The sequence below is a fragment of the Phalacrocorax carbo genome, chromosome 4 (assembly GCF_963921805.1).
Source record: "Phalacrocorax carbo chromosome 4, bPhaCar2.1, whole genome shotgun sequence".
In the NCBI taxonomy this organism is placed as follows: Eukaryota; Metazoa; Chordata; class Aves; order Suliformes; family Phalacrocoracidae; genus Phalacrocorax; species Phalacrocorax carbo.
The window spans coordinates 43294131-43582488 of NC_087516.1; the positions used below are offsets into that span (position 1 = coordinate 43294131).

The 288358-nt window shown below is 38.2% G+C and overlaps 2 long non-coding RNA genes and 1 other non-coding gene across 3 annotated transcripts; 1 reads left to right on the forward strand and 2 right to left on the reverse strand.

The window, feature by feature from the left end:
• Window positions 1-28524: 28524 nt before the first annotated feature.
• Window positions 28525-28592, reverse strand: LOC135313322 (U5 spliceosomal RNA). The gene has a single exon (XR_010372938.1). It is a non-coding gene; the product is annotated as a U5 spliceosomal RNA (small nuclear RNA).
• Window positions 28593-92405: 63813 nt separating this feature from the next.
• LOC135313076 (uncharacterized) lies at window positions 92406-233107 on the forward strand. The gene is made up of 5 exons (XR_010372670.1): window positions 92406-92571; window positions 115694-115871; window positions 119064-119246; window positions 172713-172780; window positions 224970-233107. It is a non-coding gene; the product is annotated as an uncharacterized LOC135313076 (long non-coding RNA).
• On the reverse strand, window positions 159171-164999 carry LOC135313075 (uncharacterized). The gene is made up of 4 exons (XR_010372669.1): window positions 164843-164999; window positions 164609-164694; window positions 162332-162407; window positions 159171-160814 (listed from the first exon to the last, which is right to left on the reverse strand). It is a non-coding gene; the product is annotated as an uncharacterized LOC135313075 (long non-coding RNA).
• Window positions 233108-288358: the final 55251 nt, after the last annotated feature.

The following is a 288358-nucleotide window of genomic DNA, read 5'->3' on the forward strand; positions in this document are numbered from 1 at the left end:
TACATGAGGGTCCGTTTCCCCCCGCCACTTGACACAGCAAGTCAAATAATGCTGACCTTAGTTCAATCATCATTCTCCATAGGTCAGGAAACAGAAATGCTGGAGCTCTGTGGCTGGTCAGCTGGGCAAACCACCCCAAAGCTTTTTAATAAACAAAATCACCATGGAAAGAAGTGCTAGAAGGCACTGTTAGAATGCAGAATCAAAACCATATTCATATATGCTGTGAGTTAGGAAAAGAAATTTAGCTTTCTGGCTCTGTAATTCATGCTTCCCAAAATGTCTGAGACATAAAGAAAGGTCATTAATCTTGACAGGAAAACAAAAACAAATCCAGACACAACACATCATCAAATATTATGTTGCCAAAATAGAAAACATTTTGGTGGGAATAATAACAAAGAATGGTAGGATGTAAATGGAATGCAAGTAACACATACGAGATTCAAAGACTGAGCCTGCACTTTAAACCAAAGGTAGAAAGCGTAAGCGTATCTGGCATTCAGTTTAAGTGCTTGCTGGTCAGAAGGGTGGCAGTGGGGAGGAGAGAAAATGTAGGACGCGTGCATTTATTCAAAGCTAATTTAAAGGCAGTACTGGCTCTTCATCTCTGCATCAGCTTTGAACAGGTTCAATTCCCATGAAGATGAGTTATCTCAAAGTATTTGCTTTCACACATTTGGGTTTGTGGTGTCACAAAATGAACCACTAAATCACTGATCTTTTCAGCATTTATGATACTTGCACTAAAATCAGAAATAAGTGACTAACTTAGTGAATGCTTTAAGGGTGGATTCCTGCATAGTCCTTGGAACAAAAAATGAGTAAAAGTGGGTTTCGAAGTAGATATCACTTCTCAGTCAGAATGGAGGCAAGCATTAATTATTTCTGAATATCTATCTGTATTCATGAAACAGTCAAAACAAAAAAAGTGCCTTTCATGAATACATATTTGCAAAAATATAATGGAGGAATTGATCATAGAAAAACAGTTTTGAATATACAGATTTTCAGGCTTGTAAATTTTTGACCAAAAATCTCATCACAGTGGATCTTTCAGGCAAAATAATAGATTTTTGAATGTGCTTCATTTTCCCTTAGTTTAGCAGAGTTGCTGAACACTTCTTTTATAAAGTGTTCACCCTCTCATTATTTGAGGCTCACCATCAGTAGATTAAACCTGATCTAGTGAACACCTATCTCCTAGCCAGGATCTAAGTAAAAACACAATGCTTTTAAGTAGAAACAAATTAAATATGAAGGTTCAGGTAAAAACTTTTAGAAGATAGTGTAAAATACAACTTTTTATAAAATACAAGTCCTTGTGGGAAAGAACTCTCATCCTTTTGTTTGTTTTCAAACAAATTAAAATTTAATTAAAATTTTCTTACAGTGTACACATTGCACTTGGCTTCGTCTTGCATCCTACAGAAGACATTTGTCCCAGAGTGTTATTTTTGATGAGGATTTTCAGTGTACCACATATTTGGATTTTCACAGTGGTATCAGCAAATTCAGCATTCTGCGAATACATCACACTTCTCTGAACTAAGATCTAGGATTTACTGCATAAATGCTGTCAGGATCCTCAGAAAGAATTTCTACATAACTAGTGATACCTTACTGCTGGCATCGCTCACAGAGTGATTGTTGCAATGTTGTGTACCTTGAAGAAAGCATTTTGCTACTTAGTGGTGTTTACACAGTCTAACATTTAGGAAGATTTATCCCATCACAACCTATGCCAGTTTTATCCTGTAACCACTTTCATAGTTTCGGTCTGTGACAAGCCTGCAGAAGCATTCCTGGTTCACTTTATGCACTTAATTTCAAAATCTTCAGGAGTTTATTACTTATTAAAGTTATTCTGCCTGTTTTCAGGTGGTTTTTGAATTTTTGAAATATGGGCACAAGCAGGTCTGTGTCAAACCTTCAGAGCTGAACTTTGGTGATTTTGGGTCTTAATTCAGTGTGATTACACAGTGATAGCCTACCACTTGTGTGTTGTGGCTATTCATTTTCTGTCCAGTTGCAAATAATTTGAGAGCACTGTGTGTTATTTACCATGGAAGGCAAAGCCAAGTAAATTTATTGGTAGATAGTTCAGGGGAGACAGGGATTGATTCTTGGATGCTGAAGTACTGTCAGTGTTTCTCTGAAGTAAATCCCATGTGGAGGATGGGGCCTTAGTGCCGTGATGGCAGGCGGCACTACTGTACTGTGGTGACAAGATGCTACACAGCAGGTGAGAAGGAAAAAACTTGGTTCAAAAGCAATGCAGAAATCCAAGAGGTTGCTTTTCTGAGCAAGTGACTGCTCTAATGTCCTTTGGGGTAGTTTTATGGAGATGAAAGAGCAAGTGTAGTTTTTAGTTGTTGAGCAAGCCTGAATGCTCATAATAATCTCCTGTACTGAGAGATAAGCCAGGAGATTGTGGCAGGCATTTTGTTTTGCAAAGATTTGTTACAATCTTGTAATAAATCTGTGGTTACAACATTTTTAAAATCAACATTCTTCAAGAAAATGAGAAAACATGTTGAAACAATCCTCACCTTGGGAAAGCTGCAACTCTGCTTTCATAACTTAGGGCCCAGGGTAAAAAAATTCCTGTTTCCTAAAAAGGTTATACAGGGTTTGCATGCCTAAATGTGCATAGGAAATGCAGCAGTGTACTGCACAAACTCAGGAAGCAGAGCAGTAGAGGCACTTGGTAAGTGAATAAAATTACAACAGATTGAATTTTGATCAGGGAGCAGGCCACTACACAGGAAGAAGTTATTCCTTTCCATTATCTTTCACTGGAGAATTTCTACTGCCCTGTTTTGAAGCAGGGCATTTTTAGGGTTGATTGAACACCTGAATGTAGTTACAGGTACTGCTATTTCACTTCATTAATTTTCACTGAAGTCAGCTGTGACTGACCAGTAAATGCCTACAATGGAAGACGGCTCAGAGGAGCTGGGTAAGGGTAGTGTTGCAGTGAAGCTCATGGGATAATGCAGGTTGTGACTGACCACAGCTGTTGCAAAGAAAGCTGATTTTATTGCAACACAAAGGGGACCAAAGGTGGCCTTTGTTCTAGATGAACAGCTATCAATAGGTGAGTGTATGAACTAGTGGGGTAAATGTTTATAACTGAGTTCATTAAAAGGGTGTGAAAATCTCCCTGAGTTAGCCAGACCAGCATGAGGGGAGTGAGCATATGGTTCAGCCCAACATAGAGTATAAAAACTAAGCAACTAGCAAAATAATTTGGAAGAGAGCAATGGGCTTGAGCTGGCTGCAGCACCTGTATTCCTTCCTGGTGACTGTGGATGCCTTGCATTGTAGCAGTGAGCGTAACAGAGAGGCCAGTAATGGGGGTCACAGTGGTGTTACATTTGTATTGTGTTTTCAATACATTTTGTATTATTCTGCTAGATTGAAAGTCCTATGTAAAATCACTTATCTTTAAATAAATAAATAAATTTGATACTAAACATTACACCCTCAAGGGGTACATTATCTGAAGGAATCTGGTCAGAGAGTATTGGACTCTGACATCAGCATGGCCAGTTTTGAGTCTATGGCCATTTCTGTTTTGCTTGCACCATCTTTTTTTTTTTTTTTCCCTAAGCTCTGAAAAGCACAGGGAAATTACTAATACGATCTCCTGACTTTTCTTCCATATGTCTTAAGATGGTCACTACAGGGATGTGAAGTCATTCCCCTGTTGAGATTTTCTTACTTAATGTTTATTTTTAAAAATACATTTAGTTTTTCCAAATATCCACCAGAAGATCCTGAACATCAAGTGAAATTTATGTGAAAGAAAAAAGCTACCTACATAGAGAAGACATAAACCTTTAAACACCCTCCAGTGAATGAAATGTCCAACAGAGTTCTGAGTAATTCAAGTAACAGCTCCCCATTGATCAGGATGAATTATTAGGAAGCCCGTAGCACTGGTACCATCATCAGATTCCAACAGCTTTGAGGCAGCAATCACATTACAATAACTCCTTCTGAAGATTAGTTGAAAATATTTTACAGGACCAGAGAGCATGTCATAAATCAAAGTGAATAGAAACTTGCAGAATCACTAGAGCTTCCTCTGTAAAATAGAAAACATGAGGTGGCAATTGCTGTGAGACAGTGCATCAAGAATTACTGTGATGAACATTAAAAAAAAAGCGGGGTGGGGGGGAGGGGGATGACGACACACCAATCTGTGCTTTTATCAGAAGCCACCCTAGACAGAAACAAGCTTAAAAAAAAAAAAAAAAAGATGTTCTCAGCAAGAACGGTAGTAAAGTGTGACAAAAATCAGTACTGAGCATGTTGTGCACCTTAAGCACTAGACTGCTATAGCATAAAGACAAAAGAATTCAGCAGAATAGAATCAGCAGAACAGTGGCTTAAGGGGCAGGGAGGGAAAGGCTAGGATTGCACTGACATCTTTCCCTTAAGAAACAGTTTTGACAGTTGAAGTTGTTATTGTTTAATTGTAGTTCAGAACTTCTAGATTATAATTTATAATGTTAAAAATTAAATTCCAGCCTTTCACCTACAGACTGAATAAGTTTCTTGATTTGTAAAAAGCAGGCTCTCTCCATCCTCAGAAGTTTTAAAAACTGAACTGGACAAATCTCTAATCACCTTGGTCTGCATTCAGTGTTGACCCTGTTTTGATAAGGAGGTTGGGGTAAATGACGTACCAACCCTACATTCAATCTAATAATTCTATAATTTTTTTCAAAACCAAAATTTAACAGGATTTTCTCAATTTTAAAAATAAGTAAACGTTATGAAACACCCATTGGTCTCGGTGACATGGGATTGAGTGATAAAGAAACCTGCATTATGCTCTAGGGATCAGTCCTGTAGGGTGTACACCAGTTCCAGACATAGGCCTTCAAGAATCCTAAACTCTTTGCAGGACCAGGCTCAAAACTTGACACTTACATCAGTGATCATTGGTGTCCACTGTAAAGAATGTGAATATTTCAGTTATCATGCTGGTAAGAATTGTATACATGTCAGTATGAAACCACTATGAAGTTCGTGTGCAATTTATTTATGCATTTTCATTTCCCAGATGAGAAACTAGCAAAGGTATAATGAGTGTGGAGCCTAAGAGATTGACAATTAGGAGTGACAGACTTCGATACTTGCACAGAAAATAAAGTTGTTTATGGATATTAAGTGAGCCTTACTATAATGTCTGTATGGAAGCTACAGCAAGCCAGTTTATCTTTACCAGTCATAAATCAATCACAATAAAAAGACTCCTTCCCTAAATAGGTTTTATTTATACTAATCTGGGATGGATGCCATAGTAAGGAAGGTGTTCACTATTTCACCAATATCTGAATATAGTTACGCCTTTCTAAAGGGACATTAGCATACATTGAAACTGCAGAGCTGAACTTCTAAGTATCTGGAACAAGACCAGAGTCAGCGCAGACAGCTCATTATTCAGCTCTTTCGTGGTAAATGTAGTAATTAATGGAAAAACAAACAAACAAACAAAAGGTGTGGGGAAAGGATATCTAAATATTGCCTTAAGTAAATACTGATCTAAAAAGCATACAGAAGAAATATGGGCTAGGTCCTCAGTTGGTGTAAATGTACATAACTTTGTCAAAGTCAGTAAAGCTTTGTTTTACACAAGATGATAGTTAAACTTAGATAATCTCTTAACTTCTCTCTTCCCCAGATATTCTTCAAATATCCTCACTACTAATACACTGCATGTTCCCATGATCTTCATAATGAACCTTATGAAAACTCACGTAATCTTGTGTGGCTCTTCCCAGATTTGTGTATGTTTAGATATATTAATTAGGTACAGGATAGAGTAATACTAAACTTTTCCTTCAAGTTGTCTGCACTCAGAAATATCCATCCTCACAAGTGCGTACATAGGTGTTTTGCTGGCCAATGTCACCTTCTGTTACTCAGTTTGGGTAAATAATATGGATTTTGTGGATATTGGGATGGTTTTGAAATACAAGTTATTCTGTGCACAGTACAGCTAGTAACACCTGGTTTCTTCTAGATTCTTTTGACTCTGTATTCTTACTTACTTCCTCTACCCACAACAACAGCAGTTAATTTCCCCTTCTTGTTCACTGACTCTCCATCTACATTCACAGTCCATCAGGTCCTTTCCGAGTCAATCACTGGCTGAGTAGAAGATGGTTTGTCCTGTGACTGAGGCCAGAGTATGCATGCACTGCTTGGCTAGTGCTAGGCCAGTAGAATAAATGACTGAGTTTAAACTGCTGTATTTTAACTGGAAAAGGAATTAGGTTCTCTCACCCGCATTGAGCAGTTTTTTTCACAAGACTTCAGAAGAGATTGCCATTCATCTGCCAAATATGACAGAAATTCACTATGAAGTTCAAAGTTACTGGTGAGCATAGATGGATGCACAGATACACAGAAATGCAGCCAAATTTTCTGAAGAAACCAGGGGTCAATTGTCTGGTATCGTCACGGAAAGAATATTAAGAATTCCACACTTTAAAAGACTGTGTTAATTTTGATATCTGGATTTTAGCATTCCTCATCACATACACACCATTTGGAGCACTCTTTGCAAGCATAGTGTTCAGCATGGCAGGGCTTTCTGTGTTAGAAAGAGCTGCCTTCAAAGAGCAGCTGAGGAAACTGATTTCTGAGAGTAGTTTCCCCTTTTCATGGGATAGTTTAGACCAGATGCTGTATGTGACCATGGAGAAATGGTTTTCATACTGTCTTTCTTCTGCAGCAGCCTAACAAACGGATATCTATTATTCAGAAGTAAGAAAATGAACAATATTTTGCTCCCCCTGCCACCCAAAGTATCCAAGCACCTAAGGGTAAGGCAAACAGATCTCCAGAGGTGATTCAGTGATTTTTGTCTTTAAAGATTTTGATCTTCTTTCTGACTTCAAGATACCTTCATCTACAAAAACACACATCCATTTCCACAGAGGTGGTCAAGACGGGCGCTTTATAAATACCTCTGTGTGTTTGCCCATGTGCATTTAACTCTTTTGAAATGGACTGATTCCAAAACAGCTGTGCAGGCAGAACCGGTTTGTGTGGTGTTAGTGGAACAAATCTAAACAACAAAAGAGATTGGAAAGGGTTTGTAAAATTTGTAGTAAGTCTGAAAATGATACTTGCATTCTACCTTTCTTCTGTGCAAGAGCAAGGAAGTTACAGCTTTTCTTGACCAAAGCCATAAGTAGTTCAACAAAAGTATCAGTAAAAGCTGAGGCTGCTTTTATCAAATTATGATGTGTAAAGTTCAGGCAATTCAGTCTTGTGATGGAAAAAGCAATCTAAAGTATGAACAACCTTCTAATAATATTTGTTCAGTAAGTCATTCTGCTGATAAAAACAAAGTCAGACTCCTTAGTCTGAATATTCCCCATAGGGAATATATACTAAAATAAAATACTTGCTTTATTAGCTAACTACAGCCTATGAGCTAGCTATACTTTTGCAAATATATCCTTTGTGTGCAACTTCATTAAATAAAAATTTAATGAGTGTTTTGATTTGCTGTGAGTTTATTTTATGGGTTACACTTCATTTGAATAACATAAGATACAATAATGGAAGGGATACTTCCAAACACAGAAAATTCTTTCTCTAATACCTCCCATCTTTCCCAGTATATGTATTTTAGAGAGGTCACAGGTGTCATCTTTTCTAATTTCTGGTAGTTTTACCTCTGTGATATTGTGGGGAGTTGTTTTCTGTACGTAATCTCTGATCATGATGTTGCCCTGCATTGCTGAATCCGGCAGAACTGCTACTGTTAACATTTTGTACATCTTGTTCTTGATCTTGGGGGACTCCATCCTATCCAGTTGTTCATATATAATATATGTAATTACTAATATGTGTAATTATATTTCACCTGATATATATTATATCAGGCAACATACTATGTGCAGATACAGTGCCAATTATTTAAATACAATTGGTCTCAATAAATCAGTAGAAGAAAAGAAGACAAACTTCCTGAATTCACCAACTGAAATGATCTACTAGCTTTGTCAGATGGAGTTATTCTTCCTGTGTTCCTTTAACTATCAGGAATAGATTAGTAACATAGTAATTAAGAGAAAACAAGAAACGAAGAAAATCCCTTTTCCCTTTAGAAAATCCCTTCAGTTCTTAACTGGTCTAATAAAGAATGCAAGATCCCAAACTGCAGAAAACCAAACACATTAGTAAAACCCATTCAATACCTATTTTTTTAGAAAAACAAATATATGCAATATAATTTTAAAGGAAGAAATACTTTACTGGTGAGATTGGAATAATTAGTGCAATTATACTTTCAAATAAAAAGTTAGAAAAAATGTTAATCCTTTAGAAAATTCTATATTACTCTGTAAATTGATTGGGAATACACATGCAAAAAGCATTTGAGAGGAATGAATCATTATTCCTATTAATAATAATTAAAAGAATATGAATGTCCTTGGTGATGCCAGGTGCAGAATGCAATTTCATATTTTGCTGTCATGAAATAATAACTATAGTAGCTTTCAGAATGGAGATTTAAAATTGCAGTATGAACTTTTATTTTCTTGAAGAGTGCTAATGAAAACATTTAATATATTACTATAATTTTTTTGATGTGGAACAATAATTGATAGCCCTTGTAGAATAGTATTTCTTTGCCTTAAAATATTTTTCACATTGTGAACAAAACCAAATGTTTATAAATAACAAAGCTATTCAGTTACTTTATGCAGTTACAGACTGTCTTGTGAAAACAAAAACCCACCAAAATAGTGCCATAAACCAATATCTTCCAGAAAACATTTTTATTTTCAATACAATTGGGGGATAGTATGCAATTTTGTGTCTTGTGTAACAGCTAAGAGCAAGTATAGAAGACCCACAGAGTCTCATAAAGAGATAAAAGACAAATTATTTTATCTTGAAAGGTCTAAAATTATGAGACAGGGACTGATAATTCTTTATATTTTAATCTTCATTTCAGATACTTCATATATACTCTAAGTAACCCCAGAATTAGACCTAAATTACAAATAAATTAACTTCACCTGAGACTAATTTCTGCCAATGGAGGGAAATGTGTCCCAACATGTATAAAGACAACTCAAGAGCAAGAGAAAGTTTTGAAAGATTTCAGAGAACAGATCTTTATACTCACATAAACTCCACAATACATTTTGATACAAGTCTTCAAGTTCTGTTGAGAAGAAAATAGTAGCTTTCCTAGAATAAAACTAACAGTTCAGTAAACTAAATTGCTGTAATATTTAACTCTTATTCTGTTCTGGAGAATTGAGAGAAACCATCCAGTCAAACCGATACCAAGTACATTAGGCCCCAAGGTAACAATGAAGCAGGAACACCGCCTGGTACGGTACGTCTCAGGTTTTATAGGTTTGAGGTATAGTTTGTCATTAATCATATGTGAATAAGTATGATTATAACCTAAGTAAACAGAGTCATTAGCAAAACACCCTCTGTTCTGCTGTGTTTATTTTAAGAATCAGAATTCAGCTAGTCACAGAATGAAATGCTCACCTACAGAAAGTGCTTGTTAATGATTTACTTTTCACATTGGGTCTGGTCTTGTTCTTTTTCCCCTTGTGCTGAAATCGCTCAGCTCATAATTTGTTCTAATAACTATTTTTACCTGGCATGCATAGGAAGATGCTTTATAGCCCTTACATGTTAGCTGGAGTAATGAAGGCAGATCCTTGGGCTTCAGTGGAGCTGTGTAGATGAGAGTTTCCCGTGATGTTTTCACACGTTACAGTTTGCAAAATCCTGCAAAGAGCTGATGAAAAGCCCTGTAGCATTGCTCTATTAGAAGACTTATACAAAATCCAAACTATCTAACTGACAGCGAAACCATGTTTTTCATAGCTAATACCATATATTTCTCCTGTTAATAATAACTATTACTGTGATAAACCATTGAGAAAATTTGAGAAACTATTGAGAAAACCATTTGCTCAAAAAAAAAAAATAAATAGAGGTGCAGAATCAGTCTGTATATCCTCTGGTACAACTTAAATGGAAGACATAGGCTACCATTATCCTGACTGGGTACTAGGTATAGAGGATTTTTCTGCAATAGTTGGACAGGAATAGTAGCTCAAAATCTGAATTAAATGACTTCAATTTTTCTTGATTTTCTTAATGTATCCATCACATGCTTGATAGCATTTATTAAAAGCGGTATTTTCTTACAATTTAGGAAGACTTTGGGAAGAATGGAAAAATATTTTGTAGCCATAATATCTTAGCAACTATTGTAATCATTGAAAAATATCTCTGGGCTTGTATGAACTCAGCAGTATTTGAGTGATTTGAGTACAAACTTTTGCATGTCAGCCTGTGTTATGCATAAGGATTACATGTGTGTCCTTAGAAATAGTTGGAAAAGTTTCACAGAGAAGCATATGCATGTGAAACATGGATGTCAGACTGGCACATCTTTGCTTTCTCTTTTTTCATTAGGGCTGTGGTAGATATTTTTCTTTATTATAATCATACCAAGTACTTTAACATCTGTATCTCAAGTTCTCTTTGAGGATGGCCGGGGAATATAGTCCCACTGTACAGCTAAGCAAAATGATCCATAAAGAATCTGCTCTGGCCAGTTGGAAGATGGCACACGCAAAGTGCTGAAAGTGGTACCTAGAGTAGGATCCAATCTCCTGACGATACATGTTTTAAAGCAGCAATAAGAATATGAGGATATTTTAAGCCTCTCTTTTTCAGACTAATTTTATGTGCATTTCCGTGCTGTGATTAAAATGTAATACAGTTAATCTTCAGTACAACACAAAATGGATTAAATTTACAGGATTACAACGTTTTAGTCTGCTTGTGTCAAAACCTTCAGTGGTCAGGAACCATAGGGTGTAAATAAGTAGGAAAAAATTGTTCTATCAAATAGTAATACCTGGCATATAATATGAGGAAAGTACCTAACTGATTACTGAACTAATCAGTTTTAATGAATCTTTCTGAGGGAAGCTGTGAGAAAGTCTAGAGAAAATGGGAGAGAAAGTGTTCAACAGAAGAGGAGTTTTCAACCTCTTTTCCCTGTGAATGTCCTTTGGCTGTCCTTTCCTGCCATCTCCCCTCCAAGGCAAGAGGCAGGGCTTAAGACAAGGAAATGCAAAATATATTTGTCCATGTTAATGCTCAGCAAAACAGACCCAGTGTTTGTGTACCAGAGTGAACATGTTGAAACTAATCTCACCTTTACATTTTCAAGACTCAGTAGGTGAGAAGTGTGAATCATTTCTAGGGGAGGAGTGTATCCCATCTTTTGGGGAAAAACCAAAGAAGTTGTGTTGCAAGTGGTTTTGGAAATCTCACATTAAAAAAAAACCTGTGGACTACTTGGAGAGACTGTAGAAGAAAGCAGAAATAGTGACTTATACAGAAAGACAGGAAACGTTCAGTTTGTTTAGACTAGAGAAAAGTGAAGGAGACCTTAACAGTTCCAGAAAATAAAAGCTGTTGCAAGGGAAAGTGAAAGAAATAATTTGTCCTCCTGTTCACAGCAGACTGGACAGATGAAAGGCTTTTTTGCTGTTTCTCCGTCTATTTAATCTTTGCAATTCTCACCCAGTTACAGGGTGAGATTTTTGTTACTCTTCTGGGCACCTGGTTGATTTCCATCCTCTTCTTCTTCCTAAAAAGTTTCCTGTTCTGTTCCTTCTTAATTTTCTCCTCTTACAACTTGTTACCTATTCTTCCTTTTTGGTGAGAATTAATGCTTTTCTGTAGGCATGAGGAGGGGTCGGTTCGTCTTCTTCAGCTCCTCCCAGGCAATGGAATTTCTCACCTGTGCTAAAGGTTCTTCCTCAAACTTCCCCCCTCTTGCTCACTGATGTGCTTAAGCTTAGACATTGCAACTGATCATTTCTGTGTTATTCTAATGGAAACCTTGAGTAAAAAAAATGAGACAATTAATTTCTAATTAGAGATCCATATACTTCTAAAAAGAATTGTTTCATTAAGGGGAGAATTAAAAATTATTTAATATGAAATTATTCTATTTATTTTCCCTGAAAATTAGGTTCTAGCATATCAGTTACATATAAATTAAAGCCAAAATTCCAATTATTGGTATAATAAGCTTCAGGTATTGCTCTGGAGTCTCTTCAGATAATCAAAATGTGGACGCTAACAAACACATTTGTACTGGTGGTTTTGTCCAATATTACTGCAGTGGGAAGCAGTAATGTGTTAAAAGCATAGCACTTTTTACTCTGTGTTGCTGAGCATGCCGTTTATTTGGTGGAAAGAAAATCTGAAAATAACCAGAGCTGGTGGAATTGCTAGCCTCCACCAGAGTACAGAATGTGTGAGCATGCGGCAGAGGTCAAGAAGTAGTGGTGGAAAGGTAATCTCTAGCTCTACTGTAATAGTAACAGTCTTGGGCATTTGAAAAATGTGGCAATGGGAATTATACTCACTGTAGGAGCTTACAATCATGTAGAATCTTACTCACTGTGATTAAATTAAGTATATGGTGGTAGATACCTTAACACAACCAATCACCGTAGGATCTATGAGTCAAATATAACTTTCGCAACTCCCAAGTCCATATTTACATTACAAAAGAAATTTGGGCACTTATCTACCTGTCAGTTCTCCTTAGGGCTGCCAGGGCCAGGTTCTGCCGCCTTTCTGAGAAGAGCTCTGAGCACTATTAAGTGTACGCAGGAGGCAATACCAAACACTGTGAGGACCATGGAGCTGGTAACCTGCACCATGGAAGGGTGACCGCCAGCTGCGATTTGGGATGTAGCCAGCGACAGAAGCCTGACCATGTGAAGTGATGGAGGCTTTTAAAGAAGAGAATAGGGTTTGGATGAGACAGTGAGTAATGAAAGGTGAGGTGGGTGTAGCTTTCTAGAAACAGCAGAAGCATTATTACTTAGTGTAAAATTCTGTTTTCATCATTGTGTCAATATAACTTAGAATTGCAGATTCCACTGGTTCATCAGCAGAAGGTGAAGAAAATCTTGGGTCTACAGAGCACTTCTCAGTCCTGAGTGTCACTGATTTAGATACTGGGGAACCATGCTGGGCTTGCACTGATGGTTTTGCATTTCTGGAAGTGGCGTAGCTCAGAGTCCCATACTGTTAAGTATTCTGAAATAGAATAATAATTGTAGTGAAGTAGTAATTGCCCAGGGTTCTAATTTGGCAACAGCTAATAGATTGATTGTTAAAATATTTGCATACTGGCCACCCAAAACAAAACACTGACAGATTTGTGGCAAAGCTATAATCCTCCAAACTTCTAACTTCATCATATTGGAGGTGCCTTCATTTTCAAGTATCAGTTTATAGATTTTTTAAAGTTAAAGGATATGCAGAATCTTTTCCTTTATTTTCTCCAAGTGCTTATTGTTTCCCACAAAAAAATTGCAGGCTTTTTCCACAATACAAACCATAAAGCTCCACAGCACACATTTTGTGACATCCTTTCATGCCACAAAAAGCCGTGAGGTGGCTGCAAGTCTTCCAAGCTGGAAGGTAGAGCCAACCCCATTGCAGCCACCATTTGCAGTTTTGGCACCCCAGGGGGAGCTGCTGAAAGCACAGGTCCAGTGGATCTTCTCACTTCACTTTTCCTTCTTCCCAACCTGCCATGCCAATACGGAGATAAGACCAACAAGCATGTTCAGTTCTTTGAATCTCAGGTGATGTGCTACAGGGAAGATTTATTTGGAAGGAGTTAGGGATTGCACCAGCAGCTTCTTTCTCTGGGACAGATGTGCTCTCTAGCACCTCTGGTCATCCTGGTCCCCTGTTACCCATACTGGGTGGGTACCCATTTAAACAAGATGTAAGGGCTGAAGGAGCAAAACATACTTGATTTTTGTTCCATTATGTAGCTGGGGTGTGATAAGGCTGCTTGCCTTTATCTGGGAGCTGGGCATGGCCACGAGAATTTGAGATGCCAGTGTCACATGGGCTTAGCTGCCTGAAGTGGTAACCAGGTAACTAAGCCTTTTTGTAGGCTGGGGCTCTGAAGTTTATTGAGCAATTTTCAAGTTAGACTTTGGAAAGTTCAGTGTTTTTTACTTTAAACAGACATTTTCATCTACAAAAGATCTTATGTGGTATTACAGGACTAGCCACGTGAAGCTGGGAAGGAAAAGAAACTGAAGGAAAGTTAAGGAGCTAAAAAGAGACCAGATTTGTATGACCTGTAAACCCAGAGAGGATCTAGGGGACTTCTCTTGGGACAAGCATAGTTTGTCTAAAAAAGAACAATCTTTCAGCATATCGAAAAGTGATTATCCCTGATTTAAGAGAAAGTACTAAAATTAATTTAAGAGAAAGTACTAAAGTTAATTAATTCAAAGAAATTTCACTCTCACACACACACACAAATTTGGTTCTATGAGAAGTAGTTAAAGACTTTCTGAGTGTGATGAAACGATTGGCAGGTTCTGGCAGTCTGTGTGCAGTGGATGACAGTTCTGGTGGATGAAATGCACCTCTAGCTCTACTGCCCTGCATTTGATCCCTCAAATGTTTTCTTGCAATCTGCTCCTCTCAAATGTGCAAGCTTCATTTAATCTACTGTTAGGCGAGGGAGAGTGAACATGAATATATACAATTGTCACTGTGTTTGTGATTTTAGACTTTTCTGGATAGAGATTCTGTTTTTGATGGGATGAATATAGAAATGTCTTTTGTGATTTTTATCTTGTGCTATAAAGTCTTTCTGCCACTGTAACTGCATTCATTTACATCCTTTTTATAGCTCTTTCATGTGTAACCTGTTTAGGTTATGTTTAAAACTATGGCAGATGTGCCCCTGGATTCCTAGGGTTCTAATCACTTGGTTTGGGGAACCGCTTGGAGCATGCTCTTCTCAACAGGAAGTCTTGGCTTCTTCCTGTGGAAGAACATATCATTTCTATAGATTATTTAGATGTATTGCTTAGATATATTTTCCTAATTTAATATTATGTTCTTCTATACAGTTATTCTTGTTTTATGTCATAGTGCTAGTGTTTTAAAGGTGTGAACACTGTTTCTACAAATTTGTATTTAGGAATGCAAGCAGTTGATGTGAATTCATTTTAAGGATGATTTCTCACTCTGTGGACCTCACTTCTGCTGACAAGTTTACATGTGTTTCTAAAATTCCTATAACTGTTTTCCTGAACCTTGAGAAAGTATTAATACCAAAATCTGTACGCATGTGGTATTTTTAACACCTGTGTTAATGAAGGACTCAACATTTACATTCTCAAAACCTGGTAGCTAAATGAAAAATAACTGTACATTTCCAGCCAAGAAAAGTTTTTCATTAAAAGCCTATTAAAGCTGTATAGAAGTATTTCAGCAGAACTTTTGACACTTTTGGAATGGTTTTTGAATCACCATGGATGCATTTTTTAAAAGTTTCACAGTTCAAATATAAAATTGAAATGAATACAATAAAAAAAACCAACAATGACACTGGCTAACCTAATACTGCAGGGAAAAGAATATTATTTAAAAATATTTTTCTCTTAACTACCATGGAAGGAATTTTTCACTATAATAAAACTTCCCAATTATTTGCTTAAAAAAAAAAAGACAAAAGGAGGCAGCCAAGGATAATTAATAGTGTTAACATGTAACTTTAATGGAAATGTGTAAATGCCAGTAGGATGAGTATCTGACCTTGGTATTGTCTTTCTACAGACATTTAACCTTCTCTATGTGCACCTTTCTGTGAAGCAGATGGTCTATGCCAAGCAAGCAAAATACATATTTCTTGAGTCTCGGTTATTACCATGGCAACTGGTAATTGGTGTTAAGAATTACTTCACTTATAAACTGAACTGATTTTTATCCTTGTTCACAGAAGATGTTTTGTTTACAGAAGTTAGTTAAAAATGTTTAGTCATGTATAGCACAGTAAGCTGTTCAATACAGATGGAGGGAAATGTCATAGTAATTGTTTTTATGACTTTAAATACAATACATATTTGTCAAACAAATGCATAGCGCTTATATTGCCTCAAAGGAGTATATAATAAAACCATTCTGCTTTGTGTAATTTATTACTCCGTTATTTGGAAGTTGGCTTTTTTTTTTCTTTTTTGCAATCCTGTTTCTTTTGTTTCTGTCAACTACTGTATTTCCCAAGATTACAGTAAAACTACCAAAAAATTAATGAGTAAAAGGGATAGACATTCAAATGAGCAAATTAAAGGCAAGGTCTTTTCCCAACCACAATTGTTTACAGGTTGTATCTCGTGCTGAGCTGTATTCTGTATATTTTACCACTGCTTAGTAAATTTTCCTGAAATTTGGGAGTTTTTATCAGCTTCAGGCTTTGTTGATTACGAAGCTTAAAAGGATCATTTGCTTGAGTAGAAACTATGTGATTAACTTCATCATTCCCTTTTCCTATCAGTGTCTTGCTTCCAAGAAGTATCTACTAATCTTTCATGTCTGTAGCACCTTATACTCCATGACTGTGTTTAACATTTTGATTTATTTTATGCTATCCCCAGAGAACTAGTACTATTTTCTTATTTTCCAAATGAAGGAAACAGTGATTAAGTGATTTATGTAATGTCACCTAGGAAGCCAGTAGCAGAACTTCTAGCAGGTGTCAAGGCTTTCAGACCTTTTAGTAAAACCCCTCCCCTATGGTTAGCACAGACTCCAATTTACAGGAAGACTCTCCAGTCCAGTGAAAACAATCTTGTATGGTGATGGCTTGACTAAAGTATATCCCATTAAGGCTGTCTCAGGGGAGTGAGAGTAATGATCAGGCATAAATACCAAATAGCCTAGTTGGTGTAAACTAGACTAGCTTTGATTTGTTTCTGAGTGGGAGGGCTTATTAACTCAGGCTGAACACAGCGCCAACAGGTCTGTACTGCTTTTTGCACGGGTGGTTATGCATGCTTTGGGTATGTGCTATGTCGGGGATCTCTGTGCCATTCTCTGTTGTGTGATACGCCCAGCTGTCTTGCTTTTTTCTTGTCTAGCTGCAGATCAGATGATTGTCTGCTGTCCATTTGAGTAAGTGTGCACATGTCTACACTTAAGTCCTACGGTGGCATCTCTCTGAAATTTACTTCATGCATAGTAATGTAAACAGCAGGATACACATAAAGTTGTCAAAAGTAAGATTGCCATGGAAATTGAAATGAACTATATTGTGAAAAAGCAGATGAAAGAATTTGCGTAGGAATTTAAAGAGAAGTTTAGTAAACAGAGCTGTGCTTTGAGGCATAAGGAGCTCTTGCAAGGGTCTGTATAAAAAAAAGGCATCACATGTGCTTCTTCCACCCTTAAAAAATATGAAAATGCTTTCTTTTAACTTTGCCCTAGGAGTTATTCTCTTAGCAATTTCCCTCTAGTCATTTCTCTTTGGTAGATTAGAAGGCTAAAGTAATTAGCATTTATGAGAAAAAAACCCCTAAGCTTTAAATATGTTCACCATAGGAAGGAAATATTTGTATCAACTAAGACAGATCTCTGCTGACCTAGAAAAACTGGCTGTAGTTCAGCACTATATGAACTATTTCTTTATTTTGACTTTTTAAATGAATGTTAGGCTGTTCAAAGGGTGGTTGGGCAGGAGAATTAGGATGTTTTGTGGAGAGAATTAATTTATGCTTGAGGCAAATGTAAACTTACAGAATATAGTGGATTTATGATATATTCAGGAAGTTATGTGGTGAGGTAATGGAAATACAGTTGAGTGGAAATGAGTCCTCCTAGGAGTTATTTTCTTACACTTAAGCAGAATTGTTCTGAATACTACTTAAAACATTTTCCTGGATGTTTTGTATAGTGTTAAAAAATGCCGTGTTTTATTAATTTCAACAAAATCCACTTTTGCTAGAGAGCCATAACAGAGGAAAAAGGTATTCCTTTGAGAAAATATACACAGAAAGGGAAAAAAAATAGGAAGGTGCCATAAACTACATAATTATCCCAGTAGTAAGGTTCCTAAAGCTGCTGCCTAAAATATTATTGCAAAATGAAATGAAAACAATCACCAAATTTCTTCACTACTGATTTGTGTAGATGACAGCAATATTTCATAGCATTCTTGGAACAATGGTGTTCCAGTCTAAAATTAATATGGTTCTCTTGGTTCTGATTAACACAGTATTTTATTACTAACTGTATTAGTTTCATGGCAGATAAATCAGATAGGCATGCATTTTATCTGATAACAGTTTCAAAATAAATCAGATAATTATACATATAGAATTTATTGCAAACACTTCAAGGATTTGATATGTTTTGTGAAGAATATTTAAGGATTACTTTATACAATTAAATGCTTGCTGTGCTCCCATAGACAGCACATTACTTTTTTAATGAAATGTATATAGATAAAATATGAAATACTGTGAATTTAGACAATTTGTTAAGCTCAAGTGTGTTTGCAAGATGTAGCTGTATCTTTCTATGTTGATGCCTGGTTTAAATATTATGTCTTGTTGTGTATTGTAAGTTATACCAAAACCAGCATATACAATGAATCAGTGGTTATAGACCACTGATTTACACAGATGCTTGTAGAAAACCTAATGAACATATGATTTCTTGTATGCTAAGCTGTCAAATTACAGCGCTGTTTTCATTATGCAAGCACTTGATCTTGCAGAAGATGGAGCATTTCTCTACTGCATGTTTGTACTGATAATAGATGTTGCTCATCTCCCATGCAAGCTCTCAGGAAAAACTGAAGTGGCTGTGGGTGTGTACATGGGGCAATTGTAATTTATCTGGAAAGCATAGCTTATTTTTGAGCTTTTGTTTCTTGCGAGGAACTTTTCTGTTGTAATGACATGCCTAAATCCGTTAGTGCGTCTCCCGCCATAAAGACTGAGAAATACAATTAGCAAGTTGTTTACAGCAGAGCTGCAACTGCTGTGACTGAAGTGTTATTGATAGAGTGAATCAACTTCTGTGAGAATTGTTTTCCAAAGATGAGATTAATAAAGGTTTGATATGATGCTATAACTTAGCCTTGATTAGGTACAACGTAAGGCTCAATATTATTGCTTCACTGTCAAATAACTTCACATAAAAGTGACATGATATTTTGCCTACATTATTCCAGACAGTTAAGCTTGTTCTTACCACTTTTAATCCTGAGCAGTTCCACTAGCCTCAGAGCCTAGAAGCCGCTTGATGCTAAGCACTGTTGAAATTTCATTTATTTGGATGCCTGAATCTGAAGGAAGGAATGATAATAACTTCCATACTTAAGGTAGAACAATTTTCAGCTTGGGAGTGAAGTCAAAAGCACATAAGTGAAATGTGATGAAAATTGGTGTGCGCAGAAGAAAGAGTAAAATTAATGCTGCCTCTTTAATAACCTAGCACCAGTTGTCTCTTTTTTAAGATCTTTGCCAATGCTGATAGTCACAATTTATGCATAAATAGGAGTTAATTTTATCTGGCTTGTGCATTTTGTGTGTGTGTGTTTTCTCCTTGTTGCCCTAGTAACTGGAGTAAGGTAGCATAGGTTTCATCTGAAAAAATAATATTATTTATGTCTACTATGCCTGAGGAGGAAAGCTTAGAGACACAGCCAGTAACATAAGCCTAACTTTCCAAAGTTGGCCATAAAAAGTAATCACCTTAAACCCCTCCCCTGTGTTGAGAACACGGCTCTTTTCTTTGATAATCCGAGGCTATGATTTCTATATTTTGGTCATCATTTTCAGTGTTGTGAAAGAATTGATAAAACCCCAAAATGGACATTGAGATGCCTGATTTGTGTTCTTGGATATGCAGTCAATGGGCTGAGGCCCTGTGGGAAAGTCAACTTACCTGTCTGTGCCTCTACCTTCTCTCTATAAGTGTTTATAGCCATACCTTTTATAAAAGGATGCTGTTTACTTAGATGCTGTTCATGAAAAGCATATAAGTAAGAACTGGTATGGATATATGGGTTTATCTTATATGCAATATTTTACCCTCTGAACATAAATAACTTACAAAGCAGGAGGCAGGAAAGACTACATTAGGCTGAAAATAAACAGTGTGATCTCGATTTCCAATATCTCTATGGCAAGGAAGATGAGAGTCCTATTTCTTTTATTGTTGAGGGGCAAATGAAAACTCCATTTATTATTGATCTGATCTCCATATTGAAAGATCACCATTAATTTTTGCACACATTCAAAGGCAATGTAGCCTCCAGTCTACAGAATTTATGTACATCCAAACAAAACTTCTATTGTCCTCTGTATGTAAATCTTATTTTTAAGCCTGAGGATGTATACAACCATACACACTTTTCAGCATGTAGAAGCTTAGGCAACTTGTATTACATTTCCTTCTCATTCTTTCCAAGCTCATTACGTTTGCCAAAAAGCCTTATATGTTCCTGCAGTATTTAGGTACTCAGCTGAACATCTGTCCAGATAGAGGAGCCATTACTGCATGATCCTGGAAAACCCATTTGTCAGATCTATTTAATCAATATTTTATAGTTATTTCTTTACACTTGCTCTCTTTTAAGGATTTATTTCTAAAATATACAAATCCTTTTGTTAATCTATCATTTAGAGACCTACTGAGTAACACTGTCTTTGCCTTTTGTTGATGTTGTGCAAAACCTCTAATTAATGTTCCCCTCAGTGCCACTCAGTCCAAGTTCTACAAAATTATCTGTCATCAAAACTATAGTCAGTGAATCTTTTTTGTCCGTTCTGCTTTTTTCTATTGCTTACTGCTTCAAAATGTTGTGGAGATGACTCTTGCAAACATTGCAGTCATTTGCCTTGAATGCTATAGTCTATTTTTTTGATTCAATATTCGTGCTCTGACATTTTCCTCATCACTGACTGATTGACTGAAGATTTCACAGAAGAGGCTATAATTTGAATACATCCTTGTGTTTACACTCATGATAGCTGTTTATCTTTGAACCTTAACAACCCAAAACTTTGATTACAGATGTTTCCATGTTTCTCTGGCCCTAACATATGTAAGAGTCACACATTAACTTCCCTTGTAAAAGCTAGGCAGGACACAAAGGAGTGCCTTTGTATCCTTCAAGGATACTCCTGCTTTTCACCATACATTGGGATGGTTCCAGTTGTTCCAGTAGATGATGAAACAAGTTGTGAAAAGGCTGTGAGCCTCTACACCCTTGTGCCAGTGGCTAAATATAGGCTGGAGGTGATAGTAATGAGTGTGACACAGGAGTATTATTGGTTGGATGAATCTGCTGCAGTACTACCAAGCAGAAGCATTCAGAAACATTCAGCTGGTAAAAGTACTGTTAGATTAAAACAAAAGAAAACAAAACAAAAACAAAAAACCACGCTGCTCATCTTGCTTTTGGCTGTTCCTCTAACGTATGAGGACTGAATGAACTTTTGAGCTATGTGAGGCCTTTAAATGAGTGTCATTGCTGTTGGGGTGCCTGCCTTAGCATATGATCGTGACAGAAACATAGCAGAACAGGTAAAATGGCTTTGAAAGTCATTTGGGAAGAAGACACTGAGAAGAAAATATGGTGGGGGCCATTAAAATTCACTTCATACTTACATGGTAACTGGAAAAAGACCTACATGGTACATGTAGGGTAGCACATTGGAAAAAATGCTGTTTTTTTTTTTTTTTTGCTGAACCAGCACTTCAGTCCTCAATTTATCTTTGCCTACCAGCATAGTGAGTCCGGTCTTCCTAAGGCTTGTATTAGGCACCATGGCCCCTTAAGACTCCTCCTGATATGTACAAGAAAAAATAACTAAAGATGTTAGGAACTGTATGAAACAAGCTGCTGATTGAAAATCTGGTTTGCTGAAGTCTTCCTGTCGTAGACAATCCATTAACTTTCCTCTAAGTCGGATTTACAAATTGCTGACTCTTCTGCTGATTTTTTCAGGCTAATATCTGTTCTCTTGATTCTGGCTTCTGAGGAGGTATTTCTTCTCAGCACACTGACGTTTCTAAACTGCTCAGCAGAGAGTCACTTCTGTTTACTTGTAAGGAAGGCTACAGACAGGAGGTAGACATGGCAATCCTATTTCATAGTATAGCTGAAGCCAGGTCATTATGATAAAAAGGCACCACCTGAGCAATCTCATCTTTCAATAATGATTCACAGGGTTTTCAAGAAATTATGTTGACAGGCATCTTTATTGTATCAGAACTTCAGAAGAAAAAAAGATATTTAAACGAACACCACTGAAGGTAATCTATAGCCAGGGCTGTAATTTGCACTCAGCGTGCCTGGCACCACTGAAGCAACCCGTGTCTGCTTGGCACAGCTCTTAACTTGCCTTGATGGAGGAATACCTGTGTTTGATAATGCTTCTGCTTGTAAGTGCAGTAAGTGCTCTGAACACTAATGTAGCACTGACTGGTGTTGGTGTGAACTTCTTTCGCACTCCTCCTCTCTCTTATTAGGAGAGCATATTTTTCAAAAATTTGAAGCGTTAGTTGCCTTCAGCCAGCCGTTTGCATGGCTGTGGCTCCCCTTTCAGGCTGGTGCATTTGGGTGTCTTCAGCTGGTGCAGAAGAGTTCTGTGAGAGTCATATGTACAGCTCAGAAGTGTAAAGCAGTCTGAGTCAAGGTGATGCAGCTGGGTTTTGTCAGAGGTGGAACTTGAATTTTTTAGGCAGTTAACCACCAGGCTGGGAGGGGGTGGGGAGCTGACAGCAAGGATGGCAGAGGAAGGGTTATAGAACAGACTCTTGTACGCCCTCAGCCTTGTCTAGATGTGGGATGCCCCAATGGCAATCCAGTATGTCTAATGCTGTTTGAGAAGTAGCGTACAGTCTATTAATCAGATCACTGAGACTAAATTATGTTATTAGACAAGGTTTAACCATGAAAGAATGGTTTTCTTTTATCATGTTCATGGAAGGATGAAAACACTTCTGTGATGAAAATGGGTATGGAAGGAAAGCACGCACAATCACATTTCAGAATATATTTCTCAAATGTATTTTTGCTTAAGTTGTTTTTAGTTGTTCTTTATTTGCTTCTGTGTTTTCCTCTTCTGGAGGATGATGGCCTAAATGCACTGTTGTACCCCGAGGCCTGTGAAATTCTCCTCATCCTCCCTGCTTCTCTTGTCAAAGCACTTTCTGCCAATACTCCAGTACCTTTAGCTGTGAGAAGTGCAGAGAAAAAACAGCTTTGTGAATCCTGCTGCTTCTTGGTTAGTCTGGAAAGCATGAGCTTCCTTTCCAGCTTTGTGAAGGAAATGGTTAGGCGACAGGAAATCACAGGATAATAGTAGTTTACTGTTCAGTTGTTAGTTCCTCCCCTATTCGTGAAATCTTAATTAGCTCTTCTGTTATGCCTCAATTAGCATGCATCTTTCATCTTGCCTGGCTGCTTCTGTCACAACTCTCTGAAGATACAATGGTAAAACCTTACTTGACTCACTTATTCTTCTATAAGCTTCTTAAAAGACAAATATACTACCACAGATAATTAAATGGGGAAAACCAATGTTGACACCCATGTACAATTAATTTCACTGGGGTCCTTTCTGAGGACCCTGTCATGGTAACAAATGCCCATTACTGGAAATGGTCTGTGTGCCTTGTACAGATCACTTGGAGCCAGGATCATCTTACTCTCAGGAGATGGATCCAGATTTAAGAGTGCTTTCTGACACAGGGTGGCTCAGCTGCTGCACTGTGAGCTTCATGCAGATCTCCCCTGTCATCCCCAAATTTTTCAGCTGCTAACGATTGTCCCAGGAGTGCAGTCCAAACCCAGCCCCCCATCAGCATTGTTTCATGAGCATGGCACATACTGAAAATAAATTTCTTTGACAAAGGACTGTCCTTCTCATCTTCCTTGCCTGCTGATGCTGTGGTAGGGTCTGTGCTGGTGACAAACTCACTATGAAAGCTCTTTACAGGGCCTAAAATACACAGTAACTGACTTAGAAATACAGTTTTGGAATCATAGCTACATATTTGTGATTATTAATATACCACCGAGCATCATGTCATTATATTAATTATTTTGTCTAGACACATCTTGAAATAGCTGAGTAGGGTTTAGAATAGCCAAAGAAGAATTGAGGGAATCTGCAAATTTTCCCCTAAATGTTATAATTACTTATTGATACCTGGCTTCTACAATGGAAGGATTCTCACAGTTTGGGGGGGGAAGGCCTGCAGAAATTACATTTTGATCTTCAGTAGGAGACTTTCTGCTGTGCAGGTACTGATGCCTTGATCATTTAAAAGCAACACTCAACATGCTACAATTCAGGGGAATTTGATATGTTGTCAGACCTTAGGAAAATACAATACTTTAATATGCCTAAACATTTTTCATGAAATGCAGCTCTCCTGGTAAAAAGAATTTCTTTTTGGGTTTTACCAGGTACAATAGTTTGGAAAGTAACATGTTTAACATAGCTGCTTTACAGTTTTACTTCCTTTTTTTTATAAACAAACAGAATAATTTTCAACTCATGCCAACCTAGTTCTGATGAATATGGATTAGCTTAAATTTATTTAGCTGCAGGAAGGATACAACTTTACTTGCTTTGGAGCAGAACTGTTTGGAAAAATAAACACCTGAATAGTGTGCGCTTGCAGAGTAGCAGCTTCCAAACCAGTGTGGGTATGCAGTTGTGTAGAAACACATGCTGTATTGTGTGCAGTTCAGCAGATTGCTAAAACCGCAGAATTTGGACTTGCTGTTAATGCTGTTAATCTCTGTTAATAATGTTGTGAAAATCTGCCTAAATTTTTAAAGTGATATATGTACTGTATATGAAGTTAAACTGCTTTTGTAATCATTTGCACTTTGTAATGATCTGGGCAGTGCTTTAGAAGAAAATTACTTAAAATGATCCAACAGCCTGTTTATTAGATAATTACACACATTTTGCTAGTTAATGTGCAATAGTGCATTGGGGTTTTTCTGGCAATGCTTGTGCATTTAGAAAGGGTAAATGAAAGCTGCTGAGTCCTTAAAGGACAAAGTACAATGTGTGACAGGTATTGTCTCAGTCCTCCCACAGCTATGTAATTATGAACACTATATTGGAAAGGAGGATAAAGCTACTTCACTATTCTGTTAACATCCCACTTCTTTTTGGTATAGGAAAATTGAGAAGTGTAGGCAACTGAACCAAACGTTTTATTATTTAGCTTTAGGGGAAATGACACTAGAGGCTTGTAGTTAAACTCCCATGACTGAGTGCTTGGCTACAGCTATAGGTTGTACTTCCAGTATTTCCAGTACTGAAAAGAAGGGAAGGGAAAGAAAGGAAGGAAGAAAATTGATCTTAGGGTGTGGGCAGGTGATATTTTTATTTGGGGTGTTTCCAGCTATTATTTCTTTAGTTGTATAGGCATAGTTGGAAGGGAAGAAAGTGAAAACTCCAGCAGAGCAAAGGATATTTTCCTTGGGGGTAAGGTAGACCTTCCATGAGATTTTGGGGGAGAAATTCCAGAATCAGATCATCAACCAGCACGCAAGTGGAGCCAAACCCACTGTGCTGACTGGCCTCCTCTCTTTGCTGTTTTTCTTATGCTTCTGCACTGTCTGGTTAGGCTGGGGAGAAAAATCCAAGGGGCCAAAATACTTATATTCATAAGCACTTCAAATGGTGTTTATTGATGAAGAAATAGCAGTACATTTCAGCATCCACTGCATGTAAGCTCACTTTCTGTGATGGACTATAGCGATATGTCACTTGAAACCTTGCCTGGTAAGCTAAGCCAGAGTTCTGGGTATTAATTTCCTAACATTTTGAAGTGATAGCAATTCAACATATGGATCCAATTGAAAATTTTAAATCCTGTTCTCTTTTTTTTTTTTGCTCTTCTCATTTATGGTTCCCAAGCAAATAATTCTGGAAATCTCATAAGAACCATGTTATCATGACAGCAGATCTCTGATGTGAAGTTAATTTGATGATATACTAGTGAATTTTGTTTCCAAGATTATAGAACTGAAATGCATGAAATGTAGTTTCCAAATCTCATTTTCATGCCTAATTAGGTGTCCTGATTTTCAAAGTTGCTCTGCTTCCAGTGTCTGCCTTCAAATCTTGGCAGTGGCGTCTATAAAAAAAATGGAGGAGATGAACCACTTTTCTTTCGGAAACTTGGCTACCAGCAATTAATTACTTGTTTTAAAAAAAAAATTAAACCGAAACACAACCAAGCAAAAAACTTAAAGCTGCAAATAACTGAAGTTTTGAGTTGTAGCTAGTAGGTTTTGAAGCTTAAAATCAGAAGCAAATAGCAAATAATAATTTTGAAAACAAAACCTTTTGTTTTCTATCACAAGTACGAAGTTTGAGCTGAACTTTTATAAGATAGAAATATCTTACAAGTATGATGAGATGCCATTGAGCTGAGAATCTAACAATATAAAATCTTAAGTAGCTAAAATGTTAAGTGGAGCTGCTATAGATATAGTAGGTAGAATTCTGATTAACCTATCTCTGAGCAGCAACAAAGAGGTGACACAGTCTTCTGATGCCTCTAGTTAATCAGGAGTTTGAAGAAAGAGAAGGCAATAAATACAGAACCAAGTAGGTATAGGGGGATACTTTAGCTATGCATAAGCTGCTTGTAAAACTGAATTGTGTAATGAGGTATAAATCCCAAGGGCAAATAGATAGAGTGGCTGCCCTTGCAGTGTTTTAATTTGGAGGTTGTCAGTTTGAGGAATTTTCTGCATGTGGAGTGGAAGAACTCTAAAATAATGGGAGCTTTCAAACTGGTAGAAAGTTTTGCAAGAGACCATAATCAAGAGAATTGAGATACTCTGTCACAAGTTTATTAAAACAACAGCTACTCTTTTTATCTGGGCCTAGACAAAAGACAAAGCTCAAAGCCATTTGCTTCAAGTAAGCACTTACAGAACTGTACATACCACTTCTTCTTTGGGGATTAATTTAGGTACTCAGTTTCAGACAATTCTTTCAGTTTTGGTTTACATATATAGCATATACATCTACAATAGCTGAATAAATAGCTTATATGAATTTCTCATTTTTATATTACACACTATTTGGCCCATACCTTAGACTGGACATTTCTTTCTTTGGTTATGGGCACTTGGGCATTCAAGGCTCCTGCTAAAAGTTGTTAATATTTAAATTCTTCAATATGTGGTTCTGATCATGGTTTAAATGTATACACAAGCCTTTATGGGGTTTTGCTCCTTGTCTTGTTCCTCTGAAATGTTAGTTAGCATCAAATTTACCCAGGGTTTTAATATGGAAATACTGTCAATCCGCAGCACGGATCAGCCATGCGACTGCACCTTTTCTGTGTTCTCATTTTTTGGTGTTACTAGGAATATAGAGAAGAGAACCAGCCTCTGAGGAGGTGATGCTGAGAGGCCCTGACTTTCTCTTGGCAAGGGGAATATGAGTTAAGGGCACATTTTTCTCCTTGAAACTTCCAGAGAACAAGCAGGAGAGTAGCTGTTTTTTTAAAAAAATGTTAGTATTTTAAGTACTGTGATTGAGACTAGACAGCAAAGTAGCCGTGTTATAACTTCATAAAATCCAGCTTTTTGCAAACGTTGAAGAAGGGAGTTCCACATAGGAAAAAGTGAGTGAAAACTGCTCTTAGTACCTCAGTCTTTTTTACTAAAGTACATTACTAAGGGCAACATTGTTTTAAAAGGAGGTTTGTGCCAGAAACTGTCTGCATTGGATTTATAAATAATCTTTTAATTTGTTTTGTCACTTGCCTACTTCAAATTTGGTTAATACTGAAATTCCTAATTTCTCACTGCAGTTTTGGAATATGTGGCAGGTGAGTTTAGGTCAATTTTTTTTACCACAACACCTTTGAAATAAGCAGAAATTAATGGCTTTGAATAATTAGTGATGCAACTCCACACTGATTTTAAGATTACCATAAAATATTCAGGGAGGGAGAGAGGGAAGATGTAGTCAGCCAAGTAAATTTAGGCAAATTCTACAGTAGAGATATGATGGCTTCTGCTGACTCATGACTCTTACTGTCTACCATTGAGTGAAATGTGACTGTCTAGCTCAAAACGTAATTTGTTGTTTCACTTTCAGACAAGATCTGTTATTTCTCTCCCTATATGCTCTTAGAAGGAAATAATGTTTAGAGTTCACAAGATCACCTTAATTTCCATGACAACTGCTTTGGAATTCAAATGTACAGGATTAGTAGTTCTTACAATGTCAAGCAAAAGAACAGAGAAAAAAACCTGTTTATAAAAGATGAGTAGCTTTAAAGAATTTCATAAACAACTGCTTGTTTTTGACCATGACTGTAAAAGCGTGTCAGAACAATTGTGTATCTAAGACAGATTCCTGACTCTGAGAACAGCCAATAGTAGGTGCTTTGAAAAGAGTATAAAAGCAAATAAGCCAAGAATATAGCAGGTTTTATCTTGGCAAATTCTTTATAGATTTTTTCCCAGATATTTTTTCTGATTTTTTTTTCAAATTCAACCATTATCACAGAATCATAGAGTGGTAGGGGTTGGAAGGGACCTCTGCAGTTCATCTTGTCCAACACCCCTCCTTGAGCAGAAAAAAAAGTGTTCCTCTCCATGGAAATCTTTAGTAAAAGGCAAAAGATTTATATGATCTGAAGAGAAACCAGAGTATGGCTCACTTGAAGAAAAAAAAGAATGAAAAAAATACACGTGTGTATTTAGGTAGTTTGTGTATCCAGTTCTCTGTAGAAACGTGTAATATTTCTTTAGATGTATTGAGAGGTTTTGGTGAAGTTAGGTCTGGCAAGGGTCAGAGAAAGATAAATGTGGGGCTGGGGATCAGAGGAAGCTTTTGGAGGCTGGCATGGAGGACTACGAATAAACTTGTAGGAGTTCTAAGGGTCTGTGGGAAGAACATGAGGGAATCAGTGAAGCTCAGAAGTGGTGCAAGAACTGGCCAGTAGGTCAAGGCAGACTGCTGGAGGTTGCTGGTGTAGGGGGATTCTTGGTACAGAAGGAGAGCTGGGAATGCTCAGAGGATCTTCAAAGACTGAGGAAAGGTTTCCCTCTTTTGCTCTCAGGCCAGCCTGTTCCGCTCCCAGTCCCTTGTGATAAAAGACCACTCACTATACCTGCACTTGCAGCGACCTTCTCCATTGCCATAGGAGGATGCTCACATCTCCCTGCAGCAGCCCTAGTGTCTCTCAGGTGGTTGCTCCATAAGGATGGGGGTCCTGGGCAGATGTTCTCCGAATGCTGCCAGGATTGGGCTGGGATATTGACTCTTGCTGCTGTGGGAAGCTGTTTCCCAAAAGAGTAGCTAACACTGGATACAATTTCCAGACACTTGTCCATAGACTGCAGAAGGAGGGAGGCTGGTTTGGCTGTAGTGATGTGCATGGTACTCTTAACAGCTGATCCCTATTTCCCTATTATAGGTGAGCAGCAAGTCAGCTATGTTTGGCCTGCTTTTGCTCAGGGTGGCATAAGTTTTCTTTGGAAACAGATATCTGTTGCTTGATCTGATTGGTATTAGTGAGCAGTAGTAGCAGAGTAAACACAACTACCTTAACAAGTGTTTGTTTACTGCAGGCCAAATGAAGGTTTACTTGTACAGCGTCTCCAAAATATATGGAAAACCCTGAATATGTGTGAAAATCGGTCCTTTTTGTCCTGTTACTTACCCTGTATAGACTGAAGTGACCAACTTAAGGTACCATTAAGTCCTGCGTACCTAATTATTTGGCATTAACTAACTTGCATGTTTCACTGGTTACTTAACAGTCTATAAAATGATTGACATTTTCTATAGATGTTACGCGATGTGTTTTGTACTTCTACAACATCAGTTTATTATCAATGTTTACAGGTTCTGAATTGCTGCAATTCTACTCTGTTACTGTCTGTAAGAGCTACATAGGTGTATAATAAAGTCTGTAACTAGAAAAGTGTTATTGGGCTAAGGCTTATGGATGTTGTGCACAGCTTTTGCTTTCTTGTTAGATACTTGCACTGCAGTTGAGCTGATTCTGGTCCATTAAGCCTCATTAGCCCGTATGTTGCTGCTATGTACACTCGTATAAATTCCCCAGTAGCTGAAGGGGAAGATGGTGTTAATGGTGCAACCTCAACTGGTTTTCTAGAAGTGGAAGATTCATCTTTGCAGGAGTCGTCCCCTATGGGCCAGGTATAGCCAGCTGACTATGCTGTGTGAGAAAACAAACTAAGCTAAAGGATGGTGGCAAGCAAAGCTCTTTTTCTTGGTTAGGAGAGTTGGTTATAAATGCTTACTAGCAATAGTAATGAGTAATGTAATGAAGCTAGGGGAATGAAGAGGGGAAGGGAAACAAGTTTTACAAGGAAGCATGCATATAATTTGTAATGCTGAAGAGCAGTATGCTTTTTATTTTTTTCTTGTTTGTGTGTGTGGGAGGAGGGGGCAAACAAATTACATCATAAAGGTAGCTCCCAGGTAGTTTTTCTCTTTGGAAAGCCTGGAAACAAGTATTTCCAGTAAGCAGAGTCCTGTGACAGGTTGTGTGTGAAATGCATCATCTACCCCAGGGTAACTAAAAATCTCACGGAACTGTAATTTATTTTCACTGTTTTGACATTACAGGGGCATTTTATGACCTGACCCTATGCCAGAAGTGAGAGTATAGGGCATTAAGCATCTGACCTAAAGCCCACTGAAGTTAGAGGTAAACTCCCTGCTGTTCTGACATTGTCCTCACTAGCCACAGAAGACCTTGTGATAAAGTCCTTGTATCCCTTGAACTGATTCAGACCTATTCTATAGTTCTCAGAATTTTCTTTAATTTTCACTGAATTCTGTTGCCTGATATTGACCTTCCTTTGCTCTGTTTGTTCAAAACCTAATTTAGTGTTTTAAGCAATAACAGTTGAGGCCCTGGGCAATTTCTGGGGATTAATGACTGATTGAGAGGGTAGATGGCTTGAGGCAAGACTCAGGGCCATTAACTTCATCCAAAGAAAATGTCTCAGGAAATGTTTTAGACTGCAGTTGTTGTTGCTTGGCACTCTGCAGCTGTGCCTGAATTGAGGGAGGGTCACTTTATGGGAAAAGCAATTACCTAAAGTCTGAATTGGTTTATTAAAAGGTACTATTACAATTTTGTTTTATAGCAGCTCTAAAAGGCCTGAACTAAAATGGGGATAAGGTAGGAAAATGGAAGGGTTTGTTCTGCAGTGTGCTGTGCAAAAACAAGGCAGAAGACAGTTCCTCTGAAGAAGCTTTTATTATCTTAAAAAAAAAAAAAAGTATTCTAGAGCTTCTTAAAGCAGGTGATTCCAGTTTCCCTTATAGTTTTGAATATTGTACTATTTAAAAGTACTCAAAAATGGATCTTCAAATCAGAATTGCCTTCCAGAAGTATTTGATACCCATAACCTTTTAAAATTACATTTCCAAGTCCTTAAATATTATCAGAGAGATATTGAAATGCAGGGGAATTAGAGACATTGCTTACATGTGTATGTAGATCTCCTAATCAAGTTATGTCACAAGCACTGCATTTATTCCCATACAACTGCTTGAAGTAGGGTTGTGTCCTTACCTGAGTTTACAGGTGGGAGTCGGATTGTTTGAATGACCTGCCCAAGGTGAAACAAGTTACCTACAGAGCATGCAGAATATTTATCTTTGGAGCTTTCCAAAACTTGGCTGGACAAGGCCCTTAGAAATGTGCTCTAACTTCAGAAGGGCACTGCTTTGAGCAGGGGCTTGGACTAGATGATTTCCAAAGGTATCTTCCAATCTGCATTATTCCATAATTCTTTGTTTCTACATATAAGTGGCAAAGGTAGAACTTGAAATTTAATCCCGCTGCTTCAACAGGGCCTTGAACAAAATAAACACTATATTAATAGCATAATAATCTCATTTAAATCTGTGACTTCGTGTGGAATACAGGCTTCTGAAGTCTTTAGTGGATTTTGAAATCCTTCCCGTGGGTGCTTTGCTTCTTTTTTGAGCTAAGGAGATGCATGCAAAACTCAAATTAGTGGTTATGCTTATTTTTGTTTTTGCTGGTTTTCATAGCTAGTGTTGGCATTTTACTTTCTTTTTGAAATTTTTCTTCACTGTGGGTTCTCTTTAGGGCCAAATTCCTACATTTCGGAGTTGGTCATGAGAGCAAGTGTTAAATGGCTTTTGTCAAGTGAAGTGCTCAGAAGTGCATTTGCAAATATTTCTGTGTGCAAGCAGTGAGTTTGTAGCGTAGCATACCTCCTCACAAGACTGCTATTTCAGGTGTACTGCCACAAGCCCTTTCTTGTAGAGCATGTACTCTTCGCACTCCAGCCCCACAGAGCTGCTTTTCTATTCTTATGCTTCCTATTATCATTTCTCTTGTGTAATATATTTAATACACTAGGCTTTCTGTCTGTGATGCACATTACTTTTGACTTCTGATAGGTGTTGCAGCTAAGAAACACTTTCAAAAGATGGACACAAGGTTTTAATTAAAACTTGAATTGAGCATGCATACATTTTGATTTGATTTTCATTTTTGGCCTTCACTATACTTTTCTTTCTGACTTGATTTGAAAAAGAACGTAATGAAACACTAAGAATAGATATCTCATATGAAGGAAGCCATGGATATCTATACCAGCTGGGGAATTTTATGCCTAGGTTTTTAACTAGTGTTGCATCCACAAAACTTGGGTGAATACAGATCATTAACCTGTTTGCTGCTTATCCAAATCAAAGTCGCAGCTGACAACTTTTCCCAGGTGTTCAAGAACCATCAAAGTGCCAGTTATTGTGCCTCTTTTCCCCCTTGTTAAGTTAACACACGCTTAGGGAAATGGAGAAATGTATTACATTGATATGTTAGTTTTTACTCTTTGAATTTGCAGCATTTCTGAAATCTCATCGTTTCAGACTTTGAAATGCAGCATCAGCATTTTCAATGACATTTATTGAATAAGAAAAGACAATTTATGGAACATCAAGCTTATGAAAGGCTTTTCCTCCCAACAGCACAGATTTAATTCAAAGAATTATGTATACTTTTTCCTGTATTATTTTGCAAGTCTCACAATTCCGTTATGATATATGTGAACAGCAGGCAACATAGAGCGGCTCCACATACTATCCAAGTGGTTTTTTACAGCTAAATCACTGCAGTGATTTAAAAAAGTGGATACAAAAATCTCTGAAAAGTGCTTCAAAACTACTGGATTAATCTTTAATTTTGGCCGAGAGAATTCTCTGAGGTGGCTGTTTAAGTAGGGAAGCTCTTACTAGTTTCTCAGTGTAAGACTTCTTCAATATTTAGCAGATCAGTCTACTTAATGGTTATGCAGTGGAGGGCGGAGGATGAGGGGCATTGAGTGATCATTGTCTCTTGTGTTCTTTTGTTGGTTTCAGCTGTAGTAACGACAGTCACATCAAGATCATAAGGAATCTACTGAAAAGCAGGCAAATTACACATATAAATGTGGATTAGAACATTGTTTTGTGTCTGTTTCTCACCAAACATCACCTGCATGTATTTTGGTGTCAGTGTGGAACACAAAGGAATTTTATAATATTTAGCTAAATTTTCCCATAATCAACAAACGGAGACTTGAGAGCCCCACTGCCTTTCTGTCTGATGCACCTGATGATTCTGCTTGTCACTCTTGCATTTTCTCCTAAATCTTCTGGAGTCTTACTTTGTTTACTTACCACCTTGGTAACTGCAGGTTTAATTCTGCAGGTCCTTCTGTCAGCACGTGAGGTGTGGGAGCCCTGGCCCTGCTGGGATGTAGAATGATATCTGTGTTTTGCAGAGATCATGCTTGGTTTCATTGTGCAGATGTTGAATGCTGATATATCAGTTTCTCTTGAGAGATACCATTTTCTAATTTCACTGCTTCTCAGACTACTCTCATGAGGAACTAAGCCCATGTTGTCGTTGTATCTGCATAACAGCCCACAACTTAATGAGTTTTGACTGTATTGCTTCAAGAGGAAGCTTCATTTTCTGATTTCATTTATTCCAGGTGATGGCAGTAAAGGACCTTTGCTCTTTCAGCATATGCTATAAAGTACAGAAAGCTTTCAGACTCCTACACCACCTCCAGGGTAAAGGACTCCCTTCCTCTGTTCCTGTTCCTTCCTTGCAGCTCATTATGACATCCATTATGAGATGGAAAAACAGTATGGCTTGGATTGTAGGCTGTTTTTTTTTTTCTCATTCTTAATAAATAATAAATACAGTATATATTTTTCACTTGCCTTTCTCTGTATGGGCCTCTCATGCAGTATACACTAGTATAACCTTTCAATATATTCCATTCAGTGGCAGTTCTAGTGTTTGTTTTTGGTCTTAAGATATTTAAAACTGCCCCTGGAAGTTTAGCATAGATTGTGTGTTAAGGGACAGAGAGTGTCCCAATAAAGCTGTTTATCTGGGATTTGTCACTCGGGCAGATGGTAACATAGCAATGTTATGTCAAAAACATTTTCAAAATGAAAAGCCTTGTAGTGAGCCTGGAGTGTACCTGCTAGAACTGGAACAAATCAGCCATTCACAACTAATGTTTTATTGATGGTCTAAAGGGAAGGAGGAAAAAAAAAGCCCAGACCAGAAAACACTTACAAATGAATTCAGTGTGGCCTTGAAACTTCCTTTCTTAAGCTTATATTTAACGATCATATGGCAGGATAGAAAAGTGACTAGCTTCCCACTTTTCAAATAAGACAACGTGATGCCTGTTAATAGAGGATGTGTTTCACCTGTGGTTTTGATTATACTGAATAGTGCTCTCATGACTTTGGGGGTGGGCACAGAATGAGCCAAACATTTTCCTCATGGCAGAAATAGGGTTGGGAACATCTGCTGAAATCATTGCTGCTGTAGGTTAACTTCAGGGAGGGTACTTGGGTCTATGGAAAGGTAAGGTTTTGTATGTCTCAAACCGTGTGTAGCTTAAGGCAGGCAGTGCTGTAATGATAACAGTCTTGTGTTTTAATTTAGATGGAGGGTGAACTTTAGAAAAAAGTCTCCTGGTTGCATCGTCTTACTGAGCTTTGATTTGCATTGCAAAGTAGTTTCCCAGAGTCTGAATTGGATTGATTTCAGACAAAGCTTACCTGGAAGATGTGTTCCTGGTCATGCACTCTGGTCACAATGGAGTCAGACTACAGTTAGCACAAAGGAAAAAACTCCTGAGATATTTTCAGTGTGGATGTCAGGTCCTCATCACCAACTATTTTTGCCTGATAGATCTCTTCCCGTTGGGCTGCTCTGCTTGCTAATGCAGACCCAGCTTGTAGTTCCCTCGGGCAATGGGGATGTTCACACAACACATGGTGTCAGTGGCTGCCCTGCATGCATCTCCAGCTCAGTTCAGAGGGAAAGTTAACTCCACTTCGTCACTATTAATCAATGCACTTTGACTAGGGGCTGAGAAGTACACTAACCTGGGCAGGTATATTCCTGTAAAGTTACTCAGTTATAAATGGTGTGTCTCTATGCTTTTTGTGTCCTGACAGAAGCTACACAACTGTTGTCCTTTTCCATGAATTAGGCTTGGTCTTGCTGGAACAGGTTTGTTTTCCTCCTCTGATTCTAATTCAGTGCGTTTCCAGAAATTTACTCTTTGGAAACTTTCTTTCTGTTTACGCACAGCCTGTGTTGGATCAAACTTGTGTTCAGAAAAACTCTTTCTTTTCTGGTCTTTTTTATGTGCCTTCTGTGTATCAGCTTCAGGCATTGTTTCACTGGGCTAAATAAGCTAAGTTTATATAATATCCCTTAATAAAATGGGTTTTGCATTTCTCTGGTCTCTGTCTCCCATTATGTTTACAATCATGGAGGAATAAGAAGAGCTCTGTGTATTGGATAAGGCCCCAGAAACTCCTTCCACAACAGAACTTGAGTTAGTTCTTGTCTTTACTGATAATATTTCATCTGCTGTACCTCACTTCGCATTTTTCTTTTGTAGAGTCGCTTCATGAAGTTGGTGTGCAATCACCAGACACTGAACTACTCTGCTAAGGTGTCTCCTTTATCATGTTCAACTGCTGATATTTGTGCTTATAGTGGAAGTTCATGTGCTAGCTTCCTGTGCTTGCATTTGGTAACGTTAGATCTCATTCAGCTTGCACTACTTCAGTTTTCCAGGTTGTCTTTTTCATTTTTTTTCCCAGCATATTCCTGCCTTCATTTGTATTCTTGTCAACTTTGTGCCACTAGCCAACTTCTTCAGTACCTTTCTACTCCTTGAGTCAAGGCCATGAGTGAAAATATTAAAGACTCTCCCCTAAACCAACACACTAAGGAGTCAAGTAGCAACATTCTTCTAGGCTGACAATTTGCATTTCAGCTCAGCTGATTGATGTGGCTACCTCAAACTTGTGCAGCAAATAGGGCTAGTGCATATGTCACAGAACTTAAAAAAAAAAATTGCCAAAAAAGTGAAATCTATTCTTTATCAAGGTATTCATTACTGATGCACACTATTAGGGAGCAGCAGGGGCTGGCCACTCCCTAAGGGGTAGGAAGCGGTGTGTGATAGTGCAGCCAGCTGGGGCTGTGACCCTTGCCACCTGAATGAGGCAAGTGGGGCAGACCCAGATCCTCATGGCCAGGTTCAAGCAACAGTTGAGACTGCCTGGTGGGTTTGTGGTGATGAGGCAGGTCCGAGGTCAACCTGGGAAGTCAGTCTGTGGGTTGGGGTCTGGACCTGTAGGGTGTGTGGTGGAGCTGGGGACTGGTACTCCTCTGGGATTGTTGCCTGGGGCTGAGCTGAAGTAGAGCTCTGGGGCCAATGGAGCTGGCCCCAGAAAATATTTGTCCAGGGCCATTAAAGCCTCTAAGTGTCAGGGCTCTGGTGTGCATTCAGTTGCTGATCCAGGCAATTGAAGATGTGAAAAGAAACATACTGTTTATGCAATGTGAGGTCATCTGCCTGTGGAAAAGTGTTCTGAATCAGATGCCTATAGATGAGGAGAGCGTCTGGGGCCATGTTTTCTAGCTATAACTTTATATGGTACAAAATAATTATTCCCAGTGCAGGCTTCTCCCTATACGCTTCTGGCAGTGGGAAAGGAGGAGATAAGGAATTACAAACTGATTTCTTGTTCTCTGTATATTAAGGGTTAAAGGGATCTGTTTACAGCTGTTTTTTTTAACTTGTAGTGTAAGATCTCCTCAGTAGCTGTATGCCTAGGCTGCACATATGTATACTTATACAAGTAAGTTAAACATGTCCAGGCATGTTTCTGAGCACTGAAACCAACTAATTGACATGCAATAGCCTGCGCTGCTGCTTTTAAACTTTCTCAGCCTTTGAAACAGGAGGCTATAATCTGCTAGAAAACTGCATATTTCATAATGGTCCCTATCATGTGCTAAGATCGGAACTGTGTGCTGGCCAGGAATTGTTTTGAAGATTGCTAGTTAATGCCAGGACTGCATTTAACGGTTTAGAAGATAAATGGTTTGGGCTGCTTTTATTTTACAGGTATATATAGGCATTTAGTACCTCTCAACTTTTCCAGGTCATGGACAAGACAGTTGCTTATAAGCTGAGAAACCAAATCAATTAGGCAAGAAACTCTTGGGTGCTTGGAATGTCATCTAAGTGCTTGGGAAAACATTCAGTTTCTTGACCTGAAGTTTTTGAAATATATAGCTGATGTAGGGTACACTGATAAAAGGTGAGGTGAGAAGGATTGCCATACTGCTGAAATGGCAACTACATCTAAAACAGACCCTCCCTCAGTGCAGAGGTTGTTAATGGGGAATACCGATTAAATAACTGCTTAGCTTTTATCTTCTTGTCTTTTAAATGTTGGTTAAAGCCCCCTGATGTTGAAGAGCTGTATATAGACTAGAACAGGTTAGAGATTTGGTAAACTGTGTAGATCTTCAATTACAGATCTCAACGTATGAACTGTGATCATTTTCTGTTCAGCAAGTAATAATATAGGAAGACAAGTCGAACATTGTACTTTGAAATTGTTTGCTTTGAGGCCAGTGGGATGCAAGATCTTCAGCTGCAGGAAGTTAATTATTTTGAATCAATAGAAGAAGCTGGAAAACAGGCTACCATAAAACTCCAAGCTTGATTTTTATTTTTTATAGTGCCAGCTGACCTGATATTTTTCTTTGACTGGAGGGATGATTGGCCAGTCAAAATAAAATTAAAATGTCTAATCTGTATAGATTTCAATGAAGCATTTGACATGGGGCCATGTGGGAAAGCAGTAGGTAGATTAAGATGTGGACTGATATAAAATGTGGGAGTTATGTATGGAACAGACTAAGCAGAAAGTGAATTATACTGACAGGGGAATTACTAAAATAAAAGGAGATTTCAAGTGGTGTTCCTCTGAGCTTGAGGTTGGGACTGATCATATTTAATAATTTCAGAAGTGATTGAGGCACAAAAAGTGCACTTTAAAAATGTAATGCTCAATGTACATTTGCAATGTGCTGACAGATCCTCAAGAAAATGTGGAGAGCAAGAACAGAAGAAGCTGGACATCACTGAGAACAAAGGAACCAAAGACCGATGTAATTTAACAATAAATCTAATAGTAAAAAGGACAAGGAAAGCACTTAAGGATTAATAGTAAGGATTAGTAGTAACACTGTCAATTCTGTTTTTTCATGTTCAGGAGAGATGGATTTTAACTGGAATGAGTAAAAAGATGGGTTAAAGGTATTAAGGGAAATAAGAGTCTGTCTCAATTGGTCAATTAAAAGCAGCTTCCTAGCTTGGCAAAATAAAGACTGAGAAGTATGATGACAGTCACTGAATATTTTAGAATGATAAACATCATGGGCAGTGAAGGTCATTTTTGGGTAATGAATAGTGTTGGCACAGGAACAAATTAGTACAAATGGTGCATAAATATCTGTAGCCAAAATGTAGCTAAGTGGAATAGCAATAGTAGTAGGTTTTGTGACAAACTAGTGACTAACATTTTGGCCTCTGAGGGTCTTCCTCATCTTATGTTTTTCTCAACTTGTTTGACAATAAAGTGGTATGCCATGAAGGAGAATAGAATACAGTGTTCAAAAAATTAGAAATACAGTCCCATTTGTACACAAAAATGTTACAGAAGTGTTTGGGAGAGCAAGAAAAGCATTTGAAGAACCCTTTTCCCTTTTTTTAAAAAATTATTTCTGAATAATTAAGTTATATACAGAAATACAGCTACTCTGCAGAAGATTACCTTTCCTTAGCAATCCAAAGTTTCTTTTTTTTCTTAATTTCTGTGGGTTAGAACTGCCAACCTTTGCACTCATAACCTTGTTTATGGGAAAAACTGAAACACACCTTACATAAAGCCAAGAATTTACTGCTAACATAATTGAAGTCATAATAGTCTAATCCAAGAACCATTACTGGTCCAAATGTAATTATTACAGAAAGAAAAAGAATATGTCTATGTAGAAAAAGTTTAATAATAATGAAAATAGATTTAAAATTGTTATTCACACACTGCTTATGAGGGAAAGGGTCAGAAACTGTTCTGCTTTCCCTTCCCCTAGTCTTCAGGGACGTAAAGTTCGTTCTGGTGGTGGTGAGGGTGTTACAGTGGTTTGTCAGCGTATGGACTCCTTTGCGGGGAAGAATGTTATGTGCATACAGACGGTTTCTTCTCTGTTGCTCAAGGATGTGTGTGGGGATGGTTTTGTATGTTTGCTAACATACTTTTACACCTTCATCCTTTCTTCATAGGTTGTCATTCTTTATTGGTCTGCAGCTCCACTTCACATCTAACTTTTGTGCCTTTTGCATGTGTTAGATACTACTTCTTTGTTACACATAAACCCAGTTCCAGGTCCATTTTTCTTTTCGTGACCACCGGTGAGTTGTTTATAGCTCCGGGGTTTCCAGTACCAGGTCTGTGCCCCATCTTTTATTTTCTCATGCCTGTACTCCTCTCTGCTCCATCCTGTTTCTCTACTTCTCAAGCCTCTGCTATTGCACCAGGCCTGTATTTCTCTGCATTATTATCTTATCCAAAAATATCTCCTTCTACATGGAATAACTCCTTGATATTGGTGTCTGTATAAAACTATGATTGTACTATAGAAGATAAACACAGGTAAAACAAGGTAGCCCTAAAACCTGGTCAGTTAAGAAAATTTGCTGCTAGAGCTAACCAAAGTAAAAGGAGGTTGCAGGTAGGTCAAGAAAAGGTTGGACAGACTAAGCCGAACAAGCCTTAGTCCTGCAGCCTTGCAAACTCAGTACGGAGCATACAGCCATTGTTACAGGGCAACACAGTTACACCATCTTTAGCCTGCACATATGAATTCATGTTACAACAAAGTCTTTACACAAACTGTTATTAGCTTAGAAACTGGGTGGGTGCGGAGGGGGAAGGTATGATGACCAAAATCAAATTAATGGAACTTTTTTTGCTATAAGGAACCAGTCTGTTAATTTTTCGTCACTCCTGCCACTTGAATAACATAACCCCCAAACACTGTGAACACCTTTACAGTGCCTGATTTGTTTCAGTCTGTCCTTGCTATCCTACTTAGACTCTTTCAACCTGTCAAGCTCAGTAGCACATTTATACAATATTCTTTTATTGCATGTATTCTGAATTTGCCTCTTGTTCCCTGGGAACTGAGTGCAACTGCCAAAAATCATTTTACTTGTCACCTTTAACAACTATCAGAGAAATGGAACTATGTCTTTATGATGAGCTAGAAGGTACTTAGTCACCCGTAAGCTATTTATTGGTAAGTCCACCTAGATCTAAATTGTACTGTTCCTCTAAATGGTAGTGACATGTAATGCAATAACTCAGAACATATTAACTGACTCTAAATACATGCCATTATTTTTCTGTGTTAATTTGGCTTTAGACAAGGAGTAATCAAAAAGAAGGTGAAACCTCATATTAGAAACACAGTAGCACATCTTTGGAAACCTTTTGGTGCTTCATGATTGATTTTTCATCTCCTAGTACCTTGCTAGTGTTTCTGAATATACTTTGTAAGCATTAGCCAAAAATGTGTAACAGAGATTAAGTAGCCTGACCAATGGATACAGACATACAGTGGTTTACTGAAACAGTTGTGGCTGGCAAGCTCAACTCTGCTGTATGGCAAACTGCTTCAGAAATTTAGGATAACGCTCACCAGAATGCTAGTGGTCAGATTAATATAACCTGAACAATCACAGACCATAATACTAACTTGATCTGCCTACTCACCAAGATTTTTTAATTGTCTGTGCCAACTATTACATTCAAAGTATGATATTCACAGCATTCTGTGAAGAATTTACAGAGGCCTTTTATGAAATAATTGGTTACAAATTTCCTCTCTTCTGTGCCAAACTCCAAAGAAGGGGAGTGCTAACCATGTGGTAGGGAACTTCTTTGGACTGTAATGTTTCCTTTGAAACAGTTACTTTTTTTGTGTGAGGAGTCACTGTATTCTGATTCAAGTCATTGCTATGCAGCCCTTGTCCCGGCTGTGTATATATTAAATAAAAAAAAAGGTAAAACTAAAAAATGCTTGAACCGCCTATCATGAATGATAAGACTCCCCTGGAGATGTGACTCCTAGTCACGCTTATAATTTTTTCATTAAAAGTCACAGGATTGGATTTAGTTGTTAATTGCTGTATCCCCAGTCACTTGGGTAGCAGCACATAAATCTTACTGTTTTCTGTGACTTCGGTAATGTTATTGCATGGTAATAACAACAGGTCCGGATGAGTGCTGACAATCAAACTAGACAAAGCAGAGCCAACAATGAGCGAAAGATGCATCATACCAGAAATACCAGCAGCTGAGGAGTGGCAGATACCTCTCTAATGCTACAAGTTTAGAGGGGAGTTTGGAAATAAGAGAAATGGAATAAGGGGGAGGGGTAACAGAAGCAGTGAAGATTTGGAAAAAGAAAACTAGCATGAGCATTGCAAGGCTGCAGATGCGACCACCTCCATGGAGAAATATCTCTGACTAGCTGAATGTCTGGGGTTTGGATGGCTTTCTTCCTCTGGTTGATTTCTCTGTGCAGCCTTCTTCCAAAATCACCTGTTTGGGTGGGAGGAACCAGCCTAGATTCACAACAGTAACAGAAAGTAACAGAAAACTAAGCACGTAAGATCTACAGTTTCGCAAAAACAGATTGAATGAAGACTCTTTCAAATGTTTTATCTCATCGTGCCTCAAGATAAGGCCTGTTTTTTCCATTTTGTTATAGAATTGCAAAGATGGTGCAGTTCCTCCATTTCTTGGAATTTAAGCTGTGATCTAAACTCTGGATTTAATTACAGAAATACAGCATCTTTCCATTCTTCTTATTTACCTAGGAACAGCTCTGCTAAATTGCTTCTACATCCTTTGTGATGGTCTTTTACCATCACAATTTTTTGTTTCTTCAGAAATTCTTCTTGGTTTCTTGGTCCTCTATCAACCTTTGGAAAGAAGAAATTCACCCTTTGTTAAACTATCCCAAAGCACTGGTAGAGCAAGACATATGCTTAGTGGACCATGGCATCTGTGAAAGTGCCATTTTCTCTTAGCAAGGTACAGAATGACAGTGCCTCCCTTTCTGTTCTGCTAACAGTTTTTAAAAACATAACTCCATATTTCTACCAGCACGGCAAACAATGGGCAGCATGTGGTGTCTTAGAGGAATTCAGATAAGTATATGACATCGCAGGTTTTCTTCAGAGCAGAATTCTTTCTTCTGAAGAAGGGACTGACATCACTGAGTAACAGGTCATTGATGAGAAAACCTGGTGTGAGTTGGTGCTTCCAGGTCAGCTGAAATCTTGCATGGATGGTTTGTCTAACCTGTACTCCTAAGTTCTTGTTACTAAGCAAGGTGAGACCTGAGAGTAGAAGGAGGCCAGCCTGGGAAATGGGAAACAGGAGAAATGCAGCTTGTGCTGTGACAAAATGTGTGCAGCAGAAATAGCAATTTTATAGAAGGATTTGTACTCCAGTAGAAGCAAGTCTTATGTCAGCAGAGTCTCTGGGTGAGAGAGGGGAGCTTGACATCTGAGGTGGTGATGGAGAGCCAGAGTATACTTTGGGTTTTTGAGAGCAGGTCTAATTATAACTGCAAGCAGTGTGAATTGCTTGGGGGCTGAAATACTTAGGCCTGCTGTAAACATGAAACCAGTGTTGTGTTATTTTTAGACAGTATGAAAAACACCTGTATCAAAAATGAGTGTTCACACTCATACACATGATTACTCTTAGGATAATAGTAATTTGTGGCTTATGAGTATTTCAGTTTCCTAAGTGGAATCTTTTATTCAAATGTAGATATTGACTGAATTAATGACCTCTGGGACCTACCTATGCATAGGCATGTTCACATTCTTAATCTTATTTTGGGATATGATTAATAAAACCTAGCTGAGGGCATCAGTGTCAGCCTGTCACCTGGTATTTACTCACAATCTCTGTTTAGCTGCTGCTTCTTAGCTCTCTTTGCAGCTGATGCCTATGCAAGAGAGATGAAGTTTCAGCTGTTCTAGAGATGCCAAGCTAATCTGCAAAAACAACCTGAAACACTAAACATGCATAACTGCCAGTGCTGCTGAAGAGTAGGGCAGTGGTTGGAGTGAGTCAGGACTAAAACTGAGGCATGAAGGGATGTGGCTGTGAGAAGTATGAGCTTGGGAGAGTGGGTGCTGGATATCGCGCTTCCCAAAGGGTGTGCATTTAAAGATGTGGTGAGATCTGCCAAGTGTGAGGCAGCTGTGCTGCTGGGAAGGACGTGAAGTGCTGACAGCTCTTGCTCAAACCAGTGAGAGCTGTAGGTGCCAAGCACCATCCAGGCCAAATTACAGGATGTAAGTATATTTAGTGATGCCAAACATTCATTTGTGTGGTTCCAGGGCAGCACAGTTTGTAAAACTATGGAGCAAATGTGTCTTGACTTTATAACTTGTTTTCTTCTGGATCAGCTGAAGGGGGTGGGGGAAGATCTAGTAACCTACAGGTGAAACATAAAGGGAGGGATGAGTCACTTTTGTTTCACCTGCTACTAGAAGGATTTAGGCAAGCTAAGGATGTATGGGCTGGATGAGTGGACGGTGAGGTGAATTGAGAACTGGCTCAACAACAGAACTCAGAGGGTTGTGATCAATGGAGCAGAGTCTGGATGGAGGCCTGTCACTAGTGGTGTTCCCCAGGGGCCTGTGCTTGGTCCAGTCCTGTTTAACATATTCATCAATGACCTGGATGAAGGGACAGAGTGTAACCTCAGCAAGTTCGCTGATGACACCAAGCTGGGAGGGGTGGCTGATACACCAGAAGGCTGTGCTGCCATCCAGTGAGACCTGGACAGGCTGGAGAGCTGGGCTGAGGGGAACCTGACGAAATTCAACAAGAGCAAGCACAAGGTCCTGCACCTGGGGAGGAACAACCCCATGCACCAGTACAGGCTGGGGGCTGAACTACTGGAAAGCAGCTCTGTTGAGAAGGACCTGGGAGTGCAGGAGGACAAGGTGACCATGAGCCAACACTGTGCCCTTGGGCCAAGAAGGCCAACGGTGTCCTGGGGTGCATTAAAAGGAGTGTGGCCAGCAGATCGAGAGAAGTTATCCTCCCCCTCTGCTCTGCCCTAGTGACACCACATCTGGAGCATTGCATCCAGTTCTGCGCCCCCCAGTTTAAGAAGGATGTGGAACTGCTTGAGCAAGTCAAGCGGAGAGCTACAAAGATGCTCAGGGGACTGGAGCATCTCCCTTATGAGGAAAGGCTAAGAGACCTGGGTTTGTTCAGCCTGGAGAAGAGAAGACTGAGGGGGGATTTCATCAATGCTTATAAATATCTAAAGGGTGGGTGTCAGGACGATGGGACTAGGCTCTTTTCAGTAGTGCCCAATGAGAGGACAAGGGGCAAAGGGCACAAGTTGGAGCATAGGAACCACAATATGAGAAAAACCTTCTTTCCTGTGAGGGTGACCGAGCAGTGGCACAGGCTGCCCAGGGAGGCTGTGGTGTCTCCTTCCCTGGAGACATTCAAAACCCGCCTGGATGCGTTCCTGTGCCCCCTGCTCTGGGTGTGCCTGCTCAAGCAGGGGGGTTGGACAAGATGATCTCCAGGGGTCCTGCCGACCCCTACCATTCTGTGATTCTGTAATCTTGGCAGGAAAACAAGAAGTCTGCACCTTACCTTGATTCAAAGTGTGAACTGAAAATGCTTTTTACTACTTCAATGTTGTTTGTTTCCTCCATAATGAGACCTGCTGGCACATCATCAAAAGATGGCAGGCAGAAGTAAATAAGCAAGCAAAGCAAAAAACAGCAGGAAGAAAACTTGAAACTGCAAAATAAAATAATGTAAAAGATTGTTGTCAAGGAAGGGTAATTGAATTTGTGAATAGTAGGCAAACATCCTCCAGTTAAAAAAAATTGCTGACATAGGTGTTTCTTCTTAAAAAAAAGGGATATAGAATAAATCATCTGTCTTAAATTTCTGGCAGTAGAAATATTGTAAGATATCTTTGGGAGGAGGCTGTTGCTATACAAAAAAGGCAACTTTGGATGAAATATTAATGAAATTACACTGCAGACAAGGAATAGGCTATAAAATGAGTTGTCCCTGTTCTCTTAAAGTTTATTCCTTGGGAGGATCTTGACATTAAATATGAAGAAAAAGGTACCAGGGTGGACCATGTATTATCCTTTTCTTTCCAAATGGGCTGTTGACAGTTAAAACTTGACCAGAAAGATTACCTAACCAGAAATTCTTAAAAATAAGCAACTGACCTCATATTATTGCACTGTCTACTATTTTCTCAAATATAGCTGTGTAAAACAAATGTATGTGTAATTTATCATGGAAAATATTCTATGTAGTATGAGGAATTTTAATAGTAGCACCATATGCAATATTATAATCAGCTTGGAATACAAATTCTTGACCTAAATAAGTAGTAAGACTGCAGCACATAGTTTTATATGCAACATATATGTACTAGAAAATTATTACCATTGTTCTGGATGGCAATGGTACCTTTTTATTGGGATTTTCCTCCATGCTATATAAATTTGTATGGTATTTTCAGCACTTATTTGAAATAAAATATTCTTTCAAGTAAAAAAAAGTTTCATAAACACATACCATGTGACCAATATCCAGATTTTTAACTGTCTGTGAAGAGTTTGTATGAATATTTTAAACTGAACTAGCTCAGACGAGCTACATAAATCACATCATATATTTTAGTTCCTGTGAGAGGAATGTGATCCTTCCATCTTTGAATATTTTGCCAGTGTGCATACCTGTTGTGCATATGCAGCCACATTTCAATTTTGAAAAAAGTCTGCAATACATCATGTTTTCAATTCACTTCAAGTGTGTGTGTGTTTGTGCGCGCGCGAGCGCACGAAGAAGGGAAAGAGAGTGGAGTGCTGGAACAGTCTTGCAAGTAAGCTACCTGTATTATATACCCCCATGTTTTACTGCTTCCTGCTATCTTGATTTCTCAACTCACGAAGCTGAATCACTTCCAAGGTGACTAGAGGTATGGTTTGGGTCTAAACTCCTTGGAGCAGCTGTCTTTCCCTCCAGGTTAAAGGAGGGAGTAGTTCAATGCTCTTTTGTTTAATAAATGGTAAATCAGTGGAAGCTCCAGTCAATAACATAAACGTGTGAAGCTCAGGTGAACAGAGGAGAGGCTATGCTATGTGATTAAATGGTTTTTGAGGTGGTGGAGAAATGGAAAAGAGGCTCTGATTAGTGAAGTGGAAGCGTGCCCTGGAGAAGCAGGAGCTGAAAGCTGGGTCCTGGCTGGGGTACCACCCAAGAATGTGATTTCTAGGAGCTCTACAGTAACTTTGAGGTTAGGTGTGGCCCAGACAACCTGTTTTTGACAAGCCATGTGGCTCAAGTAAGGTCAATGTTACACTTGTTGGGAAACCACCAATATTTAAAGGAAGATTTTTTTTTTTTTAATCTGCCTGTTTAGGGAGAAAAAGTTCACCAGAGTGAGGCAAAGGCAATGATTAAATTTGCGTAATGAGTTTGTTTTGTTGTCTTTTGGCTACTCCACTTCCTTGGAAAAACATATTGATGATCTTATATGGCCTTTCTGATAGCTATCGTAGGCTTAATAGCTGGTGACTGACTAAACTACAAGAAAAAAAGGTTTTTTCCTTTGCTGTACTTAATATTGACTCCTAATCTTGAGCTGCAAGCTATACGAAAACTAAATAAACTAGAGACAGTAGATAAATGAATCTGATTGAGATGGTGATTAAACATACAACTCATTGCTGGGGTAGTACATGCTGTAGGTTCAACAAATAGCTGTAAAAAGCTTTCTTAAAGAGTTGTGACTAGATTTCTTTTAGCAAATGCAACTCTTCAAAGAGTGGCCTGACAACCATGGATTCCTAGTGACTTTGGCTAAAAATAACTAGATGGGTGTACAAGTTATTATATGATGAAAAGATAAATTAGGTTCCCTGCCCATAATTTTTCTTTCTGGGAAGTGGACTTTCTGTTGTTCTGTAGTATTTTTATGCCTGGAGACCTTAAGGAAAGCAATCTGAAGAGAATGCATGGAATAGGAGTACCAGCTGTGTAAGGGAATAAGTGCTGGAACAAAAATCCCTCCACAAACCTACACAATTTTGGAAAAAGAAGAAAAATGAGAGTGCCTTTAGCAGCCTAATTGGTTATTTCCTGGTCTTCTGTTATCATGCTCCTGAGAAAAACCTAGGACTCCTGGTTAGTATCCGTGTTCATTGGCTTACAGCTTCCAATATTTAATTTTTAAAAATTAATTTTTTGTGCTGATAATTTTGGCCTTTTGCAGCTTTACAGTCTTTATCGCTTTCAGGGCCACATAAGGAGTGATGCTACAAAGGAATTCCACTAGTAATTATTGGATTAAAGTAACTGTGGAAATGCCAACCTGAGGTCTGAAAACTGCATTTGGGATAGTTTAAGACAGTAGTATAGATTACCCCTCACAAACACTCTGTCTTGCCAAACACCAACATCCTGTGCTGAGAAGCAACATATTGTGTATGAGCATGTCAAAACAAACCAATAAAACCAACAACCACCAAAAACCCAGGGAAAAAATCACACCAAAGGAAAAAACCTTCTTGAGGCATGCCCAACCTCCTAAAAGTAGGGGACATGAAAACAAATAGGAATGGTTTTTCTTCAAGCAACAATTCCTGAGATTGTTCATTTTATTGGCAAGTTAAAAATACTTGGCTGAATCCAGATTATTAATCCACAGTTTCTTTTTATCTTCTTCCATTTGGTCTGTGAAGATGCTGTCTGTGTTCTTTCGTATTTCTTACAGCTCTGAGCACATATCAAAAATAGGCTGCTGTTTAGAATCATATTGACAGGTATCAAAATCTTTAAACTTTTTTAAATTTAAAAATACATCTGAACTGTTTCAAGGACCTAAGCTCTTAACTGATTTCTGAGAATCTGACAGATGAAATTTGTTCAATAGTTACCATTTAACTTTTCTGCTTGGTTCAAAATGTGAGCTACAAGCACTTTGATCAATGAATTGAAAAGTCATCTAGTTTCATTACACAGTAGTTCATTCAAATACATCTATATCCCCAAAATTTTGTAAAGCAATATAAGTCAACCTCAACAAATCTACTTGTCCTTTTTATTCCAGCTCTTCATAGGGTAGAATGGCTGTTAGAGGCAAAAATTCCTTCTAGACTGGGCTCATACAGACCCATTTTAACCAGCTAATATCACTGGAGTGTTATCACAGGAGCAAAAAATTCAGTATAGGCTTCAAAACTTACAGAAACTGAAGAAATATGAGTTATGAGGTTGTTGATGAGCTCTCAGCCAGTGCAGATACTCTGCAAGCTGAACCTGAACTTATTTAATACTCTGGATATGTCTATTTGAAATCTGTTCTTAAGTTGCTGTGTGTTTCTGTGTTGCAAAACTTAAGCAAATTTGTTTTTACTTAATTAGGACAAAGTAATTATATATGCTGGAAATGTTAGAAATTACTTTTTTTATATAACTTCTAAAACTTATTCAAGGTTTTGTTAATGACCACTCTTGGAAATAGAACATCATCTGGCCTGGATCAAATTCCTCCTTGTTTGTTGCAGTGAAATGGCATGGTACTCAGGGACGATTAAAAGAGCTGAAAACAAAGGTTTAAGGTGGATATATCTTTTAAAATTGGTATGTGAATAAAAAAACCCTAACCAAAACAAACCCACCCAACAAAAAGGGGGTTGGTGGGTTTATGTGTGTGTGAATTCCTGCATCAGGGACAGTTTTGAAAACACTGTTGCACTCCAAATCAGAACAAAAATTAATTGGAGGACATCAAGTTACTTGCTGCCACTGGTAGGAATCTCTAGTTTCAGTCAGCTCAGCTTCAGGGTTTAGCAAGCCCATGCAGAAGAGCATGTCTCAGCAGTCTGAAGTAGACTTCTTCTATGATCCAGACTTCTTAAAAAATACTTTTTTTTTTTTAAAGTGTGCCCTATCCTTCTGTGAACCACCTGTGCTCATATGTACAGCCTGATTGGAACAGCTGGCTCCAAATCTCCTGTGATTGAAAACTCTTTGTTTCTTTCTCTTGGCTTTAATAGCAGTTGTAGTTTCTTTTTCTGCTTCTGATCAAAGAATTCTACTAGGGGCTGACAGAGAAGGAAAAGTGTGTTTGATCTGCAGGTCATATAGTATATTGATCTGCCATGAGCATTGCTCAGTTTAGTTAGTATGTTGGTTCCTACTTAGCACTGGTGCAATGCTTTCTGGGCAGTTCAGCCCACAGCTCAGTTTACATTTTATAATGTCCGTATTTGCAGTTTCTAGAGTTGCTGCTTGACAAGGTGGTCTTTAAGCGAGGTTGAGCTCTGGAAACATCCTGGCTACATGGGTATGGAGCTATGAAAGCTGCATATTATTCATATTATTTTTATTAGCATAAATGAAATTTTCTGCCAGTTACCTCCATGAAAGTGTGCACAAATTTAGGTCTGTGTGAAACAGGAAATACCCAGCACTATTAAAGTAAAGTTTTGGTTGTAAAATAAATAAAATAAAGTTGCAGGTGAGAAAAGAAATACTTCTCTATTCAGTCAGCTAGGGAAGGAAGAGAATCAGAGTTTGATTCACTCGAGTGCTGTTGTATTTATGCAGATGTCTGCTATTCACCAATGAAGACTATTTAGAAAACAATCATGATTTCTAAATTATAAAACAATCATGTTTTCTAAATTATATTTAAATGACACTCTCCCTTTGCACCTAACAGAAACATTGCTAATGTTTAAAGACCAGCACAAAAACTTAATTTGTCTCTGTAGCCAAACACCATTTTTCTTAGTAGGCAGAAGATGCAAATGCTAGTTGTAAAGAAGCAGCAGCAATGTGCATGCAGCAGTCAATACAAAAATCCCTTATAAACTCCCTGAGACAGAAACCACTATTCATAAGATGCAAAAGGGTTTTACTACTTCTTTTAATAAATGTAGTTGCTATAGAGATGTCTGAAACTCATCACTTGGTCTAGCTACATCCTGTGGCCTATTATTTCTGAGGAAGAGTGCCCAAAACATCACAGGAATTGGTTACAATTTTTCTCTTCTTAAAAATTGCCCATTACCTCTGTGTGAATTGCTCAAATGAAAGGGGTTGTCTGCAAATGATCTAGGCATAGTTGTAGGAGGTTATTTTTCCACTAGCAAAACTGTTGCTGTATGAAGAGAAACTGTGTCTCTGAGGCTATTCTTCTGCCCTTGCTCTGACTCTTGGACAACCAGGAGACTATATCCACTGATGTGAGTTTTGATCTCTAAATGCTGGACTGGCCGGCACCCTCCTCTGCAGTGGCATCAGAAAGGCACAGTGTTTATTTCCTAGCTTGCAGAGGGGTCCAGTTCCCAGGTATGGTATTCTCTAGGCTCATTTTTTACTCTAAAAGTATATCAGGGTAAATGGTTTTAATTAAGACAATGCTGACAATGTGTTGCTGGTCATGAAATGAAGAAAGCGGTGTCAGCTGGTCACTGGTAAAACAACTTACAGGGAGATGAACTCACGCACTATGTACACACACTTTTACAAATGTGATCAGTGACACATGAAAGTTGCTGTACAACATAAAATACTGAGTACTGAGAAGAGTGGGAGATACCTGGGAAGAGAATTGTCTGATAAACTGTTGCTGGAATTCTTACATTTCCTGAGTGCTCATGGCTCAGGAAAATTTTATGACGCTGCCTCTCAAACAGGCTTGTATCATACTTCTGTTTTTCTTACAGGAAAATTTACAGCATGCACAGGGCAGCTGGGCAGGGACCCATTTCCACTTCATGCAGGGAAATGGAGCCCCACGGCTATGGCTCCCCCTCAGCTCGGGGTCCTTTGCCTGCTGGTTAGTGATGAGGAATCTTTTCTGTAAAGGCACACAATACAGCAAAATGTATTGTGTGCTTTCATTTCGCTAACCCGCATGAATGGACATTGAGCGATGTCTGTTTATTTTGTGGTTTTTTTGCGCAGATTAATCTCATTTTTAAGAACAGAGCAACCTGCACAAGTAAAATTTGTTAATCAGTTACAGAAGAGATGTAAAAGGTAAAGAAATTAGTAGGCCAATGTAAGGGAGAACACAACAAATACCAATGGTAAATTTCTGACAGGCTGCTGTAGTTTGTGATATATAAATACCGGCAATTTATTTCTGTTTCATTTGCCTGTGAGTTCTGTTGGCTGCCATTTCATATTTTGTTTGTATTATGGTTCTTCTAAGATGTATGGAGTCTTCTTTAAGGACCATGTCATATGTATTGTCCTGTTTTCAGTGTTTTATAACAGACTAAATCTATTTTAGTTAGCAACTCTGCACCCTTCAGTTTTGAATCTTTAGTCTTCCATAGCTAATGGTGTTCACTGCCAACCAATTACACTGATGTTCTCTACTACATGTATTTAAAAATAGGTGTCTGGTTTTTAAAAAAAGTTATGAAGATTACTTTGAATGTGTGTTGGCACATGTGTATAGGTATTACTGCAAATTCAAGCTTAATTTGGGGGACAGTGAGGGTGTCTTCAGTTTTGTATAATATATTAACCTGACTTAATGAAGCTGCTGTTCCTAGCTCAGCCACCTGCCTGACAGATGCACTCTAGGCTGAGAATGTGGCCAGAACACGCTGTGGCTCAGTGATCAGCATTATTCCTTGACTTCAAAATACTATTTTGTGACATTAACCTGCATACTTTCTAAATTTCATGGTTGCTTGTGAGTGCAATGAAACCAACAACAAAAAAACCCAAATCAATGGCCTCTGAATATTATTCCTGTGCTTTGTTACATGGTTATACTGTATTTTGTCTAACATGCTTATCCAAGGCAAGCAGTCTGAACTTGGAATCATCACTTGCAAATAGCTGTGTTTTCTTTGTTTTCTTTTACAGACTCAGAATGTAATTGTGTTAATTCAATATAATGCATAACACACACCAAAAGCCTGGAAAGGAAAGGGTTAACCTTCAGGGCAGGTTCAGGCCCTAGCTGGTGTTCCAGGGAAGGTTAAAGGGAACAGGTGAAGCTATTGCAATGCACAAGGAGGTGGCAGTAGACCTAATTATCTCAGCTGACTACCAGGTGGTTATGTTTTCTGATCAAGGGGGTGGGGAGGAGAATGGGGTGTGCTATGGGTTATTTTTGAATTATGTTTGAGTGAGTGAAGAAGAGAAAGTCATCCACAGTTTTTCATCTACTTTAGGAGGAAATAAGGATAGGAGTTTCTTTGTTTCTTGTGGTTGTTTTCATGGCTGTTTTAGTTGGTCTGATGGTGCCTGTTATTCAAAGAACCTATGTAGGTAAGGATTTTAATTTTATTTCATGGTCTGCCTTTTGTTGCAGTGCTTTCCACCCCATTATACATTGCTCTCTTGCTATAAGCTTCGCTTTGAGCTTTGCAATACCCTTCCACTTCTGTAAACTAATAACTCAGACTAAGCCACTGAGAGCTGCTCCTATGAGTCCTATAAGTTTTGTAAGTTGTTCCAATTCAGCAACCAAATATTGATTTAGAAAAACCTCCTGTGTGTGCTCTTTGGTTTTAGTTGCCTGTCTGTTCATTTGTAAATGGTGTCCATCAAAAGATAACATAAAATATGAGAAGGCAAGTTACAGTTGGTGGGTTTTGTTGTGGTATTGTAAGAAAATGAGCTCTGAATAAGATGAAATATAAGACACTGTTTTTCTTTATAGAGCGTAGGGATTCATGCAGGAAGAAGTAACCTCTAAACTGAGAGGGAGCAATGTTAGTGAGAACTGCAGCCTGCCTTGGCGCTCTGCTGAGGGTAGGTTGCAGTATATTGATGTGGTGTGGCAGGAGCAGATTGGAGAATCTGACTGCAATCTCTTTCCGTTTACTATCGCGCTGGGTGGCTAGGGTAAAACAGCAATTGCTTATATGACTAAGGAATACTGAGAGGGTATTGCATGAATTTTAGCTGTCTTCCTCTGCAATTTAGCTGTTGGAAATTATTGCAAGCTAGTATCATAAGATCAGCCAGTATGAAGAACTGTCATTGGAGAACATCTGTGTTTAAATGATCAAGCAGAGCTATCATAGAGATTGCTTAATTCTTATAATATGTCCCATATATTTATGTGTGACTAGCCATAAGTAGTAACAGCATAGCAGATGTCATCTACCTTTGAAAAATTAAAAAAGTGGCTTTGATGTGGGGCTTTTCAGTGTAGGAGGTGATATAATCATAAAAACCAGAGGTGATATGATGCTGGCATATCTGAGAGGCTAGACGAGTCAGCATACCACTTTAACGTCTGGAGGAGTTCCAGATTTAACGAGCATTTAAGCTCTTCTCTGCTGTGGGAACAGCATAATGAATACCGACAAGCCTGGGTTGCAGGTTGGCTGACACAGCTGTCCTCAGGATTCAAGGGCTTTAATAGTTGCCTATCCATGAGCTCTTCACTGTTTTTGAGTAACCCCCTCAGACTCAGTATCCTTCCTGATAATAAAAGCAAGTCAAAGACTTGGAAAATTGCTTTCTCACTACTTCTGGAAGTGATAAACAGTAGTGTCACTTTAACAACAAAAATCCCTCCCGTATTTCAGTGTGCTATGCATAAATGTTCATCTTTGTTATGCACTATTCTGCACAGGCATATTTGGGGAGGAGAGTGGATGTATGTTCGGAATGTTACCATCTCTGCATAATTGTAGAATAAACGTATTTTACTGAGCGTAACTTTTAACACTAATGAAAGGAACCAGGTGGGTTGCAAAACCCTCTGGCTCAACACTGCTGTTTGCCACAACAGTCTTTATATTGATGGTAAGTAGGATGTACAAAATAGAAATAGCCAGGATAGCTATCGGGTGACCTATGATGCTCTTTTGCTATACCTGCATGTTCATTGTTGTGTAGTAAATACTTACTTTTCTCAGATGTGTATGAGACATCAGGGAAGAATTTGTTATTCCACAAAGATGAAGGTATGAAGAAAAGTAGCAACTACAGCAAAATGTAGAGGCTAAGTACCAATTTCTATTTTAGTTGGGGAAGGTATAGCATGTAAGCCTGGGGAGGTCTAAGTGCGAGACACAGAACTGTGTGGGGTTTTTGTGTATTTAAAACAAGTTGCTCAAAATCCCCTGCTCAACAAGAGATGCCATGTTGTGTACCAACCCTGATAGTCATTGTGAAGAAAGAGCTTGTGGAGGCATCTGGGGTAGTGATTTACATATGGGAGCCAGTCCTAATGGCTGGCAGCATGATTCTTCCCTCATTCTAGCCTTTCATAATGCCCTGTGCACCTATTATTTCTACAGCACAGACAGAGATCCTCTCAAAGACCAACATCAATTGGTTCAGACTGCAAGTTTTAGAAAGAATTTGAAGTAAAATCTATGATTTAACTGTCTGCTCCTTGACTAACTCTGCTGCAGCAAGTGAATAGTAGAATGTGGCTCTGAACAGGTGGATCTGATTCTGAAATAGCAGTGTTGGCAGGTGAGACATCTAAGGGGTTCACAAGGGTAGTGCCTTCTTGCATTCAAAATACCCTACTGGAACACTGGATCACCTTAAAAAGCAGTAGAGGGTAATAATATTTGGAGTTAAAGCTATCGATTGCAAGAGACTCGGACTGAATGCACAAAATTCCCATGTAACCTGGGACAGCAGTTGCTTTGGACAGCAATGATTCTTGAGTCTCGGTTTTGGGGGCTTGGTGGTTTGTGTTGGTGGGGGTTTATTTGCTTGTTTGTGGTGGTTTTTGTTTTGTGTTTTGTGTGTTTTTAAGAGGTTGGTGCAAAAGGCTGCAGCTGAAATCAGGCCTCCAAGTGCTGAATCCACCTTTTGTGGATAAGCTGCTAATAGACTTCTATTTAACCACTGATGGTAAATCATACTTAGTTTATGCTGGGAGGGGCCTCTGGACTTGTCTAGTCTAACCCCTGATCAACTTGCTTATTTTTACTGTATAGCGGAATGCAGTATGTAGCATGATAAAATGTACTTTGCTGTAGATAGGTCTAGTAAGTAGTGTGACTAATACATTAACAATACCTACATTTCATGTTTGCTTTCAAATTCCAGTGCTACCAGATGACAAATGACGAGGTTAGAGGTGTGAGAGATTAACTTCTGGGTTTTGTGCTGGCAACCCCCTAGTCCCCAGTGTTTCAGATTAGGTGTGTTTGCAGTTTGGTCTGGATCAGCTTTCATGTTCCCATCACTCCTGTTAGTGATGTTCTTTCTTGCATGAGAGTAACAACCCTTACAGGAGAAATTCAGTTCATGTGGTGTTCTTGAATATGAAACCTACAGTTAAACTCATGTTGAATACCCCCATGTTTCTCCTGTTCAAATGCTTTGAGGCTTGCTGATCAAAAATGCTTATCAAATTGAGCTAAATTAGTGTACTACAAATTTGGGATGCTCAATTTAGCATTACTGTAAAAAAATCCATTTGGGATAATAGACTTTGCCATAGGGATTTAGATGAGCCACTGAGGGGGGAGGGGGGACACGGATAGGATGGTCACCTGACTTCAGTCTTGGATTGCTAGTTAAAAATTAGTACCATTGGGAAATACTTCATGCTTTAGTCTAATTTTTGATGACTGTGTTAGATCCTCTAGATAAGATAATATGAAGAGATGTTTGAGAGGTCTAAAATGGTTTCTTTTCTGCCACACTATTCTTGTAGTGGTTTTGGGCCTCACCTGTCCCTATAGATGTCCTGGGCTGAAAAATGGCATAGGTTGGAGGGCATTTACTGCTGATGCAAAGCTATTGGTCTCCAGAGCAGCTGTTGGTTTTACAGAGCACTGGTGTTTAGAAAAAGGACTATATTAGCAGAGGTGAAATTTAACAGTATAGAGTGCAAGGTTGTTCCTTTAAGATTAAAGGAAGGTTTTCGCTGTGAGATGTGACCTGTCACCTTGTTGCGCTGGTAAATCATAAGAAGGTATGTACTATAATGCTATAGACATTGCAGAAGAAGCAACTGATGCCAAGATTTGTTGGGTGAGAAATGTGGCAGGAGAGGTTGAAATACTAATGCCAGCACTCAAGGTGAAGTCTTTGCAGTAACGTGTACACTGTTGAAACAACGAAGTCAAGGCTGTTTTTAATCACTCATTTCTGAAGCCATCTTAAGATCCAGAGATTTTGGATTTTGTTTATCCTAGCAAAACTGAGCCTGTCTAGGCACGCCATTGCTCTTTGTTAATATGCAGCAGGGTTAAATAACAGGGAAAAGGAGAGGGAAGTAGACAGTGAGGACAAATTTGGATAAGCAGACAATGGACTCGGTGTACAACTTAGGAGGCAGAGTCTATTTGTAAAAGGACAGTACTTATTGTACATACCTTGACAGGAGTGGGAGAAAAAAAAATTAATTGGCTTCAGGACAGGAACCTTCATAAATTTAGAAAGTATGTTAAAATTGACTTCTGCAGCAGGGAAATTATGTTCGTGATCCAAGAGGCTCTTCTGGTCTTCTCTTCACTAGTAGGAACTGTCTTGCAGTTACACGATCTACTTGGCTTTAGCTTTACAGAAAAAGAACATAACATTGTTTAAGGGAATACTTGTAAATTCTTGTGTAACAAATGCTACATATATCAATTTGCGTAAATAAGCTCCCGTTCATTCACCATGGGAAAACAAAATTAATCTTTGTATCCTCTGTGCCAGAAAGGATATTCTGATTAAAAAAATATATTCAGTAATTTTACTGCTGGTAGCTATAGCATAATTTTTCTGATATTAGTGACTTGAATCACAAATTGTTACTTTCAGCCAATTGTCACAGAGAAGAAAGTCAAGTGTAGTACTGGGGGAAGAAAAGTACCATGACAATGATTGGAAAGCACTTTTTTTTTTTGTGAGGTTATGTATATCTTGCTAGCTACTTCTTCACAGGAAACAATATCTTGTGTAACACAGATTTTGTAAATCCCATTAATTTCTCACTGAAGTTGCATCCTCCCCCCCACCCCCGCAGGGAATACTAATAATACTGACTATAGAGGAGGCTGACATCAGTTTAATTACCCAAAAGATCTTGTCACCACTTTGAATGCTAGTTAGGCTGCTGTTTCCATTTTCCCCGCTACTGGAGACTGCACCCTACTGAGCCAACAGGAGCACAGTCTGCAGTTTATATATGTTTCAATATAGAAAATTGAAGATTGCTGTTGGGATGGGGAAGAAAAGAACAAGTATTATGACTCCAGACATTGTTTTCTGGACTGGATCCTTAAGGTTAAATTCTGTATCTGAGATGCTGTAAAATAACATATTTGGGAATTCAAATGCCTTTATAAAGGACTTCTGCTTCAGCTTATTCCAGAGTGCGCTTCTATGCACTTGCTAATGAGGAAAGATAGTTCAGAGATGTATGCATTAATTTTAGTATAAGGTGCAAAGACAAATATTAAAAACATACCGCCTAACTAAAGAATGCTTTCTAATACTGTCTAAAACACTTAGAAGTACTAGTTTAGTCAAAGCAGTATTGCTTTATTAAAAACACTCAAGTTCATTAAATCTGTTCTGAACTAATCTCTGACCTATACATGGATTCCTGCAAACTTGCAAGATGTGCACTTTTGCCCAGCTCATATTGCATTCAGCCCAATATACAGCTAAACATCCTGGTGACTGAATATTGATACTTTTTTTGTGAGAGTGCTGAATTTGCTACGTTTCAATTTGGATCATATGAAAATTGGAATCCTGTTCGGATGCAAGTGCCAGCAGAAGAAAACCTGTTTTTTTATAAAGTAGTATAAATGGTATAGATAGCTATAAAATCAGAGGTAGAGTGTATAATTTTGGAGAGAATTTCAGTTATTGATGTGTTTCAGGGTTTTCAGTATTACAGAGTCCCCAAAATTGTCTGCTGCTATGCTGTGTCCAAGTCCTGCCTCTGTGGCAGCAGTGGTTCCTCAAGTAACGCTGTCTTGCTGTCCAGCCTGTCACTTCATGCCTGGAGTGCCAGCACCGACTGAAAGTAAAGTCGGTTAGGAATTTTGTTTGCAAAATTGAACATAAAGCCCTGGCTCTTTCTGGAGGTGTTCATCTTCATTGACTTTGAAGACCTCTATTGATTTTAAAATCAGCTCAAGACATTGCATATTTTTTCTGTTTTGTTAATGTATTAGCCAGTATATAAAAGCTAATGAGGAAAGTGTTGCAACAAAGCAAAATGATCTTTTAGAGCTACAGAGCTTGTAAGGAACACAACTGACATTGATGTGATGATGATGTCTGTGAAAGCACACTGGAGGCAGGGAACAATCTTTTCTATTGAAGAAAAGCCCCCTCTATAGTATATGGTTACATATTTTAATGGGCACATTGTTTTTAAACCAAGACTTCAATGTGTTTTCTGTAAATTATTCTGTAGTAGGCAAGTTCTGTAATACCTTAAATACATGAGAATACGCTTTATTCAAAGAACACACTTCTGTTTTCCTTATGGTTTATAAAAATAGTTTTAGGGAATGGCATGCCTTTGGTCTTTGTTATAAAGCAGATGTATCAGTTGTGGTCTTGATGAAATTCAAGTGAAAATCTTACTTGAATTTCTCAACTCTGTTTTGAATTCTTATGAGGAAAAGAAGGAAAAAGCATGTTAAAGTTGATCATGAAATTGTAGGGATCTTAAGTCAACTTCGGCACTCAAAATTATTAAACTCTATGGGTCCCACATTGTATTGCACCGTGGTGTAGGAAGAAGTAGAAAATATGTCTACGTTAATCCCAATTTCATTCCCAAAATAGGGTTTTAGAGGTTTCTGATGGTTCTCTCCCCAGCATTAATCTCATTCAGAAATCTGGTTTTGGTCTTGAACAGTTACAGAGCTCACGGGTATCTGTAACGTGGGGAACACAGCCATTAGGCTCTCAGGGGCTGAGGCGGCTGCAGAACCTCACTCTGAGGAAGGGCTGGTGCAGCAGGAGGAGTGCACGTGGCAGCCTTTGCAGAGGCTGGGATGCCTGGGCTGATGATCCCTGAAGCCTGAGGGGTGGTGTGGAGGTTGAGATGATGGGGGAAGCTCAAGGAGGACAGTAAACCCCACTGCCTGGGTATGCCCAGTAGGTTTGGGAAGCTTGGCAGCCCCCAGGGACTTCTCCACAGAGCTACTCTGCAGCCCAGTGGCGCCTGGCTTGCCTTGCTCTTCCTTCCCAGGTGCAGGGCCTTGCATTTGCCCTTGTTGAATTTCATAACGTTCCTGTTGATCCATTCCCCCAGCGTGCCTGTGGCCCTCTAGGTGGCACCTCTGCCCAGGACTGTGTTGGCTGCCTTTTGGAGGTGGAGTGGGAGCAAGGTTAGAGCTGCACAGGTATAAACATCCTTGTGAATTAAATGAACTATTCCAACGTGCATCTATTTTATTTTCACAAGCTTTTGCTCAAAATAATTGTTGTGTTTTGTAAAGAGTAGACTGAAAGCAATACAGTGTTATAAAAACTAGTGCAGTGAATAATTAAGAGCATTCACTTGGTGGTGTTATAGCCATTTTGAAAAGGTTTCGGGTTTTTGTTTGTGTCTTAGTTTTGTGTTTTGGTGGTGGTTTGTTGTTTTTTTTTTGTGGGGTGGGGAGCACTGTTATTGAAGCTGCAGTAGTGAGGAGCTGTCAATGCCAAACCAGTACAGGGTGTTACTGCTATAGGGAACAATTCTTGTGGGGGATGTGCCAGCAGGTGAAAAAGCAATAGCTGTCCTTGAGCTTGGGCAGACTAGACTACTGTGAAAATGCAGCTTGGAAGTTCAGTGGTATTTGATATGCATCTCTCAGAGTGAATGTTTTTTAAGACAAAGTAAACAAGGAAAGGCTGCTGGACTCCAGCCTTAGTGATATATCAGCAGGAAATACTAACAAGCATGGCAATTTTGGTTTTTTATATAGTGTTTGCCTTTTATAATGGATACTATCCTACCTACCTCTGCCCATAGGGTGATGTAGCTCTTCGCAATGATACCAATAACGTATTATAAGAAATGGATCTGTGGAGCTGGCATATTTTATAGAGCTGTTTGTATCGATAATGTTAGTATTCAAAATCCTCATGTGGAGCAATCATTAAAGCTCATTTAAAAACACTTGGAGGGTTGCTCGTAGCTCAACTACAGTGCAAGGAATTTAATTCTTAATTATATACAGAGGGATATATGAAATAGAATTTGGAGTAACAATGCATTTCTTGATTGTGAATCCATAATATTTTATTGTTTCTTCAGAGAGTTGAAAAGATGCCATTAATGTAAGAGATGAAAATATTCATTAAATCAGTGGTGCAGCGCTGGGCTCTTAATTTGATAAAAAGAGACTTAAAACTAGGTAGCTGCTGCACTGCAGCCTTTCTTTAACCTCCTCTACTGTCCATGGTGGTAATACTTTGATAGCAAGCTCAGTATTTTGACAAAGTGCAAAATGTAACCTTTTAAGCCGTGTTCCTTGCTCTAAGTGCTATGTGAAAGTGATAAATAGCACTCCAGAATTAATCCATGGCTAAAGTGTAAATTTTACCATTGTTAATGGTTAAGATATTTTTCTTTGGTGGTCTTGGTGTTCAAGACAGATATTGAAAAGGTAGTTGCTAAAGTTTGCTAATTGTATTCATTTACAATATATAATTGGATTTCTAAAATTACTGGTTTGATTCCATCTATTTAAGCATATATATAGTTTTTGACATTCTTATTTAGGTCTTGGGTGAAATTTTTAGCAGATATTTTAAAGCGGGGGAAGTGCATTTAAGTAATCTGAAACAGTCTGCAAGTTTCTGTTTAGCTGGATCACTTTAAGTCCCAAATAATTGAAATACTTTGTCATTGTTTTTTAAAACACACAAAATATTTGTATTTGAGAATGTTTTATTTCAGTGTTGTTTAAAGCATGTATTTCAAAGAGCTGAAAACCGAACAGAGTACTTCATTTTGATTGAGCAAGGGACTTTGGCTGAATGAATGGTATTCTATGAATTGGAAAAAGGAATTTTCAATTCTACCCTGATCTGTGCATATTTTTTGTTTTGTTCTGCTTTAATACCTTGGTAAAGTTTGAGTTTATGGAAAGTTACTTATATCTGCATGCATAAAAGATGCATAGGATCCTTACCATATGCAGGTCATGGAAAATGAAAGTATTGGGAAGGAAACCAGAAGTTAAAGTTCTGCTCGTGCCATTGATTTCACTATGGAATGATATTAAATGTTGGCTTGCTAGCACGCACAATACTTGAATGGTTCAGTGTTTTGGAAAGGTTCTTTTTAGGAGCAAAGTTGCCTGGTGTTTTTACTTGGATTCATGCAGTATGTACTCAAGTGCATCAGCGGGGTGTTCCGTTTGAAACCAAATCTGAAATCATGCACTGGGATACCATTGAGGACACCCTATGTGGGAGTGAGTGCCAGGTTCTCTAGTGGCTGCTCTCTGTGTGCTAGTGTCTGCAACCTAAGACCAGCAGGTGATGCAAACCTGACTGCTGGTTTACAGTGATGTGATGGGGCCTAGGACTGTAACACATCACAACAGAATTAACCTTGGCTGTGCACCACACCAGTTGTTAATGTAGGAGCACCTGATAAGACTAATTGTGACTGCCTCTCTGTTGCTGGTATCATATTTTAAAATAAATAAATAGAATAACTGATTTCTGTGACATCAGAAGTACTTTGATGCCGTGCTTTGTCATACAGAGTGATAATTGCCGTCCTCTAACCCAAAATAACTAGTTTAGTTTATTTACCTAGATTTCTAGGAAAGCTACAGGAGTACTAGGCTATATGACAAAATCTGTTTATTCTAACCCAGGGAATGTTGTTCCCTATGTGGTTTTGGGGGTTACTTTAACAGAGATGAGTTGGAATTGAAATACTTACTAAAGAAAGGCAGCTAACCTAAACCTCTAATTATCTCCAAAACTTCAGGCTGAACATTCAGCACTGTAATTACCTCAAAATGACTAGTTGAGGCTGGACGAAATGTTCTTCTTTGGCACTTTGCTTTATGCCTCTAGCCTGAAAAAGAAATTAAGCCTGCAAATGCTGGAGGGACTGTCAAAACAAGACAACCGAAACAAGAAACAAGCTGCTTTTTAATTTCTATGGATTTTTCTCAAACTTTTTCAACTTGCCTTCTGTAAAATAACTGCAACATGCTGTATCATTTACTGTTGATCTTAATTAAACTCCAAGGTGGTGTGCAAGGAGGTGAAATCAACAAAGTTGAACACAAGTAAAAAGACCAGACTCTGGAAGTAGCTAGCATTTAAGTAAAAAACACACTGGGAAGTATTTCAGCCTCTGTTCTAGTCTCGGAGGCAGAATGAAATAGGAAGCCTGGTGATCACCTGGGTGAGAGCTCCCTTGGAAAGAGACCTGTTGGGTACATCTGTGATGTGTGGCTTTTCTTCAGTAATCTCTAGGCACAGACATGGGAGATGATTGGTAGCATGGTCATGGGCTATTTATATCAAGTAAGAGTGAACCCAAAGAAATAAGCAGTTGTCAGTGATTGTAAACAACCTATAAATTGACCCGGTACCAGAGAATAGTTAATAGCTGGCTGTGAATGGATCCCAACAGTGGGCTTGAGTGTTTCCAGGTCAACGGGATGTCAGAGTAGTTCAGACATTGTTTCCTGTTTTGATTTATGGGCGCTAGTTGACTCCTAACAGCTCTTTAGATGTGATTGGTGAGAGGAGAATAGACTTTGACCCTGCAGCAGGGTATTTGGACTGTTTTAAGTTCTTCCAGTCACTCTATGTATGCTGCTGGAGGCTCCTACACAGATGACGGCATCCTGAACTGCTCCTATGCACTTCATTGGCAGTATGCCAGGAGCTCTTGATACACACAGTTAGTAGTTCCCCAGTTATGGCTAGACTTAAGTAGGATGGATTTTTTAAGTGTTTGCCATCAAGTAGTTTATTTGTAGAGTCTCCATTGTGCTTGCTCTACTTGAAAGCCACTGTTTCTGGAGTTTGTGTCAGTGTATGGAAGTCATTTGAAACAGAGTACAGACAGCTTCCCTGTGGTACACCTTGAAAGAGGTTTCAAAAACCCCCCTTCTGCTCCTCCCCCCCGACCTCCCCAAGCAAAGGGAAGATGGTATAGAGCATCACCCTTATATAGATATGAGTGTGTGCTTAGACAACCCAAGAGGGTGTTTAAAATGGAAACACGCCCTGCTTTGATATGCATTTATTTGACAGGTGCAGAACATTCTTCTCTAATGTGAGACAGGTCTTCATGGCATCTAGAAGGAGCACAGAATAAAGGAACCATGAATCTAGTTTTCCCAAGGGCAGACTGACCATCTGACCTAAAAATTTGCTCACCATTAGGGCAATTATTAGTGTAACGAAGGTGTTGGACGCACAGATCTTACATTAATCTTCCAACAAACCTGTCTAGGTACAAAAGCTGTAGAGTGATCTTTCTTTCAAAGCTGAAAAGGTCATGCCTGAACATCTAGTTGGGAATACGAGATGAAAGGAGTGTAGGGATTTTCTGGAGTATGACTTATCTAATGGGATTTTATGACTTTGCTTTTTTACATACTGTTCTTCAGATGTCAGTTTTTAGAGTTTTAGAAAATATCTGTAGAAGCAGATCAGACCTTGCTTGGTGCTGCTCCATCAATTTCCATTTGTATGTTCTGGGTTGGGAGTTGTTCCTGAAGGGTCTGTGCCTGGGAGGTGTGGTTTGTAGTCGCCCCCCCATCAGCATAGTCTGTTTCAGATGGATAACTGAATGGTATATTGCTTTGGCTAAAATTCAGGAAATAGAAACTATTTCTACAGTGTAATGCTTAGTGACTAATGGTTCATGACACTTAGTATTTCTTCAATGCTTATGGTTTTTTATCAGCTTGAATAACAGTCTATAGTTCATTTAGCAGGCAAGGAAGAGGGACATAGATGCTACTTTTGATAGTTTTATAGTAATATTACTGTTTCTTAGAACCATTCACTACAAATGATACTGTGATGTAAGTTGGTAGATGATATAGCCAATCAGTGAATTGAACAGAAGACATGTCTGCTGCAATATGTCTTTGAAAATAACATTTTCTTTCACTCATGGGGCCAAGATTTAAAGTGAGCAAAGTGAGGATTTTTTAATTTTTATCAGTAATTTTAGAAGTGAGAAAGTAGACAAGAACTCTGTGTGTGTGCAGAAACCTAAAGAAATCTGAATTATGATGAAACATCAGCAGGACTTTTCATGTAGCTTTTTGTTTTATTACTTTTATTTTTTCATCGATCTCCACAGTAAAAGTTAGACTTCTTTTTTTAAGTGTTTATGTGGCTCACTTTAGCTGTTATGAGGTCCCTAAGAAAACCCAGCAAGTGTGAAGGATGCTCATTCTTCCTTAACTTCCTGAAGTGTTCAAGAGCAAATAAGTAGATTATGACTTTCAAGCCTGAGCAGCCTGTGCCTGAGAGATCCAGCTATAGTGTTTTCTGACCAAGAAGGGAAATGCATATGCAATCTAAAGACTGGGGAGTAGGGGGGAAATCAGACTTTCTGCTTGAGTAAGTCCTCCGGAGTTGTCCTAAGAAACAAATTATGCTTCTGTAATGTATGATTTAAACATACCTCATGTCTTCTAATATAATAAAAATAAGAAGCTTTCATATCGTAAATCAGTTGATTCAGGTCATGAACAATGGAAATCATTCTTCCTAAATGTTTATTCTAGTTAAATTTATGAAAACATTAAAATATACATAAAGTGCACACTTCAGAACTATTCTATTACTTAGAAATACTTAGTATTTTCCTAAACAGTCTTGATAGAGGTCCTTTTCCTATAAGTTGACTGTAAACGAACTCTGATGTAAGTTCAAAGAAATAATTTTAAGTGGAAATTTATAGTTGACAGCTTCCATCACCATAATGCTGACACCTTTTCAAAATTTGAACAAGTCCTGCAGGTAGGGAATATGCCTATGTCAGAGCTAAATAGATTAACTTAAAGGAAAAATTACCAACTGCTTGGGTGGTTCCGCCCCCCCCCCCCCCCCCCACAGGTTTTTCTATATTTTGGTATCTCTCACCAGAAATGCAAATTTTAATGATGATATTCAAGGCTGTATATTCCTTCTACAAACCAGAAATAGTATGAAAAAGTTTTCTAAATCAGATGAAAATAATTTTGCTTGTTGAGAACCCTGGAGTAGTTGATTCCAAAAATATCTGAGTTACTGAAAGGAGGTGGCCTGTTTCTGCAAGGGAAGTAAATTGTCTTTCATTTCTGAACATAAATGTAAAGATTGGTGATAGAAAGCAAGATATTCAAGGCCAAGTATTGCGTAATGGTTTCATTTCACCCCGCGAAGATGTAGTGGTGGTGGGAAATAAGCATATTCTCACCAGAAGACAAACTACTTTTTGACCTATTTAATTTGTTGGATATCAGATTGGTGTTTTACTAGAAAGTTTAATATTTTTTAATGTGGAGCTGATCTTCCAGAATAGTCTTCCTTCTAGATTATCTTTTTCAAACAAGCTCTCTTGTCAAATTTATTTTTTTGAGGGATCTCAAAGACAGCATGACTGTCAGCCTTTGCTGTTTCTTGCTTTAGGAAGGAGGGGGGAAAGAAGGAAAGCAAGAAAATGAGATGTCAGGGAAATATGTCTTAATGAGATAAGAGCAAAACCCAGAGATCCAGCTATGCTGATACTCTGCCTCTGACAGAGGCCAATATTGGATGCAAAGCCAGAGCAACCACATCTGATTCTTTCCTACTTCATTCTCCCTGCTTTCAGTGTGATCTTGAGAGGGAGACGTCATATCCAGATACAGCTGTTGTTATTTGTCACTGTACCTTCAGCTGAGGAGTGGGAAATTGCCTATGACACCAAAAGATTCTCATACAACTGTGTTCCCCGCTCTAATTTGCTCCTGCTTATAAGCCAGGGCAAAATTGCTCAAGCGCTCTCTCTACACTTCGCATTCTGTCCAATCTGCTGATCCACACTCTCGGTCCCAAATGAATTGCTGATCTTCTCCTTTGCTGTTCTTCACCACACCACATTCTTATCCCATCTAAAAATATCCCTGTGCTAAATAACATATATCAGTTGCTGAACATGACTGTTTTTCTCGAGCAGAGTCTATATTTTCTTTGTTTATCTGGAGAGTAAGTTTGCAGGGCCAGGATTGTCTCCTGTTTTGGCTGTAAAATATTGGCATAATAAAGTCATGCTGTTTGTTTGCCTTTTGGTGCTGCCACAATAAAAGTAAAACCTTTATAGAAGGTACACAAAAATATCTTCAGGGTACAATTAGATTTACACTCTTCCAAAATAAAAGGGGACAGTTGAAACATAATGCAGCTAGTGTGGAGGTAGGTTGGAACAATATTGATAAATGAAACTTAAATTATAAACTTTTCCAAATTAAAGGGGAAAAAAAAATCAGAACCAGACCTTGCAGACAGTTCTTGGATAATGAATATGCTTTCTGAGACAAAACTGAGAACTGCTGAAGCCTTGCTTAAAATACTCAGACTTGCCCTGCTGCGGATGTTCAGCTGTTATAAGCCAAAAGAGTGGAAACTGAAGGAAGAGCAAACATTAAAGAGTGTTTTGACTGTCTAGAACTCAATTACAGTAATGATAAGGTTGAGTGCTTATGGGTAAGGATCAGCAGGAAGGCCAATAAGGCAGACATCCTGGTGGGAGTCTGTTACAGACCACCCAACCAGGATGAGGAGACAGATGAAGTACTCTACAAGCAGTTGGCTGAAGTCTCACAATCTCTAGCCCTTGTTCTCATGGGAGACTTCAATTTACCAGATATCTGCTGCAAATACAACACAGCAGAGAGAAAGCAGTCTTGGAGGTTCCTGGAGAGTGTGGGAGATGACTTCCTGACGCAGCTGGTAAGCGAGCCTACCAGGGGAGGTGCCCTGCTGGACCTGCTGTTCATGAACAGAGAAGGCCCGGTGGGTGAGGTGGTGGTTGGAGGCTGTCTTGGGCTCAGCGACCATGACATGATAGAGTTCTCTATTCTTGGAGAAGTAAGGAAGAGGGTCAGCAAAACTGCCACCCTGAACTTCGGAAGGGCAGACTTTGGATTGTTAAGGCATCTGGTTAACAGAGTCCCTTGGGAGGCAGTCCTGAAGGGCAAAGGAGTCCAGGAAGGCTGGATGTTATTAAAGGAGGAGGTCTCAAAAGTGCAGGAGCAGGCCGTCTCCATGTGCCATAAGTTGAGCAGGCGGGGGAGAAGACCAGCTTGGCTGAATAGTGAGCTTTGGCTGGAACTCAAGAAAAAAAGGAGAGCTTACTGCCTTTGGAAGAAGGGGCAGGTGATTCAGGAGGACTACAAGACTGTTGTGAGGTTATGCAGGGAAAAGATTAGGAAGGCGAAGGCCCAGCTGGAACTTAAACTGGCCTCCACCGTTAAAGGTAACAAAAAACGTTTTTATAAATACATCAGTGACAAAAGGAGGGCCAGGGAGAACCTCCCTCCTTTGTTGGATGCAGCAGGTAACCTTGCCACGAAAGATGAGGAGAAGGCTGAGGTACTTAATGCTTTCTTTGCCTCAGTCTTTAATAGTTGGACAGGTCATCCTCAGGGTTGTCAGACCCTGTGCTGGGAAATGGAGCTAGTATGCAGAATGAAGTCCCAGTTGTTGAAGAGGTGGCAGTCACCGACCTGCTCCTTCACCTGGATGTTCACAAGTCCATGGGGCCAGATGGGATCCACCCGAGGATGCTGAGGGAGCTGGCAGAGGAGCTCGCCAAGCCACTGTCCATCATTTATCAGCAGTCCTGGTCAACCGGGGAGGTCCCAGATGACTGGAAACTAGCGAATGTGATGCCCCTCTACAAGAAGGGTCAGAAGGAGGATCCGGGGAACTACAGGCCTGTCAGCCTGACCTCGGTGCCGGGAAAGGTCATGGAGCAGATCATCTTGAATGCCATTAAGCAGCACATGCGGGACAACCAGGGGATCAGGCCCAGCCAGCATGGGTTTATGAAAGGGAGGTCCTGCCTCACTAACCTGGTCTGCTTCTATGATAAGGTGACCTGCTTAATGGATGAGGGGAAGGCTGTGGACATTGTCTATTGAACTTTAGTAAGGCCTTTGACACTGTCTCCCACAGCATTCTCCTGGAGAAGCTGGCTGCTCACGGCTTGGATGAGTGCACTCTGCGCTGGGTTAAAAACTGGCTGGACAGCCGAGGCCAGAGAGTGGTGGTGAATGGAGTCAAATCCAGTTGGTGGCTGGTCACGAGTGGTGTTCCCCAGGGCTCAGTGTTGGGGCCGGTCCTGTTCATTATCTTCATTGATGATCTGGATGAGGGGAGTGAATGCACCCTCAGTAAGTCTGCAGATGACACCAAGCTGGGTGGAAGTGTCGATCTGCTGGAGGGCAGGAAGGCCCTACCTCTAGAGGGACCTGGACAGGCTGGATCATTGGGCCAGAGCCAATGGTATGAGATTCAACAAGGCTAAGTGCTGGGTCCTGCACTTGGGTCACAACAACCCCATGGAACACTACAGGCTTGGGGAGGAGTGGCTGGAGAGCTGCCTGGAGGAAAAGGACCTGGGGGTGTTGGTTGACAGCCAGCTGAACATGAGCCAGCAGTGTGCTCAGGTGGCCAAGAAGGCCAATGGCATTCTGGCTTGTATCAGGAATAGCGTGGCCAGCAGGAGCAAGGAGGTGATTGTGCCCCTGTACTCGGCACTGGTGAGGCCACACCTTGAATACTGTGTTCAGTTTTGGGCCCCTCACTACAAGAAGGGCACTGAGTTGCTGGAGCATGTCCAGAGAAGGACAACGAAGTTGAAGGGTCTAGAGAACAAGTCTTATGAGGAGAGGTTGAGGGAACTAGGCTTGTTTAGTCTGGAGAAGAGGAGGCTGAGGGGAGACCTTATCACTCTGTACAACTACCTGAAAGGAGGTTGTAGCGAGGCAGGGGTTGATCTCTTCTCCCTAGTAACTAGCGATAGGATGAGAGAAAATGGCCTCAAGGTGCAGCAGGGGAAGTTTAGGTTAGACATTGGGAAAAACTTCTTCACTGAAAGGGTTGTCGGGCACTGGAACAGGCTGCCCAGGGAGGTGGTGGAGTCTCCATCCCTGGAGGTATTTAAAAGAAGGGTAGATGTGGTGCTTGAGGGTATGGTTTAGTGGTGGACTTGGCAGTGATAGGTTAGTGGTTGGACTTGGTGATCTTAAGGGTCTTTTCCAACCTTAATGATTCTATGATTAGTCAGCATGTCAAAGGAATAAGACAGACCTATAACAAGCGCGTAAAAAATATGTTACCATTGTCAGAAATTGCCATCAACTTGTCCATCTTCTACCTAAACACTCTATAACGTGGTTGCAGAAATACTGAGGAAAAAAGATAGGAGCTGATAAACTCCACAGATCAAATAAAACCAGGAAATCAACAGAAATTAAATCTAATCTTGATAGCCACTAAATAAAATGGAGAAAGGCAGTGGAGGGTAAAAGATGAATGAGCGAATTAACAAGTCAGAATTAAGATAACAGCGCAATTCTATTCAGCAGTAGGGATGCAGAAGGGAACTGCAGAATCTGTGTTGATGGAGGTCCTGTGTGGCATTGAGCAGAGGGCATAAGTAAAAAAGAGAAGGGAGGATAGAAAATAAACGGACCAGTTAAAGTTATCTGGTAAGAATATACAGATGTTTATAAAGCAGAAGGTTCTTGCACATTCAACAGTGCTATACAAAAATCATAAAAGAGCTGCAACCCTTGCCCTCCTCCCTGTTAAAACAAGGAGGGCTATCGCTCAGCAGCTGAACCAAGAGGTTACAAAGATAATGTTAATGTGACCGTGTTATCTTTCTGCTGCTGGAGAAAATCTCATCACTCAATTAAAACAAACAAAAAAAACCCCAACCTTCCAGTTTTTTGGTTGTGTGGGTTTTGTTTGGCTTTTTTCTTTCTTTCTTTCTTCCTCCTGCTGATTTGTTAACTCTTGTAAGGCAACACAGCAATACCTTGGTAAATAAATGACACGATGAGTATTGAAGGAGCTATTTCTAGCTTTTCAGATGGGAAACTAGTAACTGGAAAAGGCAGTGAAGGCAGTGCCTATTCAGTCTCTTCCATCTTGCTAAAGCAAAGTATGGGCATTGGCATCTCTAGTCACCTCAGTTCAGGGCAGGGAGGCTTGTACTGCCTTGTGCCTACTTGGCTTTTCTCTTCGATCAACTCTGATGCTAAAAGCAAAGGTGAGTGTCATTGTTCAGAAAAACAGCCTCCAGACCCTGTGTTCCACTGGTTTACTCTCTTTACTTGTTGTGATACTTGCACTGAAAGCTTTTCATACCCTTCCAGGGGAGGCACAAATAGATCCTGTGTTTGGTATGTGCATAGCTGATGTTTGGCTCAGGAAGAGAGGTGTGTATTTCTGGCAGATTGATTTATGCAAATCCTTCGTGACCAAGCAGATGTTCTCCTTTTCCCCTCCTCCCCACCTTGAAATTGCATTGCTTATGTATAAACATATCTACACTTCAACTAGTACTTATCACATTCTAAAGATGCTATTAGAATGGGAATAACTCTAGCAAGAAGAGGGGGAGGGCAAATGGGATGGTTGCTGGTGGTTGTTACCTGTGCTTTAAAAAGTAGCTAATGAAAAACTAAAGAAGAAACTGTGGTGAAACATAAGAACGACACCAAATAAAAATGATGAGCAACCTGAGAAGTAAATGATGGAAAGCAGCAAAATGTGTGGAAATAGAACATAAACACTGGCCATTTTTTGACATAATAGATATTGACATAGCAGACCCTCAGATAATTATCTTTCTGCTTGGGGTGTGTGTCACTGAATTATTTCCTATAAAGTGTGGTAAGATTAAAACAGTGGGGAAATTTAGAAAGGAAATTATAGACAATATACAGAGAATGACCTTTACCAAGGATGCTTTTTTCATCACATGAAGCGCAGCCCCTTACCAGTAGGGAAAATTTAGCATCCGACCTAGAGAAATAGGAGCTAAGCGTGGAAAAGATTCTAAGTTCTGGAGCTGACTTCTCCTGTCTCATATGGTAAAAAGCCTGTGTATGCTTCCTTCCTCATTGTATCAAAGGAAGATACTATCACTTGAAAATTATCCTTGCCTTGCTAGAGATGGGAAGGATTGCTTTTATAGCTCTCAAATCTGGGCTCTGTTCAGCTGCTGTGCAAAGCAAATTTCAGAAGGCTGGGCTGCTAAACCGACATAGTGTTGCAATTAACAAAGGAAATAAAAAACAAAACCAAACTCACCAACCAACAGGTTGTTTGTTGTTTTTTTTTTGACTGGGTGGTTTTATTTTTAATCAAATTAATGCCATAAACTGTTTCATGTGTAATTCTGGATCCATTACAGTGAAACAGATCATTGTGCTAATAATATGTGGAGATGTGTGTTGCTTTTTGGTGTGTGTGGGGTGGTTGGTTGGTTGGTTGGTTTTTTTTTCCCCGTGGAGTTTGTGCAGCTATTGCTGTTGTGGCTTGCCAGAAGCCTAAAGCAGGAAAAATATTTGACAGTCATGGTTATTTATATCATCACAGCACCAATGGGCTACAGTATGAGTGGACTTCGGTTTTGGTTTTTTTTTAATTTCCATCACCACAAATCCAACTATTCTTCTGCTTTGTTCAAGTGCTGTTGGTTCAGATAATGATTTAAGATGAAAAGGTTGGAAGCCCTTGATGTTTGTTTATTTCATAAAACAGAACTTGTTGCCAGGCTGCAATCCTACACAACTGGTGTTTCAGCACCTATCACCTATGCAAATTACATAGTATAAAAGTTGAAAAATACTGTGAGAGAAGACTGCAGTAGATACCTGGACCTCTGCACACTCTGGAAGAGGTGGGATCATACAGTCCCTCAGGCAGGGTATTATGGTATAGTTGGCTTCTGCCTGGTCAGTTTTATTTGGCTGGGTTATCTGAACACTTCCCAGTATCTTAAATCTACATGTTACAGTCTCCTTACTAGCATTTCTCATCTGTATTACCCTTGCACAGAAGAAGAAGTGGGAGGGAATTTGCCCTGGGCAGAAGAGGGAGCTGATGGAGGAGAAGGGAACACACCCGAAGTGTCTGAGGTGCATTCTCTTCCTTCCTGTCATAGGGTGAGTCCTACTGTTAGAATGAGCAAGAAGAGTGGGAATGAAATGGGAAATTTAGAATGTCTATGGAGGAAAGGCAACCTGCAACTTCAGTAGGTAGCTTCTTCAGCGGAGTAGGTAAACTGTATTGATTACACACACACACCCCCCCCCCCCCGGCATCACTGAGAAGTGTGTCATTAGCCTTGGCAGTGTAGAAAAGAGAAGAAACTTCTGGATATATCAGACTGGAATTTTTAAAATGCGCATAAAAGAAAACTGGTATTCCAATAGAAACTAAAATAATTGCATCTGTATTTCATTTCTGTCATCCTTCAAAGCTGCAAAGTGGTAAGAAATTACAGCATTAATGTTCCCACTAAAGCTGAATGAAAACTGACTCTCTTTCTAAGGAGGGATATCCACTACAGTAATATTGCTGTAAAGCAAGCAGTTGGAATTACATTTGCAGAATTTATAACCTGAACCCAAACAACCTGAATCCTTTCAGTGTTGTATTTGTGTTCATATTTTAATATCTCTGATGCTGATATTCTAATTTAATGGGCTTGAAGGAATGCCTGCACTAGCAGAAATGCTTTCAGGAAAAAGGGTTTTATTTTTAGATCAAATGACTTTGATGCAGATAAAATCTAGACCTGAACTTGGCAATTATCTAATTTTGAGCAATGAATAGCACACCTGAGGAGGGAGAGGAGTTGGATTTTTTTTTTTTCACTTGTAACTTGGTATGCAGGGATGTGTCAGTATGTGCAGTGTATTTTGCTTGTATTGACATATTAGTTTGTGAAAAATTGCAGTATGTAGAAAGCATTGCACAATACACAAAATATCAGTGTTTTGGGCATAGCAAGAGCATAATTAATTGCATATGGTTATTAGTAACTCATATGCAAAATTTTGTTAGTGGAGAAAATCAAAGTGAAGACTTGTGCCCTTTGCAGGAAGGAGCGTGTTATTTTAGTCATTCTGTACAGCTCTAGTACTAACCCTGATTGTGCCTTGGAGGCACATCTGTTAAATGGCTTCATTGCATTAAGCTAGTAGTTTTGCTTTTCAACAGACTGTAGCTGATAGTAGTAAGGCAACAAAAAAATGGTCTAATTCTCAGTCTCGTATGTGAATTATTTTAAAACTTGAGTTATTAATGCGACTCCTGGGGCAAAAGGGATGTGGCAAGAGATGTCTACTGGGAGAAAATGATGATGAACTCCACATAGTTTGTTCTCCCATGTTTGAGCGTCAGTGTAGGGGTGAGTGGTCAAAGTGCACAAAGAGCAAGTGCACAGATATTTCAGTGGGATGTTGCTGGCTTTGTTCTACAGCATTTACATCTTCTAATGGAGAATAATATAGACTTAAATATTTTTGAATTATTTAAAATTTCTGTTTCTAAACAAAAGGAATGCAAACACGATTAAAAAATTTCTTCCTGCTGTAATATGCTTTAGAAGAAACAGTGACACAGTGACTTGTTATCGTATTAGTTTCTTTGGTTTAAGAGGGAACAGTCAATTTGGATTTTCTGGAATTAATGAACCATTTATTGCTCTTAAAATTGTACATTTCTTTAACAGTACAACATGGGGTAATAAAAATCCCAATTTCTTACTAAAGCGAGTTCTTAAAATAAGCAGAGGATGAAATATCTCCTCCAATATCAGTGCTTCAAAAAACTGTTGTTTTGTTGTTGTGTGTGTGGGGTTTTTTTTGAATGGAAAAATTATTTTTTTTTAATGTCATGTGAAGTTCCTTTGGCTGTAAGGCCTTGTGTGTGGTGAGGTACTCTTTTTTTTTTTTTTTTGTAAATTAATATGCCTGAAGTAATGCTTTATACTGTGAAATACTCCTAGAAGAAATAGCTTTGGTTTTTTTTTAAAGTGAGAAATTGAGCAATGAAACTTCTGTTCCCAATTCCCTAAACCTCACAAGAAGGTAAAAAACCTACATGCAACGGGCATGACTTTAAAAAAAAAAAAAAAGGCAGCAAAGGAAAACCTGGCTGGAGTCTCTAAAGCAAGAGACCATAATTTCTTTTTGAAGAGGAGACAATGGAATTTAGAAGTTCAGCTAACCAGGTTAATAAAAAAAAAAAACCAAAACTTTCATGAGAGGTGATGGTACTTGTCAACTGGTCAGCAGCTTTCTTGGTGTTGTAATTGACTGATAGGACCTTGTCTTCCAGAAACCAAGTTACATTCTTAGTGCTATATCATGCTATGCTGAAAATCTGTGTTATTTCCAGTGCAGACACTCAAAGAAAATTTATACCTTTGTTTTTAGCCACCATAAATCAGGAAAAATTCTTCCAGCTGTTGAAAGGAATCTTGAAGTGATTTTATAGCCAAGCTCCAATCAGATGATGTTAATCTCTAAGGAGTACAATGATGCATTCACAGGAGAAAAATATTAATATTGCGGTTCACCCCAGAGGTGACTGCATTTCAATTTGACAAATTGTTTATTACCATCATCATCTTATCTGTCAAGCTTTGAATGTGTTTTGGGGACTTTGGAAAGAATGAATCTCTCTAGACATGGTTCATTGCCATTTATAGCAATATGCCAAATGGCATATGCTCTATTAGACATAGTAAAAGATGATTAATTATCATATATGGTAGAGGGGAAAAAATAAAAACTTTTATTAATTGTTTTGACTTCATGGGCTTGTCATAATGGGATGATTCTGGAACAGCAATATGGCATTCCTTCAACAGTGCTGCATCTTTTCCAGCGCAAGGTGCCTGAGTCAGCTTCCATTGACCTCAGAGTAAATTAGTGAACTTACATCATGTTAAAATGGCTATAACAGCTAAACCAACCTCAGAGTTTTGCTGTTGTGAAAATTTGATAAGCATCCAAATTGAACCTTAAACGGAATCTTTTGTCCTTCTGGCATTGGTGCATTTCAGAGTTAGCTTTAATACATGGAGTACTTCAAATACAACCAAGGCTGTGAAATATTCTCAAGTCCTTAGATATTGCTTGGAAATGATACATGAAAAGTCTTGAAAGTGGTAAACTGACATTTGAATGCAATGAAGTGCCTTAACACTTGCCTCTTAACTTATTCAGTCTTTTTTATAAATGTCTTTATGTATATACATACACAAAAATGTAAAACTAAACTTCATTTATTTTTGTCTGTTGTTATGGATTGGCATTTATACTGCCCCAAAGGAATTAGTTTTAGAAGGTATAATACTTTCATTCTTCCAATCAAGTATGCTGACTGTGCATCTGTAAGATATGAGATGCAGTGTCAGTTGCTTTACCAAAAGTGTTGGTTGAACTGAATTAATTTCAAAGTGAGACTTTAAACCAGAAGTGATATGAGCAAAACTTACTCACCCTTTCAAGGCCAGATGTCTTCCGCAATTTTTCAAAATGTCCATTCTCTGCTGTAACTGATTTTGGAACTTTTGCCTTAGGTGGTGTGAGGAAAATGGGTGTGTCTACACTTAAGCACAGGTACAGTCGGCACAGTAATGCTCAGTCCTCATTCCCTGATGAACTTGGAAAGGGAGGACTGCAGGGAAGTGCACAGAAACTTGCTGCTTTTCCACACATCTGGATTTTCTGTTGTAGGAGGCTGAAGTACACATTCATCTCTTATCCTGGCATGCAGCTGGGCTGTGGTCAGGGTATGTGCTGCAGCACTGGGTCTGAGATACGTAGCCCATAAAACCCTGGGCTCAGAAATACTGCATATTTCTTTTACAAGAGCAACCATACACTGGTCTTGTTCTTTCTCATGAAACTGTACTTCTTCCACTGCTTGCTTTCCTAGTCCTCCTGTCTGAGCTGTTAAACTGTTACTTTAAAGAAGTGATTCCAGCTCACTTGATATAAAAGCTCATATAAAAGTTGGCAGATATGGGGGAACTTCCATAAAGCTTCCGTTTCCCACAATTCTGAAGGAATTCAGGCCAGTTTCCTTGTCTTAAGCAGGGTTGAGACTAAACTATGGAAAGTGGTAACATTTTGGTTTTCACAGGCTTTTCCTATTTTTTTTAAACTTTACAGAGGTTTTTGTTTCATATTTGGCAATGACACAATATTACCTCCCCTATAAAAAGTAACTAATAGGTTCCGTAGAGATGTAGGATGGTAGCGTTAGGCCTTAACTCCAGATACCTTTTATTATACCTTTTCTCATATATAGTAACCAATGTCTTGGCAGATCGAAGAGCTGCTGTATATGCAGCAGAGGTAGAGAGCCTTTTTCTGGAAGGGTTTTGTTTTTCTAGAATCTGTTTATTTGTTGTTGTTATGTTTTACACTGATTAAGGCACGACCCTAAACATTGAAGTAGCAGCGATCACACTCACATAAAGACAGATGATGAGAGAAAGCAACAGCAATGAAAGACCAGCAGTGGGGTGAGTGGATGTAAAACAAGTCTGCAAGAAGAGTGGAGGAGGCACAGTGCTGCAGGTTGGCACTTCTGGACAGAGTTGAGTTCATGTGTAGAAAATGGCTGTGATTTGAAAACCCCTGTGTGCTCACAGAGCCTGCTTTCACAGTCTGCAGTAACAAGAGGTGTGAGTTAATGCAAGTTTCTTCTGACGAACTGTCAGTTATAGTCATGATTGTTCAACCTTAATTCCTTTTAGCTCATCAAGCTGACATGGGCGAGTACAGTGCTATCTGAGAAGATAATCTGGATGTAATTTGCAGACATCTGTGGGACATGTGGTACTGTTCCTGCACAACCGCAGCATTGGATTCAGAGGCTTATATGAAGACTTAATGCTAATTCAATGGCTGCTGATGCCAACGATGTACATGAGGTTTGCTATGCTATTTTATATGATCTATGTAAGATCCACTCTGTATAGTGAGTGGAGTACTGCATTATTAATATGGGGCTTACAGAAATACAATGGTAAAGAAATAGCTGATGCTTAATTCATTGAGGCTATACATTTAAAAAAAACCACAACACCAAACCCAACTCAAACATTTAAAGTGACCATTTAATCACCGTCATGTATTGCTAAAAGAACCCTCAATTATGTGTGTTTGAACAAATGACCTTTAAATGAGAATATTCAGAAGTAGAGTAAAAGAAGGTATTAAGATCCCAGTTAGCTGACATGCAGTTTCTTGAAAGTATTTTACTGTTTCTCAAACTGATGTTAAGGCATGGCTGCAATTTTCAGCACTCTGGGCATGTTGTTCTGAGGTAGCTCCTTTTTGTTATCTAGAAAGAATTGTACCTCTAAGACGATGCGGTACCTGAGCTCTAGCTGTCATCAGGGGAATGTTAAATGGAAACAATCTGCTGAACATAGTAAACTACTCTTCTGCACATCTTACCTAGAAAAGTATAAAAACTTGGTGGGTAAAAAAAAAAAAAACCACGGACAATCAAAAAGGGAAGAAATATGTAGTCCCAAAATACTAATTCCTGACCTTCCGAATACCCCATGGCATATGCAAAATGTAGTTTTGAAGAAAAGGCAACTGAGTTATAGTAATAAAGGGTAAGAGATAGTCATCTAGAAAATGATAGCTTTTTCGACCATAACACCTCTGTCTGGATCTGTCTGGAGCAACAGAGGGAAGAAGTTAAAACCACAAAATTTGCCATATCGAAAAAATGCATGCATTTACAATGTCCGTGTCTTCACTGCTGCATTTTTAGGAAAAGAGTTAAAAGTCAGATCTCTAAGCCTTGCTTATGTTATCTTCTGCAGGGAATTTCCTGACTTCCTTTCTCCTTTCTGTTCACTTTGGACTTTCCCTCCCTGCCCAATAGACGCCATGCTGAGAGGGTAGATTAATATGTTTGTATTTGTCATAGACAGTGAATTAAGATAGAATGTAATCTCATTTCTGAATATTTTTATAGATATTTGGTATTACTGGTGTTTAACTCCTTATCACGGGGAGATTTATTAGTAGTTTCTTGTTGCCTGGACAACAGAATCAGTCTGTAGTATACAGAGTCTGGAAGGCTGGCTGCACTTTGGCTCTCTGGTTTCATGTAAGAGAATGCAATGCATATCCACTTGGAAATATGCATTTTCCCAACTACATAGGACTGTTATCTTGCACACTAAATTACCAAAGCTCTTTGTGTGATTTCTTATAAATTGGAACCCTAAATTATGTGCATTCTGGTTGCTACTTCATAGTGGGATCAGTTTCTAGCAGATAAATATTTTGCCTGTCTCAGAAGACAATTTTGAAAATTGTTTGTCCCTTGCTCTTTTTATTCTATATGTCTTTTGGAAATGGCTTTTCACTCCCTGATGATTGCTTGTCACTTAAATCATAACATGAGATTTGGATGAAAATGGCAGAATGAGAAAAGATACATTTCAATAGCTTTTTGTAGTATTCTACAAAACTGGCTTACCACCTCTTCCTGATTTTATATTAAGGCTGGTTCAGTATAAACTGATTTGAAGAAGTTTTGAAAGTTTCTGAATTTTAAATTTTCCTGATGAATGTATACGTGATGTGTTTCGAACTGTAATCCAGCCCGATTGAAGTCTGTGGCAGCGCTGCCATCAATTCCTACGGTGCAGAAGTGGACTTATAATGAGCTATTTAACATTTCACTTATCTAAATTGTCGCAGCTTGAAAGCTGTAGTGAAAGACTGGTGGGGTTTTGGAGTGACTGAAGGGCCTGTAAATGTAATCAAAGAGACCAAACTGTGTGTGAGAAGCTGTTTCATCTCAATCTCTTTCATCTACGGAAACCTGATAGAATTTGTTTAGTAGATTCTGGCATACAAAAAATGCCTAGTCAAATGCAGTATTTAAAATGACTCTTCAGGACAAAGACAGATTAATAGTTTTACAGTTAAGCAGCTATAATACAGTACTTTTTAAGTTCTTCACGTTCTGTCACAAAACTGCTGAGAAAGTCCTGTTTGTAAACTGTATCTAACTTGGTTTTCCTATCTGTACAATAATGGACGCATATCTGTCTGTCTTGGATTAGATCTGCAAATACATTCGCTAATCTTTCAAAAGAGTGATGATGAAGATAGAGTATGAAAGCTATATATTATGATATCTCATGTGTTTAATTTAAAAATTTGTTTTATACCTCTGATCTTAATGTGTTGTTTAGAATTACATAATACCTGATCTTAAATGGAAGAGTTTTTTCTTTTTTTAGCAGTTTCTCTCAGCTTCTAAAATTCAATTTGAATAAATACATCCAAAGACATACTAGTTCAAATGTAGAAATAGTTTTTTTGTGTAAAAAAGAAAAAAAGACAAAAAAAAAAAAAGCAACAAAAAAAGGTAGAATGACAAAAACCAGAACAAATTGTAATGTTAGTTAATGATAAAGGAATGAATGAATATATTGTGTATGTTACCAGAAACTGTCAGCAAATAATCTACAGCAAGGTGGGAAGAAGAGTTGCAGTGTACATGATATAGAACTAATCTTGGAATTACCAGAAGTTGTAAGCAAAAAAAAAAAAAAAAAAAGGCACTTTTGCTCCCAGGCAAACTTCTATAATGTTTTTCCTTGAATTTTGGGATTCTGAAAACCAGTTCAGAATCAGTGCAATGGTAATAATCAACGCTTGGCCAGATCACAGCATGTCTCTTCAACCCTAGTGTATTGAATTGTGGAGGACTTAAAGTTTTATAGGCTGGCAATGCTACAGAATTTCACTTTTTATTAATAATGAATGAGATGTCAATAAATGAATCTTCCAGAGTATTACTCAGCATCTTCAGGCTTTGCCCTATCTTCTTTTCTGTTACTGAGTATAAATGTGTTTAGCACGATTGCTTATGTTGAGTTAAAACATCTGTCATGTGTTTGTAAAATAATAGATAAGTCATCCCTCTCCACCCTTTTTTTTTGTCCTGAGATTTCAGCCTAAGTCTCTTTGATGCGTTGTTTCGCTTTACTGAGACATGGTGTTGCAGTTACTTTAGCACCAGTTCTCTTGGCAGAGAGACTACCCCTCCTCTCACCATCTTGCCCACTGTTAATTTAAAATGTTGATAGACAAAATTTAATTCACAAATTAGGGTTGCCTTCTGTAGAAAATATTTCCTAGGAAAAGTTAAAATTCTAGGAGTGCTTTTATGGGTTTAGAGGCATTATATATATATATTTTAGTTTGTTTATTTAGCATTGATGATCTGTTTGCAAAATGAAGGAGCACATGGAATTAGAATTTTTAAGTACAAAACATATATTTGTGCCTGTAGTAACGGGTACTGAACAAGAACTGTTTATTCACCTTACCCTGTGACATTAGTCCTGTGAGCTAAATTCCTGTATCCAAGCAAACTGAAAAGGATTTTTCCTGAATGCTCAATCTTTCAATTTTCCACCAGCCCTAATAAAGGCTATTTGTAGTTTCAATGGAGAAAACTGTTCTGAAAAATCCTGAATTTGGTTTTCTGTTATTCATGTTTTGGGTTTTTTTTTTTAATATGTGAAAGAACAGCCAATGTTTCAGGAGACCATTCTGAGTAAACTATTTGATAGGAACTTGACTAATGTCGGAAATCATCTAGAAAACAGCAACTTTAGCTTTTAAGTGGTCATGAAGGTACCCAGGGAAGTAATTAATAAGAATTAGACTTTAAGGTAAATAACTGAGAAACTGTAAGATCATGGGAGAGTGTAAATCAGAACCTGATAATACACTGTATGAGAAAGGTAATATAAGGAAACTATTCTTTATCAGGTTGAAAAGTTTGAACTTTGTAGTGATCTATTTATGAAACTGATAAAGGGTAAGCTGGAGGGAACTTGGGTCTCAAATTTAGGACAGTAAGCTGAAGGAAAATTGACACTGATTCCCTAAAAGGTTGGAATCCCGAAGGTTGTCCTTAAGGCAACACTTTGCTGATTTCATGTCACTGGGTGAAATAAATGCCAAAAACCAAACCACCAAACTCCAAAAGGGGAGACTGTTGACATCCTCAGTGCATTCTGACCTTGTATCTTAACGGCAGTGTCCAGGTGCATCTGGGCAAAGAATAGACTTACAAAGTTACTTACAAGTAGTCTTTTTACAACTGGAGTCATACAGCAATTCTAAGTATGGTGGGCCCAATCTACTCTGAATTTGAGTGACTGTAATGCTGTTTTTTACGGAAATGGCTAGGCCAAAGCCCAGGAAGTTGGGTCAGCCTTAAGGTTTGGAAAACAGCTAAGAAAAGTCATTTTAGATAGCAATTTTTTGCTAAAGATAAGTTTTAGATTTGCTTATGTGTCTATGTTCTTAAAGTAATGAGTAAGCATTTTGGAGACTCCCCTGATAAATGTAACTGTAAAATCAAGGAAAGCAGAATTGGAGAATTACCTATTGCAGAGTTAAAGAGGAAAGGTAATTATGGCAAGATGGGGAGCAACTCCTCCAGGATGATTTTTATCATTAGCAATGTTGACCTGGGCAAATGCAACAACAAAACCATAGTGAGGTAAATAACACTTTTATTACTATGTCCATATATTTATACAGATGTGTGTAAATATACATGTATGTGTGAATGTCCCAGCCCGTGGACACTTGAGCGTGTATTTATACACATATTTCCCAGCTTCTGGTTGCATGGTGATGCTACTCAAAATATCTTCTAATATACCAACAAAGTTACAGGTGTAGTCTATCAGTGACTCTCATGGTTATTTAATCTGTTTTACCAGACCAAAATCATGTGAGTGCTCTTCTGAGAGACAAATCAAGTGCATCTTAAAACTTGCATTTCCAATTGCTAATCAAAATTGTAGTCTGTTCCAAAGCCTCTTGAAGTGAATACAATTTTTCCCCCAAACTTACTTTAGATCTGACCCATAAGGATTCTACAGCATGGCCTGATACATCAATTGGTGCAAGCAGGAAGAGGGAAGGTGGCAGAAACCTGCCTCTGACTTGTGGGATTTTGACCTTTGGAAATAATATGTAGCGTTAATAACCTGGTACAGGACAACAAGTGGTAAAAAGGAAAAGATTGATTATTTTTTTTTGTGGACTAAAAGTATGCTCACTGACAGTTTGAAAGTTTGCAAGTAAGTTTTATTTTATGCTAACGCTGTTTTTAAAAAAACCCAACAGCATATTGTCACCATTTCTGTATGAGCAAATTGATTCCTTTTACCAGTCCTCAGTTTAAGATACTCTTTCCCTAGCTGAGGCTTTGCAGACTGCCTGACTTGTAGCCACCCTACTGTTAAGAATGATTTGACTTTTTAAAATTTTGTCTAATAGCTAATATTCAAATTTACTGTATCCTTTAAATTTTAATAAGAAATGATCACTTATGTTAAACTAAATATAGTAATATCAATAAACCTGATTATATAAAAAGCAGCTGAGTACCTAGTCTTCCAAAACAACTTTTGTGTGTATACACACATTTGTATAGTGTGTGTATATGTATATATTGTATATGATATGTAACAGTTCATATATGTTATATTTTAAATTAACACTGTCAGTATTTTCCTACTGTTTATTTTTGTATGCAGCAAAGCTTGTCCCTAGTGACCAACTACTATGCTAACTAACACTGGATATCTAATAAAAGTGATCTCAGAAATTTGAAGTAAGATTTTTTTCTGCTGAATATTTAGGAATACTTTGATCTTAACAGGGAAAAAGACTTCTCTGTAATAAATATTCAACACTGATAATCAGTATAGGGGAAGGAAGGCATATATGTCACCAAAAGTTTGGTGGGTTTTTATTTGCCTTTCTTGTGGTTGTGTGTGGTGGTTTGTTGTTTTCTTTTTTTTTTTTTTTGTTGGTGGGGTTTTTCTTGTGTTTTAAAGCTTGGGAAAAACCCAAGTGATGCAAAGGCAATCACTTACCACGTCCCACAGACAGGCTGATGCCTAAGCCAGTCTCTGAGCAATGGCTACTTTGGAAGACAAAACCCCAGATTTTATTGTTGAATCTGATACTATATGGCATGAAATATCCCTTTGGCCGATTTGAGCCATCTGTGTCCCCTCTCAACTTCTTGCCTACCTCCAACCTATTTGCTGGCAGGGGCAGAGTAAAGAACTGAGAAAGCCTTAGGCTGTGCAAGCACTGCTCAGGAATAGCCAAAACATTGGTGTTACCAGCACCGTGTTAGTCACAAATCCAAAATGCAGCACTACAGGGGCTCTTGTGAAGAAAATTAACTCCATCCCAGCCAGACCCGGTACAGCTGTCTTCTATTCTTATCCACTATGGACATGTGTAATGATGATTTTAGCAGCATTTCCCTTATTATTTCCTGTCAAATAGTTTTCCTATTCACAAATTTGCTTTGGATGTTGTCTTTATCTCTGATTTTCTTGCCTCTAAAATTCATTCTTGGGTAGACTGGCCAGAATAATGCTCCATCTGAATGCATATAAAAATACCCCAACATGGTTATGGTGTTTTCATTAACTGTGCATGCTTCCAGTCTTTGCTGTATTCAACGTTGTTGAACTTGGCGCTCTTCTCACTCAGTTGTCTACACCGAAGCCTTGGGTTTTTCCCCTCCCTGAGTTTAATGTAGGACACTTAAATTCAAGCAGTATGAGTCAGTAGTTCATATTACTTCATTTATTATATATTACCCTGTGTTTATCAAATCTGTAATTTATCTCCTATGTTTTTCTTCTTGCCTACTCTTTCATGTAGAACTCAGGCTATTCATAGAGTGGATGCATAGACAGTATGAAAACAGATGAATTAACTTTGATTTTAAATATGAGAATATTCATCCTATTTACAGAATGATTAGTGAACTAGTTAGGATTTCTTCAGGCAAGTCTACTGTGGTAGACTAATAGTGTAATGATCTTCTGTGGATTCTCTTGCACTGCTTCCTTGTGTGACTGGTAGGGTCAACAACACCTGTATTTTTATGTTCTTATAAACATGTATCAAAATAAGCCAATTTTGCACTGAGAATGGTGTTTCCTAGAAATCCTTTACCTGCATTTTGTAAACATAATTATCCTATGAATAGTCCTTTGAAAATTCCGTCTTCTGAAGACTTTGCATTATGCTTGTGAGCTGTGCTCTACATATGCAATAGCCTATTAAAGTTTCTACTGATGGGCTTTCTCCTGAATTCTTCTTTGGGTTGATAAAAGATCATAGGTGTTTTAGTGCTGGTATATTTGAAAAATCGTACCATTGATTTTTTCCATAGGCTCTTCATTCATCTGTAGGGAAAACACCCCACTTCTTACTCCAATCGCTTATAGTGTTCCCCACCAAGACACTAATTTTTTTTTCTCTTTCTTCACCTATATCTGCTTACTATTGATGTGACATACCAATTCCTGATTGAGGAAAATATCTGTCTTTATAAGCTTAAATTTAAGCATGTACTGAAAGACAAAAGATATTGAAGCATGTGTTTAGAGCGAACTCTGAACTTGCCTGATTCAGCAAGTTCTTAAATAGTAATATTCTTATGTTGTTGGTCAGAGGTCACATTGCTTCGTAGAAGTCCTGTCATTTTCAGTTATGAAGTTTGCTGATACAAAAGGACTTAATATTTATAGACTGTATATAAACATCTCTGCCTTTGTGCTTTTGATATTCTGGATTTTCTGCTATGTATATTTGGTGCTCTGTCAAAGCAGTAACCTCAAATAAGCAATACACACAATGAATTAGTGGTTTCTTTTCTCAGTTATTCACTGTATCTTCATCCAAAATCTTATTCTAGTTTTGATCATCTGTAGCTCTTTCTGTGACACACAAAAGATGAAACAAGTGCTTATCATTAAGCAGCAGTCACTGTTACAAAAGACCTTCAGTTATAAATTGCCTATGTTCAGAGTAACGTATGACAAAATTCCTGTGCTGATGTTGCAAAGGAAAATCCTGTTGAGGATCCTGTTGTCTTCCACAGCATTTTCTTGGATATAAATTCAGCTGTTTGTTATGAGGATCTGGAGGGACCTGGGGATGGTTTGTGTTTGCTTTGCGTTTCATTTTAGTGATTTACAGCATACTAACCTCATGCATACATCAGAGAAGTGGTGTTCCATGTTTAGTTTCAGAAACGCAAGGGATTATGTAAGATGGAGGGACCAAGATAAAATGGTCACACAGTCCAGATGGAAGATGTTCTGTTGTATGGGGGAGTGAGTATGGTTAGTTGCTGGATGGTGCTAATTACCAGGATTGAATCTGTTGCATATTTAAGACCTCACTGTTTCAAGATTGTTTAGTGGTTCAGAACTTCTTTTTTTTTTTTTCCCCTTCAATAGGACAGAAAGGGTGATGTGCAGCTGCAGTCAAGTTACATGAGGCGGGAACACTACACTTCCTTGGCCAGAGATACTGCTAAGTCTGGCAAAAGTTACTTTAATGTACTTTCTCACATGCTGCTCCAAGCCCTGTATTGCTAGGTAAATCCATGTCTGAGATGCTGCAGGCCAGATGCAGCCCAGCAAGTATTTTACATATTATTGCAGGTAAATTTTCTTTCCAGCCTCCCACATGTGGCAGGCATTACTGTGAAGTCAGTTGCAGGTGATGTAATAGGCTTGGTCCTCACAAGCATTCGCTCTGATATATGGCCATCACTGCAACTTCTGGAGGAAAAAGACACCACCAAAATCCCCTGCGTGACACCTCTGAAGACCACAGAATAAAAAGGCAAATGATTTCTGAAACATAGAGTTTTCAGAATATTGTCCAAGGCCTTTTTCAGACTGCTTATAAACCAAGCTGGAATGCAAGTGTGTTTAGCTGATGTGTTTGAAGTCGTCTTTTAGCATTAGTCACAGACAGCCTGGGCTAATAGTAAGGTGTGTTCAGAGCTCATGCATTTGCACATGCATAATATTGTTTCCTTTGTATACCAAAAAATGGAACAGCAATTTTGTCTATTATTTTGCAAATAAGTGTGCTGGAAAGATGAATACAAACCAATTACAAATATGCCATTCTTAAGTTGGTTCTTGTTTGAAGGCTTTGCCAGCTCTGTAATTGCTCTCAGACTAATCAATTATACAAATTCTCTTTTTATAAACTAGAGCAAACTGCTAACAGAATTTCCTGATTATTGTCCTTTTGTGTTTTCATGAAGCTTTTAGATTAATTAATTTTTAGATGAACATAATTTTACAAGCACAGTGGATGCTTTTTGGAAAGCAGTCATTAATCACTGTAATTTATGACCTCAGTCACATCTTGTGTCTTAAAAATATGCTTTTATATTAATCAGTAATTAACATTATCTTGCACTATGTCCTATATTTAAGAAGTTATTCTTGTTACTTGCTTGTTGTTTGTGAAAGGCAAATAAAATACTTAAGAAGTTCTCACAGTACCTTTCTCGAAAGCTGTTGAATGTCAGAAGTAGCTGATGGAAATTTAAAGGTATTGTCTCTCATTATTTAGTTGTGTGGGAGGTGGTGTTTGAGGCAAAATGTTCTTCCTCTATCAGCATCAATATCTATGGATCATGCTATACAGTGCACCAGAATGCAAATTTTAGTGACAGACCACCTATGTAGGGTGGCTTGTGTACTTCTTCCAAGTCCTTAATAAGCTCAGCATTCAAACCCAGTTGATTATCAGTCTGCAAACTGATTATTTATATTTAGCGTTATGGCTGCAAATATTGGATTGTTCTGGAATTAAAAGAAATACATAAGTGAGATCTGTTGAAAGCTTATACAGGTGTACATCTGTGTATTGTCTGTGTTTCCGGGTCTGGTAGGCAATCTACTGGCAGGCTCTTTCTGATTGTGTGTGACCTTGAGACAGTCTCTTAAGATATCTCCTCTCAGCTTCCTTAATTTTTAATAGGGATAGTGATACCTGCCTGCCTTACATTATGTATAAGTTGCATCTTCCTTTGTAATGTATTGTAAGACTTCTGGATGAATAGGTTTAATAGAAGAGGCTAGTTGTTTTGCTTTTCAGTCTCCTATCCTGACTGAAATCCTCTGAACTTCAGATAAATCTGAAATATAATAGAATAATACACAACTAGAAGCACAGACCACTTACTTGTGCTATGTTGCCAGATTTGTTAGCTTAAAAGTCACAAAAGAATCTTGCATGTGTGTCCCTAGCTATAGAGACAAAAAAAATTTCTGTGCTGTAATTTTTTTTTAAAAGTTTTAATTGAAGAATCTAGTTTCTCAAAAACAGTTAATGGAAAAGGCTTGATTTCAACAAATCTAATTCACTTGCAAAAAAAAAAATAATCTGAAATTTGTGTGAAATATCTCCTGGTGACATGTCTTGATTTTTCAATTCCAAATGAATGTGTGGAATTTTGGTCAATTTATTCTGTAAAGACTGAGCTATTTAAATGGCTTTACCTGGAGTGAAAGAAGTTTGCATTTCAGCTCTGCAGCCTTGATCACTGTGCTAAGATGTTCCCTATAGTCAAATGTAACTCTAGGTTAGATCCAGTGGGAGCGGTTGGTTTCTGACAGATTTTCATGGAAAACAGTTGCTGTCTGCAGAAAAAGTAACTTTTAAAAATATTTATTGCACATGTTGGTAATTCACAGGTTCCCAGATAAACAAAAGCTTTCTAGCTGAAATATGTTTTATTCTGATATGACATCCAAGTGTCTCACAAATGGTATTGTGAATATTCTTGCTGTCTTCAATGGAACAAGCTCCCCTCAGTGGATTTCCTCTCATAAGAAACTCAACAACCATGAACTTGCATGCATATTACTGTATGACCCTTCAAGAAGAGCACATTATGATATTTGGACACAGGGTTTTCCATGAAAGTGACATCAAGAAGCATGAAATGTTACTACCATTATAATGAAGCAATATGATATCATTAGGGTTGGAAAAGACCTCTAGGATCATCAAGTCCAACTGTCAACCCAACACCACCACACCTCCTAAACCATGGCCTGAAGTGCCACGTCTACATGTCTCTTAAATACCTCCAGGGATGGTGACTCCACCACCTCTCTGGGCAGCCTGTTCCAGTGCCTGACCACTCTGTCAGTGAAGACATTTTTCCTAATAGCCAGTCTAAACCTCCCCTGATACAGCTTGAGGCCATTTCCTCTCATTCTATCACTAGTAACTTGGAAGAGACCAACAGGCACCTCGCTATAACCTCCTTTTAGGTAGTTGTAGGGCCCAAATGTGATTTTCATAACTGAACTATTTAGACTTTGAAAGAGCTGTTTTAATATTTAGCTAAAAAAAATTTATCTGGTAGATTAAAGAAAAATGTTTGCTATGTACATGAACTCAGCTCTGCTACCATCTTGATTGTAGCACACTTTTGTGAACATGTAATTAAACTGAGAAGACCAATTAAAGTGTTAAAACACTAAAAACAGCTACCCAGACTTGTAGATCAAGTGCCAAGCATAGCTATCCTCAGGCTAGTGACCAAATTTGTTTAAAAAATAAAAATAAAAATAAAAAAGCATTTCCCATGATGGTTAATCTGGGGTAGGATATGGAAGGGTATCTTGAGAGCTCATAACTTCAGGTGCTGTTGAATGGATGCTAGCATGAGAATCAAAACAAGCTTTGCTTGTTTGAACTTCTTACTACTGCCTTGGTATAATTGTTATATTGAACTTCTGAAACTGGACTTCTTTTTCAGTGGTTGAAAAATCCTCTGTGGAATTAATTTAGGTCTGTTCTTTTAGAAAACATTTAAGACAGAAGAGAATTATTGAAATTAACCCAGGGGGCTTTTCCTGAACTAGGCCTTACATGTGTGCCACAGGGGTATGTGCTATGTAATCCCTTCTTAGGTTCACTAATACAGATTCAGTACTCATCAGCCTTAATTCTAAACCATATTTTAATCTTTACAGAACTCTGAAAATGCCCATGAGATTTGTGAATGTGTTTCAAGCCACAATGACTCTGAATCATGAAGTGGAACTCCAAAGATTTGTTCTTGCTTCTTGACCCACATTGTTGCATATGATACAAAAATTCCTATTATATTTCACAGATTATCTTTTCATTGCAGTAAATGAAAGTGCATGCAATCAGGCAATAGCTCCAGAAAGCTGCAGGTATTTTTAGTTTTAGCATTTTAGCTCCTCTTTGCCATTGAAGATACCAGACCATTTTGGAAGAGGCAGTGAAGGGGAGTGAAACAGAAATAAGTTACTGGAGAAACCATAGACTGAAAAACAACCTGCTACTTCCCCATTTTATTTTTTTTTTCCCTGCAACATATACTGTTTGCGAAGTTATGTGAGTGGAACCACAAAGTATGAATCCCCTCCCTCTGTCAATTCTGTCTCATAAGTCTCTTGGCTTGGAGTATTCTTTCCTCTAAGATAATAGTATATTGCCAAACAGCACAAGTTGCCATTTTATCTCATGGACTGTACTCCCTTATTTCTGTAATGTAAAAAAAGTTCACTCTTCCCTTTACGAACTATTATTAGAATTAGTTATTGTTCAGGTGGATTCATTTTGACATGAACAATGTGCTTACAGCTAGGTCTCTGGACTATATACATCATCGGTGTTATTTTATGTACTGTAACTTTCACTGTCATAATTTGATGGGATTTCCATTGTTTGTGCTGTTTCATAGGTTAGCCAGGGCTGAAATGTTATGGAGGTGGTTAAAAAAAGTGTTCTTCAATCAGTTTAGTAAGTGAAAAGATTTGGTACAATGCTTATAAACTGAAACTAAATCTTTAAGAAAGCTGAAAAAAAGAGAGGATGTGCTCGTGATGTTAGAGGAGATGTATACATGGAAGTGATCGATACAGTCTTCCCAGAAAACCTTCCTTTCTCTCATCCCTTTGAGAGACAGTGAAACAGGATCTTCACTTTTCCAGTTCTCTGGGAGAATTTGATTCCTGAAGTGCCTCAAGCTGCAGCTGCTGGATACCTGGAGGGCATTCAGGAGGGTATCCGTGCATGCCTGTGCTGTGCTTCACTCATGCTTTCATCTGCTACTTGTTGCCATGAAAAACAGGTTGTAGGGTTAGACAGACCTTTAGTAAGGCAATCCTTAGGAAGTAATTTGAAACTTCTTGATGCTCAGGATTTTTTTTAAATTAAGCTAGCTCTTTGGCTGTCTAAAGGGAGATGACAACGCCTAAACTTGCAAGTCTTGTGTTAAAAATACTCATCAAAGTTTCTTATGATTAATGGCTTTTAAATATAATTCAAGAAGCCTTAGCATGAAAATGCCATAAGAACATAGAAACAAAAGCTTTTGAATTAATTAGAAATGCTTTTGGAATTGGCAGATAACTTTCCCCTGGGGACCTCTAAAATATGCATAGAACACTAGTGTACACAAAATCTCACAAGAAGTCAAATTTTCTCTTTAGACTTGGTGCAGCACAGAAGAGAGCTCTGAAGGAGTCCGCTTGCTGCCAAAAGAATTTTCCAACGCTTTTTCCTCATGTAGTCTCTTTTCATTGGTTTATTAGCTTATGAACACAATTTTTTGTTCTTTTATTTTTTCATGCTACAAAAAAGGATAGAAGATTGGAAGCATTGTGATAAGTTCCCTGAGGGCTCTTGTTTCAAGAATGAACCCTGATTTCTTTCTTGTATATTATTTTATTTTTTTGCCTCTGAAAACATGTCTGCCTCCCCTGACTACTGTGATAACAGCTTTCCACCTATTCATTGTCCTCAGCTTTTACTGGGGAATCTGCTATAGATTTGCATGTCTTGAAATCCAAGTATTGCAGCTCGCAGATTTAACATGTGCTCTGGGTGATGAATGCCTCAAAACTGTTCTTCAGGCTGAGCTGAACTGTACCTCTAAACAAAGAAAGCAAAGGCTTATCCTCCACATCTACAGTAGGTAACCTATAAAGGATATTGCTTAAAAAACACACACACAAACAAACAAAAAAAACAAAAAAAAAACCCCACACCCAAAACCCAGCCCAAACCAGGAAAGAACCCCCACAGTGAATATTAAGGCTGAATCAGAAAATTCTGCCTATCTTGTCCTAATGGGTGCTCTCTGGCAGAGCTGGCAGGTAGGGTTTCTTTATATTGCATACCATATGTTGCATCTGTGGAAGATAATATATTGATAGGCCCATGATGTTCCAGAGACTGCAACCATCAGTGTCTCAGTATCTTTTAGGAAGCTAATGCTACCAGATGAACAACAACACAAAGTAAAAGAGCAAATGGCACTGTATAGCATATTGGTTTCCTACCCATCCCCATACCAGTCACTTGAAAAATGTGGTGGTATTAAGCAGTCATCTGGTCTGTTCATTGCTGCTTTATGTTGGGAGTACATTTATAAAGTTCTAAAAGGGTTAATGGGTATTAATTAAAATGAGTAATTTGAGCGATAGTAACAGTATTTCAGCATTGCTCCTGGGCTGCTCCCATTGCTGAGAAACCCAGGCAGAATGCCAAGCTAACGTAGCTACGAAGATCTTCTGAAATGTGGATTTTTCAGCAGGGTTATACTTTGTGCTATGTTGAGATCTGCTTACAGATTAAATTATAGCATGACAGGCTTTGCTATATCCACACAGAGGAGTCGGACAACTACAAGAAACAAGCAGGACTAATTTTATACTGAAGGAGTATCTAATACAGATCACATCTATCTCATGTTCTGCAATGACATTCTGATTGTCCTTTTACAAAAATACGTCTAGTTGTAAACAACCTATTAACATAATACATTATGCAACAATCCATAGCGTTTGAACTTTTAAAGACTAAAGCTTCATTAAACTTCTATAAGCTCTCTACAAACATTTCTTCAAAAGGAGGTGTGGGCAAACATGACAAGGTGTGCTGTCTGTTGGTTCTATCCACATTCTGTCTGCTATGAGATAAAGTCCAAGTGAATTCAAACGAGTCTGTAGTACAAAGGCCATTCGGCACATTACTTAAGCATATACCTAACTTCAAGTCTGAGTTGCATCAGTGTTGAATACCACTGAGGACAGAGAAATATTAACACCTGTGAAAAACCATATAGCCTGTTCTTCCTCTTTTCTGAGATTGCACTATCATTCCCACGTGTTGTTATTATTGTTATTGTCGTCATCATCTTACCCTACAGGACAGCTGACTCTGGAGCCATAAAAATGATACATAACCAGGTATTTCCCACAGTTTGCATTCAGTATTCGTATTAGTGTGTTAGAGCTTGTAATTTGTTTTCTAGGTTATGCAGAAGGAGGACACATGTATAAGGCCATGTATTCAAGGTTGAAGCTTGCTGATTTATTATTATATCATAGTTTGTATTTTTTCATGCACTTTTAAATAGTAAAAAATGAAAATACGTGTGCAAGTACTCTTTCAGGGATAGATAGATACTAGTAGGTCTCCAACTAAATGTTTTGGATTTTCTCTGTAAATATTATACTTTGCATGCAATAACTCTTCCTAAGAATTTTATTAAATATTTTAAAAAGGGATTTTTACTTAAAACCAAGCAGATCATGTACCTCAGCAGAGCTCATTTTATTATCTGTGGTACTTAGCTGTGAATACTTGGTATGAAAACTTTAGCGTTTTCAGGTGGAAAAGACTGGAATTTGTTCAATATGATGATATTTATTTAGGAACTTTATGATGGCTACATCTATGGGGTTATTGGAAGAAAATGATTGTTGTATGATCAGTGTAGAGAAAGAGTTGTGGGGAAGCTCAGCAAATGTTGAATGCTTTCGATGGAGCGCAGAATTATGTGACAATTCTGAAAGGTGAAAACGCTTGGCAGGAGGAAAGATCCTTTCATGTGATCAGCAGTCTGGGAGAAAATTATTGGTATTACGCGAAAATGTGTACAGCCTGCAAAAATGGCATGGAAAATAGTTTTTCTTCCCCCTCTCAATTTCTGCAGGGAAAAATGGAAAATGTCATACAAGTTATGACACTTTGGAACTAAACAAAAGGCAAATTAATATAAATATTTCTGTGCTAGAAGATACTTCTCCAAACAATAGGCTCTTTTAAAAACTTTTGTTAAAGAAATACTTTGAAAAACATACAGGGTTAAGCAGTGACTCCCTTTGTCATACCAGCAGGTGTAAAAATGTAATGGTTTAGTTGGGATAGAGTTAGTTTTCTTCCTGCTGGCTGGTATAGTGCTGTGAAAACAATGTTGATAACACACTGATGTTGTAGTTGTTGCTGGGTAGTGCTTGTGCTAGTCAAGGACTTTTCCAGCTTCCCATGCTCTGCCAGGGGCACAAGAGGCTGGGAGGGGAGGGGGCACAGCTAAGGCAGCTGATCCAAACTGGCTAAAGGGATATTCCATGCCATATGAAGTCATGCCTAGTATATTAACTGGGGGGAGTTGGCCAGGGAAGCAGTGATTGTGGCTTGGGGACTGGTGGTGAGCGGTTACATCATTTGTGCGTCGTTTGTTTGTTTGTTTGTTTTCTTCTTCCCCTGGGTTTAATTTCTCTTTCTCGTTATTTTCCTTTTCATTATATTATCATTATTATTATCATTATCATTACCATTATTACTATTACTGTCTAATTTTAATTATTAAACTGCTCTTATCTCAATCCACAAGTTTTCTTGCTTTTGCTTTTCTGATTCTCTCCCCCATCCCACAGGGGTGGGGGGAGTGAGCGAGCAGCTGCGTGGTGCTTAGTTGCTGACTGGGGCTAAACCGTGACAAAACCAAGAACTTATAACTACCTTTTAATGTTCTTTTTCTAAACCAAACTTCGTGACAGAAGTAATTTATAAGATTAATGTTAAATTTTGCACTTTTGCTTCACTTTTAAGGGATGTTCGTTATCTGGCCGTTGTTGCTTTTGCCTTCCTTCATCAGTGACACACAGCTGCGTGTATCATCATGCCTGCCATACTTTGAATTGGAAACATACTTCCCTCCTAATAATGCACCTGCTGTGAAGCACATCCTTAATGATGAGATATTATTTTTTCAGAAAATGGTCCAAAAAGTTGTAGAAAGTTTGTAATAGAAAGTTTGTAGGCTGGATTGCCCTCATCATCACTTGATTGAAAATGGTGTCTGATAACTCTTCACTCATGAACTCATCTGTGTGCCCCTCCACAAAATCAACATAATTTTGATTGAAGGAGGTTTGGCTGTATATCAACTATGCAATTCAAAACAGTATGAAGGAGCATACTTTGTTGTTATTGTTGTTGCAGATCTTGATTATACCATTAAAAATCAATCTATTGCTTTTCCCCTTGTCGTTTTTCTAGAAAGAAGTGTAAGGAACAATTCAGATCCAGTAGATCCAATCTTGTGAATTCAGACAATTAATTATAATAAAGAACAGGTTGTTCAAGTGTACCTTGGTGGAAAAAAAGAAAGCTAGAGTCAGAAATACAGGCACATGCATCAGGCATTGGAACAGGCTGCCCAGAGAGGTGGTAGAGTCACCATCCCTGGAGGTATTTAAGAGACATGTAGACGTGGCACTTCAGGCCATGGTTTAGGAGGTGTGGTGGTGTTGGGTTGACAGTTGGACTTGATGATCCTAGAGGTCTTTTCCAACCTTAGTGATTTTGTGATACTGTAACTAACTTACATTTTTTCCATTTATGCTATAATGCTGTAAGTGCATTTACAGAACATTGTCATTAAAGAAATACTCAATGTATTGGAATGTCAACTCAATTTAGTTCAGTGGTACACTTGAAGAGCGGAACCTTTTGTACCAAGCAATCGTAAAATGTGCTCCTATAACTATAGTAATATGAAAGGCAGAAATTAGTTTTCAGTATAGTATGAGTGGTACATTAAAGCACAGCAAATCAGTGGTGCTGACTGTTACTATAACTTTCTGAAAATTCAATATTTTTTTTGCTTTTCCAGATGTTTGCTGGAGAGAACTATTCTGGTTTAGGAAATGAATTCCACATGCTTCAAACTGTTCAGGACTCTCTCTCTCTTCTTCTTTTTCCCCTCCTACTTTTAAAAGTTACTTTGAAAATGTAATTTTCACTGGGGTACTCCTGAAAAGTACACCTCTTATGCTCTGGTAGCATGGAGATGTTCACAAAGCATGCCACTGAAATGGATAAAAGCTTTATAACTGACTTAAAAGGATGCAGGGTAAGACCTTCAAGTGTAATATATTAATGAAGGTGTATAAAGTAAAAACAGAGTATTTGAGCTGATCTTTTAGTAGCTGTGATAATGAAGGATTAATAAATAGTTTTGAACATACCTGAAAGTTGGCAGGACTTTTATCATTATAGTCTATGATCATTAGATTCACAGTGATGTAATATGCCATCATGGCGACTTTTTCTCAGATGCAAGTATGAAAAAGCTCTCAACTGAGAACAATAAAGGATATAAATGGTATTTGACTTTTTTCCCTGCAGAGTCTACAGGAGCTCCCAGACATTTCCTAGAATAGACTTAATACAGTGGGATAAGGGCTAAAGAAACATTTATTTTTCTTAAATTGCTTGTGGACCTGATACAAGATTATCATGCATTTTCAGAAACTTGTCATATTTTGGCACTCTCTGTTCAATGCACTGTTATTCCAGCATATCATTTGGGAACATGACTAGTGTTGTTTTTTGGTTATAGCCTTACTGTCTCATAATCTGCTCCACTTCTGGTTATCTGTTATGAAATCTTGTAATAGTATAAGAAAATGAGTGCTGTTCAACATCATCAAGTTTTCTATCAGTGCCAAACGGGCCATGTAGTCACTAGTGTACATTTCTTACAACTCCAGTGACTTCTGCATTAATTTTCCCAAGCTGCAGTCATAATCAAGATTAAGGCGTCTCTCTTTATGAGCCACACCAGTGGAATATAGTAACCTGTTACTGAAATGCTCTGCTTTCCCTTTGAGTTAATTGACTTTGAGGTAATCATTCGTTCCTTTGACGTAGTTCTGATGCATGATTTTTGTATACCTGAAATGGTTTGAAAATTAACCCACTCTTACTCGAGTGAGAAAAAGTAGATTTAAGAAATCAACTTGGAATTTTAAATGCTTTTCTTACTAAAACAGAGATAATTTTATCGCTCTTGATTTTCCCTTCAGCAGGTATCTACAGTTGGATACAGAATACCTATTCCTACAGGATACTCAACCCTTTTTAGTTTGGTGCCTTTCTACGTATGATCAAAGAAATATTATTTCTAATGATAATCTTAATTTTTAAACGCTTGTTTGATAGGTAGATTTTTCTTTTTTGGAAAATATTTCAATCTCTCAGTAAAGTTATGAGGGGGTGTTTTTTTGAAATTACAATCCTGCTTTTTTCTTTCAGGAGTCAGTAAGTGTTGCTTATTGCACAACTGACATTATGTAAAGCAACAAGCGCTCCTTTTAAAATCTTGTTCCAGAACTTCACTCTTTAAAGGATTAAATATTTTCTAGTTTCAAACACATGGCCTTTGTCTTTTTGTTTAAACAGCTCTTCTAATTGTTTGGTGTTTTCCTACCATGTTTTTAACTAGAAAAAATATTAGCCTCTCCACCTCCATTCTGGCAGCTGTTGATTCACATTAGTGGAATGTAGATAATTGAAGCCATACCAGGGAGTGTTTGGGAAGATATCTCAATGATACAGCAACATTAAGACTTGTTTCTCTTTACCAAAAATGTAAATGATTTTAAATAAATGCATAATTTATAGTAGTATAATGTTTCTTCTTTTCCCTCTCAAACTGATCGTCTTCCATCAAAGAATATAGTTATTTAACCCTTTCACTTTGCACTGTGGCTGAATTGTTTTCCATTTCTGTTTCTCTAATTTCTAGCTTATCCATTCCTTCTTATATTTTATTCCAATCTTCTGTTCACTGATGCTGTCTCCTAGCTGCTTCTGTTCAGACTTTAAATTAATACTGGCCAATAAGATTAAAAAAACATATCTGCTTCTACCTACTATGGGAGAAGAGGGAAGATGGAAAGAGAAATACCTTCTAAAAGGGGCATCTGTTCCATTATTTGTTCCATGTAGATTCTTATGGAAGGAACAGACACTGATGTGGAGCTGCTAGAGCATTACCCAGTTTGCTGATGAGGCAGAAGATGAAGTGAAACTTTGCTGCGTTCATCATTACCATGATGAATAAATACATTTTATTAATAATTCTTTGTTAAACAGTGATAGTATTTAATCTATTTTATAAGCTGACGAGAACCTGTGTATAAGACAAATACAAAGATCATGGGATACACTGGGAAGCCCAGAAAGCAGGAAATAAGATAAAACACTTCAGAAATAAAGTAAAATAACCCATTTTGCTCCTCTTGCATTAAACTCAGAAACTTGTAGCTCTGTTTTAATAATGCAGAATTAATTCAGGCAAATTATGTAAGAACTTGCCTAATTTTTGTTATATGTCTAAATCTACATGAAGTCAGTACTGGAGTATGGAAATGCTATTGATTTATTCTTAGAACCTAACTGAAATCATACTTTAAATAATTTGCACATATATGTAATGAGAGAACTTGCTTTGACAGTTATTTGTCTATTTGTTTTGTCACTCAGAGCAAACTAATTGGCACATGAGGAATGTATGGAGCTTAAAGAGTGGCTGGTACTTGGCACTAATCCAAATGGCTGAATAATAACACGATTGCTGTAAACCAAAACGGACTTTGAAGCAGTAAAATAGGAATGCTTGAAGTAGTGCAAATAGACTTGTATACCTCTAGAACTGTTTTAATTACAAAACTCAAATCAAGGCTGGCCCATACGTTTTACGTATCTGAATATGATCCCAATTAAGTTTTGTCATGTTGTCCAAGCATTAGAAGATACTGTTTCAAAAAATTGCACTTAGTGGTTTATGAACACCGAGGAAGGTTTAGATTCTTATATTCCACTGTGGTGTTGCTCAAGGGCGAGTTACTTTGGTTCCTACTTTTGTTTTTCTCCTCTTGGGACTCACTAACCTCAGCAACAAGAATTCAACAGGTGGCAGGGTTTTTCTTGTCAGGTCTCATCTGCTAAGCAGAGCTGCTTCTGGTCAGTGCTGGGTATGACTTCTCAGGAAATCATAAGAGCGGAATACTTGCTTCTGTGTGTCCCAGACTGTTTGTCCTATAGTACTGATAATTTGTCTTTCTTTAGAATTTTCCATGTTTCCTTTAGATATTTTCCACCTACTTTCTTTTTTCCTAGACTATGTAAAAATTAGACAACATCAGTGAAAAGACTACATTTCAAAATCAGAAAATAATGTTATTTCTTTCAGTAGAATATTAACTTGGCACTTATGCAAATACAGAAAGGCTATTGATTACTGTCTCTTTTTTTTTCCTTCTTTCTGTTTGTTTCTTTTCCCTTTCAGTTGTTATGGGGACTTAGAAGTAAGTATCCCATATTCTACCAGGCTCATTTTTCTTTTTTCTCATTCAGTCTTTTTCCTTTTTTTCTTATATGTCTGTTTTCCTTTTCTTTCCCTCTTGTTAATGACCACATAAGACTAATAGTGTAGATAAACTATTTAGCAAATGTCATATCGTGGGAGGAAGAGTCAGCTGAAGGAATTTTTAAATTTTTCTGTATCCCAACATACATAGACCTTACTTTTAGCAAACAGGTGACGCTGTCATTCCTTAAATACTTATACGTCAGCTGGGTGTTACCTGATTAAATAATAGAAATATTATAGCAATTATTATGGTGGGAATATGCAGAAAATTAGGATTGGAGTCCCACTGTACTATCACTCTAAAAGCACATGCTGAAAAAGTTCTTCCCTTACACTAGAAGCCTCGGTCCTTCAGTGTTTTATGATCTTCTAAACTTTAGATTAATCCCATTGAAGTTACCCATTTGCATAACTTTGCTTTTGACCAGGACCTAAGAAACAGTTGTGTGTCTGAAGTCTTAGATACTCATGTGGGATGAAACCTTTCTGGCCCTTCTTGGATACCAAAGCGGTCTGAAAGCCCCAAGAAATCTTGTCCGTGCCTCGTTGTGCATACTGAACCATATCCTCTTGTCTTTTTACCCTCGTATTTCTCAGAGAAAAAAAGAGAAAGTGTGGCACATCCCCTGCAGTGTAACACATCAGTTCTGCTGAAGGCTGATAAGAGTAAATATTCTCTACTCTTTTAAGAAGCTAGAGTTGCAATAAGACATCATGCCAGCAATAACAGAAACCATTGTCTTAATCTGGCTTTCAGAAAAATAGTTTATTTTAATGTTGCGTACTGGGTATGTGTGATCATAATGAGAGATTCTGTTTATCTGAAGATATGTGTACATGTGCATTCAACTTTCCTACCATATTTTTGAGTGCCTGAATATAGAAGTAATGATAATTTTTCTCTTTTTATTTACTTGCTGTCGGTAGATAAAATAACAGAGAGAGGATGTTAAGAATGCATAAATTAGAGCAGATAAGAACACAAGGCAATGGATGGAAGTTACTATGGAAACTTCAACTAAAAGTATTTGTTAATGTTAATATTCCATCCTTATTCTTGCATTGACAGATGTGTAATGAAGTAATTGTTTGAAATACAAGGTAACAGAAATGTCATTAAAACTGGGAAGTTATTATTAAATGCTAATAACAACAACAATAAGCAAACCATATGGTTTTGCTAAATAAGCCATCAAGATCACTGTCTTTGTGTATCACTGGCAAAAAAATTAACTGAGGATCTGTGATCGGTTGTTCATTATTTTGGCTACAAAGATGGGACAACATGAGCTTAGCATAGATGAAAATATCAACAAAGACATATCAAATATCAACAGAGGGTTGGTAGCGATTTTTTTCTGTGCTGCTGTCAGAAGTATAAGGATATAAAATGTTTGATGACAGATACTATTTGTTTTAAAGAAATCAGTGTGCCACCTAAAATTGATGGCAACGCAGGTTATGCTAATGTAGCCTTCCTGCTATAGTGCCAGATGGTAAAAGCACAGTATACTTAGCTCAGTGCTGTGATTTTTACAAGCACAGAGAGACTCACAGACAATCAGGAGTCGGCAAATGGCCTGATGCGCTACTGAAAGAACATTCATAACATTGTATTGTTTCACAGCGAATGCAAATTACAATTGTTGTGGTCTCACCCCTTCAAGACTAACTGCTTTGTCTGTCTGTGCCCATTCTTCTACCAGAGCAGCAAAACAATAACAGTTACTGTTTCTGAGTTGTTTCTTGGGACTCTGCACAGGAGTACTTGAATACTTTAGTAGAGCGCCATGGTTTTAGCTGGGGTAGAGTTAATTTTCTTCACTGCAGCTGCCGTAGTGCTGTGCCTTGGACATAGTATGAAAGCAATGATAACACACCGATGTTTTGGTTGTTGCTGGGCAGTGCTTGTGCTAGTCAAGGACTTTTCCAGCTTCCCATGCCCTGCCGGGTGCACAAGAAGCCAGGAAGGGAGGGGGCACAGCTAAGAGAGCGGATTCAAACTGAGCAAAGGGATATTCCATATCATGTAATGTCATGCCCAGTATGTTAACTGGGAGGAGCTGGCTGGGGGGGGCAGGCAGCAATCATGGCTCGGGAACAGGCAGTGTTGGTTGGCGGGTGGTGAGCGGTTGTATCGTTTGTGTTTCTGTGTTTGTTTTTTTTTCTTTTCCATTTTAGTATATTATAATTATTATTATTATCATAATAATTCTTATTATAATTATTATTTTTATTGTAGTTATTAAACTGTTCTTATCTCAACCCACAAGTTCTTTTGCTCTTCCAATTCTCTCCTCTGTCCCACAGGGGTGGGGGGAGTGAGCAAGCGGCTGCGTGGTGTTTAGTTGCTGACTGAGGCTGAACCACGACACAAAGGAAAAAGGAAAGGAGAAATGTTTGCTGGTAGCTAGAAAAGTGGACTGGAATTCAAGAAATTTGGTTCATATTTTGTCTTTTATAATTTTATTTTTTATTGCCTCACCTGTGGCACCTGCAATGTTGTGCAGAGTAACGAATATGTCTGCAGTGCAAGAGCCTGGTTCTGTCTGACTGCATTTACTTGCTTGCTGAACTGTTTGGTGAGGCGCCCCAGTATATGGATGGATGTTTCTTCCTCTCGTTGGTTCCCCGGTCTGTGTAGGGGAACAGTCAGTGCTAATTGAGCTACTGGATCAGGGAGTTAGCCAGACAACCACATTGTCTTTTGATCACGAGTCTGTAAAACAAGTAATCCAAAGTGTAGATGAAGGCAGTAGTTAATATAGTTCACGTTTTAGTGTGTATATTAGAAGATGCTAAATGGGAAGGTGTAACAAGCTGTGGAGGAGAATTGTCTGACAGCAAATGGATGGGTCTTTTCACTTAAAAGGAAATGGAGATTAGCTGTCAGGAAGGCAAAAATACTAGAGTTTAAAGGAGAAATCAGAACTGAGCAGAACAAACTGTACTTTGCAAAGAATGTCTGACAGAAAAACTGATAAGAAGCCGTCAACAGAAACAAAATAAATTGCAAATATTCTTAGCCACCAGGTTAACAGATGTACTTTTTGCCAAGCTGGCACTGCAGGGGAAAGGTATGCTTTGCATTCAACTACACTTGGGAAAAACTGGATGGATGAATGAATGTGCAGCTTGACAAGGCAGAATACGTTTTTAAGCATACAGAAATTTGAGGTACTGAAAAAAATTAGTAGTGTTTTACCCAAGGAAACATGCAAATGAACATAGAGCAGCATTGAGTATTTTATATTGTTTGATTAAATGATTTTTTGTTTTAGAATCTCACATTTTATAATTGATGTTATGTACAGTCTCTTTGTGCTGTTGAGCAGAATGGGAATCTTCTACCCACTGAGAGTGTTTTATATCTGTCTCTTTCCTTTCTTTCATTAGCTAAATTTAATCATTGTATTCCTTTAAGAGACATGAAATACATTTGCAGAGCTTCAAAACATACTGCTTTGAGAAAATGATAAAAGCCTTCTATAGTAAAACAGCAATACAATCCCAAATACTGGTGAGAGGCAGCCACACAGAGAGTTTATGATACCCCATATTAATTGTTCCAAAATATGGTATCTGTATAACTCGTAATACCCAAGTTATTGAGAAGTTTGTGAACAAGCCTGAACAGACAAACGTCATCTGTTGTGCATCTGTTTGGCTGCCAGTGTTGCCTCCCCACTTTCTGTGCAGGAGAGGTAGGCAAATAGCAGAACGTGGATGTGAACAGGTTTCTTAAGAAAATGAAAAGAATAATTGGCTCTGCAGTAGCAGTGTTGAATAAAGAAGCTGGAATGGACAATCCACGGTGGTGATTACGTGGAGAGCAGGCTGGAGATGGACAAGTCTGTGATCTGAGTGGGGCAACCCACAATTTTCACAAGCTGTTGGTAAAAGATTGATCTGTGAACGTCTTCCAGAGATGCGAAGTTTCAAGGCTGGGTATGAAAGTAGTTATCTGTGTTTGCAGTTGACTTGTGTTCTTCTCACTGAGCTATACTTTCATTGTTAAAAATTTCTCTTGGAAGAAGTTAAAAAATGGCTGCCATTTTATGCACTTTCAAGTACGATTTCTGTATTTTATTGTGGTTGGAACATACACTTTTCAGGACAAAATATCCTAGATTAGGAAAAGCTACAATATTTAAATATTTTGGTCAGCTCTTTGGTGGTAGCAGTTCAGTTTTACTGTGAATAATTCCAGATATTGTGGTGTGGGTTTTTTTTTTCTTCTTTTCCTTCCAAGAGTCTGCAAGCTTGCCAGATTTTCTGAAAGAACCCATGTATTCAGCTGGGTTAAATGGAAATATTGCTCAGCACCTTTACATGTAGGTTGCATTTATTCCAGGGAAAAAGTTAATTTCTTCCGACCTACATTGCTCATCATACACTTTTTATCTTTTATAGGCCATTGCTGACTTTACAAGAAAATAATTTCATAAATTTTACAAATTTTTTTCTAAATACCTCTGTGGAAAATAATATATGATAAAATTAGAACAGTTTTTATATGTGCAGATTTCCACATAATCTTTCTTCCACAAGAAAGAGCTCATAACTTGGTTCATTATTATCTTTGCAAGTTCCTTTCTTTATGGTGTATCTGTTTTCAGTAGTGAGCGATGGATTTTGCTTCATTCTGAGACCTTGTGTAGAACTGAGAAGCATGGTTTATAGTGGGGGCATTGAATAATATTGTTGGACAAGACGGTATTTGCAGAATAGGAAGCAGCTCTGCTTTGCCTGGAGTGCATCACAACCCCTGAACAGAAGTACCTGAGCCTGAATAGATCCTTGGTCTCGGTCTTTTTGTCAGGATATTTGCATCACCTCTTCCTGCTGTAGGTAAACCCCACCTGAGATTAGCAGACTAGCGGTCAGGAGGAAAGTATGACTAACATGCTCTGTTACCATAATGTGTAGTTTGATCACAGAGAAATCTTTGTTTCTGGTGTAGCTTTTTTGCTCCAGTATATGTTGGTACCATTCTATTTATTTATTGCCAGGTACAGAAAAAAGGTTGCAAGCAAAACAAACTTATGAAAATTGGAATAATTGGGTGAATTTTTGTATCTAGCTGTGTGAAATTTGTTTGAAGGACTGTTCTCTTTTTCTCTAGGTACTTTTATGATATTCCCCATAGATTAAAATTTGACCACAAAGCTTGGTCATGAACTTCGGGGCTCCTTGATTCTTATAACTGTAACAACAAGAAATTATCATTCTTCATTGACCATGAACCAATAATAAATTTATACACTCTTTTAGACAGAAGTGAAAAGCTGAGTAACGGTGGAACAGAAATATTTATGCTGGCCATATTGTCAGCAGGGTTAGCCATAAAAACCAGAAAAAATAATGATTATGGAGCTTTGCTTGAATGTTCCAAAGAGCAATAATTGGGTCATTCTATTATGCAACTCTGGGGTTTGCATGTATTTCAAAGCAGCGGTTACTTAGCCAAAAAACTGTTTAGGATAATTTTTAAAAGTCATACTAATATTACTGCCAAATTTGGAGGAAAAGAAAACATTCTTTGCATCAAAAATTACCATGTATTTAAATAATCAAAGCATTAACATGATCCTAGATGGAACAACTTGATCTAGTAATATGGTGGCAAACGGATAGCACTATTTTATCCTTTCTGGGCTACATCTTCAATAGTTTTTCAGAAGCTGGTGGGGTTTTTTAGTAAGATGCTTTGATATTTACTGTTTGTAAAAGATTATGGCTATATAATATTCTGCTCAGTGGAACAAATAATGTCTGGTGGAATTGATTCTGCTGAACAAAATGGCAGGTGTTATTTTGCATTACAATAGAATCAGTAAAGACATCCCCTCCATTATGTCCGTCCATAATGCTACTGCAATTACTATCAGCATCATTACTAGGGTCTTTAAGGTAGGTGATTAGTAGTTATGGAGGCCATTAAAATAACTATTGATTCTATTGATTATTTTTAAAAAATTTAAACCTGAGTGCAGCACATATAATTTGTTTTCTCTGGTGTTTCATGTTCCTCTTTTTTCTTTTACTGAACTGTATTTTCTTCAGTAGTGAGGCTGTGCAAAAAAAAAAAAAAAGAAAAAGACTTCTTAGAGAGAAACATATTCTTTAGGATGCTGGAATGTTTTGTCAAAACCATCATGCAAACTGGATTCTCCCTCCCCCTCCTCTTCAGTGCTTGCCTCCCTTCTCTGCCACTGACAGCAAAATTGCTCATCTGTATACCACATTCCTTTGTATTATGGCCTCCTCTGCTCTACTCTCAATTCTTTTTTTCTTTCTTCTTAAATTTGTGCCCTCCTCCTGTTCTTCCCCTTCCTTATATTAAAGAGTTTCCGAAGTTTTGTTTTTTCCAGCAGAACCTGCTCTGAATCTATCTGCTTGTCTACCTGCAGTACCAGCTCTACAGCCCTCTGATGTTTATGGGCAGAGAAGCTTGTCCTCTTACCCATCTTGGTTAGGTCTGTGGTGACTTCTGATACAACACTGGGTTGTCCCCTCAGTCTAGACTAAAATGTAAGCTTGTCCAGTTGAGGGTTGTTACTTCACTCTCACTTTCAGGAAGAACTTTTGAAAGAGGCTTTGCTTTACGGCTCTCCTAATAGTGCCGCACAATGCTGAATCAAGAAAAGAATGCCTAATAAGTGGATCTGCTACAAGCTTTCATTCTGAGCTTTTGTTTCAAGCAATGTGAGCTCAAACTACTCAATTTTCAGATACAACAAGCACCATTTCTGAAAGTTACCCTTTTTTATCTTTCATATTCTCAACAATTGTTTCTGTCTTTTTCTTTCTTGCCATATTCATGCTATAATCAAAATATATTATCTGTTTAGTGATACTTCTTTTCGCTGATAATGGTTGAAATGCAGGTATTTCTAAATCTAGGTATATATATGCTGTAAAGAAGGCAGCTTTAGTTTTTAGCTTTCTAAAGAAACACATCTCACAGTGAAAACCAATGCTGTAACTGCTTTTATTGTCAGTTCTTTGTTTTGCATGCAAAATCCCTTCTCAAACACATTGCAGATCTTGGGGACAACCCCTTTTTCAGATTTATAGCATGTCCTTAACAGCAACCCATTTCAATGAGTGCAATTCATATCCCTCCACAGTAGTAACTGAAGGCCCACCATTTTCACGTTGGTCCATCTCCTTTTAACTAAGGCACGTCTTTTTCCTGTTCATTTCAATGAATGATGGAAATTCAGTATCAAATAAATATCCATTTAAGTATTGATACAGGTATTAATGGTAATGTAAACAACAACAGAAATAACAAAACCTTTCTCTCAGTTATTGAACCAGTACTTGAATGTTCTCTGTACCATTGTGCAACATGAAATCATTAGCTTTCTCCACCATGAAAATAAATTGGAACTTCTAAAAATTATTGGACATTCTGCAACCTTTCAAGTAGTTGAGCAAAGTTAAGTCTCTAAAGCAACACACTGAATCTCCAAAAAAAAAGTTCAGAAAATCTAAATAATTCAGTGGTTCTCAATTTCTATTAAATTGTAAAGGGTGGACTGTACTATACAGTACTTAGGTACCAAAGCTACTCAGTCCAGAGTATCGTATCCTATCCTATCTTTATATTTTATCTTCACTTTTTGATGTGTGATGGTGTTCAGCTGTACTCCTTTGGTTTTTTTTTTTTAGTGCTCCCACCAAAATTGAAAGTGGAAGATATTAAGAGTGAGTCCTCCAGCCAAAAAGGGAAAAAGTCTTCCAAAGTGGGTAGGTCACTTTGTGAAATAATGGTGATCATCCACTGAAATGTGGGGAAACTCTGGTGAACACGTTTATCTTCACAAAAGTGGGAAATAAATTCCAAACTTTGATCTGTTCTGCAAGCTGGTTTGTCCCTGATACTAAGATTAAGAGGAAGAAGATTAGTTGAGTGTTACATAATTTGTCCTTATATCTGTAAACAGGTAGGCTGGAGTAAGGACAACTGTGGGGCTGAACCTTCATATGAAAATAAATACAGAGGAAAAAGGGTTGTAATTGTTCTTGGTTAACATCCGAAAAAGTCTCTGAACCTCTAAGAAATTTGGACTCCCCAGTCCAAATCTGTGTCCTCATTATGCGTCCTAAGGACATAATAAGGAGAGCTTTGAAAGTAATGCGTATGGGGTGGACTTCTTGTGGATTGATGTTATGTCACCTCTGTGAACCAAAGTTAGAAATGAACGCATTTGTGACTAACTACTTTACTATCGCTACAAAGTCTGACACAATGGGATTGTAACTCATGATTAAGGCTCAGAGAATATGCAATAATAACAAGACAGTAATTACAGTGTTGCAATAGTAGGGGATGGTGAAAAAAATAACATGGTAATTTCTAACAGAACAAAAATATTTTCTTTTAAGGTTTTGGAACAGCTACGTATGTTGATTTGAGCTTTAAAAAAAACAAAATCTGCTAAATTTGTACTTAAATTTTAGGTTTAGCTTTAATACGTTTTAAGTGTAAAACATATTAAACATATTATTAGACTTGTTCTTTGGAGCAAGCGTCATTTTCTGAATATGGGGTCTGTAATGCCATCATAATGCATTTGCAAACCTGTATTAAGGCTATTCACTCTTGTTATTTTGCAAATAATAAACAAATATTACATCCTGATAGCAAAGGACATTTTTATTCCCTAGTATTTCTAGCTCTGTTGTTATAGCAATTTGCTATTGTACCAGAATAAACAGAATGTGCAAATGTTCAAAAAACGGTTAATGAAAAGAGAAATGGCAGAAGGAATTTTATTATCCAATTTGGAAAAAGTGCAAAAATAAACAAACACATAAGGACCAATCCTAGTATCTTTGGAACAAAGAACAGCACACTGTCTAAATAATGCCAATTAATTCGATGAACTGCCTCCTGCAATTAAAAGCTGCCATGCAAAAAGGTCAATGTTTAGGCATAAACCCTTGTATCTAGGGATAAGTATGCATTATTTTTTTTTCATAATGGTAATTGTCTTCAAAATATTAATTTGTGAAAGGAGGCTCAAAAGCCTCTATGGCTAATACCCGCTTCTGCAAACAGACTTTATAGGATATTTCAGAAAAAAATATCAAGAAAGCAATTGTTTATCTGGACCCTTAAGAACCATTCTACTGCTGAGTACACAGGGTTCTAGTCAAGAGATCAGAAAGGGATAGCAGAAAATGAGTAGCCTCTTCTCTAAGAAATTTGATCTTTAAAATACTGTGCAGAGATTAAAGGATGTGACAAAAATGATTTTTCAGAAGTGGCTTCCTGTTTTTCTGGCATTATGGTAACTACTTTATGTATTATACATAATGTTGCAGCCATATAGTGACTGAGATCAAAACAGTTGTAGGCACAGATGAAGTGTCCAGCTATTTTTCACGTATATTTCTGAATCTTTGTAGCAGTGAATGTCTCAGAGGTGCTGGGAACCATGAGGGGGTTAAGCCCTAAAATAAGTTGGCCAAGAGATTGTGGAATACCTGTCTTAGAGGATTTTCAGTACTTGACCTGATAAGATCTTGGGCAAAATAACTGCTGAGTTGCTCAGTCTGTGGTCTCCAGGGATCCAACCTAAGATTTCCTACGATTGTTTTCTGTGAAGTAGAGGTCGAGTTTTGGAGCTGCGCTGTGCACGTGCACATTCACAACGTCAGAATGTATGTTTGTGCTGTAATGCTGGAGCTCAGGGAGAAGTATATATTTGTGGTGCCCACACCTGCTGCTCTTCAAGTTCCTCAAGTAATATATAGAATCATAGAATCATTTAGGTTGGAAAAAAACCCTTAAGACAACTGTGTTCAATTGTTAACCAAACACTGCCAAGTCCAGCACTAAACCATGTCCGTAAGCACCACATCTACATGCCTTTTAAATACTTCCAGGGATGGTGACTCAATGACTTCCCTGGGCAGCCTGTTGCAATGCTTGCCAACCCTTTTGGTGAAGAAATTTTTCCTGTTATCCAATCTAAACCTCTTCTGGCACAACTTGAGGCCATTTTCTCTCATCCTATCACTTGTTTCTTGGGAAAAGAGACTGAGAACCACCTCATTACAACCTCCTTTCAGGTAGTTGTAGAGAGTGATAAGTCTCCCCTCAGCCTCCTTTTCACCAGACTAAACAACCCCAGTTCCCTTAGCTGCTCCTTACAAGTCTGGTTCTCTGAACCCTAAGCATCATATACCACTTTTCTTTCATCTACTTCAATACAGACAAATTGTGAGGGACAGGAGAAGGGGGAGTGAGTGGTGAATGTTGAAGAATTAATGGTAAGTAATGATAAGTTTAAGATAAATTTTTTTTCAACCAGTAGTTGCCTGTCTGAAGTTTCACAATATAGACAATTCTAAGCAGTGTCTTTGCTTTAGTTTGACCAGATGTGATTTTGCTAGTATGGAGTATGCACTGAATATGATATCATTACTGTATTTTGCCTCCTTTAGACATGCAATTTTATTCCAGAAATAGAGCCCCTGAGACCCTATCTGTTTAGTCAGAGTGACCCATCAGCCAAGGACAGTGCACATTAGAAAAGCCAGATTTAGCCTGTATTGAAATCTCCAGTTGCCCTGTCATCTGCTGTCTAGCACCAGACTCCTGCTGCTAATATGCAGCATGAACCAAATACGAAGTCATTGAAACGCCACAGCTCATGCCTATGTGCCAGTAACACTCAAACTTGGTTGATACCTTGTTTGGACTGGATCAGGCTTGTACTGAGCAAGCATATATAATTTTATTCCCTCAAAAAACAATAGTCGTGCCATTCCACCGCTGGCTTTGTCTTACAAAATTAAAATCTCAAATCCAGATTTCCCACATCTAGTACTATCACTAAGCAGTGATATTGTTTTTTTATATATATATATAGTAAATAGCAGATTGTTGATGTTTGGGATATATTCTCTGTGTGTAGAGGATAAATTGCACAAGACTTACCAGTCTGGAAAAACATGTAATTAAGGAAGGACATTATAAGTCTATAAAAATTATGACTTTAATGGAAAAGGGGAAAAAAGAACATCTGCTCACTGTTTCTCATAATACAAGAAAGGAGGCATTGATGATGTGATTGGTATTAGGTAATTATTGAGTCATACCCTGACTGTTGATTTGTCTCTTGCATTCAGGGTTTTGGTTGAGGAATTGCTTGCTTGTTTTGCATAACAAAAACTCATTGGGTATCCCTGAAGAGCTTCAGATACATTAGTACCAAAATGACTGGCTTTAGACTGAGACACTGGTATGCATGAGCTGACCACATCAAAGATGTCTCTTCAGGTACTTGCTCCTTTCCCAGAATGCCTTTTGATTTTATGCTGTCAAACCAGTTCCCAAACACTATCACTTTTTCCCTAGTTCCGCATAAATGTTCAAGGTTGTTACCCAGCAGCACAAGGTGTCAAAGTCTGACATTGGACTGGAGTGAGGACAAACAATAATGTTTTATGGTTAGCATAGTGCAGAATAAAATGTCAGCTTCAATTTCTTGAATATGTGCATCCACAAGCACTGTACCACCACATTCATCTTGCCATTCAAAGTAGTTTTTCATCCTCAGCACAATAATGAAAAGAGACAAGGGAATATCATGGTTGACAATAACAGATGCAGCATTTGGCTTTTTGAGGACTTCTTTGACTTAAAAAATATGAGTAGGGATGGTATAGATATTCTCTGATTTCTGTGTTTAAAAAAAAAAAACTAAATTTTTACTACATATGGTATCTCATAATATCACATAGAATTGGTTTGTGTTATTGTTGCAGCTTGGGCCATAGAGAGAAGATCCACAAGAACAGGCATTAAAAGGCTGGAGAATCTAGAACAGCTTGTTTTCTTTGGCAAACCATTCGGTAAATAAATGAAAGCTATCCTTAAACAATGTACAGAATAGGCACATTCCAATACTCGGCAGAACTATTTTGATATTGCAGTGTTATTTGTTGGCAGGGAAATATACGCTGGTAGGCTTCTTTTCAGCTCATATAAACCAAGGTTTGCAAAAAATGCTGCTCCTCAGTCTGCTTTGCTGTAAAAAAAAAAAAAAACCTGTAAGAGAACTGAATTAGTTTTTTCTTTTCTTTCTTCCTTCAACATTCAGAGAAGAGGGTGATACTGCTGCGTTGACACCTGCATTATAATGTGATTCATGTTGGAGGGAAACATGACAGTTGCAGAACAGTTACAATTTGTTAAGATGGTATTAAGATCCCCTTAAAAGGAAAGCTGTGCTCATTTTCATTATCAGTGCAGTCTCATAGTTCATTTCCATAATTTGCAGACTGTGAAATGTGTTAACACGCAGTTTTGCTACTCATGGTAAAGAAGGGTGACAGTCTGGGGGCCCAGGTTTGTTAAAAGTAGCTATTTCTAAGCTACAGTGCCAGGTAGTTGTCTCTGACAAGTAATATCCTGCAAGAATATGGAAGAATATGTATGCTTATTTCTATTTGTCTTCTGTGTGAATTTAAAGACTCACTGACACAGTTCCATTCGCCACTGGGGCTGGGACATAGGTATATGGGTTTCTGACTTTTAAATGCTAAATGAAGAAGGAGCAAAGGGCTGGGGAAGAGTAAGAGAGAGCAGATCAAATGAAGACAGAAATCATGATCGTGAAGTTACATCTGATCTTTTAACCTGATTTTTCTGTTACAGGCTGTTTCACACTCATACTGAAGACTTTAGGCTAGATAATTCAGCATTCAAACTAGCTCTAAAATTTATGCTATCAATAAAGACATGAGTTTGTCATTGCCTGAGATCCCTACAATGTCAGAGGATCATTCAGGCAATATATATCCAACAGTTCCTCCCTCTGCATGCAAATAAAATGCCCCAAATCTCCCCTAGTTTCAGTTGTAGAAAGTTTTCTTCCCAACCAATAGTCCCACAAACAGTATGATACTGTGTATCAGAGCTGTACATACCACACAAATTTTTTGTAGAGAGTGATCTATTTCTCAGTGTGCCACCTCTAGCCATAGTATATTGCTGATATATTGGAGTACAGTGGAAGCAGTCAAAAAGGCAATGAGGGGGAAAATAAATTTCCAAATGAAAAGGTTGACTAGCAGAAGACCTGAGGCCTGGAATTGGAGTTTAATAATTGTTTTAATTCAAAACTACCAACATTATGATTATACTAAGGGGCATCCAAGCAATTCTTTTCTTGAAAGGATCCATGAAGGAGGAGGAATGGGAGGACCTCAATTTATGAATTTTGAGGCTGAGAGAACAATTACAGATCCTTCCCCTCCCTTTTTTCACCCACTGGAGGGCAAAGAATTTACAGCTAAAGGTGGATCAAAGATGTATTTTAGTAAGACAATGAATTTCATCTTTCTGGGAAGAGCACAGTCTAGGCAAGATGGCCCAGCACCCTGTCCAGGTGACTCTTGAAGGTGTCCAACGTGGCTGAGTCAACCACTTCCCTGGGGAGATTATTCCAATGGGTGACTGTCCTCACTGGGAAAAATTTCCCGCTGGTGTCCAATTGGAATCTCCCCAAGAGCAACTTGTGTCCATTCCCCCTTGTCTTCTCCATGTGAGTCCTTGTAAAAAGGGAGTCTCCATCTTCTTTGTAGCTACCCCTTAAGTACTGGTACATGGGGATGAGATCCCCTCTGAGCCTCCTTTTCTCAAGGCTGAACAAACCCAGTTCTCCCAGCCTGTCCTCGTATGGCAGCTTCCCAGTCCTTTGGTCATCTTGGTGGCCCTTCTCTGGACCCCTTCCAGCCTGTCCGCATCCTTTTTGTATAGCGGGGACCAGAACTGCACACAGTACTCCAGGCGTGGCCTGACCAGTGCTGAGTAGAGTGGGATAATGACTTCTTTCTCTCTGCTGGCGATGCCCTTGTTGATGCAACCCAGCATCCTGTTGGCCTGTCAGCCAATTCCCCACCCACAGCACACTGTGTGCTCGTGTTGAGCTTTCTGTCCCCCAGGACCCCCTGGTCCCTTTCCACAGAGCTGCTCTCTAGCCAGGTGGATCCCAGCCTGTGCTGCACTCCTGGATTATGTTTTCCCAGGTGCAAGACCTCACACTTGTCCTTGTTGAACTTCATAAGGTTCTTGTTGACCCAGGGGGAGAAAATAGCAACAAGGCTGTGGACATAATTATTCCACTGAAATGTTTTCTATGAAGCACCAGGCTATTCTATCAGGAGATGACTTTTAAGGTGGAAACAATAAACATTTCTTGCAAACACTTGTCAATGATTTTCCATCCTCAATAGCGTCGAAAAAGTGACTAACAATCTTTAACATTGATTTCTCTACCAATTCATATCTTCTGTATCAGTTTACTCACCCCAAAGACTATCACAGTGTTTCCTAAACTTTTTAAAATATAGGTCTTCTAGAAAGCATCCATTTTGGTAACTTGCTCTTTATCAGACATTATAGTCCCATGTATGCTTCTCCTGTACACTTTTTCTAGTAGTCCTTTATAAGCAGCAGAGAAATACTTGAAAACAGGTGGTGTAGATCTTCAGAATATGTCCTTTTCTCTAATTTATTGCAGCCATGGGTAAGCAGTGGCGCTTTAAGGTAAATTGGTGTTTGAGTTATCACTAAAACCAATGAATTTTGACCTCAGAACTATTGATTTATTGAGACTCGTTGCTGCCCTCCTGTTAGATAGGAGAAGGGGAACTAGCTTTGTTTGTTTCTTAGAGATTCATTAGGGATTCTTTTATTACTCCTTATAAAGTTAGCCTAGAAGGTAGTGATTCGAAGACAAATGATTGTCTGAGGTAACAGTACAGGCTAGATTGGCTTTGCTTTTTTAATAGCATCAGGATAAAAAGGATGCTGTGTCATATCTATTACTGCTCAGCTGAAGGGGGGTGAGGAGGTGAAGTCCAATGTGGAAGCAGTCAGGAGACGTAAAATAAAGGACAGCAAGCCTATCACTACTGTGCCAGGAGCTGCCTCTCAACATGTTTCTGGATGGGTGAGCTTTGTGTAAAGGACAGACCTTTGGTCCTAGGGGAGACAATTCCTAGCTCTTGGCAGAACAAGTAAGCTGGGTGGACAAAAAGATTTTGGTTTCACCCCTTCTCCTTAGCTGTGTTATCCTATAAACCTGCCTTGGATTCAATTTAGACCTGGTAGGATTATAGTACTTTGCCTCTGTGCTACAGAATGTGGCATTTTGCCATTTTAATTTATGCTGTGTGTCTAAGCAATTGTTGCCTGCTCTTATCTGAGCAACTTTTCACCATATCTGAACTGGGGAATAGGAAGAAAACAATAGATGTGGGAAAAGCAAGCTGAACACATATTTCAGCTTTTGAATAATCTGCTCCTCCTTTCATCCCTTATTTTCCCACCTCAGTTTTACAACTTTACTTGCTCAAGTGTAACAAAACTTGTATTTATTTATTCTTTATGTGAACTCCAGCAAAACATTGAAGATTCAGCTCTCAGAGAGGAAAATCCAGTGCTACATTTATGTGTTTTCTTTCAACATCTGGACACAAATCTCTTCTGTCTCTTCAAGGACTGCTTTGTTTATGACATTATTCAGTGTTTTCATTGTTTTAGATAAGTACTTGGCTTCTGAAGTTGGCTCTTGTGTTTGTTGTCTCTAACCAGACAAAGGCTGAAGCACATTTTATCCTTTTGACTACTTGGTCTTTGTACTCTGAATGCATTTGTGAGATGGAGCCTCTAAGAAAGGACCAAAATGGTTATGTTGCCTTCAAGCATGAATAGCCCACACCTGGGAATGTACTTGTTAGGTACTTTACGTTCTACTTCCCTCGCCTTACATATTTCCTCTCTTCTTTCACTTAAAAAAAAAACCCAACAAACCAATTACAAATTAAGTTCAGGTCAAAAACTTCCAAGCAACAAACATCACTCTCATTCTGAGGTATGGGCATGACAGAAAGGAGGAGTCTGAGGGTTCTTATGAAACTTTACCAAGAAAGTTAAGTGCAGCTTTCTAATATAAAATTACAAACAATTGTAGTAAAGGATTGACCTTTCTGAAAAATTCATATTTTTCTTCTGTTTACCTCTAGGACTATTACAGCACCTTGTCATCTTCATACTTTTATAAAAGCTTAAGATAAAGCTAGATGACTGTACGAATATCGAGAAGATGGTGCTCTGTTGCAGAAAGTCATAACTTCCCTTGTTTCTATGTAGGCTCAGGGTAATAATGACTAACCACTTTCATATGAACAGTGAAACTTTTTGGCCTTCTTGCTGATGGGGCCGCCATTCTTCCAGAACAGTGCCTGTTGCAACCTTCTCCCAATAATTTCTGCATTAAGATGTAGTAAAACCAAGTTTTTATTATTATTTACCTTCTTGCCTGGATACTGATGTAAGTCACAAGCTGGCCCTAAATAACCAAATTATGGGAAAATGACATTATTCTACTTCCAGAGCTATGGAAACTGAAGAAATAGGTCACGAAAAACTTAAGGTCATAGCCATCCTGAGCTAATTCAAAGATCATGTTTTAACTCAGCAAGCAGTTTCTTTGCATATATTCACTCTCAGTTTGTTCTTCATACATTTTTCATATAAATTCAAGCCTTTCAGAGAACTGATTATTGTATGTAACTTCCAGGTATTTTTAAATCAACCTGCAAGCTGGTTGATCCTTTATGTGCTAGCCATATAGCAGGTGATCTGTAGCCACACAGCTTGGTGTGTGTTCCTGAGTGTATTGTGCCTGAGGCAGGAGGTTGCAGCAGCCAGGAGATCCCATCCTTTGCGTGGCAATAGATGCTAGTGTAACCCCATGTGAATATGGGACAGGTGCTAGTTCACTCATCTAAGCTCCTTAATTAAGACTCTGTCTGCGGTAATCTTTCAGAGAAAGGTGCCGAGGCAGTTAATGGTCACAGACCTGGACTCAAACCCTACCGAACTCGTGCAGCAAGTTGAACGGCAATACGACCAGAAGGCTTTCTCATTTGAAGAGGATTCGTTTATGTTGGGCCAAGAGGGGCTGGAAAAAATGGCCTAAGCATCTTTCTGTGTTTTGTACTCAGGTAAGTGAAATGTGATCTTATTTCTGGGAGCCTTTTTTTGGTAGAATGATGGGCTATAGATCCTGCTTGAAAAACCATGCCTTCAAAATGGGCTTTTTAATTTAAAGAGGGAGTACATCTGCTTTAATGTAATTTTAATGTGATGCATTAAGAAAAGTGGTTTCACAGGTGGCAGAGAAGTGATTAACATTTGGCTATTGCAAAAACTCATGTTAATAGAGGTTTGATCAGAGGCATATCCAAAAGTAAGCAGGGCCAACCATCGATGCTGAGTGTACTTCTCCAGCATATCATAACACATGATGAGGCAATAAATGTATTTTGTAATCTTACTTGTTTGATATTGATGTAATTTACTTTACAGCCTACTATTTTATGGTACTTAATATCAAATTGCATATCAATATACAGGAGCAAAATCTGAAAATGACATAATAAAATATAAGCGGCTGTGAGATACATCGTAAAGATGACACAAAATGATGAGAAACAAATAATATTTTAGAGTAAAATTACCCAGTTTGCTAGAGATATTAACTAGAAATACATTATCTGCATTGATTAATCAAAACCCAGATACTTCATAGTATAAATTATACTGTATAACATAATATGTTTTCCAAACCATAGACCTTCTGGTATTTCTGGACTGTTTCTTGGAAGATTTTCCTTTGTGTGATTGATTTTAAAAGGAAAGGAGAGGAAACCCTGTTATTAACCACTTGAAATAATTACAATGTGGAATAGTCAAGGTTCTTTCAGATTTTCTTCTTTCCTATTCATACCTCAATGGGAGAAAGTTTACTAAGATTCTGGTATCATTGTAAACAAAACCTCTGCAAATCTTCCCCCTTGCTCCCCCCCAACACCCCCCCACCCCTCCACAAAGGAAACAAGCGGAAGAGAAATTCAACAATTTGACAGTTGTATGTGTGAAATGGTGTTGAGTGAGAGTCATAAAGTCTTGACTAGAACAGTCTGTATGAAAGTGGTATTTTACTTAACCAACACTCTTGAAACGTTTGTCAGACCTGACAGTATTTATGAATAGAGCTCACACAGTTCCATTTTTCTCTGGTTATGCCTCCATAAAACTTTCTTAATCAGTAGAGATTTCACGTGGCACTGCTGCAATAAATTTTTGAAATGGTCAGTTAAATGAAGTAATTCTCTGTAGGCATTTCCCATATGTCTGAGAAGTTTTTCAATGAGAATAATTTATAAAATATCATAAAACATCTAGAATTGTTGACTGGTACAAAAAACTAAGCGGCATTGTTTTCTGGGCAGAGTATGTAAAGATTCTAAATTATTAAAAGCTTGCTTTGTAATTCCCTTTAAATCTTCTGTTTTACATTTTGTTTTGTAAGAAATCTGCAATTACTGTAGCCCCCAGCTGTAGCTTACCAAAATATTTTTCAACTGGTAAACTGTTACGGGGTTTCTGAATGCAAGAACCACAACAGAAAAATCATCCGTTTGTTTTAGAAAATAAAGAAAATACAATTTTTAAAATAATGTATCTGGTATTTTTTGAATATGCTATGTGACTGGAGACAAATTTATAGTGTGTTACACTCCAAGGCTTTCATTCAGACTCATGCTGGTTTTTTATTGCTGTAGAACACACTGGGTTGCTTCTGTGGTGGCTATTTCTACCTGAAGATGCATGTATTTTTTCAGCTTGTTCTACCAGTTTCAGGTTTTGCATCTTAAACAGGTCCAGTAGCTGTGACAAAGGAAGAGAGGAGGAAGTCAGGATGAAGTGCTGGTGAATTTTCTTCATAATGTAGATGCTTTTCATTAAAAGCTATGCTTCCTGCTACCATGTTCTCTTTCTCCAACAGAGAATTCAACTGCAAATAAGGCAGTGCATACAAAAAAAACCCCAGAAGATAATTAAGCAGCTGAAAACATAGTCTGTTCATACTTCTAATTCGGCTTTTGATTTCCTTCAAAAGCAAAATTATATCTTGGCTGAGGAAAATACAGAGGAGATATTAGAAAGCAACCTAAATCTGAGAAGATAAAAAAACATGGCAAGGTTGTTTTCCTAAAATCCACATTCCTGCTTTCTGATGTTAACATGACTCTTTTTAATATGTAGGAGTTAAGTGTCGCAAAACAACATTGTGCTGTGACATAGAAACACTTTCAAAGTGTTATATTGTTATGCAGCAATACAAAAAGTGCTTTCTATGACATTATTTTATAAAAATACCTTACTAGATCTTCATACCCAGTTTCTCAAAGTATCAAACTCTATTCAGCTGATAACACTTGATTTGTTCAGTTTTGTTTAGCAAAGCTTAGAGAAAAACAACAGAAAATTCTGATACAAGAAAATAAAGATGAATTGCTGAATATTAGAGAAGCATGTTCTTTTGCCTCCAGCAGTAGCTGCCAAGCTGGAGAGCTGTCCCATCCCCTCAGTTAGACTGCGGCTGTATTGATACCTGTTTACTGCTAATTGAGCATTTTAAAAGTTTTGCATAGGTTGGAGCTTCAGGCTAGAAATGAGAGAAAATATGCATGGTTCAGTGGGCCTTAACAATCCTGCAGACAGATATTATTAACTCCTTACATTATCAATTTGTAGTAGACAATCTCTTGAAGAGCTGCCAGTCAGTATTTATAACCCTGCAGATTAAATTAGAGGCACAGATAGTAAGTGCTGAGTAAATAAATAAAAGAACATTACTATTTAGCTTTCTATTTTGCAGTTACATTCCTACTTGCATGTTTGTCGTGCTCAGCTAATAAATGAGAAATGTGTAGCATATTCCTTATTCTATACATCTTTTAAATACGGTAAGAAATTAATTTATTTGCAAGTGAAGTAGTTCTGCTAGCACACTCCAAACATTCAACATCAAATCATTGATTCAGCATCATCTCTATAAAAAAAACCAACACTGAAATAAAAATTCATCTCAGGGTTTCTGTAACACAACTTCTGGGAAACGCTCTCTGTATTGCATTGAAACTGTTATTTAATTGCACACCAAGTCAGTTCATGATCTTCTCTTGCAGCCTCACATATGTATTGAACAGGAAATGCAAAAACATTGATATAAGCTCAGTGGGGCACTGTCTCAAAGAAGATGCTCAAGCACTGAAAGCAAACCTTTACTGTCTTTGCTAAGGTAAAAAAAGGAGTTAGCTTAAAATGACTCCTCTCATCCCTTCCAGGAACCGTACAGGAGATATCAAGGCCTTATAATCAGCGCTGCAGAAGAACAATGAGGGGGTGTAAGGCATTCATGGAAGAGCCTGATCTCTGCCCAGAGTGCTGAGCATGACCGTCTCTTCAGTGAGCACCAGCAGAGCCATCCTTGCTGTGTCTGGTACCTGGGAAAGGCAGCCAGAGTGGTGGTAAGTCTTCTCTACAACTTATGTCCTTAAGCACAGGGCAACCTCTGTACTTTACAGAGCACCTCTCAGTCCTATTCTGCATTGCTATTCATCAGCTTGAATGTAAAGCTGCAACAGGAAACCATGGGAAGATTTAGATCACAGCTTGCAGTCAAGAGCAGTTTGGTGAGACCAACTGTTGTGTATTGAAGTGTCCTAAAAACTGGTGGGGCTTGTGCTGTGTGATGTTACAAATATCCTGAATATGAGAACATGCTGTCACTGCTTTAGTCCATGTTAGATATAATATGTCATACCTTGGTACATAGTTAAACAGAAACATTTGTTTAAAGCAGACAAATCAGAACAGGACCACTGACTGTACTCGTATGAGTACAAGTGAAACAATCTCTAGCCTGTGAAACATACTGAAGCAGCCCTTTAAATTGATTAGTATGATATGATTGATCTATTAATATTTGTAATCAGTATTGTTTTCTAGCAGCCTTTAATGTGGAGTGCAGTGTGCCTAGTACCTTTTGCCTACAAGTCTGATTCTCTTATTTACTCTATTAACACAGACCCTACATAGGTCAGATTTCACATTGTTGCATTACTATGCTGCTCGAGCAGCAGTGCATGATCAGACAGTTTTAGCTTTCTCCTGGCAAAGCAGGAGCAATACACAGGGGATGGCAAATGCCTCCAAATACATCTCACCTGCAAGCAAGTGGCAGCCCTTTTGCACCTGATCCTAGACTGCATCCTGGTTGGGTTCAGCACTGGTGGAACCAGTGGGGGCTGCTCTTTAAGTGACTACGGATATGTTCACTATATATTCACTGTGCCTTTCCACTCCCCTGGATGCCCAACTGAGATGTTAAGAAGTAATCTCTGGGCAATTGCCAGATAGCATATAGTTTGCTTCTTAGAGATCAATATCCTAGGCTGCAGGGACTGTGCTAGAGGTTCAGCACTTCTGCGTGAGCACAATTAATTACATAGGTGAGCCCTGTGTTTAGACACTCTTTCATCCTTGATCTGCCTAACAGCCTCTCTGCTAGGGATTATCCTCCCTCCTCACTGACTAATTTGACAACAGACTTTATCCATGTCCTTTGAGATAAAGATGAGAGACATAGAACTGCCTATTGGTGTTCTGAGTTTTGTAGTGTTTAAAAAAAAAAAAAGCGCCTTTATAATGTAAACTCCATTATGAAGGATACAAAGGAAGCCCCCACTGCAAGTATTCTAATCAAAGGAGAACTCCCCTGGTGCTACTGAGGACAGAAATTGTGATGAGCTCTGTTCTGCTCTAAATTACTAATTGACTTTTTCTAAAGAACACCTACTAGGAATCTTGAAGTTTTATGGCAAATGCTAAGCAGCAGCTGTTTTCTAATTGTGCTTCCCATTCTATACTCCTCACAAATATCTCTTTTGAATAATAAGCTGGAGACACTTCCAGTTAAAAGCAGTGCAGATCAGAGGAAACTATGTTAATGTAAGAGGATAGGTCTTAAGCTCAGAAAAGCCATGAAATTTATGGATGACTTTTAATAATTCTCTTTAAAGTTCTTTTATATGTTGGTATTTCCATGTCTTGTTTTATGGCATGAGAGGCTGCTGTGAGCATCCCACGATGAATATCTGCTTATCGGCACACAGAGAGAGAAGTAATTACAACATTCATACTGTGTTTTGTGTCATTAAGTTGCTATTTGGATCTAAGCATAACTTATATTTAAAAATATGATTATTATTAGCAAATTGTCACTGATGATTGTCTTGATAATTCAAGAAAATTACTGGCAACAAGACTTTCTTCTGGACAGAATCAGGCCCTTTGGGCCAAATTTTCAAGTGGACAACAGCTGCTGTGTATAGGCAAGGAAACATACATGCTGCTTTGCCTACATTTTTAGTATCTTTCACTTAGCCAGTTCACTGGCTTGTGTGGGCCAGTATAGAAATGCACTTTTTTTTTTTTACCCCAGTGCACACATATTATATATATAATTGATAGGAAAAAATTCGTATTATTCCAGAATAGATGTATGGTGTTATTCTTTGATGTTAATATTGGCTAGGTCTTTAAAAAAACATATAGACAGAAAAAGAGTCAAAATGCTGGTGGGAGGAATATTTAAAAGATCAGAATGAAGAAATAGGTTACAATTTTGAAGATGTTCTCTCTGAATGATTTAACAGTTTAAATAGGTGGCCTGATTTTCAGCTCTGTCAAGCCGATTTAGATAACATAGTACAGGTTTAGGAATACAATTAAAATTTTCATTAACATTTTTGTATAGCTCCAAAAAATATTTTTGGGGAAGACAAAGGTGGTTGCAGGGGCAAGTACTCCTGAATATTACATTTTGATCAGTATGATATTTTGAACCAGATGAATCAACCGTGACAACCTGGATCAAGTTTAATCCACAAATGGGCTATACCAAAAAGCTGGTTTTAGGTTTTGAAGTGCAAAAGAGAAAGATTTTTTTAAAAAAAAATTCTGGTGCCATTATTTATACATTGGCAAAACCTCCACTTGCCTGAAATGTCTGGTTCCAGCAGTGACCAGCAGACGGGAGCATTACGGAGACTGAACTGCATTGTCTTTATGGACAGCCTGAATTCACTATGCCTGCAAGCCTGTTCTGTGCTTGCCTTGGACACCAACAGGACTGTTTGCTAAGGAGACCATTCTGTCTCGTTCTCCCAGTGATCTGTCATGTGGTCGGCTGCAAGGGTGGGTGGCACTGAGTGGTTAAGGCAGACATGCAGGGCAGATAAATAGGCATGCAGGGCAATCCCTGTGGTGCATCAGCTACTGCATCACCCTGGACCTAAAAAGTGAGGCATGCTTCAGGAGGTGTGCTGTGCAGGCGGATGGCTAGCTTAGCTTTGGGGCTACTCTTACACTGCTGTATAATTTTAACTGGAAACCATCTCTGTTGAACCATGTCTGATTGGAGGTCTAGTGAACACAGTGTGATAAATTGCTGCTAGGTTAGAGGTCCGGCATCTTTAACATTTATCCAGCTTGGTGTGAACCACTATAAAAATCATGAGGCAATGAGGGTTCTGGTTTCAAAGGGGACTGCCTGCATGAACAAGGCTTGCCAGAGCTGCCTCTCTTTGAACTTTTGAGCACGGAGGCATTTTATATTAAATTGTCTTTTCCATCATCTAATTTTCTTGCCTTGGGTATTCAGTTGTGAACTGACCCTGGTCCGTCATTCTATACATAAGTTTCTAACAGAACTTTGAAGTTCCTTCCACATTTCAAGAGGAGATTCAAAAGTATATCCTGAAGGGATTCTGGAGAGATGTGTTTTGAAAACTAAAAGGAAAAACAGGCAAGAAATTCCATATCCAAGTGAGCCTTGTATCAAGGAGGACAATATTAACAGTGATTCATAATATCAGTCATGTCAAAATATGTTAATAGGCAAATCAGCCTCCCTGCACAGTTCCGTATATGTGTTTATTTATAGATACATATGTGCACTTTTACATGTATGCAGACAGGTATATAAACAAAACCTGGGTTAATTTATCTTATGGGAACATTAAGATTTAAACATTTTTCTAGCTTGTAAGTATATGGAACTTGTTAAATAGCTACTTTCCCTGTGTGGGTAATAGCTTTCAGTTATGCCATCCTAACAATGATTCCCCCATCAGGTTCTACATGAACAAGTCATCGCACATTTTGTAACAATTTCTAAAATATAAGTTACTTACATAGAGAATGCTTATTGCTTAGGTGAGTGACTCCGGTAGCTTACAAATACTTTAATAACAGGAATAAATAATTAATGCACATTTCTTTTAAAATCTGTTACTATGAGATTCTTTAATATTCAGAGTAGCATCTTTCAGGCATTGTTGGCAATTCTTGAATATATGTAGGATTGTTCATTGCAGTGCCTGTTTCCATAGTCTGAAAACTGCTTGTGTGCAGAGATCCCCCAAATGAAATAAAAACTTTCCACAACAATTAAGGACTTGTTTCAGTGATGTACTTAAGCCACATTCTTAAATTTGAGCACGTTCTGAAACCCACCCAACTCATTAAAGGCTCAGCACAAGCTTAGATACTGCTGAATTCAGTAAGAGTTAGTATGTGCTCAAGTGCTTTCCTGAACAAAAGCCTGAACTCTTGCAATGCTTCTACAGCCTCTCAAAATCCTCCCTGAAGGGAGGTTTTATGCTGCAGACGGAACATGCCGCAGGTGCAGACTTTCTTATGTTTGCTGAAAGCTGCTTGCAACTGATCCAGCATGCTCCTGCATTCAGAGAGTTTAAAGGAGGAGGGAGTGTGTGGAATTGCTGTCAGGTTTCCCTCTTCCCAGCTTTTCTCATGTGCAAAGCCCTGTGTTCTCATGGAGAGGGAAAGCATCAGATGTTAGCAGATCTGATGGAGAAGAACTTACTGCTCTGCAGTAAGTGGGAATTTAACTTGATTTAATAATTGGAAATTTAGCTGTTATCCTTTTGGCAGTGAATGCTAGTTTTTCATCCTGAATCCTTCCTATGTTTTCTAAATATCCATGTTCTGTATGGGGTTTTTACGCTTCTTTTGTCCCTTTTATGCTTCTTCCAGATTTTTCTCAATTTTCTCTTTTATATTTACATGCTCTTCTAACTACTTATTATAATATTCTACTACTAACTAACATTATACCCTTCCAAAGATGCCTTGCAAAATTTAACATAGAATATAACTACATCACGTATATTCAAAAGGTAATAAAAACCACTCCCCCAACCCCAAACAAAACATGCAACTCCCCTCCAAAGACCAGTCCAAGCACGCCTACTTGTAGTATGCCTATCCCCACCCTAATACTTTTGGGGTTTTTTACTCCACTCACTTGTTTTCCTACCCCACTATATTTACATTTTGCCAGAAAATTATTTGGCTAAATATGATTCTTATTCTGAAACAGAAGAAATGAGGTATTTCTCTGTCTTTAAAGAAGTTGTTGGACTAATATTCCTCCAAAACCGATGTTGGAAATATCAAGTCAAAGTAGTGTAGTAACAGCTGATCTGTATCCATCCCTTCAGATTTATAAACTGACAAAATAAGCAAATCAACTATCCACACTGACGCCTTGGGACAAGTTGGCACACAGATAATTAGGAAGTTATTTTCCAAGAGAAAGACACTGTGTTTTATATAGCCTTAGTATGCCAGAGATTAGTACAGCCAGTGATTTAGCTGAATACGTGAGCCAATGATCTGCTGGCTGAGAGGGTTCATCATTGTTATGAATTCAACAACAAATTTGATGAGAGGGTAGGACAATTAGGGTGATGATATGCTCCTTCACAAATGTGCAGAGGAATCATTATGAAAAGGGAAATTGATGAAATCATTAAACTGAATGTAAACTTGAACTCAATTTGTAAATCAAAGAGGAATTTCCCATGCAGAATTGCTGGATGGGTCTATTACATTATACATCACTCACAAATGCTTAGTAGAATCACTTTTCAATCATGAAAACATTAACCCAACTATTGTTACACATTGTTAAAATATAGCTGATTATTTACTTTACTTACTTGACTTTTTACCTCAAATTACTTAATGTGCATCTGAGGAAGACATCATGAGGGTTTGAGAGCACAGTAGGCTTTCATTAGGATGAAGATGGTTTTATGGTAGTTTCCTACCTGACTGTTTTTTCTTTTTCAGGCTATATTATAAGAGAGAATGAAAAACAATCAAATGAAAGTTAGTAGAAATAACTCTTAAGATACCAAATAAATAAAATGTCTCAATTTTAAATTGGAATCTTCCATAGATAATTTCTTTGTGGAATGTTGACAAATTTTTAAGATTAATTCCTGTCTTGTTTTATAGTACCATTAAAATATTCTAGGTTTGATTCCCATCTAAATTAAAATTTACTTGTAATATCAATGCAAAAACATTGCAGCATCTGCAAAAAATAAGAAAATAAAATGTAATAAAACTATAACAATGTTTCCTTCTTAGTTACAGAATGAAACAAAAAAAGGTGTATTTAGGAATAGGTCATTTGCAGTGATTTGATGTACTCATGGAGGAAGCCAAATAGCTCATTGACATTGATATTGAATGCATTGCTGAATGTTAAGATTTTCTTTGACTAAAATGACGGACTGTAGGGGCTATGCTGATCTACTGGATAGTTCAAGGCACAGTGATGGTGTATGGATGGTTCATGCATGGCTCTGATTTATTTATTGTCTTCTTGTATTATATACCTTGACTTCTGAAAGGAAAAGTCTGTAGTATGAGGCTAAATTAAAAAATTTCACCCAGGGGGTGTCAAAGAACTCTTGAGATGTGGTGGTGGTCGTCTTTCTGCTATGAGAAACAACACGTGACATTGAAATTATCTGTTAGAAAGTGCTGCTTTTTCTTAGAGAAGTTTGGTAATAAAGTTTTCTATGCAAGGGACAACTGAAATAACAAAGTGTCATGTATCTGTGGTGCAGGAAACAATAACCTGTCTGTAATTAGCTCAGAAATTTCAGGAAATGTCTGCTGGCTGTAACGTCTAGAACAGGAGTAGTCTTTATTTGATTTGTAGAGTAATAAGTACTGTCTTAGCCTATGACGTTAAACACTACATTAAAGTATAGGAGATAATCATTAGGAATTGTATGAGAAGTCAAAGTGTAGCCTATTTTTCTGAGAGCTTATGTCAAAGACATCTGCTTTGGTCCAGACACATACCTGCTTTTAAAACTTGGTCTGTTTTTCAAATACTACGTAGAGTATTGCCATTAAACTCATGAATGAAAACTGTTAGTCTGGTAGATGTGGGATTGCTAACTTCTCCCAAACCTTACACTTTTTGAATGGTACCAATAGTTTTATTTTTTAGAGCTGCCTAGTTATTGCCTCTTGATACATGGAGATATATTGGTTGGTTGAGGGTTCTTTTCAAAGATCACAGCCTGTAGAGATACTGTGAAGAAAATTAAGAAACTTAATTTTCTGTAGTCTTCCTCAGATGAGCTACAAAAGGAAATCTTTTCTTCCAGTATTACAGTTTGTACTGGTTATGTCTGTATTTATCCAGTTATGCAAACAGCAGTGTATTTCCTTTTGATTATGAAGATAGATTGGTGTAGATCTTTTTGTGCATTATAGCAAACTCAAAATGCAGCAGTGTCTCAGTTTCTGACTCAGAACAGTTGTGACCATGATATGGTTGCTCTGTTGCTGTAATAGCTCTTTATAAAGTAATTGGTTATATGATTAATAACTCTGTTAGATTTTTTGAAAGTCCTTGATAAGGAAGAGAGTTTATATTTGAAACTCTCTGAAACTTCTGCTTCATACTTGTGCTTTTACATGCGTTTCATAAAAGCATTCAATGAGAAAGTAAAAACTCTGGAAATATGCAGCAGAATGCGCCCATTGTTGGTGAAAGTGAAGAGGTGGGTATTAGCAGAGTTATAGCAAGCCTCTGTATGTTTGGTTTTTTTCTTTAGCTGCACTTGCTGGTAGGATTTGGATGAAGGGCATCTGGGGGATCACCCAACAGCTTAGAAAAGTCACAGGTTCGGTTAGCATGATGCACAAGACTGATCAAAGCTACTGGCAGGAGGATATGAATAAAAAAGTCTTCTCCAAGCCTGACATTGGGGACAGCAGTGCTGATACCAGGCAGTAGCTGTAGCGTGTAGCAGGTTATCCAGGCTGGGGAAATCCTCTTGGACAGAAGCCAGACAGGCGCAGATTCTCTGCTTCCTCTCAGGCAGGGAAGTGGGGGAGCCAGAGAAGAGTCTGCTGGGCTCTACCCTTCTCCTCCCCTGGATTTTTCCCTTCTTTGGGCAGCGGGCTCACCGCATCCAGGATAGGGTTTGGTATAGAGATGTCACTGTTTGCAGCAACATGGGATTGTACTCCTTTGTTCCCAGATTGTGCTTTAGTTTGGTTAAGCTGTAAGGAGATGGTTGTCCTTGAATTTCTGCAAAATTAGGAGGTGTAAAGCATGCTAGATTGGTAACAAAATAAATATGCAATTTAATGACATAACAGGGAGTGATTAGGTTGGAAGTGTTAAATGCCACAGCTCCTTGGAAGGGGAGTAGCAGGGTGTGCTGGCATCCTCAGCACTCAATAATCAAGTGACATGGCAAAGTAGGGAGGGAAGCAGTGGAAGGAAGGTTGCCAGGATAACTTTGAAACCTTGTCTAAATCCACCTATAATGGTTATTAAGGGTTACCAGGGTTAGCATTCAACCTATATGATCATCTGTGATTTACAGAAATTTTAAATCTCTTTTTTCCTTCTTTTTTTTGAAAGGGTAGCTTTAATAGTACATGTATTTAAATTGCTCCAACTTTTCTGGACTCACTGTCCTATATCTAGTACATTGAGAGTATTACTTCTGGTATTTTATTTGACTTATATGCAGGCCAGAATAGACCTCAGGATGCTCTTACCTTTATGCAGTGTTTTGAAATATTATCCTTGGATTTCAGTGTCTATAGGCATGATCAATTATTTCCCTTTGACGGTGCTATTGTTACATACATATTCCACAATTCATGTGTGCTAAATTTGTAACTGATCTTTAGGGTAGTATAAACAGTATGCATTTATTTACATGTGTATACATGCATGAGGAGGTAATTAATTTACTTGCTATCGATTTGTTTTCCTTTTGATTCTGGCAGACAGCTCAGCATTACATTTTGTTATTTATGCAGTAATGTTCTGATGAAAGTTGTAAAACCAGAACATTAGTAAGTTTATTTTTCCTACCTTTGTAAATCTATTTGTAAGGCTGATGCACTAAACTGTAGCCTCTGCACCTATCTTTTTACTAGGGAATGTAAAATAAAACATTTTTCTGAGAGTACAAAGCATAAAATGGTGAATTTACCTTAGCATTCTTGACATCAGCATAAAGCGTCTGTGATAGATCAGGATCCAAAGTGATGAGGTTTCAGTGTGATAAGCTTAATCAGTGAGGAGTCCCAACAGTACTACTCAAATATTAAAAATCATGTGTTTACTATCATACTGAGGTGCATTGCTCCTGTTCTCTACCTGAAGTATCCGGCCAAACCAAGAAAAATTCCACCACCAAATTCAAAGCCAAACTGCTCAAATTAGCCATTTGTATATGCTAACATCCAAATGGTTTGAGTTATGGACACTACTAAACTAGGGTGACACTCAAGATTTTGTATGCATTTATGATGTCTCAAAGACCATACAAATGCATGTATTTACTGTTTTACACCCATTTAGATGGTTTGCTCATTCATAAGCCAAGTACTCCATGAGCAAAAGAGAGCCTCTCTGCCCTGTCCCTCCTGACAGCCTGTCTGGTGTCAGGAGGGATAGACATGCATGCTTTGTACAGGGATTGTGTTTACACCTTGTCGTTTTATATTACAGCACCCCATAAAAGCAGGCAGAAAGGTCCTTTTGAAGTATTTTGTTCACAAGGGACTGTATCAGATGAACTTTTTTCTTGTTTTTCTTGTTATCTTCCATGTATATTCCAGTGAAGAGGAGTTTTGAATGAAACTCAAGTATTTGTAAGATCTTTTGCATGATTTCAGTGGGTGTTGACAGAAATGGCAATCTGATTCATAAACACAGAAAAAAAAACAGATTAGTTTTTGTACAGAGTTGCATATAATGTACAAAATGAACTACTGTGTACAACTACTAAAATGCAAAGATTGCTCATAAAATAAGAGTCTGTATTTTCAGCAGCTCATTTAAGATGTGGGGGCTTTATTGTGCCATGGTTTATACAGCAGCACGTGTAATGGCTGTGATTCCTCTTGCTATGGTTGTCTACATTCCTTTTAAGTTTGCAAGGTTTATTTTCTGATTACCTGAACACCTGCTTTGTCCCTAGTGAAAGTTGAATTGTATTGAATGTAGTGGTACTCTCCCTTTTAATATAGATTTCCAAGCATTTTGCAAAGGGAATACTGCTTCCCTTATCATTATGCCCATTTAACAGAGATATTTCAGTTAGGAATGGAAGCACCTCTCTGAAGCACGTTGGCTTCTGAATCACTTATGCCCTTTGAAATTGTTATTCCAATGTCCGATATTTGTTTTTACTTGAATTAATAATTTCAAACCAGAAGGTAAATAAAATTGAATAGTAAGAGATTTGGGTAAATATATGCACTTCTATGTTAGTATAAGAGGACAGATGCCTAAGAAATGTGGTATAAATTTAGTAGATAAGAATTGTATGTAATCATATGACATTTAGCAGTGATTATTTAATTTTAAAGCATTTACAGTGCAATTTGACAATTATATTAAATTATAGCACATTTGCAATTCATTTTAAATTATAAAGTATTGTGAAGAAAAGTACATTAAATCAGCATTTTTGTTTCAATTTCCTGTCTCTAACTAAAAAAAAAAGCCTCCGTAGTAAGTGACATGTAATAATGAATTCTTTTTCTTTTCAGAAGAATTTTGCTGTCTTTTGATAAAGAAGTAGTATATAATTTAATAGATATTCTTCTGTAACTTAGCGGAGGGTTACCAGAGGGCAGTGTTTGACAGATCCATTCAGTTGCTTACCAGTTATGGGTAGGGATCCGGCTTTATCCTCTTCTCTGTACAGAGCCTCAGCGTTGGTGAGAGCAACAGTTCCTCTCCCAACTGCTGACAGTTTTGGGAACACAACCTGGATGCAAGAGCTGAACATGCATCTTCAGACCATTTGAAACCCTGAAGTCCTAGGAGCTAAGGTCAAAACCATGGCTTCCACTGAGGAAGCCACCCAGGTAGTAAGAACATGCTCCTGTGAAACAGGTGGAAGGGATATTTGAAGTACAGCTGCTTCCTCACTTATTGTCTCAGGACTCAAATGGTCTTCAGTGCTCTCTCTGATCTTGCTATGTTCTTTTTAGGTAGGATTTAGCACCTTGAGTTCAGGCAGATCTTGTGTGCACTGTCAGCTTATTCTTCACTACTAATGTCCTGCAGGGCAGCTGCACCTTAGTGAGGGAGACAGTGGGGCCTGTCCCTTAAGCAAGGCAGAAGTCTCCTATCTCCCACAAAACACAAATTCTCTGTACCCTTAATACATAGATACTGTCGCTACTGTCTGGGTATGTGATTTCATTTATGCCTCAGAAAATGGTTCTTTTTTCAGAAAGCTCAAGTTGCAGCCTTCTTTGCCCCTCTGCCTTCCTTACACCTGGGACACAGGACAGCAGTCCTTAGATTTTGGGAAAATATGTGCATTAATCAGGCCTGTAGAAAAGTGCAGAATAATCATTAACCTCCAGTGCCGATGTCCTAGACAGTGTTCAGCTGACCCAGCCTTCGGGCCTGTGTCTGCCATTGCCTTTGGATCGGATCCACTTCAGCACTGACCACTGCCATGCCAGAGATGTCTGCCCAGCTCAGGTCACCCACATCTTCTCTGGAACAGCTACTCAGTCTCCTCTGAAATCCCTACGTAAATTCCCTTGGGAGTATGTTGCCTCTTACAGCTCCTGTGCTTTGGGCATGCCCTGGATCCTTGCTAACTTCAGCCTGAGCTTTAGGGAGCCTAAGAAAACAAAAGCAGACCCTCAGGGCAAACATGAAGTGCTCAGTAGCAGCTGTCTCCTCTGAACAGCCGCATTAATGACATTTAGCCTCTTCAGCAAGCTCTTCTCAGAGCTTAGTTGCTTTATACATCTACACCTCTTGTCAATTAGCGCTCTATTATGCAGATTTCACCTCAGTTTACTTGGAAATAAAACCAAATAACATATTTATTGTTACTAATGAGTAATGACTTGAGATATTGCTTCTCTATTTGTGCATAATGACTTAAATAACTTCAACACCTTTGCTAAGCTGTAGCTGGCATCTTTGCTTTTGATGTTTTTTTTTCTTTCCTCTCTCATTCTTTTGCTGTGAGAAGGTTGAGGCTGACAAGCGAGGCATTACTGGTTCTCAGGTGTGTGCCAGGTTTCAGAATGACAAGTAATGCATGTTAAAAGCATGTAGGTGGGCAAAGTAACATGTGCTTCCAGGATGAAAAGCCTTCCTGAAAGGCTGGCTGTCCCACCTGACGCACCCAGTCAACAACTCATAACTGCTGCTGTGTTTTTTCTTTACATCCTGTCATTAGGGAGTGGAGGAATCCAGGTAATCCTCTTTTCCTCCAGTTCTTCTGTCTGTCTCTCCATTTGAGGTGAAGAGCACCTCCCCTGCTCATTTCCTCTCTCCTTTACTATGTGGACTGAAAAGCAGGCTGGTGGGTAAAAGCCTATGACAACTTCTCCCCACCCAACCTTGGAAGGTAAGAGGAGATGAAGAATCTGTTGACAGCTGAGACTGAGAAGATAAAATTGCTATATGGAGCTAATGGGCAGGAAGAGATGTGGGGACCTTACTGATATGGGAGCTCTACAGTGCAGGGAACTACTTGATTAGGTTTAATAACAGGAGTTCTACTTTTTTTTAAGCCCTACTGAGTGCTCAGTTGTAGCTGGAGTCACTGGATTTGAGGAACGTGATCAGGAAATAATGCGTGTCAGGACAATGTCAAAGGATTAATTTTGCCTTCTTTTAAGTAAAGAAAATGAAGACTGTATTTTGTCCTTATGTGACGAGTGATGAAGGAATCCTTTTATTACTGATGAGGAAGGGTAACCAGGCATTTTTCTTGGATGTCATTAAGTGACCCACTAATTGAGAATGTGTGTATTTACATGACCTAAGTAATTTACCATTGATTGATGATATTGTCTGTTTTTCTTTTCCTTCTATGCCATATTTGATGACTACAATTTTGATTCATTTTAGATCTACAATTATTTATATTTTAAGGGTAGATGCCAACTTTAAGTTCTGCTGAGCAGATCTTAGATAAAGACTTTCGCTCTCCTAACAGGTGAAAATCCATATAAGGAAGATGACGTTATGCTTTAAACAGACTTCTGACCTGTACACATTACATCTTCATGTTAACCCAACATTTCAATAAGATCCAGTGTTGATCTGTAGACTAATACTTTCGGTAGATCATCTACGGTAATGCTACAGTGTAGGTATTAGAATCTCAGCCTGGTGGGTTGGCCAGAGATTTTCTCTGGAAGACATCTCTTATGGGACTCTGTAGGCACCTTATGAAAGATAGTAAGGATGAGCAAATTAAAGCAGTCTGTTGCACTGTTAATAGCATAAGTAAAGAACAGTTAACAAGGACAACCATGGGAGAAGAAAATCTATTTGAATAACGTGAAGGATGTGTGAAAAATTGGAGTTGCTCTGACTTCCTCCATTAGTATTAGATGCTTGTAAGGAAAAAAAAAAAGTAAGGGTAGAGAAAAGCAGTGAGGCCTGTGAAGATATGCACCAGTTGGACTATTCTGACATTGGTATTTGGCTATGTGATAGTGAAATAGTGTTGGCAATTCCTAGTAGACATGTATGGGCAACTTGTATAAATTTTCTCAAACATAGGAATAATGAGTTCTGTTGCTCTGATGATGTATTTTCTTTTACTAGCAATCCACTTGGTGTGACTTAATCTGTTTTTTTCAGTTTATAGCATTTTGAGTGGGAGAGTTCTATAATTTATTGTCTGAATTTCACATAAAATATATTTGTGTGTCATATATAAAAATATTTAAATATATATTAATTGAGGCTGAATGTTTAAAACTTAAAAACTAGCAAATAATTTAGTAAGGATCAGAAAATATCGTTTAACAAAATGCTTTGTAAATGCTGTAGGAAATGGAGAGTGGCCAAATTTCTGTAAATTTCTACATGGCCTGTAGTCTTTGTTTGGTCAAAATTCTGCTGATATTACTGGGAATTGTGACAAACCAGGACTATGGGGAGAAATTATGGCAATTTTGAACTTAATAGAAGAGGCATATTTGCTAGCATGGCAGCAACATTTATTCACAGAATGCAAACCGAAGATAGGAGAAGGATGTGCAGTTAACCTGATTGCTCAAATTTTGTAGAAATTGAGGTATATTTTAGATGTATGTCTTAGAGGATGTGGACAAAGGAGAGACATGACAAAATTATTTCCACTGTCGTGAACATTTTCAGTTCTGACTGTACACGCATAGCTTGTCAAAGCATTTAAGTTTGCAGTTGGTCCTTCACCTTTCTGTTGAGCACTCTCATAGATGATGTTTTGAAGGAACAGGTTAAGTAAAGACTGTAATGAACTGTAGATTTATACTTCATGAATTATGCTTAGTGTCTGTCCTTCCACTGGAAATAAATTTCCTGCCGCTCGGGGTTTCATCTAAGTTCTGGTTTACTCATAGGGTCGAGCAAGATGTGGTATAGCTTGGTGAGGGCTGTGAGAACAATGCATATCTATTTCTGTGAATCCATCACTGATTTCTTTCATGAGGGCTTGGAAATGCTATGGTTTGGAAGAAGATTCTTTCACTGCAGCGGTGTAGATACAAGGGTAATCATAATTTACAAAAGCTGCTTTCTTTGGAAGATCATGACAATCTGAATAAAATGAAGCCTCAAAGTAAAGCAGAGGCCATAATCTCTCTGGCCATTCACTGAAAGGGTATGTGTGACCATGAGGTCACATGCTATTCATATAGCTTAAAATTTTAAACAAAAATACCGACCCTTTTACATTTTGAAGATTTAAAGGATTAATGACACTTGGTGGTGAATATGATGTATTCTTCGCAGTTGCAATCATTGCCTGTTGTTGGGGGCTCTGTGCTGTTAACTTACAAGAAATCAAAAAACAGTCACTGATTCCAAGTAAAAAAATCCGTGTGTTCACTTGTGTTAAATCAATACAGCTTCATTAATGCTGATAAGTATGTTTTATCACCTAAAGGACATGCCTGGGTAGCATAATAATTTTTCAGTAGTGGTTAAATAATTTACATACCCAGAATTTTCCATGGTGGATCAGCTTTCAGAATAATCCTGCTCATCCCATATAGTACTTTGGATCTTTGATTTGGCTATGTAGAGGGAAAAAAAAAAAAAAAAGGCAATTAAACCCTTTCAGCAGGCAAAATACGGCACAATTCCCTCAAGCTGACTGCTCAAGCCGGCTGTTCCTCACGACACATTCAGTCACAGAATCTGTCCTTACTCAGACACTGTCTCTCACTAAAAGACACTCTTATACCTTGCCATCTGTCATGTGCTGCCTGTTCCCACAGTAAAAATGGCTCCCCCAATTTAGTCAGATTTGACAGTTATTTCCATTGAGACTGGTGATGGAGTGAGCTTCAGTAATGTGTTCCTTTTCCCACTTCTTCCCTCAGATTGATCTCGTCTCACTTTCATATGTACCCCGAAGTGACTTTGGTGGGACTTCTAAAGGATGAAGATTGATGTACAGAAAAGGTTGTGCCAAAACCTTGTCGTTAGGTAACAGTGTAGAAAGGCTTTGCTTTAAAATTCCTATATTCTATAAAACTTTTGGTAGAGTTGCTCCTCTTCAGTAGAAAACCATACATATTAATTGGACACAGTTTGTATAAATTTTCAGAAATATGTAGCAATAATGATGGAGGAAGACTGAGTGAGAGGTCAAGAAATAAAGAACTGTCTGCAAAGCTAATACTGTATATGGACAAAATACACTTTCATGAGGAACAAGGAAACTACAACATTGTCATATGCGTATTTCACTGGGATCTGTCAGCTACAACACATAAATACTAAGCTGACAGCTCATACCTCTCTTTTCCCAATCAAATATGAACTTACAAATATTAATCCTGTATTTTTTCCAGTAGAATAGCAAAAGGAGATATGTTAGCACAAATTAGCAACTTCAGTGACTTCTGAAATATTTTTGACATATTCCTTTGTCTCCATTATGCTAATTTTATGTTCAGTCTTCATCTCATTTCCCAGATCATCAGAGTGTTTGCATTTGAGAGCTCAAATAGCTAAGCGTCTCAGCAAGCACTAGCGTCACACAGATGATCTCCAGTTCCGTGTGCACCAGCTGTAGCACATCTTCAGTGAGCACCATGTATAGAAGAGACTTAGATGTGCCAAAGATTATGCCAGTGCACCTGTGCATAATCTGGATCTTCATGACCCCAATTCATTCCACTAGCAATATCTGCTGATTTCTCCACCACTCATATCAGCCAGACATTTCAGGTGCCTTGGCCTTTTATGTGTTTGAGGATTCTTCGGTGTAAAAATGTCCAGAATTAATAGACAAACTAAAAGGGTGTGCTCTCAAATATTGATTCGCTAACTCTGTAAAAAAGCATCCTAATACAGCAGATGACCGTTTAGCTGCGACAACCCTAGGTAGGACATATAAGTAAAAACATTACTGTGCATTCAAAGAAGGCCTAATAATGCAGGGAAGTGTGCTTTGTATCTGTTGTAATTACAGCATATCCATAGTACAGTGGGTGCATTTCACATATCCAGACTGTCATGCATGCATGGCTTTAAATGCATTGTAATAATTTTTGCTAGCTGAGGAACCGGCTTGGTGTGGTATGAAAAATAAATTCCTTGGTGATTTGAAAATATGGGCCCAAGCCTGGCTGACTGAAGCCTTTGTTAATTATCTGAGAAATATCTGCAAATCTGAAGCAAATCTATGAAGCTCACAGGCTTTCCACAATAGTTTTGGGAGTATATGTTTTCAGAAGCCTTGTTGAAGACATTTATAGGCTGTACGTGTGTGTCTGTACTTTCCATATAGGTGGGGTTGTCAGTATTGTGCTTGACCTTACTGTGCAGTTGCTTTTAGCATATGCTAGTCAAACAAGCCATGAGGAAATCCATTTTCTAAAATGGGGCTTTCTGTCAGAATTATTTCATATGAAGTTACTGTTATTCCTTGTGACTGTGTAGTTCTCCCAGCTGATAGAAATAAGGTGAATGTTCAGAGACAGGGAGGGACATTGTGGTTTCACAGAAAAGCACCAGCCACTAGGAATAATAATATTTTTCCACTTTGAGAAAATATTCTAGGTTTTCTCATGTGTATCTAGGAATTTACATCTAGGTGTCTTTCTAAAGAAGCTCATCTGTGCTCTGTTAGCTCACTGCCTGGCATAGAAGCTCAGCAAGCCTCCTGTGAATTACCATTTGCAAGAGTGGAAGTTCTAGAAAATTGAGAGAATGCTACGACGTTTGTCTTTTCTGTTAAATAGGCAGATGTTGAGATCTTCTAATTAAAGACTTCATACTTGTTTCCCTTAGCTTGCTCAGTTTATCACAAAACTGAAAAATTTTTATCAGGTTTTGCTATTACAAATTTAACAGAAAGCAAATTTTAGCTTGTAGATCTGGTACTTCACCTGTTGTATTTTGATGTAACCCTGTAGGAACTCTGTGAAATCTGGCTGGTTTACAGCAGCTGATGATTTTGTGGTGGTAGTCACTGCAATGTGTAGTTACATGGTTGCGTCATTTTATAGTCCTGTCAAGAAGGCATTTCTAGTAGCATCACAAATCATTCAGAGAAACCTGCCAGGCTCTTAGTTCATCTAAAAGAATATTTAGAAATATTCATGTTCATCATTTTGTATTAATTCAGGCATGCAATGCTTGACTTGTTTGTGTGATTATCTGTTGTTAAGACTTTGTACTGTCACAGAATCAAGTGCTTAGTACACTTTTTTTGACAGAAGAGGATTGCTCCTATTAGAAGGCAATGTTAATAAATAGTAGAGACAAGATTAATGCATCACCGTAATCTGAAGTTATTAACAACCGTAAAAAAGCTACAGAGAATTGGAGCATGAGTGGTTTTTTTGCAGCAGAGGTGGTACAATTTTCTCAATGCCTTTTCTGATGGCCTATAGTTACTGTCCTTTTGTGGAAATTCTGTTGTTAATGCTTATTTTTTCTGTATTCCACTACAATTGCTGCAAGGTGTCTTTGCTATTTGGAACAACAGTCTAGTATTGCTCCTTAACTAGAGAAAAGAGAGACCTTCTCCTTCCAGAAGACTCCTTTACCCGTGGGCATTCACACTAGGCAAACTCTGTGATGGGAGACTACACAGTGTTGGGAAAGATTGTGCAGCTGGAACACTTACTTCCAGATTTTGTGGGCTGATGACAACTTTCTGGCAGTAGTAGGCAAAGCTGTCTCGTATCAGTAAAGCTCCTAAAGTAGGTCCAGATCTGTGAGGGACAAAAATGATGTGCAGTAATCTCTTTCTGTCTCTCTGCATGGCTGTGCTTTTTGGTTGGCACCTCTCTGATTTGTGAACAGTTACTTTTGGAAAAAATCTTACGACTTCGTATTTCCTCTGTTTGGGAATCTTAACAAGTTGCCTCAACAGCTAACTTTGTCACATCGATCTCTAGTACTCATTCTGGGTCTTTAGCTGGTTTTTAAATCACAGCCTACCTGGGGATACATTTGGATAATGCAAGAAAGATGGCTTTCCCTTTGAGAAATTGATTAAAAATTACACTAAATTCTGTTCACTGTTTCTACTGTGGAAACCTCTGAAAAATCAAAGGTCTTTTTCTCCCTTATTTTTATCTCAGAGCCTTATCTCTCTTTCTGAATTATTCAAGTTAGGGATTATATGTTCATTGTTGTTTTCCTCTATTGCAGGCTACTAAGAATAATTTTACAGTTTAAGGACTATGTCTTTGGTTTTTATTTTTCTTCATTGTATCATTCTTTATTGTATCTTATTATGTCCTGGAAAAGCATCTAAAGAAGTGCTATGAGGTGTTTTAGTGACGTAAGTGACAGTTTTGGCCTTATGTCTCATTATCTGAAAGACAGCATCTTCAGCAGCACAGACATATCTCATCCTGCCAAGGCCTGATGTAGAACATAATGTGTGAAAGAGACTCAAAATGAGGGGAATGGATCTCTTTCTTGCTTAAAATGCTACGAATTTTATTCCTTTAGGGTGAATGACTGTATTTTATAATTCCAGTTCCAGGGATAATAAATAATTTTAAGCCACTGAAGTGACAGGACAGTACATCTGTGTGAAAAGTGAATCATTCAGGGAATAAAAATGAGCAAGATCACTCTGAATTAAGTGCATGAGCCCACAGCTTGAGTTATTGGTTCAATGTTCAGGCAGTAGAGGGCAAGAACTTCCTTTGTGCTAGTCCTATGGCCAGAGATGCTAGAAAATGTGATCTCACCATTTGAAACTGGATCTGGCTCTGAAGCAGAGACAGTAAAAACTCTGGTATCCTGCTTCCACATTCTGGGCTGTCAGCAGTATCTTCCAGAGCCAGAGACCTAGAAGTTGACGGGTCCAAAGGGCTGCTCTGTGACATACATGACCTGGTGCTGAGGACATGAGGATCTCTGCAGTCACCCCACCCAGAGAGGCGTCTGGCTGTGGGATCCCCAGTCCCATCTTAGATGGGCGAGGAGGATCTGCACGCACCTGGCAATTGTGTTAGTGCCTGAAAGTGGACCAGTAAAATCGATATTCTGTTGTTAGGGCTAATGGCGGTAAGAATATGCATTTGACTGCATAGATCCAGACACTGGGAAGTTGCAGAGGTGGTTTTTTTTTGGTTTGGTCGGGGTGGGACTTATTTTAAAATATATATTAATTAAATTTGATTCAAAATTAGTAGTAAAGTTTAAATTTAAACTTTTCTATTTGAAAAGCTCTTTGGAGTGTCACTTTTTACAATTACCTGAATTCTAATTAAAGAAAGCCCTGCTATGTCTTGCAATGTTTGGAGAGGTCACAAAGGGAAAGTGGCTGCAGGTTATTGATTTCAGGGCCTAAAAAACATTCAGTGACTATTATCTGTAGTGAACAGGTCCACACAACTCATGCTGATTAGTTTCCTTATCTGAAAGCCATTCCTTTTCATACTGTAAATGATATCTAATGCTCCCTGAAGGGGTCTATAGTTTATAGATTTTATAAGTGAATGAGAAAATGAATGCATTATTTTCTTGCCTTTTTGTGACGCTGTTAAGTTATTCACAGAATGTTCCATTTTAATACAATTTAGGCTTTTACCAGCATTTTAACATTTCACTGCAGAAGAAATGATGAGCTTTTTATCATTCATACTGAAAAAAAAGCTGAAGGCTTAATCCACTCTGAGTCAGCAACTGGTATTTGATCGTAAAGGACAGCACTTATAAACTACAGAAAGGCAAGGACTAAAACATTCTTTCTGGTGTAAATGTTACAGTACATCTCATATTTATCGAAGGGACCATCATTGTGCAGAGCCATTATAGTGGATATTCATGGCACTGTATCAAGCAGTATCTCTGAATTTTATATCAACTCTGTAACGCTGAATGAAGTACCTGTATCTTTTCATTATATGCTACTTTTCCTCCTATTTAAATCAACTCCCTGTGGAAGACTGTGTTGTTGCAAAAATATATACAGCTGCAGCAAAGGAATTAATGAAGACCATAAGCGTAGAAATGAGACTGTATAAGGTCTGGTTGGTTTATCATCGAAGTGTACATGTTGCTTTTTTAATAATTTTTTTGTAGCATGTTGTGTACCATCCTCTGTTCATAGGTTTGACTCATATTTAAGCAATATTCTAGTGCTGTGGGTACTTTCTGCTATGGGTACTTTTTAGGTCCTTATTAGGAAAGTACAAATTAACGTTCACTGCTTATTCAAGAGGATTTTCCCAAAGTTGTTTTTTCTAGTGATTGTTAGTGTGAAGCAGTTACAAAGCTGACTGAACAGAGCACATACAGGTTCCTCATAGGTTTAGGAATACCCAGTTTTTGTGATGCTGGTTATCATTCAGAAAAGCTGAATTAATAATTATAAATAAATGACATTCTGATATTGACATTTTCCTGAAAGTCTTATTCTCATGTAGGGGCCTGGGGAGTTGTGTCAAAGGAAGGCAAATGAAGAAGGGAATATGTGCTCTTCAAGGCAGTTCCTTTACTGAAACAACCTTGCAACACTAAAGCCTCCAGAAACCTGGTCCAGCAAGGGAAGGTCACAGTTAAGAGCTCTGCCTCCTCCACCTGAACTTCCACCACCCAGTCTGCCCAAGTGTTTAATTTCAAGGAAAACAAAGAACTCATTCTAAAATTCAGCTTATTAAACAATGTATCTTATCAATTGCCTGATTCATTAGGAACTCTTTCTAATACACATTTTCTGCATTAAAAAAAATTAATTAAAACAAAAGATATACCAAAGCCTAAATATTAAATGTAAATCCACCTTTACACAGCACATAACACTGTGTATAAGTTTTTTTTATTTCTTTTGTATTTCAGAAGAAAAAATGGTTAAGAACTGAGACAAAATTGAGGGAACTTTCTTTAGTGAAGAAGTATTCTGTAATTGTCCAATGTATGAATTCTTCTGGTTCTGACCACAGTTGAAAGCAAGTTAGCTGCTCTTATGTTGGTCTGGCTTGCAGTTTTAGAGTTGGTCAGATTTCTGAAATGCTAATCCATTGAATTTTTAAACTTTCAATTGTCTGTGTAGCTAGTAAATAAAAATGTCAAAGAAAACAGTAGATTTTTTTTGTCCTTCCATCTTGGACCATATTTTTGTTTTATTGCAGTCAATTATGTGTTTCTTACATTTTTAACTATATTATTAAAATACTGGAGATTTTCTAAATCGAAATTGTTAATTCTTTCCTGACATTTAAAAAAAAAGTTTTAATTTTTAAATCTTCATTTTCCTCAGATGTATTTGTTTACACTCTGGTATAACTGCAATGTTATGTAAGGGTTTATGAACCTAACTAGAATAAATTTAAACATCTGAATCTCAGAGGAAGGTGATAGTGACAGTAGCTAAAATATATTTCAATACACTTAAAAATTTGCCTAACCAGGATTTTCACAGAGATGTAAACAGTTCCTGCTACAGGACTGGAGCTGTAGTTAACTGTTCCAAATGTTACTAGTTATCCCTTTTAGTGTCTACATATTGTTTGAAAAAAAAAGTAGGAAGAAAGAAAGAAAGAAAACCTTAAACCTCTATTCCCCACTATTGGTAAAAAACAGCCTAAATAATAAGAATGATAAATTTACTCTCCAAAATGCACTGTAATACCCTTTACTCTGCAGTAGGATGGACTGCAAACAAACGTGTTATAAGGCCATATATGACCATTGAATTTATTCCTAATTATTGACATCATGTTCGGGGAGAGAGGGAGACTCGGAAATCACTGCATCACTTGTCCTGCCCAATCTTTCCCAAATGGCCAGCTGATTTGAACTCACTGAGTGTTAATAGCTCAAAAGATCAAGATTATGGCACACAAGACAAGGAAAACTAAATATTTGATCAGTATAGTGTAAGATTGAGCTTATTTTATGCAGGAGTCAGATGAAGAAGTTCTGAATGTTCATAAGGAAATGAAACATCACTGTTCTCCTAAATGGCACCCTTCAAAAACGGGCCTTTGCTCTCATCTCAGAGAATTGCTTGTTTTGGAGAAACTAATCCAATTACTGAGTGTTAAACTGGAAAAAAGGAGTTGTTAATCACTGTGTATCTAAACTATCAGGTTTTCTGTTACCTGTTTGATGGTACTGTTTAATTTTTCTGTCGTTGTATGAATTATAAATGTAAAGAGAGATAAATCCTTTGCTTTTGCTGGAGGCAGTCTTTTGCTATTGCAAGCCTGCTGTCTAAACCCTGATGTGAATTGCAGGCTAGATGTATTACAACCTGTGTCTCTTGTCTCAGAGGTGTTGTCGAAGGCACAGCGAGGAACAAAGTATTTCTCTCCTGCGTGCTAGCCTAGGAGCAGTCCTCAAAGCACTTGAGGCTTTCTTGCTTAATAGGCTGAAAACAGCGAACAGCCTCCCACAGCCCAGGCACATTCAGTCGTGCAATGCATTGCAGCACGTATTGCAGCCTTTGCACACACGTGGGCACAAGTGCCCTCGGCATTGGGTGTAGAGAGGGAAGGAAAATGGGGAATCTCCTGCTGAAGGAGGAGGAAACTGCAGTTCTCATCCAGAACAAGGGGCTGAGCGGCGCTCTGAGCAGCGCAGGGCTGTGGTGAGAGCTGGTTAATGAAGTGTGACAGGTAAGGGAGGAACGAAATCACAGCAACTCAGCAGGCAGGCCATTTAAAATGGTAATACAGTCAGCCCTCATCTCATCTCAGCACTGACACTCCTCAGCATTTGCCTGTGCCACTCATTCTGTGCAGATTGTCAGGTGGATATCAAAACAAGCACGGCAGGCAAATAAATAGGGGAATCTGAGCAAATATTCTCTCTCCTGCAGGAATCGTAGACAAGCGTGACTGACAGGAACTCACTGATGATCGCGTTTTTATTCTGTGACTACACCCTATGGGTTATTTCTTGTCATGCCCTGCATTTCAGATTACTTATATAGGTCTCTGGTAAGCTCCCCAAGTCATATCAGCATTTAAGAATATAATTTTAACTCACTGTGTTACATCAGATAGCTCTCTGAATGATTTCTCTGAAGCAATTTCAGGGATAAACCTTTGTGGTTTAATGAAAAAAGTGTATTGGCTAGAATTTAAAAGATCAACTATTAATAGACCAGGTAGTTCGAATTGCTGCTTTCATAATTTGTCTGCTTAAACTGATGTTATCTACAATCTGATGGAAAATACTGTTGCATAAAGATTTTTTTTTTCATTTCAAACTTTTATGCTCAAAAACAGGCAAAGTCTGTTAGATCTTTGTGTAACTGTTATTAATAGAGGTGATGCCTCATAGCCTGACCACAATCTGTTGCATAGACACTATTTTCTCAGAAGTAAGGCCTGATATATTTCTCTGTTGTCGGCATAGAAATTAGCTCCATGATACTTAGAGAACTCTTTTTTTCTAAGCGTGGAGTCATAGACACAAATGTCAGCATCCTACATCTCTGTCGTAGGGCACATCACATAGATTACCTTCATCTTGACAGAGAGCTTTACTGACTTTGGTAGGTTTTGGATTGGGCTCATTACTATGCTAGTTCTTATTTAGAAATTGGGGATACTAGTAGTTGTCTGCAAAACAAGGTACATGAAAGAAAAACTAGTCCTTGTTTATAATGCAGTTTGGGATTATTGCACTGAACAATTCAATGATGCATTTAAAAATATTCTTGTTGGCTCTGCTTTCATCTGCTTGTACAACTCCTCTTTTGCAGGTGGACCTGCCCATGTTTATGTTAGCTTTCTTTATTCACATTTCTTGTTTTCTCAAACATTTGGAGTGTATAATTTTAGCAGCTCCTATGTACTTCTAGCCACTTCCATGTTGCTGGTGTTGAAATGAAAGCCTGTGATAGTTTCACCTGCTGGGTGGCATCAGTGGCTCCCATCAGAAATGGAGGAGAGGACACAGATTTTAGGTGCTCTAACTGTCCTGCTAATTAGACCTTTTGTCTTAGTTTTATCCCAAGCAGCTGTGCAGTGAAGGCATGGTGGTTGTGTCAACAAAAAGTAGTCCTCATGTGGTACAAATTCTACTTCAGGGAATGCAGGTTTCTAACTTTCCCAGCACTTTGCATTGCTTTATGAGTTGACATAAACACTGAGGAATTTGAATACGTGCCTGAGCTGCATGCATGCTGTGTATTTCCAGGACTTCCTGGTATTTCTGCAATTCTTACCTTGGCCTAGATGGCAATGAGCAGTAAACAAAGTGTCATTTCTACTGTTTGAGTTTTGTTTTGGCGTTCTTTTAGTTACTGCCCCACAGAAGTTATATATGTGAAATCTTGAAATTATGATTGGAAGTAGTACATTTTGCATATTCTATTCAAATTAAGCCCATTTTAAAAAACCTTTCCTGACACAACAACAACAGAGAATGTCACACGTATGTCGTACCTGGCATTTTTGTAGGCAAGAATCTACCTATAGTCATTGACATACAGACTTCAGTAGTTTTGCTGTTGGTGTACAGTGTATACCTATTCTGTTTTAGTGTCTGGATGTGTATCCTTATGGTATCTCCTTGCACTCGATAGAAGTCTAGTGTCTTTTTTCAATAAATTTGGATAGTCTTTGGACAACTATCCAAATGTATTCCTTTAGTTTAAATTAGGTTTACAAATCTCACTGCTAGACTCATCTACCTTGCAATCAGAGGAAATTGCTCTGATTCGGTGAATATTTCCTATTGGATTGCATGGAATATTTTGGTTAGTGTGTGGAAATGACACTTGAGAGTTAGATGGAAGTGCTTATAATTTGTGAAGGATTTTTTTATATCTTTGAGCAGATCTCAGTAAAGATAATTTGCTTTATTTAATGTGATTTAAAAGAAAAAAACCCTCGCTATTCTTCCATTCCTAAGCCTTTTCAATACTCCAAGAGACCTTTTAATTGAGAAAAAAAAAGGTCTTACTTTTTCTCTGTTTGCAGAAAGAAGCAGTAAGACAATCATATTATTTCAGGCTGATAGGACTAGATATGAATTAGCATTTCAGCTATTTCATATTTACACACTTAATTTATAAACAGTTCTTCAGCCCATATTTTGGAGGAAGAAATTAGGTAAATTATATTAAGGTAATTTCCATGTTTGAAGAAATGTCCCTCAGTTCATGTAATGAATCTATCTCTCCTTTTAGTAGAAATGGCATTTTTGTGAATGAAAACTAAATATCTCTCAAATTTTTTGCTGTAAGTCGTTCCTTTACACAGCATGCATTTACCCTGCCTGCAGCAAATTAACGGCAAAGAGGAAAGGATGTTACAGCTGTTTTGTTAACTGTGATTTTGATAGGGTTTTTCCGCTTTGCTTTCTTACTCTTTCCAAGCTGTTGGAATTTCTATTCTGAGGGCTGTTTAATTTGTACTGCCTGTTATTTGGTATGTTTTGAATCCCTCTTGAAGAAAAGAATTTTTTTTTAATTCTTGCATATGATTTCATAATCTGTGAGCCATTTCATTATCTCTTATGAGGTCCTAGACATTTGCACATTTCCTGTCCTGTGGTTTTATGTAGAAAGAAGTCTGCCAGACATTTTGCATACTGGGCAAGCTCTTTAGCCTGTTCATTGAGGTAAATGCAACCCTTGCAGATTGACGTAGCATTTGGTTATGGTATCACTTAGCAAAACAGTTAAAGGAGTTCAGGATCTTGCAGGTTTTGCATCTTAGAGGTTGTTACTTGAAGTTCAATTATGTTTTCTTGTTCTTTTCAGCTGTTTTGAGTTACTTTATCAATTTGTGTATCGTTTTAATGGTTTAGCAGTAGTCTGCAGGTTGTACACAGAGTATAATATTTTCTGTAATCGAAATCACCAAATCCTTGCCACCATTCATTCACCTTTTAAAATTTTTGCAACCACTCTATTCCAAATTTACACTCCTCACCCAAAGAAACCTGTAATGTTACTGCACATCCCCTCAGTTTTGGAGGTCTAGAAATAGCTTTTTGTTGCACTGTTTATTTATCCACTGTTAATTATTTTTTGTCACTAGAGGCTTTGGAATTTATTAGCCACTTAACATAAAGGAAACACCTAAGTAAACAACTTCCAAATTCAGCACTGCATTGGGGTGATGTTTTCAAGGAGAACTCATGGATACGTTTCACTTCTTGAAGCAAAGCCTCCTGCACAGTTATTGCACTTATTCCCTCGAGCTCTCCTGGTTCCAGATGAGGACATTGTGTAAGAGAAGGCAGGGTAGCTGGGCAAGGCTTATCTTGGGCTTACAGGTGCAACTAATTTATACTAGAAATAATTTTTCATACATTCTGCCTGTGTCCTTCACCACTCATCCCACACTTCCTCAGCTCTGCCATTCTTTCCTCCTACCCTCCCCACCTACTTACTCCATCTCTCCCAGACAAGACACGGCCCTTGTGCCCGTTTCCTCATTGTCCTCCATTCTTCAACTGCATATTCCGCTTCTCCCTCTTACTTCCAAACCTCCACCTTTCAAGGAAGTAAATGTAATTTAGTCTTCATTAGTGACGCATCTGATGTTTTCTACTAATTGCTCATTCTCTCCTATCTTCACCCAGATGGCAGGGGGTAGGTGAGGCAGCTTCATTCCTGGAATAATCCTTTGTTTTGACAGTGGCCTGGGTTTTTAATATATGCATTTCTGAAAGCACATGTTCCCAGAGGCAAGGATCTAGAAGAATGTCTTTTGTTTGAAAGAAGGAGGCTGGCAAGATTAGAGGCAGTTCTTGGTGCATGTAGAAGTTCACTCCTTAGCCCTAGGCTGGCTCAAAATAAGTCATGCACTGGTAGGCTTTATTCCTGCAGTTACAACGTGCCATAGGAACGGAGCTGTCAACCATAGTCCTTATGCTTTAGACAAACATGTCAAAAAATGTTTTTTACCTGCCTGCTTCTTCTGAAGGAGGGGAAAATGAAATCAGTGTTAAAGGTCTAGACCCTTGAAGCCCATCATCAACTGGGATGCTGACAAGGGTCAAAAAGTTATTAAGATCCCAAGCTAGTTCTCATTGTCAGTCTGACTTTTGCCTTCAATGTGGGTTGAATGAGTTCTTTACAAAATAAAGCAGCTTTGTGGCTGATGGATAAGCTCTATTGCAAGCAGAAAAGATTACTGTAATATTTTAAAAGAAGTGTTTTCTATCTGCCCTCAGAAGTTGTAATTAACCTGTGTGAGGCCAGAGCTATGTGTTATGAAAGAGTGAAAAGTATTTGTGCTGTTTGCAGAAGAGGTAAGTCGTGTATTTTACAGACAGTGTAGCATTTTAAAGTACAGACTTTTAAGGCTTTCATTTTAAATGACAGTGGCATGATCTGTAACTGCAATATACTGCTGTAAACCATCTTTACTGTACTGTGTATTACCTCTGTGGCTGTTTGTTCCTCAGTGGGATCTGAAAGAATAATTGAGACAAATTTCATTTATTGTTGCTTCACAGTTTCTTCACCACAATAATATGCCTAGCTAACAGGTTAACAAGTGTGCCCTGCTCCCTTTCTTTTTATATAAAAAGATTTAAAAAGTCCTAGAAAGTACCTTCCAAACCTCACAGTACTCTGCAGATCTTGCAGTAATAATAAAGTTCCCTTTCCCTTTTCAGTCTTTTTTCTCTGTTGCTCTCCTGCTTTATCATCACACTCAGCCTTTTTCATAACTCCTGACAGGATGCTGCCTTCAATCCACTCCCTCCAGCAATCATATTAAGTGGATTTGATTTTGTGTTATGTATATAGTAATATATTAAACAAGAATCTTAGCAGGAATAAATCATTCTAACTTCACTTGTGCTGAAGATCTAAACCAGAATGTGTGTAAAAGTTGAAATTAATTCCCGCTATTGACAGATGGAAATGTTGAAATTACAGGACTCTCAGTTTATAAGGTACTTAAAGAAGATATAAAGGGAAGGTAGGTGTAACAGTAATGTAGAAAACTCAATAGTTTTTTCCCCTCCAGTTTTATTAAAAAATACTCTTTTGAAAAATGTGTTTTAGATACCATTTGAAGTGTGAGAGAGTTAAAAGGTATCATCCATACTTCTGTAAAGTTCTGGAGAATAATTAAATGCATGAGGTCTTGCCAGCAGGGTTAAGTGATCCTGTTGATTAGATAGTCTTAATAGAAATCAAGGTGCAATCTAATGTGCAAGAAGCATGGACTGCACTTTTATTCTGATTATTTATCCTTCTGCTTTTGAAATTAGCTCTCTGAAATCCCAAACTGTAGTCGTAAGTTCTGCATAAATGTAATGCCAAAATGCATATTCCTTCATCACTTATGTGCTTCAGGAGTGTGAGTGTGCTACTAGAGCCAGAGAGCTAAGTCTTTAAATGACATACGGTGGTTTTTTAAACTAATAAACATTCTACTTATTCATAATAATGCAGATGAGCTATGTTTTGTTTTTGAATCACAGCAATGGCAAAAAATCCAAGAACAATCTAAATTTCTGTGACCTGTCTAGTGATTTTTTTGTTTGTCTTTTTGTTTTGTTTTACATTGTAACAGATTCTGTTCTGTTTAAATGTTAGAAGATTCTGATTACAAATTTCAGTCATCCAGTCAGGGATGAAAATCAGTATGGCTTAAAGGGCCGCTTGCACACAAGCATCAACAAGCATCAAATATCAAGAATGAACAGTAAACATAGAGAGCATAATTAACTCTTTGAGTAAACTAGACAGTGAATATTTGCATATAATGAATGCATTCAGAGTTATCATGAATATTAAAGAAAAAATGGGTGTTGCAGTTTTTTACATAATTGTTTCCAGAGTCTCAGTGATTACTCAATGATTACTTTGCACATTACCCCAAATTCTGTATTCACTGAAAACAAAAGCTAAATTATAAGCTTGCCCTTTGAATTTCCTATGTATACCAAATGCTTTAAAAAGAATTTCTGATACTACAGTGCAGTGACAGCTTTGTCCCTGTTCATTAATTTTCTAGACTTGATTTTTTCTCCTTAAGTCATCTGTCTACATGTCAGTGATGTGTGATAGGCCACATAACCTTAACTCCAAGGGCCAAGAGTCTAGCTTTAGGCTCTGGTGCAGAAGTCTCCATGGTACCCCCTCCCACTGTTCTGCTTTACCAAGCATCCAGTCATTCCAGCAGTTGCTTTCTGTCTATGTACATAGAACTCATTACTGTGAAAAACAAAGAATGGGAGGTTGTGGTGGTGATGGTCATGAAGGTGGGAGGTGCATGCGCTGGTCTCCTTCCACTGGGGGAATCAGGAAGGTAAGAAAAACTATTAGGTCCCATGTCAAATCATGTCTTAGCATATCAGGCGTAACTGCTCTGTTTGGACAGCTCTTCTGCCTTTCTGTCTGTGCTCTACCCCAGCAGGCTGTTGACCTCCTTTTTACTCCAGCCTTTTACACTAGCAAAGGAAGAAACTACTTGTACAGAAAAAAAATCTCAAATATCTCACATGACCCTAAATTGACCTAAAGATTAGAATATTCAGCCTCCTGTATCCTATTCTTAATGTCTCTGAGTACCTCTTTTATTATATACACTTGAAGACAGCAGGGGATTAATTAATTTTAAAACAGAAAGAGAAGGATTTATTTGGAAGTAAGGCATTGTTTTGTTTTATTTTGCAAAATGAAGAATTCATTATGAATTGGTGTTGGTGGATTCAGAGTTCAAATATGTGCATGACTTCAGAAATATCTTTCATTTTTATGGCAGTGGCTGTTATCAAAATATGAGGCATGACAAATCCCACACAATGGAAAGGCTGATGACATGTTATGCATTGGGCATGATCAACTGAAAGAAATGACTGATGCCATCTCAGAACTGTCAGCTGTTATCTTTGAGGATTTTTATCTTCCAAAATAAATTGGCAGTAGTGGAATACTGAGAGGAAGGAAATATAGGGGTAGAAGGGAGAGCCAAGGTAAGAAATTTGAGATCAAACCACTGAACTTCAATCTCAAAAAATAATCAGAGTGTTTGCAAGCAGCTGGATGGTTGCAAAGGAATCACCACCAGTGAACATGGATTTGTCAAAAACCAGCTAATTTCCTTTGACAGGTTAACAGGCCTTGTTGTGAGTTACTGTCATGGTTTAACCCCAGTGAGCAACTAAGCACCACACAGCCACTTGCTTGTCCCCGCTCCCTCACCCCCACCCTCGCAGTGCAATGAGGGAGAGAATTGGAGAAATAAAAGTGAGAAAACTCGTGGGTTAAGGTAATAATAATTGAAATATAATAATACTAATGAAAAGGAAAATAACAAAAAGAAAGAGAAATAAAAGTCAGGAAAAACAAGTGATGCAATTGCTTGCCACCCGCCGACTGACACCCTGCCAGTTCCTGAGCAACAATCGCTGTCCCCCAGCCAACTCCCTCTGGTTTATGTACTGAGCATGATGTCATATGGTATGGATTATCTTTTTGGCCAGTTTGAGTCAACTGTCCTGGCTGTGCCCCCTCCCAGCTTCTTGTGCACCTTCTTGCTGGCAGAGCATGGGAAGCTGAAAAGTCTTTGACTTAGTGTAAACACTGCTTAGCAACAGCTAAAATGTCAGTGTGTTATCACACTATTCTCATACTAAATCCAAACCACGGCACTATACCAGCTAGTAGGAAGAAAATTAACTCTATCCCAGCCAAAACCAGGACAGCTACAAAACCATAGAAGTAATTCGGCTTGAATGTAGTAAGAGATATCTGTCTCTTTTGACGTCTTCATAAATTAGCTAGAGAAACATAGTCTAGATGAAACTATTAGAATGCAAATGTAAAACTCATTGATTGACTGTACTCAAAGGGATTTTACTGGTGATCTACTGTAAAAAAAAATCCTGATATATATATATATCCTGTGCATTCTTGGAAGGTCATTTTTAGGACAGTAAAAGGAACATAAAAAATGTAATAAAGAATATGCTTGTTAAGGATATAAACACATTAGAGGACAGGACTTGAATTTGAAATGTTCTTGGAAAATCTGAAGAAAAAAAATTGATGATACTGGATGAATATAATATGGATAAGTCCAATCTTATGTTTAAGCAATTGAAATTAACTGCACAAGTTCTTTTTAGAGAACAAGTGGTAACTTTTGTGGGAAAGGACATGGAGTTTCTAGCTAGTCTGACTGGAATTCAACAGCATCATGTCATTGCAATAAGCAACAGCCACAACCAAAGGGATGTCTGTGACACAAAAAGTTGTTTTCTTCTCTACCCTGTTTGATTCAGGTATCAGTAAGAGCGGAGCATCCAGTTTGAGGCAGCACACCACAGGGTGTGTGTGGGAGAGCTGAGAGACTCAACAGTGGGCAGGCCATGTGCAGAGAGCGAAAAAGCTGGAGTGATTTAACCAAGGAAAAAAAAAAAGAATGATGAAACACAATGGGAGAGGAGTTTTGAGCATGTGAAAGACAGCTGCAAAATGCAGGAAGCCACAGAACTAACTAGGTGTCCTCTTGAGGTCCAGTTAGCTCTATTTGTCATGATTCTGGACAAGTATCTCTGCAGGAGACCTTTGGTCTTTGCAGTTTTTGAGTACAAGTAGAACTGTATGGTTTTGGTTTTAATAACATGTGCGTATGCTCATCTGTTTTCTTTCTGGATTACTCTTTTAAAGTTTTGAGTGTTTAATTTTTTGATTAAAGGCCAGTTTGCAAAATGCTTTTAGTTTAATCAAAGAATAAGTGATATTTCCAACTGATCTTCCATTAACCTGTTAGTGTGGAAAAGCTTCATTTTAAAGTGCTTGAAGAAGAGTGAAACACATTGCTATTTATTTTCTGTTCTTAATGAAGACCCACTGCAGAACTGTTGAATGCTGTACAGTTACAAAGTGAGTCAATTTTTTTATACATTAGTATTATTTGTACGTTATAGTGCTTCTGCTTTACAAAATAGCTGGTTTCAAAGGATCCTTAACTTTCTCAGTGTGAAAGCTTTTCTTTTTTTTTTTCCTTTCACTGTTCATTTGGTTGGTGAAGCATAGACAGGCTAGCTGACAGGTTGCTGATGATACATAGCAGGGGAAACATCTCCAAAAATCTGTAATTTAAATAAATAAATGTTCCCTCTTGTGCTAGATCAGCAGAATTTCTTGTCCGGCCTGAGAATAATGTGATTCTGGAGACTTGCCCAACCTTCCAGCTAGAAGCTGAAGATCTATGTTAGTGACTTCATTGATACTTGATATCAAGTAATTAAAGAAAAGTCCACGTATGATTAAAGCCAAACATTTATACATACTCTTATGAGCGATAACTAGCTCAATGCCAACTCTGATACCAATATGGATGCTCCAGTTACTTGACAATTCCATTACAACAGAGAAACTAATCAATTTATACCTACTTTCTAAAATAATGTTACTGCAACCACATCTTTTACAGATACTTGGAAAGACTTTATGTCAAGTCTCTGATAAAGACCAGTAACAAGTGGTGAAAACAGACTTTAAATAGTATAAGAGGATCTTCTGCGTATAGAATTATATCACTTTGGATTTTATTAATGGACAGTTTTTGTTCCATCGCCCACAGTGTCCACAGGACTTGTAGAAAGGACTTTTTTTCTGAGCTGTTCTCTGAGGAAGGAAATTCATGGCCATGTGTTACTCCATGTCGCTGCTGCTGCCACAATTGCTGATTTGGTGGACGGTCTGAGTACTAGTGGCAGTAGGGTGAGTTCAGTTATGATTTTCCTGCTGATCCCATTTCTAGCATGTGTTAAAGCAGTCTGATGGCTGCAGTAAGTTAAGCTTTTTGCATTCAACCCTGTTAGAGATTGATGGGGCTTAAGGGGTTAAGGGTGTCTATTAATTATATGGAAAGTACATTTACTGGAGTGGTGACAGAGTTTGTAATAAATAGCTGCTGATTGTTAGGATTAGGGAAGACCATGAAGGATTTCAAGGGGGACAGAGGTAGAAAAATGAAAAAGTGGTAGATGGATTCTTATGGAGAAGTGCATTGTAAAAAGTGGTAGGAATTACTTAGAAATTCTTCTGAGCTCAAGATTAAATGTAACAACTCAGGAGAAAAAATGGTAAGAGTCAGTATAGATAAAGGATTGGAAACTTTTATTCCTTTGAGTTACAGTGAGAAGGGAAGCTAGATATCATGATGTTTAAGGAATACAATAATATGATATTACAGCCTCATGGGAATCATTGGTACATTGATCTCAAGTAGTTCTTACCTTTCCAGTGAAATTATGTATGTGCACACGGGCATCATAGTTTGGCAATGAAGTCCTGAGGGGACTTGTTGAGACGCTGTTCTGTTTTGGAGTCAGGCTCTGAATGAAGGACAGAGAAAGCACAGAACATTGTCAGAGTGAGTGAAATAATATATGGCTTATAGATGTACAGCAAGAGCTCTACTTTTCCGTAGTCTGAGGACAAGGACAATGGCTGCACACTTGAAAGTGGCAAAAGGAGCTTTTATGATGCATTAGTTGCCTGTGAAGTTGATTGCCAGCAGCAGCGGGGACATCCTGGTTGTGGAGCATCCTGGTCATGGAGACCCAACATACCTGATGAGACATGCCCTGAGGATCTTATATATACACTAGTCTGCAGTCTTCGGCACACATCACTGCTTATGCATGAACATCCCAGTTTGGTGGATGGGTATGTAAAGTCCCAGCTCAAACCTGAGGTCAGTCAGTCCTCTTTCCTGCCTTCCTGTCTCTCCTGCTTCCTTTTTCCCTTCTGCCTTCTGTATTAAAATTTATTTTTCTCTTATGCCTAAAATCTCAGGTTACCAATTAATTCGTGCCTTTTGTTACTGCCTTTTGTTATGTATGCTTTTTTGTTATTTAAAAGACAGTTTCATTATCATGCTAGCCTATGATATTAATGTAAATCATATGATTGTGTCTGTAGACCACAACAAAGAGCAGCTAACACTGCAGCCCTCCTACTCACTGCTGCTCTGGTCACCTTGGAGTACATTGCTTTTGCAATATCTATGTTTTTGTAAGGCTCTGAGATGCAAACATTTAGCCCCCTAACTTATGTACAATTACTTTCCTCCTCTATGTATCATGTCTGACTGGATATATTGCACAGAATCACAGGTTGGAAGGGACCTCACGGATCATCTAGTCCAACCTTTCTAGGAAGAGCACAGTCTAGGCAAGATGGCCCAGCACCCTGTCCAGACGGCTCTTGAAGGTGTCCAATGCGGCCGAGTCAACCACTTCCCTGGGGAGATTATTCCAATGGGTGACTCCTCACTGTGAAAAATTTCCCGCTGGTGTCCAATCGGAATCTCCCCAAGAGCAACTTGTGTCCATTCCCCCTTGTCCTCTCCATGTGAGTCCTTGTAAAAAGGGAGTCTCCATCTTCTTTGTAGCTACCCCTTAAGTACTGGTACATGGGGATGAGATCCCCTCTAAGCCTCCTTTTCTCAAGGCTGAACAAACCCAGTTCTCCCAGCCTATTCTCGTAAGACAGGCTTCCCAGTCCTTTGGTCATCTTGGTGGCCCTTCTCTGGACCCCCTTCCAGCCTGTCCACATCCTTTTTGTATAGCGGGGACCAGAACTGCACACAGTACTCCAGGCGTGGCCTGACAAGCACTGAGTAGAGTGGGATAATGACTTCTTTCTCTCTGCTGGCGATGCCCTTGTTGATGCAACCCAGCATCCTGTTGGCCTGTCAGCCAATTCCCCACCCACTGCACAGACCGCTTGTCTAGGTCATAACGCATTAATTTCTCCAGGAGGAGACTCTGGGGGACTGTATCAAAGGCCTTGGAGAAGTCCAGGTAGACAATGTCCACCGCCTGCCCCATGTCAACCAGGCAAGTCACTTTGTCATAGAAGGCCACCAGATTTGTCAAGCACAATCTGCCCTTAGTGAAGCCATGTTGGCTTTTCCCAATCATGTGCTTCACTTGACTTATGATGGCCCCCAGGAGAATTCATTCCATAACTTTCCCAGGGATTGAAGTAAGGCTGATGGGCCTATAGTTACCTGGATCTCCCTTGAGCCTTTCTTGTAGATAGGGGTAACATTTGCCTTCCTCCAGTCCTCTGGGACATCCACTGTTCTCCACGACTTCTCAAAGATTATGGAAAGTGGCCTTGCAATGATGTCAGCCAGCTCCTTCAACATCCTGTTGGCCTTCTCGGCTACAGCAGCACACTGTCTGCTCGTGTTGAGCTTTCTGTCCCCCAGGACCCCCAGGTCCCTTTCCACAGAGCTGCTCTCCAGCCAGGTGGATCCCAGCCTGTGCTGCACTCCTGGATTATGTTTTCCCAGGTGCAAGACCGTACACTTGTCCTTGTTGAACTTCATAAGGTCCTTGCTGGCCCACTCCTCCAGCCTGTCCGGATCTCCCTGCAGAGCAGCTCTCCCGTCTGGAGTGTCTATTTCCCCACTCAGTTTGGTGTCATCAGCAAACTTCACCAGGCTACACTGAATCCCGTTATCCAGATCACTTATAAAGATATTGAATAACATTGGGCCCAATATTGATCCCTGGGGGACTCCACTTGTGATAGGTTGCCACTTGGAAAAGGAGCTGTTTATTTTTTTCTTAGGATTTTTACACTGAAAGTCTCCATGGTTCAGAAATGTAATACCGCAACATTTTCTTGAACATTTGTTGTGCTTCTTTTATCACTTACTCTTGGAAAGGCCTGGATCATAAATATTTGTCAGACTCCAGGAAGTCAGGGCAAAAGTAGTAAAATCAAGTCTACCAAGAAGGATCTTTATGGGCCAAAACCAATATGTGTTTCAGCTCCTTTTGTAGGAAATGCTTTATAATGCATCATTTTATGTCTAGCTTGACTATAATTTCTGCTTACACTATTAACTGTAATATCTCAGTTGAAAACAATTCTGCTTGCACAGTGGCTCAGACTCAGCATTTTGTTTCTGTATTTAAATTACAGACCTACTGCACTGCACTTAATTCAACAGTGCCGAGTGAGTCAGCATAGCATCCTGTCACAGTAAAAGATATGACAAGGGCTGACACCAAAATGTGGTTTGTTTTCCTCTGTGTGACAATGAAGTGTGAGCTGCAGCTTACCGTCAGGCTGCCTGGCGCTGTTCTTAGTTCATATTCACCTGCCATAAAGATCTCTTTCAGAAAGTAGTATTTTAGGCAAACATAGTAAAAAACAGTGGATCGGACTGAGGAGGGAATGAGGAAAACTAAAACATAGTATCTTCTTAACTGTTAAATATTTCCTTTAACAACATAATGTATCTTCTTATTACATGATAGGTACGTAGACCTCCTATAGATCTAAGGCTGTGTTTCTGGCTGAAACTGAAAGCTGAATTCAGTTTATTCTGTTACCAGCTTCAGATGGATATTTCAAACAGCAAATGCGTGAATATCTAGCAACTAAAATATTATGGTTTTCATATACCTAAATATTGTGCATCAGAGTATCAGGCAAATCAAGTAAATAAATGACCAGTAGATAATTTTCTTTCCTCTGCCAAAGTTCATTTAGTCCCCATAGTCCTTATTATAATATGTGTAAAAAGTTTAGTCTAGTGCACTTCTATTGATTCAGCTGTTGGATTTCTACTGCCTTCCTTTTGCAGATGGTAATAATTTTTTCCTTATCTTATATTTTTTTTAAGTGGTCAATCATTGTCATAGAAGCTATTAAAAAACATGTATTTTGCAGTGCATGCTTTGCCTATTTTAATTCTCTGTTAGTATTTCACTAAAAAAAGTGATCATTTTATGTACCATTAATTTAAGCTGCTTACTAGCGCCGATCCCCCAAAATCCTCTATTCTGAGGACCTTTGTCATTTTACCAAAATCTAAGAATTTGCAGTAGGCTGTATTTAAAGACTTGCGGTATGAGTACTGTGGTTGTATGCATAAAAAGTCATGTTTCCCTAAAGCAATTGAGTAAATGTTTGCATAAGTAATTGCATTTGCAGGTGTTTAATTTGTATGTGCCTTTAGGTATCAGAGGAGAGTTAACCCTGCTGGAAATCTTGGCCAACATGATGGTCTTAAGCACTCATGAGGCAGTCTAACACAAACTTTCTTAAGGCTGAGTGGTAGAGTTCTAAATCATGTTTTATTTTCCAGCTTGGTTTTTGATGCTTTACTGAAATATTCTCTAGGAATTTTAAAACCGTTTCTAACAGCAATTAAAAAGTAAATTTTATTTAAAAAAACCACGTGCAGGTTTGATTTGACAGTTGGACAGAAGTTTGTTCTGGATCTTATTTTATCTGAAACATTTTGACTGTCCATAACACATAACTAAGTTTTACCCAATTTTTTTCTTTTGAGCTAACGCTTAACACTGTAATACAATTCATCCCAATACATCCTCTCTATCTGTTGCCAACATGATTATATATAAAGCTCAGCATTAAATCTTGAATTCTTTGATTTTGTTAAAGAGACTGACAGAATTACAAAGGAAAAACTTTGTGGGAATGCAATTCCTCTTCACTTTAGAAAAGTAATTTTAAAATAGAAGTTACATTATTGTCCACTTTTTGCTATTAGTAAATCTCCTGGGTACAGTTACCTTGGAAACATCATAGTCTAAAGGAATAAGTATATATGGAACATTTTCTTGCACCCATTGATAATGTCTGGAAAAATGATGCTACTGATAGCAGTGGAAAAAACATTCAATTTAGCTGAAGCAGAAGCCTGACCTCTAAGATGAAGTTTGGAAAAAGGAGAGAAATCTGGGTTTGGAATGTCTGTAGTTGAGATGACTTGATGCTTTCAAACCTCTCCTATATAAGACCAACTGGTGGCTTAGTGGAGAGGATTGTGTTCAGGTATCATCACTTTAACAAACGTATAAAGATCTTTTAAATTAGAGCACAATTTGAATAAAATATATCTATTAGAATATAATTACATCGTTACAAAGAAATATGATGCAATATTCAGCTCTAAACTCAGTGCCTAATTATTATTTACAGATGTCATGATTATAACAAAGCTGGAGTAAACATTGTAAGTTCAGCCTTTCTGAATTACTAAAATCATGGAAACATTATTGCTATTAATTACAGTTCCTGTAAATTTCTTAGAGCTGAGATTGGGACTTGCTCTGTTTTGCATGAACCCTGATGGGGAGACTTGTATCATGGTCAAGTGAAGCTGTTGAAAGGCTTCCTGGAAGTCTTCCTTGAGTATGCAGGATGGGATTTTCTTGACCTATTAAGGGCCCTTGAATCTACATTGTACTTCAAATCTACATAAGATACAAATCTGCACAGGATCCCCTGAAAATAGTAGTGCTCATTCAACACTTTGGTGCTTTGAAATCTGTCTGTATGTTCATGAGAGCTGCATATGGGTTGTTTCTGTTGAAATGGGGATTCTCAGGGTGGGACCAACCCAAAGGCAAGATTGTATGATCCACTGCAATCCTAGCAGTGACTGGAAGATACTTGTTAAGGAGCAGAAGAATTCTACCACCTGTGAGGCTGTTGAGTGTTGTTTATTCATTTACCTCCATTTCAGGAGGTCATATAATCTCTATTTTGTGGTTTGATTTACTGAGGGATTTAATTTTATGTTGCATCACATACTGTTTGCACTTTGTTAAAAGGAAGAATAGGTAAACGTAGGTTTTTACAGTCACCTGACTGTAAGGCTTATTCCCTGTGACTGACAGTCTGTTAAAGCCAGTTGCAAAACAACCAGTGGGGCAGGAGAAGAGCTAGTTTTCTGTATTTTGTAAATCTCAACAAATGGAACCTTCAACAGCTCTCATGTACAGATGCACACAAAGAGATGGAGTATATAGAAAAATAATGTCTTTGGGTAAAAAACAATGGGTCAGTCTGGATCCTCAGGTGAAATCATCTTCAACTCGTGATACTAAGTCATGAAACTGGTGACATAAGTATATACAACAACTTAACAAAGCAAATGCATGGCAATGTCATTTTATATGAAATTAATCTATAACTGCTTCTTATACTACTTCTTTTCAAATCTGATTTTTCAAAGTTTTGGTTTTCTCTCAGAAAATAACAAGTCTGAGAGAGAAAGACATGTTGTCAGAGCTTCTGGTTGTGTAGCAAGTCCTTTTTTTGTACTAACTGATTTTAAAATAGCTTTTCTTTGCATTTATAACTGATAAATTGTGGAGTATTGAAAACACCTGAGAACAGAACAGCTGCAACTCTGATTTCTGGGAGGGAGGAGATGTTCAACAGGTACTTGATGAGACTTTTGCCCAGGATACAAAGGATTTCAAAAAGTGATGAAGTAACAATGCAAGCTAAAAAAGCCCAGAAGAGAAAGAAACCTATTTAAAATTGTATTAAAAGCTGCAGAAAATACCGTGGCAGTTGAACTGGGAGTACTTCTAAAGAGATAATTAAGATTGTAATCTATTATTTAAAAGGGGAAGAATAGTGTTAGCATGGTATTGTTTGGGGTTTTTTTCCCCTTAGATTCTTTTCACTGATACCATTCTCAAGGAAAAGGCACTTGCCTCTCTCAAATGCTGTGTATGAGTCAGCTAGATCTTATTTATTCCAGGGTGCTGGAGCCAAGTCTTTGACCGTGTCTTGTCATGTCAAGCTAGCAAGTTCTGTTAGTTTTAGGGAGGTGATGTACTACTAGGAATTAAAGATTATGGTCACAGCAGTATCAGGCAGAACATCAGTCATGTGCATGCTGGAAGAGCACAAATCAAACAAATTTTTTAGTATCGCACCTTCAGCTGACCCCTTGGAGAATGAAGTTTATATACTTACCTCCAGTGATGCAGTGAGACCGTATATGTGGTTAAGGTAGGTCAGTATGGTGCTATGGAAGTCAATACAGCTAGGCAGTTTGATGAATGTCTGACCTAGCATATGCAGGGATAAGTGCTTGAAGATTGCTCCTAAAACATTACCTCATGCTCAGAGAAAAGGGAGCCAGTCTGCTTTCAGTTTAGAGAGACTTGAAAAAAACAAATTGAAAGGCTGATGTGTCAAGTCAGCACTGAAGAGAAATATTTGCATTGTTGTCAGTCCAATCAGAGATTTGGAGTCATTATCGAGGTTGATAAGGAAGAGAACAAAAAGAAACAAAACCAAAGATGAAATTCTGAAAAAAAAAAACCCACCCAAAAATACATTTTCCTGTCTTTGCTTTTGAAAAGTATTCTCAGTTTTCCTCTGGAATGTGTTGCATTACACTAAACTGATCTTGTATCTCTCCGAATTCATAATTATACCTGGGTATTTTAGGGACTACACTTCAAGACTGGATTTTTATGTAGGCATCTTTATTCAGACAATAATGGTAAACAAAAGCAAAACACTACATACCAGTGGCAAAAGAACATTTGGTAAGGTCCAGCTCTCCAGCAGACCAAGCTCAGAGAAATGAGCCCATGGGTTCCTTGTGCCTATGCATCTTTAACGATTTAAGTTTAACAGGCCTTTGCATATTGTACCATTTATTTCCTAAAGCTTGTCTTCTGTCATGAAGCTCTTTTGCTTTTATTGACTTATTAATTGATTTAACCAAAAGTCAAACAGATATTCAGGCTCCCAGTGCTAGCAGCACTTTGGCATTCAGTTCATGTGAGACATCTTCAAATGCTATATAAATAATGATTTCCACGATGCATATCCTCATTGTACAGTATGAGTGGTGTCTTTATGTGGATCCTTGCTAATTCACTGCCGGATAATACACATGTTGCTCATTAGTCTATTATCTAGCATTTTATTAATCATCCTCTTAAGCACCCATCACTTCAGCTGCAACAGTTAGGCTTCGTATTTTCCAGGCCAGCTCAGTGTTGCATTAATGTGCAGTCACAATTCTTTACTGTGCTCCAGACTCTTTCCTCCATGAAAGCTCACTGCTGACAACAAAAGTATTTGGGCACCACAACAATATAAGGTTTGTGTACATGTGGCTGGCTGCAAAACATGGGCTGCAAATTGTAGGCACTAGAAGAGGTAAAAATTAGCGGACTCTGAGTGTGGGATGGGTGTGCAGGACTGGCAGCTGGAAAGCAAAACCAACCCCCTTCCTACACACGCTTATATACATGGGACATCCTTCTTATTTATGAAAAACTTTTATTGGGAAGTAGGAAAACAGGAGAGTCAGAGATATTTATAGCCTCAACAGCTTTGAAGGGCCACCTTGAACAGCGCCAGTCAGAACTGCTCTGTCATGTCAGAGATCAGCAGATTGTGTCATGTTCTTCTTAAAAGGTCTGTGGCTGCGCTCCTTCGCAGCACCGACGGCTTTAGAGAGAAGTGATGAAAAAAATTTTATAGCAGCAAAGAATTATTCTGAACTAAGGAGATGTTCAGCTCCACTGCTCAGCATATATGTAATTACATAGCTAATGCCAAATAATACAAAGTACATTTAGCAGGTAGATAAAAAAAATCACAGAGATGCAATAACACAGTGCTACCTTAGTGAATCGCCTTTCCTCATTAGGACCATGATTTAAAGATTTCTACAGACCATAAGCTAAAGCAAGGTTTTCTGTTTCAGAGGTGGGGAGAAGGGTAGCTTTTAAAATCTGCTTTAATTTAACATTCTGGAAACTTCCTTTCCATTTCAAGTAGCTTATTCAAATTTAATCATGGGGGTGTCGGAGTATGAAAACGTCTAGTTGTGATATTCTTGGGGAATTTCAACTTTAACTTTAATGATACTACTTGTGCCTGTATTGAGAAGAGAAGTATCCATGGAAACACTGCAGTAATTCATAAACTGTAGAGCTGTGTAAAGTCTCTCTACCACAAATATGTTTCAGCAAGAAAATCAAGATGACACTTTTCATGTCAGTGTTGCACAGCTAAAGAGTACCTCTTTTAAGTCAATAATTTGAGCCATGCTAAGGTATAGAAAATTATTCAGTATTTTGTGACTTAACAAACTGAGAAAACCAAACCAGAACCACAAAACCCCCACCTTCCCAAGTAGATAACATATCACAAAAAAAGCCTGAAAATTATTTTTTTTGTGAAGTAAATACAAAGTTTTAGTAAAATTGCTTCTATGAGTAATTTTTTTAAAATTATCAGATAGTAGTGAAATAAATGGAAAGAGGAATATTCTGCTGGTACCTGCCCAGACTATAGTCTGTGCTCCTGCATGAATCAACTCAAGTAAGGTAATGTGATAAAAATGATAATCTAAGCACTCTAAAGCTTGCTTTTTAGGACAAAGATTTGTGTGGATTTTTACACACCTGTGAACATACTGTTTTACTCAAGTTAAATGTCAAACAACTCTGATGCTCAAATAAGTGCAAAACCTTTTAGTTCTGCTATATTCTTGTAAAATGGAAATCAAGGAACTGCTTTTCTAGGCTTGGACTTTTCAAAGACTAGTTGTCCAGCTTTGGTCAAGTCAGTGAAGACCACGTGTTCAAAAAGGTTGTTCCTCCTTTCTATTTACATTCAAAATTAATAATTTGTGTTGCTGTAATCCTGACTGGGAGACCATTGTGCATCGAGGAGTTAGTGATCTCCATAACAATGAGCTTGTGTAGCAGCACTGCATGCACAGCGTGGCCCCCAAGCCAGTGTTGTGCTGTGAGTATCTCTTGGCCTCAGGATAAACTTAGTCTGTAGGCAGGTCTCACCCAGTGCTGGTGATTACGCCACCTGCGTGTCTTTATCTAAAAGTGCAGCAACAAGTTATCATGTGAAATTCTTTTTGTTTGACAGTAGAAATGACAACTGGAACATTTTTCTCTTAAAATCCTGTAAGAGCTCAAAAGACCAAAATGAGGTTGCCTTACCGTGGATGGGATCTGCACAGCATGCCATGCTTTTGTTGGACATCTGTTCAGTGCTGCCCAGCTCAGGGTTTCCAGCCTGTGAACGGATATAGGATTGTCTATACTATCTTCTTTTCCTTTATAGCTTTAGCTCCAATAAATGGCATTTTAAGGGATACTTTACTACAGGGTCTGAGTGCCTTTCTTAATAGGATCATAATGAACCGGCATCTCCTGGTGCAAAACATATATGTAATCTAGGTAATCAAATAAATCAGCTTTCTAAAATGCCAGAGGGATTAGACGTAGCTCACAGTGAGAGCTGAGGCATTGCTTTGCACACATCGCCTTTTTGCTTTGAATTTGGAAGTTCAAATACTGATATGCTATATGGGTGTGTGATACTTTATTCTGGTGTTTCTGGTTTACTAGTAAATGTCTTCTTATACAAACTTTCCTTCCTTTGAAGAATGGCCCTGTATGCTAAACGTCAACACATTTTTCAAATAACCTTTGTTTCCAGTTACTAAGATAAGCTGCTTTTGAGATTCACCAGGTTAGAAAGTTTTAGAGGAAATTTTGAACAAGATGAGCAGCACCTTTTCTTGAGGCCTCTGTATCAAAAATAGCTTTTCCAAATCACTTTAAAAGCGGGTGAAATAAATTTTGCTGTCACAGTTCAAGGAGGCAATATCTGAAGTAGAAATAACCTTTTTAATGAGAGTTTTAAGGAGAAGGTACAGTTGAGCTTATAATACAATACACACTTCAGCATTAGTGTTGGAAACTACTCCTATATTGTCTTAATACAATTTTTACCAAACAGTGTTATAGAGTAATTTCTTATTTCCAGTGAAATAACAGGTTGGACTTTTCAATCTTGCACTACCTTCCATTTATTGGAGTACTGAAAGGTAGCATCTGGAAAATAGAAAGAAAAATTACAGCCTGACTGTTGCATCAGCCAGTCCTCAAAGGCAGGTGACCAGACAAGTCAAACACAATCAGAAAGACTTTAGACCACATGTGAAAATGCAATTCTCTTTGATGATAATAAGACACTGTTTGCATATGTAGCAGTACGGTACAGATTAGCAGAGTGATCTGCCCTGGATACCCGATTCTGAAGTATGGAGCCGGCACAAGCGGTGGGTTTTGTTGCAGACTTGTACAGATGATCAGTTATGGTCAGTCTTGATAGACTGATACACAGTTCTAGATGTGATTAAGGTATGTGATCCCTGGAGAGTGGCTGATAAAGAATTTAAGAGAAAGTTCCTGATTTCCCTCACCATTCTTCAAACCATGAAGTCCCCTTCAGCTGGAGATTCCTGTTTTCCCTCACCGCTGTTCAGGATACAGACCCTTCTGAAAGCCTGCTAATGACTTCGTTGGCACAATTAAGCCATGGGCATTGCTTCTGTTTTCTAAAACCAATGGCTTCCCAGGTTGCGTTCAGACTGATCAGTAAGCGGCCGTCTGTGTTCATTGCCCTGGCCCCTCTGGTTTCAACCTGTGCTTGTGCTTTGTGCTTCCAAGGCTTCTGCTATCATTCTGCAATTGTTCACTCTACTCTCTTTGTTGTTTTAGGGTCGCTGGTAGTTCACTTGACATAGAAATGATTTCTTAGATGTGTATGTGTATACTACCACCTTGACTACACGCTTTTAATATCTGTCCAATAATGGAAGCGTTACTTACAAAGAAAGAACCTTGTAAAGGTTCTTCCCTTGGTTACAATATGGGTTGTTTTTTTTTGACACTGGAATATATTATTTTTAGTTTACTTTCAGCATTTTTCAGTGAAATTGTTTTGTTTTAATGACTAGGAGATGTCTTAATGAAGGTGTAATGTGGTTATCTAAAGGACTGTCTGTCATTTTGTAACAGATGTGGGTTGATAATCTTAACAGAAAACACTGGGGCTAATTTACATTAATTTATTTTAATATGATTTTCACTGTTCTTTACACCAGTTCATATTCAGAGCTCTTAGGTCATGTTCTGTATAAAATGTGTCTTTCCCTTATCTGTCTAGTATCTTAAGTACATGCCTATCCTACTGAATTTTTCTCACTTGTGTTTATAACATGCCTCACTTGTCCACATGTAATTCCTTTTTGCTACAAAATTCTTAATATTTCATTTTCATGACCATTTCAGGTGCTTTTCTTCTGTTGTAATTATTTCCACATTCTCATGCCAGCATAAACCAGAATGATATTTTGTAACTGAAGTTAGATTTTCTCAGGTGTTGCAGATAAAAAATAATCTTCAGAGAAAGTAGCTTTTACTTACATTGTGGTTTAGCCCCAGTCAGCAACCAAGCACCACACAGCTGCTTGCTCACCCTCTCTCCTCCCCTATGGAATGGGGGAGAGAATCTGTAGAGTGAGAGTAAGAAAATGCATGGGTTGAGAGAAGAACAGTTTAATAATTGACATAAAATATAATTAATAATAATTATAGTAATGAAAATGAAAATAAGAGAGAGAAATAAAAGCCAGGAAAAACAATGATGCAGCCACTCACCGGCCACCAGTCCCCAGGCAATGATCACTGCTTCCCCAGGCCAACTCCCCCCTGTTTATATCCTGAGCATTATTTCATATGGCATGGAATATCCCTTTGACCAGTTTGGATCAGCTGTCCTGGCTCTGCCCCCTCCCCTCCCAGCTTCTTGTGCACCCAGCAGAGCATGGGAGGCTGGAAAAGTCCTTGACTGGTGTAAGCACTACTTAGCAATAACTAAACCATCACTGTTGTCACATTATTCTCATACTGAATCCAAAACACAGCACTATACCAGCTAGTAGGAAGAAAATTAACTCCCAACTAAAACCAGGGCACCTTACAAAGTAAGTAAAAATGGATTTATATCAGTTCCTTGCTTTCTTATCAAATAGTTACCAGAAATCAAGACTCTGTAGTATTTAAACTGCTTAACAAGCTGCTCTCAATAGTTCTCTGTATCTATGCGAAGGTATAGTAAGAAAAGCACAGACGCTGTTCTTAATCCAAAATTACTTAAAGAGGAAGTGGAAGATATTTCATTCTGTATTGACGTACAGATGTTCCTAGTAATTTAGTATGATTTAAAATTATGTCACTTCAACCTGGAGACCATTTTATGACCTGTTATCATAAGATTATTTTTTTAAACTCTTGAGAAAACATGTTTCACATTATCTTCCCATCTTCTACCAGATAATTGTGGAACTGAAAACACTTGATTCCAGGTAGGCTTTCTGCATGGAATCCAACTGATATTCTCCCAAACTAACTGAGCAAGGAGTAAGTCTTTAAAAGGTGGAAGGTTGAAACTTTGTCGAATATAATGAGATGGACACTTCACTATGGTTACATGTCACTTTTCTCCCCTTTTCTCAAAAACAGCTGTAGGACTTCCTCCTATCGTGACTTCGGGAATTTTTCTGAAGCTCTAAATTGGTGAAAGACATTTGTAAAAATATTTTGACTCTGTTTATTTCTCCCTCTTTTAATAATTTCCTGAAAAGAATTGTCAGTATCTGCTTTTCAGATCCCGAGTGTTGAGATAGGGTTTTAGATTTCTTCACAATTTTGTTCTCTGTCAAAAGGCTTGGTGTGGAAGGTGCACTGTCCTTCTGAAAGTTGACTTGTAATTGTTTTCCCACAATCTAACAAACGTGTAGTTGTTTATATTCTGAGTTATTGAGATTACCTCACCTTTGCCATGTGTCTGATCATCTCCGGCTGGTATTAACTTTCTCTCTAAGCACTGAAGGAGAATCTTCTATGCTTTCAAATCTATTTCTAATTACCATTATTTCTGGTTAGATTTTGAATTTCTCAGAAATTCTATATTCTGTCTTTGGTTTGCCTATTTCCCTCTGTTCTGTAATATAACAGAACTTATAGAAACACATACACATACTGTTGCTCTTACAGGGTATTAATCCTAACCATAATTAAGTCTCCCTAGATTCTGACAGTATGATAATTTTGGACATTACTCATGTGTTGAACTAATGAAAGTATGGCTATGCTGGTTGGTGAACTTGGATGTAAATATCCAATTATGCCTGTTTATGTTGTTATGAAATATGTAGTGCTCTTTACAGAGTCTTCATAGATGATGAAATTAATTAATCTAATTTTGCTGTTGCTAGTTACACTGTGAAAGCATTCACTGCCTGTTGTTTTTTTTTCCATATATCTTCCTTTCCTCTGTCATCACTGAAGACTATACAGGCAAATTCTATGGCATGTTTTTGAGAATTTAAATTTGGAAGAGCCCATTTTCAAGATCTGCACAAAATAAGTCTTTCATATTGTCTTAGTTTTCCTCACTGAGACCTTATGTATTGATAAGATCAGTGCTTTGCTTTTTCCTTGTATCCTTTTCCAATAATTCATTAATGCCTTCAAAGCTAAAGCCTGCCAGTTGCATAATTTTCCCAATGTGTTGTTCTGTTTAATGTCCAGCATAGAATTATGCAGCTATTTTAAATCAGAGAGACCTTTCTATATAACTTCTTGCAAAGCTGTGTTCTGTTTTGGGTGACCCACCACACTGCTGAGAATCCCTGGCTTTACTAAGCATCAAACCACAAAGGCTGTATGTGTACTGTATAGACATATGTCATATTAATAGTTTCCCACCCAGCATGATGTTATGCCTGGTTCCCATTGCTCCTTAGGTCGGTCCCTGTCCTTTAACTTCCCTAGAAATATTCTCAAATCCTCTCTAAAATTAAGATTTTCAGGCTTTTGTCTTGCCAGTTTTGCACAGTCTTTATTGGTTTTGTCAATGTAAACAAGAAGAAAATCAGTATTGATATTCCAGTCACTATTATCTTGATCCAGATCACTTGGTCTCCAACTTTATTCAGACTAAACAACTGACCTGAAATTACAATCTCTCTCTCTCTCTCCCCCACCCCAATCTCTTTTTTAAAAGGAATTCAGAAGAAAATAGCAAGGCTAGAAATAGATGAGTAATTATTTCAGTGGATCTGTAACCTGCTAGATGCAGTAGATTAACTCTAGCAGCAATCTAAGTGAATGGTAATTCAAGTGATGTGAAAAACAAAGCCACACTGAACAAACAAGTATAATGAGTAATGCTGAGGCCATCAGTCTAAAAAAATTAGGGTCCTTTGTAGTCATGTAGAATCCATTCATTAAAATGAATCAGTTTGAATTATGGACTTTGCCACTAAGGAAAATATAAAGAACAAATCAGGGTAATTTATCAGTTGTAAGCAGCTAAATTTGTATCACTGACAATGAAAACCCACAAGCTTAATTTTCTCATTCTCAGATATAGCAACTTCCTCAGTGATTCTTCACCCACAATCCTTCAACAATAACTGACAAACCAGGTCATCAATATCTAGTTAACAGCTTTAATTTCGTTTACTGATTTGTTGTATCTCTGTAGGCTTCTCTATCCCTTACACCAACTCACATTTATCTCACATTTCTGCTGCTATAATGATTAGTACTGAGGCTTTTATACAACCTTTGCTACTTTAAAGGGTACCTTTCATCTTCCATTGCTTAATGTACTGTTTAGTTTGGGTTACAGTGAGCTGGAGAAATTAAACCATAAACCTCTGTAGAGGCTGTGGAAATACCATTCTAGAGAAGCATTTGTTTTCAGTCTAGATTCAGGGACAGATAACACTGTTGTCTTAGAAACTTGAGGTTCAGTGTGCTCCTGCTCTGTTTTTCAACAGAAGTGGGAAAACAACAGAGATTTATATTTTAGGAAAGATGTTCACAGGAACCACACACTTGAAGTTTCTAAAGCATTTTCCTTAAATGCATTATGTTCATTACTGTTGGAGCTTTTCATATCCTCTGTGCTTTCCTTTGCAGTTTATTCTCGCTGAATCTGTGACTTGTCCACTGAATAATATTATTTGGAGATGTTGCAAAGATGAGCAGCAGCAACCCTTTAGGAAAGCCAGTATTTGACATGTAAAGAATCCGTGCTTACCACCTGTTTTTTTTAGAAGAAAGTAAAGAATGGGATCACTCACATTCCCACTTGCAAATATTTACTGGGGTAAAATATAAACAGGTGTCATACAGTAGGGCTCTTGCAAAGCCGTAGCTTTTTCATACTTTTGTTACATGAGATAAAGAAACTAGCTTTTGTTATGTATGTCAAAAGTGCTTGGGATGGCAGGGGAAGTAGGGAGAAAGAAGCTTTTATTAAAAGATCTGTGGCTCTAAATCCCTAAGCCCTTTTGCAGCTGATGCATGGATGTGCACGCTGCATCACAGTGCTATTCACCAGCAGCACTGGCTGACAATGACTTCCAGATACCTCAGCCAGGGATTTTCAGAAAATAGTAGGAGTGGGAGTCCGGTATTTCTCAATAGACAACTGCTAATGAGAAAAGCTGAAGTTGACAGGTGGTCACGATGTGATCCTAGGGTGATGTATCACATCTCTGATCCTTACCATTTAAATGCTGACAATACCATATATTTAAGCACAGCTTCTTTGTTCTACTGGAAACAATAAATTTTATTGCTGTGAAAGTAGTGATCAAGTCCAGTCCAATTTCACCTGGGAGATGTGTTGAGGTCACAGTCTCTCCAATCCTTCTTCCTGCTGCTCAGTGGGTTTAAAGGAGCTATCAAAGACAGGAAATAACCCCTCTCCTTTCTCTTCTGACTCTTCAGACTGGAGAACACTTTCATTAATGTAGCTTCTAAATTTTCCCAGTAGTCACTGGGTTGAACCTAAATTGGTTGGTGAACCTAAATGTGGTGTTTTGTCACTAAATCTTAAAAGCAATGGAAATACCACCAATAAGCCACTAGGAGTTACCTGCCCGATTACAGTGTGGGTCCAAGTGAGCTCTGTAAACTGTTGGGTGCCATCTGCATTTGATCACCTTCACAGAAAACAGCCTTTCATATATATTATCATGGGTTTGAAATCAGCAGCAGAAACATCTTGTGCCCAGGGTAAAACAAGTTGAATTGCCATCACTGGAGGAATAAAGTCAGTTGTAGTCACTTGTAGTGCAAGGTTAAGTGATGATCACACAATTAAGCCGACAGGAGTTGCTTTTGTGGGGCACATTAACATTACGGTTTCTGCTTGGTACAGTGTGCTGCTGTCAGAGTCCCGGGTGTGGGTGTGGGGGGGAGGAGAAGAGGAGGAGCTGGATTCATATTTCTTTTACAATTCCACTGACAGTTTGCTCAAAAGGCAGGATCCCAAATAGCATTAACTGATGCAATCGTACTGGTGAGAGACATGTAAACACTGTTCACTACAGCTGTGTGGTGCTTAGCTGCTGGCTGGGGTTAAGCCATGACTTTTGGTTATAATTTATGTTATCTGTCTGAGCTGTTTTACATCTCTACACTTAAGAGATAGTGGCCTTAGGCTGTAGTACTGTAGAAATCTGCATTTTCTGTGGAACTGTGTCTGTGTTGGTACCTATCCTTTTATATATCCATTCCTCACTCAAGATGTTCCATAACTCACTTTTATTGGCCATTAGGTAAGCTAACCATAGCTGAAAGGGTGGTATTCCAGACCTATCACTCCATTAAAGTAGTTGTGTTGTGCTGGTCTACAGAGTAATTACCTCTGATTTAGAATACCATCAGCATCATGTCTATACTGATACTAATACAGATTTTAAGCAACTTCTAGCACAATTTGGTAAACTGGGCAAGTTGAATCTCGAGAATAAACTTGCCACTCGCACCCCTCCCCCACCCTGAAAACACTTTAAAATTCAGTTGTTTCAAAGCTCTGGGGGGTGTGTGTGTTTGTTTTGGCTTTCTGTTATTTGATTTCTAGCAGAACGTTGTGAAGTTTATGTAATTTTGGGCCTAGCAGTTAATGTGTCCCCTGCAGGCAGGCTCCGTATGAGTTAGAAAGAAATTCAATTACTGAACTACTGATAACTTATCTCGACAGAATGCAAATGGATTAAGATGGCTAAAATGTTCACTCGCTTATAAATGTACCATTTAACTAGAAAACATGCTCTTTAAGAAAAACAACAACACAAAAAGCTATTCTGATGTTTTATACTTTTAGGGGTTTATGCATTTCATATTACACTATTTACAAAGCAAACTATGATGTTCTTTGTGAAAATACATTAGAATGAAACCCACAAAAATTGTTTTACAAACATGCCGAACAATTTATTACGTTTCCCAAACAGATACAGTGGAAATATTTCCTCTTCAAAATATATGAATGACCTGTTTGACAGAAAGTGATTTTTGATTTGATACATTTTTGAAACATAGATGTATTTTTCTAGGAAATTATTTACCCTAGTACTGAAATTAAGACTGTTTTCTGTAAAATATTGTCACCTCTATGGATGATCATTAGTTATTGTACATGGAACAATGAACTAATTTAATTTTCCTGTAAAAAATCCTCTTTCATGCAGTTTTTGAGCTGATCTTAATTTTATATATATACAAAAAATGGTCTGTGAATGGTGTGTGTTTCTCATCTTAACAACCTGTGGAGGCGCTATGTTTATTAGCTTACATGGTTAATTAATTAGCCCATGTTTCTCTGGGCTTAGAGAACACAGAAGTCATTTCTTCACAGTGCATGTAATGTATATAGCTGTAGGCTCTTCAGTGGTGCATTTACTTAAAAAAAAAATAAATTCTGTTAACTGTTTTATAGTTATCATGTAGGAAACTGGCTCTCATGTAGTTTTTGGGGACTGGTTAGAATGGAATTAAAACATAAAGACTAAGTCTACTGCTACTTTTGATATCAAAACTTCATGTGCATTGGTCTGAAGGGCTATGAATCTTTAACAAGAAAATTAAAAAAAACATTTTAAAAATGCTTTGTTTGCGCCTTGAAGAATCACACTATGAAGGCATCCTACCAGCACTGCCAATTAAATTAAATTAGGGCTTTATTACAGTCATAAGTGCTAGATAAAGATGTAACTTTAATAGGGTGAAGTCAAGAAGCTACTCCATTCTCTTTATACTGAATAGTTATAACTATGCTCATTGAAATCATTAGCAAGAATCTGCATACTTGATTCATTTCAGTGGACCTGTAGAAGCAAATTTGTTAAGAAATATCCCTGTACAACTTTTATAAAACTATTTATAAAACTTTTCTTCAGATCATAAACCAATTTTTTTTCTGTTTCACAACAGTGAAGACATTAAATGAGACTTGTGGGGTTAGAAGGATGAGTTTCATAAAAGTGTTTTTATGAAATAAGGTTGAAACAGAAATAATGAATGATATATATCTAGTGTCACTAGCCTAGCATATTATTATTGGATTCTTCAGGATGTGCAAAATGTGTTTGAAAGCTAATATCCTGGGATTGGGGCTTAGTCCTAGAATGTATAGAGCTTTATTACCCTGTCAAAAAAGGCATTCATATATATATTTAACCATAAGTATGGAAATACTTCAGCTAGGGTTATAGTCAGGACCAATCCTACCGTCTGCTAACCTCTTACAAAAGCAGCAACTGTCCAAAACACAACCAGACAGCTTTTCAGAGGAATGTCAGTGTGAATGAGAGGCTCGGTGAACGGTGCTGGGCGGGCTCTGCCCGGGTACCCAGCCGCACAGCCCTGCGTGCCGCCAGTGCACGCTGCACACCCAGCACCTCGTGGCCAGCTCCCCGCAGCCGCGTAGGCACAGCCAAGAGCCTGGTTTGTTCCAGTTATAGTGGTCAGCTCAGCAAAAGCTAGCTGCCAGATAGATTCAGTAAAGTCTGAATCAGGAGAGTCAGGAATGAGACTTTAAAGTGACAGTTTACATGGTCATGTTATCTTTATTCCTCCGTGTTTTCTTCCTTAAAACGAAGGTCTTGACCCAATGAGGTTCTGGAACAAGCACAGTCCTGCACTTTAATAGAGGTGAACTGATGTTGAAACCAGCTGGAGTTTCCAGCACCAACCTATTGGTGGATTATGACTACAGTATCATGCACATTATAGGACCAAATTCTTGGAGCAGAAAATGTTTCTGCACACAAATAAATCCAGATACATGCTATAATATTGACCACACATTTATGATTCTTTTTATTTTTGCTTCAGAAGCATTTTATGAGTCATGTAATATGTTAGTTCATCCGGAATAATAGCTAACCTACTATCCTGACATACTCCTCTGCCAGCTTGATGGGTCCATGAGAGAAGATACAGCTTAATGCACCCAGTAAAGCTGCATAATCAGTTTAAATACTGATGTGTTCTGGGGGTCTTCTTGCTTGAGAAGGTCCAAAATAGTAAAGAGCTTTTTGAACAGAAACAAATAATATAAAAAAGAAAGCAGAGAGATAGTTTTCTTAAATATTTATGGCTTTAACATGTTAGTAGATTTGTGTTTGCTTTTTGTTTTACTTTCTCATTCTTCCCTTTGTAGGCTAGCATGGTCTGCATGGTCTACCTGAAGAGGATTGATATACCTTCTGTTTTACCCTTTCAGTTCAAGTGAGTGAAAGCTAAAAGCAGATCTGTCTTGAGGCTTTTTTGAAACCATCCCAGAGAAGTCTATTTCCTGGGGCTTACTGTACTGTATTTTGCCACGTGAACAAAAAAGGTACCTGTAGGCTGCACACCATCAAGGGTTTGGAATATTTTTTAAACTAAGGTGGTATGTTCATGTCTTCAGTCATCTGTGTCTGTGCTGGAAGTAATGTTACCAAAGCTTACTTCAGATGTTCTCAAGAGTATTACTGGTAAAGATGCCAATTAACATAACAGTTTTAGTACCTAAAGCACCTACAGACTGTGATTCTGATTATTTGTTGCTGAAGCTGTTGACCAGAGTACAGGTCTTGCCATAAAAAAATACTGATAAAGAAACCGAATTATTTTTCTAGGCAGTCCTAAGGAGATTATTGCACTAGTGTCACCTTTGAAATTTTCATAATTTAAATAGCTCCAACAAAAGACACTCTGAAGTCTTAACAAACTAGTCTTAAGTCCTTTGCTCACCCCAACTGTGGCTTAGTTTTATGTGACAACAAAGGAAAGAAAGTTAGAAAGGAATGGTATTTATGCTGAAAAAAGTTCCATCTGTAGTTCCACTCAAAATCCAATCAGCACCAAATTACTTCTGTTTTCCTCAAAGGTACCTTCAGTAGCACTAATCAAGGCAATGCAACAACTTCCACTACCAAGGCTGATAAAATTGTTCTATAGCCAACAAAAAGCATTCATTGATGCTGTGCCAAAACAAGATGTACTTCTAATTATCGAAGTTTTCAACTGCTACAGTGCAGGAATTGTTTTAGATAGATGTACCTGAAAGCACACAGTTCTCACAAGATGTCTTTTACTATGTTAAGACCATCACAGATACATTTGTTAATCATAAAGATCTGTTTCTGTTAAGGAACATCACTTGATCCTATAACAGCAAACAATTTTCAAACTTTTCTTAAAAGAAATATCTGCCAAAATTTGCCATTAAACAAAAACCAAAAATCTGCGATGCCTGTGGAAGTTGTAGACTGCACTAAAACAAACCCACAAACAACTGTTCCAAGCTATTTCTTAGAGTAAAATGTGAGATTAAGGTATTATTTTGTTAAAATTTTCAGAGATTTGAGTAAGCTTTGAGGCAAGGAATTTAATTTTGGTCTTTTGTGTTGCATCCTAAAGGGGTAATGGTCTTCAAAGACAGTAACGGATAGATTCTTGAAGGATCCTGTAGAAAGGTGGAAAATTCCTGTTTATTAGAAGTTGGTCTCCAATGGTTTGAAGGTATCATTAGAATACTTACACTGCTACATAGGTCTCTACAACAAACATTTACTGCACCACTGTGCTTTTTTTTCCTCTAGAAAACCAAGTGCTATAAGTGTCTGAAGGATAACATATTGTGCTTTAGTACTGGGTATCTGATGTATCTTTATAAGCAGGGATGAAAGTTTCTTAATTTTCTCTTTATCCAAAAACATCTCTTAGAAACACCTCAGTCTTTACAAGGAAGGAAGGACAAGGAATAAGGACAATAGAATGTATTAGTTATTTGGGAATTATTGTGCAGGATCTTTAGGGAATAAATATTAAGGGAGATCAGATAGCAGCTCAGGAATGCAGGGTAATTATCAAATGAACCAATATATAAAAGAAAATCAACCATATCAAACAATTTACAAAGATAAACTATTTCAGTGTAGATAAAGAAGGAGGTGTTTATCTAGTAATTGTCAGTATGGGCCCTTTCCCTGGAGGATAGTAACACACAAAGATCTGGTGTAGCAGTAGAAGGCAATGTGGTCTAAGGGCAGATTTGAAGCTTTTGCTTATATTGTTAAGGAATTCATCTTTCTGTTAAGCTGAAAACAATATCTAAATATGCGCTATGATATCTGCAGCTGGATCAGTAATAAAACCACTAAATAAACAATGATATATAACTAAGGGATGAATATAAGGGGCTTGCCTGTGGAAGTAGGGAATGTATAGATTACAGCTATTAAGAAATGTGAAAGAGAGGAAAGAAGTCTATACAAGTATAAGGGGAATGCCCCATTAGTTAATAAGGAAAGAGAATGAAAAGTGAAATGCAGAAGAAAGCCTGTAGTATTTAATGATTTGTTTGCCTCTGTCTGCGTACATTAAAAAGAGGATAATTGTTACCTGCAGATTAGTGTGATTATTTCCATCAGGAGGAAACATAGTCTCCAAAAGGGAAAGAATATTTAGATAACATGACTTCAAGTTAGCAGTGCCTGATGAAATTCACTCTGGAATACTTAAGGAACTTGCCAAAATCTCTAGTGATTATTTTAGGTAGCTAGTGGAGAATACGTGAGATCCTAGAAAACTACAGCAGCTGCAGTGTAGAACTTCTCTCTGATTTCGGGGGTGAGATGGAGGGAGTGTTAGGGGTCTTTGGAAATTATGAACCAAACTTCTTTGTTTTGTTAACTTAAAATATATTTAAATCATTAAGCAACCTACAAATATCTGGAAAAAAGTAAAAGCCAGCATTGACTTGTTCTTGAAAAATCCTTTTGATTTTCTTCTTTGACATAATAATTGGTCTAGTAAAAGAGAGAAAAAGAATAAATGTTATAGATCTTGACATCTTCATAAGCAAAGTAGATTAATACAGTCTAGAGCAAAATTACCATTTTGTGGAATGATGGGTCTATAAGCCCTGTATAGCAGGGAAGAAATTAACTCCAGCAGCAATTAGGAATGTAAAGCTGTAAAGGGACCCATCTGTGGAAAACAGTACTGGCAGAAGACTAGGAAGGGAAGAAAGCTGTCTGGAAATATCCACTCTGTGAGCAGATTGGGTTCCTAAGGAGGTCACATGCAGACATACCAAGGGAAAAAAAAAAGACAATCTCTCTCAGAGCTGTTAATTGCAAAGAAAACCTCATAAACTAAATAAGACCAGTATGTGTCAACAACAACAGGCAATAGCAGTGCCTGTGGGCAAATTTCTGCTCTGGGACAGGATGGCCCTGACTAGAAAAGGTTATCCCTTGCTACATTAGCCCAATGTGTGATAACTCATCACTTCTGTGCTGAAGGTTATGGAAGGTCTGCTCAGCTTTCTCAAGCACAGCCATGCCATTGTCTGAGAATTACAACAGGAATACTAATGTATGACTATGGCCCAAAACCAGTGTCTTGGTGCTGGTCACCCAGCAGCAGTGAGTACTGTTGATACAGGCACTGACTGACGATAAGGACAGTAAGACTAAAGGCCTGGGCTGCCTCAGATGGCACTGAGCAGTGGCCCTGAAGTGCCTGAGGACTTTGCCTTAGGTAGGCTACTTAGCTATGTGCTGGGCATTACATTGGGCCATCTCCTTGGTGCTCTTACTAAATGATGATGGTCAGATCATCAGAAACTCTCAACTGTTCAGTTTGGAAATGGATGGTAATAATGTCTCTGCCTTAGCTGCTAGTCTTGCTGTTACCTTGCTTGGAAGAGGCTAAAACCAAGAACTAAATCAGTCCTGTGATGACCAGTTTAGCTGGTCATCTAGAGGGGTTCCCCTGGGATGCTTGTCTGTGGGAAGGCAGCAGTTCCACTGATACTGTTCTGAAAATCTGAGTGATGGAATATTGTCTTGCTATGGGATTACACTGTCACCACTTAAAAGAGACATGTGATGCTGTGTCATCCTTCCAGCCTGAGGGTACCATGGGATAAAAGAAGAAACAGCTTGCAGTATTCTCCTGGATGATGATGGAGTTAGCAGCGAACTCCTGATCCTGATGTAATTCTTCTGTCAATAAGTGGGTGGCAAAGGAATTTACAAATACAATGAAGTAGATTGGGCTGTGATCAGAGATCCCATTTGTTCATCCACATCAAACCACATCTGAATTAAGTCAAAGGTTAAAATACTAGGTGTACAAGAACAAATACAGGGTATTTAGGAGTAGATTCTAATTTTAAACATGGACCTGTGAAAGAGGTCACATTTAACCAGGAAAATCTATGAGTAACCCCAGGACTTATCATGTCTTAGAGGTAATAACTCTGAACTGTAACTTTTCCTCTGAATCTTGTAATCTCCTTATGCATGCCTCTGCACGTTCTACCAGTAAGAATATGATGGTGGAACCAGTGCTGTGGCTCTTTCTGAGCCTCTTGCTCTTGCTTATTCCCACTAGCTGAGAGTTAATAGGTAGATACTTCTGTTTTGCCACATTGCCTACTAATTTTCGTGTAAATGTCAGGAAGCTGAATTGTTCTTGTTGTCTGGTCTGTTCAGTCAGTACTGACTGATACTGCTGCACTAACATAAACCCAGGAACCAGCCTATATGAATTTGACAAATATTCCAAGCCAAATGCTGCTCAAGAGTCTTCTGCCAGCTGTGTCAGCCTTATGCAGTGAGAAACACCAGAAGAGAAGGAAATGATACCTAAGAAATTAAATGAAACATCTCCAGCACAAGAAGCAAGAAGTATCCAGATGGGAGCATATTTCAGAAGAGAGAAAACAGATGGCTACACCTAGATTACCACATCCAAAGTCTGGAAAAAAAGCAGAATGTTGGTCAATAGGTAATGAGCCTTAGTAAAAGAATTACTGTGAACATGTTATGGACATGAATAGGTATTATAAATTGTTAGGAATCCAGCACTAGATGATATTAGCACTCAGAGTCACTGCTGTTCACCTGCTGGGCTCTGTGCCATATAACGTTTATTAAACAACTGTTAACCCTTTACAGCTAAGTGGAAGTTTTACGTAAAGTGTAATCTCATGGCACATAGGATAGCATAGATAGTGTGTTATCTATGAAACACAGCCTTCAGAAGACACTGTTTGCACCTAAGAAATAGCAGAGAGGTTGGGAGTTTGAAGATCAGCAACACACAGATACAGATCATTAAACCCAGCTATTAACACAATTAAATTATAAATCTATGTTTCAGTTCCATCATACAATGATACTTCACAAATTTAAATAGTCTTCTCTTACTCTCATCTTTGTGAGGAATCTTGGATTAATATTCCTCTGAACAAAGAACCAAAAGCCAATGACTGTTTTACAAACCCAAGTAGAGTTTCATCTCTAACCTAGTATCATTGCTCTGCAGTCATTCACTGTGCAGTAGAAATCTAATAAAATTACATTCTGTAAATGAATGCAGATTTTGATCCTGTATTGGAGCTCATTAGAAGTCATTCAAGATTATAGAGAGTGGGGTAACAACATGAGAGGAACAAACAACAAAGAATGACAGATGTTTTCAATGACAAAATTTGATGATTAATGCCCTGAAATGCCAAGAAGTAGCAGAAATGTAGGCAAAAAGGTTAAGATGCAAGTATATATGTAATTATTATAATTTGTTGGAACTTTTGGGCTATTTAGAAATACCGTACAACTTCAGCAAAATAATTAAAATGATACTTTTTGTTAGAGCTGAATATTTTTTAAAAGGATTTTAAATATTGTAGAAGAAAATTAATAGAACTTTTTGTTCTTGTTGGTGCTGAGAAACTTTTTCATTAGCTCAGACATTTGTGTGGGACACAAAAACCATTTTTTTGCCTTGGTGTATTAATTAGCACAATTGTGAGTGTAGGCTGGATAAACAAACTTACAAATGGATAAAATTAAAATTTCACCTTTACAAATGGCATTCAGTGTTCTAGGCTAAAGCCTTTCAAACCTGATGAAACATGGTATGAAGCAGAATGTATTTAGGAAGTAATTAGTACTGAGGTTGCATTTAATCATTATATTGTTCCATATACCTTTCAGAATGTAATGAATTCAGTTTGATTTTGGTAATCTTTTCAAGGAACACACTTCTAAATATGCTAGAAAAAGAAGAAAAACAAATTAATAAAAATGCCTTTGGTTTACAAAAATTACATTTATTATACTTTCTTATGCTGGCAAATGATATTTTTCAAGTGTAGATGCATGTGTGGTAGATTTCTGAGGCTAAGTTTATATTTAATCTCTTTTTTTTTTTTGTGTAACCTATGCAGTATTTTTCAGGTAGCTGTGTTTTCACTTTTATCTGAATCAAAGGTGGCCATGCCTCAGAAGATGCGTAGTGCTATGCCTCAAATGATATACCCTGTCCTTCATTAAAATCTTTTGACTTCACAGACTCATAGAACGGTTGAGGTTGAAAGGTGCCTCTGGAGGTGATCTTGTCCACCCCCTCTGCTCAAGCAGGGCTATTGTGTGAGGACGTTATGGGACAGAATGTCAAAAAAGCCTTACTGAAGTCTAGAAGACAATATCCACTCCTCTGCCCTCATCTACCAAGCCAGTCATTTCATCACAGAAGTTTATCAGGTTGGTCAAGCATGACTTCCCCTTGGTGAATCCATGCTGACTGCTCCTGATGACTTCCTTGTCCTTCATGTGACTAGAAATGTTTTCCAGTACTAGTTGCTCCATCACCTTCCCAGGGATTGAGGTGAGGCTGACCAGCCTATACTTCCCTGGGTCCTCCTCCTTGCCCTTTTTGAAGATAGAAGTCCTCCAGTACTCAAGCATCTCTCCCCCAGTTACCTTGATCATTCAAATATAATCAAAAGTGCCTTTGCAATGACATCAACTCCCTCAGCACTCACGGGAGCATCCCATCAGGGCCCATGGATTTCTGTGTCCAGTTTGCTGAAGTGTTCTCTAATCAGCATGGATCATTCTTGTCTGCTTGCAAAATATCATAGAGCTGTGTCATAGGTTATCTCCTCTCCAGGATATCCACAAAATTTGAAGTCTCCTGGACCTCATCACTCATGGCTTTTCTTCAGTCTTGGCAAAGTGTTTTTGCCACAGCAGTATGCATGAAGAATTCTGCTACAGGCATGAACTCCAGCCTTCAGCTAGATTGTGTTTACACTCCTCCAAACCTCTGCCATCTCTCCCAATGCCCTTGTCTGGTTTTTTGACACCTCAGACACAAGTTGATTTAAGTTCTTCAGCTCTTCATGTCCTAGTTCTACTTGTTTTCCCTTTTTCTGTGTAGGACAAGTTTTCTTTTTATCACTCGTTTGTCATCTACTTGCCAAGTTTTCAGATAAGCACTGTCGCGGTTTTTCTGCGCTGCTTTCCCACTTTAGAGGAGCTCCATGAAGATTTTGCATAAACATCTGCATGTCTCCCCCACCTTCCTCAACGTCCCTGCTGCGTGTCAGGCTGAGCCCAGGAGAAGCCTGTTGTCTCCAGTTCTGTCTTTCTCTATGTACTCTCTTACACACAGATTCTATGTCTGCTCAGTGGCCAGTATCATCAGATTTTAGGATAATTAGCATGACAATACAAAAAGTGCTAATACAGTGAAAGAGTATGGATTCATACGATTCATACCCATCAGCAGATTACATATCACTTTAAGTGCAAGCAACAGTAGGGAATTCATAGTGCTGTGTTATGGGTGAAAGTGTTTAAAACACTGCATCTTTACTGGCCCTTGAAATGTCCTAATTTTTTTTGCTATTCACAAGAAGAAATAGCAGTTCTTGGTGATATTTCTTGAGGGATTTACTCTGAAAGATTCCCAGGCCAACATTATTGTCAGTTATTGCTGATTTATTCAGGAAGATAATTTGTTGAAACATAAGTTATTTTTATTTAATGCTTTGTTAATGGAATAATTTTATTTTAGATCAACAACAGTGTTCTAACCTGAGACCTCCCTTTGTGGCTGTTTATAAAACCAGGCCACAAACTGTTCTTCATTTTGCCAGCAAGTACTTGATTATACTAACCTTAATTGTGCCATACCATAGTTCATCACAAAAAAAAAAAAAAAAAAAAAAAATCCCCCACTCAAAGCGGTGAGATTGTCAGAGTTCAGTGTAAAACCAAGAAAATGACCACGTGTTAAAGACAAGGCTGAGAGCCAGGAAGCACAACCTATATCTCCAAGTTCACTTCACATTTTCACTGTGTTCTTTGCTAAGTACAAAAAAAAGTAGGATATTTAGGCACCCAGATCTAAAAAGAAGAACTGAAGAGCCGTTAAGTAGGACTTCTTTAGACTTCAGATACCTGGATCCAAAACTTCATTCCAGAAACTTGGCATGTTGGGCTGCCTAATCAGAATGCAGAAAAACTTACCAGAAGGAGCAAGCAAAAGTAATTGCACATCTATAGCCTGTCTGCCTAAAGAAGGAGGGTTTAGGTTTTGACCTATGTTTGATATAAATAAATTAGCAATCCCAGGGCTCCCCTCTCCCTCAAATCATGTCACAGCTAGTTTGCAGGTCATGAGCTGGTCATAAAGCAAGGTGTCTTAGTCACCAGTGTGCTGCCTAGCAGATAGGCATCATCGTACTCTGGGTTGGGAAAAAACCTCTACTCTCACCTGTTTGTACAGAAGAGTGAGCTGTAATCGTAAGGGGATGAATGCCCTGACCTGCACACCAAAGTCAGGCACGTTGGACCTGAAGCGAGGCAAAGTTTTAGACAAATTCTTGTTGATAAAACTTTCTATTTCATTAGTTTAACGAGAACCTATTCTGAACATAATTCAGCTTATACCACTTTTTGAGGTTCTCCATGTTAAACACAGAGGAGTTTTTTGCATTATGTACCAAAAAATGTATGGATTCCACTAAATCTATTGATATTATTCCTAAAGCATAAATGCGTAGCAGCAATGCAAATCTGAAAGAGGCATTTATTTGGCTTACTGTGTCTCAGTAAGCCACATTTAAATGCTGAAGAGCAGCATGAAGGTCCTGTAAGCGTTAGATACATTCACCTGGCGTGATGCTCAGATACTGCAGCGATGAAGTTGTTAATACAATTGTGACCTCACGTCCTCAGCAAATCCTCCCCTGTTTGAAAGTATGAAAGTAGAAAGAGTGTCAGAAGCTGGCTCTGTCTGTGGTGGAAAACAGTCTGTGTGAATCGTAGGAAAGTGAACAGGAGCTTTGTTAAAATAAGATGCAGTTGCACCAGCAACTGAGTCAATATAACAGAAAGTACACATAAAATACTGCTTACCAAATGCTTTATTGGTACTAAACTAAGCTCTATTGTAAATGTTGTCAGTATGCATTAGTATATTTTCCTTTCCTTGGTGACATTTTTTGCATGCAAGGCATTAAAGCTTCACATTTGTAAATAAAGCATATTCAACTGTATCATAACTATAAAAATATGTAGGGGCTTTATAATTATATAAAAACTTTGATAAGCCTTTTGAGTTTGCTATGAACATGAGTATGATAATGCACATGGTTTAATCAATACACCTTTCGAAAGAGCCTCATTTGGGAAAATGCAAAAGCCATATCTTGCAGTCAGTAATAAATATTTCATTAAATTATCTCTAATTTAACTTTCACTTGCATTGGCAAACCTCTAGTGGTACATACTTTTTTCCTCTTGATTTTATTGCCCTGGTAACATGCAATCATCTCACAGCCCTTTGCTTTCTGATCTATGGTATATTGCCTCGCCTTAGATTAATCTCATAGTCATTATCTCATTTAAGCAGGTAATATTTGACCATCTAATCAGCCTAAAGCGACTTGAGTAGAATAATACGGGCTTACATTTGGCACTCAGAAACATTTCTGAAACAATGAGAATGTGATTTGACAAAAATATATGATCTAAATTATTCTCTTTATGCCTGAAAATGCATACTGCTTTTACTGACATAATTACATTGCCTATGTGTCTGGCTTTAATAATGAAAAAGCAAACCCTAGAGTGTTTAGATTATTTGCTATGTTCATTTAAAGCAAAGAATTCAGCAGTACCTATTCAGGCATTTACTCTTCTTGTGGAATGTAGGCAGAATAAAATCAGTGCCATAGCTTTTTAGGGTAGCAGATTTCATAGACATTTGTTATTTTTCTGTTTTAATGCGCTTTTTTTCAGTGTTTGCATTTGTATATACTAATTACAGTGAAAAGGAAAAGTTCAGTTTGTCTTGTCATCCAGCTATAGAAAGAAGTAGTATGTCCAGATTTCAAACTTGTCAACCTGCAGTTTTTTATAGATAAACAACAAATTTTTCAAGGCTTTAATACATTTTCTGGGCAGATAGTAAAGGCTTCTAGGTGCTCTTGGAAATCAAATTTAGACCTCACATATTAATAACTACTGATCCTGATGCTGGGTTTTTTTATGGGCAAGTAAGAGTTGCTGCTTTTTTGGTGGCTATTACAGAATTTGCACCTTGGGACAGTGGGATGCTGTCCACCTAGAAGATAAAAGTCCTTTGGAGACCTGAATGGAAATAAATGTAGAATTGTAAGGAAAATGAATATAGGGTCAAATAGGGTTTCATAAGATTTGTCTACAAATAGCGCACAGGACACTAACAATTTAAGTCCAAATTAATTTTTAAAGCAGATTAGGAGCATGAAAAGAATTCCCAAAGCGAACATTGTGTCTGCAAGCTGGTTTTCCTCCCCGTGTGTCACAGTGAAGCAATACTATAGGTTAGATGTGTCGTCAGTGATCTAAATCAAATTTACACTAATGTTTACCTGTAAAGGCTTAGCTACTTGCTTTTGTCTGTAAAAAGACCCTTGCCTTGCTTAGCCTGAAGGTTAGGTAACATGCATGTGTTGAGACACCTGTGCAGTTCTTTATCTGTTCTCTAGGAAGCTTCATTTTTCATTCCCTGCACATTATCGAGTCTCAACTTCTTTGGATGCTTGCCTCATTCACTAGATACTATCCTCCTTCTCCAAAAATATGTCAGTAGCTTTCCACATTGCATCCTACTGCTTTCTTGTATTCTTAGTTTATTTTAAAATGAACAAAAATTCTGGAATTTCAAAAATTTCTACACTAGGTATGTATTTTGACATAATCAAAGTTTTGACAGGCATGCAAATCTGGTCCTATCTGCCTAAATCCTGGGTGGAAGAACTAATCCTACAAAAACAAAACGCTGCCCTTCTTCAGCTGTAATTTCCAGTACTTTTACAAGGCCCTCAGCAAATGTGCATTGTAGCAGTGCAGTAAACCATGAATCCCTCTTACAGTCCTCTAGCTAAGGAAAAGTATGACTCATGTTTACCTATTATTCAGTATTGTAATATGGCCAATTGTCAGGGTTTCTTTTGCATTTAAAAGGTATTCTAGCAGAGGGGATAGAAAGATCTATATTACTTTTTATGAGAGTTTCAGATACTCAACATTGCGAAAGAAGGGACCGCAGTATGACAAGAACAATTTGTTATGATGTATGAAAGTACCTAACAGTAAAGACATGCTGGACTGAAGATACTCAAGACTTTCCAAGTTACACCAAATTCGCTTGCCATATGGTCTTTTTTATTTTTTTTCTTGTAGATATTTGGTGTTTTAAGCTTACAATAGAAGCTTTCTGAATCTGGAAGTGCAGTGCAGTTCTTCTCAGCTTCTCTACTGCCTAACACTTCTGAGTTTAGTAAATTGGTGGTAGGTCCTACACTGAGACTTACCTGCTACATTGAGAGATAATTTATGGCTACTATCACACAGTAATTTTAGCAGGGCTTGTTCTGATACTACTGTAACATCCGTTTGTCATTTAGCTTGTTGATTAGCCATTTATCTTCTTGAGAGAGGAATGCTAGATATTCTCCTTTGGAAAAGGGGCAAACAAAATTTCCATGCACTAAAACCCTAAAATGTCCCATGGATTTAATTTGGATACTACAAATTCTAGAATGTCGCTTCAGGAAATACACTACATTTTATATATCTATGCTTCTGTAACATGATTTCAGAACCTAGCAGTTTTTAGAAACATATAATTACTGTTATATCTCAGTTACCCAAATTAGGTTACATGTGCAATCCAAATATAAAAAAAAGTCAGAGCATACCCTCCTGAGCAAAGCAAAATTGTAACCCTAGAGGAGGAACGTTTGATTATCTGGTTTTACAGCTGTTTGTGTCTGGGGTAAAGAATATGATTTGAACATGGAAAAAAAACCAGTTGTTTATCTTCAAAGATAGTACAATCAGTGTTAATTGGCAGGGAAAAACCGCATAGATCTATCATCATGGCTTGTCTGCAAAGTACATTGAAAGAAGAAACTGCAAAAAGGCCTCTGGGCTATAAAATAGAGTAAATAAAGCATTATACATATAGAAAATAATAATAATGCAAACCACAGGAAAGAATGTGTGAAGAAAAACATGAAACCTTTTCTCATAGCTAAATATAATAAAAGGAGAGAATTTAGGGAATAAAGCTGCCTTCATAATGGCAAATTGCTAATTGTTTTGAGACTCATATTACTTGTGCTGCCACAGTGCACTGCCATTAAAATTATGGACCTGCATTATCTATGTGGTATACTCAAACCCAGTGTGTTGCAACTTGTAGGTTGAGTTTCACCATACGTACACAAGATTTGTTTAAAAAAAAAAAAGCTCTGAAATGCAATAGTTCCACAAAGTGTCTGGTGACAGAGAAGTGGAGACACTGTTTTACTAGACAATATGCACATATTCAGTGTCATTTCAGTGTCATTCAGACACTGTAGGAAGAGGGATCATGGGTTTCTGATTTCTCCTTTCCCACATGGCAGTGTTCATCCTCTGGTGATTTCAGGAAAGAGCAGTGTTTATACTTCTCTTTGCACTGGAAGCTGAAATAAAAGATGTCAGAACGTAAGAGGTTGCTACAGGGATTTTTCACATTCATCCATTCCTGAAGGGAAGACATTTTGCCAGTGGGTGGGCATTTAAAAGACTACGGTCCCTTCACACTCAGTCTGTGTGTTTTCAAGCTAATCTTTCTAGGCTTTCTAGGCATTTTTTATTATTATTATTTTTGACCTATGCAATATACTTTAGTACAAACTTATACATTGCCACAAAGGTGCCCTCAGTTTGCACAGATACGTGCTTTGGGCGGTCTAGTTATGGTTCACATGCCCCAAGCATGAGGTCTGGAACATGGCCTGTAGACTTTGGAAGAGGGACTTTTCAATATGGGATACTTACAGGAGAGATGGATGAAAAAATAAAGGACTTAAATTACTTGTCTGTGGAGGAAATTAAGATATCTATATAATATCACATTTATAATGATAATCTACTTAAGTTTAGCTGTTGGGTATCCCAGACTCTCTCAGTTCTCTTCTGGAATTGCTCGCTTACTTCTTTTGTTCAAGGAGTTCCTGGCTTCAGGCTCTGATCTTGAGGGTTTGTTAAGCCTCAGATGATTATGTTGGTCAGGTTCTGTAAAATTGGAAACCAAGTTCTGCTCAGAGCTGAAACAATCAGGAAATAGACTTCTGATGCTAGATTGCAAGGAATCCATGGGCAGACTGCACAGAACATCTTTAAGGTGCTGGTAGTCTTGGGAACCCAAATGCTATTCACTTCCCTTGATCTCCCCCTCTTTGGAAGGAGGCAACTTGAAAGCCTGTAAATTCCCAAGAATGGATTAGTCTGCCTTCTGAAGTTATTTTAAAAGAACAGACCCAGTCTGGGAACCTGTATAGTGCATGGAAGGGTGATAAAATTTAAAGATAGTCTCTGATGGAAGCCTGCTTGTGACATAGCAAAAGTTTGCCAAAACTTCATGTTCCCATCAAAGGGTCATTGCTGATATATCTTAATTGTATGGAAAAAAAATCCTTTACTGGAAAATTCTCAAATGTCTTGATTAAAGATACTTAGCCCATATTAACTACTCTCTGGGGTTTCATTCCAAACTGAGTTAAAAATACATGAAAAGCCAGGCCATTGCCATAAACGTATTGGGGCTGAGAAGTAAATACAGATGTTCAGAGTTCATAATTTCAAAGTGGAATACGAAATTGTACTTCAATGTTCAAAATAATTATTTTTATTCAATAGCATGGATTCACTTAATGGAGCATAATGAGGAAGATAAAGTAATGCCTCCTGATGTCTAACCTCTTGTTCCATTCATTATCCTCCTTTGATTTCCACTAAATATAATGATGCCCCCACTTCCAGATGTTTCTTCATTAAATTCCTTCCAGGAGAGAGAAAAAACACAAGTCATCCCAAATGCTAAAAGTTCTCAATTCATTATCACATTTTACATATCATACAGGCATACTGACAATGTTAATTAGTGAGAAAGGCTTGATTGTTCTTTAATTACTCTGCCAAAAGCCAGTACAAAATACGAAGCCACAAATTATATGACATATTATAAGTGGATTGGTTTTGATGATATCTTCATGTACCGACATGCATATTTCATTACTAACCTTTAGTTATTAGCATTTTAACATGGCCATTAATAATAAAAACACTGGGTTATGTATATGAATAAGAAAATCATTACTACAGAATTTTATTAGGCACCTGACACAACAGTGCAGTTTTATGTGTTACAAAGTTCTCAATATCAGCACCAGGACAGGGAGTGCAGATTGTAACGCTCTTCCTAACTGTCATGTCATTATGTATTTTATTAAATGACTCCTTACTGAAAAATATGCAGTCTGTGGAACAGAGTATACTCCTCAGAACATGCCCTGTTGGGTAGAGGGTCAAATCGGTCTTATTTTCTGTGGTCCTGAAGATCTGGCTTTCTGAAAACTAGTGTTCAGCTTTGGGGAGGATTCCTCTTGCAGTTATAAGATATTGCTCCTGCATCTGTGGGTTTAAGGCTGAGATAAGAGTCGGATGCAAACCCCTGACTTTCTGCATGCTCTGATAGTAGGTTATTATGCATGAAATGAAAACAGTAAGCTCCCCAAGCTATCTTTCTGAGAAAAGATTGAGCACCCATTGACTGAAACAAGTCTTACCCCCTTTTACATTGAATACATTTTTAGGGCAGTGCTATACTACCTTGAGTAAAATGACTATTGTTACTGACTGACAATAAGAGAATGGTAGTTTAATTTATTATATTTGTTTACTTATTATTGTCATATTATGAAGATGACATTTAGGTATCAGCTTTGATTTGAGGAAATAACTTTGACATTCAGCAACAAAAGGTCATTTTCTCAATTTTGCTTTGAAGTTTAAAGTTCTATTATTCAAATATGAACAAATTTTCTTCTCTTTACCTGCACCCTATTGTGTACTACAGGATAGGAATAGCCATGTGAAATCAGAGAGTTGCATGTGTCTGGTGGTGGGACAGTCATGTACCTTCTATCATTTGTCCATTCTCCTTTAAAACCAAAAAAGGGAGACAAGACATTGCAATCAGATTTAATAAAAAGGAAAGCCATCAATACCCATTGTGTAAGTATGAAAACAACTGGGCTTGCCATTCTTTTTCTCCAGTTTTTTAATACTGTTATTTCACAGAATAGTTCTCAGCTGGAGTACCTTTTTCTCTAAATCTACATTCAAGAGTGGTTTTCTCCTGAATAATTAAAAAAGTCTACTTTAATTGCCTTTTCATTATATCTAATGCACTGCAAAAATGTCACATTTCACTTTGCTAAATAGAATTTTAAAAATCTAGGAGGAGCAGATGGTTTGGCATTTTGAAGAAGGTAGACTGCAGAAGGTTGCTGAGTTCATTCACAGGGTTGCCTTGTTCAATTCAAAAAGATGCCTTGTTCATTCCAGTGAGGAGCTGGGAATACTATAAGACTGATGATCTCTGTAGGACTGATGCTCTCACACTTCACAATTAATTATGCACACATAAACACTTTGACAATCCTCCAAAAGCAGAGATGTTGCGTTCTTGAAGGAAAGCCAAGGACTTCTGTACTGTAATATAATTCAAGAGAATGGGTTTTGAACAGAGAGATCAGGATAACAGGTGAGAATCAACAAATACTCTTTGGATCAGAATGTCCTTTTAATATTCCGAAGGGAAGATCGTGATCCACTGTTGGAAAATCCTGATTTAGAAAATCTGGAATACTGTCTTCTAGACTAAAGGAGAATAACTGAATGCTTTGAGACAGAGAAGTGACTGGCTATATATAGGTGTATTTTGAGCATATTCCTAGAAACTTTATAGCTAAGCTAACTTTTATTTTTTGCTTACTTGTATACAGTTCTAAAGAAAAAAAATGCAGTGCTTTAGAGGAATGGATACTGTGCAAAGACAACTCTTTGTGAAAGCTTTTATGTATATTTAATCAATTGAGGACTTTAGTTTTGCAATCAGAGTGTAGGGATAGAAAGCTGTCGTTCATCTTTGATTCTGAGAGAGTTTTTCACTCTCAGTATGACTCACCTTTTCTTTGCAACGGGAAAGACAACTCATGGTCCATAGTGCCAAGTGAGAATGAATGCATTAAAAAATTTCTGAAGGTGGCTGCAAAGTGTTAATGATTTCCCTTTGTTTCTCTCTGGTGGCTGAGGCTATTTATTTCCTGCCAGTTTTGCTTGCCCGTTTTCAGATACTGCCAGCCTTCATTGAAGTCATGTGGAAAATGTTTCCATTAGGAACAGGAAACAAATACTCCATGCTAACATAATTTAGTCTCTAATTATTTGTTCATATATTATTTTTCCAAAGCCTCCTGGCTTACAAGAACATAAATACATGGCACTCATTTAATGATCAGATTCTCATCTCATAGTTCTGTGAATGACCTTTTCCTATTAGGCATTGTTCAAACTATGCTTTGAAGACAGAAGTGGGAAATTCTTACATTTTCTGTCCATGGTCTGTCCTTTTCACACAAAAAAAGAAAGCATTGATTTATACAACATTTTGTAAAGTAAAGGATATGATATTTTCCCATTTTGCAGATGAGAAACTATTCAGTCAAAAGGACACATTAAAATTGTGGCTGAACAGTTTAACAAATGCAGGGCTTGTCTTCCCTTGTTTTGTGCTACATGATTTTGGGAAGCCCAAAGCCCAGCTCCTGTGTCTTTGGGTGGAGCTGTGCAGGTGACATATTGAAGCAGGAACACAGATAATTTCACTTTCAAGAGAATTTCACCCTGAATGCTGATGTGGTAAAACTGATGCTACTGATAACAAATGGAAATTGAAACATTGCCACAAAAGGAAGGCACACAATATTCAGCTGTTCTATGTTGTTTGGTGGTAGCCAGCTGGCTAATAGCACAGATGTGTTGCCTTCTCAGTTAGCAGATTTACAGCCCTCAGCTGCAGAATATGCTGATTCTTCCTCATTGAAGAGTCTACCTACCTACCTACCTATCTACCTACACAAGGAGGTAGAGGGAGAGAAAAAGGAAGCTGAAGGTATGAAATAAAGGATCAAAGGGTAGAAAAGTATAGGAAACTAGGCTTTATTAGAGTCACTATGCTCAGAGCAATTTACCCAGCTGTGATACAGGGCTGAAATGGTCAGAAGATTCCTGGTATTGCTTTGGATTGAGAGGCAGTCAGGCTGTGGAGATGTTGAGGGCAGGATGCCAATATCAGATACTTTACCTAAATGCTTTCTGTCTTCTGCCTCATCAGTCTTCTACTTAAGCAATTTTCTGACTTGGAGTTTTTTCATCGGATTTTTCATTAACCTCATATATGCTGTGTGCTAGCAAGGGCAGTGCACTATATAAGAACATGGCAATAGAAACTTGAACTGTTCTGTATTATAAGTGTGCTGTACTTTGTGATTATGATAAAGTGTGAAAGTATGTGCATATTGTAGTTTCAGTTCTTTATGTAGTCACCAGGTTGGCTTACACATCTATATAGCTTCATATCGTGAAGTTTTCCCTTTCAGTAAGGAAGGACAAAGCTATCTTTATGTTCACTGAAACATAAATAATCCTATACTTATCCACGGACAGAAAGATTTGGATAGTGTGCTATAGGGATTTCATCTCAGACCATCGTCATTGGAAATTTATGAGATGCTTAAAGTGCTATACCTCAAGGTGACCTGGAAAATGTCTCAATTTGATTTGGAAGCATCACTTGCCTGTTTACTACTTTTAATTTGTGTGTTTATTAACCTCCTGATAGACACAGATCCTTGGCAGCAAAACCTGAAATTTGGTGGGTTTTAATATATGTGTATTTTCTGAGGGCACCACAATGGCATGAGCAGTTGTGGTTACACAAACTGAAGGTAGTAAAAACAAAACGAATCCAGAAAACATCACAGCCACAGGAGAGATAAGTGAGATTTGTCCATTTGAGACTGCTGGAAGGAGGCTGCACAGTAGATACTGTGTGGTCATAAATTTGTAATGTGTAGCCATTGTGGCTGGGAGGATAAATATTCAGTACCTGTTATTACCTGATAAAGTCATACATATGTATGGATCCATTTTATGTGATAATTAGAGAATCTAGTTTTAGCATCTGCTTTTACCTGATAAACCAACTTTATTATTTTAAATAAAGGAAAAGCAATAATTCACAAGCTACAGACACCGTGAAGATGTGAAACAAAGCTATCAAAGAGGAAGGAGGAAAGAAGGACAATGTTTCTGATCCACATCCCCTGTTAAACAGGAGGCCGTGCAAGCAAGAACTACACATGCTTGCTTTCTATATTGTTTGTTGGAAATATTCCTGCCTGCTTTCAGAGAAAATTTGTGAACAATTGAACTAAGTTTAATTTTAAATAAATGGAATTATGGACAAATCTGGCCATGCCAAATATGTCTATTCTGAGGATCAATTCTAAATATGAGTGCTTACCAGGATAGCTGATTTTTATAGCCCACCTCTGACAGAGAATTTGACCAATGTATTTTGATAATCCATTGTCACAATGGTCAGATAACAGCTGACAAATAAATAGTAAGAAAAGATAAGTTAAGAGTTGCTATTTTACGTTACAGTCTTAGTCTTGGGCCAGAACATGTGCATGCTGTGTCACCAAATGCAAAATATTTGGAGTCCTTACTTTTCCTCCCCAGCAGACGTAGTGGGAGGAATGGATCTGAGCTTCAGATTGTTTCCTTGCCTGCTGATAAGGTGCAAAGCAGTTTTAGAAGGCACTGCCTTTTTCAGAGCTTTTAAACTCCCACTGCAGTTTGCCAGCATAAATTATTTTCTGTCTTTTCTAAGTGTCACTTCCTTAAAAAATTCCTCTTTGATGAGGACTATAGCTTAACAGGTTGGCCCCCTGAGTCACAGAAGTATTTTTGTGATAAAATGGAGAATGAGATATAGAATAAATTAATATCTCTGTATGTTGGAAAAGCATAGGAAGGAACACAGTGATCCAAGAAATTTTTGATGGGGCTTGAGTCTATGCTGTTTCTTACTCTTTTTAAGGAAGATCCCTGACTACTTGTGATACAGAAAAGCATTCTGGTACCACTGGCATTCGTGCACCCCCTTCCTTTGAACTCCTATTTTGGCTGCCAGCATTTCACCCTGCTGCTGCTGTCTTCTCACAGGCCCTTTTATCGAGCAGCAGTTTGCACACATTTCCTCCTACCTGGTGCCCCTTTCAGTTGTCCTCATCACACGACTGATCACAGCCCTTTGTTCCTGCCAACAGAGACTGGCAGATGGGCTGTGTGGCATAAAAGCCTTTGATTCTGAGTGGAAAGGCATGCGGGTTGAGTCTTTTGGGAGGGATAGAGTACTTAACTAACTACGCTGCTTATGGGAAATACACCCCACACCTGATATTCATAGGTTAAGGTCAAACCTATAAATATCTGTAGAATTAATTTGAACATGACACTCCTACCTTTATTTTTCAAAGGGCTTGGAGTTGCTGGTAGAAATCTGGTATTTCATAAGGTGTGAAGGGAAATTAGCCATTCTTTAATACTTTGAAAGAATAAATGTGTTTGCTTATCTGAATAAGTGATCTATAAAGGAATACCAGATTTTCCTTTAAAGGAAAAGCTCCTTCATAATGCAAATGTGAAGTAATGATGATAACTTCTTCACCTTATTGAACTTTATTCCCCAGCAAAGACATTTTTGACCATACCTATTCCTCAGCTATACTGTCCTTCTGTCACTCTTTCTCCCTACCCTTTTATGTGCAAAACCCGAGGAAAAAAGGCCAAAGCAGAGGTTTTCCATTTCTCCTCTGTCACAAATCCCTCAGAGTTCATTGCCAGCTGAAATATAATGGTTCAGTCTTGAGGCAACTCAGGATTTCCTTACATTGAGATGGTTATCATTAACTCACTGATGATCCTGTCACCCCTCCTTCCCGGTCACACCAGGTTGGTCTTATGTGAGATCCTCAAGGCTGTTCCAGCAGCCTGCTGGGCAGAGCCAGGCAAACCAACAAGCTGCAGCACCCTTCTAATGAGTGGTCAGTCAGCCTAAAAGATGTTGCAATTGAAGTGCAAGAAGTAACATGTTCTCCTTTCTTGGAAATATTTGAAGTATGGTCCTGACAGAATTAGTACTCATCTTGATGCTGTGCATGATTTGCATCAGTACTCAAAAAATTAATTATAAAGTGATTACTGATAAAAGTCATGAAATACACAAAAATGACAGAAAAGATAATTAAAAGAAGCAGGTGGTTAATGTGAATTTGTGACTGAGTGTTTTACTGGAACCAAATACATGTTGTGTATTTAAGGACAAGGAATTCCGCCTGAATCTACCAGTTTAGAGACTGTGTCCATGAAAGCAGTGACTTTGAAACCACCTAGGTTTCATAGAGTGCCGGCATTGATACCTTAGTTCAGATGAGGAGCATGCTTTTGAAGCCAGTTTCCCAATTATCCCATTATCCTTTAGTTTGATTTGTGGAGCATCCAGTGCGGGAGATCAGGCTGGATATAGTCCAAAGTAATATCTGCTGGAAACGTGTGTAGTGTGGGCATGCAGCCGGATGGGAGTTCCCTGTGTGATGGGATAGGAAAAAGGGTTGATGGGTTACTTATGTGTTAACACCGTCTGTAGGATAAGAGATCATTTTGCAAATATGTATGGATTTATTTACAGCTATGTGACCAGGAAATTGCATACAGCTCTAGTATCCACCGTTTCACAGGATTATCCATATGCAATCATAACTTATGAAGCTGATTCAAAAAGATACCTGAGAGCAAGAGACATAGCCATCTAGATATGTAAAGTGGTGGGGTTTTTTTGTTTGTGTGTTTGTTTTTAAAGTTTGATTATTGTGAATAAGAATTTTCAAGAAAATTATTATGGACTAAAAAGTTTTGTAACGTACTTGGCAAAAGGTATGATGTAAAGCCATGGCTGAAAGATAGTTTGACAAATTTAAATTAGTGATAGGCATCACCTTTTTTTTTTAATGCTCAGGATTAGTAGTCTTTGGTACAAGTTTTCTTGGGAAGAGATGAATTTTCCATCTTTTGATGTCCTCAGATCAAGACAGAATGCCTTCCTGGAAGACACAATCTAGCTAAGCACAAATTATAAGTCCCACTGCAGGGAGAACTGTGACACACAGCAGGTTGAACTAAATAATGTCAGATGAATAGTCCTTTCTGGCCCTAAAATCCGTGAATCTGTGTTGTCAAATTTATATATGTCAACCTTTTACACAACTGAAACCTCATTTTGAGCGACTTTATAACCACTGACACCTATGCCATCAAGTTTCTAGTGTGCTCATATTCCTGGAATTAGTATCTCTCTGTCCTGCAGGCTCTCAAGGTGCTTCTTCCAGCCAGTGCATTAATGAAGATAAGGTGTTCTCCAAACAAAAGAGCACAATGCTCTTTTGACAGGTGGTGCTCTGGTGTAACCCTAATTAATCAAACATACTGCTTGGGATTTTTTCCAAAGAGCAAGGGCACTCACTAGCTGAGGAGGGGAAAAAATATGCTTAAAAGGAGAGCTGATATTCTTTCCCACAAATGAATGTGTCATTTCATTTTATCCCGGAATGTTTTCAGCACCTAATAACCTTATCAGATTTTAACCTTTTCTGCTAAAATCTGCCATAGGATTTTTTTCCTCTCCCTTTTCCATAATTTTCTTTTCTTTTTCCTTAGGGAATGAGATTAGGCCCAGTAGCTGTATTTCTAATAACTACATAATTTTTTTTCTTTTGTAAGCTTCAGTGCTCTGTGTGTCAGCATGAGAGGGAGTTGACATTTGAAAGGAAGATAAATGATTGTGTTGGGTGGGTAGGGGTTTCATAACACTGTTTAGAGAGAGATGCCTTTCTCCTGTCACCATAAAAAAAAAAAATAAATCTGATTCTGACCTCTAAACACTGAAGACTTAAGGAGTCTTGGAGACTGGACCATCCGTGAAGGGATTGGGTCAAGGCACTTTCCATTCTTAGACCTAGTTTTGAATGATTTAGAGTAGGTGTTATGTATGGAACTTATCTATAAATAAGGTTTATTAATATAGGGCCACAAATCTGTAGTTCTCTGTAGATTACTAGACATTAGGTGGAAAATAGGGGAGTACAAATGAACCCAAACAGACCAGATTCTCACAACAATAAATAAAAAATAAATTTACCTGGAAAGTTAAACACTCTATAACATGAGTAATTGAAGAAAACCAATTCAGGTATGACACAGAAAATCCATATGATGAATGAATATATAATATATGGAGTTGGTGAATATATAAATAATAATGAAAACAATAAGAATAATTCAAAATACAAAATTAACTTTGTTTTGAAGACCGTTAATAAGTAGTTAACTTATTAGGGCAGAAAATCTGTATTTAATCTTTGTTTAAAGGAACTTTTGGAGACTGCAGATAGAAACACCTGTGTGGACATGTACTCAGCACTTGGGGACAGCATCCTGGTACTGAATCCTGATTTTACTGTCTTTTATAATGATACAATGATCATAATCTATATGAAGTAATCAGATATGTTACCATCTTATTTTAATCCAAATGATCTTAGACTTGGAAGTATAGGCTACTTTGTGAGCAATCTCATTTGTCTGATTTTTGCCTGTGGAAAGGTCTCTGTCTTGCAGACCCACCTGTCTCTAAGATCTCTGATTTTTCCCTGTTGCCTAACTTCCTAGTCACCTAAGTAAAACTAAGCTGATTTAAGCTGCTTCTGTAGCAGCTTGTGCAGACTTGTACACACTAAGTTGCTATCTTTCTTATTCTATCTCCAAGTAGTTATCAAATATTTCCAGAATTACTTTATACTAAATAGTGCACTAACTACCAAGAGTGGTGAGTACCTGATACCTTTATATCTCCTCTGCAGACTACAAATATTCATAAAATGGATGTAAAACCAACAGCAAATAAAGCTTCTCAGGTATATCATTCACAAGTCAATAATATTCATGGAGGGTTTTGACTCACTTTCCTCCATAGTGATATGTAAATTAAGATACAATATCTTTTCCAAAAAGTTATTTAGAATACAGGTGGGGGGTTTTTTTGCCTGTGTTGATGGAAGCTCAAAAAATAAAATTCATTGCTGAAGTGCTTTATTAACATTCTTACCGATCAGTGACATGGTCTGTTGTTTGTGCCCTGCAAATTAATAGCATCAAGGCCAGTTGCCTGGAGACAGCGTAAGTATTTCTGTGTTTAGAAATGAAAAGAGTTCTGGGAATTATATGAAAAATACATTTAATTAAGTAGGGACAATTAGGGAATTAAATGTATTTAATTTAAGGACACTTTAGAAGGCGTCTTGCTTTATGTGTTGTAGCTGGTGCAGAAGCTGTCCCATTAAGTTGACCCTTATTGAGTCCAATTCCATTTTTATTTTCTCAACAAAATACATTTTCAGCTCAAAACCAATATAAAATTGGGAGTAAATTTGGCCAGGAGAATGAGGCTTATGTTATTTTTTAATTCTAGTTCACTCTATCCAGATTTACTCTGTAAGCAAATATGTTTCTCTCCTGACTCAGAGTTACTGTAACTCGGAGAGATACGCCTTGAGTTGTACAAACTCTGTTGCTATTCACCCAATTCCATGCCAAGTATGTCTATTATAGTCACTTTTCTCACTTCTCAAATGGGTTCGCAGGGAAAAAATCATACAAACCTGTACTCTGAGTTGAAAAATAATAGGAGTTTCTTTACAAACATTCTTCTGCATTAAGGTATACTTTTGAGCCTACTCTGTGTATGATACAGCCTATTTCTGATGAAAGATGCTCTGTACCTACGAAGCTCCTCCTCCTAGGCTGGCCTGTGGCCAGCTGAGAGCAGCTCCTCAGGAGCAGTGAAACAAGGGATTTGTGCTCTTCCGAGTTTCAGTGACATCAGTTGCCAATGTAGGCATGTGCTTCTCCTTTCCATGGCACCCTGTCAAAATACCATGGTCAAGCGACATGGCAGACAGCTAAGGTAGGTTTTGGAAAGTATCATTGCAGTGCTTTGTTAATAAAAAATTAAAAAAAGGGATGAAGCTCAAGAGTAATGAAGGCACGTCTGAGCATAACAAGTGTTATGCTTGTTACACTTATAGAAACATGTAATAAGTACTGCTAACAACTAAGTTTTTATTTGGTACTTGAAGTATGCTGAGCTGCCTAAAACTTTCTATTTCTGATGATTTTTAGTATGTACCACTGAACAAATGCAGCCTTCATTTCCTAGTTCAGACCAAGAAAACTTCCCTTCTCTTTACAGTATTAAGAATATTAATTTCCTCTTCTTCAGCTTACAAGGACTTAATGACCATTAGAAACCGAGCAGAGAAGTTCAAAGCCCTTGATGCCTTTTTGACTTTCACTTCCAGTTTCAGAAGCAGCAAGCTCATCAAAGAGTTGCTCTACCCAGAAAGTGTGGAAAGGTAGCTGAGTGGTCAGTATGGATTTAATGGCTGGATCATCTCTGAAGGCTGCTCTTTTGAAAGGTCTGGATGATGACAGTAAGAATGTGAATTTATAAAATGGCTTAATGTTTGGACTGAAGCAACACATCAACATTTCTGTATGTCAGATATGGCCGTTGACCAGTTACGGATAAAGGAGGTGTACACCTGTGTCAGTGAAAATATAGTGAACATATCCAAATTTTCTGAAGGAGAAATGGACAAAAAGAACAGAAACTTTGCACATATATGTCACATGCTATCTGTTGGTATTATACAGTTGCATGATGAAGGACTTGTCTCTGAGTACATTCTCTGAGTTTTGAGATTTTATATATAACTACAACTCACTTTATCCTTTTGTCTGGGTAACTTCTTTTCATGTAATCCTAAAGTGGCAGAATGATTTATCTTTTAATTTGGGTCTTTACTCACCTGAGCTTGCACACAGTGTCCAGGAGAATGAGAATCTACAGCTCATTTTGACAGAATTCAGAACTTCAGTAAAGCCTCAAACACGGTTCTTGTTGAGCTTCCAAACTGCATGCCACAGAATAGATGAGCCTGGAAGCAACCCCCTTGCTCAGAGCATGGCTACCTGGAGCAGGTTGCTCAGGACCATGTCTAGTTGTGTTTTGAGTATCTGCAAGGATGGATACTCCACAATCTCTCTGGGCAACCTGTTCCACAAAGTGTTTGATCACCCACACAGTAAAAAGGTTTCTCTTATGTTTAAATGGAACTGACCTCAGCGCCTTTTCTGCCTAGGTGATTTCCACATGGTAAGGTCCCAGCATGTACTGCTGCATGGGGTTATCTGTCAGGTACAGGACTTTGCATTTCTCTTTGTTGAACTGCATGAGGTTCATGTCAGCCCATTACTCCAGCCTGTCTAGGTCCCTCTGATAAGCAACACAACCATCTGGAGTATCCTGCCAATTTTGTATAATCTGGAGAAAACCGGTATTTGAGATTTGGAAAAGTCATGGGTTTTACCAGTACAGCATCTGAAACGTATCACTGCAGCAAGAGCTGAAATGCGGGTTGACAGAGTTACCAGCTCTTTTACTATATCTGACCTGTCTTACAGCACTTGCAAGAATCACTGGCACAGTCTCTTCAAATTCATAATTTTCTGGCAGTTTTTAGAACTCAAACTTTAAAATGGTGTAAAACCTGTGCGCTTTTAAAAGACCCGTAATAAGAAATTCTAATAAGCCCCTTTTGTCAAGTTTACACATAAAGTAAGCAAATTTAATTAACCCTGTGATCTTCTCAGTAAATGTCCACCCTAAAATAACTGTAATCTCTTAATTAAAAAGATATGGCTGAGTTAATAACTTCAAATATTTAATTATAACATCAAAGAGAAGGAAAGGTACAGTAGTTGAAGTACTAATTGAGGGAACTTAAACTGAGTTCTTAACTTTACTGGGTTTCTAACTTGACTAGGTTTTTTATGACTTGACATAGGCCTGCTAACAGAGGATTGGCAGGGGTGGCCTGAATCATTCAGTCAGGCTTCCCACAATGAGAAGAACCATATGGTAGACGTACCCTAGAATACTCTTTTTATGTGCTCCCACTCACTACAAACCTCAAACTCATCCCAAAGCTGATAGGAAACTCTGGGTCTAGAGTGAAAGGTAAAGAAGCCCTGGTTATGTTGGTGGTTGTCTCTCCAACTCTATACTTGTTAGATGCAAATTCAATGTGATCTGTATTTGACAAGGCTAGATACAAAGGTCTCTGTAGAAGTGTTGTTCAGTCTTGGTTGACTTGGCAAGTTCAGGTTTGTAGGACAAGTATGTTTTTTATTAGGCCAACCAGTGTAGCTGGAAAAAGAAACATCTAAAAGCTTCTGTGGATATGTGTCTTTCTTCCAGTATGAAACAGAAGCAGCAAACTTCAAAGTTATCCACAGACTGAGATAGATACAAATCGTTAGATACCTATCAATTAGCCTGGCAATGAGAGCAAGTATAGTATCTATGGGATAGATGGAACATTATTAGAGAGAAATGTGTTAAGATTATGATCTTTTCATTGCAAGGTAGGTAATTTCATTTACAGACTGTGAACCATCACAAGGTTAATGCAGAAAGAGATTATGATTTGTGACAAAACCAGCACCTGTATTGAATCCCTGGTATTTGGCATCCAAAAGAGTTATAAATTGCACTGCGAATAGTTATCTTTTGAAGATGTTTTGAACGTCTCCCTTAAAGTTTAGGACTGAGAGATCAAAGGTAAAGTTACTGTTTTGTGTGTTTCCCTTCTGAAAGTCATACACGTGTTAAGCTAGGCTACTGTAGCTTTGATTCCAGCCGGGGTCTAGAAAGTAGACCATCTTAAAGCTAATTTCCCTGGAAGGCTCCGTGCAATAACATTCATGTGATGTCTAGGAAGAGAGACTTGCAATGGCAGCATCAAGGCAATGACATTCTTTCATTTCCAGTCTGCCCCCAGTTTTATATTCAATAGCCTCCTTGTTGGCGTCTTATCACAGAACTGCAGTGTCACCTCTTTCCCCCACTGTTTTCAGATGGCAGGACACAGCAAAAGAAGGTGTATTTCACCAGATAGCACAACCTTGCTATTTTTAAATGACAAGAGTATCTCTACAGTGTTACTGTGAAACTTTGAATGCACCAGTTTTCTAGAAGCGGTTTTGGACTGTGCGCACTAGAGGACCTACCTGTGAGGGTGAATGTCCTCAAAATTTTCTTATGGTTAATTAGCTGAAAATGTAATATGATGGATTGCCATTTTGTGTATCCTGCTTCGAAAGCCTCTCTTTTCCCAGGCACTGTGTAGGATACCTAGGCACTTGTACAGTTTTAGCCCATAATCTCTTTCTGATGCAACTTCACATTTATAAAATAATTGTAATGCTTCCTTATCTCACAGGGGGCTGCATGGCTGGGTATACTAAATCACTGTGAGATTCTCAGAGACAAAGGTCTGCAAACCACGCTGTGAGAAATAAATAGAGAACAGCTTGAAATTTTCAAATGGCAGAGAAGTGGATGCATAAAATGTTAGTGCTACTACTGTGGTCTGCCCTACAAAAAGAGAAACCATGCACTTGCCATGTAAAGAGCTCTTACTCTGCATTTTAGGAAGTAACAAAAAGAGAAAGGAAAAAAAGTAAAATTTGCATGCAAGAGCACAGTGTAACTCCTCTGTAGACATGCTTCGTGCTGTGCATTCCAGCCAGTCATGAAGGAAGGAAATCCTTTGCAAGCAGAAGTGAAGCAGCACTTCCTTCTTTTCCTTCTTTGGGGAACTCACAGATTCAGGGAGGTGAAAAATCTGACCCAGGCTCTAAAGGACAAATCACTAAGGCTGTGGGACATTGCCTGACAGCGATTTAAACAGAATTATATTAACACAGTGTAAAACACATGAAATACATTCTTTTCTCAATTATGCCTCAAACTTGTTCACAGTCCACTAGTTGCTGGCAGGAGTGAATTGCAGAGAGGAAGGCAACCTTTTCCTGACAGTACAAAAAATGGGAAAAGCTGATTGAAAAAAATTCGGCCTGACACAGCAGAGGAAGGGATTCTAGGGCAAAGTAATGAATCGTCAGTAAATCACTGATGGGTGAAGCTCTTACACAGGTATTTAAACTTGGCAGCTTGCCTAAATGCCACTAGGTTTCATGCAGCATAGGTGTGTTTGTGGGCTGGATGCAGGCATCTCCTGCAACCATGCTCAGCTGCTCGCTTACCCAGTCTGCTGAGACAGAGGTAGGGAAAAAAATCCCTCTCCCAGATTTGCCTAGCTGCAGCAGTGAAATATCCTTCTTAAGAATTAAATTTAAGTTTTTTAGATTAAATTTTAAAAAGAATGACATTGTTTTAGATTTGTACATTGAGAACTCAAAACAAAACTAGAAAAACAATCATGCCTAGGTTTTTTATTCATCATGCCAGAACTTCTAAAATGAAAATTGGCTGTTACATGTTGCCACGATGGCAGAAGATAATCCATTCTGCACTGTTCATTGTCTGCTGCTGCATGTAATCAGTTTTATACACATACATTTCAGGGTATTCTTATTCCATTTTCTTATTTGTAGTAAGGGGATGTTTTTTTAACACTGAAGACTGAACCTGCTGTGAGAACTGTTATCTCAAAGGAGCTGTCCTGGTGTAAAATTCTTCTTCAACTCTTCCAGACTAACAGTACTCTGTCAGCCATTTGATATAATAACAAAGCATGAATGTTTTCTGTCTTCTTATATGTCCTGTTTTTATTTCAGGGCTTACAAGAGCTGCAGAAATAAGCCAAGCCTAAAAGCAGCTTACCACTCCTGCAGCATAGAGAATAAACACTCTGTAATGCCTTCCCTGAACATAAAATTTACTTTGTTTATCAAGAATCGTAGAAATCCTAAATAAACTTGACATCACCAAGACAGTATATCATGCCCCCCCACCAAAAAAAAAAAAAAAAAGGAAATACAGAAATGAGACATCTTCTTGAAGTTCTATAGAGTCTATAAGTCAATAATAATCCAAACTATGGGCAAGCATATGTACCATGTTATTTTTAAATGAAAATGTTTGCCTAATTCTATAGATTGTGCATTCAGATGGAGTTGTATATTTTCATCTATTAATTTTTAATTCTTTTAGATTATGACACTTTACCACATTGCAGTTGCTCTCCTCCCATGTCAAGTAAATGCTGGAATTACAGCATAATCATAAATTTTAAAAGAGAGAGAAAATTCCAGGATGCGAAGCTTTTATGCATAGGTCTCTGTTCTGTCTTGTTGTAGCCTTACAGTCATTACTTAACAGAGACTGAAACTAAAGAAAAAATTCCATTTTGATGTTCTATTCCTCTAGGTGGTAAATACCTCTGAGTTAGCACAACGGATGACACAGAAGGAGGCAGAAAGGACATAAGACTCATTTTGGAGAGGAGGAAAACGAGGCAGAGGTTTTCCAGGGAGCTCTCTGCAATGTCAGTTCTCCAGTAGCATCTCCTTTTCCAGGCAACTTCACCCTCCCTTCTTGCTACTCTTCCACTTCATTGAAGCTGCCTGCGCTGCTCAGGCAGTGCTTAAACGTGCGCGGACGTGGTGTCACAGCGGCAGTTCTCCAAGCCTTAGCTCCCTTTGTGCTCCAGGACATGGCTTGCCCCAGCACCTGCTGGGTTAGTAAAGGTGAGAGTTTTGGAATGGACAGCAGTGGGTTTTGGATTTCCTAATGTCCTACTGCCCTTCACTGCACTGGGCTGTGTGTTGATAAGAAGGTAGTGATTAAATTAAATGACTGGTGTAATTTAATTTTGGTTCATTGTATTTGTTTACAGTTATCAACTTCTACAACAATATTTTTTCTTTCCAAACTTAGTTTCTGATTAGCTCCATCATTATTCAATAGCTGCATGATTATCAGAGAGTTTCTTTCACAGTTGTCAAGGAAATGCTTATCAGATTTGCGGTTTTGTTTTGCTGTTTCTTAGTGACATTCTCGAAGCAAAGATTTGGAGTGTGCATTCAGGTATTAAACTACAGTTTGTATGTAATAGCATAGTGCTGCCTTTTTGTCATGACTTCAGTTTGTATACCTTATTACTGAGTGACTTCAAGACAGGGATTCATTAAATTAACATCTCTCCCAGTCACATCATGTGAACTAGGTGCCTGAAATCATGCTAATATTTTCTATTGTCTTCATAGTTTTCTATATCTCATCTTTCTTGTTTCTCCATTTTTAAAGAGAAGAGGCCTAGTTTCATTGGCCTTTCTGTATAACTGTATTCCCCAGATTTATGCATCATTCAGTGTTCCTTTTACTTTACTTTCTCCATCCCTGAAATATCAATTTTATATCAAGGTGACCTTAAATGAGCTTGGTATTATAATGTAGTGTTGTTGTAGGACCACCAGGCATCACATTTATTATCCACTAGCAATTTTTCTCTGAAAATTCTGCTTGCCACTAGGAACAGAATGATGGAACTATCCAAGATGCATGCTTGTTCACATACTGATGCTGGTCTCAAGGAAATTTTTTTTTTTTAATCCATGCCTCTAGATGCTGCAGTTCATAACTCATCATCGTTGAAGTGTAAGAAGTTAGGTGAAAATTAATTGCACAAAATTTCAAAGATGTAAATTGGTCAGGAAAGGGGGCACCATATTAAACCTATTAAGTTTTGAAAAGCATCTGATGCTGACATTAAAAAGGCTCCAGAGGCAACAGCATTCAGCACATGAAGTTCCTCAGAATCAATTTTGCACAGTCTCCTCGTAAGCTGACAAAAGCATCTATATATCTGTATTTGCAAGTGGGGCAGAGAAAGGCACGCCGTGTGGTAACGACATTAAGCCTCTAATTCCCATACTACTCTCTCAAGCAATGTGTGAAACATTATGTTTATCTGCAGCTTTAATTTAAAGGCAGAAATAAGTTTAAGCCACTCAATAAACGTGCTGGCAATGCTGTTTCCCACTGGTAGCTAGTGGGTAACTGTGAAAGCCTCTCACTTCAGGCAAGCTGGTTTGTCTGCATCTTAAATGGCAACAGAGCAAACCAGTGATTTTTTCCAGTGCTGTGGCTTTTTTTTTTCTCAGAAAAGGATTACTTGGAGGAGTATATCAATCTCACTGAAACCTTAATCGGGCTGAAGAGGGAGGGAGTGCCCCACACCACACTGACAGGGCACTTCTCTAGCAATGGTATGTGAGGGAGTCTCGTATTTGATCCCAGCTACTTGGCCTAATTCGAGGGGGAGAGGAGGGAAAACAAGGAAAGGGTGCTGCTGTTCTCTGAGATAAAATTTGAATGCTTGCAGGAAGAAGGATTGCTTGAGATCTCTGAAAGTACTTTCTCTTAATCTCCAGATGATACCCTAGTAATCTTAGCAATAGTGACTGTGAGCATTAGGAGTAGCATTAGGCCTGAAGGAATTAATCTGCTATCCAGATTGTTAATAAAGAATAAATAACCAGAAAAACTAGTCTGGGAAAGAACCTCTTTGGCCTGAGACTGTGTGATAGCTTTAAGAAGTTAATAAATGAAAGTCGAAAGCTTTGTGTGACCAGAAATTGCTCTCATCTGTATCATGCATGCTCATTTAATAATGTATTGTAATGTGTCTTTAAAATTATTTTTTTAAAAGGATAATTAAAAAATTACAGACCTAGAGATACTCTGCTCCTCCTTTAAAGGGTCTGCACTTATCTGACTTGTCATATAGATTTCAGTAAAAGCTTTTTGTAAGTAGGTGCTTCAAGAATATGTTGTGTTAGCATAAGCTCAATCCCTTTGTACAAAATCAAATCCATCAAAGCAGTTCAGTACACAGCTAAATTTAAGCTCATGTTTTGCTGTAAGCATGGGACTTGAGATTAGTTTCATTGACTCTAGGGCAGCTCACGTGCCTGAGTTTTGTTCAACAATGTCTGCAAAAACAAAGCAAGACCTGCTTGTTAAACACTGAAATAATAAAGGTAAGGACAAAGGAAGGTAGTCTTGATTCATTCCAAATAACATTTTAGTTCTCAAGTGTAAGAGTAATTTTTTTCCCAGTCTCAAAGCCCATTCAGTAGGCAATTTTACTTTAGAAATATTCTCTGAATTTTTATCTCAAGGCTTAATATTGTCTTCTCTTTCTTCTCATAATGCTTGATATACCTTGTAGTCATTTTAATCCAGCTGAGAACAATGATCACCCACTTTGTGCCCAGATTTCTTCTTAAAAGTGTCTCCGTCCACTTTCCCTACCTCTTCACTGGTATGAGTGCTCTTATGCAAAGAGTAAATGAAGAGACAAATGCCTTTACTTGAACTTGCTTTCTTTTATTAGCTTGGGTTATTTGCCACTATCACCATTGTAAATTGGTGTGACAGAGGACCACGATTTCTGCTCTATTTTTGTGTAGCACAAGGGTAAGTTTCAAAGTTTAGCAGATGAATAATCGAGAACAAAGATAGTTACGCTTACGGCAGTCCCAATGTTTGTAGTAGCAAAACAAGCACTGGTGTGAGCTGGTGGGTCATAACTCCCTTCAGTGAGATTGTGGCAATTGTGATGCTTTTCCCTTCCCAGGATTTTTAGCTAGATTTGGGGATACAAATAACTGTTTGGAGAAAGAGAGATGACAGCTCTGAGATATTTCTACTCTTACTTTTTTTCCCCTTTTCATTCAGTCTTATCTCTCTTCTTTGATGTGCTGCCAGATTTGGTTAAAGATCTTGCAGAGTATAATTTATATAGATGACAAGCCTAGTTACCAGACTTCCTGGGCATATTGATGATCAGAGGATTCAATCCACTTCAGTTTATACTTCAGCCTGCAACATAATGTCTTACAGTAATTAACCAGCTTTCCCTAATGTTCAAGTGCGGCAACTCAGAATATGTTTTTCCTATTAGTCTAAGCATTATGCCAAAGAATCTTGAATCTTATTCCGTTGCTGATTTCAATTAGGCAGTTTTGTCACAGTGATTACTTAAAATTAAGAAAAGTACTAGAACAATTAATTATGAATTAATTATAAGTTATTAATCATTAATATATCACAGGAAAGCTATGTCAGTTGTCAGAGTAGAATGAAATTGGACAGGACCCATCCAACACATGTTTTGTTGGTTTGCTCCTTGGTACTTGTAATGGAAAGAGCCATAGTTTTATTTCAGCAGGAACTCAGACATGAGGAAGCATTCCTTTAATGTGAAAATCAGAGGATGAGATGCTGCCATAGTCAGTGCTGCCCTTTGCACTAGGATGTCCAAATCTACACAGGTCACTCATTTACATTTATGTCAGTTCTGCATTGGCAGCATCATTAATATAAAGTGTTAACATAGATGTACTAGCATTCATTTTCTTTAAAGCCTTGGTGTCAAAGCAGCTTGACTTTGTATCACTGTTTTCCGTTCTGACTCACAAATGGCGGAGCCCATAACGTTTCTACATGATCAGATAATAGCTTCTGGTCACCTCCTGGCAGCTCCCCATCATGTCTCCCTTGTGTGGTGGCGGGGCCATCCCTGATGTGCGAGCTCTGTGGGCTCCTCTCCACGTGTACGTCCCCCGGTGCTCCTCCAGCACACCCCCTGCCCCACTTGCCCCTCGGCCTGCACTCTATTAGCACACGGCTGTGCTGTGTGCTTTGGGAACCCCTCCTTACTGCCTTGTCAGGATGCTTTTCCAAATCCACAGACACTGGTCTGTGGGGTCTCCGAGAGTTACTTTATAGCGCGGTGATAGCTCATCTGTTTTTTGGCTTCTTTGGTTCGAGCTGCCATCAGTGTCACAGAAGCACTGCATCATCTGGCTTAGGTCTTGATTTTTTAAATGAAAAATTAAGTCTTGCCTTCCTCTTTGTTCCTTCTCCTTGAACATGCTCCACAGGGGCAGAGTTAGCCTCTCCCCCTCCTCTGACACTCTGGTAACACGGCCAGCAGTGCAGGATATGTGCAACCCTCCTCTCACTCTCCTCTGTCACATGAGCCTGTTCCTCCTCCCTCTGTCAGCATCACGGCTGGTCCTCCTGGTCTGGTCGGCTGCCGCTTACCTGCTTGTTCACCGCTTGGGCTGCAGATCCTGCACTGTCCTGTCTTCTCTTCTGCCACCTTCAGGTCTGGCCACCCAGAAACCCAGGGCCACATAGTGGGGGAGTTCCCAAGCCACGCTGCCTGTAACCAACATGCAAAGCTGCACCTCTCAGCACACTCTTTAAAGTCCCTTCAGGAAGGATCATAATGGAAATACCTATTAAACAAAATACTTATTAAGGAAAAAAAAATAATTGTAGCTCATGCCCTTCTCCTTTATTCCATCTAGCTGAGTGCCTTGATATCTGGGCAACTCTATGCATAGTAAAAATAGCAATACAAGTTACTTATAATTCAAGTCACTTTACCACCATTTTTTTCGAGTCCCCCCCTGCATGTATTTCTGCAGAGCTAATTATGCTTCTCTGTAGGATCAATGCTTTACTAATTTAAATATGTTGTAACAATATTGTCACCAATGAATTTTACTGCTTCAAAAGGCAAATTGCTCTGTGCCAACAATTAGAAAAAAATTGCTTTGTTTTTCCTTTATGTAAATTCTTTGACATTAGCATTCACCTTTTCAAGCAGGCATTTGATACAGGACAAGAAGCAGTATTGCATAAAAGTGTGGAAAGTAGAAAAATAATCACATCTCTCAAGGGAGAGAAAATTATAGTAATCTCTGTGATAAGTAGAGAATTCTTAGAAATAAAATACTGAAGTTACGTTTGCTATTTGCTCTTGAGAAACCTGCTCAGCACATATCGTACACAGCAGGTAGGGCATGTTCTCACAACACTTACTGGAATTACAGTAGTAATCCTTACGCCTGTAAAACGCATGGTATGCCTGATATGCCTGATTTATTTTTAAAACTTATGATTTGCTTTCCATCAAATGTTCGGCACTATATGCTTCTGGTCTGACACACTTTCTTTCTGTCAACAAACTATTTTGGGGGCAAGTACTACTTGCCTTACATGAACTACCCCATTGGCAGTCCCTAATGATTATTCATTTAAGGAAAGTAAATTTGCTGCCTCTCCTTGTCTGTTATTTTAACTTTATAATCACTTAACTGTAAAAGGAAAGGAGAAAGAGGAGCAATGTTTCTTCCATGGAAATGCTCATGTTTGTTTGTTTGCTAGAGAAACAATCGATACAGCTGGCAATTAAGTACATCATATACTGAAATAAAACTAAAACCACCGTAAACTGAAATTGACGGAGTAATATCTTCCTTTTTGGCTTTTATTTTTTGTCTCTTGTCCTTTCTTTTGCTGCTTGGGATTATGAAGCAGTCACCAATGCAAGACAGAGGCATCCCTTTTAAGGTGCTGGAAGCATTTGTCAATTCAGCTTGAGTGAAGTAACCATTCTTACGTTGAGGCTTAGGGCTGGTTTAGTGTATGCAGTAGTTGGGGCTTGCTGTTTTATTCATTCGACATTAGGATTTTCAAAATGCATTTTGTGATTAGGCTGGGAAATGTCTGGGAAGAGTCTTTTCTTACTCTTTTTTGATAGTGGCTCATTCAAACATTATCTTCACTATTTTCACTTAGCAGTCGGAAAGTTTTATGTGCCCATTCAAAATTGTGATGTGGAATAGTTGGAGGATTTTGAGTTTATAAAACAGGTGTGGTTTTAAGTAATATAACTGATTTGCCTGTTTAACCACAGTGTAAAGCGCATGTGAGTAGGTGAAGTCCTTATGCTGAGCACACTGACGCTGAAATTTAGGCAAGAAAGATGCCTGGGTATTTTGCATGACCAGACTGGTCCATGCAGACCAGGAGTCACTGGTTTGCCCGCACAGCAGCGAGGTGTTCCCTGGCAGCTTGTCGCGAGGCTTGCCTTGCAGCCAGGAGCAGGGCTGGAGTGGCGTGGTACACGCTGGCTCGGTGACACCGGCAAGGGGCTTTGCCCTGGCTGTGTCTCTGCCCTTGCAGGGCTGTGCAGGTGGCACAGCAGCCCCAGCATGAGCTCTTTGCCATGACTCAGAAGCAGGTCTCCTTGACTGGGATAGTAGCATAGTAGTAAACCTGAGCTATTGAGTGGTGCAAAACTTCGCCCAAATCAGGGTGCCCAGCTGGTCATACTCAGTGAGTAGTACTTGAATGCATCAGCGAGTTGGGTAATCTAAAACAGTGTGTAACCTTTTACTATATACTGTGTATGTCTGAAAGTGTGTGCCTATTACTCGGTGGACACTTTACCTTCCTGTTATGAACCTGGTTTGGGAGCACGTGCCCTTGTTTCCCAGATAGCACAGCCCTTTCCCCTGCAGCTTTGCTTATATCTTTTCCTCAAAGCTTAGCTAGGATGCAGTTTGGAGCTCTCCACAGGCTGGTGTGAGGTTGCTTTAAACTCTGCAGACCTGATGCTTAAATAACATTCAAATGAACTCTATTCAGCCTCTAAGCTACTGTTGTACCAGGTCTGCTTCACAAAGCAGTGCAGGCTTTCATGTCTTTCTCTGGAGGATAAATCTGAGGCTTCATTCACATGAAAAATTTCAGTGTGATTTATTTACAGGTTAAGGGCCCAAGCACATCCCTATAAATAATGCTTTAGCCTTATTTTTTCCTTCATGAACTTTGCAGTTTTTGTGTGCCTCCTAAGGCCTTCAGGTTATTATCACAGTGAATACTGCTACATTTTATGTACTGTGTTGGAAAAGACAAGTTGTTTTCCTCCAACCTGAAGATCTAGTCTGTGTAGTGCTGATGCTTCACATCCTTTCTTCTGTTGATTTCTATCATGATTCTATTTTTTTTCAAAGCAGACACCTAACTACCACTGGTCTATCTACTTTGATATGTATTTCAGGGTGCTGCAAGTAGTCCAAATCGAATAAAAGCTGTTAGGTTAAAGAGGTTTCTTTCAAATATGATTATAGATGTGTAACAAAAAAAAAAAAAAAAAAACCAAACAAAAAAACCCATAACAGAATATAGGGAAAAAACCCCAGTATTTATTTTATTTTCATAACTTTCTTCAAAGACTAAGTATAGTCCTTTTTAATTTTTAAATTACAAGTATTAATACGGCCTACTAGAATTCTAGCTTGAACACTATCTGCTACAAAATATTATTAGTCATCACAAAGAGATTGTGTATTAAAGTCTTCATTAACTACGAACTATAGCTAAAGTAAATTATTTTAACTTAAGAGCCACAAGTCTGAACACCACGCTTAACAAAATTGCTAGTTTACAGAACAAAACTGCAGTCAGGTGAAACTATGCAGTTTCTTTGAAGATGGGTATCCATAAAGAGGTTGTCCTTTGGCATTGATTTTATTGTTGCAATCAATATAAATATGTCTTTTAGAGCCTCCTTCTGATATTTTAATATCTGACATTTTAGCCTTGTGTGTGGGAATAAAATACAATTACACTTTTCTCACTAGACTGCCAGATGATCTGTTGGTGGAATGACCCTGAGGTCAAAGATATAACAGGCTACTTGCTGCTTTTTACAGTGTTTTTACTGGGACTATTTTTATTAAAGTTATAGTGGATGCTGTTATGCCTCTAGTGAGTCAGGGCCTTGGGACGTTTATGCCACCTGTCATCCCCTCTTAACAGCTTTGATCTTGCATGCGCTGGTTGGAAAAATTATTGTGCCATTTTTCAGTTTCAGCCTGCAGTGGTTTAACACAGCTACTGACACTTTTTCACAATATGAGTTGATACAGACAAGCATTTTTGAAGAGAGCCCTAAGGCTAACAATAATATTTATATCTTCTGCCATTCATGGAAAAGCAGAACCAATAAAGCAGGCAAAGGATCTGGTATGTGTTCCCTTTTGCTCATTAATGTTTCAGCTCATTCTGTGGGTGTTCTGTGGAAGAGTGGTTGCTTTCATTTTCTCATGAAAGGAAAATACAATATTTCTTATTCAAAACTATTTCCTATGAGATTCTGCTTTAAGCTTTTTCTTGAAGGATGTTGTTCATCTCTCTCACACAGAGACATGCATAACACAGAAATATGTGTGTTGAACAATGCTGGATTGGCCTTGAAAAAACAGATGCACTGCAGGAATTTTATCTGACAAATGCAGATGGAGAAGTGGAGAGCCTGGTTCAATAGGAAGTGCCTACAACCTTCCAGGGTGCCTAACTGTTAGGAGGAGAGGGCTGGTTCTCAGAGAGGCAAACCTCTCCTTTCTGCGGTTGCACGCAAATGCTACCATCCTGCATTTCTCACCCTGATGGCTCTACCAGTCAGTCTCTGACTCCCCTGATATGAAGAGTATCCAGCTCCCTCTGCTCTTTTCCCCGCTGTCTTGCATCACACTCTTCTGTTCTCTCCCAGTGCCACTTTGCTGTGAGGTGCTGTGCGTCTGCCTTGTACCTCTACAAATTTTAAGAGTGAATTTCCTCCCTGAGCTCCTGCTCAGGTGCTTAAGCCTCACGTCACGTTCCATTCCTTAATAGCCTACTCAAACTTAGAAAGCTTATAAAAGCATTTATGGTCCTAAAGTAGAATGTAGAACAGAAATAGAATTTGGGTTATGATATCCCACGTTGTACCTGTTGGTACCTGTTCGGGTGGTTTAACAAAATGAACCATTTTCTGCCTATTTTATTCTCTACCGCAGTCCAAATGTCCCCTTTACAACCTCATAATCGCAATGTGGCAACAGTGTTGTGACTTGCAGAGGGGCTTGACGCTTCGCTCCAGGGTCTGCTGGAGAAAGAGAAAGTCTTGTGATCCTGAGATTAAATGATCCTTTCTGCCACTGAGGAGTTGAGAGCAGCAGTCAGGGCTGTCTGTGCAGGTGTATGGGACCAGATCCACCGCACTTTTCTCTCAAGCACATTTGGATTTGTGGTGGTTATAAAGTCCCATACTGACTGATGCAGGTTGTTTGTTGGTTTTGTTGTTTTGGTTTTTTTTAAGATAATTAATTTAGAAAGGGAGAAAAAGTCCATGCTACTCACCCGCTCACATTTGTTTATACAAATATCACACATGCATTTGGACCCAAAGCAACCTGACAAGGTTTTTAATGAAAAATGTCTTTAACAGAAGGTGTGATAAAGTCAGATCAAAAATTATCCTTTTAAGAGAGAAAATATGCTGTTGTAGATAAAATGGGACTGATTAAGACTGATTTAGAGAACATTTATTAATCCAAACCAAAAGAGGAGTCCTAATCTGTGGCAGGGACGAGTTTTGTATCTAAAGTACCTTGAAAACAAATGCCATTGTTTGTACTGCGTATACACAATAGACGTACAGGATTTGTACGTATTGTTTGACATCGTATCACACACACAGGCACACACAAATACATGGTGCCTTACTATTTTGTTATTAGTTCTATCAACGTTCACTAGACCAAACTCACTAGAAAGAAATCCATAGAAGAATCCATATAAGAAATTCCAAAGTGGCAATGAGTCTAATCAAAATTGCTATTTCATTTTCATGTTTTAAAATGTCACTGTGTGGAGCAAAGTTTGAATGAAGTTGATTTGTATTATCTAGAAAGTAGTCATGAAAGTTCAGGATAATTCCCTTTAAGTGTGGGCACCTGGCTGTCATAGTTAAGTTAGGAGCTTAAATTAGAAAGTCGTGTTCTAATGATGTTTCAGATCTTCAGTGGGCTGAATCACGTTTGAAAGTTACTGCATTTGAAAATCATGGCTAGTGTAAGAAGTAATGATAGATTTCATTTAAATGCTGAAAATGAGGTGATGTGAATTTGGAGCCTGTCTACAGCAGTGGCAGTCCAGCTGTTTCTCTTTGTGCCTGAGTTTACTGTGGTAAGTGAAATCAGCATTTCTCACCAACTTCATATATTGCATCCACCTGTTCTTTCCACTGTTTCCCAGTAGTCCATATCATCCTAAACTGTGAAATAATAAAGTACTACTGAAATGTCGTGGGCCAGATAGAAAAATCTGGTAATGAGTCAAAGTTGAGATACACTGACAATTCACAGGAAGATGAGAATAATACATAGGAAGATCAGGGTGACCTTAAAACAGCATTAATAGAAATGGAATTAAATGTTCCAGTACAAGGTCAGGTACTTAAGAACTACTAATAAGTAGTCTACTGTAAATTGAAAATGAGTGATAAAGACAGAAACACAGTTAATAATAAAATGATTATGTGATGCAGCTCTGAAAAAGACAAAAGCCTGCCTAGAGCATCTAAGTTCAGAGGCAGAGGAAGTATTTGTGCTATTGTAAAAGGTCTTGGTGGAATAATGGTTGATCATATTCCAAAAATACTAGCATACCTTCATGCATGTAACTCGAGAATTATCTGGATAAACACAAACCCCAGCAAGAATAAACCCCTTCCTCATAATTCACAAGCATGGCAGGTTATATGTTTGTTCTGTAAGAGGACATTAAATCACATCCTGATTACTTCAGATCTTTCTTTCTTTACTGCAGGTGCCTCTCTCCCCTAACTTTTTTACAGCCCCAGCCCTTTACAACTACAGACTACTACTCCTGATCCAGTCCCATCTCTGATTTTTATGTCATTTGCTATTTTAAATGAGCTTGTATTTGAAAATAAGTACAGGGTGTAGATTAAAAAAAAAAAAGTGAATGTTTAAAGTGAAACAGTTTTACAAAAGAGTGTGTGGGATGATCAGGACAACAGAGGGCATATCTCATGGTAAAAGACTGGGAGAGCTCTGCTTAGCTTAGAAAACTCGAGTCCACGGAGAGTATGCTTTCTCTAGAATTCCTCTGATGTCTCCAACAGAGTAAGTAGCTTGACACAGAAAGTTACTACTGAAGATAAAAGGTAAAGCAAACTTTTAAAGAAGTAATAATAATGGCCCTGAGTAAACTTACATGTCAATTCTAAGAAAATAAAGTGTAAATACCATAGGAGTTATATTCAGGAACAGCCTTGAAACTGGAGCAGTGGAGAAGCAAGCCCCCAGACTAATTGCTCCTCTTTGATTTGTGTACAAAAGGGATTAGTTATCTGCATTGTTTGTGGTAGCAGGAGGCTGGGCTTGATGACGCTTGGACTTTCCCATTCTCAGCTTTTGAGTTTTTCCGATAACAAAATCTGTGATCAACAAGGTCCCTTTTTATTCTTTGCCAGACATCAGGTTTTTAATTTTTTTTTACCTTTCCAAATTTCAGTTTCCATAAGCAATATTCCTCCAGTCTTAAATCTGACGCAGACTTTTTTCTGAGTTCATGAAGTACCACTTTATTACAGCAGAAGCCGGGTCACCTTGATTATATTGGGGGTTATGTGCTATTTGTATATCAATCCCAGGGCAAATTAATCCCAAGAATTTAGAATGTTATATAGTCTTTTCTGTTCAGAAACTGCTAAGTATTTTACCAGCAGTAATTAAACTCACAACAATTCAGGCAATTATTGAATCCGTGCAAAGATACCTATCGAATCAGTGACAGAACTGCAAAAAGAATCCTTCTCTAACTATACAGGTGAAGAATTCTGTTTCCATTCACTGGAACAACATAGGCATATTTTTAGTATATTGTACTGTATTTTATGCTATTGTATATAGTAACATTCTGTGAAGAAAATGTTAGTACAGCTTTACTTCACAGAACGTTAATATATACAATATAGTATACAATACAATATTGGAGAAATACTATCTCGTTACACAAGAATGGGAGGTTTCCACAGACTTAATTTGTAAAGAGTTCACTCTTGATATCTTTAGCTCAGTTTTAGAGTTATTTATAATCCCTAGAATAACCTATGTGTCTGAAAAAGTTAGGAAATTAAAATAGCGGCTTTTAAAGGCTGGTAGTAATGGAAGAGTGATGTCGCATCTGTTGTCTCTTTGCATCATTGGGTGAGCCACGTTAATTTCTCCTAGGCTGACATTTCCAGAATTAAACACTTGCTTAATTCTGGGTTTACATCCAAGAAGTATTGGTGGTAAAAACATCTCATCTAGATCCCAGTATCTAGATAAATAGGTATAAAAAGATAGTATAAGTGAGAACTGCAAAAAAATATGCGATTTATTCAACAGTGGTGAATTGCCTTGAGAAGTATCTAGTGTCTGCTTTCATTGTAAGTCCTTTGAACAGCTACGTGTTAAATAATTTGTATGAGAAGTATGTTAACCTGAGTGGTACTGAAACTCTGGAGATTTGTGAATGATAAATAAAAGATTTTTGTCTGCTTTAGCAGCATGTGTCCTTACTACTTACTGTCATGCTGAGCAGCTGAAAATTAGGTAGTAGGAACATGATGTCATACTAGTATAAGTTTGGATTTGTAAAAAAAGGTAAATTTGGGATCAAAGACAAGACTTTTAGGAGTAGATCTTTTTTTTCTAGTGTGCAAATAGGTATTATATTAGTTCCATGGCTTCATTTGAAATGAAACTGTAATTAAACAAACCATTGCAAAAAAGTATATTTGGTAACGTAAGCAAGGGTGAAGACTTCTATTAGAGACTCATGCTAAAAATGGGTGAATCACGTAGACGTCTGAACCTGCAACCACCCATCTGGATAGTTCCAAGTAATCAGATTTCCAGTGCGTTAACTGGGAGGTAGGCACCATTCTTGATATCATATGCAAAAGAGAAAATATTTCTTCCAAATGTCAGTGCAAATACAGCTTTGCTTTTGATTGCACTTAAAGTTGTATCATATACAGAATGAAATAATGCAAGCCAGGGGAACGTGACACAGATTAAGTGAAAGAGGTGAATTCTTTGTATCAGTGGGCTAAACAAGGCAGCTCTTTGGGGTGATTAAACCATGTCATCTCTGCCTTGCCTTCCTCCACATTCCATAAGGGATGTTATAACAAAATTTCTGGCAGATGCATTTTGATACACTCAGATATGATGTCTTTTTAACAAGGCAATTGGAAAAAGTCAGATGCTTGTATCATTAATTTGTTATGTCCTTTATATGTATTAGAGTTCAGTACCTAAAAGAGGATTGAAGAGCCTAGCAGTATGCACAAAAAAATCCCCCAAATCTCACCCATTGTCATTGCTATCTATTAATCATATAACTCCAAAAGTTGCCAGGTACTTTTGTAGAACAAAAGAGCTTGATTATTGTCAATCACTTGAAAGCTCTTAGCTCAGGTACAGGAAGCAATCTAGCCACTAAGTACAGTACAAGCTGCAAAATTCATCTGGGAAGCAGGGTAATTTAGTTTTTACTGTGCTCCATGCTGGAGCTCTGCGGCTGGATGCTGCTCTTTCTAAGTTTGGACTACTTTGACAGGAGATCTTTAAATTCTCTGTCTTACGCAGGACAAGGTCATAACTGCTGTGTTGATAGTCTTTGTTTTAGGAAGTTTGTAATCTATTTTCAGACATGGTAAGGAATAAGAGCAAATGATAGGTGTGTACATACATTGAACAAGTATGAAATGAAACAGTAAAGAAGACTGTCATTCCATTATGGGCTGCATACATCTTGATGGTCTCTGAGAAAACTGAAGAATGTAATAGTAATTTGCCATGAAAGTTGCATCTGTTAGAAAGTAGCAGATTATTTATTGCTATAAAGTGATACTACAACAAAATGAATATAGCAGCCTTTTCCCCCAGTAAAATATTTGTTCAAGGGCCTGAAGCTGTGGGTTCTGTCAAACTCAACCTGGCTGCCCTCTAGCTACCTATAATGTTTGCAGTGAAGATTGAGTTTCAAGTTGTATTTCAAGTGGCATTTAAATTCTCATGCACCTGTATATTAAACCCTCTTGTCTTGTTTCTCTGTGTGTGTGTGCTGTCTTGCCAAGAAAATTGTGGCTCAGTTTTTAGTTGTCTGCCTTCCCAAAATGCTGTCAGGCTAAGGCATCTTATCTTATTTATCATCCATGAGCAGTTAAAGATTAATTAGTCTTTCACCCATTTTAAAGGTATCATCTATATCCTGAAGGCAGAGTATGGTGTTTGGCAGCCTCTTCAATCACTTCAAATTCTTCTCTGTGTGCTGTATAAATAATCTGTGGAAAAAATTACACTGTTTTGTGAATAGCTACAGATATAAATGGCATATTCTGTATAATTCCACAGTCTTCAGTCTATACAGATTGCCCCATTTGAGCACTATACAAAGGAGAATAAATATTTTTCACACGTCCTATAAACTTACAACAAAACTGACATATTTATCAGCTTTCATTCTGTGATTTTAGGGCTTCATGCATTTTTTATTTTGCCTAGTTCACAGAACGATAGCTGTTGATATGGGATGTGGAAGGTTTGTTTGCACTGCTAGAAGTAAATGTTATTAAGTGTACATAGAAAAAATGGGAGAGAAAATTATAAGTGGTTGCAGTGACGCTATTTGGATGCATTACCTATATGAAGATTATTAGCTACTGTCGTAAGCAGATTTAATAACCTGCTTGTTTACTTCCTTAAGTTCCTGCTAATTGGTTCTATTTCTTATGAATTAAAATATCTGCCCAATATCCACAAGTATGAAATTGTGCTGTCTGCCATAATGGTTGCGGACACTGCCTGAAAGTACACAGAATATCTAATCTATTATCTAATGACTTCAATTTTGTGTAGGTTTTGTTTATGATGTTGAGATTTTACCTCCCCTAACAGCCACTAGTGAACAGGGAGCAGGGCAAGCGTAATGTAGGCAGGCTCTTTGCAGGCTCTAATGCACTGTGAACTGGCATCTTATTATCTCACTGTACACTAGGGCAAGTCCTAGTGGGCTTGGATGTTTCCATTAAAGATTGGTAACCAGTGCCTGAGGGTAAAATCCTGAGAGATTAGAAAAACCGAGAGCAAAATGCTATGTTTACTCCCCTCCATCCTTGTAATGCCAAGAGGAAGAAAACTGTGTGTATGGATGTGTTTTAAGAGCAGTGATTCTGGAAGAAGGCTTTACCAAAAAGGTGCATTTTTCAACCTGATCTGACATCGTAAGGGTTGGATTCAACCCAGTTTCTGTCTTGGCCGTAGGTTGTGTGGGCAGGATTTTCTGCCAGGACATGCTCTGGCCCCAGTGCCTGCGAGTCAGCTGGTTGTCGCTGCCTGACAGTACTGCAGCTGATAAAATCTAAACTGTCACTTATAAATAAATAAACAGGCTTCCTGCATTGCAAAGCCAGCATTCATAACGTCAGCTGCTGTACTGCTTTCTCTGCTTTCTGCCTTTGCAGAAAATCTTCATCAGCCGAACAATAGAATAATAAAGGTATGAGCTTTATTACCTTATGCTTCGATAGTGCTTTTACTTCAAAGCTATTTGAACAAGTTATACTATTAACCATGAAAAATGTGATCTTTTTTTCCCAAATGTCTTGCAGGTAAGTCAAAATATCTTGGCCTGGTAAGGAGATGGAACACATGGCCTAGTGCACATTTTCTATTTTTAATGTCTTTGAACTACTTTTGTTGGAATTACTAGGAAGAACAGAAATTACTGCTTTGCTATTCCCCTTCCATTTTTTTCTGGATAAAGCATACCTATCTTCCTCCCTACGGTCATCAAAACAACAACCAAGTTCCAATAAACTTCTGTCATTCTCTTAGAGAATTTATTTTACTTCGTTTCCACTGTATTTGGACCTTTCTTCTGTTGTACCATGATTCAATTAATATTATTTTTGCTAAAGTGAGATCAGAAGGCAGTATCTGAATATTTTTTACATGTAAATGATAGTTTTGAGGATTTTTTTAATATCCATTTTAAAGATGCGGTTGTGCAATATCCTCGAGCTTTATGTAATGACCCTGCTATATTCAAAGAGATACTTTTCTCTGCATTGATGGAAATGTTCTAAAGCTGGTTTAAAGTTATGAATGAGAGAAATGATTGAGAATGTACCAAGACACAAAGGCGACATTTATATTAATAAGCCCCAAACATACAAGCATATGTAACTTTCATCCTGGATTAGATCATCTTTAAAACTTGTGGTGAAAACTCACTGAAGGGAAAACTCATGAAATTTTCCTACATCCACTTTGGAGATTGCAGCTTCTGACCTGATAGGTCCATGTATTTCAACTGTGTCTCTTATGCTACCAGGAAGCTGAGATAACAGGTACCCCTGATAGGATTACTCAACCTAAAGTCTGTAGGTCTCAGTTCATAAGTCATGGAATCTATGGTAAAAACAAAACCCCTGTTTATACAACTCCGATGCAGCCAACAGGTATGTGCAAGCATACAGGCACATATGTATGTGGCCACTGGCCACTGGCCGTTGCATTGCCGTAGGCACGGTATACACAGGAACCTGCTTCCAGCAGCTGGCAGGAGAAGATGTAATCACTAGTTGACCTTGTTTTTTACTCTCCCAGTTGTAGACTGGTGAGTTAGGAAACACTCTGGAGAGTTTTCTGAAGAGTTACACAGGGAGAGTTGTTTTGTTTGGTTGGTTGCTTGCTTTTTGGGTGTTTTTTTGGTGTTGTGGGGGTTTTTTGTTCTTTTTTTTTTTTTTTTTTCAATCAATTGCTTCATCCTTTTAATAAAAAGTTGGAAGAAAGAATGTTTTATGGTCTTCGCCATAAAGACCATATGGTCCTAGCCATACCAAACAATCACAGCAACAGGCAGCTTCTCTGCTTTCCTCCAAGCACAAAACATTTGCCCCACATATATGTAGCATTTAGGAGTTCTTAAATAGGTGCTGTATAACAGAAGGCTTTTTTTATTATTTACTGGATTCAGTAAGTTATAATTTTGGAAAGATAGTGCTGATATTCTCAGAGCTCTATATCATTTCAATATTTGAAGCATGGCAGGCTAGGGAACCGGTCCGTGTCTACTTTATATGAACATCCAGTGTTTGCTATAACCTTTGCTATTACATTTATTATGCTGCTCATACTTTCCTGATTATTTCTGCTGAAAGTATGTGAATGTCAAAGTGTGAGTGTATTGCAGGGAGGGCTACGGAAGAAGGTCATCTCACTATGCAGTACACACCTCTAATTTCAGGGGAATATGAAATTCAGACACTGTGTGGATTTGGGGCATTTCTACAAAACTGTCAGAAGAAAGCCATGGCCTTTAATGATCACCAGCATCCATGTTCACTTGGGTGTGACTAGATGAAGCAAGAATTCAAACCGAGTCTCCTCATTGAATTGTCTGCTGATTGAGATGTAGCTCAGTGAAAGCAAAATGGTCCCATGAGAATGAATTTCTATTGAAAAGCAAGTGGGAAAACCTGATTTGAGGCTAGGAAGTGTTTTCTGGACAGGTGATGATGAAGAATCTGATAAAGAGGGAAGGGAGAGTGATAACAAAATGCTTGGGTATATTTTTATTTAGAAATAAAAATGCACATCACTCATAAAAAAAAATTATACTCTTAATTTCTTGCCCTTTCTGTGGTAATAAGTTCTGCTTGATCTGCACACAGAACTCACAGAAATTCTGATGAATCAGATGTTGCCTAGAGTTTTGGTATTTCTTTCTGTGAGATATTTCAGATTAACAACTATCACCTTCAGTTGAATTAAAGAGCAGTTTACAGGTCACACGCTCAGCTGTGTGTGTGGTTTAGCCCCAGTGAGTAACTAAGCACCACACAGCTGCTCGCTTACTCCCCTTACCCCTGTGGGATGGGGGAGAGATTTGGAAGGGCCAAAGTAAGTAAACTCATATGTTGAGATAAAACAGTTCAATAATTAAAACCATAATAGTAACAATAACAATAAAAATATAATGAAAAGGAAAACAACGAGAGAGAGAGAGAGAGAGGTGAAACCTTGGGAGGAAGGGAAAAAACCAAACAACAAGTGATGCAACCACTCACCACCCACCGACTGATACCACCGGTCCCTGAGCCAAGATTGCAGCTTCCCTCAGCCAGCTCTCCCCAGTTAATATACTGGGCATGATGTCATATGGCATGGAATATCCCTTTGGCCAGTTTGGATCAGCTGCCTTGGCTGTGCTCCCTCCCCTCCCAGCTTCTTGTGCACCCGGCAGAGCATGAGAGGCTGGAAAAGTCCTTGACTAGCACAAGCACTACCCAGGAACAACTAAAATATCAGTGTGTTACCAACATTATTTTCGTACTAAGTCTAAGGCACAGCACTGTGCCAGCTGCAGTGAAGAAAATTAACTCTATCCCAGCTAAAACCATGACAGCATCCACCCCTTGTTCCGTACCATTTATGCCATGCTCAGGTCCCATACTATCCAATACAACTTCAATAACCACCACCCCTCCTTCCCATCCTGTGATAAAATACACCGATATCATTTATCATCCCCTTAGTCTATGGACCACCCCTGTAAAATATCTGTAGAGGATCCACAAATGTCCACAAAATGTCCAGTGAGTTCATTCAGTCCATGACTTAAGTCAGTCCTTGTTCCATCACTGCTGCACTTTGCTTAGTTCAATGAAAAGTTCATTTTTCATTAATTTGGGAGATTCCCACCATGATACCATTGATATGGCATATAGCTACCATAGTAGTGATGACATAGAACATTATATAGCAATTAACAGCGTACCATTCAGTTCATTGGCTGTTTTCAATCAAAATCAAATCCCCTTGAGGCACACACCGGACTCCTCCACCTTCGCACATCACCCACCAAGTGCACCCAGGTCCTCGAGCAAAAGCAATTCCACGAATGGGTTTGCCTTTGCCTGAGGCAGGAATAACCCAGACTGTTTTCCCCAGCATATTTTTTACGTGCACTACAGGGACTTTATCTCTTTCCACAGTACATAAGGGTTCTGACTGGGCAACGCCAGCCTGCTTGGCAGACCCTCTAGTGTTGACTAACCAGGTGGCTTTTGCTAAGTGTGGATCCCAGCTAAAACCATGACACTGTGCTAACTTTTCTTGGCACCTTATCATATTAAGAATTGGCAGAATTTCCCTCCATTTCTACCTTTCTGCTATTCTTATCCTGTACTGGATAGAAAAATACTAGAAAACATAGCAGAGAATAAAAGAAAAAAGAGAAATACAAGGAGAGTTTCTTATATAGCTCAGGAAAATTCCCCTAAGATGCAACCTCTTTTGATGTAGAGACAGAATAAAATACTGTCTGCCTAAAACAGCATAATGCATTCAAGCCTTTTCAAACCGCTCTGCCTCCTCATAGTCCGGGAAAGTACCTCAGAAAAGGGTGTCCTTATGGGGTGAATGACAACCTACTCTGAAGTTCCTTCCACCCAGGGAAAATATATGGGGTGTCTCAGGCAGCGAATAAATGTCCCTACGAGCCTTATAGTTTAGATCTTGTCAGATTAATCCAGGTTCCTTTTCTGGGTGAAGTAGTTGTCTGCTGGAGCTGCTGAAACCTCAGTGTAGGAGAGCTCACATCAGCAATTTGTGGACGCTGCTGGTGAAACCCTCCAAACCTGTTCACTAGCTTGCTTTAGCGGCAGCTTTTCGCATGGATCGCTGCTCTTGGACCCCTTTTGAAGCACTGCTTTTCATGTGACATACCTGCTTGAACGGAGGCTCTGTGCTGGTCTTGGTCGCTGGTATGTGCTGGGCTCCTCCAGAGAGGAGGACAAGCAAGTGCCTGCAGTCTGACTGCTTGTTTACTCCAACCAGGGAAGCCCTAGCTGCCAGCAGTAACGGGCAGTGAATTCCCTGGCTTTTAAAATATACGCTTCTAGAAAGTAATGAAACGATTGTGACAAAATATAGCAAAGTGCCCTAGTTGTGTTGAATTTATATTTTCTGGTGAGAAAATTCTTAGACCTGGTCACTTCATTCAGCTTCACCCCAAATTGGAGGTGCTTAGGAGAGAGCCTGTTTGCCATGAGGGATGTCTGCAGTGGTCTTCTAGCAAAAATATTATCAGCAATTTTGTAAATGAACTTATGATAATTTTTATATGAAATCTGGCCCTTCAACCTCTTATTTGAATATGGATAAGTCTGTGTAAATATTTATTGGACTTTTATCTATCTTTCTTGTTTCGTAATGAACATATTGTAAATGTATAACTGTCTGCCCTGAAGTCTGCAATAGATAAAATGTAGACAGAGCATAAGTAATGAGAACTGTTTGTCACAGCCTTATATTCTTCAGGGACCTAATATAAATCAAGGTCTAACTCCTCCCAGAGGTCTAGTAATTTTTAAAGTATAGGTTTATTTTCCATTTGTATTCTGGTAACAAGTCATATTTATTATGGTCTTCCTAATCACAGGTCTAATTCACAGGTGACGAGAATTGAAAATAAAAGGCCCTGAAGAATATAATTCCTACATCATTACTCAAGCCATTTTTAATGAAAAAAAAAAAAGTGCGTTTAGATGAGACAATTAAAAAGGATGCAAATTAAGAAAAATAAATTGAAAATTCACAGTACATGAATAGTATTTGCATGGGGGCTACCAACTTAAAGGTGATTAAAATGTTTTCACAAATTACACTATAGCAGGAAAATTGCTCAGTTATTCCTATAGTTAATTACCTGGTTATACAGTAAGTGCTTTTCTTGTTATATTCCATCATTTAAAGGCTGGCGGCTACAGAAGTGGTGTGTCATAGGTTTGGATTAAATCCAGTTTTAAATCTTGGTTATACTGAACAGTGGACTCCAGTTGAAACTGCATTTTAATTTGGGAAAAGTATTTTTGAAAAAGTAAATACCTAAATTGGAAATAGACAATCAATCATCTGGGCCATCACCAAGGCTTCAAAGGAAAGCATATGGGCTTGGCACACAAAGCTAGTTATCCTTCCATGTTGGGTTTGTAATAGTGTAAGCCCGAAACATGAGATTCAGTACTGCTCTACAAAGTATAGCATTAATTTTGATAACGCTGTAATGTTCTGTGAAAATTACTGTGAAGCCATTAAGTTACAATATTCAGATGGTGGAGGGCTAGATTCTGCTTTCAGTTGTACTCAGCTCCACTTGCTTATGTACACTCTAGGGTAGGATCAGGTTCAAATCTCAGACACAAACCTGCAAAATTAATAAAGTTCATTAACTAAAACTATATTATTTACCATGTTTACAGTTGTCTGCAATCCATAACTCTAGCCTCTGAACGTGGCAGTCCCATTTCTTCAGTTCACAGAGCTGAGATTCTGAGGTGCTTCACCCTAATCTAGTTTTAGTAGACAACTGGGAGAAAGAAGATGGGACTTTAATGATTTTACTATTATTTAAAAAAACTAAGTCTATTTGTTTACATAATAAGGTTCAAAGCCTTCCTAGGAATGTCTGTCTTAATCTGTAACCTTCTACTTGTATTATTGCCACTTTATTTTTTTCTGATAGAGTAGGTTATTGCTGTGGTGTGAAACTTTAAAATACAAACTCCTGTTAAAACAGAGGGTGCAATACTGGATGAGAAGCTTTTCTAATGTCTCAGCAAACTCCTATTGACTTTCTATAAGGAGTGCTGAATATGTTCTTCTTCCTCCATGCCAGCAGATTGAAGTGTTCTTCTAAACAAAAATAATGCTGTTCAGATTAAAAAATATATATATTTTGCTGGGACTTACACATGTTTATATACATAACAATTTCTCTAATGGGTTGTTAATAATTACATTACTAACTTTAATATATGAATGAAAGATCTTTAATTTCTTTTGTGATGCAACTACTTTAACCCTGATGAGAGTTTACATAAAAGGAAAAAAATGGGTAGTAAATCTGTTAAATTCTAAAAATTTAGAGAAGCCTTTTTAATTCACAACTGGCAAAATAAAGCAGATTACATTGCCATGAATCTTCAGTATGCATAAGTGGGATGTAGTTAGATGCACAATATCTTTGTCTTACTTATATTTGATAAATAAATAAATGTATGAGATTAAATACGGAAATAGATTTAATAAAATACACTTTTTGTTAGCATTCACAGTTTTTGTTTTTTCTTGCAGGCAGAGTTAAGTCACCTTTGATATAGGTACCACAAACACAGATTGTCTTAAATCTCAAATGGACCAAACACAGAGGTATAATTCCCAGAAGCATAAAATGTATTCAGTTGTAACATACAATCCCAGTTAACATCTTCTTTGGAGGATTGTGAAGATGCAATATAACTACATATTGGAAATATTTGTTCACATTTGTCAATATATTCTTAACCACCATGCTCATACCAATTTCTTCCTTGCTTTGACTGAATATTCATTTGGATCTTTCAAATTTACAGGACAACACACTCTGAATCAAGCTTTATCTGGCCTTGCTTCCAGCAAACATCAGGCCTTAGATGTGAGTATTGTGTTAGGCCAAAACCTGAGCAGGAGTGGAGTGAACGGCCACAAGATTCGTGTAAATATCTCAGTTTATGTGAACTTACATTCACCTGTCCTCAATTCTAAAATTCTGTTGTTTATTCCTGCAATTTTCTTTTTCTCTTGCTCATTCTGCCCATTTTTCTGTGAATTTTCCCTGAAAATTTCCTTTCCTTTTTAGAATTAATGTTAATAAAATGTTGCTATTTTTTTACTAAATACTAGGGTGAGATTTATGAGTTTATGCCAAATAGAATGTGACACAAATGAGAAAAGGAATCCCAAAAGTGATTTTTACCTATGCTAAACCAAGAAAGATGCACCTGCTCCCAAAAAAGAGGAGTCCTTCACTATCCATGTCTTGCCCGAGTTATTTATGATAATTAAGCAGGATTCGTGTATTGATTTTTATGCTAATTCGTTCCTGTTTCAATTCTGCTAGAGATAAGTCTTTCTGTCAGGTGATTGTGATGCTTCTAGTGAAGGTACAATATCTATTGGAAGCATTTCACAGGAAGGTCACAGTGGAAGAAATTATTACTGAATTACTAGTATTAGAGATAAGCTTCTGCTTTTCAGTTTTAGTCTTCTTGCATATCTAAATCACAGTCTTCCTTAATTAAATGTCTTAACCTTGTTAGCCCAAGGTTTACCGTTACTGAGGATGAACTCTTCATGCTTTAAGCCTGTAAATCACTTATGGTGGCAAAACGGAGTGCAGTCCTCTGGGATTATTTCAAGTGGAAGATACCGAAGTGTCACTATTGAGCATTAGAAGACTGATGCATGACTTCAGTGTCTGTTCATCTCCTTTTAATCCTGTCGACTACATGTGTTAGTTAAGAGAGAGAGCTCAGGGGAAGTAGTACAGCATGGCCTGCATCTTTTTGGGTAACCTGCCTTTCTTCCAAAGCGGGGTGCCTTTGCCTACTCTGCCAGGAGGGAGCTGTTATCTCGCCTGAACATTGCTGGAACAAGTTTTACACTGAAGAAGCCAAATCGTGTGATGGAGCATGTTAACAATTAAACAGTTAAGGACCATTGTATGCCCCAGCACTGTTAGTTTACTAGTTATGAATATAGCCATTTTTAAAGCCACATTTTGCCACCGATTTTGGAGGCAAGTATGTGATGGACATCAGTGGTAGCAGCTCCATGCTCCCTGCAGATATTCAGCAAGAGTTAAGAGCCATCACAGGGCACCAGGATAAGTGGTCATCCATCCACACATTGGCTTTTGCACGCAAGGGTTCCTGCGTGGGCTATGGATCAGACTGTTGAAGGCAGGTAAGTATCTTGCTAAAATCTAAAGATTCTTGGTCAGGTTGCCCCTGTATGAGAGGCTGAACCATGCCACCTGCAACTCTGTATACTTCATATTTCTCTTGATGTTGTGCCTCACAGGTGGGGAAATCTTGTCTTCCAGCTAGTAAAAATTCCTAAATGACAAACTGAGGTGACTATAAGAAGCAGAATTCACTGTCTGGTCTGTCTTTATTGGTCACAATTTTAGTAAGTTGAGAGTACGTTAATGAACCAGTTCATCTGTCAGGAAGATACTGACTAACCAACAGTTCAGTCCTGTAAGATACCATTCTCCCCACCAACTTTTCACATAAATACTGGAGAATGTACAAAATCCCTTCCAAATGGAGTGAGTTTTAGTTGCTTTCCTCCCCTGGCTTCTTACCCCTTAGAAATTAGTGTCTCCTTATGCACACCCCATTGGTCGTAATAACTGTGAACAAAACTCAGAGGACAATTTACACAGAAGGTGAAAGTGAATCATGTTTTTAATAAAGTATCGTGTAGGAAAAAAATCCAGATGTCATCTTGTATATAACACAGTGGGTAGAAATGGGAAAAGGCCTACTGGGTCGGGAGGTCTCTGTTCTTCTAGTGCAGGTTTGTTCTCCATAACACATCTGTTAAAAATCTTCCTTGTTCTCTCTAGTCTGGAGTCTCAAGAGGTAGGAATCAAAGACAGCTTTTGAAAGGCTATTTGACAACTTGAATATTTAAAGGTGTCAGAAAGGTATTTCTAATATAGTTTCTAACTTTCTCCTGTCTTAATAGTATTTGGCTACAGTCCCTGCATCACACTGAACTTTTTCTCACTGTATTATACATACCCTTGATGCACGTCTACCTCCAGATACTCGCAGGCTCTTTCCTGTGTTTCATCAGCTACTGCCAGATATGCGCAGCCAAGGTTTCTATTTGCCACAGAAGGGACTCAGTACTCTGAGTACTCAGTCTTCCTTAACCTCATTTAGAAAAGATCATTTTAAAAGGTGAATGAGCAGGTCAAGTTTCTTTATTCTTCCATCTTTGCTTTCATTACTAAAGGTGAAATTCGGTTGCCCTAAACATTGGCATCTGGTGACAGTTTAGATATATTAAAGCATCCTGCCTGCCTTCCAGCCACCACTGCAGAACAGTGTGGGTCTCATCTGTCCTATTCACCAACTCCATGTGGGTCATTGTCCCCTGAGGATGTATCAGAGAAGATTGGGCAACTTAATCATAATAAAAATGTCAACACTGGACATGGACAAGTGAATTTAGACCATCAAGCAACATGGTTAAAAATTGACTCCTGAAGCATTGTTAAGGATAATGACTCAAAAGTATCCATTTAGAGCAATAGCTGATAAGTAGGAAAGAGTCTGTGAGTATGCTAACATAGAGATGTAAAATTTGCTAGAAAAAAGGAAAAAAATGAGGGAGTGCAGGCTGTCTAGTGACTACACATACACACACAAAGTCCTACAGGCCAAATCTGAGTCTCCTTTCAAGAGCATAATAGACCTTTTAGAGATTTCTCTTATCCATCTGTGGATCGACCCACTTCATAATTGCTATTAATAATAATTGTTAGAATTCATTTGGGTTCAGTGGAGCAGTGTAGTGACAATTGATAATAGTATTGAAAACGAAATAAAAAAATACATGTGAAATAATTCTGTAATCTTGTAGGAAATCTTGTAAGACAACTGGGAAAGAGGAAAACAGTATTCTGTAGCTCAATATTGAATTAAAAATATGAATTTTTCAAGTACAAGTATTCATGCTAAGTTACATTATTGTATTGATTTTACTCCTTGGAGTAAATCTTTTATTGTTCTACAAATCATACCAAAAGACTAATTTGATATAAAATAGTGCTGACATGGAAAAAAATAAGAAAGGAAGACCCTGCACTAGAGAATAATATGATAGGATCAACACTTTTTTCTATTTTTGCTGTGAATTTGACAGCTGTGTCTTTGTAAAAGCCAAACTAATAAGGTCAAAGGAAAATATCCATAAAAAGAAAACTGCTGGTCCAGCAATGTTTCATGGTGCTGACACAAACCATGAGGTAGCTCTTCAGCTTGCTTAGTGTACATAGCATTTTCTATTGATACTGATATTATTTTGTTACTTTTTTTTTAAGGTATACTGCTTACCTCACATTTTAGCTGTGTTTTATTCTGATGGTACCCAACAATATGCTTTATATATGTAGGAAAATTTCTAAATCTATTTTTTCTCTTCCAAACCATTGTTTTTTGACTAAACTTTCCACTGCAGTAACTACTTTTTTTTTCTAAAACACTTGACATAGTAAGACCTATCTAGCCACTGAGAATCCACAGCATCAATCTACCAATAAGAATAATAAAAATATTATTTATTATTTGTTTCAGGACCTCTTAGTGTGTCCCTACAAACATGAAAGGTAACAAATTCCCTGTACTGAACAAGTTCACAGTAGTGCTATTCAACTGATTTCTGGCAACAGCAACTTTACAATAAAATGGGATTGTAACTTAGGAACATGGGAAGTAAAATAACCATGAAAATAGTCTTGTACAATATTTTAATGTAAAAAAATCATTAAATTAAAAAGCATCCTCTGCTTTCTTAAGGACGTGAACTTTGTTCTGTTTCTTTTTTCTCAAAACATAAAATAAAACATCCTCTTGAATTTCTGTGATAATATACTGAGAAGCTCATGCAAAACCTATTAAAAATGTTTTTCATGATGCTATTGAATAACTAAACAGTCCTGATCTTGAGATAGGCACACACGTTACCAAATAAAAATAAAGGTTTGCTTCCAGTGTTTTAGTTTGAGGAAATGGGAAATATTTAGCAGAATGTCTATAAAGCATCACCAAAGAGTGTACAGTAATTCTATACTGTTCCTTGAAAAACAAACTCACTGCCAGTTAAAAAAAAATCAGTAGGATTCACTTGATCACATTGAAGCTGCTGGTCTCAAGGACATGACTTTTCAGACACTTGCGGACAGCTTCATTAGAAAATGAACAAGCAGCCAATTAGGGTGTCTGGTGTCCAAAGAGCGATGCCTGTTAACACTGACAGCTTAAATGGATACAGGGGTAATTGCGAACTGTGTTTCTTTTTTCATCGGGGGTATTAACTGGTAATGCTGGCAGAGCGAAAACAGAGCTGTGGTTGAAGCAAAGCCTTTTAGCATCCAGGTTTTACTTACAGATCACATTTATCTCACTGGGATGTGTTGGTAACTTTGAGCATGAGTTACGGAGCTCTTTTCTGAAAGTACAAAAGGGGGCTTTGTGAAGCTTGTCAATACTTCTCTCTCTCATGGTCATACAGAAAAGATTAAGGGGACTACTGAAACTATTGCAAAAATTACTTGGTAAAAAAATAGTTGCATTTTTTTATTTTCTCAGGCCTCCTTTTTTTGTTGTCTGAAAGACAAGATCAATTTATTTTAATGGAATATTTCAGGAATGATAATAATAAAATTCTCTTAAACTTCAGGGAAAAGGATCATGATAATTGGCTTATCTGGATAGCTAAGGAAGTATTTCAAAAGGTGATCTTTTCTAATTAGTCACATGTTCCATTCTTATATTTATTTGAGTGGAGGTCTTTTATGACTCCAGTCTGTAGATCTGCGGAAGCTTGAATTCTGCTGGAGTAAGTTTTAGTCTAAAATTTTAGAATCATAGAATCATAGAATAGTTTAGGTTGGAACATACCTTTAAGATCATCGGTTCAACCGTTAAACTAGCACTGCCAAGTCCACCACTAAACCGTGTCCCTGTGCACCACATCTACACGTCTTTTAAACACCTCCAGGGATGGTGACTCAACCACTTCCCTGGGCAGCCTGTCCCAATGCTGCCAACCCTTTTGGTGAAGAATTTTTTCCTAATATCCAATTTAAGGAGGTCTAGTGCACATAATAAATGGCTGGATAATCAGAATCAGAGATGTGTCATTCCACAACCCTCCATAGGAACCTGCTTCTGCGTTATTAAAATGTGCGATTTACCTACAGGCTTTCTAGATTAATGTTTGAGATCCTTATTGAGCACACAAGAATTAGAATCTAAGAAATGAGTACTCTTTTTTTTAAATTAAAATCCTCCAAATAAATATAATATAATATCAATTCCAAATAATATTTTTCTAATAGTTTAATTAAATAAAATAAAACTCAGGTTTTTTCACTTTGCAGCCCATGACTTCCTCAGGGAAGCATCATCTTTATAACAACTGAAAACAACAGTTTTGCTTAAACATGTCTGTCATTCTGCATCTCAAAGACAAGGCCTTATTATCTCCAAGCCTGTAATCACCTCAAATTTTCTGGTTACCATCATGTCTAAGCTCAGTAAAAATCTGGTAGCATGTTACTTTAAAGCTTTCTTTTAGTAATAGACTCTTGCCTCTGCAGGCAAGAAATTCTGTTTATTTTAAAATGGGCTAAGAATCTGCTTAGGGTTTAGCCAAACACCTGTACATTGTCCTTTTCTTAAACCAAAGGTCAGATTTCCCCCGATGATATTTAGACTGAGAAGGGGCAAAAAAAAAAAAAAAGAGAAGAGTTGACTCGAAGAACCTCATGGTCCTAACATTCATTCTCCATAAAATGCACCCTTGAAAGGCTGGATATGCTTTGGGACCAACTCTTTACCTATATAACATGAATGCCTGGAGTTTTCAGCTGGAGACAGAGGGAAGAGGGAGATCTCTGGATCCAGTGCTGCTATATGTAGTCTGGTCTTCTTTTGTCTCATACACCTGCCTTTGTATGTCTTTGTGACTTTGCATTTATGAAACTGAAAATATACCAATATACGTTGCTTCTGCCTCAGAGTCTTGTGCATCAACAGTGATTCTTGGTAGCAGAGGAAGATGATTCCTGTCTTTAAAGCGCTTCACCTCACTGGTTGTTGCAACCTTTAAACTCTGTGTTTAGGAAGGCTTGCTGCATTTGACTCAAGAATCTCAGCTTGCATCCCTGATTTGTTGCATGGGCTACTTTGTCTGGAGTTGACAAGGAAAGGGTCTCCTAGTGATTGCTGTAAACCAGGTGGACTCACTGCCAGCAGCAAGGAGTTTACTGAGACGGGACTTCAGTGAATGCAGATACCTTATGTACCTGATTTTAGTACGTGTGCACCATTTACCATACTTGTATCTTGAATATGTTTATTATATAAATAAATATATATGTTATATATTTAAAGTAAATCTGTATAGTATTTTCAAAAAGCTTTTTAGATATAGGTTTCTTTTCCGCAATGTTAATTTTTTTCCCATACAATTTTACGCCTCTTTCTGATGACTGTTTTCTGTTCAGCTGGTACAACATACCCCTTGTTCCAGAAACATAACAAAGACTTAATATTGATAGTCACATTTTTATTGTTAGTACACAAGTTTTATAGCCTTTGGCCAAATTATCCCCTTGCTTACGCTGAAGACAAACTTTGGTCTTTAAATCTGTATGAACTAGATATGAAAACCCATATTTGGCCGTTAGTGATTTTTTTTTCTAATAGCAGAGTAGTAGCTCATTTTCTCCCCAGCATGTTTGTGGGAGTTATTGTGGCCATTAGCATGGATCAGAAAAGCATACAGTGATATTCAATAAAACAACACAGAAGGTGTATTTCCAAATTTGTCTTCCAGACTCCTGAGAAGGCTGTGCCCCAGCCACTCCCATTATATAATTCAGTGAAAAAACATGGCACTGGTACCTGTAGCTTTTGGGAGATGAGTAACAGATGGTCTGAGAAGTACTCTGAAGAAGGGGGTGTATGCAACTGGACACAGAAAATTTTTAAGGAATTTTTCAAGACCACAACATATTGCTTATTTAAACGATAATGTGCAAAAAAAGCAGTAAATGAACATAACTGAATAGCTTTAGTGCAATGTCTCTGATGCACCTGGGGAGACTTGCTCAAAGCAGAATTGGAATTGTATCCTGGTTTAGCTGCACGTTAGTGAAAAGAGCCATTTTGAGGCTTTATTATGGCAAGCGGACAGTGCATTCTAAAATATGCTTTTCAGCCACTTTAAATTTGATCTGATAATTATCTTTGATTTGAGGTGTCTCATCATTAGGCCCATCCTGTAAATCAATTTGTGACTTTGAAAAGGCACCATTTATGATTAATTATATTTATGATTCTGTCAATGTATTTTTCAATACATTTTCAGCTTTTCAATATCTTTTTCATCTCTGAAATCATTCTGAACTCTTACACAACTAATGCTTTCACTTGTATGTACATAATTCAGATTGGTACTAGGTTCTCTGCCATGACCAAAATGCTTGGCTGAAAGATTATATTCTTAAAATAGAGATAGATATAACATCCACATACAATGTAATGGTTTCTTTAAACTTAGTGACGACGCAAGGTGAGAAATGCAGAAAAATACGGTATGTAAATAGTAAATGTCTGTATTGTTATTAGAACTGGAAAAGCTTCTACATGTCAGGAGTGAAATTGTGGCCTCTGAAGTGTCTGGAGTTTCTGCCTCCAGTTTCAAGTGATCAGCTATTCATGTCAGAAGTAAGGAGCTAATGGATTAAAAACATCACAAGTTCTTAATGGAGTCACTTCCAAAGCTGCTTTTGACAATCCTGCTCTTCTTCACAATGACAGTTGCATAACAGCTATGCACTCAAGAACATTTTTTTCATAAAACAATAACCATTCTGAACTCCTTAACTTGCCATGCGTTCATTAAAAAGAATAAACTGCTTACAGTATTGTATAAGGTCATCCTTGAATAAAGAAAAATAATCACGGGTTTCAAAGTAAGCTGTAACTGTCACTCCAGCCAAAGGACACAATTTTCATCAGATAATTCACACTTACCATGGGTGAAGTTTGGGCTCTCTACCTGCAGCAGACAGGATATCTGAGCTAAAAGCAAACCTGTGCATGATGCAGGGTACAAGCCTGTGGTATATCTCAGGTGTATTACTGATGCCTGACAAGGTCCCGTCTGTCAGCTGAGCTACAGGAACAGCTAGCATGTATCTTCTTAGCCTATCCCAGCTGCAGAGTGAAGCAAGCTATCTGAAATCCAAGTTAAAGAAGTCTCCACTAATGCATTTTACTTCCCAGTTTGGATGCTAGGGGAGAACTGCAGAGGACAGTCATTTATTCCCACTCAGCTTGGGGGCACTAGTTGTTCCTCAGCCAGTGGACCATTCTGGCAGTCTTATGTTAACACAAAAAAACACCATAGAGAGTATTTTTTTTTGTACCAACTCTATTCCTTTAGATTTGCCTTCCGCAAGAGGATCCCAGTCTTCCTAGTCAAATAACTAAAGCAGTAGCACACAGAAATTTGCCCATTACACTTAGAAAACCATTTAAACATAGTGATAATGAATTGGTTTCTTGCTAAACTGTTAGGGGTGTTATATAGCACCCTGGTTGTATTATCATGCAATTATCTCATGCAGGTCTGCCTGGGAACAAAAAGGGAATTCAGAAGAGATATTTGCTTTTAATTTCCTGCCTTTTCTGCTACCCAGTTTTAAAATTAGCAGACTATACCTTTGTGCATATGTTGTGGTTTAACCCCAGCCAGCAACTGAGCACCACACAGCTGCTCACTCCCCGCCACAGTGGAATGGGGCAGAGAATCAGAAGAGTAAAAGTGAAAAAATCCTCGTGGGTTGAGGTAAGAACAGTTTAATAACTGAAATAAAATAAAAACTAAATAATAATAATAACGGTAAAAGACTATACAAAAGAAATGGTGCATGATGGATTTGCTCACCATCCACCAACTGATGCCAGCCAGTCCCCAAGCAGCACCCGCCCCAGGCAGCTTTCCCCTAGTTTATATACTGAGCATGACATCATATGGTACGGAATATCCCTTTGGTCACTTTGGGCTGGCTGTTCTGGCTGTGCTCCCTCCCACCTTCTCATGCACCCCCAGCCTTCTCAGCCAGCAGAGCATGTGAAGCTGAAAAGTCCTTGACTGAGTGTAAGCACTACTTAACAACTAAAATATCAGACTGTTATCAACATTATTCTCCTACTAAATCCAAAACACAGCACTATGCCAGCTACCAGGAAGCAAATTAACTCTATCCCAGCCAAAACCAAGACAGCATAATATATTGTCATTCTATTGTGACAGCTCATAAGCTTACTGTTCTTTTATGACAGTTATTAAAAATTATTTTTATGTAACACATGCAAAAAATACTACTGTGTTTCTGAATACTTAGTGTCTTATTTATTGGCACTTCCCTTTACTACTACACAAACTATAGTGACAGATTTTTCCCTCAGAAATCATCCATCACTGCCTTGAACGTGTCAAGATGGCTGTGCCATGCTCACCTACTATGGCATTCACATATTTAAAGCCAAAGCTTTTATAACAATATTAGGTCTCTTGGAGGTAAATAATTTTGATCAGTTTCTTTGAAACAGTTAAAATTACTTCTTACTTAAATACCTAAACTCTGGAATCACAAAATTCCTTTCTGAGGAATTCTGAGGAATGAGCTTTCTAAAAGCTCATAAAGAAAGCAAAGTTGAATACTTTACCTCTTACTTTCTTTTGGATTGGCATAAGTAAACACAAATTTTCCGTACTATGAAAAAAGAATAGGTAAAATGTGCCTCTTAAGTGGATTTGAACTTTATACCATATTCATTTTCATATATATATGTTAAATATAAAGATTTAATGTAGCCAATCACAGTTCTGAGGAGTCAACATATAGGGTGTGTGGCCCCTAAAACAGTGCTGGCCATGAAGTCTTCTGTCTCATTACTGCATGACCAGCACACCAGCTGATGCTGCTGGGGTGAGGCTAGAGTCCTCTTCACCCTACTGCCTCTCCCATGACCAATCTGTCCGCATGCTGAATATGCATGCACTGGGTAGGTTTGCCTCAGTTGTGTGAGAACTTGGTTCAGACTCCAAGAGTTAAGTTTTGGTTATGCTACCTGCAGTCTTCACCTATACTCTGAATCAAACAAAGCAGGTGTGGAGTACGTGGCTGACTCAGATTTCCAGTGGTTATCAGCAGTCATAACCAGCATGCATCTTGCTTTTTATATAACCTGTACATTAAGAGGGAAGCTAAGCTGGAAAGCAGATAACCTTTTTCAGTAAAGATGTGTAGCCAAGAACCCAAAAGGATTGCTCTTGGGCTTCAAAACCATAAACAGCTTTCTGGGAGCAAGAGCAGCTGGCCATGCCTGGGGTCATAACAGGCAGGAAGAGCCATTCCTGGGGAAGGGACGAGTTCCCCAGGGGAAGCTACCAGCAGATCAATCTCCGTTCTAGACTGTGCCTCCATTTCTGTCTGTACTAGGAAAAAATGATCCCAGATTACTGTAAGCACACTAGATATGGCTCTCTAATTATAATTTTAATTGCATCTAATTGCCATGTTGCATTCCATTGCGTAAAAGTCTGCCTGTCTCTCTGACAGATGTGAATTCATTCAGCTTGAAAACCTTTGAGGGTTTGAGCTATGTAAGTCATGGCAGGCATTGCTCTTGCTCCAGATGGCTGCAGCTTTAGGTTTGTAGCATTTTTGGTTTTTTAGGAGTACTTGTCTAGTTCTTCAGTCATGCTTCCACATTTTTGAGAACACATGCTAATAAGGAGCAATGATATCGGCTAGCGAGCAGAGCCCTCTTGTCCCCGCCAACCCCAGAACACCTCATCATCTGTTTTTTATTTAAAAATAAAAGAATGGAATGGGAGAACCTGGGAGGATGAAGATGAATTTGAAAGAATGCAAATAGAATGAATGGAACTTAAAAATACAGCGTATGAGGAGACAGGAGAGTAATGAAATTGGAAATAAATTTAAGTTTATTTTCTTGTAGTTTGCCATTTTTTCTATGGGAATAAAATAAACAAATTACAAATACCACCATGATTTTCTGAAATAGGAACTCAAAGATAATTGTATGATTATTTCCATTACTGGGTTTATAAATACAGATAATAGAAATAGTTATCATATTTACATGTCTGTCAATATAACATCTTAAAGCCTCAACCTTTAATGTATTGTAGTTGCAACATTCCTGTCAAGTTTGAAAATGTGAATTTGCCCATATAACAAATAAGAAACTGAGGCAGAGAAAGAGGGAGCCCTACAGAAGGACAAAAATATTGTGAATTACAGGTGCAACACTGAAGTTGATAGAGAATGGATTGAGTGGACTTTTATGAGGGCAAGAATATGATGTAAAGGAAGGGGTTTTTTATTGAGTGGAGGCAACGTCATATATTTTGAATGCAAGATTTTGAGAAAGAAACTGCTTTGTTAGACTGCTTAAAACATACATTCTGGGTTAAGGGAATTTATCCCATTTATCAACTGTATATTCCAGCTATTTTTGTCTTTCCTCTTTTGAGCTACGCTAGCAAAAGCCCCAGTTCTGATCCTGCATTTACTGGCTCCAGGGAGTTTTGGTGCTCCATGTAATGTTTTTGCCATTTAGAGTGATGGAATTTGGCTTACTTTGTTACTTTACCCTTTTCCTCTTTACCTGTATTAGCTCTTCTATACATACCCACAAAAGAAGCCTTTAAATTGTTTAAGGTAAGACAGAAGATCCTTAGCTACTCTGAATTATTGTTGCTCAGCTGATTCTGTCTCCCTGCCCTATCTCATCTACCTGCCTGGGGAGTGTTTCATTTTTCTCTGTTGAGTTTTGTCTAGAGATACATGTTTTACTTAAGCTTTTTGGGTAAAAGAAATTCCATACGACATCAATAGCTAGTTAAACATTTATTATTAATGTATTTTAATTAGTTAAAACCATATAAATAGATTAGATATTTATACAGTTAAAAACTGAAGTAGAGAGAATAAACAACATTTCTGCAAACAAGGGAGACTTGTAGGAAAACTAATATTTGAAAGCCATGTTCTTTATATGTTTCAAATAAAAGATTTATATCTTAGCAGGAATGGCTTCTGTAATGACAGAAGTAGTGAGAGATTCCTTGACTGTAATTTTTCATAGAAATGCAGAATCATTTAGGTTGGAAGGGACGTACTGAGATCATCTAGTCCAACCGCCCTCCTCAAACAAGGTCAGCCAGAGCAGGTTGTCCAGGATTGTGTCCAATTGGGTGTTGAATATCTCTATGGATGGAGACTCCACAACCCCTCTGGGCAACCTGTGTCAGTTTGTCCCCCTCCTCACCCCCCAGTAAAACAACGTTTTAACATTTTCAGATGGCATTTCCTGTGTTTTAATTTGTGCCTATTGCCTCTTGTCCTGTCACTGGGCATTACTGAGAAGAGTCTAGCTCCCTCCTCTTCATTTTCTCTCAGTGGTTACACATTGATGAGATCCTCTCTGAGCCTTCCCTCCTCCAGGCTGAACAGTCCCAGCTCTCTCAGCTCTTCCTCTTATGAGAGATGCTCCAGTCTCTTAATCAACTTTGCAGACCTTTGCTGGACTCACCAAAATAAGTCCATGTCTTGCTTGTACTGAGGAGCCCAGAACTGGACCCAGCACTCCAGATGTGGCCTCACCAGTGCTGAGCAGAGGGGAAGCATTACCTGCCTCCACATACTGGAAATGATCTTCCTTATGCAGCCCAGGATACTGTTGCCCTATTTTTGCTTCAGTGGTGCACTCCTGGCTCATGCTCAGCTTGTTGTCCCCCAGGACCCTAATGCCCTTCTCAGCAAAGTTACTTTCCAGCTGGTCAGCCTCCAGGATGTACTGGTGCTTGGGGTTATTCCTCCCCAGGTGCAGGACTTTGCACTTCCCATTGTTGAACTGCATGAGGTTCCCATCAGCCACTCTCTAGCTTGTCCAGATCCCTCTGAAAGACAGCTACTCCTCCATTTTGTATCACCTGTGAACTTGCTGAGGATACACTCTGCCCATTATCCAGGTCATTAATGAAGATGTCCAGACAAGGGCAACGAAGCTGGTGAAGGGTCTGGAGAACAAGTCTTATGAGGAGCAGCTGAGGGAGCTGGGGTTGTTTAGTCTGGAGAAGAGGAGGCTGAGGGGAGACCTTATTGCTCTCTACAGCTACCTGAAAGGAGGTTGTAGTGAGGTGGATGTTGGTCTCTTCTCCCAAGTTACTTGTGATAGCATGAGAGGAAATGGCCTCAAGCTGCATCAGGGGAGGTTTAGATTGGATATTAGGAAGAATTTATTTACTGAAAGAGTGGTCAGGCACTGGAACAGGCTGCCCAGGGAGGTGATGGAGTCACCATCCCTGGAGGCGTGCAAAAAATGTGTCAATGTAGCACTTCAGGGCATGGTTTAGGAGGCATGGTAGTGTTGGGTTGATGGTTGGACTTAATCCTAGAGGTCTTTTCCAACCTTAATGATTTGTGATCCTATGCTGAACAGTATTAGGCCTGGTAGCGAGTCCTGGGACACAGCACTCATGAATTGCCTCCAGCTGGACCTAGTGCCATTGATCACATAGGAGGCACTGTCAAAGGTCTTACTAAAGTAAAGGTAAACAACATCCATGGCTCTCCCATCAAGCTGGCCACTGGGTATTCATTTACAACAGAAAAATTAACCTTCAGTGTTTTCTATTTTGTCACAGTCTAAGAGGGACCATTTCCTGTCTCTGCAATAGAATTTGCTTATATAGCAGCTCCAGATTTTAACGGTATATACCAGGTGGAACCAAAAAACCCTCAAGCCTTCAAACATCATGCTTCTCCTTTGAATATGCAGTATACTTTAATTTCTTTGTCAATGACCTGCGAATTGATTCTATCCTCCAATTTAGGCAAGGAGGTTTTCTAGGTTTTATGTTTGTTGATAGATTCTGAGGCAAATATTTGGTGGTGTCCTTTCCTGTTCACATGAAGAATGGGTATTTGGGTTTGAGATGTCTGAGTTTTATAATATACCGTACACAACTGGCAAGTGCCTTACAAAAATAGGCCAACAAAAGATTTATGTCATATGCATATATATGGGGTCATTCACTAGTTTTCACAAGATGGCTGAATAAATGAATTTTCTGACAGGGAAATCCACTGACACCATCAAATTCTTCAGGAAGGAATGTAACTCATCCTGCTATGTAGGCACATTGCTGGAAAATATGAGAGAAATGGTGGTGTTGGCTCAGGTAACCCCATAAAACTTTGTCTTTCTCTATGCTTACTGATCCTATAGCTCAGTTTCGTCCCTACAAACTTTAGATCTCTAATGGAGATACTTAAGTTGAGGGAGAAATTGTCTTCTGCTCCCTCTGTTGGCTGGTGATGCAGAAAGGCCTTCAAGGAGTGACTCCTTCAGGGGCAGGTGCTGTTTGCTCTCCTGTGATAACTAGAGGTAGTCTGGGTGGCTATACTCAGCTTGAGAGACTTAATTAGATGTGGGTTGAAAATCATTAGCTAAAAACTAATGGGCTAATAGGTTGACTAATTGAAATTTACAGGCTTTAAATTCTTTTCTGTGGCTTAGCATGGCTTTAGTGGGTGGAGTATTTCCTGTGCTTGCATAGCTGATGGTTAGGGCTGAGGACCCTAGAGGTGAGTATTAGTCTTTTTGTTGTGATTCAGATTTCTTGCTTTTTCTGTGATTTTTTTAACTGATCACAAAGCAGTGAGGTAGGTGAATAGAGCCATTTGCTTTATACTTTGTCTTGCTTGCTTTATTTTATTTTTTTCTTAATAAGGAATACTGTTAGATACCTTATTTAAAAGATGTGTGCTGTCAAGCCTGATCTCACAGAGGGGCCCTTTCTACATGCTATAAATCAGTGTCTAAATCTGGAAAAGGGTAAGACTTCAGATACACCTGTCTTTCTAGTATCTCTCAGTGGCCAGTTTAAAAAGCTTCCTTCAAAAATTTGTAGGCTATGGGAAATGAAATATAAATCCAGTTTTGAGTAAAAAATAGAAAAAATTAAGAAGTGTTCTACATGGAGCTCATACATAGGGGCTGTAGACTCTCTTCTGGAAGTCTAGCAGTGATGGGAGACTTGTTCTGAGCTCCTTGTTCTCTTATCGCTCAGCCTCTTTGAGCTGATATGGATGTTGGCAAAAAGACAGATATAGCAGCTTGGATTCTGGGTATTTTCAGAACGTGGTCTCAATTTCAAACATCAGATATTATTCTGGATTTCTCTAGAAAGGATCCTAACCCCTTTCTACGTAACTTATGTAGCCAAAGTAAAAGGTTTGGTCATGCCAGGCATGTTATCTGATTCCAAATCAAAAATAATTACCAATGCAAAGAGGTTGATGGGGGCTTAATAACACACAACACAGAACTCTTGTTTTTAAAGCAAAGGAAAAAAAGGACTTAATCATCCTCAAATCTCAGTGCTGCTGTTCAAATTAATATGCTGTTCAAATCACTGCTTCTGTGCCCTTTCTTATAATTACCTAGGTTTATGTTGGATAAAGTTTCTGGAAACAAAATCACTGTAATCTGTGGCTTTTTAAAACCAAATTTTGTAGCTGTTAGGGTGACTAAAGTTATGTTTCTAAGGGCAACCTATTGTATCTTCACTTTTTTATCCTCTTTTTACAACTGTTTAGACAAAAATGTGGGTGGGAGGAGAACCCTGTTTAAGCTTGCCTATCCAATCCACTGCTTTGAATTTTTAATGATGACAGCTAAATAATAAACGCTCCCTGAAGGTAACAAAATCACAGTAACATTCTGATGGCTCCTCTGTACTCTGCTATAGAAACAAACATCTGTGAAAGATGATTTCCTTTAATGCTGCCTGACGAAGATGACCTTTAGAGTTATCACAAAAGCAAAGCTTTAACCACCTGCTGAGGAATAAAAGGCAGCTATTTACACAGTAAATGTTTTAACTACTGTAGGGAAAAAAATCTAAAAAATGCTTTAGGTAAGTCTTCAAACAATATTATAGTTGGAAATTGGGCACTAGGAACTTTTCAAAGTTAACTTGTTACATTTTATATTCATATTCAGTAGGTAATAACACAAAGGTATACCTCAAAAAATACCAAATATACAGGGTTTTGAACAGGCATACTCATCTGCAAAATGAAAACAGAACAATATTAAAGAAAAAGTTACTAAGACTTTGGTAAGCAGTACAAAGTAGTGACTGCAGTATAGGCAGATCTGTGCTAGGATAGCCTCAAGGAAGCAGCTAGGAGTACGCTAGGTGGTGGTGATGGTGATTTAGGCTGATGCAAACTAGCATGTCTTCTGAAAAATTTTCTAAGTTAGGTCAGAACAGGAAGCTAGGTTTACACAAGTCTTCCATAAAATATTGTACAGAACAGAGTCTGGCATTCCTAATATTTTGAACAGTGGATTACTAAGGTTTGAGTCTATATCAATATAATTTTTTCAGGGGGGAAAAAAAAATATTTCCTCTTAAGGATGTTATCACATTTTCTACTGAAACCCAGTTATATTTAGACACAGGTAATATTATGCAGACATATCAACATAATTCCATGCAATACAAATATCCATGTAAAATACAGTACAACTCTGTCAAAATGGAATAATGTATTTCATTGTGAAAAATAATTATTTTTTTCTACTGAATTACACTTCTAATAAAATTTATCTTTGATTTCTGAAGTACTGGACTTCTCCCTGCAAATCTGGTTCTCAAACCAGCTGCAGTCAGAACTTTTTTTTTGTTCAGTGAAAAAATTGTACCTGCATTTCTCCCAACACTAGCTGGGGACATTGATTAATTTTGCCTTGAAAATGTAATGAACCATAAATAAAGTCTCAGAAGATACCACATGCTGAACTACCAGCATTTTCAGGGGCTCTCTCCTTTCATGACACTGATTATGTTGCCAGATGTGATGGGGTCACAGCACATGGCTCAATGGATATCTTTGCTTCTGTTATTTTTTTTCTCCTCTTTATTTCCCATTCAGATGGGACTGATTCCCTAGTGAAGAGATGCAATAATCTCTGTACTCCCCCACCCCCCACCTCGCATGATGATTTGGCCTCCACAAAATAATCTCTAATACTGAGGGACTAGACTGTCAACAAAACAGTATGTGGGGAAGATGGCCGTGACTGTCAAGAACAGAAATAAATAATAAACCTAAAGGCATGAAAATGTATCTTTATTTTTCCCAGACATTGATTCAGTGACTGGGAAAAAATTAAAATTGACTTTTTCCAGAGAAAATTAATTATAAAAGTTGGTTAACTGTTAACGACAGTTTTTAATAAACCTTAAATGATCCAGACAGAAGATAAAGCATTAAAGTCAGCCTTTAATTATAGAGGATGGGCATTTCTGGTAGGAGTTCATGCAAAGTATCATCTCTGTACAAATGGTGTGGATTAATTTATTTTAATTTTTCAGATATGCTTGAAGATTGAGAATGGTTTGCTTAGAATAATTTAGGTAGATTAATTTTAGTGGGGTTTTTGTAGAGTGTTTTGTGGGCTTTTTGCTATGTCATCAAATTAGCTGAGTTTGGAATGATCTTTTCTAGTTTTACTGGCACAATTTTCTGCTGGTTTACAGTCCCTGGAGAAATTTTCATCCAGAAGACTTCACAGATAAAACTCTTCTGATGTTTACGCAGCCCATTTAGATCTTGGCTCTACAGTGTCTAGGTGTTACAAGATCACCCATTTTCTCACATAAGCTGTTCTGAACTGAGTTTAGAGATAATATTTCTGGATTTGCATGGATCAATTCTCATAATAACAAATAACTTCCCTTTTTTTTCCAGAGTGTTGAGAAGTGACTATTTGTATGGTGTCTTGAATTGAAACTGAAATAGCTTGAGCTACCCTGAAAGTGGTCTGGGTAGGTAAATAAGGCAAAATAATTTCCCTTTCAAGTGCCTAAAATGGAATCATTTAAGACCACTGGTATCTGTAGATACTAGTTAGTCCTGGGCTAATGCTACTTCTGGCTTATGGGAAGCTTGCGCTTGTGAGAGGAATTGATCTGATGTGAAAATGAAACGTATTAGATTGAGTTAGCAGAAACCAAGAGTTGCAGCTAATGGCATTCTTGCTTTCTAAAATTTCTTTGACATGTGGATCATATTATGTGGCAAATAGTTCAAGCATACTCTTAGCATCTACCTTACTCATATAACTGATAAAATTCAATTATCAGTTCTCAAAAGCAAGGATGTGTGAAGTATCTTCTTTAGGGATCAATGTAAATTTTAATGAAGGATTACTTTTGGTACTTACAAAACAACATAAATCTCTCTCTTGGACTGTGGTGAGACAAATCATGAGGACTGAAATATTGATGATTCAAGGATTTAGAGGATTTAAGCAGTTTGTGTATGGTGAGATTGTTTCATAAGACCTTCATTATAATTTTGTTTGAGCAGTTAAGGAGAGAAATAGCATTGCTAAACCCATTTTCTTGTAGTTGGACTATTAGATTATGATCCACTTATATTCTAATTGAAGCTTTTAACCTGTTTCAGTCTGGGACATAGGTCCGTATCCACAAAGCCATTTGAGAACCTAATTCTTATTTGAAAACCTAATTGCTGCTGATTTTCAGAGAATATACCCACCAGAATGGAAGTTAAGTGCCTAAATACCTTTGAATAGATGAGCTGTAGTGCTTTTCTTTGGAGCTGTAGTTCATACAGGTACTTGTGTTGTAATTTTTTGGGAGATACAGTGACACCATTCTAACCTTTCCTATTCAAACAATACAAATCTGCAAATTACACTCTGCCAAGGCTAAACAGAAAGGCTTTTATCATGTATTATGTTTGTCTACATTGCTGCAGAAATACAGAAGCTAGAAATTCAAGCAAAGGTAACACTTTACCAGCCCATTTCTGCAACATACTTTGACTTTGTAGTCATTAATGCTCTCTTCATGAAATGTGGCTTCCAACATTAACAGCCAAATTAAGCTCTTTTGAATAAGCAGGGGAATTTTCTTAGCTGGAAGTGCAATACTCAGCCAGCAGAACCACCTGATTACTCCGTATTTTTATGTTTATATAGCTATATTCACTTCCATGTAATTGGGCTGCTACTATTAGCAGAAACCATTCAGACTTTATTAAACATATTTGTAAAACTCATTTCCATTAAATATGTGACATCTGCATTTCTGTCTGCTGGGTTCTGCCTTCCTACCTGAAACAATCAAAACTAGACACATTATACATCTGCCATCTTTCATAATCTAAACTGCCTCAAGTAGGAACAATGCATTTATATTTTATAATGAAAAGAAAGCCTCTGAATGCCAACTAGTAGACACAAAAGATTATCTTCCTGTTTGCCAAGCTTGGATTGTCAGACATTAAATTTTTTAACAGCCACTTCTGATGAATTATTGATGTTCTCACTATTTAGAAAATGGATCACATCACTGGAGTAATTAGCACCCTGCCACTTCTGCCTATCATATTTAATGTGTCATGATAGAAGGCTGCGTTGAACTATTTCTTTTTAAATGAATGACTAGCTTTGTTTCTCATCCATTGCCCTGTTGCATATTATCATCTAGTGCATACAGATGGTATTCTGTAGGGTTGGGATCCAACATGCACATGCAGCTTCCTTTTGGTATATGTGTACATGTTTCTTGCAGGTATTTCATGATGTAGATGTTTCTTCTGAGGATTACTATGCCAAACAAAGGTTTGAACTGGTGTGTTTTACACACCAATAGAACCTGTTCTAAGTATTTAGGAGTAATACTGGTTAGCAGATTTTTACACTTTCAGATGAATAAAATAGGTTTCTGTTTTGAAGTTTGTATCCAAAAACTATCACTTCTTGAAATAAGTGTCTACAGATTCAGATGAAAGCACTTAAACAAAACAAACCAAACAAACAAAAAAAAACCCAAACTGGGCCTTCAACATAAATACAGGCCATGGAAGTCTCATCAGAATTAAAGTTACTTGCCATAATTTGCTGTCCTATTACAAAGTTAAGATGTAACAGTGGTAGCTTTGCTTTCTTCTTGATTTATATATGTCTATGCATTTTGGAAACTATCATGCCTTAGTCATCCATTTCTTCCTAAGAGCCTGCTAGAAATGACTGAAAACACAGATGTAAACGTATGCCAGCAAAGTAATTTTTATCAGACCAGTAATTTATAAACTTAATGCATGTTACTTAGAAATACAAATTTTAAAAAATATCTGGTACTGTGTATTTGCCTGGGTTACTGTGCACTTAAATGAGCACTCAATTATTCTCTGTGTTTAAATGACCTCAATACCTGATGCTTGGGAAAGCAGAAATATTAATAGAGGTACTTAAGAACATAGGAAAGTGTTAAGAATATCACATGCAGTTCATGGTCATGAAGGTTTTAAAAAAAAAATAAAAAATCAATTGTGTGTCTAAATTAAAGAAACTGACCCCACTCTGGACACATGTATTTAAATGGACAAAGGCATTGATCAACATAGATCCTTAACTACACATACTAGCCTTTGAACTCGAATGTGTGACTATGACACACAGTACTGAAAGTTAACCAGCTCTGTTTCAAAGCACTTGGTTTTCTGGTTCCAGGCTCTTTAAATTATTGAAGAACATAGATTGTGTAGCAAGGGCAAGAGTGGCAAAAATGCATAACCTCATGCAAACAAAAATCTGTTCAACAGAATAAATAAAACAAAAGCTTAAAAATGGGTGATATAGAACAAAAATAAGCAATTATGAACAGGATGTCCCTAATGACACATTTTAAGATCATTCATTCTTAGTGATAGACACACATATAAATGGTGCCCTGCAACTGGGAAGTTAAATTGTTTTCTATTTCCAAGCTAGACTGGATTTTGCTTAAAGATGTGATAGAGACTGAAGAAATGGAAGCTCCCTCTTGACATCTAGGATGTTTGGGGTGGAAGAGCTGCCCAGCAACTTCTGTGATCGCTTCACAGATGTGGTAGGTGCTGGAGCACCTGTAGAGCCTCTAAATTGAGTGCATTAAGACTTAGGATATCCTTAATGCATTAGTGGAGGATGTACTGTTCTTCATCTCTCAGCTTGACTTGTCTCTTATGCTGTTAAGCTGCCTCCACGCTGCTGGGGAAGCCACGGCTGTGTAATAAGCGGAGCGCACAGAAAGCTGGCAGAAGTGGTTGTCTCTGCACTACCTGCTGTTGCAGTGGAACAGTGATAGCTTTGGTTTTGCAAGTCAGCACAGGGATCCACTTAAATATGTGAAGGGTCTGCCAAATCTTTCTGTACATCCAAGCCATCCTGATTTCCTAGCTAGACCTATAGCTCTGCAGAGTGCTTTACAAATGTTAGCTGTTGTATTGTCTGCTTTTTGGTGCTGCAGAAATACATAATACATGACAGCCTCTACCTGAAAGTGTTTTAATTTATGATTGTTTTGGTTGGTAATAGGAGCAAAGGGAGAAACTTGGTACAGTTTACTTGACACAAGCTACAACAAAATTAGCAAAGAACCTATGTGTTAATGACCACGGCAGTACTGATCATGCTGCAAATGTGAGCACACATCTCATCCATTTATTTTTGCTGCCTTTTGCTGTACATTGGAGAGCTGAATACAGTGCTGTTAGCAAGGAGACATGTCCCTGCCAGACTGCTTAGCTTACCTTAAGGTAATGCTGATGTTGGAGGCTTTGATGTCAGGTTAGGTTTTAGGACCTGAGAACAACATAGCAGATATGTTGCACTGGTGTGCTTGATGAGCCTATATACAGCTCAAGTGTTTTTGGTAGAAGGATGCTTCTGGGGGAAAGCATCTCCAAGGAAGCTGCTTCTGAGTGGGTGTCCTCCTGTAAATTAGGGTGGTGGCATCACCCCTTTCTGGGCTGTATTCTGAGGCAATTGAGCTTATGGTTCATGAAGTACTTGCAGTGGCAAAGCAGGATATCTGTTTTCTATGCAGAATGGAAAATAAGTAGTAAACTATAAATGCACTGGCTGGGTTCCCACAGAGACATAGATTTAGGTATTTGAATTGGGCAAGTCACTTGGCCACAGAACAGGAGTTGCTCTGTGTTCTGTCAGTTGCTAGATGTACACACCTTGCAAACCAAGATGTGCTGCCAGCACTTACATAGCATTTAAGATAAAGTCTGTAGGAGAAAAGGGAATGCTGTTATTTCCTCAGAATACAAAAAATGTTTCTAGAAAGAAAAAAAGGTGTGTGTTAAATCACTTGAATTATGTTATTTTTATATTGTTGCTTCTGTAATTAACTTGGATGTACTTCAGAGAAAAACTGTGGTTTTACAAACCCTTTTTTCCGAAGTACTGCCAAATAATAATGATGAAAAAAAGATGCATAGAAAAAAATAATTTTTAAAAATCACTCCTGTTGTACATAATTACTTTGAGAAACACAGAGGAAAAGTAAGAGACATTGCAAACTAATCACTGAATTTAATATTCTCATTTAGCTTAGATGGCTGCAAGGGTCCAAAACAATACTTAATTCCTCTTTCCACTAGGATTTTAAAACTCATGCAACATTGTATTTTTATTCACATAATGTCAATATGAAAGTCTTGGATCTCTCTGCTGTAAAAAATCTCTGTGGTGTTTGACATAAATAATTACGTCACACTGACTAATGGAAAGAACAATAAAGAAAAACGTACTTCAGTGTCTCAGGACTTTCTTCTCATTGACTTTCAATAATACACAGGCATCTAAAAGTCTTACCAAGTCATACAGAAGGACATTGAACATTAAAATGGAATTTAAACAGACTTCAAGTCCATACTTCTGTTCAAAAAGCCCCATTCAGCAGTCACTTCCCCTACAACTGCCTAACTTGACCAGTAACTATTCCTTACCTGATCTGGCACTTCCATAGGTTTGTGCTTGATGTACCTGCTCAGCTGCCCCAATCTGATCAGCTGACTCTTACCTAAGCTTTGCAAAGATCTAGAAATTAAGTATCACTTGACCAAAGTCCTTCAGAGGACCTTTCTGGCACTTGTGCTCTAGGGATGCCCCTCAAAATGTTGACTGTGGTGGCCCTCCTCCCTTCTCCATATGTGACAGGGTGCAGACAAAAAGAGTGGTGTTGCTTGCTGTTCATGCCATACTCTAGCAGTCAGATAAGTCACTTGACAGGATACTCCTATGGGGATTTGGATGGATACCACCATCTGGATTCTGGGTCTAACGACCTTTCACCTAGAGGTTGAGCACTGATTAAATCCTGTATTGGATCTAACTCTCCTGGAAATAGGATTTAGAATTTATATCTTGGATTGATTGAAAGTTTTATCCAGATGGACCTATGACAATGTATTTTTTTTAAAAAACCAAACCAACAACAAAGAGAACTCCAAACAAACCCCATACACACAAAAAAAACCTCTAATGCAGCTTTGGATATCCTACCACCACCCCCACCCTGGCAAGTGCAATAATAACAGGTTTTTTTTCCTGAAAGTCTACTGAATTGTGGAGCCCACGCATTTCCTTACAAAGAATATCTGTGCTCTTGGAGAAGCTCTCATAAGCTGTGTCTCCCTTTTCATGCACTCAAACACTGCCTGTGCATAACTGCCTTGCATTTTATCTTTTTCCTTTTTTTAAATTACTGTAACATTTTTATGTGGGAGTTAAGACAGACTACTTTTTTCCCTGTCAGACAGCTGAGCTGCCTTTAAGAATGAGCACCTCAGGGTACAAGATTCAGATGCCTTCTCTGGCTTGTAATGGTGAATGAACAAAGGGAGGGTGCTACAGCACAGGCTTAAAACTTGCCTTCTATTGGCCCTTCCAGTCTTCCTGAACCCTTTCTAGATTTCCTTTTTTTGGGACCCTTTAGTAAATTAAACCTATAATTAGGTGTTGTTTCACAATACAGGAACATATTCTTTAATCAGAAAAGAATGAAAAAAACTTTAATTTACATCAATTATACTGATTCATTAATTTGTACCAGCAAAGATATGATCCTGAACTTTGATATTTAGGTTTTTTTTGAATGTCTCATCTCTAACATTGCAGTGAGATAGAAAGTGTTTAGGGATGAACATAGGTTCATTAACAGTATATCTAAATCCTACATTTAAGGACTCAAAACAGTGTTATTTTCTAAGGCATCAGTTTGAGCTTTTAAATGGGAGGTTGAGAAGATCCTCAACAACCTGCAACTTTAAAAGATTGCTTCCCCGTGTATCTCGAGTCATGCCTAGGAGCCTAACTTCCAGCTTTGCCTGTGTTCTTGTAAAGCACACACACGAATCTACAAAGATTTCATGTCCTGAAATGAAGTTTAGCAGATCATATAGACACTTTGCTGGGGCGGGGGGGGATAATGCTTATGTTTTTCTAATGCTTATGTTTTTCTCCTTGGTAAATTTCCTATGAAATAACAAGGAGAAAGTGTGCATTTTTTTGTGCTGGGTTGCCAGAAGGTTAATAAAAGATCTGGATATACATATAAAAAGCTGCACATTTCTGGATCTTGTACACTTTGTTTCTACTTCTGTATGTTTATGGTTTTACACAGCTTGTGTTTAAATGAAAACTATGTATATGTGTGCTAATATGCTCTACCTAGGGAATTCCAGTACAGAAACCAATTATTTCTTCAAACTGATCTGACACCATGCGCAATTGATGGTGATGAGATTATAGTTTTCCTGTGATTAAACCAATTGTAAAAGCAGTGTCATCTGTTAGTGAGTAAGGGTATCCTGACATTATAATTGAGTGATGGTCATAAACTCATCTGATTGTCATGGTATAATTGCATTATTAACTGTTCATAATAAGAATCTATTGGGTTGAAAGTTTGATAGAAATAGATTTGTCTTTTTAACGTGCTCCCAAGCATATACGAGCAGTGGTTGTGCTTGCATGATTGCTTTTTCAAGCAGTTGTGGTAAAACCACCTCAGGGTCAGTCCATGTGGAAGCTGGATCTGATATAACATCAGAGCCTCCTTCTTCATGGCTTTGACTAGAAGGGGGAGCCCATAGCACTGGTGTGAGGGGCAGGGAGCAGAGTACTAATGATGCCTTCTGTTATCACCATGAACAGCAGTAGATTTACTTATTTATTTTTGCATTGGGTTTGGATGGAGACAAGGAAAAAAGAGACCCTGAAATAAGGTCTTCTCTGCATCTGTCTTATCCTGATGTAAGCTTCATTTTCCTTTCCTATCAGCCATAGATCTGCTGCTGCATTGGCTCTGTGATATTTTTTTTTTTTTTTAGACCTTTTTATATATGGAACGTGATGGTGTTGCATTTGGGTTATTTACGTATTTTGGACTTGAGGGGAAATTGCCCTTTGGAAAAATGCAAGGGTAGAGGATATGGAAAAGAGCATCATAAAAATGTACAAGGAAGCACACTGGCTTCTCTGCATCCGTTAAGGCCTAACTTGGAGCCTTCTTAAACAATTTAACATTATTACTAGGATTGCAAAGACAAATATTCAAAAGTGGTTAATGCCAGGATCATCTCAACATTGCTGTTTTGAACATGTGATTTGCAGCAATCTTACCATGGTCACTTACTGCTCTTACCCCAGCCAGACCCCTGGCTAATTCAATGTGCAGAATGTACAGTGCTCGCATCCATTATATACTACCTTTTAATCCTGTTGCTCAGTATATGGTGCTCACCTCTATCTACTGTTCTTTGTTCTAACCCTACTACAAATACGAAATTATTTCCCCCATAGGTTTTTCTGCAAATCTCCATTATTGTATCCAAGTGCTTAAACTAATTTTTATGAGACTAAGAAAAGGGATACTTTTGCATTAGTTCAATTTCCCAGACAGAAGACCTAGGACACTGAACAGTATCAATACTGGAGCAGCTTCTTGCTTTCTTCTTTGCAATAGCTAGCACTGCAAACTTCATGCTTTGAAAGCACAGTTCTAGTCAGCCATAGACAGTTGTGGCTCTTCTCTGACTCGAACTCCACAGTCTTGAGATCAGTGTTTATAAGCAGAATATATAAGTAACCAACTGTGGAGTTCAATTTCAATGACTAGTCTAACATCACATCAGAGATGTATTACATTTCACATTAGTGCACTGCTGTACAGTTATATCTCTGCTTGCTTAAATACTGAGACCAGCATATCTGCATTAGTATTACATTCCCACTTTGGCTAATAAGGAACTGCTTTGTTTAGCCTCTGTGGAGCTTAAGTATCTCTGCACAGTACTGCATTGTGCTATGCAGATGTGTCCTGTGTCAGATACAGCAGTAGAATCCAGCTCTGCATGATGCAGTTTTAAGTCCCTTGTTCATGAGAGTAGCTTCTGTCTTTGTGAAAGCCCTTGTCTTTATTTACTACACATATTCTAACCCCTGAAAAAATGTAAGATCTGATGCACAACAGATCCACTTGTATAGTTAACACCATGTGGGAAAAACTAGTGCAAAGTAAGGTGTTAGATTTTACTTGCATGCATTGATGCAAGGTTCTTGATTTGAAAAGCTTGACTTTATTCAGTGGGGTTTCTAGAGGAAAATGCATGCCCAGGAAATTCTGATACCACTTGCATGGTTTATTCCTTATTCTAACCCTCTTACCAAAATATACTCTGTTGCTTACTGTGGCAATGCCATATTGCTCACCTCGTCTTCTCTCTGTATGCTGCTATGTGATCCTGTCTCTTGCCCAGCAGTTGCCCTCAGTCCCTAACAGGCTAAAACTAATCCAAGAATGTTTCTCTAAAAGGATACCAGATATTAGAGCTTTCCAATGCATTTTGAAATACAAATTTCCCTACTTTGACAACAATTTCAACTAAAAGTACTGTACTTTTAAAATAATCATAGCACAAGCTTCAAGTTGTATTTTGGTTTTGTGTTTGTAGGTTTTTTCCCCCTGCAAGAAATGTATTTGATCCAATAAACCTGTCTTTGGCAAGTCTGGTGCAGGTCTGTTCAGACCTCTGACAACCCACTGAGCCCTAGGAGGACAGTGTGCAGGCCTGCAGCACCACAGGGGTCAGATGGGGACTCTGAACCCCAGCTCAGTTATTGCTTACCATCAGAGGCGAAGTAAGCTCTGTCATTTTTAGTCATGGTTTATCTTGCATCTCCCTTCTTAATTCATGCCAGCTCATCCTTCACATCCTTGTCTGGAAGGAAGAGTGATACTTTGTCTGTTCCAGATGCCCTTTGCTTCACATTCAGAGAATCTGGCATTCCCTGCTCAGAGGAGTTCAGGGGAGCAGCAGAACATCTCCTTTGCTTCCTCATGAGGATGTGTGGCTCAGCCCACAAGCCAGTCACTGGCTTGTGGTTGCTTCAGCCCTACTCTTACCCCACAGGTGTGTACTTGTGCTGGGCTCATTTGCTATGCTTGCTTCTTACCTTAATTTTAGTTACATGATTTTCAGGTTAAGCTTTTTCAGTTACTTCTGAAAAAAAAAAAAGTATACAATACTTCTACATGCCTGCTGCAATGGTAAGATATTAAAAGATCTCCAGCAACCTATTCATGACCTTTCTCTCTTAAATCCATATTGGGTCTGTCAAAGCATATTTTCTATAATCCGGGCTCACTGTGCAATGTTTCTCATAGAATCATAAGGTTGGAAAAGGTCACTAGGATCTTCAAGTCCAACTGTCAAACCAAGACTACCAAGTCTCCTAAACCATGCCGTGAAGTGCCACATTGACACATTTTTTGAACACCTCCGGGGATGGTGACTCCACCACCTCTCTGGGCAGCCTGTTCCAGTGCCTGACCACTCTTTCAGTAAATAAATTTTTCCTAATATCCAATATAAACCTCCCCTGGTGTAGCTTGAGGCCATTTCCTCTCATACTATCACAAGTAACTTGGGAGGACAGACCAACACCCACCTCACTACAACCTCCTTTCAGTCAGTTATAGAGAGCGATAAGGTCTCCCATCAGCCTTCTCTTCTCCAGACTAAACAAGCCCAGCTCCCTCAGCCGCTCCTCATAAGACTTGCTCTCCAGACCCTTCACCAGCTTCGTTGCCCTTCTCTGGACACTCTCCAGCAACTCAATGGCCCTCTCGTAGTGAGGGGCCCAAAACTGAACATAGTATTCCAGGTGCAGCCGCACCAGTGCCGAGTACAGGGGCACGATCACTGCCCTACTCCTGCTGGCCACATTATTCCTGATACAAGCCAGGGTGCCGTTGGCCTTCTTGGCCACTTCTTGGGCACACTGCTGGCTCATGTTCAGCTGGCTCTCCAACCAACACTCCCAGGTTCTTCTTCACCATGCAGCTTTCCAGCCACTCCTCCCCAAGCCTTGTAGCGTTGCATGGGGTTGCTGTGACCCAAGTGCAGGACCCAGCACTTGGCCTTGTACAACCCCATAAAACTGACCTCAGCCCATTGATCCAGCCTGTCCAGGTCGCTCTGCAGAGCCTTCCTACCCTAGAGAAGATTGACACACCCACCCAATTTGGTGTCATCTGCAAACTTACTGATGGTGCACTCGATCCCCTTATCCAGATAATTGACGAAGGTATTAAACAAGAGTGGCCCTAAAAGTGAACCCCGGAGAACACTGCTTGTGACTGCCCATCAACTGGATTTAGCTCCGTTCACCACAACTCTCTGGGCTCGGCCATCCAGCCAGTTCTTTTACCGAGAGAAGAGTACACCTGTCTAAGTCATGAGCCACCAGCTTCTCTAGGAGGGTGCTGTGGGAGACAGTGTCAAAGGCTTTGCTGAAGTCCAGGTAGACAACATCCACAGCCTTTCCCCTCATCCACCAGGTGGGTCACCTGGTCATAGAAGGAGATCAGGTTGGTCAGACAGGACCTGCCTTTCATGAAGCCACACTGGCTGGGCCTGATCCCCTGGTTGTCCTGCACTTGCCTAGTGAGCACACTCAAGATGTATCGCTCCATAACCTTCCCCGGTACTGAGGTCAGGCTGACAGGCCTGTAGTTTCCTGGACCCTCTCTTCAGACCCTTTTTGTAGATGGGTGTCACATCAACAAGCCTCCAGCCATCTGGAACCTCCCCTGTTAACCAGGACTGCTGGTAAATGAGGGAGAGTGGCTTGGCAAGCTCCTCTGCCAGCTCCCTCCATACTCTTGGGTGGATCCCATCCGGCCCCATAGACTTGTGAGTGTTCAGGTGGAGCAGCAGGTTGTAAACTGCTTCCTCCTGGGTTATGGGGAGATTTATTCTGCTCCCCGCCCCTGCCTTCCAGCTCAGGAGGCTGCATACCCTGGGGATAACTGTTCTGATGCTTAAAGACTGAGGCAAAGAAGGCATTAAGTGCCTTAGCCTTCTCCTCATCCTCAGTGGCAATGTTCCCCTCTGCATCCAGCAGACGACAGAGATCCTCTTTGACTCTCTTTTTGTTGTTAATATACTTGTACAAACACTTTTTGTTAACCCTTACAGCAGTGGCCAGATTGAGTTCTACATGCCTTCTGCTTTCTAATTTTCTCTCTGCATTGACCTAACGAGATCCCTGTACTCTTTCTGAGTTGCCTGGCCCTTTTTCCAAAGGTGGTAAACACTCCTTTTTTCCTGAGTCCCAGCTGAAGCTCCCCGTTCAGCCAGGCCAGTCATCTTCCCCACCAGTTTGTGCTGTAAGCACATGGGGCCAGCCTGCTCCTGCGTCTGCAAGACTTCCTTCTTCAAGAATGTCCAGCCTTCCTGGACCCCTCTGCCCTTCAGGACTGCCTCCCAAGGGACTCTCCCAACCAGTGTCCTGAACATGTCAAAGTCTGCCCTTTGGAAGTCCATGGTAGTGGTTCTGCTGACTCCACTCCTTACTTTGCCAAGAATAGGCAACTAATATATCATCTTTGTTGAAAGCTTTTATTAAATGAACTTAACAACTCTGACCGTCCTCTTTCAGTATTGCTCAGCTGTCTTATGAATACGCTGAACCTGTTTGTGTACGGTGAAAATTGCGTTATTCTAAGAATGCTTTCTTAAAACCATCTTAAGCCATTTATGGGGAGAGGCTTTTTTTTTTTGTACAAAGAGAATCTTAACATACATCATGTGAGCTTGTACTATTTAAATGTCCAAACCTCCATTTACTTCTCAGTCAAAGTAATAGTATGGAGAAATCAATACTGAAGTTTCAAGGCAAAAGAAAATCTAGCTACAGAGCTTTCCTTGTTCTGCTTCCCCTTGAAGCCAAACTAGGGTTTGAATATGTCTGCTCTGCACTCATAGGATTTTCAGAAGCCAGAAGTTTTGTTGTTGCACATGAGAGATCAGTGGATGCACCAATATCTGCCTGCGTAGCAGAGTAAGTTAGCCCATGCTGTGATAGCACAGGAGGCTTCTGATTTTGCATTCCTCTATCGGGTATATTGCAAATGCATGTTCTGTTGTGCTATTTCAGGCAGTGCTAGGAGGCCTATTCTCCAAAAAGTTTTTTCTTTTTCCTGGCTGTGATTTGAGAGGTTGTTATAATAATTTTGTGTCAGATTGGGTAAAGTGACTGGAGTATTTTCTATGGCTATTTTCTGAATAGTTCTAATGTTCTAATATTTTTCAATCTCTTGACTAGTGTGACAAAAACTTTCTTCATTTCCATCTTAATTTCCTTTCAGTCTCTTAGCTATGTATCACTAGGCGGTACTTTGTCTATTTTAATATATGACTAATCTTTTCAGACCCATTTCCATTGCTATCTGTGCACTACAATTGCCAACTGTATTACACCATGGAATATGGTATGCAGCAGTCCATCAATCCTCTTTCTTCATCTAAAGAAAGAAAATATATAGTAATTGCTTAATAAATCTGCCAATTCTTTATCTTGGTCTCCAATTCTCCATTTGCATTTTTAGTAGTTTTATCTTTAGGGCTTGCTGGTCATCTAACCAAGACAAGGACGACCGCTAACTTTTATAATACAGAAAGCAATAGGATTCTATGGTGAATTAATTATATTTTTTTTTATTAATAGCGGGTACTAAATCGTGATGGAATTGTTCATGTCATACATAGCTCGAACCCCCGCAGAACTTGTCTTGGGCACCTGGGATGGAGACTGTCTTCTCCATTTGTCTCATAGTTGTAACCCAGGGAAGTTTCCTGTATTTCAACACAAAGAATTCAACAACAAATTCAGAGCTGAATTCCAGCAAGATCAGTTTTTCCTACATTTTCAGCGAGTCTTCTCTGTCAAAAGGATTACGATATTTTTAATGACAGATTAGTGGCATATTATTGGTACAGGGATTTCTTTTTTATTTTCTGCGAAGCAATGACAGCTTCACCAGATGTGCTTTTACTTTTCTGCTATAGCAGTAGAGATACTGTGTTAGCAGAGGATCTGAAAGCAGCTAAAACTATTAGTGATTCCAGTTATCTATGCATATTGACAAGAATTGTTTGCCTTGAAGAAATCTAAAAGTTCTAGCTAAGAAAAACAAAGGAAAACCACAAAGGTTTTCAGCTTGCTTATTAATCGCACTTTTGTTTTACACCTTTTTCTGTGCTGCATGTACTTTTTGCTGTTTCTTCACTGGAGTTTTGGTTAAGCAGATCTTCAGCTTTGATAATGAAAATTGTTAGCATTTGGGAATCATGAACTGATGCAAAGTCCTAAAGCATATCTCACCAGCAAAACAGGCTTTGGTGAACACACTTGACCCATCCTACCCCTCCTACTCCTCAGGCTTTGGTGAGAATGTTAAAGTGAGTTCAAGATCTCCATCTTCAACTTGAGCTAACTCCATAAGTCCTCAGATATCTAAAAGATCTTAGGAAACTGCAGTATAAAACCTGCTTTGACAAATTGGGATGATGCCCCTTCCTATGTAGGATTAAATCTCATTTCTGGTGATGGTAAAACTCTTAAGGCTGCGCTTGAGACCATGGACTAAACTGGGAATTTGGAGAACCACAAATCTTGCAAGCTTCTCCTCTCCTTAGACTGTTCCCTTGCTAAAATAAATACATAGCAATAGACAGGAAAAAAAATTACAAAGCAAGGCAGAAAACCCACCAAATCAAGACATTGATTGCCTGTGCTCCTGAGGGACTGTTAATAACTGAAAATGCATGGCTGATATTTAGTTATTTTGCTTAAATAAATACCCAGAAAGTATTAAAAGAAACCTGTGGAGGACTTCTATAGAACTGTCAAAATGTACTACTGCTTGCTACTATTACAATCTACATCAAAATCCCGGAGTGATATAAAATCCCTCATTTATTTTGAAGTGAGTGCCAGACCAAGAGGAGTACACAATTTTGAGAAAGTAAGCACAACGCTACGACACACAGCTCCAGTCTCATGCTTCAGGGAACCTAGAAGAAGATTTTATTGCTGGGAGGGGTGTGCAGAAGCACATAAGGGAACATACAGTAGAAGAATTACTGCTTTATCTTTTACATTTTCAAAATAATGGGAAAAATTAAAAAAATAAAAGATCTTCTAGTTAAGCTGAACAAATATTTCTTCATGGGATCTCATAGCATAATCTTTTTTAGACCTAAAATTGACCAAACGTCAAGTATGTGATGTGCATCAGCCTTTCTGTGCCATGTGGTCCGATACAAGCGAGGAGGCTACCTCAGATCTTTAAAGAAAATATTTTTACTGTTGACAAACAAGCACAGCAAGAGACAGAAATGTATTCTGTACAGAGGAAAGGCAGATTCTAAGACTTTATATCTTAAAAAGTAGTTACAAGCACTCTTAATCCAGACTCATGACAGAATTGCCACTTGAAAGGTGGGACAGTCACATCCAGTTAACTTACTGTCTTTTAGAGAACTAGATATGCAAACTATAATCAAAGATCTTAGTGTAGTGAGAATGCTGCCTGGGTATATCTCCTTTCCTGTAACAGCCTCTTACTCTTCAGTTTGACTCTGATTCACCTAGGGGCCTCAAATTTCTTTCCATTTTCAGACTATTCAATTTTTTTGAAATATTCTCATTGCTTCTATTGTTCTTGATTGTTCAATCTTACTTGATAAAATTGGTCTCTGCTGTCCTATTTCCTTTTAGCTTAAGTCTGGATGAATTTCAGTTATCTCCTATTCCTTTTGCACTCCCCTTTGCTGGATTTCTTTTGCACTGTTGAATTTTGATCATGTTTCCTTAGAGTATTTTACATTATTTCAAAGCTACTTATATTAAAAGAAAATAGCTTTGTTTCTTGTGATAGTACTTACACTCCTGGGTGTTTACATTGAATGACAGTGCTTTAGCTAAGTGTTCCCTAATATCCAATTCATCTGCTTTGCTTTTTCTTATTTGGCATACAAGTTCATGGCTAGCCTTCTTCCATGTTGCCTCTTCAGCAAACCAAAAAGATAATCCCACTCCCTTTTAAAGCCAACAGTAGAAATCCTTCTGATTTACCTACGAGGACGATCAAGGTGTCTTGTAGATGTCCCTAGAAATATCTCCGTGTTCCAGAGCTGCAGTTCTCCCAAACAATACTTCTGCATTTTTCACAGGTCTCATGAAATCTCTCCTGATCTTCTACCATGTACAGCAGCATACGTGATTCATCTAATAGGCAAAATGGACACCTAGATAGATAACTTCCCTGTATTTCTTACCATCTATTGTTCTTTACCATTACCATTGACCTGCTTTCTGCATTGTTTTTTGCTATCCATTTGATAAAATCTGCATTCTGGCATTTTTAGTTCCATATGAAGTTCTCCTTCAGTCGACCTTTGATACATTTGTAGGATATGTGCAGAAGCGTCTGTGTGGTGGTTTTTTTTTGTTGTTTTGTTTTGTTTTTTTAAAGTAATTAGTGTTTTCTAAATGTCTTCATGGAGGTAAAAAGGCAAGCTGGTCTTTCCTATCTGTGTAACAGTTGCATATCAAGGTTTATATATGTAGATAAAGCACAAATGACTTCACTAAATAAAATCTGAGGTCTATTTTTAATGGTTATGCTTCTGCAATGATGGCTGCAGTAAAAGCCTGAAACTGCCATGAATAAAACAAATATAAACTTGAACTATTTTATTTTCTGTCCTGTAACAAAAAGCCATTTCTGGGAAGAAGAGACTTAAATTGTTTTGTGTCAGCAATGTACATGAAGTTGGCTTCTGCGTTCAGGATGGGAAAAAAATCAAGAGGCAGAAGGCAAAGGAATCAAGTAGCATTTTGAATTCTTTTTCTTTTCTATGTGACATGTCTATCAACCACTTAATTCTATATCAGTGTGGGTTTTAAGAAAAAAACAACCCACCCAAAAAAAAACCCCAAACCACATAACAGAAATAAAACAATGAACCAACTTGAGACTTGAATCATAAGTTCATTCAGGGTTTTCTACAGGAATTACCATTGTATATACTTGACAACACTGTTGTGCAGAATGTATTTTCCTCCAGCTTACTTTGATCAGCTACAGAAGTGCAAAATGTATCAAGTAGAGGCTCAACAGGGATGGAAAACCTGCAATCCTAGTAAAGCGCTAAACTTTCACTAACTTCAACAGAGCCAGGGTTTCACCTGAGGAGCCATTCCTAAATGTCCTAGGTGCACGCATGGAGCTGAGTGGGGAAACTGATATAAACTGTAACTGTACTAAGACATTGCAACTAATGACGCATAGTGATCACAATAAACATTCAAGAAATTGGTTTACTCTGTAGGAGGGGAATGCAGCAGTGAATGGATATTGTATGTATGTGGCCAAACTGTCTTTTGTAGTGACCGCAGGGATACTATAGTGGTAAATAAACTCAAGTTTTGCATTTAAAAAGAACTTGCTTCCACAGTGGCTTCTGAAATTTTATTCCTCGTTACCGATCTTATTGCTGGAACAGTAAGATCATTTCTAAGGCTTCAGAAAAGCGAGACATTTGGTAGTAGGGGTCCTCTGAAGGCCCAGGAACACTACTCCTCCAAAAGGGCAGAATCCACTTGCTAACTAAGTGCTCACTGTCATCCCTGCAAAGTTTTTGCTTCTTGTCAAGCAGCAACAGTGGGAGGTTTCACATCAGAAATCAGGCTGCATCCTTAGGTCATGAATGATTTTAAAAAGGCTGACTCATATATGTTGTGGCCACGAAAAACACGCACTAGCTCTCCAAGGTAGAAGGGATGTGAGCGCAGTGCACACTGCAGGCTGCAGCTACGAGCGTATTGAAGGAACAAACACTATAGAATAGCTATTGTGTCATTGTGTGCTCCAGACAATGTGGAGCATGGACACAAGTTAATGTGACTTGAACAATACGGATGTGGGTTAGTCATTTGACCATGATCAAAGCCTGGACCACACAAGACAATGTAGATATGTTACTGGGTTCTAATGTGTTAAGTCAAATACACCATAGGCCAGGCAAGGAACAGAGTAAGACAGCTGTTAACCATATGTTGGTTTTGAGCTATCTCATAAAAATAACTTTACCATAAAATATTGTATCCTATAATGATACAGAATGCATATAGCTATAACATTAATTATGGATCAAAATGTCCATCTGGAACATCTTTGTTTTGTTTAGCCTGTGTTTCCAGTTCAGACATATGGGAGTCTGGAAATCACTTTACCCTTGATAGAGTATACAGTATCTGTTTCTGGGTTTTATTGCATTTCCTTTGCAGCTGTGATTTGTGGCCATTTGCATTTTTGCTGACAGGTACTAAGAGTAAGTCAATATTTATAAAGTACTACTTCATGCCTTCCTTTTACTAGAGCCTTCACTGATCATAATGAGCTGCTTCTTCAGAAAATGAAATACAATTTGGGTGCACATGCCAACAATAATTGTACTTGTCAAAATAAACAGATAACATTATAACTACCCCAAATCTAATCACAAGAAATGTGATAATTCATATAGGAAATCATGTTTTACAGTTTCGTTCATTTCATGGGGTTTAGAGTAGATCAGGAAAAAAAATTACACTGTTTAGGCAAAGCATGCAGAATGGTATAGAAAGGCAATTAAATGCAAACTTATTTTAAAATGTATTGGTGTTTCCTGCTGTTGGAAATGTATCTGAGATTTCAACAATAAAAACACCATATGAGAAGTTGGGAAAAAAAAGTGATTATAGTTAACTGTTGCGTAATATACTTGATTTTATACCAATGCATGCATTGTGCATGCTATTCTGCAGTGGGATACCTATGTCTTAGTTGCCATCACAGAGACATGGTGGGATGACTCGCACAACTGGAGTGCTGCAATGGATGGCTATAAGCTCTTCTGAAGCGATAAGCAAGAAAGGAGAGGTAGTGGGGTGGCCCTGTGTGTTAAGGAGTGTTTTGATTGTATAGAGCTTGGTGATTGTGATGATAAGGTCAAGTGCTTATGGGTAAGGATGAGGGAGGCGGCCAACAGGGCAGGTATCCTGCTGCGGGTCTGTTATAGACCACCCAATCAGGATGAAGAGGTGGATGAAACAGAATACAATAGCTGGCAGAAGTACCAAAATTGGTAGCCTTTGTTCTCATGGGGGATTTCAATTTATCAGACGTATGCTGGAAATACAACACATCAGAAAGGAAACAGTCTATGAGGTGCCTGGAGTGTGTGGAGGATAACTTCCTCATTAGCTGTTAAGTGAGCCTACCAGGAGAGGTGCCTTGCTTGACCTGCTGTAAACAGAAAAGGACACATGGGAGATGTGGTGTTGGAGAACATCTTGGGCTTAGGAACCATATGATATGGTTCTAAATTCCTGGCAAAGTAAGGAGTAGAGTCAGCAGAACCACTACCATGGACTTCCAAAGGGCAGACTTTGACATGTTCAGGACACTGGTTGGGAGAGTCCCTTGGGAGGCAGTCCTGAAGGGCAAAGGGGTCCAGGAAGGCTGGACATTCTTGAAGAAGGAAGTCTTGCAGACGCAGGAGCAGGCTGGCCCCAGTGCTTACAGCACAAACTGGTGGGGAAGATGACTGGCCTGGCTGAACAGGGAGCTTCAGCTGGGACTCAGGAAAAAAGGAGTGTTTACCACCTTTGGAAAAAGGGCCAAGCAACTCAGAAAGAGTACAGGGTTCTCGTTAGTTCATGCAGAGAGAAAATGAGTCAAGAAAAAGGAAAAGAACTCAATCTGGCCACTGCTGTAAGGGTTAACAAAAAGTGTTTGTACAAGTATATTAACAACAAAAAGAGAGTCAAAGAGGATCTCTGTCGTCTGCTGGATGCAGAGGGGAACATTGCCACTGAGGATGAGGAGAAGGCTAAGGCACTTAATGCCTTCTTTGCCTCAGTCTTTAAGCATCAGAACAGTTATCCCCAGGGTATGCAGCCTCCTGAGCTGGAAGGCAGGGGCGGGGAGCAGAATAAATCTCCCCATAACCCAGGAGGAAGCAGTTTACAACCTGCTGCTCCACCTGAACACTCACAAGTCTATGGGGCCGGATGGGATCCACCCAAGAGTATGGAGGGAGCTGGCAGAGGAGCTTGCCAAGCCACTCTCCCTCATTTACCAGCAGTCCTGGTTAACAGGGGAGGTTCCCGATGACTGGAGGCTTGTTGATGTGACACCCATCTACAAAAAGGGTCTGAAGAGAGGGTCCAGGAAACTACAGGCCTGTCAGCCTGACCTCAGTACCGGGGAAGGTTATGGAGCGATACATCTTGAGTGTGCTCACTAGGCAAGTGCAGGACAACCAGGGGATCAGGCCCAGCCAGTGTGGCTTCATGAAAGGCAGGTCCTGTCTGACCAACCTGATCTCCTTCTATGATCAGGTGACCCACCTGGTGGATGAGGGGAAAGGCTGTGGATGTTGTCTACCTGGACTTCAGCAAAGCCTTTGACACTGTCTCCCACAGCACCCTCCTAGAGAAGCTGGTGGCTCATGACTTAGACAGGTGTACTCTTCTCTCAGTAAAAGAACTGGCTGGATGGCCGAGCCCAGAGAGTTGTGGTGAACGGAGCTAAATCCAGTTGATGGGCCGTCACAAGCAGTGTTCTCCGGGGTTCACTTTTAGGGCCACTCTTGTTTAATACCTTCGTCAATTATCTGGATAAGGGGATCGAGTGCACCATCAGTAAGTTTGCAGATGACACCAAATTGGGTGGGTGTGTCAATCTTCTCTAGGATAGGAAGGCTCTGCAGAGCGACCTGGACAGGCTGGATCAATGGGCTGAGGTCAGTTTTATGGGGTTGTACAAGGCCAAGTGCTGGGTCCTGTGCTTGGGTCACAGCAACCCCATGCAACGCTACAAGGCTTGGGGAGGAGTGGCTGGAAAGCTGCATGGTGAAGAAGAACCTGGGAGTGTTGGTTGGACAGCCAGCTGAACATGAGCCAGCAGTGTGCCCAAGAAGTGGCCAAGAAGGCCAATGGCATCCTGGCTTGTATGAGGAATAGTGTGGCCAGCAGGAGTAGGGAAGCGATCGTGCCCCTGTACTCGGCACTGGTGCGGCTGCACCTTGAATACTATGTTCAGTTTTGGGCCCCTCACTACGAGAGGGCCATTGAGTTGCTGGAGAGTGTCCAGAGAAGGGCAATGAGGCTGGTGAAGGGTCTGGAGAGCAAGTCTTATGAGGAGCAGCTGAGGGAGCTGGGCTTGTTTAGTCTGGAGAAGAGAAGGCTGATGGGAGACCTTATCGCTCTCTATAACTGACTGAAAGGAGGTTGTAGTGAGGTGGTGTGCTGGTTTTGGCTGAGAAAGGGTTAATTCTTTTTACTGTAGTGCCTGTAGTATTCAGGGACCTTTCCAGCTTCCTGCGCTCTGCCATGTGGGTAAGAGGCCAGGAGGGGCGGGGCCACGGCCGAGACAGCTGACCTCGACTTGCCAATGGGATGTTCATTCCATACCACGTGATGCAATGACCAGGACATTAACTGGGGCAGTTGGTGCCTGGGGGTTTTTGTGTCTTGGGGACTGGCGGCATTTGGTCTGCAAGTGGTGAGCTGCTGTGTCACATGCAGGTTTTTTTGGTGGTTCATTCCCCCTTCCCCCCCATCCTGGGTTTCGCACCTCTCACTGTTTTCCTTTCCATTGCATTTTTGTTGTTGTTCTATTTTAATTATTAAACTGTTCTTATCTCAACCCACCAGCTTTGCCCTTCTGATTTTCTCCCCCATCCCACTTGTGGGGGAGTGAGCGAGTGGCTGTGTGGGGCTGAGTTGCCAGCTAAACCACAACAGGTGGGTGTTGGTCTCTTCTCCCAAGTTACTTGTGATACTATGAGAGGAACTGGCTTCAAGCTGCATCAGGGGAGGTTTAGATTGGATATTAGGAAAAATTTCTTTACTGAAAGAGTGGTCAGGCACTGGAACAGGCTGCCCAGGGAGGTGGTAGAGTCACCATCTCTTGAGATGGTCAAAAAATGTGTCAATGTGGCACTTCAGGGCGTGATTCAGGAGGCATGGTGGTGTTGGGTTGATGGTTGGACTTGATGATCCTAGAGGTCTTTTCCAATCTAAACAACTCTATTATTTAGTTAGGAAGTATTTTAAAATTTTCTGGAATGGTACCGGATGTTGAGTGTAATGTAACACCCTTTCAGGTGTGGAGGGTGAGATTCAGTTTTGCCATCAGTTTAACTCTGGATTAATTAATTACATCAGATTTGTTCCATATTGGTAGCCATATAAGTGAAGTCTGAAACTGAGCCAGATCTTGTATACTAAAATCCACCACGATTTTAAATTCTGATTTACAATAGCAACAATGAAATTACTTTCTAACAGTATCAGCCCATTGCTCTAAAAGCAAACAACCCCTCCACCAATCCCAACAAAATCAATCAACCAGTAAATATCAGCTAATTAATGAAAAATTATTAACAATAGATTTTTTTATTTTTTTACTTTTTAAAATTGGTTTTTTAATACCAACCAAGATGTGTTTTTATTATGTTGCTTGGACAAATTGATTAATTGTATGAAGCTAGAGCTTTAGAGACAGACATCAGATGTGTGAGCCTGGTTGGAGGGAAGTAGAGAGATGTCCCATACTTGGTTACTGTACAGAAAGCCTAGATAGGCTATGGTCAGGAATGGCGGCTTAGCTCTGAGCCTTACCCTGCATGCCAGCTCTTCACAGTGAACATCTTTTTGATCCAGTCTCCTCTGGTGGTATCTTGACACCTTTTGGTATCCCCATTTACTGGAGGCATCTTGGTTAGTGACAGCGAGTGGTTGATTCACTTTATGTTTAAAAACATGTAGTATACATGTAGTAGGGGAAGAACGTATAAACGTAAGTTCATCGCTCAGGGTTGTATGAAGCCTTTGCAAGAATACAATCAGGATGAGGGTTTGCGCTCTGCTTTTTTGTTGTTTTGGTTTGTGTTTTTTCAATCTTCTGCAAAGCAATACTCTCATTGTACAATCCAAATTAAACAGAGGGGAAGATCCAATATATTGTCATAGTGTTCCTCCCGGAAATACAAAGAAAATAAATATGTTGTTTTGCCCTGGAATGATCTCATTGAATTTGGTCAATGCATAATAGGGGTAGTACATGTGGCCTGGAACTGAGAAGAGACTGTGCCCACTTTGCTTTATATATACTGATTATGGGATTTTTGCCCTGCAAAAGGGGAAGCTTAGTGATTCAACAGTCTCTTGAGGTTTTTATAACTGCAATGTTCCCTGCCTAGAAATGGAGTTCTGCTGCAGAGTGAGGAAATGAGCAGCAACAGGAGGCTTTAAAGAAAACAGGCCACGGCAAAGAAAAACAGGAACTTTAAAATTAAGATGATGATAAATGGACTTCAGAAAAATGACTACATGCTTTTCATCAAGCCTCATATAGAGTTTTCTTTGCTTAGCAAGGAAAGTTATCGGCAGTGCAATGTAACAATCATGGCAGGAGATTCTTTGTACTCAATACCTTTTACTGTGTAAGGGGGAAAAAAGCGCTTGTGGGTTAAGTCTTACCAAACTGCTAGAAGCTCTTGGTTTTGTTCAACACTATAAAAACACAGAAGATGCAGAATGGGGTCTTTTTTTATACTTTCACTTTCATTGTCAAATACGAAATGTGACCAGTTATACATGAAAACAGTTTTGCTGACTGGTGTATTTAAATGTTAGTATGACCATAGTAACCCACCCTGTTTTATACTTCAAGGGAACTTTCCTAAGAACAGAGTAAGTTTCCTCCTTCATAGAGAAGGTCTCAAGCAGTATACAGTGATTTAAAGCTGATATGATAATATATCCCTAAAGAATTCAGCAAATAATCTTGAAGAAACTAGCTATTTATACTGAAATTTCATGTAGCAAGACCTCTGGAGATGTAATCTGAGAGTTTAGAGCTCTGTAAGAGTACTAATCATCAGAAGAGTTTGACAGCTCTGTAATTTTGCTCTCTGTGAGTTCCCATGGCGTATTAGTAAGGTGATTCATAAAACAAATCAGCTACAGATTTAGAATTAGATATATCTGGACTAAGAGAAAATATCTTTTAATATATTTTTTTTATATTTATATGGAGCCAGATTTGCTATTGGATGTGAGGAGCATATACCAAGAGAACAGTATCCGCTGTACACTATAGGCAGTCTGATTTATCACCAATATGTCTAACAATGTTACAGAATTTATATTGGAATGTAGTTTTAAGTGAAAGTAAAGTGAAACCTCCTTCAGTCCCGCAAAAGTGTGTAGGAAGAAGGTAGAAAAACTAAGCTTTTGCCATTTTATTATTCTTTGGGTTCTTAAGAACTCATTCTTGCTTTAAGATCCCATTTTGCAAAGAGATGTCCCTATGCTCTGTGATTTATTTTTTTTTTTTAATAGTTAGTTATATTCAGCATTTGAGGTACCAGTAACTTCTGCTTTAAATTTGGTAGGTAACATAATAACAGTGTTTTCCTTCATCATTTTACTAGTGTTGGTGACTCATGAAACAGCTGCAAGTGATGCATCTGATGCTGCCACAGTTGGCAGTATTCATCTGCCACTGAGTTGGGTGTAGTTTCTGAGAAAAAAGAACTTGAGAAGACTACATATGTGATTTCTGAATGCATAATTTTTTTCCGCGAAAAATGCCCTATGCTTTTTAAACTGTGGCACCTAATTGTACCCAGTTGCTACAGGAAATAAAGAAGAAATCCACAGATGAAAGCATTTTGATTAGAAATTTCTCCTTCCCTACCCAGATGGGAGAAATGTTGCTGTCCTACCTGTTTCCCAGCTAGTTTGGGAGAGAAAATAAGAACTCGGCAAACACTGCTAAAGCTTAGAGAGATATCAAAATTTATTTTTAAGCTATCTTGACAGTTTGGAAATACGTTCAGCTGGGTCACTAGGAGACTAAATGAATTTGGGACATCATCAGTAAGTCCATTAAAATTTCCCCATCTATTACATAAAGCAACAGGGAGCAAGAGCAGCTCATTTAGAACGACGTCTTCCAAATTCAGCAATAAAAAGTGAAATACCATCTTTTTCCATTCCTAATGCCTGCAGGAAGTAGATAAGGCAGAGCTTCATGTCTTCTTCATCTACTTATATTCCTTCCTCCTATTACATTTTAGTTGCTTTAGTACTTCAGGATATTGTGTTGCATTAAACAGTAGGTCTTTCCGCTGTATAACCTTCACAAGGGTTATACAGTGTTTTCCAGCCTCTTTAGTAGGTGGACTGGTTTAAATGAGAAGGGGTCTTTCTCTGGAGAATAACATATTACTAAATGGGGGTGAATGATGTATGAACTGCTCTCTAAGGAACTGAAGTAGGTAGGAGGAGTGCAGTGCTTGAAATTAATGATTAGGATATGGAAGTTGGGAAAGTGAGGAGACTCAAAGATAGTTGGTTTTGTGTACGAGGGTCAGTGGAGTTTCTTTAACTTGTCTGACAAATAAAAACAGATATTTCTTCCCTCCATGGAATAAAAGTATTGAGCTCCTTCGTCAGAGAAAGTGGGGGATATAGCAATATGAGTGTTTAAAGCATGTAAGACGTATAAATAAGGTCAAGAGTTGGTGCATGTGTGTATGCATGAAGATGAGGTAGATAGGTATGCATTCATTTTTCCTCCAGCATTTGGGAAATGGTGCATATTAGCTAAAGAAGCTTTATAGCCTGCATTTCATGTATTTAAATTACAAATGTTTAGAATACAACCAGAGGTCCAAATATCCTTGTACCTTTTAGAAATTCAGAACTGAATCTAATCCAATGTAATCCAATCTAGTATTAAGACTTTCACCTGCCCTTGATTGCCTGATCATAACTGATGAAAGAGAAGACTCTTTTAATCTGTGTAATTAACACATGTAGTCAACATCAAATCACTCTCTAACTATGTAGAAATAAATCACACAAGTAAAAATCATTTGGGTAGAATAACCACTTATGAGGCAAATGATTAAAGAATTTTAAAATAAAATTAATCAGAGAATTAACAACAAAACCCCTGAGGAAATGAGGGAAAACTTGTATTTCAGGACTATGGTTCAGACCCCTTCCTTTTACTGATGGAAAAGTGCCAGCTAGGATAAAGCAAAGTTTATGGCAACTTTGGGGATAAATTCTTCACAGATAATATAAACCTAGATGAAGGAGAGCCATATGCAATTTTAATGAAACAAATGCATCTGTGCCTTTATGCTTGTTTTGGCTGAGAAGGGGTTAATTCTCCTCACTGTGGGGGTCGGCTACCTTTCCAGCTTCCCGCGCTCTGCTGCGTGGCGGGGGGTGCGGCTGGGAGGGGCGGGGTCATGGTGGGGACGGCTGACCCCGACTGGCCAATGACAGGTTCATTCCATACCATGTGACACCATGACCATTATATTAAGAGGGGGCAGTTGCGGCTCGGGAGCGGCGCGGCGTCGGGTCAGCGAGTGGCGAGTGGCTGCGGCGCGTGCGGTTTGTTTCGGCGGTTCGTTCCCTTCCCCTGCCCCCCGCCCCGGGGCTTTGCACCTCTCGTTCTCCTTTACATGGCATTTCTGTTGTTGTTTCTTTTAATTTTGATTATTAAACTGCTCTTATCCCAACCCACGAGCGTTACCCTTCTGATTCTCTCCCCCATCTATCGGTGGGGGAGAGAGTGAGCGGCTGTGTGGGGCTGAGCTGCCGCTAAACCATGACAGCCTTCTAAGTATTAGATGGTGGGATGAGTCACCTACCTCAACAGAGTGGCAGAAGCAGTGCACAACATTACAACACTATCATCTGTTATGATGATAAGTGGCTAGCAATATCGGATACTGACTCTGAACATGATCTTTTGAGTAGAGGTGTGGAAGCTGTGCCATCAGAACCATGTGAAATGTTACTTGGATTTGAGCAGAAAAGCAGAGCTCTCAGGTTTGCACTGACCCAGGACAAGCAAGGCCAATGTCCTGATGATGAATATGGTGACTTCTCCCCTTCTCATAGGCCATTTGCTAATGAGATACAATCTAGTGACATACTCACCTCTTCAGGACACAGGGCAACAAGATCACCATCTACCATTTCAGATATTTCCAGGGAAATAACTGGTTAACAAATTTCATGCTATATTTTGATCTTAAACAAACAAACAAAACAAAAAACAAAAAAGAAAACAAACCACAACTTGGTTGGTGTTTGGATAAGTATAGAAATATTTTGGGGTTCAACTGTAAGCACGGAACTACCAGAAATGCACATTTGCAACTTTGGCTCATCTTTCTTCCCAATGAGTATTACATATTACTCAGTGTCTCTGCTTCAACTGTTTTTCCTTTTGATGTTAAAAGGAGGTGAAAGACTATCTGAATATTTCAAAGACTATTTTTCTTAGTTCCCCTTATCCATATTAGCAGTTTCATCTTCAAAGAACTCTAGTGAGGATGTCTTATCTGTCAATTCTGAACTCATCCTTAAACATGCTAGTTTTTACAGTTTCCCTTCATTACCATTTCTAAGAAATTCTCTAAAATTGATGGAAGACTCATAGGTTTAGGGCTTTATTTTATTTGTCTCCAAGCAGTCCGAAATCAGTGCAATTATGTGCTGTTCTCTCCCTCCTCAGGAATCTTTGTTCCACAACAATCTTCCTAAAGCAAATATGAAAACGTATGGAAGCATTGTGAACAATTTCCACCTTTCAGATGATCTGTTGGTCTGGATTTAAGATCTCTGAAACTTCTCAAATCATTCTAGTACAGTATGCTCCATTCTATAAAGTGTATTTCTGTACTCAAACTGGGCTGCTTTGAAACTAAAAATTTTTTTCAGCATTACCCTCCCACAGCATGATGACTGTATGAGAAACGCATAAGTTAAATGTTAGAATTAAATTTTCAGAATGGACTTTCTGTTTATCTTTTTTTTCACCTGATATTTGGATGGGAATACATAAACCCTTTTAAAATAAAAGCTACCAATTGCTATTGGTTGCACACAAATTTCTTAGATGTTTTCCTTTCCAACAAAAGGAATCAGAATAGTCAGGACTAGTTTATCATTTTGACATTATTCTGGTGGTGATCAGTGCCCCAGGTGACAACATCATTGTAATATCTGTGAGCTAGGAGGTATTTTGTGTAGGTCCATATGCATCCTTCTTGTTCTTTTCAATTTCTTCTAGATGCACAGAAGAAAGGAAAAGGCTTGCTTCCATGTTGTCAGTGAGGCTAGTTAAGCCACAGGCTTCAGGTTTCAAATCAGGTATCTTTCCCTAGTCATGGCATAGTCTAATGAGTAAAACACTAATTTCTTTCCCCTTTAAATTATCTTTTAATTAAAATTGCTCAGGAATCATTCAGTTATACATGATGACTTTAAATTTCTTCCTCTTTTCTCCAACTCCCTTGCCACCTCCAGAAGCACTGACGAACAATAAAAAGTTCTGTATCTTGTCTCCAAATCATCCAAGAGTCCCTTATCTCCTTCAAACACACAAAATAGCAAGAAATGATCTGACTCACTTGGAGTAGAAGACTAAATAGGATTGTTGATGTCTTATGCACACTCTTTTCTGCACAAAGGCTCAGGTAATACCAGTCAGTCACAGAAGCCAGCAGAGAAGAGAAAAAGCCAGCTTTGCCATGAAGAGAGGAGGAAAAAAACCAACCAACCAAAGAATCACATCAGACATCAGAACAGGGAAATACCAGCACATCACAGGAACAGTTCCTGGCATTCAAAGGACTTCTGCGCTTTTGCTGATATGTCAGCTCTGCCTGTGTTTCCTATAGTCATGCTTGCTTGCAGACATGCTCGTCATTAAAGCATTTCAAGTGTTAAATAAATGAGGAATATGAATTCTCTTTTCAAAAAGGGAAAGACCATAAAAAATACAAAATGACAAAAAATTACACTAAACAACAAAGCCTGTGAAACTAAGATCCCAGCCAAAAGGGCAGAACAAACTTCATAAGCCTAATAAGTGTTCTAATTTTTTCATTTTGGATTTTCACTTTCAGTTCTGGTTCACTGGTGTATGTAACATGAAATTCAGGACAATTTCATTTGTATACAGCTACTTAATAAAATTAGTGAACAGCTGTTAGACTTCAGAAAAATCTATATAAATTTAATTTTAGAAATATCAGTGTCTTAATGTATTCTGTATTGTTAAAAGTTCTTAGCTTTCACAAGCGAGGTCACTGCTATACCATTTTTATAGATAATTGTTATGTGAGGGAGGAACATTAAATGTTCAGCTGTATCTAACTGGCTGTTCCTGATCTTATGAATAGTCATTTAGAAGTTTAATTTCACCATATTAAATATAGATTTTTTTAAAAAAATTTTTAGTTCCTGAAAGTAACCTTTCCCCCTGCCTCCATCAGTGTAGCTTTCCACTGAAGATTTGTAAGAAAAAGATGTTTTACTGGCTTAAAACATGGGTATTAGCTGTGTACAGGTAAACGATGATTGTAGACCTTCATAATCAGTCCTGTATGCTAGATGCTGTTAGGTCATGGGCTACAAGAGGAATTTGCTAATTTCAGGGACTTAAAATGGAGAGCTAGGACCAGAATGAGATGGAACAGTAGATGTGATTTATCTTTCAAATAGATCAGTCTAAAGCAAGTTCAGATTCATTTGGAGTTAGTTCTGCTTAGATTTACAGTAGTGTGTGGAAATGAGAATAGTGAGTCAAATGTTGCCTTTTCCACTCCTGGGAGAGTTTCTTATTTTTTAACTGAAGGAAATGAAATCACAAGTAGAGCAAGACAAAATAAAAAGAGAATTAAATAAATGATAAAATCATATTAAACACTCCATGCGCTATTATCTTCTTATTGCTCTGTTGTAAGTAAGGTACTAAAGCAAAGAAAAATAAGCTGTAAAAAAGAAGGAAAATAAAGTCAGAATATCATCGCTTAGAAAGAGATGGTGCACACAGTGAGGTAACTGTCCATATTGGAAAGTGCTACACAATACTGGAATTACTGATGAGATTTACTGGATCTCACTGCTAACTTGTTCTGTTTGGCTATACTCAATGTTTGTTTGCCTTAGTGAAAAATTCCACATGCTTTCTACTTCAGACTTTCAGGGACTGTGACCTACTCACCAGTAGTCCAAGAACTATCTCAAAATGAGTTTCCCAGTTGTGCATCAGATAACAGTATTCATTGTTTGCCATACACTGCCTCTGCTCTGAAAAATCCATTTTGAGTTGAGCTAATGGCCATTCAGTTGCAGGAAAAAATATGGCATAGAGCAATGCTGGAATTGATTGGACCACGGGAAATCATTACAACTTGCATAACAATAAAAAAACATTTAACTAGCAGCATGAATTAAAACCTGACCTACCTCCCCCACAACCTGGAGAAAAATCTGAGAGCGTATGCTCGCACTATGAGACAATATGCTGAAGTTTTCTTTAACTTTGTCAGAATACTCCAGTTCTCTCCAAAGTGGTGCTAATTCTTTATGCAGCTGTCCCATTTTTCATCTTAAGAGTTCATTTACACAGAAATATTTTCACTTCTCTCTCTGATTTGGTTTTGTTGTAGGGAAGGCTACCTTCTTTAATGTTACACACATTCTGAATGTTTCATTAAGTGCTTCAAATAATCAACATGCAATAAAGTTTTTCAAGGATTATATATTGCAGAGGAAAAATATTGATTAAAACTTGTTTATTTCTTTTTGGATTCAGAATAACGCATTTCCTGCTTCCTTTGCTGATTCTCTTGTACTCATATTTTATAAATTCACTTTTGCTAACAATCTATATTTTAAGACTGACAAAGTATTCACTTTCTCGTAGTAGTTCTCATGACTGCTTGGAGTCCTTTCAGTTGGTCTTGTGGTGGTGGTTGGGTTTTTTGTCATTCTAATTGGGTTTCTGTAATTTTCATGTCTGAAATAAGTTTTAACTCCAGATTATGTCCTGCCTTCTCCTTTACCATCTCTCCTGAGCTCATATAGAATCCTAGAATAATTAATGTCTTGGCTTTACAAACTTTCCTAAGTCCCTTTTGTTATGTATACATATGCTCCATATGTATACATGGAGTATCAGAAGTACAGGTAAAATTAATGTTAAATAAACATTTCTCCATGGAACTGACTCCAGTAGTTTTACAAATATCTCTTACAGGAATGCAAGGTCATAGCCAGAGATGACCAAAGTCTGATATTTTTTTCTACAATTTTTAAAGGAAAAATTAAAATTTGTTAACACTAAACTGTTTTTACAAAAAATAATCTAAAAAAACCATATTGAAAATCAAAGCTGTTCTGCTTTTCACAGGGGTACTTACTTAAGGACTTGCAACGTATATTAAGTGCAGGAGGTTGCTTAACAACTCTAACCTGTTATAAGATTACTGAAAAAATTGCAAGACTTAAATAGCAGAATACAAAATAAATGTATTGAATGTAATTTAAAGAATCAGATGAACCTTGAATGCTTGAATGAATAGCCTTTAACTGGCTGTTAATTGGTTTCCAAATGATGCTCACTAAAGTCACAATGAAAAGTCATAACTTTGCGACAATGTGTACACAGTAGACAAAGAACTGAAAGGTATGGTCTACCTGTCCAGGAAGGGAAATTGTGTTGCCCATGTCCAGCTGTTTCTGTCTAAAACTTGAAATAAAAGGACAGAGAAGGAAGTGAAATACTGTGGCTAATAAGAAAATATGGCATAAAAGAAAAAAATAATAGAATGTTCTATTTAAAACAAGCCTTGCACCTGGGTTAATGGACATTTGGAGATTAATATAGTCTTTAGAAGTATTTTATAACAGATATGTAATTTTAAAACCTGGGTGCTAAAGAAGCTAAAGAAAAGAACAAATATTATATACCATTCCGATAGTTTGTGGATGAATTATCCATCAATATATGCCCACTAATTGGAGAAATATTTGATTCATTTTTCCACTACTGAATAAGGTAATGAATCAGTCTTTCCAGGAGAAATAATAATCACAAAAAGACTATTGCCATGAAAGCATCCTTTAGTAATAATTATCTCAGTCAGAAATTAAATAGCCTTAGTAATAGGCTTTAAATTACTCCTACTCTTGCCTACCAATTGTCTTTCAAAATATCATTGTGTATTAATTCCATACCACTGTATTATCCCCCTATATTAATTTTAATAAAACAACATTATGTGCTTTCATACCTCCATCTTAATTACATGTATGTGGAAAATTGCTGAAGGAGAAAATAGATATATGTGACTTTTCAAACTAACTGCCATTTCCAGAGAAAAGGTGGTTGTTACCATGGAAATGAGCTCCAGAGTTTTCCAGCTGCTGTACTTATAAAAGTAACTGCTCACATAAACATTCTACTAGAAGTGGAACAACAAAAAAAACCCAAAGAGTCTAACTACCTTACCAAGGTTCTTGAAGTGTCCTTTAATCACACACCAGGTTGGATGAATGGCCAAACCATATAATTACATTTTCCAGCTTTTACCATACATCGTGTTTACCAGTGCATAAATAAGAAAACATATCTAGTTCTCAACCATGAGTTAGACTTTTTTTTAGTTCTGCCTGATGTGATAAAATTCTCGGTGAAACAGATATGCAAATACTACATTCAAAAAAGATTAAGTGTTATGAAAAATATGAAAAAGATTAATTTGTTGTATATTGTGAGATCCCACTGATTTTATGCTCAAAACTTTTTTTTTTTGACAGCCTATTTTGACAGGGAAAAGCACACAGCATGAATTTTAGTAGCATTGCTGTTATCTAGAAAAGCTGAGCATCTTTTTAATAATATGCACATTTTATATGTACATCACTGACTTCAAGTTTGAAACTTCTAAATCCATACTCTATGGGACAGGTTTACGTATTGTTAATATAGATGCCACAACACATTTCAAAATATGAAATACTGACATTGAAGGAGGAAATTTAACCAATCCAGGAAATCAAACTGGTTCACCATGTTTGTACTACCTTTAAGCCATTTCCAAGCACTGTGTGGAAAAACACAGATAATTAAAATTGTCATTAAATTTAAACAATAGTCATTGTGGAGTGTAATGCTGTTTCAATCTCTCACCATTTGACTAAATTAAATCTTTCCAGTTACAGTAAGAAAAGAATCAGATGTCTTATTTCTGCTGACAACTTTCAGACTTCCCTTCTTCCACCTCTGCCCCGCTGCTGCTTAACTTACATTGTCCTTGCCTTACAGATGATTCCTTTATCTCAAGCAATGACATACATGGGACTGTCCATGAAAGAAAAGCTCACTCCTCCTTAATTGGGTGGCAGAATCAGAATTCCTTCATCTTAAAATGAGCAAGCCAACAGCAAAGAGAGAGAATGGCGAAAGATGAAATTATGAATAATCATTAAAAATAAAATAGTGCAGCCTTTCTCTAAGCCGTCATGATTTTGCAAGGTACTTTTTATTACTTTTCTTTACACCTGGCACACCTTATTTGACAGTTGGAGGCAAGAAGCTACTGAAGGCCAAATCTTTGGGTGCTGAAATTGATCTTACAGGAAGGCTAACGGAATGAAGGCTAAATGCTCTTGCAGTGGATGACTACTTCTGGAGATCTGCTGCTTTTCAATTCTGCTAGGTCAAATTTGGATACATCAGTTAAACCGTCAGCCTTGTTTAAGGAAAAGTTTTGAAGATCGGGTACTTTGGCACAAACACACTCTAATAATATTCTGCAAAAGTCCTTAATTCACCTACTTTTGCTTCAGGAAAGATGACTGAGATAAGGTCTTATTGCTCACAAACTATTATGCCCTGCATAGTTTTGTTGCTGTTCATGTGCAAGAAATGATCATAAAGTTCAATCAACTAAGACTGCATTAGGTGGGACACTAAAGGGGTTAGGGGAACAGAGAGAAGTATGTATAGCACAGCTTCTCTGGGAGACAAAAAGCAGCTTAGTACTGCTGAGGTGTTTTTTCCACTCCCCAGAACTTGCTTGAGACCAATAGCTGTGGACAGAAGTTCAACAAGAGGCCAACACTTTGCTGTGCCTCAGTGGAGAAACCCAGATCCACTCAGTCTGATTGCATTAGAAGTGGCTTTCTACAAGATAAGATCAGTCTGCTACAGACTCTGTTTCCAGTAGCTGTATTATGATCTGTGGGGATGAGGTCTGTTATTTATGTGCTTAATAGTGCATCCAGATAGGAAGAAGCTAAATTTAGTGTTGCCCACTTGAACTCCTTGGTTTAGGTTGGGTTTTTCTTTTTTGGGGGGAATTATTTCATGTGGTGAGGTTTTTTTGGGGTTTGTATTTTTTTTTACTGGCAAGAAAGAAAAATGTAAAAGGTTAAAAATACATACTTTAAAAATAATATTGCGTTTGTAAAATCAGAGTCTATTTTATAAACAAATTAGTGGAGCTTCTTGAAAATGTTATATCTCCAATGGCAAAGTTTAGAATACTTTATGTAGCAAAAATAGAATGTGCGCTTGTAGTAAATGCTTTGCATTTTGTGAATGCTTTGAAGAGAGAGTTGTTTTCTGAGGACCATTTGAACTTTTTGTATGTTTTATTACAATCTTAGAGACTGTACAGCATGCTATTCTCGAGGGAAAGAATGGTGGGGGAAGGACACATTACCTCTTTTTTGCACCGTACTACTGTCCAATGGGAAAAGTGCACCCCGATAATAAGGTCACTGAATAGTTGGAAGAGGTATGACTTTACCTAGTGTAAGGTAGTGAGGGACAGGTAGGATTTTTTTCTGCCATTAAGATATGCTTTTAAAAGTCTCATACTCTTCTGGCAGCCTGAAGGAAAGAGTAAAGTGCTAATACAAGGAGAATGAATAGAAATTGCTTCAGACTGCCATTTCACATTTAAGCAAAATCTATGTTACACCAACTGCTTCTTGTGATAAGTTAATAGTTTTTCTTTTTAAAAACACATGCTGTACAATGGAACATAGTACATAGAAGCTTGCTATTATCTGTGTCAAAACCTGCTTTCTTCAGCCAGGGGAAATCAAATGGGAATCAGGAAAGGTCTCCCAGGTTCTAAAACTCCTTTTTGCAGCCGTGTCTACACTGGGGCATTCTGCCAGTAAACAACTAACAACAAGATGTGCTAATCTAAATGCTATATTTGATTTCGCTTCTTGTTAAAAATGTCCTCCTTGAGAAATTCTGTCAGCAGATGGGTGGATACTCCTGTGCCTCTGTTACCTTCATCTACCTCGTTGTAGAGCAGAAACACTTCACTCAGAATTCGGTGCACTCACATCCAAGCAGTCATAGTTCCTTTTCTTGTTACAATCTTATCCCATATCGTCTGGGCCTTCCCCCCAAGTCCAATGGTCCTCTTTGCTCCTTTCTGTCATAGGTAGATCCTGTACTGCCAACAGTGTTCCCACCTCTGTTTTAGAAACAACATGCATGGTTTCTATAGCATTTCAGCTATTATAACACTATGTGTTACCTTGAAAAAGAGAAACTTGAAGGTAACGGAAACACACAATTGTTTAAGGATGTATCACACACTTGCCAGCTAGTTCTGCACCCTGTGAACTGGTGCTTCTAAATTTCTGAAAAACAGCTTGGCTGTATTATGATGTAGATACAACAATTAACTGTGTGTGTGCAAAGCTTGCAGTTAGTCAGCTTGCCTCACCTGGGGCTGTCAGCATGCAAACACTAAATTATGAGAGCCTCTTTGAAAGTGTAAAGGAAACATGCAGCTCCCTACTGAAATGTGTCAGAGTGCAAGTAGTTTACAACAGGGATGATAGTTATGCAGATGGGGATTCTGAATCTTACACAGAGGTGATTCTAAGCAATGCAGAAAACAAGAGATAACACACCCCAAGATACAAGAACTGTGTTGAGGGATAGCCTTAACACATCATTCCCTAATGCTTTTTGAGTGTACAAAGTTTCTTTGGGAGTACTAGTGAATCACTGGGAGATTTCTCTGATATGTTTTTATGAAAAATGTCTGCTGCTTCCCAGTTCTGGAATATGACACTGTTTTTTAAAAAAAAATTTGCAAATGTTCAGTGAAAGAATAAAGTGGGAAAGAAAAAGTTAAAAGCAAGACGTCCCTTCAACAACTAGAAAGAAGTTACAAAACCCTTTCATTTAGTGTGCTTGGCTGAGGGAGACTTAAAAGAACGCCTTAGAGTGCCAGGCACCCATTATATATTGTGATGCAGCTCTAGTAGAGTCAAAGGTAGAGTCAAAAATGGGTAATTATTGTAATTGTTTGCTGTAGTTGGCTAAAGTACACATTGTAAATGATCTGCAAAAGCCCATTTTAAATTAGGGCTCTGATGCAGTGTATTATTATAACTATGTTAGAATATTTTAACAAAACCAAAAAAAAAAAGCTTATAAAAAGTAGTCATAATTAAATTTTGTATTATAAAAAAGTTGAGCGCGAGCCTTCTGCTTAACCTTTTACCATGTGTGAACTTTAGTGCTGTTTTCTAAGTGGCAGAGATAGCGATATGACTGTTGGCTTGGCTTGGGTGGATGGCTTTGCTGCTTTGAAATACACTGAGCTGCCTAGGAAGTATAAACACTTCCACAGATGTGGGGGTTTTATGGGTACTTTTGCAGCATTTGTGTTTGCTGCCTGAAAATGACATACTATCCTGTTGCACTTTTCATTACATCTCTGGGCTGGGCTGTTTTCTCCAGGAAGCATTTCTTTTGATCTTGCCTTCTTTGCTATGTCAGAATTATGACCTCTACATGAATTTTCCTTTTGTTTTCCTGAAAGTGGATTTATGATGATTAATGAATTTGGTTTTGCTTAAATCTTTTGCAGAAAATGTTATCTGTAGGAAACAGCAGTTAAAAATGTTCATCCATTTTGCATGAAATTGCCAACAACAGCAGTAGAAGTGTCTGATTATATGACCCATGTATTTTGTCCATTAACAAGAGGCAGCCTTCCTCTTGCCAAATAATCTGGTTTACTATGCACACGTACATAGATCTATTAATTTGTGACAGGCTTACGCTTTGAAAAATTGTCAGATTTCCTTGGTATCTGTGGAAGAGTTGCAGATGTTTTTCAAGCACCCTAAGAAAAAGATGAGCTGCTTATGTCACAATACTGTAATTCCAGCTTCTGTTGTCTTCTAAGGAAGCACGCATTTACAAGGAAGGCTATGGGACTTCAGCGTCTAGCATAGCGTTAGTGCAATGTGATAGCACTACTTGCCTTCTCGCTGCCGTGTTGTAGCAGGGAAATGACATGCTGAGAGGCAATACAAACGATTCTGAAGACAGATCTATACAAATAACTTCTACTGACATTAAAATGCTAGTTGCTATCAGAATTGTAAGGGTGCATGGCTCTTATGTCCTTGCACAAGCTTCTCAAAGAACTGCAGTCCTAACACACGCGTGCAATCACACTGGGTGCCAGAAAAGCTTAGGATAACTGTAAAGGCATGAGTTCTAGTATCTGCAAGCAAAGTTTCCAGGATCAAGAATTTTTATAAGTATAACCAGTTATAGCATAAGGAACAAACAGAAATGCTCCCATTGTCAAGTAATATCCATTATATTTAAACAAATAATTTAAACAGGAAATAAAATATTTTAATTCAGAAATAAAATGAGGACTAGAAAAATTATTGCTAGGACATTGTACAAGTACAGGAATTGTAATAACTTGGCTTGCACCTCTAAAACACATCTTGACTGATGTTAAAAAAAAGAGATGATTTTCAGTTATCACTAGGGGGCACTCCTCTCCTAAATACATTAAGAAAAAGGCACAAACAGTACATTCCTATAAATTGGGTTTCTCAGGTGTTAAGAACATGCACACAGTCTATTTAAATGCTAAAAGTAAGGTTATATTGGTAATTAAACTTTTGTCACATTCCTTGAATTTGTGAATCTTTGACTAAATTGAATTTAAAAATTAGTTTGGAAAAGTTCGTTTCTGTTGTAAAAAGATGACTGTGTCTTGAGGAACTGGGATGTTTAATGTATTCTCCTTGATTTGTGTCAGTTCATGAAGATTATTATTAAATATCTTAGTCCTGCTTAGAACTCAAAGATATTCTCACAAGACTGTCATGTTCTTGATCTTCATTGTCAGTTTGTAGTCATTAACTTAACATTAGTTAATACTTCCCTAGTCATTATCCATACACTTTTAAAGAAATTTATAATTTAATACTGTTTGACTTAAAGGAATGAAAGAGAAAAGCTTTCCAAATGTTCAGTACATGTAAATTATTAACTGTTTAGCATTCTTCAGACCTTTAACCCGTGTGTATTGGATTCCTTGAGAGTACATTGGCACTGTATATGGGACAACACAACTTCATTTCCAGCTGCATAAAGCAGTCTGTGAGTCAGTAGATCTGAATGGGATCAGAGAAATGGAGAAATGAATATGGGGAAGAGCTGTCATTAAAAAAAAAAAAAAAAAAGAGGAGGGAGGAGCACTATAAAACATGAAAAAACATTATAAATCAAATCTCATAGATTGCAGTATTTACTTTTCAGTTTAGTTTGCTATTAGCTCTTTAAAGACCTCACTCCAAAAATTTAATAAAATATTAGAACAACGGGCACTTTAATCAATATGTACACATGCTTGTTCAGGTCAGGAAGAACACAGTGAACAAGTTATAGAAAGGACAGTCATATTTTAAATACCAAGTTTATTACTAAGATAATAGCATTAACTACATGCTCTATAACTGCCTGTGTTTATAGTCTCTGCATACATGGCCTAGGATCAGGGATAATCAGATTCAAACATAATTTCAAGTCTTTAGTGATTAGTGCAGACTTCTGGCATACATAACATGACCTGGTATATATTGATCAATGCAGTCTATTCATTTAAAGTTCTATGTGGAAGATATAATTTGCTTCTGTCATTCTAATTCTATGCGCCATTTTCAGAAAAATTGCCGAGAGAAGCATCAAGATGAGAATTTCATACGCAGAAGTTCTATGACACTGTCTAAAATGAATGTACTCTGTCTGTCAAAATATTACCTATCACCATAGCTTCTGTTTTGGTCTGAGAACTAATATCTGCTCAAAAATTGTGGAGCTAACTTTCATACTTTTGAAATAGTTACAGGTTGGTGGCAAAAATCAGAAAGCTCCATGTCATTCACTCGCTGCCGGTTTTCCAGTTTCTCTTGGTGCATGATTCCCTCCCTCTTCCAGAAGCACTTTAGGTGAAATTGTTTATTGTGGGTCTCTCTCTCTTGAAAATAAAGGATTGACTCATCCCAGCATTATCACTCTGATATGTGGTCAGCAATGCAAAATGTTATGGAGTGATGAAGAATGGGGATGTTCCTCACCCTTGATTAAAAGGAGGTCTTCTATCATGTGGCTAAAACTAGTCCAATTCTGTAACTCTGAATGTCTGAGAAAGACCCTGTTATTAGGAACAGGTGATTCTTTGACAAAGTTCTGATAAAGGCAATGCTTGATGCTATGCAGTATTTTGGAAAAACTGGGACATGGATTTCTTAGAATTTGCCTGGATTTGTATACTTTAATGAATGCAATGTAATCCCTTCTTCACAGGTGTTTATAGTTTTGGGGTTGGATTCGCAAAGATACTGGCAATTATCAGCTCCCATGTTCTTAACTCTCTCTTTTGCTATTGAGTGTATGAATCAGAGTGGCATGTGAAAATTAAATTCCTGTAGAGAGTCATGAGCTGTGCTTGCACAATCAAGTAAAAAATCCTGGAATGGCCAGCCTTCTCTCTATGTTATATGTCAGTGTTATCTTATTTTTGATAAAGACTATGCTGGGTATAAGAGCTTTCCCTGTGAGATGCATGCTGGAGCTTGGAAGAGGCACTTTTGGTTATTGATTTTAATCTATGATATAAGGAAGTTATGTGACCTGCACAATGTTTGAAGGTGAAAGGATGTCTGAGACCCTTGGTGTTTATCTTGGTGACATGAAGTAGAGGAAAAAAAAAAACAAACCACACAAAAAAATAATTAAAAAAAAAAAACAAACACAAAAAACCCCCACCCCAACACACATAGCAGTGAGAGATCAGCATTACTTGCTGTTGTACTCTCATGGATTGGTATAGTTGTGATGGGTGTGACGTATGTTAATGTAATAAAAGGATAAATTACAATAATTGATTATGGTGACATAGATACAGAAAAATCACAACCTTTAAAATCTTTAATAAAATTGGAAGTACTATGTTGTATATTAACATAATATTTTAATATAATAAATTAGGAAACTATTAATAATATAATAATATAAATTAGGAAACACTCAGCGTTTTAAGCCAATATCCAAACAAGGACTGTTTAAGGAGCTATTAACTGAAGGCCAACTTACGGTCTAGTATACAGTCTAGACACATGTGAAGAGAGAGAAGTGGAAGAAGGAAGTTTAATCAACTGGCTCAAATTTCCGCATTTATATCGAGCTCTATAGGAGTCTCTGAAGGAACTGAGGTCTACTGGTGGGGTTCCATCTCTGAATCTAGACTGCAGCTGAGTGGGTTACCATTAATCTTGATGCTAGCATCTTCACTGCTTTTTGTAGAGGCACCATACCATAACAAAATAAGCTGTATAAAAACATGTGATCCCCATTCTAGACCGGAAGAGTTCAGTAGAAATTACAAACCTGTGACCTCACCAATGTGGTCAAATCTGGCTGTATTAAAGTCTGGATAAATTACAGACTTCTAAAGGTTTATGCTCATCAGCTTGTGTGGAGGGGCAAACAACAGGTAGAATAATGTTGTCTTTTCCTGTGCCCCAGTCTGCTATCCCTGGCTATGGATTTTTTTAAAGGAGCATTTGTTTTTAGGGACTTCAAACACTGAAGCAGGACTGAAGTAATATAATTTATTAATGAAACTTTTTTGCACATGGACTTGTACAAACTTTAAAACTACGGTCACTCATTTACACAACGACAACTTTAAACCATCTTTTTAAAACATACATCTAACAAATTTATTCCAAACCTGTATATGCACAGCTATTTGGCATAGTATGAGTCTATGTTAGGAAGAAATTAAGATTGTGGAAAAAACTGCCATCTCAGGGGGATTTAGATTTAAGATTGGATTTATGGGAATTCTCCCAGTCGTACCTTGTGCCATTTGAGCCATATCATCCTATAGTAAAATCATAATAATGTAAAGGGCATGTAAGTTTCCAACAGACTTATAAACCATTTTCCAGACTCCTCACTATGTGTAAAAAAACCTTTCATTCCTTTCACATTTTCTTTCAAGTCAAATCTAGATGGAAAGTCAATGTCCTAAAATTTTCTGTAGAATCCAAACTTTAAGAAAGACTCTTTCTTTTAATTTCAGTGTTTTGACTGCCCCCAATAAAAACGTTAGTTTAATCTGAATATTCAGCATTTCAGTCAGTCAAATTGCATCCACTGGTATCTCTAAACTACTTCTTTATTGCCTAAACACTTCGTGTTTCTATTCTCTCCTATGGCCTACCTAAAAGGCCAGATGGTTAGAAATTTCCAGGTCATTGACCAGGCTCTGTGGCTAAACTACATCTTCTACAACTCATCATGGCTCTGAGGTATCAGAGGTGCTGAAAAAAAAATAGTAACAAGAATGTTTCTATAGCAAAATATTTAGTTCCTAGATGTCCTGATTAAGAGAAGCTGCCAATTGTGAAACATTGCTGCCAATCCAAAATGAGCAAATCACCAGCTCAGTATAGAGAGATTTGTCTGGACCTTGCAATAATTTATAAATTTGTACCAGTCTACTCCCAATAGCTTCACCAACCCCAGTAATCTGGAAGGCCAACTGTACAGCAGTGTTGTTTTTGTTGTGGTGTTCTTGTTCCACATCAATTTTCCACTTCTGAAATGGACCATATATGTGATTATTTATTAAGTTAAAAATACAGCCAAAGTAGTCAACTGAAGAAAGTGAGAGAATGAGAGAGAGAAAAAAACAGATGGAAATGAATAAGAGTAACTAGGTATTTGTATTCTGAAAATCGTACAAAAAAGAAATTAATCGGAAGGAAGAGATTTTTGAAAGACAGCAAGTGACAGAAAGATGAGAAAGGTATAGGTGGCTTTAATGAATGAAATTTCTGTAACCAGGGCCTGTGAAGCAATGTGTCATTTAAAGGTTTTGTCCTGCAGCAAATTTCATATTTTCATATTTCAAAATTGGATAGAAATGTGCAAACCCTTTTCTGAGTTATATCCTAAAATTCCTACCTTATTTTTTGCAAGATTTATGATGAATTTAATATACTTTAATATTATACAGAAAGTTTAATGATTACAGCACAAGTTTATTTAAAAAAAATAATTGTTTCAAAGATCGAGGCTGCATGTCAAGGTTATTTGTAAAGAAATTGTACCTAATTTTGTAGCCTCCTCTTGCCTATAAATGATTTGGTAACAAGGCAAGACATACAGCATATGTAATAGTGCCTACAGGCCCAAAACAAGTTAATGTAATGGGTGCAAATGTGTACTTTTGTCAAATTATGTATTTATTAGAAATGGACTTGGCTCCAACAGAAGACGTGGTTTTGAAGAAGAAAAATATGCCAGTAAAGTAAACCCATGTAATTCTGAAATGTCTTCTGTAGGTATAGAAAGAGAAACAAAGAATAGATGTGGATTGTGATCTGATGTAAAAGCAAGATTCCTTTTCCTAAGGGGGCAAGACGCTGCTTATGTTTCATCGGCTTAGCTTTTGCGTTTGTGAAGACTTTGATTCCCTTAAATAGTTACACTATCTGAATTTGGAAAGATTTCCATCTTTCAGAAACATGAGATTAGGCCAAATTAGTAACTATTAGTACTTTGTAGCTACCCATCTTTGCTCTCCAAAAATATATGGCTAATTTCTTTTATTTCTCACACAGAACATTTTCATAAAGAATAACCTTTTTTGTAAGTGACACTATTATGAACATTTTTAGACATTATTAGAATTCTTTAGATTTTGTAAAATACTCTGTAACCGTCTCTCATATGTCAATGACTACATTAGAAGCGTGTCATAATACATGTTATATTCAGAAGATACAACTTGGTAGATAGCTGTGTCCAACATACAATAACCAAATACGTTGTATTGCATCCAGTTCTTTGGATATCATGCATAAAGTATTTTACAGGAAAGCATTCATTTCGCAATAAATTAGATTTCAATAAAAGCCTAAAATATGAACTAATATAAAGCAGACTATTTCTGTATTTGATAAATTTGATTAAAAACTGGTTTCATTTTTTGAGTAAATGTTCCCATTTTGATTAGTATTTTGATAAAATAAAAAAAAATGAACTGTTTTGCACAAAAAAAGAAAGCAGTGTCATGCAGAATGTTCAAAAAAATGAAAATGTCTTAATGTATGAATTTTATTTGCAGTTAAATAATTTTCTTACTCGCCGCGTTATGTACAGACTATAGCTATTGTTAAGAGAGACATTCAAGAATTTTAAGAACCCTGTCTCCTCAAAATAAGATGTAAAAGCAGACAAGGTCTTGTGGTCAGGGAGAGTAAAAAATTAGAAAAGGAGATTAATTAGCATGCCAAAAGAACTTTACTAAGATGAGGAGGCTACAATAGGGCTGAAACTCTCCAGCTGTGCAGAACTATCAGGAAGGAGGAAAAAGTGGTAAATGAAAAATCAAAAAGGACCCCTACCTGTTTAATCAACCACGATGATTAGAATAATTCATGGATTTTTTCAAACTGTATGATGAAGAGACATTTCTTAGAAGATGCTGGTGTTCTCCATATTAAGGAAAAAAACAGAAGAGCTTGTTTCAGAGAGGAAATGAAAAAAAAGTGTTCTGCAGATATCTAGCAAGTTACTTTCATTCTTATTCAAAAGAATGAAGACCTAACCTGCATAGTTAACTATCTGGGGTTTGTAAAAAACAGTTCCGCGGCATACTTCATCCTCTAGCTTTGTCTGCACTAGAAACACTTGCTCAGATAAGTTATACAAGTGGATTTACAGAACGATTCTTATAACTTATTTCAGACCCCCAAATCCATAATGAAATAAGGTCACCCAGCAACAATATACTTCTCACATCATAGTTTCATCCACAGGACGTTTTGTTGAACATAACTCAAATAGTACCTCTGTACTTATGACCAATAAATTTGGGCTAATAGGAAACTTTCAGTGGGTAAAAGTAGCAAAAAGAGCTAATTCTCTTTGCTTAGCCATATTTCTCATTTTTGCTTGAGGATGAAAACGTGTGAAAGGCCTTCTCCAACCATATACTTTGGAAAACAGAAACTATAGGAGATATGAATTAGAGAACTGCTGACCTACAACTTCTAGACCACTTAATTGTAGAAAATTGTGAAGCAAACAGTTTTTCTTTTCTTGGGACCTGAAGGAACAAAATCACACATCTGAACAAAAACATAATATTGGTCATAATAGCTACACTCCTAATGACAAAGTTAATTAAAGCCAAAAGTATGAATTTCCAAAGTATGTATTGACTGATAAGTAACAGAATAGAATCAGGGGAATACAGTCCAGTTAAGTAGACTCAGCTGATAAGGGAACTTGAACTCACAAATGTTCTTATCTTATTAATAAGAAATTTATAGAAGTCAAAGCTCACAAAGGGTACCTATGTCCTACCCAACTTCTGAATTGCTTCTACTGAGATTTTATGGTGTACAAAGATTAAAACAAGTCACCATCCAACACACAAAGCTCTACTGGCTGCCCGACATTTTTTGGTGCTTAAATGGAGTAAATTCTGGAAATCCAACCTCAGCTATGGGAGCTGAGTACTTCTGTAGAAGGCACATCTGGATAAACAAAATAGCTAGAGATGCCTGAACTAGGAAGGTGTTTTTTCAAGGGGATTGTGAATAACCCATGAGGGCTTTAAGAGGCATTGCTTTAACATGGCTTCAGTTAAAGGGTCCATCCACCTCACCATGTTACGACTGTTTTGTTCACAGAATATCTACTGCATAAAATGTTTTGAAGGGGTATGTGACCAGGGCACAGGGAGATGTTTGCCTTTTTCTGTAAGCTGCGATGCATGCCAGAAGAAATTCCTGGGTTGGAAAAGATTCTGATTTTTTACGGAACTACTGACAACTGTCTGATGACAGGAAGTTTCAGTTTATAATTAATAAACTGCATCTAGAAGATTTGACATGCAGACATAGAAGATTGTCCTTGGCATCATGATACTGCATATTATTGTGTTCTAAATTTTAACAGATGGTTTAAATTGTTCACTAAATATGAAGAGAGTTTTGAATTTTTGAACATCAGGAAATACAAAATTTCATTGCATGCTTTCCTAGAGATATAACCTTAACTTTGACAAGGATAACGATGGAAAACATTCAATAGTGAAAGTGAAAAATTAAGATTTCATATGTAGACAATGTATTTTTCTTGAATAGGCTAGGTCAAATGTGAGCTGCTGAGGTTGGTGTTGAAGTTAAAGTTCAGCAGCTTGTACTATACGAAAAGCCTGATCCTTCTGTGTTTAAAAGCTTTGGATGAAGAATGACACATAACCCATGAAATTCCCCTATTTTTGAAGGCTTGAGTTCCAGAATTTATCTGTGTGAACTCCTGTTGCATTTGCTCTGGTAATTGGTGCTGTATAGAATGGTGGAAAGATTAGACAAGATGTCAGGCAGAGATGTCTCACCAGTGAGCTGATGTTCTCTTTTTCAGTTCTAAGCTTGCGAGGACTTTTCTCAGACCTGTCTTGAGATGGTCTTCTGCTCCTGATCTTGGACAAGCCCATTAATGAGTGCCTTATTCTGAAGGGTATACAAGCTGTCAATAAGCACAGATGGATTTATTGGTTAACGCTGATCAC